General features: G+C 38.8%; 1 protein-coding gene and 1 pseudogene across 3 annotated transcripts; one reads left to right on the top strand and one right to left on the bottom strand.

Moving 5' to 3' along the window:
• Positions 1-66,113: 66,113 nt before the first annotated feature.
• ARMC4 (armadillo repeat containing 4) lies at positions 66,114-270,381 on the bottom strand. Of its 3 annotated transcripts, none has more exons than XM_010381410.2 (20): positions 270,297-270,381; positions 266,251-266,513; positions 258,779-258,936; positions 256,386-256,578; positions 255,559-255,665; positions 255,221-255,357; positions 252,852-252,968; positions 244,065-244,270; positions 241,816-241,911; positions 233,985-234,132; positions 211,616-211,762; positions 211,017-211,226; positions 206,394-206,636; positions 205,821-205,931; positions 202,664-202,818; positions 201,018-201,260; positions 172,367-172,481; positions 121,272-121,460; positions 119,465-119,686; positions 66,116-66,560 (listed from the first exon to the last, which is right to left on the bottom strand). In XM_010381410.2, exons 2-20 carry the CDS (start codon positions 266,472-266,474, stop codon positions 66,447-66,449), a joined length of 3,135 nt encoding a protein of 1,044 aa, XP_010379712.1. In that variant the 5' UTR covers positions 266,475-266,513; positions 270,297-270,381; the 3' UTR covers positions 66,116-66,446. The 3 variants fall into 3 exon arrangements, with proteins under 3 accessions (XP_030796707.1, XP_010379712.1, XP_010379711.1); XM_010381409.2 differs by lacking the exon at positions 270,297-270,381 and adding an exon at positions 270,108-270,203; XM_030940847.1 differs by lacking the exons at positions 255,221-255,357; positions 255,559-255,665; positions 256,386-256,578; ... (1 more) ...; positions 266,251-266,513; positions 270,297-270,381 and adding an exon at positions 254,300-254,473 and having other exon boundaries at positions 66,114-66,560.
• Positions 270,382-275,959: 5,578 nt separating this feature from the next.
• LOC115900341 lies at positions 275,960-276,230 on the top strand (annotated as a pseudogene).
• Positions 276,231-276,695: the final 465 nt, after the last annotated feature.

Raw genomic sequence — 276,695 nt, 5'->3', positions numbered from 1 at the left:
GCAGCGCTTGCATCTTGTCTTTGGCGCTGCCCTTGTGGTGTGAGTTCAGTACAGGCTTCTTCTGGTCTACAGACCTCGCTGTAGGAACTTAAAGACAGGGGTAAATCCTAAGGTTTCAGCCATCAATTTTCAGCGAACAAATTTCACCACAGAAGCAGATCTAATTGATTTCATAAGACGAAAGAGCCATCTTCTCTTTTATGGTCTCTATCAGGGGTGCTGTCACCAGGAATTGTAATGAAATCAGCTCTAACACACCCCTGAAACATTTTTTTGGTCAGCTGTCCCAGGTAAAGCAATAGGCATGATATAGTTACTTGCAGTTTCTCAGTATTCTACTAACTTTTTGAGCTATATGCTATAGTACATGTTAGTACAGGACAAATAAATTTTGTTGTTTTAGTACTTAACTATATTTACTCAATTTAAAAATGCATTTAGAGCGCTTTTATTTAAGATATTCTTACAGGTAATATTTGTTTTCTTAAATTCTGAAATGAAATATACAGCAAAAGTCTTAATGCAAAAATACTTTTCACTTGATATAGGAATAAAATACGTTTGAGTAAGCCTCAATTCACTAAAAAATTAACATATGGTAATTCCCTTAGACTATGATTTAATAATTAAATCCATTTAAAAATGAAAGAAGAGTGAAGGATCCATTCTAGAAGTGAAATGGTGTGAAATATCCCTCTGTAATATACAAATGAGCATTTATTTTATTTTTACAAGTTTTATCCTCTATGCAAAAGGGAAGTGTTGTCTTCATTTTAATCCACAGTTCAAATACATTCATAATTAAATTACACCTATTTCTAAAATAAATGTTACTCAGCTTCTTGTGCTATATTCAATGTCAGTATATGAAATGCTATATATAATCCTCAGAAGTAAAACCTCCAGTTTCAGAAAGTTTTAGAAGATTTAAGAAAGTATATGTAGTTTGTGGAAGATGGCCTTATGCAGGGGGGAAAAAATCCAAAACCCCTAAAAACTTAGACCAGAAATCAGAAGATTTGAGCCCTAATCTTAATTCTAGTTAATTTGATGTTGGTTTAGCCTGAATTTACTAAAGTATAAAATGACAATAATAAGTTTCCCACAAACTGCCTTACACTATTATGAAGTTTTGTTTTTTTTTTTTTGTTTGTTTGTTTTAATGTGAAAGTAAGATATTGCTTTGCTAAAGCTAGAAAGACGTTAAGTAAGAACATTTGGAAGAAATATTAATTCATTGTATTGGACTCTGCAGTTATAAATATATGTAATTATTACTTTCTGGTAAAGAAAAAAAATAAGTCTTCAGTTTTAGCATTTTGATATTTTACCAAGGTACCCTGACATTTCAGAACAAATATTGGTCAAAGTGTTTGAAAATAATGAGTGTTTTAAAACTCCTTTTTCCAGTTATTACTTATAAGCAATAAAGCAAACTACAAAGCCAGAGAATGACTACAACTTCCTGCTCAAATGGTATAAAATAGTAAGTTAATGAACAAACAGCAGGTTCAGCTCACATGTGGCCAGTTTGATGGCAGAGATACATACTGGAGTGTGTAAGGGGAACAACAGAACAAGTGGTGACAGATACGGCTGCAGAAACACTGTGAGCTAAGTAGTAGAATGGGTGGCCACGAAGTATCTCACAAGGTGTTTCTGCTTTGTTTATAAGTTAATTTTAGTTTCATAAATAATGCAGAATGAATAATGCCTTCTTACAGGGAGGGTCTTTTGCATAAATCACCCCCAAACGAAGAGGAATACAAGTGAAAATGCCTCTCAGCCACTTCCACCCAATCACATTCTGCAGAGGAATCACCCAAAGCTGGCAGTTGCAGGTTGGATATGCATCTGTTTAAGTTTTTTCTATGCACTTACATACATGAATAAAACAAATAAAGTATAGTTTTGCTAAATGAGACTGTATATAAGTGTACATATATACCGAGTATTAAACTAATTCTTGCTTTTTCATTCAGTGATGTCCTAAAGAACTTATGTATTAGTAGGCATACATGTAACTCCTTCTTTTAAACTGTTACATGAGACTCCACAATCTACTAAATGATTCTCCTATGAACATGTCTGTCTTTCCAATTTTCACTATTGTGAACATCAAACATCCTTGCGTATGATTTTTCCATATATGTATACGTGTTTCTCTAGGAAACAGTTACCCAGATATAGAATTTCTGGGTTGAAGGAAACATGGTTTTTAAATTTTGATAGATACTTGCAAATTTTTCTCCAACCTATACCACCCCTGACACATGCATGCTCCAATTTAGTCACATGCCACACAGCATTGCATATGTTCAATCTTCATGTTTGCCTAAATGATGAGTAAAATAATGCCACACTGTTTGAAAACCTATTCCTTTATAAGCCATTTGCATTTCTCAATTGAATTGCCTTTGCTTATATCCTTATGAGATGCCTTATTGATTTATAATGCTTATTTATAAATCATTTTTTCACGATATATATTTTTACATGTTGCAAAGATGTTACCTGGTCTGTGGCTTGCCTTTTACCTGTTTTGTCTTTGTCTTACAGAATGATTAAATGCAAATAGATCAGTATGTCAGTCTCCTTCTTTGAATTCTGGTTTTTGTGTCTTGCTTAAGAAGGTTTTTTTTTTTTCTTTTTGTATTTTCATCTAATACTTAAAAAAATTGTTTCCACTTGGCTTCTTAATAAGTTATGCTTCAGATTGAGATGGTCGATTCAATGGTGTTCTAGGATGAAGTCATTTATCAGCTTAGAAGCAGGAGAGCAGTTTCCAGCAGCTGTATTTTCCACAGCACAGTGTGACTGCGCATAGCTTTTCAAAAAAATCATGTAAAAAAGAAAGGATAACCTATCACAAGCAATATAAGGTTATTTGTAAAAGTAATGAAAAAGCATCCATTGTTTGAAAGTAAAATGTATTTCTCTCCTTGCTTAACTTTTCATGGAATGGGAATTAATTTTTTTTCTTCGCAAAGCAGCTAGTCAAGATAGGAACCTTTGATAATGATTATATATGAGTCAAATTCATTCTGGCCAGAAATGCAAGTACTGTATCACCATTATTTTAAAAACCATTAGCTATGTGTAAGTGCAGAAAATACACATAATAAGCAGTCAATAGAACTGAGATCCAAGTGGGTTAATGTCTTGGTCTACTCCAGGTCTTGCTTGAGACAGGACCTGATGTGACACTGACCTCTAGCAACCCATTTTTTTCTCTTGATACCAAAGTATCTTCAGTGACCTCAAATTAGAGTCCACTATATTATACACAAGAAAATATACTATACACTGGGGCCTTGACGGGAACTGGCAGAATATTTCATCCTGAAAATGTTCATTTACACTTAAATACTAGAATTACTTTCAGAAGACTCTTCTAGCTTGAGAATCAATTTGCCTTTATGTCAAAAAGTGTCCTTTCAAATAAAAATAGTGAAGACTTTTGTCCCTAGGCCAGTAGGGCTCTACATATGAAGCCTAATGGACTTCAGGAAATCAGTAGATTTTAAATATTTAATCACGATATGTGTTCCAAAATGTGTCATGCTTTTGGTTGACCCTCCCCAAATCCATCTTCTCTGTTTTCATTTTCAATCTACGTGTAGGATAACTGAATAAATTCACCAAAGGACTGAATGTGAGCAGGAGTGGTGCAACTTCTGCTCAACAAGCTTAGAAGGAAATTGCTGCCTTTCTCTCCCCTTTGACTTTTCCTGTGTCCAAGGGTTGGAGCATGGATGTGGCAGGGTATTAGTTCACTCCAGCTGCCATCACAGAATATCACAGACTGGGTGACTTAAACAACAGAAATGTATTTTCTCACAGTTTTGAAGACTCAAAGTCCAAAATCAAGGTGCTGGCAGGGTTGGTTTCTGGTGAGTTCTCTCCCCCTGGCTTGCAGACAGCATCTTCTTGCTGTGTCCTCACATGACCTTTTCTCTGTGCTCAGGCTGGGGTCAGAGAGAGGGGAGGAGAAAGAGAGAGAGAGAGAGAGGAAGAGAGAGAGAGAGGTCTGCTACCTCTCCCTCTTTTTAAAAAGGACACCAGTTGTATCAAAGTAGGATCCCACCACTGTAACTTCATTTAACTTTTTCTTTTTTTTTTTTTTCTGAGACAGAGTCTCATTCTGTCACCCAGGCTGGAGTGCAGTGGCGCCTTCTAGGCTTACTGCAACCTCTGCCTCCGAGGTTCAAGCGATTCTCCTGCCTCAGCCTCTTGAGCAGCTGGGATTACAGGTGCCTGCCACTTCGCCCGCCTACTTTTTGTATTTTTAGTGGAGATGGGGTTTTGCCATGTTGACCAGGCTGGTCTCGAACTCCTGACCTCAAGTGATCTACCCACTTCAGCCTCCCAAAGTGAGCTAACATGCCCGACTGACTTCCTTTAGCTTTAATCACCTCATTAAAGGCCTTGTCTCCAAGTTCAGTCCAAATGGGGGTTAGGGTGTCACATATGATTTTTGAGGGGACACAGATCAGTCCATAACAGGCAGTGACCCATGTCAGCTGAGCAGATAACAACCTAAGAAACAGCAGAGTCACAAGATAAAGGGAACCTGTGGCTTTGAATGGACCACTCCAGCGAGAGCTGTCAGGCTAACCTAATCTGGGTCCAGAAACCTTTTTCTGTAAAGGGCCCGATAGCAAAGCCTTTCTGGGCCCTGTGATCTCCCCCATGGTGACTGAACTCCATCATTGTAGTGCAGAAGCAACCGTAGACAAGACTTGACTATGAATGAGTTAAGGAATGAGGGTTGATGTTTTCCAATAAGACTTGATTGAATGGCACTGAAGATTGAATTTATGTCATTCTCATTCTTACTGATATGGTTTGGCTGTGTCCTCACCCAAATCTCATCTCGAATTGTAGCTCCCATAATTCCCATGTGTCATGGGAGGGAGCCAGTGGGAGGTAATTGAATCATGGGGGCAGGTCTTTCCCGTACTGTTCCTGTGATAGTGGTGATAGTGAGTAAGTCTCATGAGATCTGATGGTTTTATAAAGGGGAGCTGCCCTCCACAAGCTTTCTTGGCTGCCACCATGGAAGATGTTCTTTTGCTCCTCATTCTCCTTCTGCCACGATTGTGAGGCCTCCCCATCCATGTGGAACTGTGAGTCCATTAAACCTCTTTCCTTTACAAATTACCCAGTCTCAGACGTGTCTTTATTAGCAGCGCGAGAAGAGACATACACACACAATAGCATTGTTCCTTTTATTTTTTATTTCCAACCAGTTAAAGATGTAAAAGTGATTCTTACCTTAGAAGGTGGAACAGGCCATGAGCTGGATTTTGCCAGAGAGGGGGCTGTGTTTGCTGACCTATGACTTACACTACTCAGCTCTCATTGCAGAGGAGACAAATGCCCCTTATTTAAGTCACTGTATTCCTTCCTAAAGGAACTTAGTATTTACCCTAACTAATAGACAGTTGTAAAAACTGCAGAGGAGACAAGTGCCCCTTATTTAAGTCACTGTATTTGGGGGCTTCCTTGCTAAAGGAACTTAGTCTTTACCCTAAGTAATAGACACTTGTAAAAAAAAAAAAATGATCCCGGTGGCCACAGGTGGGCTTAAGAAAAGTGCTTTCTAGATGCCTAGAGGCTGCAACACCAGGGAGATCTGGAAAGGAGATGGGAAGAAAAAGTGCTTCCTCCCCTTGCCTCCTGAGACTGTGTTCCATGTGTTTAGAGAATCAGCCTAATTATTTTTACATTTATTTGGTGCTATGCTCATCTTAAAAATCTTAATTTTTCCTTTCTTTTCCCCTTTTCTTTCCTTTCCCCTTTTCTTTCCTCTTCCCTTTTCCTTTCCTTTCCTTTCTTTCCTTCCCTTTCTTTCCTTCCCTTTCCTTCCTTTCCTTTCCTTTCTTTCCTTTCCTTTTCATTTCATTTTTTCTTTCCTTTCCTGTCCTTTCTTTTCCTCCTTTTCTTTCCTCTCTCTCCCTTTCTCCTCCTCTCCCTCTTTTTCCTCCTTCCTTCCTGTTTCTCCTCCCTTCCTTCTTTCTTTCCTTTCTTTCTCCCTCTCTCTCTTCCCTCCCTTCCTTCCTTCCTTTCTTCCTCTCTGTCTCCCTTCTTTCCATCTTTTCTTCCTGTCTTCCTCCCTCCCTTCCTTCATTTCTTTCTCTCTCTTTTTCCCTCCCTTCTTCCTTACATTCTTCCCCTCACCCCCCCCTTCCTTCCTTCCCTTCTTCTCTTCCTTTCTTTCTTCTGCTTCTTAGTTATTGATATGATATGATATGCCTTAGTTATTGATATGATACGATATGCCTTAGTTATTGATATGATATGCCTTTAGGCGCAGTATTGGTACTTGGATTTTGATGTTTATGTTTTATGTAATCATGGAAAATGCTGATTAATTTTCAAGGCTTGTTGTTTTCTGACCGACACCCCACCACTACCACCCCAAAAAACTCACAAAATTTGAGCTATTTTTTATTGTTTTCTTTTTAATAATCAACAATAAATATTTATGGAGCACCTGCATGCAAAGTTCTGTGCCAAGAACTGCATCAAATCTGATTTAAAAGACACGATCCTTGCCTAGCTTACAAACCTGTTAAGAAAGCACCGGAAAATAAATATACCTCATCTAAAAAGCTTTAGGGTATCTGATATAAAGATTGCTTGAATCCAGTAAATCTATAAGTCATCTGTAGCAATGCATGAGGGAGCTTAAAGATGATAGAATGACCATTTTATGTGTCTGCTAAAAATTTTGTAACCATATTACCAACATCCTTCCCGAAAACACGCAAAAAGAGAGCATTATTTTAGAAATTTGAGCCTGATTGAAAAACAGTATTTTCACCTCTTACATCAGGCTGTTTTGAATGTTATGCCAAAAACTTCTGGGTTTCAAGAAAGATTTTTAGGACTTCCATTGAGAAAAAAAAATACAGTAATGGTAGACACACAGAGGTTAGCTTGTGACTTTTCTTCCTTATGCGTGCCTTTATCTAACCTACCTCACTGCACCCCACTTTTATAAAACCCCTGTTTTGGAAAAGTACTAAAGGGAGAGAGGTATTGGAACAGAGGTGTTCTGTGCATAAACTTGTTATGGGTGGCAGCGAAGTCATTCCTGGGGTTCCAGTCATTCTCTGCACAAGAAAGATTAATTCTTGCCCAAGTATCTGGGCCAGGGAACCTCAGGCCAGGCAGCAGGCACGAGCATCTTTTTGCTCTGCTTTTCACTGATCTTTGTTGAAAGTGCTTTAATGGAGTAGGCTACCATAAATCTTGCTGAGAAAGGAGTTTGGGCTAGTAGAAAGGGAAAAGGAAAAAGGCATTAGGCCAATTAATTGCATACTATTTATTTATTAATGTAAATTCTTCGAGATAGGATCTTGCTCTGTTGCCTAGGCTGTAGTACAGTGACATGATCATAATTCACTGTATCCTTGAACTCCTGAACTCAAGAGAACCTCTCATCTCAGCCTTCCGAGTAGCTGGGATTACAGACACATACCACCACACTCAGCTAATTTTTAATTTTTTTTTTTGTAGAGGTGGGATCTTGCTATGTTGTCCAGACTGGTCGCAAACTCCTGGCCTCAGCTTCCCAAGTTGCTGGGATTGCAAGTGTGAACCACCATGCCAGGCCTAATTGTATAATTTAAACCGCCTGAATTGTAGGATAGGGGAAGTCTTACAATATCCAAATGTCACAACTTTTTCTTAGACCTGCAGTAGCAGTCAGCTCAAGACATATGTCCTGATACTACTCTTCCAGACTCATAAATGGTGACATAGTAAAGTATATTTTAAAAATACATAATACATACAAAGCACTTCCTATGAATCCATGCACTATTCTAGGCAATTAACTCATGTAATTCTCACAGCCACCCTTTAGTCCCCGTTTTGTAGAAGAGGACATCTAGGCATAGGATTACCCTAAGTCACAAAGTTGGTGACTAGTGGAGCTGGGATTTGAACCATGTCAGGCAGACCCTAGAGCTCATGTGCTATATCACCTAACTCTGCCCCTTCTTTGAAGGTATATAGGAAGGGTAGACAGAAAGAACTCTAAACCCTTGTCTCCATAATTGCAGGCACAGCTAAACATGCAGCTACACACCTTCCGACTCCTCACTTCACAGGTAGAAACTCAATGCCAATATGTTCGCTTTTCATTCTATATATGACATTTTTTCTAGGTGGAGAGCAGTGGAGTGTCAGTGTCACCTGGAATAGGATGATTTTAACAGCTTCAGCATCATGGTAGAAAGGCTCCACTTCATGTTCATCTTCATGTGTGGGCTTACACCCAGAAGCCAATTGCTGCTGAATATTCTGAGGGTTCTCGAAATCTGGAGAACATCTTTTCCACCAGACAATGAAAAATAACATGCTTTGGAATAGCCTCAGTGACCCTGAAATGTTGTTTTCTTGTGGGAGTAGACACGATTATAAGTGGCTGATTCCAAGAGGGGTGAAAACCAGTAGCTTTGAGGAAGAAGGTGGCAGTGGTCCTACAACTTCATGACCCTCGTTGGTTATTTTGTCTCTGTTTTGTTTTGTTTTGTCTTGTTTTCATTTGTTACCGTCGTCAGGCTTACCCCTAACATTTGTGAAGCCTAAGGCAAGAGTACAAATGACGCCCACGTACCATATGTCTACATATTTAAACCCTATAAATCAAGCTAAAACACTTAAGTAACATATGCCCCATCCTTCTACCTTGACAAACATACCATCTCGCTGGAAAATCAAAAACTATATAGAAAGTTAGGACTTTAATTAGAAAAATGTTAAAGACAATCAGATTTAATTGTTATTGCACATGTCTGGATATCTTGCTGTTAAGCTTGCGGTGTTTAGAAGAGTAATAAAATATAAGAAATATAAAATATATTTATTATATTAAATTTAATTTTCTTGTCTTTATTTCAGCAAAAATCCTTGTGTTATTATAATCAATATTTTCTCATAATTTGTGTTCTGAAGGATTACAAGTAAATGCAATTATATTAAGTGTTTAAAATCTGAATATGTTTTTATAAAGAATATACATTAAAGTAAATATGGCAGGTTTGAAAATTAAAATCATTTTCATGTGTCATTTATGAAGTGCTATTTTTATTCTAAAATAATTATGTATAAAATTAAAGAGAAAAATAATGAATATAAAATTTCAAATAAATCTAATGTTTTATTTAATCTTTGGAAAATTAATTTAAAATATCTTTATACAAATGAAATTATTTGCATTGCTAGTGTTCAATACATGGCTGGTTTCAATGCAAAGTATTGATATCAGATTCTGACTGATTTGTCAAGATTTATACAATTACTGATTTAAGTGTGATGAATTATTTAATATTGCAAAACGTTCTTTTGCTACCGGTTGCAACTATTGCAAAGCTTTGCTAAATATTGAATACCTCCAGAACCAGGTGTTGGATGAGCAAGAAAAAACGATGCCAGGCACTACTGGGAAACAATATTGCATGAGGCAAAGATATATTGCATTCATCCTCTCTGAAAAGAAGGGTCTGTTGAGTTGACTAATTGGTCTTTTCTCCCAGCTGTCAGAAGCAGTGTTCACTGCAGTGTTCACCTCCAGTGTTCTCAGCAGTGCAACCCAAACCTTTACAACATTTGAATGTGATCACCTTTTACTTTGAGGACATAAAGCAAACAATGTGTAGAACAACTTCTGTGGGCCTGAATGATGCTGTCATAAGAGCAGACATTGAGGTTTAGATTGCACTATGTCCTGTTCAGCACGCAATCCCAAATGGTAGAGTGTGCATGCGTGTGTGTGTGTGTGTTGTAGACCTTTTAAAAGAAGGATTCAGGGCAGTAGCCTTTTGCCTGGGTTTAAGTGTGGCATGGTTATTTGAAGTGTTTATTTATCTACTTTAAAAAAAAAAAACTATTAAACTTGGCCCTCTGATTAATGAAAAAGAAATTGCAGTAACTGAAGCCTTTCCATGAGTTTATCCTCTGATGATCCCACAATGATTAACACATAATTCAGCCCCTGGAATTGCAATGGCAGGGCCACTGTCTTAGTTCTTTTGTGCTGTTATAACAAAATACCTGAGGCTGGATAATTTATAAAGAATAGAAATTTCTTTCTTACGGTTCCGGAGGCTTAAAAGTCCAAGATCAAGGTGCTAGCATCCGGTGTCTGGTGAGGGCCTTCTTGCTGCATCTCACATGGCAGAAGAATGGGAAGGGAATGAACCCACTCATTCAAGGCCTTAACTAGGGAATAATGTCCTAATTCCATCCATGAGAGCACCACCCTCATGACTTAATCACCTCCTAAGTGCTCCACTTATCTTAATGTTATCACACTGGCAATTAAGTTTCAATATATGAATTTCAGAGGACTCATTTAGCTTATCACATTGGAGAATAAGTTTCAATATAGGAATTTGAGAGGACACACTCAGCCTGCAGCAGTCCCTATAAAGCCCTATGTGGGTCACACACATTTTTTACAGTGCCAATTATTGCAGAATCATCCTTTAGGAAATAATTTCTTTGCTGAGGGTAAGAAGTTTATACACTTAAGGTTGGACTTGCAAATTCAGTAAGACTACTAAGGAGACTGCTGACTATGGACACTGTATATAGCCTATGGCTGCCAGTAGAATGCCTTATTCCTAGGCACTCGTGGTCTGCACAGAATGCTTTTTATTTCCTCAATGCTAGGCTTTTCAAGGTGTTGAACCACCTTAAGCAGGGGTTACTTGTTAGAAATGCAGATTCCACATCCCAACTATAGATGCTCAAAGTCAGGTTTTCTGGGCTTCAGGCTCTATAATGGTGCTGATACAGATATTTCTCAAACTGTACATTGAGGAAAATTGGTCTGGAGCTATGGCCCTCAAACTTCTTTTATTGTACACTCTTATTAGTAGAAAATATTTAGGGCAGCCTGCTCTAATACATATGTAGTCATTTACTGGTAATGGATGGTACAGATGTACAACTGGGCTAATATATTTTATAAATTGTAAAACATTCAAAAATGGAAAGGTTTTTAAAGAGGCAACAATGAGATAAACAATATTTTAAAACAAATTTTTCTATTAATGATACAAATATATTTTTGTTCCCACCAAAATATTATGTCAATAAATAATTATTAATATTATCAACAAGGCTACTTTTAGTGAAAGCAATGTAATTTGAATTGCTTCATGCTTAAAAAATAGTCACACTGTACCAATGTAATTTGAATTGCTTCATACTTAAAAAATAGTCACAGTGTTTTCCACAATGGTTGAACCAATTTACACTCCCACCAACAGTGTAGAAGTGCTCCTTTTTCTCCACGACCTCACAGGCATCTGTTATTTTTTGACTTTTTAGTAATAGCTATTCTGACTGGTGTGAGACGGTATCTCATCGTGGTTTTGATTTGCCTTTCTCTAGTGGTCAGTGATGTTGAGCTTTTTTCACATGCTTCTTGGCTGCATGTAAGTCTTCTTTTGAAAAGTGTTCATGCTTTTTGCCCACTTTTTAATAAGGTTATTTGGTTTTCTTCTTGTAAATTGGTTTAAGCTCCTTACAGATGCTGGATATTAGACCTTCATCAGATGCATAGTTTGCCAAACTTTTCTCCCATTCTGTAGGTCGTCTGTTTACTCTGTTGATGGTTTCTTTTGCTGCGCAGAAGCTCTTTAGTTTAATAAGATCCCATTTGTCAGTTTTTGGTTTTTAACAACTTAACTTTGATTTCATAAAAGCTCTATGCTTTTACTCCCATTTTACATTGATGAGGTCACGATTTACATATTTTGTGTTATGTATCCTTTCACAAATTGTTGTAGCTATTGTTAGTTTTAATAATTTTGTCTTTTAACCCGCATACTAAAGATATACGTAAATTACATACCACCATTACAATATTAGAGTATTCTGAATTTGACTATGTACTTACCTTTACCAGTAAGTTCATACTGCTGTTATCCCTAAAATCCCAGATATCTCAGGACAAGACATAGATTCATACAGAAGAGGTGGATTTCTGACTATATTTACTGCCCCATCCACAAATTATACAAAGGGGCTTGCTTGAGATTACGCTTTTAAGTCTTCCTTGATATCAATTAGTTCTTCTTATAAATTGGTCAGAAAGTGTGGCACTTTATTTTAAAAAAATGACTATCATATTCCCTGCAACTTTTAAAGAGATTTTAAAGTAGATTTGAAAATTCCTTTTCCAAGGTTTTAAGTAAAATCAGAGTTTTTCAATAGATAATACAAGTTATTTTCAGAAACAACATTATGGAATGACAGGTACATTTCTAAATCCTAAGTGTCTTTTGGAAGGCAGTTATTTTCTCAATTACTGTTAAATGTCATCTTTACCTGAAGGGGGCAGATGAAGAGTGTTTTATATGTGTTTTGCTTTTATATAACTATAAAGTAGATATCCTTGAGTATGATAGTCACATCCTCAAGAAGGTGAAAAAATTATTGTGGCTTAAGGCTGAAGCTTAGGATGCGTAACGGAAAGTGAAATGAGAAGACTGCCAATAAATGAGCAAATGCTAGATGATGGAAGGCCTGTATCTTACATCCATTGTTTTGGTTTTCTTCCTAAAAGAACAGAGCAGCCACAGATGCCACTGGGTTATAGTGGGAAGAGTGAGGGAGCCTCCAGGATGGCCTGCAGCCCTAAGTGACTCAGGGGACAATGGAATCCTTCACTGTGAGAGAGAACAATCACAGGAACAAGAGCTGATGTTTACGGAGCTCTTAGATGCTAGGCATTGTCCTAGGGCTCTCATGTGTATCTTTTCATGTAATGCAACACCCTAAGCACATGGTCTCATTATCAGTCCTTTCCAGATGAAAATCTGAGCTCGAGGTCATATAAAAGCCAAGAGTCCAGCAAATCTGGGCTATGCTGACAACTTCAGTTGTGGACATGTGGAGTTAAAGTGCTGACCTGGCTCTGGACCTGCTGATTATAACTCAACTCTGTTCTGCTAATCCAAATTCTCTATTTAAAGTCATCGAAAATGATTGCAGTGATCAGCGCTAGGTCTCAGAAAGGTCTAAAACCCTGATGTCATTGAACTGTGGCACTCCCACCCTCAGCACACAATTCTTTCAGTTTCTTAACCAATAAATAAATTTCATTGTTACAGAAGACATATATGTGCAATAAGAAAGCTAGAAAATAAGATAAGCAAAAATAAGAAAATAAAAGCACCATATTCCTACCACCCAGGAATTATTTCTGTTAATACTATTTCAATGATTCATTCAGATGATTTACATATGTTTGTATTTTAATATAAATGAGAAAATACTTTGCAACTTGTTTTGTAACCTGGTTTTCTACATTAGTGAGCTTTAACTTTAAAATTCGATAAATTTTTATGTCATAATCTATCCGTATTTGAAATCTTCATTGTCTTCAAGGTACCCTTCAGAACCAGTCTGTCCAAACTAGAGTCAAATCTAGGCCACATCTTGAATCTAGTTGTATTGTCTCCAAGTTTTTTTCTAATCAATCACCATCCCTAATGATTTTTCACTACACACTGACTTGTTGGATGGACTGGACCAATGACCCCACAGAATTCTCCACCTTCTTCATTTGTCTGCGTGCTTTCTGGTGCTGTTATTTGACTTTCCCTCATGCCATTGTCTTACTTTCCCTCATGCCCTCTGTTTTCCATAAACAGAAGTCAGATTTGAAAGTTTGCTGGATTCACACTGAGCATTTTCATAGAATATATGTCTCAGGTGGTGGTTTGCATTTTGTTGTGCGTCACAGCAGGAGACATGATATTTGATGGTTGCACCATAAATGAGGCTAAACTTGACCACTGGATTCCGGTGATGAAAACCTGGTCCTTCTATTGTACACTTACATTTCTCACCTGTGACTAGCAAGAAAGCTTTGGTATTACTTTGGTACTCTGTGAATGTCTGATTGTCCATTCATCCTTTTAAGATCAGCTGCTTCCAACACTAGTTGATAATTCTTGCCTGGGTCAATAATTTCATTAGGGATTGACAACGATTATCATAGTGTTCAGTTTTTTATCTCTCTTCATAGATGGTATTCTCTTATAAAACCCCACTAGATGAAGTGGGGGTTTTTTGGTTGGCCTGAAAAAGCAGGCTAAGTGTTAAAGTTTTCCCATTAGACATACATTTTTAGAATAAGGAGTTTAATTAATAACTGCCTCAAATGTGTATGTGGGGGGGCTTTCTCCTTTTTGAATATCAATATTCAATTATGAGTTTTCATTGTTTCCATCTAAGAAAATCACAGAGTTTATTGGCTTTGTAAAAACTGCCACTTCATCCTGACAATATTTTGGATCTAAGAAGTTATAAGTTGAACAACTCAGCATCAGTTGCTTTTACACTGAAGTGTTATTTAAAAGAAGCAGATACAGCCAACTTCACAATTTTATGAACGTTTTAAAAAAATGAATTGACAAGAAAGTGCGAATATCTTTTGTTACACACAATAAGCCACTCAGCCCAGAGAATGTCCTCTTCTAATGGCAGCATATAAGGCTCTGTCTATCAGCCTTGCATAATTAAAGATGAATTCACTCCAGAAATATGGGTTTATTAAGGCTGGAAAGGAAACACCATTTCAAAAACGGTTACCGATACCATCGTCAAGACAAGATGTCTCTATCTGGAGAATTTTTCTTTATATTTAAAATGCAAATACTGAATTTTAGGTTTTACATTTCTTAAAGATGAGTTGATAAATAGCTACTGGCTTACTTGCACACATAGCACATAGATTGGAAAAAGTATTATATTTGGTCGTTATCCTCTAAAAGGATTTTTTTTTTTTTTTTTTTTTTTTTTTTTTGAGACAGAGTCTCACTCTGTCGCCCAGGCTGGAGTGCAGTGGCGCGATCTCGGCTCACTGCAAGCTCCGCCTCCCGGGTTCACGCCGTTCTCCTGCCTCAGCCTCCCGAGTAGCTGGGACTACAGGCACCCGCCACCTCGCCCAGCTAGTTTTTCATATTTTTTAGTAGAGACGGGGTTTCACTGTGTTAGCTAGGATGGTTTCGATCTCCTGACCTCGTGATCCGCCCGACTCGGCCTCCCAAAGTGCTGGGATTACAGGCTTGAGCCACCGCGCCCGGCCCCAAAAGGATGTTAAACACATGGAAAAAAATAATAACAATAAATGTATCTGAACACACATTTATACACACATACACATCCACAGACATAAACCCACATACACACACACCGTGCACCTCCACACAGACACACACACACAGAAGCACACACACCCCATAACCACTCACTAACACACACGCAGATACACACACTCTCTGAAAAATATATTGCTAAACTGTAGCCTGACCAACTGTCTCGATGTTAGCACTGAAAATCATGTGTCCCAGTAAACCCTCCAGGGTTTGGCAACGTGGGGGGGATGGTCCCTACAATTGGTCCTTAAAATTGCCAGATAGGAAACCACACAGGATTCAACCAACAGGTCTCTAATGAATCTTCTGTTCTTGACCTAGACATTTAAACAGGTCTTTAATTCAGATATGAGCTGATATATCAAAATGGCAAGAAAATACGTTTTTAAATACATAGGATGTGAGTTCTAAGAGTTATCAGGAATGTACTAAAATTCTTTAAAACTCCCAGCACAAAAGGGCCCAAGAATCTCACTACCTAGTTTTTCTTCCAAAGAAGTAATATTGTTGCCAATATTTCTGAATATTTCAGCCAAAGTTTAGAAAATAAAATGGTATAAGGTACAATGTGCTTGGGTTGATTTTCACTATGCAATTTTATTTATAGCAAACACTATCTGTACAGCGACTAATCATTGAAAAGAGACCTTGAGAAGCCAATAGAATCTATCTTTCCACATTTAGTCAAGGCCATAATTAAGCCATCATGGAATTCTACCCAATATGTTTAAAAATATCCCCAAAAGGGGGGTATCATTCTTTGACAAAGGTTAAAAATTGTCTTTACTTTTCTTTTTCAGTATTTTAGTTCTAGAAGCTGTTAATTTTTCTTCAAAGTTTATATTTTAAACTTGTAGTTACATGTGAGGCTCTCCTCCAAATACCCGAAGCATAGATTTGGATGTATTAAGCAAGCAGGAATGCAAGCAGAGATTTTCTTTGGGGGGAAAAATACAATTTCTACTTTGTAATACAAGTTTTTATATTCTTGAAATGATATGAAACTGACATATATGTAGTGGAAATAGTATTAAATAATAACCTATTGTTGCAGACCTGTAACAAAATTGATGTCTCAATAAATAAAACTATTAGTTTTATTTATCAGAATTTAACAGACTCTGTAGGATCCCCAAGAGATTCTACAGGTATGGCATCTTATTGTTAGAATTTATCACTAGAATCTCTTCATTCTCAGCTGACGATCAGAGAGGAGCCTAATCCTAGATGCTTTCTAGGAAAAAGAAGTGCTTTGAAATGAAAACATACTCCCTTTTCCCCCAATGGGAATATAGGTGATGCTATGAGACATATGTTTTAATTTTAGTCCTTTTTTTTGTTTTGGTGCTTGGTGGGTAGTTTAGAAGTACAGAAACGTTTTATTTTTGAGATTGAAAGAGCTGAGAGAAGTTAAAGGGTATTTGTTACTTAATATCAGTACAGAAGAAATGAAAAGCAGTATTCTCAAATATTCGCAAACTTCAACTTGCGTGCAATTCACGTTGGGATCTTATTAAAACCAGATTCTGATACTGTGTGGTCAGAGATTCTGCATTCCTAACAAGCTCCTAGGTGGGGTGACGGCCCAAGGACCACACTTTGAATAGCAATGGTGTAGGGTGGTTTATATATAGAATGAAGTATTATTCAGCCCTAAAAAAGAACCAGATCTTGCCATTTGCCACAAAATGGATGGGCCTGGAGGATATTATGCTAAGTCAAATTCTCCAGGCACAGAAAGAAAAATATTGCATAATCTTACTTATATGTAGAATCTGAAAAAATTTCAAATATGCAGAGATGGAGCATATAGCAATGGTTAGCAGGGGTCGGGGATGGGGGAAAAAATGGGGACATGTGGGTCAGAGAATACAAAGTAGCAGACATGTAGGATAAACAAGTCTAGAGATCTAATGTACAAGATGAAGATTATAGGTAATACAATTGTACTGTATTTGAGATTCATGCTAAATGAGTAGATTTTAGCTGCTCCTGCCACAAAAACAAATAAAAAAGTGAATAATTATGTGAGTTGATAGACATGTTTGTTAATTTGTTTCACTATATTAACCTTTTTACTCTGTATATGTATCCCATAACATCATACTGTATAACTTAAATACACACAACAAAATTTGTTTCTTTGGAAAACTTTCAGCTATAGCTTAGTTTCGTCTTTCTCTTCGTAACTTAGAAAAACAAATAGAACCCAGTGAGATACACTCATTATAGAGAGGGGTAAGGGCATGGACAGGAATTAGAAAAACTACCTTCCATGGGATGATTTATTTGGTGTAGAGAAATATTTTTATGACTAGTTAGGAAGCTATTTCTGTAGCACAGTGACTAGAACATACATATAAATCTGAACACTGTGTTGGTAGTTTAGCGTACAATTGCTGAGTGTTTTAATTACAATTTTTTAATTGTTTATTTTTAGAGACGGTCTCACTCTCTCTCAGGCTGGAGTGCAGTGGTGCCACCATAGCTCACTGTAGCCTTGCACTCCTGGGCTCAAGGGATCCTCCTGCCTCAACCTTCTGCGTAACTAGGAGTACAGGTGCACCCACTATCCCCAGCAAATTTTGAATTTTTTCTCTGTAGAGACAGTGTCTCTCTGTGTTGCCCAGGCTGGCGTCAAAGTCCTGGCCTCAAGCAATCCTCGGGCGTTGGTGAGAATTACAGACATGAGACACTGTGCCAAGCCCCTAGTTACAAATTTTTAATCCACATTTTATAACTAGATTTAGACATTTTAATCCTCTTTAATAAAGTTTAGTTTTCTCTATTTTATGTCATGAAAATACCAAATAACTTTATACAAAGATACTTCATATACTGAAATTTGGTATTGCAAATATATAAACCAAATACCTTTTTGTATTTTGTACTTCAAGTTGACATTTAGATCTTTGAGACAAGACCCAATAGCCTTATTTCATGTGGTGCATACTTCAATTCACAGTCATTTATTAATCCAGCAAAAATGATGGACTGAGCAGTCCTCATTCACTTACTATGCTTTTTGAATTTTTGCCTGATCTGTTAAGATTGGCCATAACAGAAAAACTCCAAATCAAAATAGTTTAAACAAGAGGGTTGCTTACTTTCTTTTCATATTCAAGAAACCCACCTGACATTCCTATATGTCAAGGATCTAGTCGCTTTCTATTTTGTTGCTTCCCCAATGCAAGGCTTTCTGTCTTGAGATAATTATCTGGTCTAAAAAGGCTATGGGGGTTTCAGCCATTATGACCACATTCCAACCAGGAGAAAAGGAGAACGAATGGGAAATAGAAATGCATGCTTCCTCGTTCTCACACCTAGCTGCAAGAAAGGCTGGGAAATGCAGTCTTTATTCCAGGTGACCATGTTCCTATCTGCAAAATAAAAATAAAGGATACTATTACTATAGGAGAGGGATCAGCAAACTATGATCTGCAAGCCCAATCTGGCTCACTGCCTATTTTTGTAAATAAAGTTTTATTAGGAAGACATAGCCATACCCATGTATAGAATATCTATGGCTGCTGTCATACTATAATTGTAGAGCTAAGTAGTCCCTAAAGAGATCACACAGCCCATGAAGCCTAAAATATTTTCTGTATGGCCTTTTCACAGAAAGTGTTTGCGGATCTCTGCAATGGAAAAAAAAAGCAGGGAAAGCCTCTGTCATATTTCTTTTCTTTTCTTTTCTTTTTTTTTTTTTTTTGAGGCGGAGTTTTGCTTTTGTCACCCAGACTGGAGTACAATGGCACAATCTCAGCTCTCTGTAATCTCCGCCTCCTGGGTTTAAGTGATTCTCCTGCCTCAGCCTACAGAGTAGGGGGTACTACCAGCATGCACTACCACATCCCGTTACTTTTTGTATTTTTTGTAGAGACAGGGTTTCACCATGTTGGTCAGGCTGGTCTTGAACGCCTGATCTCAGGTGATCTACTCACCTCAGCCTCCCAAAGTGCTGGGATTACAGGTGAGAGCCACTATGCCTGGACACCTCCGTCACATTTTTGGGGCCATTTTCTTCTCATCTCTCATCTTTAGCCAAGTTCAGCTCATTTATGAAATCCACCAGCTTCTACAAAATGCTAGGAAGTAGGGCCCGCACAAGAGTGGCATTTAGCCTGGCACAGGATGAGGGAGATGATTTGAGCAAGTTACCAAGATGTTCGCACATATTACTATCATTTTCTTTTTCTTTTTTTCAAGGTGGGTCTTGTAGCAGTTAGGGCTTCATTGGTGCAAACGGAATCCACTCTAGCTAGTTCAATGAGGAAAAGACTGATTACAGGACATGAAATGACGTGGAAAACCATTAAGAACTTAAGAACAGGAAGAAGGGAAGTGCTTAATTAGTAAATTCTGGGTACACTTGGTATCACCCTGGTCCAGATCCCTTCTGCCCACACGCAATAAATCAATCACCGTGATACATGTTTTGCAAAAGAGAGTTTATTCACAAGGCAGCCAGATGAGGAGGTGGGAGAGCAGGTCTCAAATCCACCTCCTTGAAGATGAGGCTTATAGGGATATTTATGGGTTAGAGAAGCAGGGTGGTCTAAGGCGTGGGAAAAGGTGATTGGCAGTAGGGAAAAATGACATAATCAGTGATCTGCACAAACATAGTCAGGGTGCCTGGCATTTCACAGGACATATGTTCAGAAAATGGCATTGTGAGCATGATCTGTGGGTAAAGTTTTGGGTCCTCTCATGTCAAAAGGTCAGCTCTTGGACATTTGCACAGGCCCCGTCGAAGGGTGGCCTCAACCAGTTTGAACTGGATAGGAGCTGTCCCAAATTCCTGAAAAACAACTGACGTGACCATTACCGTGGTGACTTATAAGTGTTGTCAATAAGGTGGCCAGTGAAGGGACATTGCAGCATTCATCTCATGGCCTTCAGATTCATGGAAATAAAAATGACTAGGAGCAAGAAGGCGGCTACATCTGGCAGACCTGATCAGGTTAACCCCTCAGTTCCAGGTTTTTCAGAAATGGCTTCCTAAGTACACTGCAGAGCAGAAGTACTGAAAGAGCTTGTGCCTCCTCCCTGATCCTAGCTCCAGAGCACCACCCCACTGTGCCACAGTCAGAAAGTGCTATGATCAAGAAACCACCACTGCTGCTGGCGCCAGGACTGTGACTCCCATGAATAGCACCGATGGCCTGCACCTCACCTCTGACACCCATGGAACTTGTATGTGGACACCAGAAAGTCTGCCAATTCTGGAACAAAAACCTGAAATGTCTCCATGAGACTGACTGCTGAAAGAAACAGAAAACCACAGAGGTGAGGCCTCCACCATACTTCCAAATGCTGTATCACACATGGAATGCATTTGACTTATCACATCAGTCACATTCAGAATCCAATTTGCAAAGGAGTTTTGGAAACATAGACCTGAGTTTTCCAGCCTCTGTCAGATGAGAAAGCTAAAAAAGATTGGAATGGATGATGGACATTCTTATTTCACATAAATTCAACTTCTATATATGTTATGATGTCTTCTTTCTTTTTTAAGATTTATTTTATTTTCTTGTAGAGACAGGGTCTCACTTTGTTGTCCAGGCTGTGCCACAGTGGTACGATCATGGCTCACTGCGGCCCCAAACACCTGGACCCAAGCAGTTTTCTCCTCTCAGCCTCCTGAGTAGCTAGAACTACAGGCACACACCACCATGTCCAGCGAATTTCTTTCTTTTTTTTTTTTTTTTGGTGGAGATGGGGTCTCGCTATGTTGCCCAGGCTGGTCCTGAACTCCTGGGTTCAAGCAATCCTCCTGCCTCGGCCTCCCAAAGCACTATGACTACAGGCATGAATCACCATGTTCAAACTCTTTTTTCTTGATTCTGACAAGTTGGTACATCGCTCTATAATCATCAGTCTCCCTCAACTTGATCAAACCATGAAAGTACCAATTTTATATTCTCCGAAGTATACCTAAATTGTGCCATCTTAGATTTGAAATAGTCATTTTTCTTATTAGATCAGTGCCTTAACACATGTTTTTCTTTTGAGCCAGGAAACGCTTCAAATAAAATCTCCCTTGGAAATATTACATACAAGTAAAGAAATATACAAATCACTGCTCTTGTTGGAGTAGGGGTCAGGTCTTGTAGCAGAAATCATTTGTACTTGCTGTGGATCCTAGGTGCCTCCTGAGGTTTCCTGGGCTCCCTGGAAGTCAGACAGGGGCCATGTGATTTCATTCTGGCCAGTGGAGACTGCCACATCCAAGCTGGCCCTAAAATCCTCCATGGACCCTCCATTTCTCCTTTCCTATTGCAGCAACAGCAGTCTTTAATAGATAGTGGCATCACACAATGGTGGCAGGTGGGTTTACCAGATGAAAGAGAAGGCTTTTGGGTCTGTGCTGGTGTTTGTGGAGCAAGAAATAGCATTTGTGGTGTGAAGCCACTGAGATCGTATGTGATCTCCATGTAGCCTATCTCTCTTGCAAATATGAGCCTAGGGGGTCCTGCCCAGTCACCATCTCCCATATCACAAACTCCAGCCTCCCTTTGCTTTGATTTTTTTCCCCCTGCTTTCTACACACATTCTAAGGCAACTCCAGACAACTATTTCTAGGGAACAGTTTATAAACCATTGTGTTAGGCTTCTAAAATACCCTCTTTTCTGGTTTTGGAATGTAGAAGACTGTATAAAAAATGAATATTCCAGTTACACATAAATCCAGTGATATGGTTTGGCTCTGTGTTCCCACCCAAAGCTCATCTTGAATTGTAGCTCCCATAATTCCCACATGTTGTGGGAGGGAGCTGGTGGGAGATAACTGAATCATGGGGGTGGTTTCCCCCATACTGTTCTCATGGTAGTGAATAAATCTCTCATTCTCTCTCTTGCCTGCTGCCATGTAAGACATGCCTTTCACCTTCCACCACGATTGTGAGGTCTCCCCAGCCATGTGGAACTGTGAGTCAATTAAACCTCTTTTTCTTTATAAATTATCCAGTCTCAGGCATGTCTTTATTAGCAGTGTGAGAACAGACTAATACATCCAGGAAGGACAGAAATTAATTCTGTCATTGGGATGGTGAAGGAATGTGCTGATCGCCCACCACACTTCATGGAGAACACTACTGAATTTATGTTTCACAGGTAGAACCTCCACTGCTCAGAAATAGCATGAAAACCATTGTTTTCAGACTTTTAAATTATTATGTATAGAATCCAGTTTAATTTTCTGGAAAGAGCAATGTTTGCTAAAGTGATATAATTTGATAGAATTTGAATCTGATTTTTTCAAAGAAAAAATGTTAACCTAGGGACTAAGGGTGTTGACTAAAAGCCCAACTTCTGAAATAAAAATGACTATAGACATTATACTTAATCAGCTAGAAATAGAATATGTGATTAGCATATCAAAATAAAATACAATAAAATAAATAAAATAAAGTCACATTATTCAAATAAATAGGAAGATGTATTAACTAGTCACAGAACATTTTATTTTATAAAAAACGTGATCATCATACAGTATAATAAACCCATCAGCCCATGAAAGGCAATCTCAACAGAGGTCACGAAGTTCAGAAGGACTTCTTTGAGAAAAGGTTAACAGCACTTTTTGCGGGGAAATTTTGGCCACAGACTTTTGACACAGGTCCCCCAAGATTTGATGACATTTTTGGCTCATCCAACATAAACGCTGTAATAATTGTAGGTATCTGATATCAAGGGCTTGATCTTCCTGATACATTGAGCATTGGACAATGTTTCTGTCTGCTTCTCTGGGGTCTGTGCTTGTTCATGCATGCCTCAAGGATCAGGAGCAAAAAGATGACTGGACTGAATGTGTATTCTGTTTTTGCAAATTGAGCTTCTAATTCATTCAGGCCTCAGTGCAGAGGCTACCTTTTCAGGGAGATAGTTCCTAACCATCTTATCTAAAATAGCTGTGCCCTATTTCCCAATTGTTTGAAGGCAGAAGAGGAAAGGAAGGAAGGACAGGAAGGAAGGAATGGAGAAGGAAAGGGGAGCGGGAGAGAGAGGAAGCTTAAAGGAGGAAAGAAAAGGGGGAGGAAGAAAGAAGGAAGGAGAGGAAGGAGAGAAGGGAAGGAAAAAAGGGGAGAGGAAGGACGAAGGACAAGGAGGAAGGTAGGGAGGGAGAATAAAGCGGACAAGAAGGAGACGGAAATTCCCTCCTTTCTTCTGTCTTCTTTCTTTCTTTCTTTCTTTCTTTCTTTCTTTCTTTCCTTTCTTTCTTTCTTTCTTTCTTTCTTTCTTTCTTTCTCCCTTTCTTTCTCCTCTTTCTTTCTCTTTCTTTTTTTCTCTCTCCCTTTTCCTTCCTTCCTTCTTTCTTTCCCTCTTTCCTTCCTTCCTTCCTTCCTCCCTCCCTCCTTCCCTTCCCTTTTCTTTTCTTTCTTTCTTTCTCCCTTTCTTTCTCCCATTTCTCTTTCTTCTTTCTTTCTCTCTCTTTCTGTCTTTATTTTTCTCTCTGCCTTTCCTTCCTTCCTTCCTTCCTTCCTTCCTTCCTTCCTTCCTTCCTTCCTTCCTTCCTTCCTTCTTTCCTTCCTTACTTCCTCCTTCCTTCCTTCCTTCCTCCATCCCTCCCTCACTTCTCTTTTCTTTCTTTCTTTCTTTTTTCTTTCTTTCTCCCATTTTTTTCTTTCTCCCTTTCTTTCTCCTCTTTCTTTCTTTCACTTTCTTTCATACATCTCCCTTTACCTTCCTGCAGTCCAGTATCTCCTTCCTTAATAAAGCAAAGCCCTCCCTTCCCTCCCCCTTACACTCCATCCTTCCTTCCTTCCTCTCCTTCCTTCCTTCCTTCCTTCCTTCCTTCCTTCCTTCCTTCCTTCCCTCCTTCTTTCCATCCTTCTTTCCTTTTTCTCTCTTTCTACAGGACCTTGCTCTGTTGCCCAAGCTGGAATTCAGTGGTGTGATAATAGATCACTGCAGCTTCCAACACATGGGCTCAAGTGATCCTACCACCTCAGCCCCCTCAATAGCTGGGACTACAGACATGCACTACTGTGTCCAAAATTAAAAAATTTTTTTTATAGAAATAGAGTCTCTTTATGTTGCCCAGGCTGGTTTTGAACTCCAGGCCCAAGCAATCCTCCCACCTCAGCATCCCAAAGCACTGGGATTACAGGCACGAACGACTGCCTGGCCAGGCCTTTCCTTCTCTTAGTCTTTGCATACCACTTACCTCTAATTGAAATTTTGTTGTTTAAGGTCTTTTTTTCTCTCCTACCACATAAGCTTGATGAGAGGACAGCTTTTGTTTAACACCACTGTATCTTTGGCAGATAAGCTATTGGCTGGTATATAGTAGGCACTCAGTATTTTCTAGGTTTCCCTTAGAGAATTATACTTGAAATATCATCCAAGACTCACACTTCTTTCAGTTGTATTCCCCTGTGTGATACAGGAGCTCAACTGGTGTGGAGATAAGGAGCCAAGAGGGGAGGCTTCCTCTAGACCTGTGGGGAGGTCTCAGTCTTGAAATGAGCCTGTGCCCCTGGGCTGCGACCTTTCCAAGTGCTTCTCAGGTCCCCCACCACCTCCAAGCTGTGGTTAGACAGGAAGGTTAGATGGGGCTGGAATTGGAGATTTCCCTCCTCTACATCAGTTGGGGTCTAGTAAAATCTCAGTAGGTTAGGCTCTCACAAAGTAGTTTCTTTTTGGGGGTAGTCGTAAGGAGAAGAGAAAGCTCTGAATGTTATTTCACAACGGCTACTTTCCACACAGCCTGCTGGAAACAGGAGGGGATTTTTCTGAGATGTTAACTGTGAGAACCTTGAGTGCTCTTGGAGGTACAATTCCTGAAAGTGCTCCCCATTCCTTCTAAGACCAGGTCCCTGGGAGTTTTTAATTCTCAAACTTGTCCAGACTGAGCCTCCAGTGATTTGTCAGTTAAGCTTAGGCTTTCCCACCCTGGTTCTGGTGCCCACCGAGGTTTCTGCTTGAACTTCCTTCCTTGTGTGATGGAATTTTTGTATCCACCTGTCTATCCCTTCAATTCTGGGGGGAGTATTTTTGCCCTGTGATCTCAGTTCTCTGATGGATCTAAGAAGAGTTGCTGGTTTTCAGTGTGTGGAGCTGATTTTCCTGAGAGAGATGACATCCAAGCTCTGCATACGCTGGACTAGAAGTTGAAAATTTTTCAATGTGTTTTACAGGTAAGTGAATGACTGCTATAACATAGTGCCTCTACCAGCTTGTTTCTCTGGTTGCTCTAGGAACTCTTGTTTGCTCTAGTTTTGAACATCTGAACTTTAATCAAACATAACTGTACAGAAAGAGATTAATTTTCCTATCAGTGAATAGTAATTTCCAAACATGACCTCCAATGAATTCTTTTACTGTAACAGATTTTATTTTTGCACAATACAGAGAATAGTATATATGTTATATTGTCCATTAGTCAATAACTCCTTAAATTGAAAGCAATATTTTCTCTTTAAAAAAATTATTTTAGATTTGGGAGGTACACATGCAGGTTTGCTACCGTGTATATTGAGTAACGGTGAGGTTTGAGCCCAAATCTCACTATTACTAATGTCTATTGTTTCCATTTTTATGTCTACGTGTACACATTATTGAGCTCCCACTTATAAGTGAAAACATGCATTATTTGATTTTCTGTTTCTGAGTTATTTCATTTAGGATAATGACCTCCTGCTTCATCTATGTTGCAGCAAAAGACATGATTTTATTCTCTTTTTATGGCTGCATAGTATTCAATGGTGTATATATACATTTTCTTTATCCAGTAATCCACTGATGAACAGTTAGGTTGACTTCATGCCTTCGCTATTATAAATGGTGCTGTAATAAGCATACGGGTGCAGGTGTCTTTTTTATAGAATCATCTCTTTTCCTTTGGGTAGATATCCAGTAGTGGGATTGCAAGGTTGAGTGGTAGTTCTATTTTTAGTTCTTTGAGGAATCTCAATACCATTTTCCATAGAGGTTGTACTAGTTTACATTTCTCCCAATTGCAAATTGTGAATGCAATTTCTTTGCATCTACACCAACATCTGTTGTTTTTTGACTTTTTAGTAATAGCCATTGTGACTGGTATAAGATGGTATCTTGTGGTTTTAATTTGCATTTCTCTGATGATCAGTGATGTTGCTCAAGTTTTCAATTGTTTGTTGGCTGCTTATATATCTTCTTTTGAGAAATATCTGTTGATGGTTTTTTGCCCCCTTTTTAATGGGGTTATTTGTTGTTGGTGGTGAGTGGTTTGAGTTTCTTGTAGATTCTGGATATTAGTGGTTTTTGCAGAGGCATAATTTGCAAATATTGTCTCCCACGCTACAGGTTTTCTGTTTACTCTGTGGATTATTTCTTTGGCTTTGCAGAAGCTTTTTTAGTTTAGTTAAGTCCCACTTGAGCATTTTTGGTTTTGTCACATTGAAAGTGACATTTTCTAGGTGTATTGATTATGGTGTAGGCTAAACTGCAATAGCAGATACTTCCATACATCACTGGTTCAAACATAATAGAAGTGCACTTCTCTCTCATACAGTCTGGAGAGAAGTGGTTAACCAGCTTGGATGAGCAAAAGACTGAGTCAGGACCTAGGTTCCTTCTATGTTATTGCTCCTATGATATTGTTCTCATCCAGATGGTTGAAACTGGCTCAGGTTATTGTCCATAATTTAGCCTACCAGAAAGGAATAATAAATGAATCTAGAGAGCAAGCAATTTTCTCTTAAGCAACTGCTGCAGAACTTGCACAATCACTTCTGCTCACTTTCCACGGGCATAAACCTAGTCCAATGGTCAACTAGCTTCAAGGGAGGCTGATAATGCAGTCTGTAGCACATGGGCTAGAGGGAGGAGGAACTGAGGATCAATTAGCTGTCTCCCACACTATGTGACTCTGTGTGCGTGTATAAAGTAAACTTGCCTAAAAGTTTCGAAATGCATTTTGAAGTCTGACAAACAGTGAAACACAAATGATATAAATATTATTAACTTTCCATTCTTGGAAATAATGTTTATATGAAAATCTTAAACTGAGTACACAGAACACACTGCAGAAAAGAAGCTAGTAATTTTGTCAAACTTTATGTAGTAATAAATATGTAATCTTGGTGCTGTTTAGTTGGAAGGACTGTATATAATCCAAATACAAAGAGTTTTTGTGTGTGGAGTGACTGTGTGTGTGTGTGCGTGTATGTGTGTGTGTAGAGCAGTTGTTCATAGGAATAGGTCTTAGTATAGTGTCTCACCTGAGGAAATCTAGACTCCAGCAGCAAAAAGTAACTTAGTCAATTTTGTGCTGCTAAAATAGAACAGCAGAGACTGGGTAATTTATAGGGAACAGAAATTTATTGGTTCATGGTTTTAGAGGCTGGGAAGTCCAAGATGCAGTGGTATCTGGCAAGGGCTTTCTTGTTGTGTCATACCATGGCAGAAGGCATCACATGGGAGAGAGAGATATCCACAGAGAGAACTAAAGAACATTAGAACCAGAGGAAGCAAATTCATCCTTTTATAAAAGCCCACTTCTAGGAAAATGCCATTAATCCATCCATTCATGAGGGCAGAGCCCTCATGGCCTAATCACCTCATAAAGGTCTCAACTCTTAATACTGTTACAATGGGAATTAAATTTTGACATGAGTTTGGGAGGGGACAAACAGTCAAACCATAGCAGTAACTTAGAAGGAATTTTAATATTTTATGTGTATTTCTCAGTCTTAAAGGGAATCTATGTTATAACCCACAAAAATACTTTTGGAAATATCATCTCTCTTCCACACTTCTTTCAAGCTCCACATTTGTTGCAGACTCTCCCCAAACTTTCCAAATTCTCCCAAGATCAATCTAGCATGGCTTTTCTGTCTTCTTCCTCCTGCCTCCACCTCAAAATCTTTCTTATTTATATCAATTTGAAATGAGGCTTCTTTTTATAGTTTCATTTCTGCTTTGCTCATTACCTGGATTCTGCACAATAGAGAACCCAGGGCCGACCCAGAAAGCAAAAATCCTTTCCTTTTTCTTCAGGCATCTATGGCCCAGTTGCTCTCCCTGCCCCTTAATTTTGCATTACAAAAATACCAAGAACTAGAGTGGCAAAGAAAGAATTCCTAAGACTGTGGGGGAGGGGTAGAATCTGCACAGACAGGAATGAAGGAGGCTATGAATACTTACATATTAAAATGTCTTGTTTCCATCATACATATATCATTAAGAGCTCAAGTGAGGCTAATGTGGGCTGCTATAACTCCAAAACAGATGGAAAATCTCTCAGTTTAAAAATACTCACAAAGCTGGATTTATACAGATGTTCCACCTAAAGGCAGAGCTGGACAAATTAATGCTCACAGTGGACTACGAAACTCTAATCTATAAAGTGAAAAGGGAAGGGAAGGAAACTAAAAGTTATTGAGCACTTACTCAAGTATTGTGCTAAGCTCTTTAAACAATGTCATGTCATTTAAAACCCCCAATAACCTTACAGATCAATGTTCTCAGCTTAGGGATCTACAGACCATATTCTCAGTAGTACATGAGTGGTAAGATTGAAAAATGCTTGTGTTTCAGGTCAGAAATAATATGAACCTGGTTAACATGAGCATATTCTGAATCATCAGAAAGATTATAATCAACACTTACAATGAGAGTGTCACACAAAGTAGTCCATTGTGCTACTTCAACTGAAGTACACTAATGAGAAAGGCACAAAGGCAGACTTAATATGCAAATGACATGCATATATATTCATTTCATACAGTATGAGGTCTTTTGGTCAAGACAACCTCATTGTGTGTGAAATCAATGATGGCTTTGCAGAAGTTCAAATCCAGAATAGTGCTAAGATATTTTAGTTATCATCTGACAGACGGTAGTAAAGTCGTATCCTAAAGAACATATTCATATTTTGAGCTATGATTTAAGACAACAGTGTCACATTAAGTTAATACTGTTTCTTTGAGTTTCATTTTTTGCTTTGATTTATATCAGTGTGGTAAATTATTCTCCTCCTTTTTTTACTCCATCTCCATTATCGGATTCTACAACCAAGCCCTTTGTCTAGACTTTGCAATACCTCACCTTAGAGAAAGCAGAATGCTACAGGAGGCTGGAAAACAAGACAGCCTGTACCATCGTTAGCAGTGGTGTATCGGTGCGGATCCTCAGCAACCTCAATTCTTGCCTCCTCAAAAGAGAGAATGTGACTGAGAGGCATAAGGCAGAGGGAAAGACCACGGCAGGTTTTAGAGCAGGAGTGAAAGTTTATTAAAAAGCTTTAGAATAGGAACAAAAGGAAGTAAAGTATACTTGGAAGAGGGCCAAGCAGGTGACTTGAGAGTTCAAGAACATGGTTAGACCTTTGACTTGGGGTCTCATACACTGGCATACTTCTGGGCTCTTGCATCCTTTCTTTCCTGATTCTTCCCTTAGGGTGGGATGTCTGCATGCACAGTGGCCTACCAGCACTTGGGAGGTGAGCAAGCACAGTGTGTTTACTGGAGTTGTACACATGCTCACTTGAGGAGTTCTTCCCTTACCAGTCAAGGGTTCCTAGAAGAAGGTCATTTACCTGTTAAACTCTGCCATTTTGCCTCTTAGTGTGCAGGCTTGAGCCTGTTCACCCAGTTCCTGAGATCTTATCGGGAAGTTGCTGATCACCAGTTTCAGGTGTTTCTATCTGTTGGGAAACTGCCTTTTCTTGGCATTGTCTGCAACAAATCATTATTTTAGAGAGATGGTGAACAATGGCCTGACCATTACCTGATGGTCGCCTGACATTCCTGGTGCGGGGCCCTCTCCTGACCTACTTATGTCTGCCTGACTATCTGCTGTAACACCATGGGGCAGTGAAACATTTGGGCAAAACTATCGTTTTTGATGACTAGGAAGACAAAAGGTGTTATCTAACGAACTTGCACTGGGCAAGGAGATTCTGAATCCAAATGTTGATAACGTGAATAGGCTGCAATTCTCAGCATTTGAACAAGTACCACAAGAGATAAGCTCAGAAAAGAATTGGCCAGTTTTCAAGCAAAATTGATAGGGAATGTAGCAAGCCTAGAAATTCCAGAAGCTGTCGAGTTGATGAATAAAGCTGTTTCTCATTTTCAATCAGTAAAATATAAAATTGAAAAATAACTTGCATTTGAAAGACTCACGAAAATAGCCTCAGAAAAATGACACAATCCAGGCGCAAACTCATCACAACAAAACCAACGTAGGTACTTCTCCCTGGACGTAACAACTTTTAAGTGGCCCAGAAAGTGGGCTCACTGACGCCTGATGCACCCAAAGTACTTGCAATTAAGTTTAGAGAGAAAGAGATGTGCCTCACAAAGAATTACAAGTGTGGCTTTTGGTACATGGAAATGTCTGGAATCAACTGCATCAAAACCCAACAAGCTTTTGAGAGAGCTGTATTTGCAAAAGTGTTGCTAGATTAAGAGACTGACTTTGAGATGAAAAAAAAGAACTCTAGGCTCCTAACTTTCTCTAGGTAGGAAGTGGGTGAGAGAGCTGCTTTCCCATCCTCCAATACAGTTGGCCCTCTGTATCCATGGGTTCTGCATGGGTGGATTGAACCAACTATGGATCAAAATTATTTGAAAAAGAAAACATTAAAAATAATACAACAATAAAAAATACAAATAAAAAACCACCGTATTGTTTCCAGAGCATCTACTAGGTATTAGGTGTTATACAGAGTAACATCTATTACATAGCATTTACATTGTATTAAGCATTATAAGTAACCTAGAGATGATTTAAAGTATATAAGAGGATGTGTGCAAGTTATATACAAATCCTAGGGCATTTCTATCAGGGACTTGAGCATCCACCGATTTTGGCATCCAAAGAGAGGGTGTCCTGGAATCAATCCCCTATGGATACCGAGGAATGATTGTACTCTTTTCAGATGTGGCCAGGAAAAATAATGGAAAAGGAAGGCTGTGCCAGAGACAGAGCTGGGACATGGAGAACAGTGGACTGGGGCATTGCTCCAAAGAACAATCCCTGCCCCAGTAGGGAAACTGGTCAATACTTTCATAGCAGGATTTCAGAATTCCTATGGCCCAGTAATCACTATATATCTTCTCAGTCTTCTCCTTTTAAAAGAAGGGCATTTACTGCTATTCCTCAACCCTGTTTCACCATTGTATGTTGGGAACATAGGCTGACAGATGCCTTGTCTTTTTAGTTTATGAATATCTGAATCAAGAAGAGCCACATCTCAGTGAGGAGCACAAGATTCTGAACTTTGAACCCCATGCCATGATTGGTTAAGGCTTGTGGTGTGTCTTGAGGGGCGGGGGAGCACATCACATATGGGAGCAAAGTGAATAAGTATAATCTTTTTTTTTTTTTGCTGAGACAGAGTCTTGCTCTGTCACCCAGTCTGGAGTGCAGTGGCCCAGTCTTGGCTCACTGCAACCTCCGCTTCCCAGGTTCAAGCGATTCTCCTGCCTCAGCCTCTCGAGTAGCTGGGATTACAGGCATACACTACCATACCTGGCTAATTTTTTTATTTTTAGTAGAAAGGAGGTTTTGCCATGTTGGCCAGTCTGGTCTCGAACTCCTGACTTCGAGTGATTTACCCCACCTTAGCCTCCCAAAGTGCTGGGATTACAGGCATGAGCCACCATGCCCAGCCGTGAAAAATGATAATCTAAGAAAAATGTGGATTGAACCATTGCTGCCAGTCCTTCCCTTCCTCCTGTTATGGATTTATACCGCCATGATCTTTGCCATGCATCTTTGCAATACCTCTCCCAGAGTAAGCAGAGTATACTTCCCTGACCCATTAAGTCTGGACTTGGCTGGAATATCAGTTAATGTGACACAGGAAGAGACTCTAAATGTGTATTCATAATTTGACATGGCCTCTGCGGTCTTGTGATACATCATCCAAAACAAAACAAAACAGCCATGCCTCACGTAGCCTCTGATCCTGCGACAAAAACAGAGGAAGCAGAACTGAATCTACCTGCAACCTGGTGCTAATCCTCACCTGGCCCAGCTGAGATCAGCCAAACCCTACTGTGAATAGAAAACACAAATATTTGTATTTGTAATTTACCAAGATTTCTGGGGTTGTCAGTTATGCAGCATTATTTCCATAGTAGTCAACGAATATAATTGGTATAAGAAGTTAAAATAAGCATAAAGAACTTATACCTAGATTTATGTCTATGCATAGCTCAGCAACATTAAATCAGAAAACACTTTGAATCAACACTCTAGGCATCTTTTTTTCCTTAAAGTTTCCATATATGAATAAAGTTTTAGAAATTCTGCTTTAAGTAGTCCCAGTTAACCCCATTTTAGGGATGAGCAAACCGAGGCAATTCCAAGAGGTTGGTGGCTCCTTTAAGCCATAGGATCTGACTTGACATGCCGGACTTCAACATGAAGATTTTTCCACTATATGCCTGGCTGTCTTTGAAAATTAATTTTAAGTAGTTTCTCTTTTGTCTAGGTGATAATTAAATTAAAATTCTATATAAGCATACAGAGATCAAAAGATAGAGAAAAAAATTTTTTAATTAAAGAAAAAGAAAGGAAAGATAGAAAGAAGATAAACTGCCAAATTCCGATGATGAAACCTGACAGAATAACTATAAGCAAAACTGTGAGTGTCCAAATCCAGTCAGATATTTTCCCCATCAAAGGATTGACATGCAAAGCTCATGTGTCTGTGCTATTAACAGGAAACTGCTTTCAAAATACTTCAAAAACTTGTGACTGTCCACCAATAAGATTGATACTAACATCAAAGTATGCAGGACTTGAAGATCCAGCAGAATTAGACCTGGAATGAAAGGGCTTCTGGGAATAAAAGTGCAGATTACAAAACAAGTGGATTCTTTTAATGTTCAAGGGAGCTTTTTCTTGTTTAAGTTTTCCTCATTGGAGTATAATTTGAGTAGTTTCAGATGTTAATCACATCACGGAGAGGAGGGAAAAACCCTCCGGAGTATTATTTTTTCATGTGGCTCAGTGTTAACAGGCCCTTTAAACCTGGAAGAAACTCATAAGCTCCCTGGGATAGTTTTCACAAACGTCCATAAGGCCTGCCATTCAGAATCCCGTCATCCATCCGGGCAGGATGAAGGCTTTCCATTGCTTAAATCATTGCCTCTTTTTGGTGATCAGAGACCTTAAATGTTGCAGAGCCCTTGACCCTTTCCTGTCTGTCTAGGTGGATCTGTCATGACTACACCATTTGCTTTCACAGAGACCAGTAGGTAACCAGAATGTGCCTTTTATGAGCATGACTTCCTCGAGGAATGTTGTGGGAGAAGCATAGTGATAAAAATAAGAGAAGGAAAAACTAATAAGAAAAAGAAGTTAAATCTTCTCCCTTGGCCACCGATACGAAATTTCCTTGCTTTGGAAAACTCCCGCTTGATTTCTGAAATGTCTCAAAAGATGCCCACCTGTTAAATTGACTGACCCATTTTGTGGGTAAAGCACTCCCCTCTTTCGTAGGACACACTTAAACACATTGCTCTGGAAGAAGTTTTGAGTCAGAGAAGGACAGTTACCCCATGGATATGGGTCTCTTTGAAGAATAAAAGCAAGATGGTTCAGGCCACTGGGCTGGCCCTTGTAGACTCAGTCTCAGTCGCCTGGGAGGGTCACTGTAGTTTTGGAGGTTCTCTCAACAGAGACAGCCTGTGTCCAGGGTTCTCGGTCATTGATAGCCTTGGGTGGGGGGCCATGCAAAGAGAGCAGCTGTTTAGTAAGAGCATGTTTTGCTCTGGAACATTACGAGGAAAACAGCATTTAAAACAAATCAAATTAGCATCAATAAAAGTCACAGATTTTTCATCAAAATTGAGATGCATATAGATATTATTGTTATTGATTAACTGATTGGCTACTCTTTTTACAACCATAGGTGAGGCAAATTCATTTTTGTCTTTTCCTAGTTTTACATTCCTCCTACTCCTTTTCTGGGAGTACTAATCTGATCCGGCACATCATGGGATAGAGACAGAGAAAAGGGAAATAGCCACAATTTTTGGAAGGAGTTGGGGTATCAGTCTTGGTGAAGTTCTTGCAGTAGACTTTCTTTAAAAGCCATGTTTAAAACTACCATCAGAGTGAACAGGCAACCTACAGAATGGGAGAAAATTTTTGCAATCTACTCATCCGACAAAGGGCTAATATCCAGAATCTACAAAGAACTCAAACAAATATACAAGAAAAAAACAAACAACCCCATCAAAAAGTGGGCAAAGGATATGAACAGACGTTTCTCAAAAGAAGACATTCATACAGCCAACAGACACATGAGAAAATGCTCATCATCACTTGCCATCAGAGAAATGCAAATCAAAACCACAATGAGATACCATCTCACACCAGTTAGAATGGCAATCATTAAAAAGTCAGGAAACAACAGGTGTTGGAGAGGATGTGGAGAAATAGGAACACTTTTACACTGTTGGTGGGATTGTAAACTAGTTCAACCATTATGGAAAACAGTATGGCAATTCCTCAAGGATCTAGAACTAGATGTACCATATGACCCAGCCATCCCACTACTGGGTATATACCCAAAGGATTATAAATCATGCTGCTATAAAGACACATGCACACGTATGTTTATTGCGGCACTATTCACAATAGCAAAGACTTGGAATCAACCCAAATGTCCATCTGTGACAGACTGGATTAAGAAAATGTGGCACATATACACCATGGAATACTATGCAGCCATAAAAAAGGATGAGTTTGCGTCCTTTGTAGGGACATGGATGCAGCTGGAAACCATCATTCTTAGCAAACTATCACAAGAACAGAAAACCAAACACCGCATGTTCTCACTCATAGGTGGGAACTGAACAATGAGATCACTTGGACTCGGGAAGGGGAACATCACACACTGGGGCCTATCATGGGGAGGGGGGAGGGGGAAGGGATTGCATTGGGAGTTATACCTGATATAAATGATGAATTGATGGGTGCTGACGAGTTGATGGGTGCAGCGCACCAACATGGCACAAGTATACGTATGTAACAAACCTGCACGTTATGCACATGTACCCTAGAACTTAAAGTATAATAATAATAAAAAAAGCCATGTTTAGTGTCTAAGATGTCTGCAACAAACTGACATGAACAAAATGGATATAAACACTTATTTTTGCCAATGTTGTGAAATATCTGAGTTTATTAATTAAATGAAATGTCAAAATGCTCTCAAAAGCTTCAAAGCACATGTCTCACATCTTTTGCATTGAATTTGACATTTTGTTTTCTCTAAACTTAGATGTGAAGTGATTATAATAACTTATGTATATCCGACAAAATACAACCTATTACTGATACATCCATCTGAAATTAACGTGAAAATTAGATATAGGTATGTCTTATGTGGACCACTGCACATATCCTTATTGTTAGTCATTCATTTTGGGTGGCTATATTAGACCTTTGTATTTTAAAATCAGGAAAATTGTTCTTTATCCATCATTTTAAGAAATGTATTTTATTATAAAATAAAACTTTCTCACTGAGAGATTTCAAACTACACAGAGGTAAATACAAAACCACCCAGTGTATGGGATTTTTTTACGGCAGTATGAGGAGACAAATACAAGAGTTTTCTTTCTGAATCCTTGAGAATGCTCTCACCTGCAAGCTACAGAAAGCCCAATTAAAAGGAGCTTAAACATTAAAGGCATTTTAAAAAGTCTTTCTTGAGAATGTCAGAGTTTCAGGGAATTCCAGGGCGAGGTAATTCAGTGCCTCGCAGATTCATCAAGGGCTTAGGTTCTTCATCTTTTCCCTCTCCAGTTCCATTTAGATATTTCTGCCATTTGTCATGATTTTGAAGTTGCTGTCACAGTTGCCGGTGTCTCATTCAGACAACAGCTTTTGGAGGCAGAAATGAGAATATTCGTGACTTTTTCAAAGTGAGGAAATCTTTCCAACCCTCAGAAGCATATTTACACTAATGTTTTGCCGTCCAAAAGTGTCTTAAGCAATGAGATTGCCATAATTAACATGCTTCAGTGAGGATTTTCCCTTGGGTAGATAGGAAGAGTAAATTCAAGAGATCTGTTATACAACATTACACTCTGATTTCCAGACTGGAGTGCGGATGTGCAATCTTGGCTCACTGCAACCTCTGCCTTCCGGGTTCAAGCCATTCTTGTGCCTTAGCCTCCCGAGTAGCTGGGAATACAGCTGGATGACACCACACTTGGCTAATTGTTTTATTATTAGTAGAGATGGGATTTCGCTATGTTGGCCAGACAGGTCTTGAACTGCTGCTTCAAGTGATCCACCCAGCTTGGCCTCCCAAAGTGCTGGGACCAAAGTGCTGGTGACTATAGTTAATGACAATGTATTGTATTCTGGAAAATTGCTAAGAGAGTAGATTTTAAGTGCTCTCACCACAAAAAAGATAAGTATATGAGGTAACACATAGGCTAATCAGCTCAATTTAACTGTTCCATAATGAATACATATTTTAAAACAACACATTGGTTGGGTGCAGTGGCTCACACCTGTAATCCCAGCACTTTGGGAGGCCGAGCTGGGTGGATCACTTGAGGCAGCAGTTCAAGACCAGTCTGGCCAACATGGCGAAACCCCATCTCTACTAATAATTAAAAAATTAGCCAAGTGTGGTGTCATGTGCCTGTATTCCCAGCTACTCTGGAGGCTGAGGCACAAGAATGGCTTGAACCTGGAAGGCAGAGGTTGCAGGGAGCCAAGATTGCACCACTGCACTTCAGTCTGGAAAACAGAGTGTAACTGTGTCCCCCAAAAATGAAATGAAATGAAATACATGCTGTACCCAATACATTTGTACAATTTTTACTTGTCAACTTAAATAAATAAGTAATAGATTTATCCTCAGGGCTGAGAAGTCTAGCCTTTCCCAGAAGACTGTTTTAGTTATCTATTGTGACACAACAAATTACTCATATATCTCCAAATTTAGCAGCTTAGAACAACAAACTTTTATTACTTCACTCAGTTTGTGACAGTTGGAATCCAGGAATTGATTATTTGCATAGTTGTTGCTCTAGATCTTTGATGAGGTTGCAGTAAAGGTGTCAGATGGGGTGGCTGTCATCTGAAGGCTTGACTGGGGCTGGAGGATCTGCTTCCGAAATGGTTCACCAACATGGCTGTTGGCCAGGGACCTCAATTCCTTGCTGGCTGTTGGCTGACGGGCTCAGTTCTTTGCTGCCTGTTGGTTGAGGGCCACAGTTCTTTGCTGTCTATTGGCTGGGGGCCACGGTTCTTTGCTGCCTATTGGTTGGATGTCTTAGTTCTTTGCTGCCTACTGGTCAGGGAACCACAGTTCCTTGCTACTTATTGGCTGGGAGATTCAGCTCTTTGCTGACCATTGACTGGGGTCTTCAGTTCTTTGCTGTTGGTTGGGGTCTTCAATTCTTTGCTGGTTATTGGCTGGGGGCCTCAGTTCCTTGCTGTCTATTGGCTGGGGGCCTCAGTTGTTTGCTGCCTATTGGTTGTGTGCCTAAGTTCCTTGATAACTGTTGGCCGCAGGTCTTCAGTTCTTTCCTGACTATTTGTTGAAGGCCTCAGTTCCTTGCTGCCTATTGGCTTGGTGCCTCAGTTCTTTGTTGGCTGTTGACTGGGAGCCTCAGTTCCTTGCTGCCTATTGACTGGGGCCTCAGTTCTTTACTGCCTATTGGTTGAGTGCCTCAGTTCTTTGCTGACTGTTGGCTGGGGTCTTCAGTTCTTTGCTGACAATTGGCTGTGGGCCTCTGTTCTTTGCTGCCTATTGGTTGGGGGGCCTCAGTTCTTTGCTGGCTTTTGGCTGGGGGCCACAATTCCTTGATGACTATTGGCTGGAGTCTTCAGTTCCTTGCCATGTGAGCATCTCCATAGGGCTGCTCATAACATAGCAACTAACTTCCCCTAAGGAAAGCACTACAAAAGAGATCCAGGAGGGGGCTGCACTGTCACTTCCACTTGATTCATCAGAATTGAGTCACTAGTTAGGCTCTGCTTCTTGAGAGCTTGTCTGGAGATTCTAGCAGGGGAGTGCAGCTACTCATACACCCCTGACCAAAGAAGGGACCTCTTCTATCAGGGAAGGTCGTCCTCTTTGATCAAGCATGCAATCCACCTCTTGAACAGAGATGTGGTAAACAATTTGTGGACATGTTTCAGAACCACCACAATTGCCATCAGAGGAGAGTGAATAAAGGTGGGGTTCTTTTAGGAAGAAGTGAAGTTGACTGATGAGGAGACACTCATTGTTTTTTCTCTCTTCCATTCCTAATTTTCTAGGTTTATTTATTTTTAATTATGCACATTTGAATTTTCCCAAAAATTTTCTCAATGATAGAAGTGTTTTTCTACTTTAATATTTTAAGGTGTTTGATCACATAATTAGGTTTTTTTTTCTAACATTGAAACACCTTATTATTAATGGGACATACTCTTTAATGTCATTCCGTATGAGTATTTCATACATTGCTGATTTGATTTTGCAACTATGTTCCAGGGTGGTACTAGTTTCTTCTTTACTCTTCTGTCGTACTTGTCCAGTTTTGGCTTCAAGGCTATATGAGCCTTGCGAGATATTTTGGGTAGTTTTTCCTCTTTTTCAGGCTATGCCTAACTGTCTCTCTTGTTCTATGTTTTTGTTATTTTTGCTCAGCTTTTTTTGGCTAGTGGGTATCTTTTTATCTGAAAAATTTGTCTTTCTTAAGTATGGAATTTTCTTCCACTACTTTTTTCCCCGAATAACCATTTTTAGCCTTTGGCTCCACAAGGAACTCACAGTTTTCGTCCCTCTGCTTTATTTAGAGAACTGTTTTTTAGGCTTCATTCTGGTGAAAAATGCCACCATTTCTGTATGATACTAGCCTAGTACTTCTGCAACATTTTAATCAGGTATCCATTCAATAGTGTGTGGCTTATGTTGGATCCATGGCCCTGCTGACTGTAGCCTACAGTTCTTGATGGGAAGATGGCAACTTGGTTTTCTGGTGGTCCTCTGCTGTATGTGATTGGAGTTAGGAAGGCTGGGCTCTGGTTTTCCCGTAAATCCAATCGTGTTTGCTTTGTGTCCTACAGAAATTGTTCGCAGTATTTGGTTTCTTGATGCTATTCTTTGTTGGTTTGTAGCACTGTTATGGATTCATTCCTTCTACTGTTTATCTGTTTTGGAATTTCAATGAGATTTTGGGAGAAAGGGTAATAAATCCACACGTAGTTTTATTCAGTCTGCCATTTAGACTGAAAATCGCTTGCTGCTGCACACTGACCACATAGAACTTTACCTGTGCACAAGCATGTCCCACAACAGTAGCACTTAGAAACCATTATTTTTAAAAATATATGTTTTATCATGGTTTTCATTACAAAAGTAATACATGCATTTTATAGAAAACTTGTAAAATGTACAAACCTAAAAAGAAGGAAAAAAAGATGCATTGGCCAATCACCTCAATACAATTTGATTTATTTTACTTTATTTTAATTTAATTTAATTTAATTTAATTTTATAGATGAGGTCTTGTTATGTCACCCAGGCTGATCCCAAACTCCTGGGCTCAAGGAATGCCCCAACCTCAGCTTCCTGAGTAGCCGGGATTACAGGTGAACTCCACTACACATGGCTAAAACAATTAGTTTTATCAGGCTCAGGAATTTCCTTATAATTCTATTAAATATATATCTGTAATCCTATAGTATATATGTTTGCATATCTTTCCACTTAGCACTAAACTAGAAGCCTCTTTTAGTGTTGTTGCATATTTATAATGTACTGTCATTTTTGGAATCGTAATTTCCATGGTTCTAAAATATTGGTATTTTTCCTGATCATGTCCTTTGCATGTTCTTCATAGCACATAGTCTTATTTTATACAGTTTTCTTCTGTATTGGTATTGTGTATTTTATAACCAAGGATGGCTCACATGTTATCTTTATATAATCCTTTCTATTACTTTCTTTGCTGGAGGGCATTTCTATGGTTGTGATGTTATTCCTTTACCACAGGCAGCTCTAATAAGGCTTTCCCTTTCATCTCAATGTTGGTGTGCCATCTTGGGTCCCTTCTTACTTATCTGAGACCTCAGAATGTGGAGGGCTGGGCCTGCCGTTCTGGCTCTATTTGGAAGCCCGAGGCTCTGGATGGCAAGCGAGTGCTCAGGACGTACCAGGTTAGTCGGATTTGGTGAATGAGTTCTGACCTTTCTTCTATAATTTAATGTAAAGGCCCTGTGATGGGGTTACTTACGTCTAAGCAGTGGCCTTTCTTATTCCCTTAGGTAGTTTCCTCAAGCTTCAAATTCTTTCCTCAATTCAGGATGTAGCACTTCAACTAAGAGTCACTCCCATCACTCGTGCCAGCAATCCCAGCAATCCTTCAGACGCTTCTCCCTCTTCTTCTTTTCAAATAACAGTTTTATTGTGATATAATTTACATATGACCTAGGTCATCTTTTTAAAGTGTATAATTCAGAGGGTTTTTTCCCCTATATTCACAATATTGTGCAAGCATTACCACTAATTATTATTATTATTATTTAAGATGGAGTCTCACTCTGTCTCCCAGGCTGGAGTACAGTGGTGTGATCTTGGCTCACTGCAACCTCCACCTCCCGAGTTCAGGTGATTCTTGTGCCCCAGCCTAGGGGCTGGGATTACAGGTACCTGCCACCACACCCAGATAATTTTTGTATTTTTAATAGAAATGGGGTTTCACCATGTTGGCCAGGCTGGTCTCAAACTCCTGACCTCAATCAAGTGATCACATGCCTCGGCCTCCCAAAGTGCTGGGGTTACCAGCGTAAGCCACTGGGCCTGGCCACCACTACCTAATTTTAGAACATTTTCATCACCCCCAAAGCAACTCTACCCGTTAGCAGTTCCTCCTATTGTCTTCTCTCCTCCAGGTCCCAAGAATCTCTAATCTACTTTCTCTCTATGGATTTGCCTATTTAGGATATTTCATATAAACGGAATCATACAGGATGTGACCTTTTGTGATGGGCTTTTTTTTTTTTTTTCACTTAGCATGATGTTTTCAAGTTTCACCCACGTGTAGCATGTATCAGCATTTCACCTCTTTATTTCAAATAATATTCCATTGTGTGATTATACCACATTTTGCTTATTCACCCACCAGTTAATGGGCATTTGAGTTGTTCATACACATCTTGGCTATTATGAATAATACTGTAATATCTCAGGGTTTATTTATTTATTTTTTAGAGATAAGTTCTCACTCTGTTGTCCAGGTTGGAGTGCAGTGGCATGGTCATAGCTTAATGCAGCCTCCAACTCCTAGGATTAAGCAATCTTCCTGCCTCAGCCTCCTGAGTAGCTGGGACTACAGGAATATGCCATCATGCCAAGCTCAATTTTAAAAAAATTTTGTGTGGAGCGGTCTCAAATTATTGACCTCGAGCCATCCTCCCACCTCCACCTCCTGCCTGTTGGGATTACAGGCATGAGCCACCTCACCCAGCCTCAGGGGTTTAAAAGGGAAAAATTCCACGGTTTTGCTCCAGGTGGTCTTTTACGGGAATGGAGTGGGGCAGGAGGGCAGGAAGTGGCAGAGATTTCCCTTGGCCCCACCGCTCTATCCTTCTACTCCTGCAAACGGTCTTGCCTTCTTTTTCTCTCTTCTTTGCTTTCTGTCCTGGCAAAGTGTTGTTTATGGCTGAGCTAGTTTTCTGTGCCTCACTATTGACTGCTTACAGTCCCCTCCATGTCTTCTCCTAGTCCAGAGCGGCAAGCCATGTCAATCAATGCTCTCTCTTCACTAGTGAGCACCAACCTGAGTGCAAGAGACTTTCTTTTTGCAGGAGTTTGCTGCTTTTCTTTCTCCATCCTCTCCTTTTCTATCCCTATTTGCCTCTCCCCAAGCTGAGTAGGATTATCGAAGCTGCTTAGGAGCTTGGGCAACATAGTGAGATTCTGTCTCTACAAAAAAAAAAAAAAGTAAATTAGCTCGGTGCAGTAGACTGAATTGTAGTCCCAGCTAGTCCTGCAGAGGCTGAAGCAGGAGAATGGTTTGAGCCTGGGAGATCAAGGCTGCAGTGAACTATGATCACTCCATTGCACTCCAGCCTGGGCGACAGAGTGAGACCATCTCAAAACAACAAAAAACTCCTTAGGATTTCATCTGCTCACCTTTCTCCGTCTCATCTTCACTGCTTGGGGATGACGAGTTAGGAGCTAATCCAAACGACTTTTTGATTTTTCTCTCACCCTGATGCTTCTTTTCAAATACTATTATAAGAAGTTGGTCTTCTTTCTGGGTACTGGGGTTTTGTTCCTTCTGTTTTTACCTATTTTTGCTCATTTCTTTAGTGTTAAGGGGAGGGATATTTTACAATTTGGTTTCACTCTTTCTGGGAGCGTCTTCAGTGATTTTCTAGAACCTATTACAAATTATTTATTTAATTGCTATAAATGGTCCATTAAGCGAAGGTAACATGATTTATTTAAGAACTCTTCCCTATTTTTAGACATTAAATTTATTTCCATTTTTGGCTATTATAAATAATGCTGGGAGGAACAATTTTCACAAAAGGCTTTTTTTTTTTTTTTTTTTTTTTTTTTTTTTTTTGCTTTGAGATCATTTTCTTAGGTTAAACTGCCAGATGTGTAATTACCCGACTGAAGAACAGGAATGAAGAAAAGGATGATTTTAAAGTCCTTGAAACAGCTATGCCAAATTGTGTCCCCAAAAGATTCATTTGCATACCCAACAGCATGGGGTAAATGTCCCTTGCTGATCCAAACTTTCTTTTATTAAATAAATTAACCAAGCATAGGATCATTAATAACTTCTTATTGTTAGAATTAATAGCACTGTGGGTTAGAAAGAGCATAAAATCTTTGCAATTGCCTTAAAAGGCACAGAAGTGTCACAATGCTATTCGCATTTTTAAGAGACTTTATGTAAATTTTGATTGCTAGGGTTTATTTCAATCAAAAAAGTGGAAAGACACTTGTATTCGTGTGATCTTAGCAAGTTTGCATATAATTAAGCAGCTTTTTTCAGAATCTTGACTTTAGCTGGGCCACTTTTTATTTTCAACCGTTTTATCAAGGTACATGAACATATTGAAATATATAATATGCTGGATGATTTAAAGTGTACCCTTTGATAAATTTTGACATGTATATACATATGTGTGATGTGAAAACATGACTACAATCAAAATAATGAACATTTTCATCAGTCCCAAGTTTCCTGTTGGTCCTTTGTAATCCTTGGAGACCCTTGCTGCCTTCCCACAACTCCATCTGCTATTTATCACTAAAGATTAGTTTTCATTTTCTAGAATTTTAAATAAATGAAATCACAAAATATGTACTCTTCTTTATCTGGATCCTTTCAATCAGTGTAACCGTATTGAGAGTCATCTAAATTGTTGCATTTCCAGGTTAGGGCCATTGCAAAAATGTCGCTAGGAACATTTGTGTACAAGTCTTTGTATGAATATAAACTTTCTGTTCTCTTTGGTAAATCCCTAGGAGTGACATGACTGGGTCAAATGGTGGGTGTATGCTTGATATTTAAAGAAACTGCCAAACTTTTCTAAAGTGGCTATGCCATGCCCCACCCTACCAGCAGGGTACAAGAGCTCCATCTCCTCCACATTCTCGCCAACACTTGGTAGGGTCAGTCTTTTTGAGTTCAGATATTCTGATTCTGATGGGTGCATAGTGGCATCTCATTGTAGTTTTAATGTCAATTTCCAGCTGGGATACTTTGCCATTATAGAGGTAGAATAAGACACTGTTATGTGTCTTACAGCTTAGTGCCTGTGGATACGTTACTTAATATCTGTGTACCTTGGTTTACTCATCTAAAAAATAAAGGTAATGAAGACTGTACTACATAATTGAACATAGTTGTTAAAACGAATAGACATTATGAATATAAAAATGCTTTGTAAACTATGTAAGTACTAGATATTATCATGATGGTGGTTGAATTGCTGCATGATTTTGGGAAAATCATTTCAACTTTTTTGAGGATTCTTTTTCAGTTCTATAAATTGAGAGCTAAATAAGGTAACCTCTAAGTTTCCTTGAAGCACAAAATGTTCTTGTTTAAAAAATATACTGATGTTCCAATATCACATATATATACACACATATATATGTGCACATACATATACACATATATATGTGCACATACATATACACATATATGTATATGTGTGTATATAACCAGCTCTTGATCTGAGTAACAAGATGTAGTTTTTTAACTTTGCAAAAATACTTTGAACTGGCTGCAGGATATTTAGTGAAATGATTGCCTTATTTTGAGGTTTGGGAATACAGAAGATGGGTTTCTGTGTAAATATTAAAATTATTTTTTCTTTGGATCAGACTACTTACAGAAACAAAAGATTTATTACTAACCACTTCCACATATAAGACACAGAAAATAGAAATCTGTAGTAGAAGTCTAAAATTTGGAGTAGCTGAGATAATAAGAACTTACAAGGTATTTTTTTTTAATGTTTAGCTCTCATTTTTTTCCACATTAAAGAGTACTTTTCCATAAATGTGTTTATATATATGTGTGTGTATATATATGTATATATGTGCACATATGTACATATATATATATAAACACATTTATGGAAAATATACTCACATGTATTTACTCCCGTTTCCTTGAATAGCTTATAATTTGTCCACACTCCATAGGCTTTAACAGTTACCTTTTAGGTAGAAGAGCAATAGTAAAAAGTAGGAGGCCAATTCCTCCCCTCATATTCTCTGGCATCTAGCCAATTAAAAGTTGACAATGCCACACCATTGGTCTCCTATTTCTGTTTAAAAATTTTATCTTTCCAGCTATTTATTTCACCATATTATCCTCTTTCTTTAGTCCCTCTACTCTGTTTCAGGGTTTGATGTTATAGTGTTTTCCCAACAGTTCTTGAATTTAAATGATGGCTCCAGTTCTTTCCCCCTCCCCATGTTCACACCTTTTGCCCTCCCACTGCAAGTGGGTGGAGTGACTGCCATCCATTAACACTGGGGTCAGCCAGGTGATTTGCTTTGGCTAATGGGATTCTAACTGACCTGTCATAGGCAAAGTCTTGAAAAGGGTTTTCATATGTGTCTTGCTCTCTGGCACCTCTGCCATCACATGAGAACATCTTTGGGCTTGCCTGCTGGAGGATGTGAGAAACGCAGGCAGAGTCAAGTCACCCCAGTCATGCCTAGTCCTGCCAGTCATTACCTGGATCAGAAAATGGTTAGCTGACTCCCACTTGAGCAAACTAGTCCAGCCAAGATTAGCAGAGCCACCAAGATTAGCAGAGCCACCAAGATTAGCAGAGCCACCAAGCCAATCCTCAACATACTTCAGACACATGAGCAATAAACACTGCCTGTTAGGGTTTGTGGTTTGTTACACAGCGTTATTATGGCAATAGATAAGGATACATTAACTAAATTCCCACTTCTAGGCAACTTCCCGTCATGTACATCATTTTTTTAATTAAACAGAATATGAACATATAGTATCTAGAACAAAAAGGCATAGCCATCATTTCACCAAGCTTTGCAACGATACCAGGAATCTGCTGCTCCATTGATAGTGAATGGGAAAAAGTTTCACGCCCATGTTGTTTGACAAGGTGGACTTATTGATACTATCAGACCTGGAAGGATAAAAACCAGAGGCAGAGTTTGATGCTTTTCTGGCTGAAAAACAAATCAGGTAGGTTTCTTATAGAAAAATGGAGTTTCATTATTAGTTTGAAGTGCAGTTTGATTGTATAGTTCTTAAGCAGTGCTTCTCAACCCTAGTTGCATATTAGAAGCACTGGGGATTGTTCTAAAAATATTCATGCCTACGCCCCATCGCAGACCAACTGAATTACCACCTCTGGGAATGAGGCCGAGACTTATATATTGTTTAACAGCTTTCCCAGGTGTTCTAATGCACAGCCTGGGCTGGCAGATGCTATTATAAGACGAACGATTCCATTATATAGGAGATAGTTCTAAATATTTCAATCTGACCTCAAAAAGCAGGCTTGTTATCAAAAAAATAGCACTGAGTCACTTCTATGGTACAAGGCCTTTTCTTCCAACATGGGTAGAAATATATTCAAGCTAAATATCTTGTGACCATTCTCAGCATTATCTTATACAAACAGTGCAGCACATAGTTTGACAATCTCTTCACCTTCCAAAGCTTCTCATTGACCACTGCTCTTTAGAAATCCCAGCCTCTGCTTCCCCTAAGAATCTACTAACCAGGACTGAAACAAAGAAGAGTACAATACCTCTAGAATTCAACAGTTGAAACCAAGACTGCTACTAGGATAAGAATTCTAGCTCCAAATTCAAATAGTCCTGGGTTCAAAATCTGGCTTTTGTGATAGGTTGGTGCAAAAGTAACTGCGGCTTTTGCCATTACTTTTACTGTTTACTAATTTTACTTTCATTATTTTCAAATGAGGATAATAATGCTCACTTATTCATGAGGCCATTGGCATATTAAATAACATAATGCAGAAAAGTGCCCTATACAGTTCTTGGCACATAGTTGCATTCAGTAAATGCTAGCTATAATAAGGATAGTAGTTGCTTTAAGACAATTATAAGGTAATTCATTCCATTATAGTTATGGGGCAGCTTTTTATTCTTTTTAGACCATTATGTATTTTCTCAGAACTTCCAATGTCACTAATTTCTTTTTTTGGAGTAATATGGAATAAACTTAATTGCTCTTCTAAATGCACAAGCTTCAACTATTCTGAGAGATGTATCATGTTTTCTATTTTAGACACATTTTCTCCTTCTTTCTGCTTTCTTTTAGTAGATTACCTCTGCTTTATTGCATGTGGTCTTAAGTAAAAAGATAAGCCAAGCTTATTTGTTTGTTAGGGTAGCAAAGTACCACAGACAGGGTGGTTTAAACAATCGGAATCTGTCTTCTCACAGTTCTGGAGTCTGGAAGTCTGAGATCAAGGTGTCAGCAAGGTTGGTTTCTTGTGTGGCCTCTCTCCCTGGCTTGCAGATGGCCATTTGGATTCACATTCACCTGGCCTTCTCCTGCTGTGTGTCTCTGTGTCCAAATTTTCTCTTCTCATAAGAATACCGGTAGGATTAGGGACCACCTGAATGACCTCATTTTAACTTAATTACTCCTTTAAAGACCCGATCTCCACATATAGTCACATTCTGAGGTTCTGGGTGTTAGGACATTAATGTAGAAATTGGGGAGGACACAGTTTAGCCCATAACATCAACTTTCAGAGTCTCCTCCTAGGAGGCTGAAGATCTTAGAGCACAGTGATGAGGACAGAATTGTCAAGGGCGGATTCACAATGGCAGGGCTGTTCTAAGGGTCTTTTCCCAGGGCTACCTTGCCATGACTTCTGTCCTTCCTGACACCTGGTCCTTTTGCTTACTTTTCTTTTTCTATGAGCAACCCGCATATCATTGTGATAAATTCCCTTCTTTTTCCCTTTGAGCTAGCCAGAGTCCATTTCTGTTGTTTGCAATAAACAAAAACTCTGATGTGTAGCCTTAATCATGTTCCCCAAATGTGGGCTCTTAGGCAACTGGTGCTGGAAGCCAGCAGCCCCCCTTGGATGTCCTTGGTATAAGAACTGCCAAGTTCCCATTTGGTTAGACCTAAAAAAACTCTAATTGTATATGCATGCATGCTAGCAGATATTCTGCTTTATAATTGCATTAAATTATTTATGTGTTTACTATTAATCTGTTCAAGGAATATGTGCTGTGAAAGTATTAGGAGAAAGTATTCCATTATTTTGATTTTTTCCTTGTTCTGTTTGTTATTGAAAACCTTTTGATACCGTTTGGCTGTGTCCCCACCTAAATCTCATCTTGAATTGTAGCTCCCATAATCCCCATGTGTTGTGGGAGAGATTTGGTGGGAGGTAATTAAATCATGGGAGTAGGTTTTTCCTGTGCTGTTCTAGTGATAGTGAATATATCTCACGAGATTTGATGGTTTTATAAAGGGCAGTTCCCTACACTTCTCCATGCTGCTGCCATGTGAAGAAGGACGTATTTGCTTCCCCTTCCGCCATGATTGTAAGTTTCCTGAGGCCTCCCCAGCCCCTGGAACTGTGAGTCAATTAAACTTCTTTCCTTTATAAATTACTCAGTCTTGACTATGTCTTTATAAGCAGTGTGAGAATGGACTAATTTGCCCTTATTAGAGACAAAGTATTTATTGTTAACTATCGTGATCTATGATAAAGATCAGAAAAAAAGTTGAATTGGAAACTGTTCTGATGGAACACAAGCACTATATATAAGACAGGTGCTGCTTGGGAATAAAAGGTGACAACTGAAAGTCAAACCCATTATACTTAATTCACAGGAAACTGTTGCTGGCTCTGGCAGAGACTGCTGATTGCACTCAAGAGCCATTCTTCCTTTCTTTTATGGTATTAGACTATTTTAGCTGGGTGCATGGCCACTCAGAATAAAGGCAACATTTCCCAGCATCTCTTGTAGGTAAAGTGTGGCCTATGAATGTGCCCTAATGGGTAGGAGATATGTAAAAGTGAGATGTGCAACTTCTAAGGTTTGCACCCTCCCTTTCCGTTTTCTTCCTTGCCACATAACTACGGGTCTTGTGAGCTGTTGTGGAACGTTGCAGACATACAACATGCTAGAATGGCACTAGACCAAAAGAGAAGGAACATGGGCACCTGATAATTTAATGGAACAGCTTGCAAGTTTATGCAATAGAGAGAAATAAACTTCTCTCTTGTTCCAGGCTCTGTATTCTGGTTTGACCTGCAGCAGTACTTATGGCTTAATTGATATAGTCACCATTAACATGCTTCCTGCTCTTGATTAAACTTGTGATCATGCTGGAAATGGGAATATAATCAGGTAATACCCAGTGGTCCTAAGCTGTATTCTGTGTGCTTAGTGAACAAATGAACAACATGTATAATAATCAGCTCTATCACATGTTAAAAGTGAGAGAAAAGGCCTCAATTTAATGAGAAATGTTGTATCATATATTTCAGTTTCACTAAAAAAGTGCCAGCAAAGAACATCTCCAAGATTCCAAGTGACTTGCTGAAGTAGCATGTATTGGAAGTATATTTGGTTTTGTTACTTGCTTGATTCTAACACATTAGAGCTAAAAAAAAAAAGAAAAAAAGAAAAAAAAAGAAAAAAGAAAGAAAGAAAGAAAAAAAGGAAAAGAAAGAAAAAAAGGAAAAAAAAACCCTTGATTTTAACATTGGAGAGGACTTTAAGACAATCAAACTGTGTGGAAACAGCTCTATCACTGTGTGTATGACTCCCTTTAACACCAAATCTCAAATTTCTTCCTTCTTTAGAGAAAAAATAATAATAACATCATATTGAGTATATTATAAAACCACATGCATATGCTGTTAACAGAAATTATAGAACACTCTCTGGAGTCAAATGCAACCAAAAAACGGAAAACATTTACCCCACCTTCCAACTCAAAGCATACAAGAGTCCAGCTTTAGAGTGTATAGTAGTCTTCAATTGGAAATTTCTTCCTAGCTTCAATCCAAATACCCAGAACCATTTGTCAGAGCCATAAAACATTTTCTTCCAGTTCTGATGATTTATAATGTGAGTTAGAATTTTCTTATCTAGTAGAATAAAGAAGAAAAAATAAAAGCATTTGGATATGGAAACTGATCTAATGCTTTAGCTATCCATTTTTGAGATGCATGTAGATTTTTGGTAAAAAGACTGCAAAGGTCAAAATTCCTCTAAAAATTATGTGTTTTTTTCTTTAAAAATCTTCCTAGATCCTTTTTTATTCTCTTCCTCTTTCTTCCTTTGCTTTCTTTTTTTCTTTTCTTTTTTTTTTTCTAAACTACAGAGATGGAGTCTCACCATGTTGCCCAGGCTGATCTTGAACTCCTGGCCTCAAGTGATGCTCCCACCTTGGCCTCCCAAAGTGCTGGGATTATAGGCACAAGCCACTGCAGCTGGCCTAATTCTTATAAATCCTTTTTCAAAAAAAAATGTACTTACAATGGATGGTCCCTGTGTACAATGAAGTTTCAATAAAAGGATTTTACATTCCAAACTTTGAAGAAAAAATACTCTTTCAGTTACCTTTTCTCCAGGGTTTGCATTCTCAGATTCCTTAGGGTAAGGGTTCTCAACTGGGGTCCATGAGTGAATTTATGGGTCCATGAGTCAACTGAAATTATAGTCAAAATTTTGAGGGTTATATGCTTTGTTTTGTATTTTTGTATATAGATCCATACTTTTCATCAAATGCACATAAGGATCTATAACCCCAAAATAGGTTAAGCATCTATAAGGTACTGAATAATAGGTACTAAATAAGAGTATCTATTATTGGAAGTTAATATAGCATTGGAAGATTAAAGCAGCTTACTCCAATTGGAAAGACAAAAGGAGAACATCTGTTGTAACAGTCCACAGTTTTCAAAACCTTGTTACTTTTTTCCTCAATTCTACAGTCTTGCCTGTCCTCTGTGATTGTGGAGCCAGAGTCTTACAAAGGCCGCCTAATGGAGAGTATAATTCAAGACTACAGTAAGAGTTTGATGTTTACTGCATCAGTTTCCAAGTCCAGCTGTAAATATACTATAGTTGAGAGATGGAGCACTATAATCTGTTTGAGCTTGAAAAGACAGTGATGCATAGCCAAATACTTTGAACTGTTTGCTTGTTTAAGGAGAAATCTATTTCAAGATTTGATTACCACGAAGTCAGACAACTTTTTCATCACTAAGTCCTTTCAATTCCATATCATGTGTTTCAAATTTTGTCTGCATAACTTATTTTTGTTCTACTTTTCTGTCAAAAACAATGTGGAAATCCCAGGTTATATAATTGAGGTCTTGGAGAGGCAATATACATCTAGCCAACCAAAATAAAATGAAAGCTATTATCATGAAACATGCTTAAGGAAGTCTATCCTTTATTCGGTTAAGAATGCCAGCATTTGTGATCTTAGGATGAATTTGAAAGGAAATAAAATGGGTTTTCCTTAATGCAACCATGTGCAAAATCATTCTTTACCATAACAGATGATCTGTACAAGTATTCATGCATTTTAACTACTCATGACAAGAAATCAACTTTAAATAAAATAATAATGTATTATTTGTATAATAAACCTGGAAGCAGAAATCTTTCTATTCATCTTTCTTATTTGGGTTTACTATCATCCCTATGAGACAAATCAAATGAAAGCTCTCTACAAACTCTCTGTACACAGGGCAGGTGGTGAAATGTTCATTTCTTCCTCCCTCTGAATCAAGTTGAGCATGCAATTCATTAGAGTAAATGGTAAAAGAGAAATTTTGCATAGCTTTGGATTTTGAAATTCACAGAAGCAGATGTTCTATCAATAAGAGGTTACTAATGTGCAGAGTTGTGAAGCTAGTGACAGAGTCCACAAGGAGATGGCCAGGTTAGCAATACTTGGAGCAATTTAGATTTCTTTGTGGAGTGGCCAGAGAGGGCAATAAGAAACTCCTCTGATAGCCACCTCACTAGCGTAAGGAAAATGTTCCCCTGTGGAGTGGGAGTGTAGAAAGGCTGACCGTTACTGGTCTGGCTATTTGAATAAAATTGCCACAAAAATGCTTAATAAAGAGAAAATAAATGGCATGTGGACTCTAACTGAGACTTCATGAAAACACTCAAGGAAAGAAAGAACAGAGGGCAGTCTTTCCAAAATACATGGAAGAAGTATAATGTTTTCCTAAATTTTCTGTCAGTGTCAACGTTTTGGATGGAAATATGTTATTAGAAAAAAGACTAGCCTCAGTTGTCTCAGAAAGAATTTTCCCTGCAAATAATCCTGCATTTGTTTTTAATACGTAGGGTTTCTATTGCCAGTCAGTTCTGTTTTACAATTTTCAATATGGTTTCTTTTTTGACCCATGAATTATTTAGAAGTGGGTTTTTAAATTTCTAAATGTATTCGTTTCATGACTGTCTTTATCTATTGATTTCATTTGTAATTTTACTGCTTTGATTTTTTACTGAGTTGCGCTTTGTGGTCAAGTATGTGATCAACTTTTATAGATATTCAATATGTGCTTGAAAATATGTATTTAATTTTTTTTGCTTGTAGCACTGTATACATACACAGTATATATATACACACACACACATATATCAATTACATCAAGCTTAGTAATTCTGCAGTTCATAATTTCTCAGTTCTTACTAAGTTTTGTTCTGCTCAATGTCCTTGGAAAAAGTATGTTAAAAATCTTCCACTATGACCTAAAATTATATAAAATTATTTATATTGCCAGCTGGGTGTGGTGGCTCACGCCTGTAATCCCACCACTTTGGGAAGTTGAGGCAGGCGGATCACCTGAGGTCAGGAGTTTGAGAGCAGCCTGGCTAATATGGTGAAACCGCATCTCTACTAAAAATACAAAAATTAGCTAGGTGTGGTGGTGCACTACTTGGGAGGCTGAGGCATGAGAATTGCTTGAACCTGGGACACAGAAGTTGCAGTGAGCCAAGATCGTACCACTGCACTCCAGTCTGGGCAACAGAGAAAGACTCCATCTCAAAAAAAAAAAAAAAAAAGTTTATATTACCTTATATTTCTGCTTGCTTTTTGCTTCATGTATTTTGAAGCTATGTTTTTAGGTGAATACAGCATCAGAATAATTTGTCTTCCTGGTGAATCTATCATTAAGTAAAGCAGCCCTTGATCCTTAATAATGCTTTTATGTCCTTAAGTCAGTTTAGTATACATCAACTTTCTTTTTGTCAACACTGATCTGGTGTTGTGATCATCACCGCTTGCCTGGCTAGAATCCATTTATTCCCCTTCCTTCCTAAACCTCATATTTGTTTCGGTAGTCACTTCTTTCCCAAATAGCTAAGTGTCTCAGGCAAAGATTTGATTGGTCAAATGGTGAGTCCATTATGCTTTCCACTTGAGTGTTTATTGGGCATGAGGTCCAGTCCTGGCCAAAAGGAAGTGTGCTGGTAGCTAGGTAGCCTCTGGGAAAGTTTCCTTTTTCTGAGCAAGAGCCAGGGTCTCTTATCTCCACCTGAATATTGCTATTTCTGCTATGACACTCGAAATTGCTGCAGCTGTCTTGCTACAAGCCAAAAAAATGAAATCAACATAGAGGAGAAGGAAAGAGCTCAAGTCTTTCATGCAACCATTACCTAATTTATTTTTGCATAGCCTTTTATTTTTACATGTAGCTTTTCTTTTAGTGCCTTGCTTAAACTGAATAAAATTGAGTTGCTTTGGACCTAAATACAGAGGGTTGTTTTTTTGACCTCTTAAGAGGTGCATTCGTTCATTTGCATTCATTTGCTCTTCCATTCTCGTATTTTGCTATTTTCAACTTCCTTGCAGTTTCTTTTCCTTTCAACCTTTTGTTATACAGATTTGGTTTTATTTGCTTTTTTCCTTGTAATTTTTGAAAACTATAATTTTCATTCTGCAACAGTTGCCTTTGAAAATAAGATTTTTGATGTTCAATGACATTTTTGTAAAAATGAAAACGGATGCAATCTAAATATTGGCAAGAATTAAATTATTATGCATACAAATAATGAAATATTTATAAGCAATTGAAGTGGTAATATTGATATTCACCTGAAAAAACTTTCAAGTCATGCTGCTAGATGATAAAAGCAGTTTGTAAAACTGAATTTACAGTTGACCCTTCATGACTTCTTAGTCTGTTTCCATTCCCATTATATTTAGCAGAAATTCTGTTACGTTTCTGATATGTAAATGCCACCTTTTACTATTTTCCACAGCTAGTTCAGGCTTTCTCTAATTTTTATATTCCTTTTGTCATATCATTGGCCTGAGTGGTGGCGTGAGAATTAGAGTTTCTATCTTTCCTGTAAGCCTTTGTTTTTCTTTATAAATCAATGTTGTGCTTCATTCCTTCCTTCCTTCAATAAATGTTAATGACTACCTACTACGTGCCAGATATTTAAATCTAACTGTAAGGACAGATGTTTAAGCCTACAGATTATGTAATCTGTAAACTAAACATAACAAAAGGAAGAGACTGGAAGACAGAAGTATCTGGAAAATAAACACCCAGTAGAGTAGTGTTGACCATGAATGAATAGCAGAGATAGTGTCTCATGTATGCATTTGCTGAGTTTCAACTGAATCGGTTCAGTAACCAGAAGAAAGTTCAAGGAAAGTATAAAAGAGATTAGCAAGTCTGAAGTTATTTTTAATGTGAATCTTAGTAACTTATGATGAAAAAGTTACACCATTTCAATACCTTGGAAACCCAATGCCTTATTTATCTCTTTGTGTCTCCTCTGTAAAATGTGGTAATAAACACTAACCTCCTAGGTCTAGCCTGAACATTAAGTGAAAACTAGTAAAATGAGGTAATAATGATGTTGTTATATAATAATCTTGCATATTACATATATAATAATGATATATTAGATGTGTCAGACACTGTGGTACTTACTTTTTATATGTTAAGTTCTTTTATCCTCATGACGTCCTATGAAGTAGGTGTAATTATTCTTATTTTGCAGATGAGGTTTTGAGGTTCACTCTAGACATTTCTTCTAAGAGATAAAAATGTTTTTCTAGAAATTTCAAAGACATCAATGGTAGTAATTATAGAGAAAAAAGGGCAATTATCCTTTATAGAGCAAAAATCACTTTTGTTCATTTAAGAGCATAAAAATGTGCCTGGACATTTATTCTGACCAATTAAGTTTCATTGAAATTAAAATTAAATTTATGCAGATGATAATTACACATGGAAGAACTTAATTTACCTTGAAATATTTTCAGCTTTATCACAAAGTGGGGTGTAAGCACGAGAATGTTTGACTTTTCAAAGATCCAATGTGAGAGAAGGGTATTCACGTTTCTACAAATGCAGTGATTACAATAAATTAAAGATGGCTGCAGAGCAGCTATTCATGCTTTTAATACACAGAGCTGGTGCTTTTCTTTCAGGCAGATGTGGGATACAACCGGGCTGACATTCACCCCTGAGAATGTTGTCTAACCTGCCATGGTTTGCTACATGTTAACCTTGTTCTGGTTACGTGCCTATTAAGTCACCCAAACCAGAAGAGAATGTAACAGAGTCCTTTTCTGCTCAGACTACCTGAGGCAGGCATTTTACTGGCTTCCTGCACACTTACCCCATTGAGTATCAGCCCTGTGGGTTGGATGAGATGGAGTCCGCCATGTTCCAGCCTACACATGACCCAAGGAAGTCAGCATAAATCCATCTCCTTACCAGTGCCTGGTTCTTCAGGGATGAACACATCTAGGATCAGCCAATCCACATGGTAATGACCTGAGTCAGTTCAATCAGCATGAAGCCCAGACAGTTTGCTTTGTGGTTGGAGGAAGAGAAACTCCTCTGAACAGTGCAATGTGAGGATATGAGATTTGGAGTTGCTACAGCCATTTTGCAACCATGAGGGAAACCAGCTGAGAATGAAGCCAATGTACAGAGGAGGGCATGGCCAAGATAATTTCAGACAAATAGAATTCAAAACTCGATCAAACTTTACCTAAAGATCGCTGTATCTTTAGACTTTTTGTTTACATGAACCAACAAATTCCCATTATTTAAAAAGCCATTTTGGCTGGGCATGGTGGCTCACGCCTATAATTCCAGCACTTTGGGAGGCCAAGGCCAGTGGATCACCTGAGGTCAGGAGTTCTAGACCAGCCTGGCCAATATGGTAAAACCCTGTCTCTACTAAAAATACCAAAATTAGCCAGGTATGGTGGCACATGCCTGTAATCCCAGCTACTCGGGAGGCTGTGGCAGGAGAATCGCTTGAAACTTGGGAGGCAGAGGTTGCAGAGAGCCGAGATGGTGCCACTGCACTCCAGCCTAGGTGACAGAGGAAGACTCTGTCTCAAAAAAAAAAAAAAAAAAAAAAAAAAAAAAAAAAAAAAAAAAAAAAAGTAGCCATTTGAGCTAAGGTTTTGCTATTTGCAATCAAAAACATTTTAGTCAATGCTGATTATGGAGCCAGGCAACAGGCCAGCAGAGAAATACTGTATGTGAAATCCAGGGCTGGTTGTTTAGCCAAATGGTAACATGGTCAGGAATAACTTGGATTTTATTAATGCAGTTGATTAACAGCTTCCTGATGTCTTTTATGTCTACCCACACTGCAGTGTCTTTCTCACTTTTGATGTGGTCCCTGCACCTCCCAGTCCCTTCTTTTTGTTCTTCTTTGGTGATCTGGCTGGATATCATTTCACGGTTCTCTATTCGCCTTTCAGAACTTTGCACAGTTCTGCCTTGCCAGTTTGGCACCCCGTTCCCTGTCCTGCACTTCCCATACAGTTTGTTCACCTGTCAACATTGTTTGTTTAAAGAGTATCCATCTCTTTTGGATGGCTTTCTTCCCATTAGGTTTCCAAAATATGTATCTATTTATTTATTTATTTCGCCAGTGCCCTAAAGTTACTGAAATTTGCTTTCCTGGAACAAATTATTTTTTCCTCATCAGTTTCTTTCCTTTTCCTTAGGAAAAGAATGCTGTGCCTTTTTTCCCCCTTAACATATTACTTTCACAGAAGGTTCAATCCTCTTTTAGTTCTCTGTTAATTCTGCCGTTATTGAAAATGGAGTTAGAAAGGATCTTTGTCTTATGATGTATTTTGTAAAAAGTAATTATCTCCAGTGTACTTAAAAATCAATTTCACAGTTGGTGGCTGACCCATTTTCTTCAGCAAATTTCAAGGTAGCTAGAAACTGTCTGAACATACCATACTGGGGTGTTAGGACACTTGTCCTCGTGTAATTTTGGGTGGGATGTATTACAATAAAGCAGGAGTAAATATACATTTGTATTGTTTGCTTATCTTAAAGTCCCCATAATAAAAGTTTTGAAGATAAAAAATTAAATTATTACCCAGGAGCAAAAACAATTACTTTCGTTTCTTACAACTCTCCCTGTTCCCAAAACACACTCACATACTGATGTTATTTTCTTGTGATCTTGGGAAGAAAAATCACAGAAGTTTAAGAGGTGGCTGCAAAGTTCTTCCAAGAGGAAAGAAATGTATTTTAAGTAAAAACAACTTAAGGACTATTTTGATTGTGGAAACACAAGCCCTTGGATTTGTCCTATATATATGTGTCCCCCACCCAACCCCTCCCCATATACACATCTCTTTACAAGATGACTTTGTAGCCCCCTATCAAGGGGAGACCTTGTGACTTGCTTTGACCGGTGGAATGCAGCAGAAGAAATGATGCACCAATTGTCCCTAGGCTTCAATGATCCTTACATGCTTTTGGGTGTTCTCTTGAAACTGACTGCAACCTCCATAAGCCCGGGCTTGCCTCCTAGAATGTGAGTGGAGCACATTCAGGTCAGCCCAGCTGTCCCAGCTGAGGCCCCAGACAAGTGAAAGCCCGGCCAAAACAGCAAAGTCAACCTACAGGTGACAGCAGATGCATGCAGGCGCCCACCTGAGCCCAGTCCAAATTGCTGACCAGTGGAATCACGAGCTCAACACATGGCTGTTGGCAATGGTTTGTTAAGCAGCAAAAGCGAATAGATACAGAAGTATTTAAATTTCTGAGGATAGCACCTGGGGGTGGGGTGGGGTGGCGGTTCTGGAAATGGGGGGAAGTCATGGGAGAGGAAAATAGATGGTGAGAAAGAAGGAGCCCAAGGCCAGTGATGCCAGTCAGAGGTTCTCGGTTGTGAGAACAGCTGGGAGACAGAACCTAGGTGTGGGTTGACAGAGTAAAGCTTTCTTCAGTCCTGTCCTCATTCATGGATCATCACTCCACATCTCCCACTTCTATTCGCCTGAGGCCAGTGGTATTTTTCAGAAATCAAAGAAAAAGGGTTGCGTTACATGTCTGAGATTACAAGGGCATGAAAGAAGAAGGAAACGGGAACAACTGCAAGAGGTGAGACTAGAGAGACCTGAACATGTAGATGTGTAGATGGTCAGCCAATCATCAGGATCATGAGGTAACGTGGAATAACAGGTCCCACTCGAGAATTCCTGGAAATACTGGAAGAATGTTGAGCTTTCCCCTCTCTGTGTGTTCAGCTGATTTTATCGAAATCTTAGTGGATAAGATCACCCCCACCACACAGAGAATGCTCATTGACAAGGAGCTGACATCAGGTTATCCAGAACTTCTAACCTTCATATATAATGTTTTGTCTTTTCGTCTCTTTCTCAGTGGTTGCCAGAGAAAATGTGCGGCCCACTGGTTTGGCTCTGACATCAGTAACAAGCCATTTTCACTGCTAATTTTCCTTTTAATAAATCAGCAATGAAAGGAGAAATCATTCACAACAACTAAGGCGAAAAGCCACGCAACAGACAAGCAAGTGTGACGTGAAAACTAAGCCCCAGGCCTTATTCGAAGTGACGGGATCAACACAGACAAGATGTGGAACCAGGACAGTCCAGCATATTCACGGAACAGAGGCCGTTTAGTTTGGCTGATTGAAATAGGCAATATTTTGAAATACCATATGATGTATTTTTTTTCTCTTTAGTATTTCCAGGGTCGGGTTTGTTTGTTAGTTTGGTTAGTTGGTTGTTTTTAAAGCTTTGCAGCCTCCCCTCTATTTAAGCCAAGATGCTCACAGAAGATAATTTTCTGCAGGGAAAGGGAGACAAAATGCCACCCAGAACAAAAAAGTCCTTGCTCAGCTTTGAGTTTCCAACTAGATTTTCAAAATAAAGTCTGCAAATAAATAATAATCTCCAAAATTAGGATTTCAAGCAGGAGTCGGTGGTTTTCTCAGAACTCTAAGAGCAGGTTTTATATAAAGAAAGGAGGATTGGAGGATTGAGATCAGAAAAAAATGGAGAATTTGATTCCGAAAAAGCTCCTGCTACACAGAGGAGAGTAAAACTCCCCTGTGTTGGGAGGACAGCTTGGAAGTGCAAGAAGAGAAGGGAAGGAGGTTGCTTGGAGAGCTTGGCTTACTTTGAAGGAAATAAAAACTGGTAAAGTCAGCCTGGAGGGGTTTATGCCCCTCAGTGAGGGTCCATTTTCTGCAAGGCACCATGTCTGGCCCGGCTAAGGGAGATTTCTAAGCCGGTGAGCTTAGGGCAGCCTTGAAAGAGCCCATGCATGATTTTGTGGTGCAGGGAAAGTAGCCAGCAGCTCCCAGCCTCCTGGGAGAGCCCAGCAGAGCTGAGACGACCCAGACACCAGACAGGGCCAGGGGTTCTAAGGAGAGGTGCCAGAGGTGGAGGCTTCTTGACTAGGATCCACGAGAGACTCCGTGCATCATCAGCACAGGTGCTGGCCTGTCCTGTGACCAGGACACTCAAAGCTACCTGCAGCAAGACAAAGAGGAGGCAGGCTGGGGATAAAGGAACAAAAAGGGGTGTGTAACTTTCCTGGAGATTCTTACATGTCTTCCCAGAACTCAGCTCACAGGCACCCAGGAGGGCAGAAGGGAAGGAAGGGGAGAACACTTGAGAAGGGGGAACAACTTTGAGAGATGTCGCAGTGAACCAAGAGGAGCTATTTTTAATCAAAAGAGGCTAGACAATTCTAATTGGCAAAGTCAAGCTTTTCACCCATCAGTGGAAAGACATGTAAAAATTAAAGGAAGTTACGTAAATTTTTTCACATCTGAGTCAACATATGTGATTTTTTTTTTTCTGGACCAGACTACATGTAGAATATATTTGAAGGAGAATAGTGGGAGGTAAGAACGGGGAGGTAGATTGAAATTAGAATGAATTGAATTGAGGAAAGGGAAATCGAAGACATTCATATCAATTTCCTTTGATTGCCTTTGAATAGATTGGCCAGGACTACATCTGAAGAACTAAGAATAAATTGAAGGTTTTCTAGTGCTTATAAGGCATTCCTCATTCCTTCTCTGAAGCCTCAGTTCTCTGATGAAAGGGTATAAATAAAAACAATCTCCTTTCCGAGGAAATTATTAACAATATTATCCAAAAAAATGGAAAACTGAGAGGCCAAGGAGGGAGGATTTCTTGAGCCCAGGAGTTCGAGACCAGCCTGGGCAACATAGAGAGACCTCATCTCTACTAAAAATAAACAAATTTACCTGGGTGTGATGGTGCACGCCTGTGATCCCAGCTACTCAAGAAGCTGAGGTGGAAGGATTGCTTGAGTCTGGGAGGTCTGGGTTGCAGTGAGCCATGATCACACCACTGCACTTCAGCCTGGGTGGGAAAAAAAAAAAAAAAAAAAAGAAAGAAAGAAAAGAAAAGAAAGGGAAACCTCATATAGGCACAGTGCAAGAAAAGTTGGGCTTCTATAGGCCCATGAGCAGATTCTACATTAGAACTCTGAGCAGACCAGCCACACATCTTGGTTAAAGCACATCTGTCTCCAACATCTGTCTTGCACATTCATGACACTCATAGGCAGAAAAGCAAAGACCCTCCTTTCCTTTACACCTTCAAGTTTGTTGTTTTAGCTCATAATTAGTTCCGTTTAAGAGAATAATCTAAATAAATTGACCTCACAGATTAAAATGCATTCGCTGGTCTTCTGTTTTAAATCAGCATCAGCAGCTGTTTATTGTTTCAAACAGGACAAAATAATCAAGATGATCCCTTAATGTTTTACACCTTGCAGTTGAAGATTAGGAATGATCATCGAAGCTTGAAAAAGCAACACATCTCCTTCAAAGCAAAACCTGGTGCTAACCGTGAGATTCTCCCCATGTGTGCACAACATTTAAAGCAAGATGAGGTTCGGCTGGAGCTACAGTTGCTCTGCAAATGAAGGGAGGGGTTATAGAGAGAGAGGGGAAGACTATGCAGAAGCAGACATTTGCAAGCCGTCAAAGAACCAGTCTCGCCATCTTCACGGGCCTGTTTGTGAGTATGAATTACATCCACAATGCAAATTGAGCAGATTCTCATGGCAGCATCCCACCCAAGAAATCTTTCTCACAGCTCAAGCACAACCTTTTCAGAGGACTTCTGCCTCTTTTTCTCTCTAAAAGGGCTTAATTGCACACAGGAGTTGCAGAAAACTGACATTTGCCTTTTAGCACAATCTAAACATCACACAATAGAACTTAAGAGAGTTAGTGTCATTTTTTTAGGTCATCTTGGCACTCATAAGTGGCACAGTTACAACACCTTACTGGCGTTTCAAATGCATGACTATACCTCCTCAAATGCCTAACTTGCCAAGTTCTTACACAGTGAAGAGATGACTGTCTGCAAGCCAGGAAAAGAGGCCTCCCCAGAAACCAACCTACTGGCCCCATGATCTTGGACTTCCAGCCTCCAGAACTGTGAGAAAATACATTTCTGTGGTTTAAGCCACCCAGTCTGTGGTTGACTTTTACGACAGCTCTAGCAGACAAATACAGCTGCCATATTTAAAATGTGGGAGATTGGCTATGAAAAAATATGTATTTCTACTGAATAACTGCAAGATCTGGCAATGGTTGTCCAGCAGTGAGTAGTAATTGTCTGTATTCTCCAGTTCTCCACGGTCTCCACCCATCCCTTTTGTCTCCCAGATATGAAGGCTAAAAGTCAATTGGCAATTTTATCAGTATTATTATTATTTTTTAATCTAGCTATTTTCTCTCATTTAGATTACTTGCCTGGTGCTTACGGACATTTAGGTTTGAAATTGCTCATGTAACTAATCTAATTGCAAACAACAGCTTTTTTTTTTTCTTCCCAATAGTGAGAAAGGAGTTGCATTGAACTATTCATACTCCTTTGTCTGAACTTCCTTTTCGATACATATATAGTCTTCCTCAGTGGAAAAGCCAACCAGCTATAGAATCTTCAAGTCTATAAGAACCACACTGATATGCACGAATGTATCTTTCAATCATGAAAATAAATTAGGATATAACTCTAAATTGTAACTACAAATCTTAACTCTGAACATCATGGGGCAATTATATAATTTATAAAAGATGTCTTTTATCAACTAATAAATCAGAGTGGCATGAATTGGCAAAAGAAAAGCTTCCTTTTGTCTTGACAGATGCAAATAAAGAATAAGTCACTTTTACTTGAAAATTGGAAAATAATGGGTTGAGAGTATAAGGATTCCATCTGTTACACGATTTCAAGTCAGCCATGACAATTATACATCAGAAACATATTGAAATATCAGCTTTACATCTTGCATTTATAGAAATTGAAGCATAAAATATTTTAAGAGCCAGAAAATGTAATAACCATTTGTCAGAGAAAATGGAAGTAGAAGCTGGAAACATGGAGATTAGAGTGGAGGGAAAAAAAGAAGGGAAACAAATGTTGGAACGAGGGGAAATTAATGTAACAATCAGAGCATAAAGGAATAGCACAAAGGAGAAAAACATAATGCTTTAAGAGAGAACAGAAGTCTAGAAAACTGTCCTATATTTACTTATTGCTTGGCACAGTTTGGTTGAGAGTATACTTCTGTTAGATTTATTCAGGCAAAATATATCAAGAGACTTAGTAAATCACAATATTGTTCATCTTAGGCATCTACAATGGAGTAAACAAATAAACGGGCCCAAATCATTCTTTTCTTCTCAAAACTACATTGTATGAAGCCATCTATTAATGATCTTCGGAATTGTTACATCACTTGTGTGTTTTCTATACTCCTGAGGTAGAATTCAGCTGCTTGTAATGGACAAAAACCAAATAAGGAAACAGTGAGAATTTACACATGGGCCACTTCAGCATGTTTCAGTTTGGCTGCAGCATTATTATTTGTGGGTTAAGGCTATTGCAAATACATATTTTGTAGATTAAGAATATTTTTATGGTGTTTCAGAGGTTGGAGCTACTTTGCTTATATTTCCAAAAAGTGTTTTGTGTATTCCATTTGTAAACTGAGAACTTCTCTTTTAAAATTAGTGCTAGAAAGTAGCAACAATGTCTGGTTTAGAAGTTTCCAAATGATAAAAAGGTAAAATTAATTGATAATGGTTTCCCTTAAAAAAGCAGAAATTCATGTTCACTGTGAAATAGATCAGAAAACACACAGATGAGCAAAAGAGGAAACAAAAATCAACCTTATTTCAGTATTCAGGAATACGTGTGGATAACTCAGCTCTTTCTTTCATTGTAACTATTTAGCTATGTGTATGTAATTTTTTAAATGTGCTCATACTGTACATACTATGTCAGAACCTGATTTTCAATTTAACAATATATTCTGAAACGCGTTTTATGTCATTAGCTATTTTATGATCCTATAATGTTTTCATTGCGTGATTGAACCATAACTGAAATAAAGCAATGGTGTATTGAGCATCATTGTAGATAAATCCTTGAACATAGCACAAAGGTATACAAAATTGTAGCACTTTGGGTATGCATTGCCAAATTCACCTTGCAAAATGATTCTGCCCATTTAAGTAGGCCCTAGTCAGATATGAGAGTGTCTGTTTTATCAGTTCTCCTGTATTTTAAATGATATAATGAGTACAAAATACCTAATACAATGCTTGCATAGAGTAGTGTCTTATAAAAGTTGGTTTCCTTTCGACTCCATTCTCACTTAGAGAGAGAGTTCCACTGTTTACGCTTAAGTTCATGGGGACCATTGGTTTTGGGGGTCATTTAATGAATGTGAAGCAGTGAGGCTCTTAAATAAGTGGGTGTCCTTATTGTTTTCACTGAGTTACAGGAATGAACATAGACTATTCCATTCCCAAATCTTCATGGAATGAGATTAAATGCTTTAAATTATCTGGACTGGAGAAGTTTCTTTATTTTTGCTAACCCAATCCCACTAGGTAAAAGAAGAAGGATGGATTTACTTACAGCTCTGGTCATCATCTGTTTATCAACAACTGAGATACTTACTCTCCTGAGTAGCAATAAATTTTCTAAATATTTTTAATTATAGTCTCTCAGTTCCATGCGAATGCCTTAGGGATGTATAATGGTAACATCAAACTCTATCAAAAATAACAGAATTTTCAATGCCAGGCCCTACGAAAACTATCCTCGCATTCACTTTCAGAAGCTGGAAAAGTTTTTGTAAGAAACGAGTCATTTTCAGTACAAGTCATCTTGATATTAGCAAAAGAACATTGACTGCAAAAAGCAGAAGGATCAAAGCAAGGATTTCTAGGAGGAACCCTTGCAAACTACAGAGACTAGAACATCAAAGAATATCTGCTTAAAATTCTTTCCACCTTAAACCCCTCTCAAACTGTAGCAGCCATCAGTTACTAAGAGAGCATACTGTATTCCCTCAATGTCCTGGGGGAGAATAAAGTCTAAAAAAGAACCTTGTCCCCCAAAACTTACAAAGAATTAAGACTGTCAGCCATAAATAGTGCAAAATAAATATAACACAAAATTCCCTCATACAAAAATGAATGAAAAGGAAAAAGAGTACTCACATAGTATGGGGTAGCAAAACGATGGTGCGATCATCCGTACCTGTGTTCCCTGAAAGCTGGGGGTGTTTCCACTGGTTTTGACATTTTTCTAGCAGTACTAGAGTTTTCTGTGATGCCATTTCACAACAATAAGCCAAAAATGGACCTTTAATTTCAACTTCTCATTTGTTTACTCTGAAATTACTACATTTCTGGTGTTTAAGAATTAAAAAAAAAAAAAATCCTACTTAGAAATATACTAGACAATCTTCATGTTAATTTTCTCTGTTTCCAAGTGCTTAGTCTTTTTCAAAACGGCACTGTTATCTTTCTTTTTATGCATTTATTAACCATAAAAACAGAAGCCCTAAGTTTTCCTCCAAGCAAGCACATGGTAAAGAAACGACCCTTCCTTTCCAACATTCATATGGTTCTTTTTGTTGTTTTACCTGTTGTTTTTTTCACTCCCAGGACCACTACTGATTCAAGAACATTTTAAAATCTGAGAACAATGGTAGAAATTTCCTCTAATAATATTACAACAGCAATGTGTTTATTCTTTTCCTGTCGCTGTCATAATCCATGGCTTCTAGAAGTATTTTTAATGCCTAATGAAACAAAACTAAACAGTGACTTTAACATTAGAAATCTCTGCTGTTGAAAGTTAGGGGATTTCCTCTATTATTTACATTTCAATTTTTAGTTTGCATTAATACCATGTTCTTGTTCTTCGCATTATCCTTTTTTAGAACCTCCTTTGAAAAGTCATGACGATGAACTGGTGTTTTATGAAACCTTAACATTCTCAGAAGGGCTTTATCTTTTTTATCACAGTATCTATCCCTTGTATGATTTTCATCCTGTACAGGCTTTTCATTTCATACAAATAATTTACATTTAATTCAATTAAGTTTATGATCTTGAAATGATGACACACATATCCAGTACCTAATATTTTTCAATAAAACCTCCTTGACTGCTTTTTTAAAGCATTAACTGAGATTGTCAGTTTATGGTGCTGATGAATACAAAGCAATTTTTCTGGCGAGTGTTACAATACTAGGGACAGTGAGTTCCCAAACATTTCAGCACACCGAGCTTACATATGTGATTCTTCTAAGTGGGTTCTAATGTTTCTATAACCTGATAAAATGCTATTATTTTTTTGTAGCCACTTTTTAAAAAGTACTTCGTGTGCTGAAAACAAGTTCAGAAATTCAAAGCAATTTTATGTGAAGTCGTATTATCCTTACATCAGTATCAATTAATTTCTTTCAAGAAAATGTTGGTAAATCTCTGTGAGAAATAAAACATATAATTGTTTATGCTCTGTAAGTCCAAGTGTAAAGCAACAAAACTCATTGCTTATGTTCTTGTGATTTGCATGATCTGGTACAGTGACAGTTATACGTTGTCCTTTCAGATGTTTGCTAGTATTTAGGAGAAATTTGGGATGACCTTGGGATGATCTTTCTAAGTCCAGCTGCTTGACGCTAAATTCTATTTAATAACAGTTTGTGAAATCAGGACATCTCCTCGGAACTCTCCCGTGGGTTGCAAGTGATCAAACAGACAAAGCCGTAATGACAGGACAATTAGATTGGTTTAGCAGAAAGGGAACTGTAGAGGCGTTCATGAACAACTATGAAACTGCACATTGGGAGGGTCATATCCTTTATTACAATCACCACAAATACAAAAGCATCACTGAACTCTCTCTATATATAGAGTGTATACATATATTCTCAAATTCTTAGAAACTTATCAGAGGTTTATTGGCTTTCCATCTTACTACATGCCATATCTCTAAAACATTAAATGGAAACAAAAGTCTCTATGCAATTTTCAGATGAAAAACATTCTGTGCATTTTCAATTTATGTGTTTTCATTTAGGGTTTGCTAATAAATGTTTCCCAATTTAGGCTTTCTGGCCATGGGAGTGACATGTCCTGTGTCATGTAGAATTTGATAGCTTGTAATGTCCATTTCAAGTGTATCTGGCCTTCTCTGTAGCAAGAGCCAGCCTGCGGATATTGGATATACAACCAGCTGCAGCTTCCTGGAGATCCTGGTCAGGGGACCCAACCATATCCAGTAGAAGCTGTCACACATAAGGAGGAGGAAAAGAGACACAAGAATAAAAACATTAATCTAAAGACATAAAGTTAGGCTATGAAAATAATTTTCAGTAGTAAATATTTTTTAAAGCCACCAAAAAAGCATAAGAAATTCCATTTAAGCAAATGCGAATATAAACGGTGCTTAATCAGATGCAGGAATTCCTCATGCACTTCTTACCTTTCTGGAGCTGAATTAGACTCCTTCATCCCCACTTTCTCTGGGTATCTAACTGCTATTTTGGGGTTCTGCTTCTGAAATTTTTCTTGCATCCTTTCTGGCTTTTCCATCTCTCAGAACAAGCCAACAGCACACCATGCTTAGAGTAGCAGGGCATCCGATAAGATTCATCTCTCTGAGTCCCAATCTACCTGATCATGTCACAACCTCATTATATCAGTCACTTAGTAGGGATTTTCAGTGACTTCCAGTGCCAACTAACTAGAGCGGATCTATTAACTGCTCCTTGAAGGGTTTGTGCACTCTGGCCTCAATGCATTTCCAGCTACTCATCTTTCTCCTCCAAGATCACACTCTCCCACTTCTCTTGACTTTATTGATGCCCTCCCCCATCTAAAATGCCTTCCCATCCCCTTCTCTGGCTTGGTAAGTTTTATCCATCTTTCAAAACAGACCTAGCCAACTTTTCCATGAAGCCTCCAAGATTTCCATCAAACTAAATGCCATTTATTCCTCATCAGGCTCTCAGTAGCAGTTTACTCAAATGTCTGTCGCTACATGTATTTTTTCCTTTTCATAAGATAATTGGCTTAATGCTTTCCGTCCTTCTTTAGATTCTAAGTGCTTAAAAAATGTACGGTATCTAATGCATAGAAGACAAATAAATGAATTAGAACATTTAAAATCTAGCAATTATGATTCTAATTAATAGTCTTGGTAAAATATTTTTTAAAAGTAAATTTGAATCACATATTTTTCTACCCCATAGCATTTGAGTGAAAATGTAGATAATGCCAAAATATGAGGATGATTTGATAAGCAAAGAAATATTATAAAGAAAAATACTGTGAGATGTTTTACGTATACCAGGCTTAGGGTGTGGCTTTTACTCTATAGGTAACAAAAAGAAGTTATTTAAGCACTTTAATCAGGGGAGTGACAAGGTCATATTTGTATTTTAGAAAGGTAACTTTTACAGCAAATTATAGAATATAGACTGTAGGGAAAAGAGGTGGAAGGGCACTGTATTACTTCATGTAGAGGTGACAGGATGGAATAAAAGGTAAGGATAGTGAGGAAGGAACATATTCAAGGGATATTTGGGATAAAATAACTATTCGATAAATGGCCCCAGAACAACTGCTTATCCAAATAGAAGAAAATTAAAATGGTAATCTGACACCACACATAAATATCAATTCCAGATGGATTAATGATGTTGTAGGACTCTCTTCTTAGTTCAGCTAAAGACAGGGTCCTTTTTACAAGGCCATGAAAAATTAGGCTCACAGACAATTTGAAGGGGGAGAAAAATGGAATTTATTGGGCAAAATGGGGGAAAAAGGGAAACAGGGACTCTCCACAAAACCAGAGTCTCTGTGGGTGTGCTTCCTGCCTCGCAGATGGAATCCCAGGTATCACCTGGGAAGAGGAGGGGCCAGGCTCCTGCCTGCTGCAAACATCACGAACTTCTGTGGCTCCACCCCAGTGCACATTCCTCCACCCCAGTGCACATTCCTCCACCCCAGCGTACATTCCTCCACCCTAGCGTGCATTCCTCCCAGTGCACATTCCTCCCAGTGCACACTCCTCCACCCCAGTGCACATTCCTCCCAATGCACATTCCTCCCAGTGCGCATTCCTCCCAGTGCACATTCCTCCCAGTGTGCATTCCTCCACCCTGGTGCACATTCCTCCCAGTGCGCATTCCTCTCAGTGCACATTCCTCCCAGTGCACATTCCTCCACCCCAGTGCACATTCCTCCCAGTGCACATTCCTCCCAGTGCGCATTCCTCCACCCCAGTGCACATTCCTCCCAGTGCACATTCCTCCCACCCCAGTGCACATTCCTCCCAGTGCACATTCCTCCCAGTGCGCAGGCTGTTTGAAGTTTCTCTGGGGACCCCTTTCCACCTGGCTGTCTCAGTGAGATTCAATAAGAAAGGGACAATGCAAAACATTTAGAAGGTTGTATATGAGAATATCTTGTTCAAATTGGGGCACCGAAGAATGTCTGTCCTCTCAGTTCCTTGACCTCCCATTGTCACTGATCTTCACACTTCAACCTTCTACCTTCAGGATCTCACCTGGGCCCTGATTTTTCATCACTGTCAACAGTCTGACCTCCAAACTCTCTGACCACAATGTCTCCTCCCACAATTTGGCTATGCAACCATCTTACTTGTTTGTTTTCATCATGATCTCTTGTCCATGGGCTCACATACTTTTTCTTTAACCATCTTCTGTCTTTGCTTCCTTCATAACCAGCTTAGATTGCATAGTCCATCTTTTGGATCATTCTCTTATCAGTTTCTTAAACCTCCTTACAACATCCCTCCAGGAAAACCATAACTGTCCATAAATCCAACTCTGTTCTTCCCTGTGCCTTCACCAATAACCGAGTCCTGTGGGAGACCATATGTCAACAAGGCAAATCAATCCACTATCAGTTCAACCTCAACTGGATTCTCATTCACTGCCCAGCAATTGAAATTTGTGTCCCTCTCATTAGGTTACTTTCCCTTTTCAATGCCTATTTTAAATCTTCCTTCTTCTTCAATCTCCAGTTCTTTCTTTTAGCCACCATTTCCAGAAGATGACCAATAAGGTCTCCTTCATAAACTTGATAGAAGCCTTTAGATAGAAACTACTCTACCTAAAACGGCAACCATGCCAGCGTCTTAGCGGATCTTTTTATCCTACCTTCCAGTTATAATGGCTCTCTCCTATCACAGGCCCACCATCCACTTGTATTCTTCATTCATTCTTCTTCTTCTTAGGACATTTTACTACCAAATATTCCCTGTCTCTCTTCTACTTTAGCTTTCACCTCTTCCTTTCTAATGATTCCATTATCATTTAAACACACGTCTTACACATTAAAAACAAAACAAAACAAAAAGACACCACTTTGACCCCATTTTCTTCCCTTCATAGCCAAATTTCTTTAAAGAGTTGCTGTCTGGAATTCCTATCTCCAGTCTTAGATTCCTCCCACTCACTCCAGGCTGCTGTCTGCCTTCAGCTCTCCTCTGAAATGACCCTCTCAGAGGATGTCGGTAACTTCCTTCCATGTGGCTAAGAGTAGTGGACACTTAGGAGTTCTCATCTTATTTGACCCCTTAACAGCATTTGATATGACTGGCAACTTCCTCCTTCACTGCCACTGGCTTCTTCTACCCCTACTCCCCGACTTTTCCTCGTATCCATTCATTCTCATCTTCTCAATCTTCATCCATGGCTCTTTCTGTTTCTCCCAAACAAAAATTGTTGGAGTTCATCAGAACAAATTCCTCTTCTGTTTTCATTCTGTTCTCCCTCCGTAGATGACATCTTTCACTACCTGAATTCAAATGGCATTCATATGGAACCATCTTCTAAATTTCTGTCTCCACCCCAGAACCTTCTTTGGATTGGAACACTTCATATCCAACACTTCTTAGCCATCTCCACTTGGAAGTCTCACAGCCACCTCAAGCTTAATAGATTCCAAATGAAATTTTTTACTTTTTCTATATAAACATGAATCTCTTTCCAAGAATTTTCCTGTATCCATAATAGATGTTATCACTTAGTTGTTCAAGACGGAAATCTGCGTGCCTCACACTCACTCCCACCCTCATCTCCCCTATGCTGCATCCAACCTATTATCATATTTTTGTGATTCAGCTGCCTACACATCTTTCAAAGTCATTCACTTCTCTTTATTGCTGTTGTCATTCACCCCAGTAAAGCCCACAACACCTTCCCACTGTCCCTGCACCCTGTCTTGTCCCCTGATTAACTATTCATACTGTATCTAGAGTAATTGCCTAAATTGCAAAATTCACTAATAAGATACAATGTTTTTGACAAACAGGAAGGAACAAGACAGGATCAATCTTCTGAGATTCAAGAGAAAGGAAGATTCTGTTCTGCATGAGGGAAACAGGGAAGTTTGGAGGGGCTCATGCCTTGGGAGTTTTGTATTATTCTTTTTCTCCAGCATTGTTCAATATCCTAGGCATAAGACAGAGGAAATAGATTATAGGAGTGTGATTCATTTGAACAGCCATATGGTCCATGCTGGGCCGGAAGGGAAGTGAAAACGAGGCTACTGATCACTGGGAGAATTAGGAACTGAGGCCTCAACAATGCAGGAAAACAGTTTTGGTGGGACCAAAGCATGGGAAAAGGGTGAAAATAAGACATTCTCATCTGAGAATGAGAAATTTGGAGTTTAAGATTTTACAGATGAAGTTGCTTTGAGTATTGACAAGATCCAGGGTATGGCCATGGGAATGTAGGTTAGTATAAGATTGTTAAGCATTTTTTGTTTGTTTGTTTGTTTAGACAAGTCTCACTCTTTTGCCCAGGCTGGAGTGAAGTGGCATGATCTTGGCTCACTGCAACCTCCATCCCCCAGGGTTCAAGCGATTCTCCTGCCTCAGTCTCCCAAGTAGCTGGGATTACAGGCGTGTGCCACCACGCCCAGCTAATTTTTGCATTTTTAGTAGAGACGGGGTTTTGCCATGTTGGCCAGGCTGATCTCTAATTCCTGACCTCAGGTGATTCACCTGTCTCAGCCTCCAAAAGTGCTTGGATTATAGGCATGAGCCACCGTGCCCGGTCTGTTATGCAGTTTTATACATACACACAGATGTATGCATGCATGCATACACACTTATATATTCTCATTCTCCCTTTCTCACTGTAGGAAAAGGAAATAACGGGAAAATAATGAGCAGGAAGAACAAAGTAGCCACTCTCTTTGGTTATCCTAACACATGACTTAGATGTCTTTGTATAGCTATCCACACTTAAATCCCTTTCCTAGCTTGCAACTTTTAACGCATGATCTACGGTTCAGAGTTTTTATTAATCTCTTCGTTCATACCTCACTTTACTATACAGATAGTTATAATTCTTTTCAAAAATTTTGGATGTATTTCAAGGGTACAAGTGCAAATTTCTTACATGCATATATTGCACAGTGGTGAAGTCTGGGCTTTTAACGGACCCATCATACAAAGAGTGAATATTGCACCCAATAGGTAATTTTTTAACCTTCACTCCCCCTCCCCATTTCCCATCTTTTGGAGTCTCCAATGTCTGTTATTCCATGTGTACTCATTGTTTAGCTCCCGCTAATAAGTGAGAACATGCAGTTTTGACTTTCTGTTCCTGAGTGATTTCACTTAGGATAATGGCCTCCAGTTCCATTTATGTTGCTGCAAAACATATGATTCATTCTCTTTTATGACTGAGTAGGCATTCCATGGCATATATATACCATATTTTAAAAATCCAGTCCTCTATGGATGGCCACTTAGGTTGATTCCATATCTTTGCTATTGTGAATAGTGCCACAATACACACACAAATGCAGGTATCTTTTTGACACAGTGATTTCTTTCCCTTTAGGTATATATCCAGTAATGGGACTGCTGAATCGGATGGCCGTTTACACACAGTTTTTAAAGCAGATACAACTTTATGAAATTTAGACAATTTCTTCTAGATACATACTTCACACCATTCACCACTTTCATACTCACATGGCTTTCACTGATCTCTTTGTAGCCCACGTCCACCATGGTAACCTTTGTTATCCTGGAGTATGGAGTGCCAACTGTAAGCCTGGAGATTTTACTCCTCCACACCACTACTACATCACTGAATGTGAGCACTGCCAGCCTGGATGCCAACGGATCCTGATATTAATATGTCTCTATGCCCAATGGGCCTGCTTTTTCCTTACTTCTGCTTTCTGATCTTTAAATTATTTCTTATATCAAAACAAAACATTCCAACTAATTTCTTGGTAAATTATATAATCAAGGGATTGACTCAATCCCTTGATTACATAATTGTATAACCCCTTGATTATAGGATTTTAAAGTTATTAATTTCCCTTTACCTGAGTTATTTTCTCACTCCTTCTCCCAAGTAGCTGATTCATAAGGGTTCATAAGTCCCTGTGTTGACTCCATTGTTGTACAAAATATAGCAGAAAAACTCTCCCAACAATCACTTTAATAGACAACAATTATTACTTTACAAATTTTGTTATTACAGCCAGGTCATCACAACGAATAATGCCAGTTACCTGTAGGTGTTTCTGGGCCCTGGATTAGAGGACCTAATGCTACACTAAAAGCTTGATTTCCACAAGCAAATGAGATTTAGAAAAAATTCTAGTCTCCAATTGCCCTATATTTGTCATTTAGGTAATAGGAGGAGAATAGATTGCTAGCTACAGCAATTCCACCTAACATCTACCTCCCACAGCCACCCACCTTGCTTCCGCTCCAGTCCTTGGTCTCTCCACTCATAGTTCTGGTCATTGTTGCTTTTTAAATCTGGAAAGAAGTGAAGTAAAGTCCTAGTCCATAGCTCAACTACCTGAGAAGGAATCTAGATGCCTTATACTGTTCACTCCTTCCCAGAAAAATCACTATCAAACCATAGTCAAGGGTATGGGTTTTGAGGTCACAGCATCTTGGATCTGTACTCTGACTCTCCCAGTTACAGGGCACATCACTGAACCTCTTAACCCAACCTTCTCATATGTGTAAAGGGATCACGTACCTCTGGGGGTCACTGCAAAGATGAATTAAACATACATCTTTAATAGATGTTTGAACACCTGTATTCACAGCCTCTTCCTTTCTTTATGTCCTTTGATATTTCCCCTTCCTATTTCATCTGGTGATTCCCCCACCTTCTGCAAACCCAAGTCTGCAGTGTGTGAGAGGAAACAGTGGAGGAGCACAGGTTGGGGGAACTTACACTGGCAAGGGCAGAGGACTCCTTATGGGACAGAAAAGAGCAGCAGAAGGAGAAGGAATGAAAAAGGGGGAAGGAGAACTTTCATCCTGTTTTGAAGAGTTTGAGAGGTTTGGAGTAGAAAGGTTGTTTAAAAGCAACTCTGAGATGAGAGAATATACTGAGAAAGATTAAGAACTTAAAGCTTAATAGTGCATGATTGTACTCTCTATCTTCAAGAGAGTAAAACTAGGATTGAAATTACTTTCAGGCCGGGTGCATGCCTGTAATCCCAGTGCACTGGGAGGCCAAGGCAGGAGGACGGCTTGAAGCCAGAAGTTCAAGACCATCTTGGGCAACATAGTGAGACCCCGTCTCTAAAGAAAAAAAAAAAAAAATTAACCAGACATAGGTGTGTTCGTGTGCACCTGTAGTCTGGGTAGCTGGGTGGGTCTGAGAGGCTGAGGCAGGAGGACTGCTTGAGCCCAGTTCTTCAAGACTGCAGTGAGCTATGATTGCACCGTTGCTGTGACCTCAAAACTCATACCCTTGGCTATGGTTTGATAGTGATTTTTCTAGGAAGGAGTGAACAGCATACTGTGTCTAGATTTAAGAGACCTCATCTCTTAACAAAAAAAAAAAAAAAAGAGAGAGAAAGAAAGAAAAAAAAAAGTACTTTCAAGTGCTATTGGGTTGCTAGGCTTCTGTTTCTCTGACTGCATTTTCAGGTCAGGACTGGACCATGAGGCAGCCTGGTTTCATATGGGTTACACATTTGAATCACATAGTCCAGTGTCCAATACAAAGCAAGTGCTCCATGAATGCTATTCATGCTCATGGTGATTATTTTGCCAGTTCAGAAGTCTGGTTCTGGCATTATTTCCTGGAGGCCTGGCCTGGTTAGTTTGGAAGGAAGGAGGAATTTTGGCCCAGAGGTCAGTCTAGTTTCTGTCAGCACCTGCTCCAGGCCCTGCCTTGATGCTGGTTGACCTCCATGGACACCGATGGCCCAGGCTCCACAAGGCACTGGGTGCTGCTACCCAGTACAGCTGCCTTGGAAAGGAAACCCTTGACCTGATGCCTGTCAAAATCTAGCCTGTGTTTCGCCCATCCTCCCTCAGACCTGGTCATTGTTCTGTGGTCTCTGCTTGGGCTTTCTAAGAGTCGGTTGTATTTATTCCCAAACTCTTGATTCACTTACATAATTTCCCATTGCATAAACCAATGGACTGTGAGTGTCAAGCATATGAGTCATAATGTTTGGCACACAGAAAGCTGCTGTGTGTTGGCTATTCCCGGAGTCAACCAGATAAGGGTTGCTGGAGGCAGCATCTCCTGTGTGTTCACAAGACTTATGTTAGAAGAAAACTTGTAATCTAAGCAGGTACCCTTTTTATGACTCTACTCTATAAATTAAATTTTTCTTTACCTGAGTAACTTCTAGTCCTGAATGTACCAAGAGGACTGCTCTTTGTTGAGGGAATTTATTTTCCCTTAAGTTTCTTACATTAACCACAAGGCTTCATTCTATATCCCATATGCTGGTTGGTTAAATTTTAGCTTAACAATTAAACCAATGAAGCCCAGCAACATCCCCCCCCTTTTTTTTTTCTTTTTGACAGAGTTTTGTTCTTGTTGGCCAGGCTAGAGTGTAATGGTGTGATCTCGGCTCACTACAACCTCAGACTCCTGGATTCAAGCCATTCTCCTGCCTCAGCCTCCGAGTAGGTACGATTACAGGCATGTGTCACCGTACCCGGCTAATTTGGTATTTTTAGTAGAGACAGGGTTTTACCATGCTAGTCAGGCTGGTTTCAAACTCCTGACCTTAAGTGATCCGCCCACCTTGGCCTCCCGAAGTGCTGGGATTATAGGCATGAGCCACCGGGCCCGGCCAGCATCCCACTATTTTAAAGAACTTTACTGCTGAATTTAGCCTGCTCTGTCCATTTTACTTAGCTAAGTACAGTCTCAATCAAGGGTATAGAATTGGAAGTCTAGAATTTTCTGTGTGCTCAGGGTCTGAATAGCTTATTATTTGAGACGTACCCCCAGAACCCTCTTTGAGTTTTGCTGCTAGCTAACTGTATTGTTTTCCCGAGTTTAACTTTATTGTCAATAAATGTTACTCATTGCTTTGTTATACACCCAGAGGCTACGCATCTAATGCTGTTTTACAAACTGAATAAGGTTATGCTACTGTCCCAAACCACCATCTGAAAAATACGTAGCATATATGTGTCTTGGTTTTGAATTGGGTTCAGGAATATGTTTTTATTTTCCTATGACCCTCACAAGCAAACTAAGGCGCTAATTTCTTTAAACTAAGGCATTAGTTTTGTTAAAACTAACAAATACTCACACAACAGAAAGTTGGTGCAAAATCCTGAATTTGATGTGCACTAACAGAAATGAAAGGCAGTGCATGTTTTCAAATCACTAACACACAGAGCAAGGTGAGGGCGGTTTCTAATCTTTTTGTCACAATTACATAAAAGGAATAGTTTTCTTAGGAAAGAGAAATACAAATTTGGTACAAGTAAGTATGAAATTGGTATACACTTTTTCAGTGTCTATTTTTTGATCTATAGACTTTCTTTCCAACAATAAAGACATTTTTTAATATTCTAAGGGGATTACCTTTTTGAAGTCCTTGTTTCTTTCCAACTTTTCTCCTTTTAATCCTCTGCCTCCCCCAAAACACACCTAAGGACTTTAAATTTATTGGGAGTTTCATATATACACTGAAGGAAAACTAGCCCCCACGCTTTTGAAAACTTAACTGCACAGAGCACTTTAAAACAGCATTCAAACAAATAACTTTTTACAACGTTGGAGTGAACAAGAACGTGGGGAAAGGCACAAGGAGTGGTTTGTAGATTGGGTTAACACCAATGCTTCCTCCGGTGTAAAAGGCTTTGATCTTAAGGTTCATGCCCTCGGCATGCAGCTGTGACCCACAGTTCACATCTCCTGGAAGGTGTGACAAAAGTAGCATGGGAATTGGGTCTGAATTAAATTTTTACATTTCCATTTAACAGTTTATGATTTTATATAATATTTCAGTTGTATGAAAAATATGTACCAATTTGAGTGATAACAGATTTTCTTGTGGTTTGACTTGACATTGTTTGGATGAACACAGCCTGGAATTATGAGTTTTAATTAGAGCCGGATGAGCTCTGGAATGCATACCAGGCTTAGGGGTTTTCCCGAAAGATCTTAAGTGCCCAGAGCTGATTTGAACTGGGAACCCTTCTGACATTCTCCTGTTTACAAGGCATTGCAGTGACGTTGTAGCACTCATGCACAACCCAGTAACAAGAAATGCCTTTGGACTGTGTCTGCCTATGGAATGGTTTCCCAACTATTTGGGTTGGCTGGGGTTCTGCAGCTCTTCCAACAGAGAATCCACCGCAGTGTCTTGCACATCCAGACTCTGAGCCTCAGCAATTCATTTCATATGACAGCTCACCAGAGCTAGGGGCCTCAAAACATATTTAACATTTGCTGGTTGGAGCAAAACCTTTGGTTCTGTTTGGTCAGTGAAGGGAGTCAAGGGGCTTGCCTTTATTGGTATCTGTCCTCCTCAAGGTGATAGGTGTGTGTGTGATCTGAGGTCCATGTCTGCAAAACTTGGATCTGCTTATTGGATCCAGTACTCTTTCTGTGTGGACATTCATAAGTTTATCTTCCGGGTTTTCTTCCATGTTTCTTCACGAACCTTCTAGTAGAGAGCTTTTGTGCCCAAACAGACAGACAGGAGATTCGCATATTGGGTTAATAGTATTGGGAGTAGCAATGGGATATATAATAGAGAGAGCCCTATTGACTTTCTTCTAAAAATGCTAGAAATGAAGAATGACTTGATGACTGGTTGGTCAGGGGATTGTGGAACATTGCTCAGCACCCTATATCAGAGGAAAAGGAAGTGATAAGTTTCTGTCTGCCCAGGGCAGAAGCTCATGGTATCATTTGGAATGACCTCAAGTTGCTCTTAGATTTTTACTCCTATTAAATATAAAGAATATTGGCACACATAGGAGCTTCCTACATAAGAATGCTAAAGAAATAATAGGATAAGGATGGATTTAAAAGATCTATGTGGACAAGATTGTTCAGAATTGCATTTTGCTATTGGTTAGATCAAAGTGTAGATGGCAATTCTCTGGGAAAAAAAAAAATTCCCATAGATTATGCAGCAAAGTAGCTATGAGTTTATGCTTTGAGCTCAGACAGTCTGAATTTGAATCCTGACTTTATGTCCTCCTAACTGTATGTGACCTGAGGTAACTCTCTCTAAACCTTAGTTTTCTTATCAGGAAAGTTAGGATTTTTAATAGTACTTTCCTAATAAGATAGATGTGGGATTAAATGGGAAACTTAATGTAAAGTCCTCATGCCATGTGCCCCTAAATTATAGTTGTTATTATTATTACTCTTATTATCTTGACTTAGAGATTGTTGTTGACCAGAAGCAATAATATTTACTGTTAGCTCATTTTCTCTGCTACAGTTCCTGTTGGATTGATCCAAATAAGCAATTTTAATCTAGTTACATTGAAAATTAATACATTAACAGGAGGTTCATGGTTTCCCATTAGATGGTCAAAAACAAAAGTCAAGGCATTAGAACTAACACATCTCTATGTTCATAAAAATAGATTAATAAGTTCTTATTCAAATTACTGTTTTCTCCTGTATCAGTCTCTAGTCTAGGAGAACATCAAATCCTGCTGTGGATTGAATGTTTGTCCCCTTCTAAACTCATGCTGAAACTTAATTGGCATTGTAACAGTATTAAGAAGTAGGGCCTTTAAGAAGTGAATAAGACCTGAGGGCTCTGCCCTTATGAATGGATTAATGCTGTTACAGGGTGGTTGGGCTCCTAATAAATGAGTAAGTTTGGCCCCCATCTGCTCTCTGTCTCATGTACTTGCTTCTACCTCCTGCCCTTCTGCCATGGGATGAAACTTGACAGATTCTGGTGCCATGCTCTTGAACTTCCCAGCCTCTAGAACTGTGAGAAATAATTTTTTCCCTCATAAATTACCCAGTCTATATACTTTTATAGCAGCAGAAAGTGGACTAAAGCCCCACAGGCAAACAAAGACATGAATTAAATTATCTGGAACAATCCATAGATCTCTTTATTAGAAACAATCCACAGGTTTCCTCCAGACTCTAAGAAAATTGCCCTCTTGATATAAACTCTGAACATAGTGCCTGCATTTAACTTGGGTTCTCTCCCATTGGTGTGAGATTGAAAGTCTGTTGGCTGTCTGTATTCTGTTGTTAGATCCATTTTTTGAGAGACTATTTGGAAATACATTTCTTGGGGAAAGGTTGTATATATAAAACGGTCAAACAGTGAAACAAGCTGGGTTTCACTGACTTCTCTGGAATTTTAAGTCTCCAACCCTGACCTGAACTCTACACCATTCAGCTTCCTACTTGACATCTCCACTTGGATATAAAAATGGCACCTCAAAAGGGACAGAGTTGAACTCCTGATCTTCCCATTTCAAACCTTATTTCCCACAGCCTCCCCTACTCAGCTAATGCCAACTCATCTCTCTAGTTGCTGGGGCTGAAAATCTTGGCGTATCCTTGACTCCTCTCTTTCTCTCATAGCCCTTATCCAAGCCATGAACAAAAATTTATTGGCTCTACCTTCAAAATAAACCCAGAATCTGTCCTGATATCTTCTCATTACCTTCACTGGTCTGAGCCACTACCATCTCTTGAACTGAATTTAATGATTAGGCCAAGTTTTCAATATGCAAAAAGCTCTGAAGCAGACTTTAAAGGTTCAGCCTAGTGAAAGCAAAAATGCTCAGATTCAGAACGTATTAAAACCTTTCTTTCTTTTCAAGGGGAGACAGCAGAGAAGAGAAAAGACAACTTGGCGATCTGGGAGAATGGTAGCCTCATTTAGAAATGGCCAAGAGTCTTTTTAAGAACTGACATGCCTAATACTCAACTCGGAAGTTGCTGGAATTGCTGCAATGCATATGTCCTTCCATCACTCCAAAACATTGACTATTTTTGCTTTGTACATAACGACATTACAGAAATGTTTTGGTTTGGTTGTTGTCTTCATGACTAAGCTGCTAATGAGGAGGACAGGTAAAAAGGGTTGAGTTCCAAATCTAGGTCAGCTCCACATAGGATAGGGACAACATGTGTACAGGAGTGAGACAATCCATAGCCTGGATCAGATTATCAGAAGCTGCAGATGTCTGTGGCAATATTTGGAATCCTTTACAAATCAGACTTTGCCGAGGGTATGGAAAGCAGAAGGAGACTTGAGCCAATGTTTCCTACACAATAAGTGGAATAGCAGTTTTCCTACATTGTGGAATTCCTTATTGTGGAATAGCAGCCCTTGTTAACACCTGAGCTACTGAATCCATGTTTTTCTAATATATGAATAAAATCATGACTGAAAACGATACCTCATCCTCACAGTAAACAAACAAGACAAAAACATTTTCCTCCAAGCACCTCACCTCTAACATCAGACCCTGACCTCCTCAACTCCATTGATCTTCACTTCAATTCCACATTAATTAATCAACCATTCTTATGGTCATACCTGGACCTTAGTAATACCAGTGACTACTTCATCTCTGCCTCTCATTGCTGTCTATCAGAAATTCTAAGTTCTGGAGAAGGCAGAATGGGATCAAGAATATCAAAAGGCACTGATCTACCAGCGCAGTCTCCCTGCTCTGGTCCACCATGTCACCTGCTTTACTGTCACCAGGTTTGACTCTCTGTTCTCTATCATTCTTCTCCCATAGTGATATTACAAATTGAAATTCTGGCTCTCAACCAGGCTTCCAGATCATGCACATCCATTGCAGCAATGGCACACATATTACGATCCCTAATTTCCATCAGCTCTCCATGTTGCCCGGTCATCCACCCAGGTGTCTCTCTCATCAACTTTCTCCACAGCAGCTATTTAAAACCATCTCCACTCTCCTCAGATTACCTAACCCACCACTTCAGTTCCCTCACTCTCAAGCATATGTCTTTGCCTCCCACTTGGTGGGGAAAATAGAAATCACGAAAAGGGAAGTGGCCCAACTCACTGCCACCACACGCACAGATTCCCGCTGCAAGTGCACGCGTCCTTTCCTCCTCCCATCTGTCATGTGGAAGAGGTGTCTCCTCTTGCCCAAGCTCATCTCCTTGCCCTCATGCTCCGCATCCTCCTGCCTCCCTCTCCACCTCCTCTGGAAGCTGACTGTGCCATTAGCCCCCCTTTTTCCGGTATCTTCACTACCTCTTTCACCCTTCTTCCTGCTCTTGCCAATTAACATTTAAACATATCTGCTATCTCAGAACAGAAACATAACAAACAATGGAAAACCACCAAGACCTCCTTTACCTCCCCTTCCAGCTAGCATCCTCACTCTCCAGCTAGCACTTTCCAGCTAGCATCCTCACTGTCCTTCTCAGTCAAACTTTTCCAAGGGTGACCTCCACTTGCTGCCCCCATTTCCTCACTTCTTATTCAAGGTATTTGTAATCTCTTTGCTATGCATCCAGGGGACACTTTTGGTTCTTGTCTTACATTACTTTTCAATAACACTTGTCCCATCAGTCATGCTATTGTGCTTAAAATATTCTCTTCTCTTGACTTTGTGAAAATAACACTTTCCTGATTGTTTGTTTGTATTTTCACCTCTTTAATATTTAATTGCTTCTTTCCAGGAATCCTCTTTCTTAACCTATTATGATATGACTCAGGACATCATGGTATGTCCTTCAACCTCATTTTTCGTCTATACACCCTCCAAAGGAAATGTCATTCACTCTCATTATTTCATGAACAACTGCTCTCAAATCTATGTCTTTAAGGACATATATACATAGCAAACACACACACACACTACATATATGTGTGTGTGTGTGTGTATATATATATATATTTTCTCCATGTCTCTGCTTTATGTTTTCCAAGATGTTCAAAGCCATTGTGTCCCAAATGAGCTCTCACTTCCCCCCACAAGCAGATTTCTTCTCTCCTCCTTAAATCTTGTTGGCCCAGCCAGACATTTAGACATCATCACTCTGCCCTCTTTCCCAGGCATCACATCCAAAAAGTCAAGTTGTTTTTACTTGTCAATTATCTCTTGAATCCACTCATTTCTCTTCATCTCCAGGGATATCATTTTAATTGCAATCACCATTCTCTCTCCCTGAACTACTACCTAACTCATCTTCCAGCCCTGTTCCCATCCATTCTCAAACCAGAGTAACTTCTGAAGGGCCAGTGGGACCCACTGATTCTCCAACTCAAAATATTTTAATGGCTCCCCAAAGCCAAATTTCATTCCCCAAAAAGGTTCACAGGGGTCTTCAGCAGGCTGCAGTTGACATTGTCCCCTTCTGTTCATCTTTAGCTTCTGTTCTTTTTTCTGTGACTATATATTACTTGTGCTATTTTAAAAGTTCTAGTAAGTGGATTGGCCAGAAGGAGATGCAGAGGAGATAAGGAGTCATCAGAGAGGAAGGGGAGGACCAGGAGGCCAAGAAATCATAGAAACCAGTGAAGGGTGACACTTTAAGGAAAAGGGGATGTCAGTATTGTACTATGCCTCAGGGAGGTTAAATTCCTTGAAAGATGAAAAGAATCCCTTGAATTCAGACATTTGAAAATCCTCGAGTCATTAATAGGGAAGTCTCTGAAGTTTCTAAGGCAAAAGTCAGAAGACAGTGAGCTGAAGAGCTAGAGCAGCTGGGGAAAGGAGGCTCTTCAGAGAATGCTACTTCTCTGATATGATGATTTCTGCAGTGGGCGTGATCAACTGATAGGGAGTTAGGAAGGAAGATTAAGACTGACTACGCAGAAGTGAGAGGGAATTGCCAATGTCAGAACTTACAGCTTCTGGAGAAGTCAAAATGAGATCACCATTACAGAGGATGGGAAAGGCCAGAAGAAGGAATCCTCAAAGACCAGAAGGAAGATGTTTAGACTGAAGGTAACTACGGGTAAGTTTGTAGGTGTGCGACAGGAAGTTGAGGTTTTTTCTGGCTTTAGCTTCATTTTTTTAAATATCAAAGACAAGTTCATGTGAGTAATATCCCTACTTAATGCAGACATAGGGTTACTGTTCATAATTTAACATGGAAATATTTTTAAAGCAATAAAAGATATGCACCATCTATTAGAAAACAATTACCTTAATTATATAAATAAGCTTTCCATGAAATAATTTTGTTTTGGTTGATAATTTTACTTTGGGAATGCTAAGAATTTGTGTAATCTGATGCAAAGCTGTTAAATCTTAGCAAGTAAGAAAAATTCAAAATTGCTGAATATAAGAAAAAACTCGAACAGAGAATTATCTAAATTATACCCATATTAAAAATGAATACTTAGTTCCACGGTATTCCTTAACTTTAGAAAAAGTATAATTTCTTAATGTTATGTTTGCCTTTATATTTATCTGTCTTCCAAAATGGGCATATTATTAGAAGAAATTTGAAACCAAAGACAAGCCAATATTTAACATACATTTTTGGATATAGAATTCATCCCTCATGTGGATAAAATTAGAATAGATATTATCCAGAAGAGATGAAGCCAAAGAATTAAAAAGGAAAAAAAAAAAAAGAAACAAAATCCTTTTGTTAAGCCATTTTCCCAATTTTATTTTGATTTTGGTTCGGCTTTCAAAAGCAGATTAATATAGAAAAAATAAAGTACAAGGCTGGAAAGAAGAGCACAATTTTTCTTCTTCGATGTCAAATAAATAGCTTTCCCTGCTCCTACTAAATTGGAACTAAGCTCATAAGGATGAAAATAAATGACTAATTTCTTGGGAAATAACCTTAAGTGAAAGATTCTTTTGGTCCAATAATTGCTTTTTTCAAACTCCCGTTGACTTAACCTCATTCTCAAGGCCTCCTCGGCCTTTCCTTCCATTCACCCTGTTGATATCAAGTGTATTTTAAGAGTCTGTCTTGTCATTTGCTACCAATTTGAGGAATGTTTTCCTTGTCTCATATAATTTTTTGGAAGGCATATGTCAAATGTGGTTGTTATTTCTTTTTTATAACTTATTTCTAACAGAACTTGTCCAAGACCTTTAAAAATGGAGCCTAAAAAATATTACAGTAAAATTTCACAGAGCAATGTTTCTACCCACTCTGAAAAAGTCCCGATAATCCCCTAACATTTTAATAAGCAACTAGATATTAATTTTAGTCTTTTTGCAAAAATGATATAAAACGATGCTTTTCAATTTCATCTGTATAAGAACTTCACATTTCAGTGAAAGAAACGGAATGAGTTTTAGAACAGAACGATCCTTCTTCCTCTCTGGCAAAGACTGTTCATTTCAGAGCCCATCTTACATGATTTTTGCCAATTTAGGTTTTCAGAGCTTCAAGACTGGCCCTAAGCAAGGTATTCAGACAGCGATTAAAAAAATATATATATATAAGCAGTGGAACCTGTTTCTTTTTTCCCCAGACAAAACTTAATTCTTCTATGAAATCCACATATATGTGAACATACATATGTAAGATAAAATGGAACATCTGAACAGTAAGTGGGGCATAGGGTCGTGGAACTTTGCTGTTCCTTCTTGTTCCCCATAGAGATCCTCGAAGTACCTTCTCCAACTCCACGATACTCTAAAAACTGTTCATCTTCATAATAGGAGCGGGGCCTAATCCTTGGTCTCCTCACCTCCTGGTTTCCTGGAATGTCTTTCTCACCACATAACACCTCCCCTTGCTGCTCACTCCTACCTGGTGATGGTAGCCTACTCATGTTCCATTCATTCCACACAGATCTGCGGAATCTGCACTTACTCTTCTAACAATTGCCCCAAACCACTGCACCATAGTCCCTGAAGCTCCCATTCTCTCATTGAGAGTCTCAAGTCGATGTTTAGAAGAACACAGTTTAAACACGTTCCTACCAAGTTTTAAGTGGCTGATAGATAGCCTTGCTTAATCTTCCCAGATTTAAAATGAATGTTTACAAATTTTAGAGAAGATAGTTTCAACCAAATCTTTAGTTTATGAAGTTTCAAATTATGTGGCATTATCACATGTGCATTTCAGGCAGCCTAGTGAAATGGTTCCATTCAGGAAGGTCTTTTGGGGCCCTCTAAAATGATACATGAAGAGGAGCATCGTTTTTATGTTATACTGACTCGTCTGAATATTCTTCCTGGAACATTGGAGTGGATTGCATATCTAAGCCTTTTTCAGGACCAACCCAGAGTTCCTGTTGGAGATTTAATAAAGTCATTCCGTCAATACTGATCTTACTTTAATATCAATTTGGATCTGGGGCACTGAAATGGCTTATTCATGCCAATACTTATTTAGTGTTAATATAGCTGTCTTCAGTGCACATCTTATATCTCTGGCAAGATTCTTTAAATAATTTTTTTTTCTCTAGTACATCTTTTGGATAAGTTGGGCAGGTGGACAGGTCCTTTTTCCTTTGTTCTATCAGGTAAAGATGTTGCTGATCAGCTGTGATGTGATGTTAAAGGCACCATGAGGAAAACACAGTCTAGCCCTGAAGGAGTGGATGGGGGAGGGAAGAGGCATGAGGAGGGATGTGGAGGCCAGTGGCCCAGGGGACAGTGCTCCCAGAAGTCCATCTGCCTTGTGCTTGGATGCATCTTTACATCTGCACATAATGCTACCTCTGCCTGCAACACTGATGGACTCTGGTCTATCAGAACAATTCCTTGTTCTTTTTTGATACTAATTCAAATGTTCTAGGAATTGGAGGTAACATTTACAAAATATTAAACCTGTACATTTTTTCATCATCACCGAAAATGACATTCCCCTGCCCAAATTCATCATTACAGACCCAGGAAAGGCAGAGGGGTTACAGAACCTTCAAGAAGGAAGAGGATAATAGGAAAAATAGCTAACACTTCCACAGCGAGTGCTTATCATATATCAGGCACTACTTGAAGTGTCTTATAGGATACTGATTCATTTGAAGTTCTGAACAAACCTAGCTAAATTTTATTATTAACATTCCAATGTGTAGATAAGGAAACCGCAGCATAGAAAGATTAAGCAACTTGCCCAAAGTTGCAGAGCTTGGCAAAGTCAGGATTTGAACTCAAGCCCTAGATTCCATGTGCTTAACTGCCATGCAGATGGCCTCCCTTGGTGTAGGTGTCCACACAGAAGAAGCTGGACTGGCCTGGTTCCTGGATGCCTGGTATTGGCATATTCTGAGGCATAGCTGGTCCTCTCTGGCACTTTGGCCATCATGCTCATACTCTGCAGTCCCAGCTGTGTGCCTTCATGTGTGCAACTGTTCCACTCAACGGAGCCTGTTTGTTTCTGCAAACCCTCCCTGTGGGTCCATGGGTATATGTGGCTCCCGTATCCCCTGCATGCCACATGCAGTCTGTGAGGGCATCAGGACCTACCTAAGGCTCACCCTTCTAGGTGCCTGCCTTGACCCACAGTGCATCATTGTTCCTGCACCATATTGGACTCACAGTCAAGCACATCTGGGGCTTCCCCTGAAGGCTGGACCACATACTTTCATCTTTGCATCTTCAGGGGCTAACACAGAGATAACTCAATAAACAGTATTTTGAAATTCAGATGCTTGGTGTATTTCAGCTGCAGCAACAAATGAGGCTGAGAAGATTTAAAAACCACTCCTCAGAACCTTTCACTGATTTCAACTCAGAATCCTTAAAAAATATCCTTGAATAATTCTCTGGTACCCAGTGAAACTTACTAGTCACTCTTTTGCCTGGACACAATGTCTCTGGGTGTCTCTGGTTTGATTTTTCTCACACCTTTACTTGTACACTGACTTGATCTTATCACACATGCCCTCTTTCAAGTATCTTTAACTTCTTCAATAAGATTATTCCTAGTGCCGACCCTAGAAGCATACTGCCAAAGAATATGTCATGTGCTGACTACTTTCTCTCGTCCCTTGTATCGCAGCCAGGTTCTCTAATTATCCACAAGATCAACTTTCCGCCCCCTCCTCATGTTGTTCACACACACACAGACACACACACATGCACACAAACACACACACACACACACACTTCTTTTCAATTGCTTTGGTATAGAACTTTGTCAAAAACATCCTGGAAATCTACATAATGATCTGGCAGGCTCCTTTTGGTGTTACCAGTTAGCACATTTCATGAATTACCAGAGCACACATGACCAGGAATGCTATTTTTCTTCTTAAATGTTATTGCTCAACACATATGGCAAAAGGACTTAATGTTGCATTTCAGCAGGATACACTCACAACGGGCATCCTATTTATCATGGTCCCATGGTACACTAAAGCTCTCATGGGTTAGAACTAAACATCTCTTTTTCAGCATATCATTTTACTGTGACATAAGCAGCTACTGAGAAAATTATCCTACTTATCATGAAAGGAATAAGTAATAGGAATAATTTTTTCAAATTATTTCAGTAAAGTCGAAGGGTATAAGAGGAAAGTATCAGTGCAGTACGGCTTTTCCAACTTGGCAGGGGCAGGTGGAATCTGTGATGAAATTGTTACCTTAACAGATTGGCTTTCTCCCTTGCCTGGCCATGCTTTTTGAAGTTTTTCATATACCACAAAGTACATAATAAAGGGTAGTTCAATTTACTCTGAACCCCAGCTACATGGCCATGACATATTTAGAGGTGACTCTGGAGTGCATTCTCAAATACGGTGCATGTTTTCTAAATTTACAGTCTGATTTATTGCTGCCAGTTTTGACTGCCAAAGGCTTCTGACAGTGTGGCCAGTTTGTGGTGTCCCTAAAAATCATCAGCAATTTGAAAACATTAGCACCCAGCAATAGTCATACTTTGCAATGATTGCCTGTATTTATCACCTTAATTTTCCAGGGTACAAACTGAAAAAAATTCAAGGAGGGAAATTAAACTTCTCTAGCAGCAGGGAAAATACAGCATTGGAAATAAAATGCATTGTAGGAACTCAGCCCCTCCCTGTATTCTTCAAAATTAAAATAAAGAATTTAAACTCTGTGGCTTATGTGGCTACACAGAAGAAAAATATTGTAAGTATGTATCTCTCCTCAAATGCTTTTTATTTTGTCTTCACATTTGAAGAGTATTTTGATATTAGGATATTATGGTTATGTGTGGGACAAAAAAATGGGGAGAATAGTTCATTGCTTCATTCAACAAATATCTGCTATGTTCTGCTCCATGGCAGGCACTGAACTAGTTCCTGGAAATGCAGGAGTAGACAAGAAAGGCTTGACCTCCACAGGGGTCTTGCAGTTTACTGAGATGCACAATTATGTTGTTACAATGGGGAAGAAGAGACGTGCAAGTCCTGGGCAACTACAACAGCAAGGTAAAGGCAGGCCTCCCTGAAGAGCAAGCGTGAATCTGAAACCTGAAAGATGGTTATGAACAAAGCACTGTGTAACATGGGGATTTGGAGAATATTCCAAGCCGAGAAAGGACAGTGGTGAAGGTTCCACATGGCGCCACCTTACAGGGATTTGCAGTGTGTGCAGCACCAAGGTGCTGACCAGAAGGTGAGTGACATCCAGGCCCTGCTCTGCTTTCCAGCTTGGACATCCCGGAGCGTCACTGACAACTCACAAAAGGACACAAAAGTAGCAGATGATTGCCAAGACAAGTCCTGTGAATGCATTGATTTGAGTCCAGGATAAACTGTTTTAACCTAAAAACTCTAAAATGTAGTGATTGAAATAATCTAGAAGGTTGTTTTCCCTGGTGTAACATTATACGTGCATGTGGTCTAGGGCTGCTAGCATCGCTCTGCCACCTTCATTGTGCTGACCAATCTCAATGAGTCCAAAGCTGCTCCAAAGGCGCTATCCCTCGGCCCTCTGGGATAGAGATGGAACCCGTGAAGCCACAGACATCCCTTACATAGGGCAAGAAACACAAATAGCATGCATCACTTCTTCTCACTTCCCATTAGTGAGAAGCTAATCACACGGCCACACCAAGACTCAAGGGAAGCTGAGAAGCATCTTCTCTGGCTGGCTGCTATGTGCTATCATCAAAGACGGGAGGATGAAGGTTTGTGGACATCCAGGAGACTGTGCTACGAGGAAGGATGAGGGGCAAGGAGTGAGATAATGATGGAGAGGCAGGCAGGGGGCAGATCATGAAAGGGCTTGTTTAAAGCGACGGGAAACCATGCCAGTGTTTTCAAAAGAGCAGTGCCAGATTTGTGGGTATATGCTTACAGAAAAGACTATTACAGATAAGGCTTGATTAGGGTAGATACAAGCTGAGGTTTCTTAGTGATTCTCTCATTTAATTCTCAGATGTCCTTGTTTACTAACAGCCCAAATTCTGCACGCAGAAGACACCTATCTAAGTCATAGGGTCTCCAAAGAAATTGCCTGAAAGCTCTGATTTTAATGGAAAGTTTTTCTGTAGTTGTGGATGGAAACCTGAGCTATCCTATATCGTGCAGCTTTCCACTGTCAGCGACTTTGTGACATGGCTCTGAGTTTTCACAAGGTCACCCAGGCCCGACAGAACACACGACCTAAGGTGCAGGGGTTGCTGCACCAGCACATCCGTACTTGTAGACATCGCGTGGCCCTGCATCCTGGCCGAGCCACAGAGAACAAAACCACTCTCAAGGCTGGCACAGTCCCACCAGCAGGCCCTTGGAGGACTGTCACATCTCGCCATGGACACAGGACCCATCTACATGGCTTCTTGGCCCTAAGGAGATGGGCTGCTGGGAAGCCAGCACCTCCAATTCTGTCTACAGTGGAAAACAGAGAGGCGGAGAGCTGAATACCTGCTCTCTGAGTTGGTTCAATGTACAGGAATGGGACTTTAATCCAGGGAGGTCAGATGTGAGAAGGAGCAACTTAGAACGTCACCCATCTCACACCTGTAGCCTGAACTTGACGATTCTACTCCTATAATAACAACAACAGCTGCAGCAACATTCAGATGCACCCCCTGTGAGGGGGTGTGTTCTCTCTCTCTGAACAATGTGATGGTTAGGGCACCACGCCCTCATACAGTCAAAAACCCACATATCACTTTTGACTGCCCCACACCTAATGACTAATAGCCTACTGTTGCTCAGAAGCCTTAACAATAACATAACCAGTCAATTAACACCTAGTTTGTATATCATGTGTATTATATATTGGCTTCTTAAAATAAGAGAGGTTTAACAGAGGATAACATGTTATTAAGAAAGTCATAAGAAACAGCCTGTCCAACATGGCAAAACCCTGTCTCTACTAAAAATACAAAAATTAGCCAGGCATGGTGGCAGGCACTAGTAATCCCAGCTACTTGGGAGGCTGAGGCAGGAGAATCACTTGAACCTAGGAGGCAGGGGTGGCAGTGAGCCGAAATTGCACCACTGCACTCCAGCCTGGGTGACAAGAGTGAAACTCCCATCAAAAAAAAGAAAAAGGAAAGAAAAGAAAATCTTAAAGAGGAAAATATACATTTACTATACATTAAGTGGAAGTGGATCATCATAAAGGTCTTCATCCTTGTCATCTTCCCGTTGAGTAGCCTGAAGAGGAGGAGGAGGAAGAGGGGTTGGTCTTGCTGTCTCAGGGGTGGCAGAGGCAGAAGGAAATCTGCATAAAATTGGATCCATGCAGTTCAAATTCATGTTGTTCAAGGATCAATTGTATATATATTCAGTACATATACACAGTTGAATACATATGAGTGTGTATGTGTGTGTGTATACAGAAAGGTATTTCATCTTTCCTGTAACTCTTTGAGGAAAATATTATCATCCTTATAGAACTGATAAGGACACAGAGCCCAGGGTTGCTGGGTGACCTGGCAGCAGAACTCAGGGCCAGAATCCAAACCCAGATCTGCTAACACCAAACACACATTCATTTCTCTGAATCCTGTCTTTTTTACTTCATTAAATAAAAAAGATTTATCCGTTTTCTAAACTTGATCAGTGAGAGAATTTGGGGACATCTTCCTGAATTAGACTAATATGTAAACATATTTCTATTCCATCTAAAATGATATTTTGCAAAACCCACCTAAATTTGCAAACAAGTCACTGCTATATCCTATAAAAAAGTACATTAGAAACCTCTAATGTTTTTATTCTTGAAAAACGGCCTGTGGCAGCTTTAGTGCCTGTGAGCTGCAGAGTTCTTACCTTTATGGTTCACTCTCAAATCGTTAGTTTTATGGCAAGACATAATTTCTTTAGGATTTCAAGGAATACAAAAAATATAGTTAAGCCATATTAGTGGTTTTGACTTAATTATAATAATTACTATCAATTGATTAATAGTGTTGGTTAATAATCAATTGTTAATTTAATTGAACAATTATCAGAGCAGAAACTTGAAATGGTGTTGAAACACAGAGGACGGATTTCATAAGCATCAAACCTAAAGAGTATAGCTCAGTGGTTCACGACTAAGCCTCAAAGATATAAATCAAGATTTGCCCTGGCTTTGCAGGGAATGTCGCTTAAGTCAGGCTCTCAAGTTGCCTTTCCAGATCCTCAACTGCTCACTGTGAGGATTTCTGGGACTCGTAGGAGTGTAACTGAAAACAAATTTTGATGCAAGAAAGGTCATATTCATCCTGAGGGATAACTTGTTGTCCACACAATTCCACTGTAAAAGACACCAGCATCTCTGCTGCCTCTCTGGGTCACAGCGAGGATGCTCCCATCCTCATCTCTGCTCCCCTGTGACCACACAGTCCCATGCTGCTGTCACTCAGAGTGAGACCTATCGTGGCGGCCATCTTGGCCACACATCTTAGATGAGCGTTTCTTCACTTCTTTGATAAAGACAGTTCATTCCCAAGGAGGTTTTTGTTTTTACTTCTCTGCATGCAAAATGGCATGAATGAAAATATCAAGTTGACACTCTGGCAAGTCATTTCCTAGGCAAGTGATCATCTAAGAAAAAATACCATAGAAATTTATTTTCACAGAAATTTGATCAGATTTCCACAATCAGAAAATCATGGGTCTAGAGAAAATATCAGCATTTTCAGTCACTAGTGTGTATATTTTATGTTCTTATGATAAGCAGAGGTATAAATACAGACTATAAATACAGACTAAGGCATCAAACCGAACGATGGTTTTCATTGCTGTAAATGGAACATTAGGGTGCTTTTCTAATTCCTTCTCTCTGCCAGGATTCAAAATTTAAACGTGGGTCATAAAGAATGATAAAATAAACTTTACAGATATTTCTATTACTTTTGCTCCTGGGTGAACAAAGATGTAGAGAATCAAGTGCTTTTATCCACAAGCATATTATAAACGAACACAGCATCCGCAAGCCCTGACTTGTTAACCTTATAAGGATGAGCCATTGTGCTCCATCACTCCGGAGCACACAGAGTTGTTCTGATCAAAATCTGCATAAGCTGTAATTAATTTGATTTTTAATGTAACTTTTTTTTAGCTCCTGTATTTTTATTTCTGAAGACATTTCAAAGAGGGACATCTTACTCCATGGCGATGGGTTGGGAAACGCAAAAAACAAAGCTCCTAAGAATCTAAGATTTTTGTATTTTTTTAAATAACAAAACTGGATTAATCCTGAAGAAATTGAAAAAAAGGAGTCTTAGAAGGGAATATTAATGCATGCATATTTTTGGTACGTTAAAAACTCCAACGTACTAATTCAAGCACTGCTTACTTTTTGTATATAACAGGATTGCTATTTTCAAGGGAAAAACAGAAGATATTTTCTGAGTGCCAAGAACTACTAACTCATGAAGTCTGAAATACCATTATTATTAGTAGTAATTCTTACATTCAGCATTTGTGAATAACTTCTTATACGAGAACACTATTTTGGGTCAGCTGAAGGCTAAAAATAATGAGTTGGCTTTCTGCCTTTGTGTACTGAGTCAAATAGCTGCCAATTAATATAATGGATTTTTTTTGTTCCTGTGATAAATTTCAGAAAATGGGAACAAATAGTTGTTGATGTTTCATAATTTCCAATGGAAAGAATACATTTCTCACAAGTTTAAAGACTGACTGCACTCTAAGTAACCAAACAACTACAAGAAGCTGCCGGTGTATTTCTGTGGTTTAGCAAAAGGGCCAAGTCGGAAGGAAAAGACATTCCCAGCATTTTCTAAAGCTAGATAAATACAGAAACGAAATATAGATGAAAGATGGAACTGCTCTCTGTAGCATCTGCCAGATTCCTCGACTTTTTGGCACGCTGATTGAATTTGGCAAAGGTACCCAGCAGCAATCTTTTCCATTAAAAGGAGCAGCATATACTTTATTTTACCATACTGTTTGTGTATTTTTGACCCTCCCAAACTCTCTTTTTTAGAAGGCAATTATTTCTACAGAGTTGGCTGCAATTACATTTATTTGAAACGGATCATTTATCAACAAAAAATGCTGCGGGGCACAGCTGCTGTTGAACAGATCCAGCGGACCTACAGCTCGGCAGGAAAGCGTCTTTCTTTGAAACCAAGAGATGCTTTAACATGTGCCCGCATCATCTTATGCCAATCTGACACTTTTGATATCCAAACCTATTTAAATGTGGAGGAATCCTGGACTGTTCAATTTAGGCAAGATAAGCTACCCAGCTCTGTCGTTTTTTCTATTTGTGATCAGAAAAACTGTAACGGAGTCCAACATTCCTAATTTTGGTAACATGATGATGTTAAGAAAAGGAATAACTCTCCCGTCCAAAATCAAATTTTTGTGGAATCCAGTACTTCTTAACCATGAATTTTTTTCTGAGCTGGCAGTGATTCTATAGTAAACTTCTGAGGATAGATAAGTAACAATCTCTAAAAATATGACACGTGGCAGCAAGTATGAAGGCAATGGTTTCTGGCTTCACTCAACTCAGGAAAGAGAGGCTCACACCTGATAAGCTTTTTATGTAACTCAGAGGAAATGACTTTTTGTTTTCAGATTTCATTGGTTTCTTCTAAACCAAATAAAAGCAAAAGATGAGGGGTGTTCACCTGTTGCTATGAAGTTTTTGACTGCAACATTATGGTCAGGTATTTGGTTTTCAAACAGCCCCAAATTGAGGCAGATTGTATAGTTGACAGTGACTTGGATATATTATTGTTACTAATGTTATTTGCCATCTAGTGCACTCTTTCTTAATCACTAAGTAGCAGCTAATTTAAAGCAGGGAAAAAGTATTAGCTTCACATGAGTGCCAGAAAAACGCTGTGGTTTCAATATAAAGTTGGGAGCCAACAGCAACAGATATAAAATATCAAGATGTATAATTTGACAAGTTTAAAATCCCCAAACCAACATGGGAATGCTTCACAGGTTTACATGTGCATAAAGTGAAGACTGTTTTGCACAGATTTAAAATGGTGAAGGAGTGTATCTTTTCTTAAACTTAGGTTGACAGTGTAATAGTTCACCTCATATAATCACAAAGTATTTGACAAAAAAGAGCCAACTGTTATTCTGTTTAAATTTCAGGATGCTGAATCCATACCAGCAGCTGGCAGTAGCTGAGTCTGGAATATTTTCAAAAAATATATAAATGATTACCTTTCACATGTATAATTTACATCGATTTAACTCACAAAGCTTGCCTTATGGAAGAGTTCTTTAATAAAAATAAAACAATAATAATAAATAAAACTAGCCAAAGCTGTCAGAAAGAATTTGTCATTTTCACAAATGAGGTAGAATATTCTACAAGTTAAATATTGGGTAAAATGTCCTCTGTACCTTTTTTTTGGTATCTTTATTGACCTATTTGTACATATTTATGTACATCTTTAAAACAAGTGCAATAACAACCTCATAATAAAAGCATATATTTGACTCTAAAACAGCCTAGATAACAGTATGACAAAAGATAATGAATATCAACTGACCTAAGAATTTCTCACGTCAGTTGGTTCAGAAATTTAAATTCTGATTTGTCATATTTGTGCACATCTTTTGGAATGCCTTTCCAGCATGTCATGAAGGCCTTTGACTGCCCTTGTGTTTCACCTCCAGTGGCAAGTCTTGGAAGCCATCTTGTAAAATATCACGTTTCCTTGTCCACCACTGATTGGACAAGGGGCGGGTACTTTTCCTAAACTGGGCCAATCAGCTTCCCTTGTCTGAGATTTTTGAACTGAAACTGGGGGTGGGGAAAATATGTGGCCTCTTTGGGGTGGCTGGATGTGTAAATCCAGGAGAAGCAGTAAAGAAAACAGTGGCAAAAGAGAGGAAGTCAACTTGCAGAGAAAGAATAAAAGGAAACAATTAAGAAAAGAGGAGAGATTACAGATGGAAAAAAGATGCTAAAGGCTTTGGAGCTCAGCGCCTTCTTAGGACTCTGCTGCTTTCTTGCCCATGGGAATCTCTTTGGTGCGTAAGTTTATTTGAGTTATGTTGCTCAAACATGAGTTATGAAGTAATTTACTGATTTATAGCGGATCATGCATTGTATCTGTAGGACTTTGGATGCATCACTTAGACTATCGAGCTAAAGCTTCCCAATCTTTAAAATGGGAGAGTAATGCCTGCACCAGGGTGTTACAGTGAAGATTAAATGAAATAAGGAATAAAGCACATAGGCCACGGGTGAAGGCTTAGTAATTGATTGTTATTCTTTTTAAAATAGATCAATCTGAAATACACATTTTGTAACATATATATGAGCTATTTATATTGGCTATTTGCTAGTGTAATTATTAAGCCTAATATTCTAATATTGGATAATTATTCACTTAATGGGTGACTCCAAGTTATCTAATCAAATTTAAAATAAAAATAGGCTTGCTAGCAACTGTTATTACTATGATTATTTCCCTCCTTGTGGTAGAAAAAAGGTTTGTGAATGGATTCTTAATTCTTCCTGTTCCCTTACTCTCTCATCCAATCTGTAACCAAGCCTCGTCTAGGCCACTATGTCTCACGCGCTTACAGCTCACCAGCCTCATAGACAGATCAGCTTCCAGTTTTTCTTTTCTTTCCTTTCTTCCCCACCCCCCACCCCCTCCCACCCCACCCCCGCCCCCGGAGTCTTGCTCTGTCACCCAGGCTGGAGTGCAGTGACGATCTCATCTCACAGTAACCTCCGTCTCCCAAGTTCAAGCAATTCTCCTGCTTTGGCCTCCTGAGTAGCTGGGATTACAGGTGCCTGCCACCATGCCTGGCTACTTTTTGTATTTTTAGTAAAGACGGGTTTCACCATGTTGGCCAGGCTGGTTGAAATCCTGACCTCAGGTGATCTGCCTGCCTCAGCCTCCCAAACTGCTGGGATTACAGGCATGAGCCACCACCCCTGGCGGATCTGCTTCCAGTCTTTCTGATATTGTCCATACACACCTCCAAGAGTGATCTTCTTTTTTTGTTTGTTTTTTGTTTAGAGAAAGGATCTTGCTCTGTCACTCAGGCTGGACTATGGTGGTGCATTCACAGCTCACTGCAGCCTCGACCTCCCAGGCTAAAGTGATCCTCCAACCTGAGCCTCCTGAGTAGCTGGGACTACAGGTAGGCACCACCATGTCCAGCTTATTTATTTTTATTTTTTGTGGAGATAGGGTCTCCGTATGTTGCCCAGGCTAGTCCTCAGAAATTCTAGGCGCATTCCTACCCTATGGCTGCTGAACACTTTCCCTCTGGCTGCAAATTCTTCTCATTTCATCCTCCTTAGCTAAGATGCATCTCTTCAAAGATGCCTTCTCTGACTTCCCTGTATAAAATGGGTTTTCCCTTCATTAGTCTTCATTTGACCCCTTTGTTTCCTTTACAGCATTCAGTACACTTGGTAATTATTTTGTCCATTTACATGTTTTTGACCAGTCTCATCTTAAATGGTTGAGAGGATTATGAGACCCTTGGGCTTGCTCTTTCCTCCTGAATTCTGGGGATGGTGAATGGAAGGACAGGTCCTGCCCATGTGGAGAATCTCTACACTGTATCTTTATTTCATTCCTTTGAAAAAAGGGTGCAGTTGTGAAGAATGTCATTTTCTGGATAAACACTAAGCATACATGATCATTCTTGATCACACTTTTCAAGAGATTGTGCCTCCAGTTAGCAATACATATTTTCCTCTGATTACAATAAATTAACAGCCAATATATGGGAATAGATTGGATAACTATTTTTCACAAATAGTTATCAATCTTCTACCATTTGAAAGATTAATTTGTTAAACAGAAAATTCAAAAACATATCAAATTGTCTTTAAGAAGATTCTATAAAGCCATGGGCCATGTCCAGATCAACTAAAAGTAGAAGCCAAAATAATTCCCTACAGTAAAATCTTTGAATTCAAATAAACTGAAAGAAAAAGTCAAGTCAGTTGATTGATTAAAATTCTGAACAGATAAAATATTTATCCAGGTTTTATATCTGAACCCTCATCTGGCATGAAATCAATGGAGCAAAAATAATAATTTAATAATAATTACTAAAGCTAATTGTACATATACCCTTTGATCCAGCAATTCTGCTCCTGGGCATATACTCAACATCAGTTGGTGCTTATATGCACCAAAATACATGTCCAGAAGCTCATAGCAGCACTATTTTTAATAGACCCTTTTAATATGTAGAGGATCCTAAAACAAAAGATTCATGTTCAAATTATCCTTCATAAATTTCTCAAGATGTTGGATAAGTGCTGTATGATTTGTAAACAATATCTGTGATTACATTTAAGGCAACATGTTATATATTCCCTAGAATAAACTAGAAACTTGTATCTAAAATAAATTAGAAAACCATATCTGGAAAAAATTAGAAACTGGTGTCACAGTTTGTTTTTTTTTAAAAATAAGCTGAAGCTATTTACTGTGGAGTGCAAAGTCTAAAATAAAAACAGCCTATCTGCAACAAATCTGGGCATGAAAATCCTGAAGGTTTAGAAAAGATCGAGCTGAATCAATAGTAATGTACAAACCATTCCAGTGATCTATAAAAATATACAAAGCTTGAATACAATTGTAGCGGATGCTGTAGTGTGCCACCCAGCATAACTGGGTAGAAAGCAATGGGCTGATGCAGAGTGGCTCTACATATTCCTGATTAACTGAAAGGTAACTGTAAAACTTAGCATTGAGGGCCGGGCATGGTGGCTCATGCCTGTAATCCCAGCACTTTGAGAAGCCAAGGCAAGTGGATCACTTGAGGTCAGGAGTTTGAGACCAGCCTGACCAACATGATGAAACACTGCCTACACTAAAAATACAGAAAAGTTAGCTGGATATGGTGGCATGTGCCTGTAATCCCAGCCACTCAGGAGGCTGAGGCAGAGGAATCGCTTGAACTTGGGAGGCAGAGATGCAGTGAGCCAAGATCATGCCACTGCACTCCTACCTAGGTGACAGAGCAATACTCTGTCTCAAAACAAAACAAAACAAAACAAAACAAAAAACTTAGCATTGAAAATTAAGAATATCAATAGCCTGAAGATGCAATAGACATAAATATAAAGATTTGCTTTTTTAAAAAATCATAAAGAATCTGGTTTAAACTTCATATACTATAACTACTACTAACAACGTTTAATTCTGCCCATCATGGTCACACCTGTAATCCCAGCACTTTGGGAAGCTGAGATGGGAGGATCGCTTGAGGCTGAGTTCAAGACTGACCTGGGCAACACAACAAGACCCCATCTCTACAAACAATAAAAACATTAGCCAGGTATGCTGACATGCACCTGCAGTCCCAGCTACTGGGGAGGCCAAGGCAGATAGACCACTTGACAGGAGTTAGAGGCTTCAGTGAACTATGATCATGCCACTGTACTCCAACCTGGACAACAGCGCAAGACCCTGTCTCAAACCAAAAAAGTTTAATTGGCATAAATTAAGAATATACACCAGCTGCAAGAGCAGCAAGGGGGTTGGAAAATTGCTAAAACTGAAAAGAGAAATGGAGCCCTTGGGGTGGATTTTCAAAAGAGGATGTGGGAATTCTAACAGGAAGGGCAGACATCATTCCAACATGAAGCAAGCAAACTCTCTGCCAAGTCCCCCTCCTTTTTGTGCTCTCTCCTATAAAGCAGAGTTTCTCAACCAGGCTCAGTCCTTCAGAAACAACCACAAGCCTAGGAGTCCACACACGTGTGCATTGGGCACTTGAGCTTTACCTTCCAATGGTGGTTCAGAGAACAGCCTCTAAACCCACGTTTCTTGAGTCCTTTCCTTATGACCTGAGTGATTTGGGGAAAGTTATTTAATCTTTATGAAACTCAGTTTCTTTATCTGTAAAACTGAGATAATAACAATTTCCAACTCAATAGGTTATGGAGAAGATTGAATAAAAGACTCTGTGTATGACAAGGGTTCCAAGATGGCTGAATAGGAACAGCTCCAGTCTACAGCTCCCAGCGTGAGCAACACAGAAGACGGGTGATTTCTGCATTTCCAACTGAGGTACTGGGTTCATCTCACTGGGGCGTGTTGGACAGTGGGTGCAGGACAGTGGGTGCAGCCCACTGAGCGAGAGCCAAAGCAGGGCGAGGCATCCCCTCACCCGGGAAGTACGAGGGATAAGGGAATTCCCTTTCCTAGTCAAGAGAAACTGTGACACACAGCACCTGGAAAATTGGGTCACTCCCACCCTAATACTGTGCTTTTCCAAGGGTCTTAGCTAATGGCTCACCAGGAGATTATATCCCGTGCCTGGCTAGGAAGGTCCCCTGGCTAGGGGCTCCCTCATTGCTAGCACAGCAGTCTGAGATCTAACAGCAAGGTGGCAGTGAGGTTGGGGGAGGGGTGCGTGCCATTGCTGAGGCTTGAGTAGGTAAACAAAGCGGCCAGGAAGCTCGAACTGGGTGGAGCCCACCAGAGCTTAAGGAGGCCTGCCTGCCTCTGTAGACTCCACCTCTGGGGACAGGGCATAGCCAAACAAAAGGCAGCATAAACCTCTGCAGATTTAAATGTACCTGTCTGACAGCTTTGAAGAGAGTAGTGGTTCTCGCCAGCAATGAAACAAAGCTGGATGGAGAATGACTTTGACAAGTTGAGAGAAGAAGGCTCGAGAAACTCAAACATCTGGGAGCTGAAGGAAGAAGTTCGAACCCATCGCAAAGAAGCTAAAAACCTTGAAAAAAGATTAGACGAATGGCTAACTAGAATAACCAATGTAGAGAAGTCCTTAAATGACCTGATAGAGCTGAAAACCATGGCATGAGAACTATATGACAAATGCACAAGCTTCAGTAACTGATTCGATCAACTGGAAGAAAGGGTATCAATGACTAAAGATCAAATGAATGAAATGAAGTGAGAAGAGAAGTTTAGAGAAAAAAGAGTAAAAAGAAATGAACAAAGCCTCCAGGAAATATGGGACTATGTGAAAAGACCAAATCTACGTCTGATTAGTGTACCTGAAAGTGATGCGGAGAATGGAACCAAGTTGGAAAGCTCTCTGCAGGATATTATCCAGGAGAACTTCCCCAATCTAGCAAGGCAGGCCAACATTCAAATTCAGGAAATACAGAGAACGCCACAAAGATACTCCTCGAGAAGAGCAACTCCAAGACACATAATTGTCAGATTCACCAAAGTTGAAATGAAGGAAAAAATGTTAAGGACAGCCAGAGAGAAAGATCGGGTTACCCACAAAGGGAAGCCCATCAGACTAAGAGCGGATCTCTCAGCAGAAACTCTACAAGCCAGAAGAGAGTGGGGGCCAATATTCAACATTCCAAAAGAAAAGAATTTTCAACCCAGAATTTCATATCCAGCCAAACTAAGTTTCATAAGTGAAGGAGAAATAAAATCCTTTACAGACAAGCAAATGCTGAGAGATTTTGTCACCACCAGGCCTGCCCTACAAGAGCTCCTGAAGGAAGCGCTAAACATGGAAAGGAACAACCGGTTCCAGTCACTGCAAAAACATGATAAAATGTAAAGACCAGCAGTGCTAGGAAGAAACTGCATCAACTAACGAGCAAAACAGCCAGCTAACATCATACTGACAGGATCAAATTCACACATAATAATTAACCTTATTAACAATATTAACCTTAAATGTAAATGGATTAAATGCTCCAATTAAAAGACACAGATTGGCAAATTGGATAAAGAGTCAAGACCCATCAATGTGCTGTATTCAGGAGACCCATCTCACGTGCAGATACACACATAGGCTTAAAATGGATGGAGGAAGATCTACCAAGCAAATGGAAAACAAAAAAAGGCAGGGGTTACAATCCTAGTCTCTGATAAAACAGATTTTAAACCAACAAAGATCAAAAGAGACAAAGAAGGCCATTACATAATGGTAAAGGGATCAATTCAACAAGAAGAGCCTAAATATATATATTTTTATATATATCCTAAATATATATGCACCCAATACAGGAGCACCCAGATTCATAAAGCAAGTCCTTAGAGACTTACAAAGAGAATTAGACTCCGACACAATAATAATGGGAGACTTTAACACCCCACTGTCAACATTAGACAGATCAGTGAGACAGAAAGTTAACAAGGATATCCAGGAATTGAACTCAGCTCTTCACCAAGCAGACCTAATAGACATCAACAGAACTCTCCACCCCAAATCAACAGAATATACATTCTTCTCAGCACCACATCACACTTATTCCAAAATTGACCACATAGTTGAAAGTAAAGCACTCCTCAGCAAATGTAAAAGAACAGAAATTATAACAAACTGTCTCTCAGACCATGATGGAATCAAAGTAGAACTCAAGATTAAGAAACTCACTCAAAACTGCACAACTACATGGAAACTGAACAACCCGCTCCTGAATGACTACTGGGTACATAACAAAATGAAGGCAGAAGTAAAGATGTTCTTTGAAACCAATGAGAACAAAATACAACATACCGGAATCTCTGGGACACATTTAAAGCAGTGTGTAGGGGAAATTTATAGCACTAAATGCCCACAAGAGAAAGCAGGAAAGATCTAAAATTGACACCCTAACATCACAATTAAAAGAACCAGTGAAGCAAGAGCAAACACATTCAAAAGCTAGCAGAAGGCAAGAAATAACTAAGATCAGAGCAGAACTGAAGGAGATAGAGACACAAAAAACCCTCCAAAAAATCAATGAATCCAGGAGCTGGTTTTTTGAAAAGATCAACAAAATTGATAGACTGCTGGCAAGACTAATAAAAAAGAAAAGAGAGAAGAATCAAATAGATGCAACAAAATATGATAAAGGGGGTATCACCACTGACCCCACAGAAATACAAACTACCATCAGAGAATACTATAAACACCTCTATGCAAATAAACTAGAAAACCTAGAAGAAATGGATAAATTCCTGGACACATACAACTCTCCCAAGACTAAACCAGGAAGAAGTTGAATCCCTGAATAGACCAATAATAGGCTCTGAAATTGAGGCAATAATTATAGCCTACCAACCAAAAAAAGTCCAGGACCAGACGGATTCACAGCCAAATTCTACCAGAGGTACAAGGAGGAGCTGGTACCATTCCTTCTGAAACTATTCCAATCAAAAGAAAAAGAGGGAATCCTCCCTAACTCATTTTATGAGGCCAACATCATCCTGATACCAAAGTCTGGCAGAGACACAACAAAAAAAGAGAATTTTAGACCAATATCCCTGATGAACATCGATGCAAAAATCCTCAATAAAATACTGGCAAACCGAATCCAACAGCACATCAAAAAGCTTATCCACCATGATCAAGTGGGCTTCATCCCTGGGATGCAAGACTGGTTCAACATATGCAAATCAATAAACATGATCCAGCATATAAACAGAACCAAAGACAAAAATCACATGATTAAGAACATTCCATGCTCATGGATAGGAAACATCAATATTGTGAAAATGGCCATACTGCCCAAAGTAATTTATAGATTCAATGCCATCCCCATTAAGCTACCAATGACTTTCTTCTTCACAGAATTGGAAAAAACTACTTTAAAGTTCACATGGAACCAAAAAAGAGCCCACAGTGCCAAGACAAGCCTAAGTCAAAAGAACAAAACTGGAGGTATCACGCTACCTGACTTCAAACTATACTACAAGGCTACAGTAACCATAACAGCATGGTACTGGTACCAAAACAGAGATATAGACCAATGGAACAGAACAGAGTCCTCAGAAATAATACCAGACATCTACAACCATCTGATCTTTGACAAACCTGACCAAAACAAGAAATGGGGAAATGATTCCCTATTTAATAAATGGTGCTGGGAAAACTGGCTAGTCATATGTAGAAAGCTGAAACTGGATCCCTTCCTTACACCTTATACAGAAATTAATTCAAGATGGATTAGAGACTTAAATGTTAGACCTAAAACCATAAAAACCCTAGAAGAAAACCTAGGTAACACCATTCAGGACATAGGCCTAGGCAAGGACTTCCTGTCTAAAACACCAAAAGCAATGGCAACAAAAGCCAAAACTGACAAATGGGATCTAATTAAACTAAAGAGCTTCTGCACAGCAAAAGAAACTACCATCAGAGTGAACAGGGAACCTACAGAATGGGAGAAAATTTTTGCAATCTACTCATCTGACAAAGGGCTAATATCTAGAACCTATAAAGAACTCAATCAAATTTACAAGAAAAAAAAACCCCATCAAAAAGTGGGCAAAGGATATGAACAGACACTTATCAAAAGAAGACATTTATGTAGCCAACAGACACATGAAAAAATGCTCATCATCACTCGCCATCAGATAAATGCAAATCAAAACCACAATGAGATACCATCTCACACCAGTTAGAATGGCGATCATTAAAAAGTCAGGAAACAACAGGTGCTGGAGAGGATGTGGAGAAATAGAAACAATTTTACACTGTTGGTGGGACTGTAAACTAGTTCAACCATTGTGGAAGACAGTGTGGCAATTCCTCAAGGATCTAGAACTAGAAATACCATTTGACCCAGCGATCCCATTACTAGGTATATACCCAAAGGATTATAAATCATGCTGCCACAAAGACACATGCACATGTATGTTTATTGCAGCACTATTCACAATAGGAAAGACTCGGAACCAAGCCAAATGTACATCAATGATAGACTGGATTAAGAAAATATGGCACATAAATACCATGGAATACTATGCAGCCATAAAAAAGGATGAGTTCATGTCTTTTGTAGGGACATGGATGCAGCTGGAAACCATCATTCTCAGCAAACTATTGCAAGAATGAAAAAACCAAACACCGCATGTTCTCACTCACAGGTGGGAACTGAACAATAAGAACACTTGGACATAGGAAGGGGAACATCACACACCAGGGCCTGTCGTGGGGTGGGGGTAGAGGGGAGGGATAGCATCAGGAGATATACCTAATGTAAATGACAAGTTAATGGGTGCAGCACACCAACATGGCACATGTATACATATGTAACAAACCTACATGTTGTGCACATGTATCCTGTGAACTTAAAGTATAATAAAAAAATTAAAAAAAATACTCTGTGTAAATATGCTTTTACAATAAATGTCTGGCACCCAGGAAGCTGAAAAAGCAAAAATGATATGACTTTCATTATTATCTTGCTCTTTTGCTACACTTAGGCTTTTCTTTTTCATTTCTTCTCACTTGTAGCTCTAAGAATGGGAGGAAGATTTATTTGGCTAGCGATGGGGTGGTGGCGAAGGAGTTGGATTGGACTTAGCAGAAGCAAGGTGGATCCATTATAGTGAAGCAGAGCTTGCTTGGATGAAGAAGACAAGTATTCTATTAGCTCAGCCCCTCCTAGGCACATTCAATTTTCCCAAGTGCTCCTGGATATTTTAGAAGTCAGCTGAATCATCTCAGAGGTAAAAGCATTGCCTAGCGCTCCCCAGGGAAAAATGAAAAAAAGAGGGGAAAAAGTGGCTTTAAAGAATCATCCTCTGGTATAAAAATCAAGATGAGAATTCTTAATTCCTACTGAAGAGAATCTGATTTTGCAAACTTCTCTATCATAGAGGAGCAAAGTGCTAAATAAATGTAAAAAAAAGCTCCTAATGGGTTTCATAAACAGAACCATTAAAGGGCAGCATGGCCAAGTGCAGTAATTTTCAATTCTTTTTAAAGTCGCAAAAACTACTCTAAAATAGGATCTTGTGCACGATTCTAATGTGTAAAATAGAAAAAGTAGCTGCTCTAATTGCAGTGGGTGAACCACCGAGCAACAGCTCTGAGTACCAGCCCCTGATCTCTGTCAGGGGAACCCAGAGCTCCTTGAGTCATGGTTCAAAATCTACTAATCAAATGGACACAGCACTAAAGTGAACATTACAATAATGTATGATGTTACATCATATATTGATTGTGTAGGTTTAGATACTTCATTAATTTGGGACTTAGTTTCCTCATCTGCAAACTGTGTGTTTAAAATGAAAACATTTGCTGGGCGCAGTGGCTCACACCTGTAATTCCAATACTTTGGGAGGCCAAGGCGGGTGAATCACTTGGAGTCAGGAGTTTGAGACCAGCCTGGCCAACATGGTGAAACCCCATCTCTATTAAAAACACAAAAATTAGACAGCCGTGGTGGCAGGCGCCTATAATCCCAGCTACTCAGGAGGCTGAGGCATAAGAATCGCTTGAATCTGGGAGGTGGAGGTTGCAGTGAGCTGATATCGTGCCACTACACTCCAGCCTGGGTGACAGAGCAAGACTCCGTCTCAATAAATAAACAAACACCTACATAAATAAATAAATAAATAAATAAATAAATAAATAAATAAAATGGAAACCTTGGCTTTGCCAGCCCTAACTTTCTATGGATTTATTCTCTAAGAGAAAATATCAAAAGAAAAGACTGCTTCATGTTAAGATGGAGTAACAGGGACTGGATTTACCTTCCTGTCTAAAATAATTTAAAAATGGAAAAAAATCTGTGAAACAACAACTTTTAAAATATTGGAAATCAGACAACCAAAGATAGTGATTCTTGAGAGAAGGAAAACAAAAAAAGTAAGCCCTAAGATTGACCCAGACTAACTCCAGGGAGAATGTTTATAGGCTACAGCACAGGGAAGGAGAGCCCAGACAAAGCTTGACAGTCTCTTCAAGTTGAGGAGACAGAGCTGGAAGTCTGGGAGAACCACAACCACTAGAGTCTTCAGGGCAGATAATGGAGATTGGGGAGCCAAACAGAGAACCCCGGGGTCTGCAGAAGGTGCCTCTTGAATATTTGGCTCAGTAGTGATTAGCACCTGTATGAGGAGAAACTGTTTGAGGGCAGGAAAAGAATAATCTTCTAAACTTCTACAAGGGGAGGGACAGTGTCCACCCACCACTCAGAGTGGAAGACTTCATAATGCACAGGTAGAGTAGCCAGAGGTCTCACCTCAGTAGTGGGAAAAAAATTATCCCTACCCTAGTCTTGCTAACAAAGCATAAAAGTAAGAACTGAAAGGATCAAATTGTTTCAAAATAGCAATCTGCGTCTTAGAACAAAGCTCGGGAATATTTATAGATATCCTGTTCCCCCAAAAAACAAAAACCGAGCACTCAACATGCTAACATTCAAGGAACTGAAAGCAACCCAGAAATGATAAATGATATTAGAATTGGATTACGTATGAAATTAGAAAAAGACTCAACATGTCAAGTAGAGACACGAAAAATGTGAAAGGAGATCCAAATCAAATGTTGATAGTATTGCAGATGTAAAACACACTAGATAGTAAAAAAGGCAAATTAAACATTGCAGGAAAAAAAAAATAGTGAGCTTGAACACAAATAAAAAATTCCTAATTTAAAATGTAGAAAAAATGTAACAAAATAAACGAAGTCTCAGGGAGCTGTGGGAAAACTTTCAGCGACTAAGAGAGCTGTGGGAAAACATTTACCTATATTTTCACCAAATATAGGTGATAGTGGAGTTTGCAAGGACAGTAAAAAGGGAAGAGGATGGAAACGTATTTGAAGAAATAATGGCTGAAAATTTTCTAAATGTGATGAAAACCATAAGCCCACACATCTCAGAAGCTTAGCAAACTCCAAGCACAAGAAACATGAAGGAACCTACACAAGGCCCATCATAATCAAATTTCTCAACCAGCGAAAATGATGAAATCTTAAAAACAGCCAATGCGAAAAGATGCGTGACATACAGAGGAACAAACACAAGGATGATAACAGATTTCCTCTCTTAAACAATGCAAGTGAGAATAAAATGGAGCACCATGTTTAAAGTTAGGAAAGAAAAAATTTCAGCATAAAATTCTATACCTAGCAAAAATATTTTTCCAAAACAAAGACAAAATAAAAAGTCTTTTTTAGATATATAAGACCTGAACGAATTCATCATAAACAAGATTGCACTACCAGGAATGTTAAAAGTCTTTTAGGCAGAAGGAAAATGATACCAGAAGAAAATCTGCATTTACAGAAAGGAATAAATAGCACTGGAAAAAACAACTATGAAGGTAAGTAGAAAAGATATTTTCCTGTCTATTTAAATCTCTGGGAAAGACAATTTTTTACAGTCAAAAACAAGAACAATACAGTTGAGCTTATAATGCTTGTAGGAATCAAATGTACGATAAAAGTAGCATAAAAGCAAGGAGGGCAAAAATGGAAGCATATGGTTGTACAATTCTTAAATTATTAAACATTACTAGAAGTTACATTATACTGAATTAAATACATATGCTATGAACTCTAAAGCAATCACTAAATAACACGGAATAATAACTAATAAGCCAAACAAGAGATAAAATGAAATGATAAAATCTTCAAATAATCCAAGAGGAGATAGAAAAAGAGGAGTAAAGAGAAAGAGCAGACGGGAAAAATAGAAAACAAATAACAAAATGGTACATTTAAAGCTAACCATGGCTGGGCACAGTGGCTCACGCCTGTAATCCCAGCACTTTCAGAGGCAGAGGTGGGTGGATCACCTGAGGTCAGGAGTTTGAGACCAGCCTGACCAACATGGCGAAATCCCGTCTCTACTAAAAATACAAAAAGTAGCCAGGCGTGGTGGCACCAGCCTGTAATCCCAGCTACTCAAGAGGCTGAGGCAGGAGAATTGCTTGAACCCAGGAGGTGGAAGTTGCAGTGAGCTGAGATTGCACCACTGTACTCCAGCCTGGGTGACAGAGTAAGACTCAGTCTCAGGAAAAAAAAAAAAAAAAAGCTAACCGTGTCAATATCACATTAAATGTAAATAGTGTAACCACTTCCCCTCCCAATAAAGGCAGAGGTTGTATAAAAGGTTGAATAAAAAAGTAAGCCCTGGCCAGGTGTGGTGGCTCACACCTGTAATCCCAGCACTTTGGGAGGCCAAGGCCAGCAGATCATGAGGTCAGCAGATTGAGAACATCCTGGCTAACATGGTGAAACCCCTTCTCTACCAAAAATACAAAAATTAGCTGGGCATGGTGGTGCGTGCCTGTAATCCCAGCTACTCAGGAGGCTGAGGCGGGAGAATCGCTTGAATCCGGGAGGTGGAGGTTGCAGTAAGCTGAGATCGCGTCACTGCACTCCAGCCTGGTGACATGACGAGACGCTGTCTCTAAATAAATAAACAAATAAATAAATAGTAAGCCCTAACTATATGCTGCCTACAATTATCCACTTTAAGTAAAAAGATACAAATATGATTAAAGGATAGAAAAAGGTATAAAACTTTAGTATGCTAAATAATATTAGTACCCTCTCAAAAAAAAAAGGGTGTCTATATTAGTATCGAAAATGATTTCAAAACAAAGAATATGACCAAGAATAAAGATGACCATTTTATAACAATAAAGAGGGATTTGAAAGAACATAATATTTCTAAATATATATGCACCTAATAAAAGAGCTTCAAAATATATAAAGAAAAAACTGATATAACTTCAGAGAGAAATGGACAAATCCACAATAATTGATAGAACAAGTAGGAAATCAATAAAGATGTAGAATGATTGAATAATATTGACCAACTCAATCTTAGTAAACTTCACAGAACACTATACTCAACCATATTAGAATACTCAACCATATCAGAATACTCATTCTTTTTCAAGTACATGTTGAACAATAACAAGATAAATAATGTTCCAGGTCATTTCAAAAAATTTTTAAATATTCAAGTAATACAATGCATGTTTTCCAACTATAATGTAATTATGTAAATCAATAACAGAAAGGTCACTGGAAAATCCCCAAATGGTTGGAAACTAAATGACACAGTTCTGAAAACACACTTCTGAATAATTCATAGGTCAAAGAAGAAATCAAACAGGAAATTGTATAAAGTGTTTTTACTGATTGAAAATGAAACACAACATATAAAAATTTCTGGGATGCAACTAGAGCAGCATTAGAGATAAAGTGCTAGCACTAAGTGCCTCTGTTAGAAAAGAATACGTTTCTGATAATTATCTTAGTTTTCACCTTAAGAAACCAGACGAAGGATAGCAAATAAAACCCTACATTGGCCGGGTGCGGTGGCTTACATCTGTAATCCCAGAATTTTGGGAGGCCGAGGCAGGTGGATCATCTAGGTCAGGATTCGAGATCAGTCTGACCAACATGATGAAAACCCGACTCTACTAAAAATACAAAAGTTAGCCAGGCATGGTGGCACATGCCTGTAATCCCAGCTACTTGGGAGGCTTAGGCAGGAGAATTCCTTGAACCCGGAGGCGGAGGTTGCAGTGAGCCAAAATCACGCCACTGTACTCCAGCCTGGGCAACAAAGAGTGAAACTCCACCTCAAAAACAAAACAAAACAACAACACAACAAAAACAACAACAACAAAAAACCCTACATTAAGCAGAAGAAAGGAAGAAAGAATGATCATGTTGGAAATCAGTGAAATAGAAAACAGAAAAATAGAGAAAATCAATAAAACCAAAAGTGATTATTTCAAAAGATCAATACAATTGATAGAGTTCTAGCTAGAATTTTTGTCTTCTCTTTGATCCTAAGCAAAGAAAGACAAGTTTACCAATATCAGAAATAAAAAAGGTTCCATAGCTATAGATTCTACATACAATAAAAGAATAAAGGATTATTATGAACAGTGTTATGCCAATACGTTTGACAACTTAGGTAAAATAAACTAAATTCTTGAAAGACATAAGCTACCAAATCTCATTTAAAAAGAAATAACCTCAATAGCCCTACATTGCTTAAAGAAATTAGATTTGTAATTTAAAACATTCCACAAACAAAAACGTTATGTTCAGATGGCTTTACTTGTGAATTGTACCAAATATCTACAATATTTAAGGAGAAAAAAATAGCAGTACTATAAATCTTTTCCAGAAAATTGCAGAGGAAGGGACGCTTCCTGACTCATTCATTGAAGCCAGCATGACCTGATACAAAACAAAGACACTGCAAGGAAAGAACACCACACATCAATATCTCTCATGAGCATAGATTCAAAATTCTGAACAACATTTTTGCAAATTGAGTTCAATCATGTATAAAAAGAGTAACATATCATGGTCAAGTAGGTTTTTCCCAACAATAGTGAGTTGGTTTAACATTCGGGCACCAATCAATATGCTCATGATAATAACAAACCAAAAAAGAAAAAATAATAAGATAATCTCAATAGATACAGAAAAAGCATTTGAGAAAATCTAGTATATATATTCTTGATTTCTAGAATTCTCATCAAAGTAGTAATAGAAGGGAACTTTCCAACATGATAGAGGTCACCTAAAAAAACTGAAAGCTAACATAAACCTTAATGGTGAAAGACTGAATGCACTCCCCCAAGATAAGGAATAAGATGAGGGTATTTGTTCTTATCACTTCTTCTCAATATTGTGTAGGTCAGCTATCACTACGCAAAATGCTTGGGACTAAAAGTGTTTCAAATTTTCAGATTTCAGCATATTTGCATATACAGAATATCTTGGGTGTGGGACATGAGTCTAAACACAAAATTCATTTATGTTTTGTATGTACCTTATATACACATAGCCTGAAGGTAACTTGATATAATATTTTATTTTATTTTATTTTATTTTATTTTATTTTATTTTATTTTGAGATGGAGTCTCACTCTGTTGCCCAGGCTGGAGTACAGTGGCCGGATCTCAGCTCACTGCAAGCTCCGCCTCCCGGGTTTACACCATTCTCCTGCCTCAGCCTCCCGAGCAGCTGGGACTACAGGCACCCGCCACCTCGCCCGGCTAGTTTTTTTGTATTTTTTAGTAGAGACGGGGTTTCACCGTGTTAGCCAGGATGGTCTCGATCTCCTGACCTCGTGATCCGCCCGTCTCGGCCTCCCAAAGTGCTGGGATTACAGGTTTGAGCCACCGCGCCCGGCCGATATAATATTTTAAATAATACTGTATGTGAAACAAAGTTTCACTGTGTTTTGACTGCAGTTAGTCATGTGACATCAAGTGTGGAATCTTCCCCTTGTGGCATCATACTGGCACTCAAAGAAATTCAGATTTTGGAGAATTTTGGATGTCAGATTTTAGATTAGGGATGTTCAACCTGCGTAGAAGTTTCCAGCCAGTGCAATCTGGCAAGAAAAATAATTAAAAGGCAGTCAGGTTTAAAAGGAAAAAGAAAAACTGTTTATTCACAGATGACATGATTGTTTATGTGACATGCTGAGAAACTACAATGTGTTTTTGTATAGCTCAAAATCACAAAATGAAACGTGATTTTTACATTTTTGTATTGTTGTAAATAATAAAAATAATAGCAACAGTAACAGTAAAACAAAGAAGATTCTGCAACAGGGACTCTATTGACCCATAAAACCTAAAATATTTATTACATTGCCTTTTAGAGAAAAGGTTTGTTGATTTCTGGTCTATGTAGAAAGTTTGATGGAATCTAAAAACCTACTAGAATAAGTGAGTTCAGCAAGATTGGAAGATACGAGATTAACATACATACTCTATTTCTACATCATACCAATAAACAATCAGAAATTGACATTTTAATAATACCATTTACAGTAACATCAAAATGTTAAACATATATGGATAAATCTGACAAAGATTTGAATAACCTGTACACTCTAAACTATAAAATGTTACTGAAAGGTAAGACTTGAATTAACAAGAGTATCCCTTGTTCGTGATTGGGGAAAGTTAATATTGTTAAGACATTGATATTCCCCCCAAAATACATAAATTCAACAGCATTCCAATCAAAATCCCAGAAAGCATTTCCTGTATAACTTGGCAAACTGATTTTAAAATTCCTGTGGAAATGTAAAGGCACTAGAGTAACCCAAACAACTTTGAATAAAGAATTAGGTAGGAAGACTTATCCTACCTAATTTTACTTTTGTAAAGCCACAGTAATTAAAACTGTGTGGTACTGGCATAAATATAGACAAATATAACAATGGAACAAAACGTATATCGAATTGATTTTTATTTTTGTTAATTAATTAATTTATTTAATTTTTTTTGAGACAGGACCTGACTCTGTTGCCCAGGCTGGAATGCAGTGGTGTGATCATAGCTTACCACAGCCTCAACTTCCCAGGCTCAAGTGATCCCCCACTTCAGCCTTCCTGGTAGCTTGGACTACTGGTGCACAACACCATGCGTGGCTAATATTTTGTGTGTGGAGGTCAGGGGGATGGGGTCTTACTATGTTGCCCAGGCTGGTCTCAAACTCCTAAGGCTAATCAATCCTCCTGCCTTGGCTTCCCAAAGTACTGGGATTACAGGCATCAGCCACTGTGTCTGGCTCAGTTGTTTTTGTTAATTGCAAAAGAAATTCAGTGAGAAAAGGGCAAACAGTTTTTTCAATAAATGCTGCTAATACGCCCTCCAAATGAACTTTGATTCATAATTAGCATCACAAGAAAGTTTACTTAAATGGGTCATAGACTAAAAGTGAAAAACCAAAAATTATAAAATTTCAGAAGAAAGCATGAAATCCTTGTGACCATGTGTTAGGCAAATATTTCTTGGATATGCAACCAAAAACACAATTCATTAAAAAAAAAAATGGACTTCATCAACCTTAAAAACTTCTGCTCTTCAAAAGACACAGTTAAGAGAATGAAAGACTAGCTACTGACTGGGAGAAAATATTTGCAAATTACACATCTGGTAAGCAACCGGAATGCATACAGAACTCTCAAAACTCAATAATAAGAAAACAAACAACCCAATCAAAAAGTGGTCAAAAAATGTGAACACTTTGCCCAAGGAGTTATACAGCTGATATACAAGCACGTAAGAAGATGTCCACATCATTAATTATTAGGAAAATTGAAATTGAAATCATAAGATACCATGATATACCTATTAGAACATCTAAAATCAAAAAGACTGGCCATACCAAGTGTTGGCAGGGATGCTTTCCTATACAGCTGGTGGGAATGCAAAAATGGCACGCTTTGGAAAACGGTCTGGCAATTCTTTAAAAAGTTAAAGGTACACATACTGTATGATCCAGCCATTCACTCCTGGGTATTTACCTAAGAGAAGAGGAAGCAAATGTCCACCCAATGACTTGTACATGAATGTTTGTAGCAGCTTTATTTGTAACAACCCAAATTGGAAATAAATATTCATTAACAAATGAAAGGCGATTGGGCACAGTGGCTTACTCCTGTAATCCCAGCATTTTGGGAGGACGAGGCGGGCAGATCGCTTGAGGTCAAAAGTTCGAGACCAGTCTGGCCAACATGGCAAAACCCAGTCTCTACCAAAAATATAAAAATTAGCCCGGTGTGGTGGTGCACGCCTGAAACCCCAGCTACTCGGGAGGCTGAGGCACGAGAATTGCTTGAGCCAAGAAGGTAGAGGTTGCAGTGAGTCCAGATCGCGCCACTGCACTCCAGCCTGGGCCACAGAGAGAGATTCTGTCACAAAACAAAACTAAACAAAACAAAAAAGAAAGGATAACCAAATTATGATAATTTCATACAACGGACTACCACTCAGCGATAAAAGAGTTGATTGATCCACGTAAGAACGTGAATGAATGTGAAAATAAGTAAGCTGAGTGAAGGAAACCAAACAAAAAACCAAGTACTTACAGTAGGAACCCATTTTTCTTAAGTTCTAGAAAATGAAAACTTATCTATATTGACAGAAAGCAGACCAGTGATTGGCCCAGGCAGAGTGGAGCAGGAGACAGGGATTATGAAAGGGTACTGGGAAATTTTGGGTGATCATCATTTTGGTTTGGTAATAGTTTCATGTGTATGTGTGGGTATATGCACATATATGTCAAAATCCATCAAACTGTACACCTTAAATATGTGCATGTGTATGTCAATTATTCCTTAAAGCTGTCAAGATTTCTTAAAATTAAAAAAAAAATGAAATAAGAAAAACATTTGATGTACGTATGATATTAAAGTTAAACATGATGAACTAAACTCTAACTTACTGGACCCCTTCAGTAATCATGAACTTCTTTCTCACTTTACAGGAGAAATGCAAATAAAAAGAAAAAAGCCAATCAGAAACAAGTCTGTTTATTACTCTGTATGTAGTATATATTCATCGATACCAATTGATTAGGATCAGTAAAAGATTTCATCTAGTTATTAAGTTATTTAATAGCACATCACCTAGTAAACTCTTCTCGGCACTCCAAGGAAAGTCTGGAATGGGAGAAAAGCACTCAAAACTACAGCGACATTAAGAGTTTTAATTAACAGAAAATATATTTAGATAAAAAATTAAGTATACGGGCACTTGATGAGTGTTTCTAGGTGATCTTAGTATCTAAAATCCGTTTACTTGACTCGCAAACATTAGCGGTATTTTTTTTTTTTTTCCTGTGCTAGGCTTCAAAAATGATGGGTGTGTTTGCATCTGGGATCATCTTTCTGGCCCTCTGGAACGCCAGTACATGTACTGAGCCTAGGAGGCAGCGAGCCTGTTGGCTGTACCAATTCAGCAGTTCCAGTTGAACTGCTCTCCACTCACTCTGCCAATGCTGGACATACTTCTGATTGTATTTGTCTGCAATCTCTTCAATTTCCTGTCTTTCAGAAAGTTATAAGCCATGATGTAGTTTTCACTTGCCTGGTATAGACATTTGCAAAAACAAATCCAATGTCACCATGGGGAAAGAAGCTTGACGCCTTTAATAGGTGCTCATCAGTTTTCTACTTGATCACTTTTTCTGTCCTAGGAAAGGGCTTGCCTTGATGAATTTTTTCCTGCAATTTATTCTTCCCCATTACTTTCCTATGCTACAGTTTTGTTATAATTAGCAAATAACTCGGGTACCTCTTAGACTTCTCATATTTTCCACATAGTTTCCAACAAATTTGCATCCATATTCACAAGGTTTTGTAATGGTACAAATCCCTGGGCTGATACATTTGAAAAGGAGGTCTGTGCAAAATCATAAAGAGAATAGGATTGAATACTCCTATCATACTGTATTAGAGGGAATTGATTAACACATTTAGAAGAGATTTTTACCTCTTCTAAAACACAAGCTGATTTTTCAACATAATTGGATCAGAAAATCCTTGTTGACCTCTTAGCAGTATTTAAATACAAACTCTTCTGAAACTTGCTCTTCCTTTGGCTTCTAGAACTCCTGGTTAACCTCCTAACTTCTCCAGTCTAGTCTGACAGCACTTCTTCCTAGTTTATATGCCCCGAAAGTGAAAATGTAGATATTTCCCAGGCTTCTCTAAACTCTCTGCCAAAAACATCTCCTCCACTCTCATTAATGGTTTAATAACCCCTGTTGATAATTTCCAAATCTCTCCACTCTCCCCTCTGGAATTGCACGGTCCGGCAAGGAAACCACTAGCCACTGGTGTGCTCTTAAAAAGTGGCTAGTGCGGCCGGGCGCGGTGGCTCACGCCTATAATCCCAGCACTTTAGGAAGCCGAGGCGGGCGGATTACGAGGTCAGGAGACCGAGACCATCCTGGCTAACACAGTGAAACCCCGTCTCTACTAAAGAATACAAAAAATTAGTCAGGCGTAGTGGCGAGCGCCTATAGTCCCAGCTACTCGGGAGGCTGAGACAGGAGAATGGGGTGAACCCAGGAGGCGGAGGTTGCGGTGAGCCGAGATTGCGCCACTGCACTCCAGCCTGGGGCAGAGCAAGACTCCGTCTCAAAAAAAAAAAAAAAAAAAAAAAAATGTGGCTAGTGCAAGCTGAGATATACTGGAAAACACACAAGACATTTTGAAGACTTGGGTACAAAGGCCGAGGTGGGTGGATCACCTGAGGTCAGGAGTTCGAGACCGGCCTGGCCAACATGGTGAAACCCTGTTTCTACTAAAAATACAAAAATTAGTCGGGCATCGTGGCGGGTGCCTGTAATCCCAGCTACTCAGGAGGCTGAGGCAGGAGAATCGCTCAAACCCAGGAGGCGGGGGTTGCAGTGAGCCGAAATTGAGCCATTGCACTCCAGCCTAGGCGACAAGACTGAAACTCCATCTCAAAAATAAATAAATAATAATAATATAAAATATCTTAAGTAATTTTTATATTGATTATATGTTGAAATAACAATATTTTGGATATACACAGTTTATCCTTGAACAACAAAAGTTTAAACTGCACGAGTCCACTTATATGTGGATTTTCTTCAGCCTCTGCCACTCCTGAGACAGTGAGACCAACCCCTCTTCTTCCTCCTCCTCTTCAGCCTACTCTACGTGAAGATGACAAGGATGAAGACCTTTATGATGATCTAATTCCACTTAATAAACAGTAAATAGATTTTCTCTTCCTTATGATTCCCTTAACACTTTTCTTCCTCTAGCTAATTTTATTGTACTAATACATAATACATATAATATACGAAATACGTATTAATCATCTGTTGATGTTTTTGATCAACAGTAGGCTATTAGCAGTTAAGTTCTGGGACAGTCAAAAGTTATATGTGGATTTTGACAGTGTAGTGGGTCATCACCCCTAACTCCTGCATTGTTCAAGGGTCAAGTGTATTGGGTTAAATATATTACTAAAATTAATTTCACCTTTTCCTTTTATCTTTTCTTAAAGTGTGACTGCTAGAAAATTTAATATTACATACGTGGCACATGTGACATTTCTGCCAGGCAGCGCTGCTCTGCACCTAAAATTCAAACTGACGATTCAAACTGAACACATTAGAAACTGACTCATCATATTCCAGACCCTGCTCCGTCACAGTCAGGGCAGAATAAGCCTCAGCCTTCAGGAGACAGACACACCGCATTACATCGGCCACTGCTGTTGAGGAAATTGTCTAACAAAGCAGCTAATCCTAGGATCAATTACTTATGAATAGGTGACAGGGTGACTCTGGTCATTGTCAAAGAGCCTGTCAACATTCAGTCGTTGGCAGCTGCAGCAGGAATGTTTGTACAACTGGAAAATAACACGACAAGCATTTGACAAGAAGCGGGCAGCAGGAGTTAGGAACAAAGACAGCCAGGGTTTTGCCAAAATACTGGATAAAATTTACCTGCATTCAAAGTCAGAAATGTTAGCAGTCACACATGTAATTGTGACACATTCTTTGCAGGTAATTGAACCACCCGATGTGCCAAAATATTTTGCTCATGAACTCTTCCTCTTCCTCTTCGTCTAGACTGAAATCTGGAATCATTTTTTTACTAGGCTTTCCTTTATTCCCATATCCAAGCAACTATCAAATTATGATTCTACCAACACCCAGTATGCCACACCTACATTTTTTCCTCCTTAAAGAAAACCAGAGAAAGGAAACACAGGTTGTTATGCTTCCCCCATGACCCCACAAGTTCTGGGGCTCAGAACAGAGTAGGAAAAAGAGGTTGAGAGAGACAATCTCCAGGTTGCATATTTTTGCTGGTAACACAGCATGGAAAAGGCCTGCCTCTATGTTATTGCAGAGTAATTTACAAAAATAGTACCCCATTCTTTACAGTTTTCCTCCAGTAGAAACAACAGGTTGTTGGAAATGCAAACAGACTAAAGAGAAAGGCCCCCAAGAAACCCAAGGATAATCTGGGAAAGGCTCTAGAACACAACAGACACCATTTTCCTTATTTGCTTTTTTCTTTTCTGTCCTTCACTTTAAATCTTTCTTATTGCCTTACTTTTCTAATTCTACAGTTTCTCTTTACAGAAACTTTCCTAACTGTGTGGGTGGGCAAACACAGTTTGATCACTTTACAAGGTAGGATAATATTCATAAATGATTTTGGATTATCTATTGGCTTGCATCTGAAGAAATCATTGTGAGTTGCATATACACCAGGCATTTACGTCAACTGAACCATTACATGTACACCTCAATACTTTTTTTTTTTTTTTTTTTTTTTTGAGACAGAGTCTCGCTCTATCACCCAGGCTGGAATACAGTGGCAGTGGTGCACTCAGCTTACTGCAATCTCCACCTCCCAGGTTCAAGCAATTCTCCTGCCTCAGTCTCCCGAGTAGCTGGGACTACAGGTGTGTGTCAATACATTTTAAAACTTTTTGAGCTTAAACTAACTGGCAGTTGTCTAAGCATATGCTATATGTCAGACATTTCTACCTGGCTACTTAAATAGTTTTCTTTTTTTTTTTTTTTTAAGACTGCATACTTAGGTTGTGCAAGTCCCTGTTCAATAAAAGTATGTATACTTTTAAATTAGAAATATCTTCCTTTTTGAAATGAGAACACAGTCATATTGAGACAATGGCCTTTTTAGCATTCTTGAACAACTCGAAGTTAATGTTCCAATATGGTTTTTATAATCTACTTTTAAAAATTGTTACTTAGTTTAAAAGATGGGGTTTTTTTTTTTTTTGCCAGATTTTTGCTTGAAGAAACTAATCTGGCCTAATTTACATGCCGTAAAAACAGATTTATAATGGAAAGGTTGACACATTCAAACATAAATTGAGTTGAATTTCAGAAAAATTAACATCATATTCTCCCACTGGAATAGATTTCAAGAATTAATTAAAATAATTGCCTCAAAAATTACCAATTGGTATGTTAAGAGTACGATTCCTCCTAAGATGTTTCATATCTGGCATATCTAGATTTGACTAGATATGACTAACTGGAGTTTTTAACTCTTAGCTAAAACAACAAGTCCACTTTGGGCATCTATTTTAAGATGTAAATGCATCTGGTTGTCATAGGCTCCAAATGAAGGTAATAAACAGTAAAATGATATTGTACAAGGAAACAGGCTATAGAAAAGAACTAATATTTTAAATCAAATTTTCCTAATACATGTAAGCTGTTCATGTACTCTAAATATTTTTATATTTATTGCCAGCATAATATTCTAGGTAGTTTGCAATGTGTAGATAAGTTAGAGTCTCTTTACAGAAACTTTCCTAATTGTCTACTGATGCACAGATTTAAACAAACGAACATGTCTTTGAATCTATCCATTGTCGTTATGGTTTAGACTGACAAGCTCCACCTATTTATTGTTTCAGCCAGTTCCTTTGGTGTTTAGTTGGTGCCTATGGTTGTCTCTATCCTTTATTATTTATGTGTTAAGTAAACACTATAGCCAATAGAATTGTGAATACTACTGTTTGTTCATATGCTGTACATTTTCTTTCATCAATATCAAATTACGGAATGATTATTTTACTAAGGACATTTCTATGCTTTAATTTAGAAAAATTCTATCTCCATACAACTTTTCTGCAGCATAAATCATCATAACACACTGGCTGGGCATTGTGGCTCACTCCTGTAATACCAGCACTTTGGGAGGCCAAAGCGGGAGGATCACTTGAGGCCAGCAGTTCAAGATCAGCCAGGGCTGTATGGCAAGACCCTGTCTGTATACAAAATTAAAAGAATTAGCCAGGTATGGTGGCATGCACCTGTAGTCCTTGCTACTTGGGAGGGTGAGGCAGGAGGATCACTTGAGCCCAGGAGTTCAAGGCTGCAGTGAACTATGATTGCACCACTATACTCCAGCCTGGGCAACCCAGTGAGACCTTGTTTAAAAAGGAAAAAAAAAAAAATCTTGGTAACACATGGCTTAAGTGCAGCCATGATGCAGCAGGCAGGCACTTTTGTGTCCCTGAATACCTCCTTTAGAGAAATCTTAATGATGCCTAAGTTTCTTTCCAGCCTACATTTACCACCAAACTTGGACTAAACCACAAAGTCATTCAACTGTACCTTTACTGCACCATTCTCATGCATGGTGATGCAGTTATCAGCATCTTCGGAGAGTTGGTACAAGGCCTGAGCGGTCGCCCGATGCACGTTGGTGTCATTCGATTTCAAGTAACGCACTAGTGGAGCCACTGCTTTGTGCTCACCGAAGGCCACTCTATTCCTGCCCCACATACAGCAACGTGAAATAGCTTCTGCTAGATGATGTCTCAATTTATTGTTATTCTGTGCAAAGGAAAATGAATTGGGATCTGTGCATTGTAATGACCCTGCAAGATCATGTCAATAAGCACTTTATGTTTATTAACCATTAAGACACCAATGAGTGTAGAGAGAAGGGCCAGCTGGCTGACTACCTAGGTGATGTCTTGAAGGAACTAGTCTTTTTTAGATGGAGTCTCACTCTGTTGCCCAGGCTGAAGTGCTGTGGTGCAATCACAGCTCACTGCAACCCGCCTCCTGGGTTCAAGCGATTCTCATGCCTCAGCCTCCCAAGTAGCTGGGATTACAAGTGTCCACCACCACGTCCAGCTAATTTTTGTATTTTTAGTAGAGAAGGGGTTTCACCATGTTGGCCAGGCTGGTCTTGAACACCTGGCCTCAAGTGATCTGCTCGCCTTGGCCTCCAAAACTGCTGAGATTACAGGCGTGAGCCACTGCACCCAGCTGAAGGAACTAGACTTTTGGTAGGGTCACCCATGGACCAACGTTCAATCTTGAGTTGTCTTCTTATGAACTGAATGTAGTCAGTGCACTCAAAGGTGACCAAGCATCTGACATCAGTCATTAGCTCAAGGCTAGATTTTCTTTAGAGTAAGTCTACTACACAACACAAAATTACAGATTAGCAAGTTGTTTTGTAATCCAAATATTTAAAGAATATTGGATATTCTTAAAGGGATTCTGCACTTAACTGGGATAAGTGGACTGACTCGATTTCTCCACCCTAGGAATACATCAGTATCAGTAATACACCTTGGTTCCCTTGGCTCCTAAGAGGGAGAAGAGAGCGCAGCAAATCTGAAGACACATTTTGGGTCTTCCATTTTTCTTTCTGTATTTTTTGATGCAGCCTATATCCTTCTTTGTATATGCAATTGCCTTGTATGGGCATACTATAACTGAATCGGATGGTTTTGTGGTTATTAAGAGTACTGTTCTCTTGATTCAGGCAACAACTTGGTGTCCTTAACTGAATCTGACAGATACTCTTAGGAACTCGAAGTCTTCTAGACCAACCATCCTTCCAGGGTTTGAATGTCTGCTCTATGACTTTTCTGCCAAGTATAGTGCAAGCTATGCTCAAATACCTCTGGTCATGGTGAAGTCATTGTCTCTCAAGGCCGCTTATTCTGTCTGGCCCAGCTCTGGATAAACAATGCAATCATTGCCAAAGTCTTCCAGCTCAAGAATGCCATCGACTGAAGCTTGTTAAGCTGGGGGAGGCACATTTGACTTCTAACGTTGGCATGAACAACCACCAAGAATCATAACCATGATGGTGGTGGTGAAGATGATAGTTAACACTTACATAGTAGCGCTTGTATTTGCCACTTTACTTGCCAGTGGCAAATAAAAAACAGCTTCTATTTTACAAGGATCTTGCAATATTAACATTTTATAGTTTAAAATACACTTTCACATATGTTAGTCTCAGAGAAACTAAATGAGTTGACCAAATCTCATACCTCATTAGCAATGGGTATTAAACTTGAATCCAGGTTTCTGGACTGAAAACTCATTGTTTTCATCACTACACCATGATATCTCAGGACAATATGCATGTAAAACAAAAAGATACGTTACTTACTGTATTTGCCAGCTTGGACAACAAAGGAACAACTCCATGATCTGTAATAACAGCTAAATTTTCTTGATCTTTTGCTATGTTGGTAATGGCAGCACATACACTTGCCAAAACTTCTTTGTTATCTGATTTCAGTAAATTGACAATAAGTTCCAAACCACCAACAAAGGAACGAACCATTTCCCCAGCATCCTAGACAAAAATAAAAATAAAGGTAGTATCAAAACTAAGCCTACATTTAAGCATTTTTTAAGGGGCAAAAAGTAACAATACAGCTGTGAGGCACATCTTTGGCATGAAAGACTACTTCAGCTTAATTTATTTCTATATTACATATTATTTCTACATGTATATGTATAAAGTATGTGTGTGTACATATGTATAAGTCTATATACATATACAGTACATACAAAAATTCAGTTTCAACAAATATTTATTGAATAACTATTACATGAGAGTCACTGTGTTAGCTACTGAGGATATCAAAGTTATTAAAGTACAGTTGATTCTTACTATTTGCAGTAGCTTTGTTCTGTAAAGTAACTGCAAACACTGGATTAGCCAATACTAAACTGTTTCTCTTCGGAGAAATATAGGATTAGGTTCCTGCAAGCCTCTGGCTACAACATTTTCATCAGTTGATGGATGCATAACCTTGTTTTATGTGTATTTCTGTTTGAAGACACCTGATTTCATATATATTGTTCATTCATTCACATTGAACTCATGGCCAAGAGCATTACAGTTCATGCAGTGGAGCTTATTTAACACAGGTATTTTCTCTTTCAGGCACACCACAGCCTTCTTGCGCTTACAAAGCATAGGCAGCACCTCAGCACCACATCTGGGGGCCATTGCGAACAGTGAAATAACCAACAAAAACAAAAATCCAAAAATTATGGCACTACATGGACTGCAAAATGGACACTTGCTTACAGTATGAGAACTGAAACAAGAAGGCAGAGAATCGCCTTCTTCAACCTCAGCTGAGAACGCGTGCGTTAGACAACTCACATATTTCACTTCTCTGCGCACGTCCAAGAATGACCGTATTGATTAGGGGGTTACAAGTAAATTTGAGCAAGTAGGCAAATTCCCAAGGAGAATCTGAATAATGTGGATCGACTCTATATATTCTTTTGCCACCATGTTGCTTACAACTGGTGGAGAGGACGGGCATTAAGAAATTACAAGAATAACAAATAGCACTGGAGGGAGGAGGAGATGAAGAGACGACACATCCATACAATGACGGAACCTCAACTAATATAAAGGTTCAAGGGCTGACTCCCCAAGGCCTAAGGGACAAAGAGTTATCCAGCATGAAAGGGATTCTGATTGGACAAATCATCATGTTGCATAGATCTGAGAGTGAGAGAGAAGGTGATTTTTTTTTTCTAGTTCAGAATGACTGGAGTAAAAAATAGGAAAGGTAGCATGGGAGAAAGTGAGACTTAAGAGGTGAGATCTTGAAGGGTGTCACCTTTAAGATCCTTCGGGAGGCATCTTGGTAAAGAGTTTGGAGTTCCTTTTTAAGGGCATTAGAAGGCCCCTGAAGAGGCTGAAGTGTAGGGGGAGGATTTTTATAAATTTTGTATCTTAGAAGATTTCTCAGAATTACAGGGTGCAGGGTTGGGTGGACTCAAAAAATGGTATAGGGAACATGGGGCTATTTCACTAGTCCATATGGGAAGTGGTGACGGTTTGGGTAGAGGGTGGTGGTCTCTGCCTGGAGAGAAGAGTGTGGATTTGGGAAGCTTGCTTGGAGAAGATAGAAATGAGTGATTTGAGATGATTCCCACGTCTCTGGCTCAACTTAGTAGGGCTAATGTTGGAAAAGTTGGTTTGGTTTTGCTTGGTTTGGTTTTCTTGGGGTGGCATATGGTATTAGAAGACCTAATTTGAATGAAGTACCCATAGACGTTTAAGTGGAACTATCTAGGATGCAGATGAATGTATGGGTTTCTGGAGCTTAGGAAAAACAAACAAACAAACAAAAAAAAAGCAAAAAAAACAGGCTGGAAGTGGAGATTTGGAATTCATCAGAGTAAAGACTGTAACTAAAGCCATGCAAATTAGAGAGTGGGGAGTGAGGTGAGAGTGGGGAGTGAGGTGAGTGGGGAGTGAGGTGTGAGTGGGGAGTGAAGTGAGTGGGGAGTGATGTGTGAGTGGGGAGTGAGGTGGGAGTGGGGAGTGAGGTGAGAGTGGGGAGTGAAGTGAGAGGGGAGTGAGGTGAGAGTGAGGAGTGAGGTGTGAGTGGGGAGTGAGGTGAGAGTGAGGAGTGAGGTGAGAGGGGAGTGAGGTGTGAGTGGGGTGGGGAGTGTGTGAGTGGGGCGTGTGGTGGCGTGTGGGTTGGTGGGGAGTGTGGGCGTGGGTGCGGGATGGGTGAGCGGGGTGCGGTGTGAGTGGGGCGTGAGGTGTGAGTGGGAGTGAGGTGTGCGTGGGGTGCGGTGTGTGGGGTGCGGTGTTCGTGGGGCGTGAAGTGTGGGGACTGCGGTGCTCGTGAGTGTGCGTGGGGTGGGTGGGTGGGGTCGGTGAGTGGGGTGAGGTGAGTGGGTGAGGTGCGTGGGGCGGGTGTTAGTGGGGAGTGAGGTGTGATTGGGCGTGCGGTGAGCGTGGGGCGTGCGGTGTGCGATGGGGGTCGTGTGGTGGGGAGTGCGGTGCGTGTGGGTGAGGTGAGTGCATAGTGAGGTGTGAGTGGGGAGTGAGGCGAGTGGGGAGTGAGGTGAGAGTGGGCTCTTTGTGGTGTCCCAGGTGTGGGCCAAGGAAAAGGATGTGTCAGAAGATCCTGGAGTCAGGTCTCCTCCTTCCCTGAGGTCATATGGGGGTGAGTGTAACGTCCACCAAGCATTTGGCTCTATCACTTTCTCAAATAATAATAATTCACATCTTTTGCCTCCCAGCGGTGTATCAGGCATGGTACTAAGCACTTCACATAAGTTATTTCAGTTAAACCTCACAGGAATCATGCAAAGTGAGTATTATTTCCATTTTAGATTTTTTAAAGTGAGGCTCAAAGAGATTGAACCTTATAAACTAGATTATATCCCTCATGAAGGTAGGCACCATGTCTAAACTGAGTGATCACTAGAAACTGTAAATCTGATCATCTCATCTCCATGCTCACCAAATTCTTCCACAGCTCCCCCCTGCCCTTAGGATAAAATTCAAACTCCACAACGTTGTTTGCAAACCCTTCAAGGTGCACTCCTGGTTTATCTCTCCAGCCTCAACTTCCCTGCCTTGACACCTCTTCTCCAACCTCCCCTACACACACCCTGAGCCAGTGGCTCCCTATATGAGCTAATAATAACAACCCTGGCACTCATTCCCTGAGAATGTGATTCATTAAGTCTGGGTGGGGTCCATTAAAATATTTGTATTTTAAAAAGCTCTCCAGCCAGTATTGGGAATACTACTTTATGAATTAGTCCTTCAGGTTTCATGTCCTCAAATGTGCATGTCTCCACAAGTCTGCACAAACCTTTTCTGTCTATCTTTCTCTTAGCTTGGGAATTCCTACACATCTTCAGCTGCCAGCTAAGGTATGCTTTTCTTCAAGAAACCTTTCCTGAACCCGAAGTCTGGGTTAAGCGGCATCTTCCATCATACCTGGTTCTTATGTATTACAGCATCTATTCATTCCTCATAGTTGTGGTTTCTTTGTTTGCCTTTGACCCTGAACTGTAAGTTCCAGGAGGGCGAGGACTCTTTCTGTCTCGTTCATTGTTGCATGCCTGGTACCTATGCCAGTTTCTAGCAGTTAGTAGATACTCAATTAACATTCATTCAATTTTATTGTTTGCAAACTCATAGCCTTAAAAGAAGCTTTCACTGTGGGTACAACAAACCAAACTAAACGCCTCCTAAATGGTGAAGGCAGGACACGACTCAGGTTCCACCCAAATGGGAGGGCAAAGCCACCTTCTCTCTGTAACATGTTGCCTTACCTGATTGCTGAGAGAAGTGACAGCAGCAATATTGGTGGCCCGGTTCTCAATACTAAATCTAAATACAATTTCTGATAGTTAGGACATACTTCTAAATTCTGTTGTATTCTTAAGCTTATTTGGAAAATAGTTAATTGCTGTTCTTTGTAAAATTCTACAATAAGGATTTTTATGTAGTACTAAAGAAATTATTATATTTTCAATTGTCTTCTATACTGTTACTTTATTACAATTCTATGCATTAGGATGCTCTCAAATCAAAATGCTATAAACATGAATGTATTAACCTTGAAATATCCAACGCTACTTAATCCTGATTACCCTTTGAGGCAGTTAGTGGTGGTAGTTGGAGCAGTAGTATTTGCATGTCACAGATGAAGAAAACTCAGAGGAATTAATATGTAAAGGGTAAAATGACAGAGTGGCAGAAGCAGGATTTGATTCCAGATCTGTCTGAACCCAGAGCCCCTTCACAATATTGAGATTTGTAAATCCTAACCACATACTTGGCTCAAATGAGGCCATGCACATGTAAATTCAAAAGCAGAAACAGCAGCTCTTGGAATTTCAGGGGACTTCAAAAGCATAGCCCCAAAGCTCAACTCTTCCAAGGATCATCTTGGTCCAACTGTGTTGCTATAAAGGAATACTTCATAAATTACTGGGTAATTTATAAAGATGATAAGTTTATTTGGCTTATGGTTCTGCAGGCTTTACAAGAAACATGGTATTAGCACCTGCTTCTGGTGAGGGCCTCAGGAAGCTTCCATTCATGGTAGAAGGTGAAAGGGAGCAGGCATCACATGGTAAAAGGAAGGAGGCAAGAGATGGGAGGGAGGTGCCAGACTTTTAAAAAGACTTTTAACAATCAGTTCTGGTGGAAACTAATAGAACAAGAACTCACTCATTAGGAAGCTGGCACCAAGGCATTCATAAGGGATCACCCCCCATGACCAAAACTCCTCCCATTAGGCTCCACTCCAACAATGGGGATCAAATTTCAACATGAGATTTGGAGGGGAAATTATCCCAACTATCTCAGTGATGTTGTATGCGTCAATAGTCTCATACATTTGTCAATAACAAAATCACAGAACTTCTTTTTTTTCTCAAGAAAAATGGGACGAATTCTGAACAGATGATAGTGGCAAAGTGTTTGAATCTTACTCTCCCTATGAAAACAGTGCAGATAGTAGAGCAAAACAAAAAACACAATGGACAATATACACTATAGTAGGTGAACGAGGTATCCCCACTGACCCCAAAGCACAAGCAGACTTGGCGGGACAAACTAGCAACCACAGTGGGAAGGCAGAGGCATTTGTGAAGGTCTTGAGAGCCAAGAAACCCCAAAGGGCCATGAAATTCTCACTGGAAAGTTCCAGAACAGCAGCAGAAGCAGCTGGGAATGGACTTTTCAGGCTGTGATGAACGGATAAAACTACACCACCATAAAGTCTGATGGTGCTGGGGCATTCTGTTAGGCCTGAGTTCCATGAATTCGTAAAACTACAAACTGAAGCCTTTTCTGGGACAAAGCCCTGCACGGAAGAGAAACTACAGGGCATTGCATCATCCAAATTGAGCAAGGCAGGGACACTGGGATGAAGGACTAAGAAAGTTCAGATAAAAAGAGACGGAGGAAGCAGAGGGGCCAGAATGCACCCTGCATCACTGTGAAGATGACAATAGAATCCTGGGAATCAAGAAAGTAGCAGTGCCATCCTGGTCCACATCTCCCTTCTAAAAGACCAGGGAAACGCATTTCACTTACAAATGAGCAAGGGCCAGGTGCGGCGGCTCACGCCTGTAATCTCAGCACTTTGGGAGGCTGAGGCAAGCAGATCACTTGAGGTCAGGAGGTTGAGACCAGCCTGGCCAACACAGTGAAATTCTGTCTCTACTATAATAAAAAAATTAGCTGGGCATGGTGGCGTGCACCTGTAATCCCCACTATGGAGTCTGAAGCATGAGAATCGCTTGAACTCGGGAGGCGGAGGTTGCAGTGAGCTGAGATTATGCCACTGCACTCCAGCTTGGACGACTGAGCAAGACTCTGCCTCAAAAAAAAAAAAAAAAAAAAAAAGGAACATAAAAAAGACTCCAATTTCCATATAGAGTTATTATAAGAAATAAAAAACATGAACAGACACTTATCAAAAGAAGACATGTATGCAGCCAACAAACATGAAAAAATGCTCAGCATCACTGATTGTTAGAGAAATGCAAATCAAAATCAATGAGGTACCAGTCAGAATGATGATCATTAAAAAGTCAAGAAACAACATATTCTTGAGTCTGTGGAGAAATAAGAACGCTTGTACACTGTTGGTGGGAGTGTAAATTAGTTCAACCATTGTGGAAGACAGTGTGGTGGTTTCTCAAGGATCTAGAACCAGAAATACCGTTTGACCTAGAGATCCCATTACTGAGTATATACCCAAAGTAATATAAATCATTCTATTATAAAGATACATGCACACATATGTTTATCGCAGCACTATTCACAAGAGCAAAGACATGGAATCAACACAAATGCCCATCAGTGATACACTGGATAAAGAAAATATGGTACATATATATACCATGGAATATTATGCAGCCATAAAAAGGAATGAGGTCATGTCCTTTGCAGGGACATGGATGAAGCTGGAAGCCATCATCCTCAGCAAACTAACACAGGAATAGAAAACCAAACACCACATGTTCTCACTCATAAGTGGGAGCTGAACAATGAGAACACATGGACACAGGGAGGGGAACAACATACACTGGGGCCTGTTGGAGCATGGAGGGCGGGAGAGCATCAGGATAAATAACTAAGGCATGCAGGGCTTACTACCTAGGTGATGGGTTAATAGGTGCAGCAAACCACCATGGCACTCATTTACCTATGTAACAAACCTGCACATTCTGCACATGTATATTGGAACTTAGAATAAAAGAAAAGAAAAATAAATAATAAAATAAAATTTCCCTGTAAACATAAAAAAAGAGAATAAGGAGCAAAATCATGCTCTTATGTAATGAAAGCACATTAGAAAGACATGCCTACAAAACAGATGAAAACTGTAAGATAAAATTTCAATAGGAGCTAAAGGAAAATAATAAAAGCAATGAGGGAAAAACCTAAATTAGAATTGCTGAAGTTGTAATTAGGTGATTAATTTGAAAAGCAACTTTTTAAAAGACAGATGAAAGACATCCACAAAGAATTAAATATAAAATAAAAATGTATTTTTGAAATGAAGAGTGAACTAGAAGGAGCACAAGAACAAATAAATATAATGGATAATCTTTTTCAACAGAAGATGTGAAAACTGAAAGATAATGTAAAAATAGTTAACAAAAAATTCAAGGCAACAAATAGGCAGAGAAGATCTAACACATGTATGTAAGAGTCCCCAAGAAAGAAGACAAACCTCTACAATAGGGCATATTTTAAAATCTAGAATAAAAAAATCTTTCTCCTGAAATAAATAAAACCTGAAAGTATATTGAAAAAGTTATATATTTGGAAAAATTGGCCCAGAATGGGGTAATATAAAGATATATTCTGGTATAACTTCTGGACTTTAAAAAAAAAAATTCTATAATCAGTCAAGCAAAAAGACCAAGTCACTTTTTTTTTTTTTTTTTTTTTTTTTTGAGATGGGGTTTTGCTCTTTTGCCCAGGCCAGAGTGAACTGGCATGATCTCAGCTCACTGCAACCTCCGCCCCCCAGGTTCAAGTGATTCTCCTGCCTCAGCCTCCCGAGTAGCTGGGATTACAGGCGCATGACACCACGCCCAGCTAATTTTTGTATTTTTAGTAGAGATGGGGTTTCACCATATTGGCCAGGCTGGTCCCGAACTCTTGACCTCAGGTGATCCACCCACCTCGGCCTCCCAAAGTGCTAGGATTACAGGCATGAGCCACCATGCCTGGCCAACCAAGTCACTTCTAAGGGAAAGAATAAGACATTATCATTAGACTTTCCAATAGTAATGTTTGATGATGAGGGGAAGGGAGTGACACCTCTAAGCTACTCCAGGAGAGAAAATGCAAATCGATGTTCTCATATTGAGTCAAAATGACCTTCAAAGTAAAAAAAAATATATATATATATATATAGTTGAAAATATAAAACTTTTATAAACATGGAAGGTTTCCAGGAATGATGTTAACACAGGCCCTTGACTTGAGAATGAATATCAGATCTCCAAAAAGTCTAGAAGGCCATTAACAAAAGGGCTGTCAATGTCTTAAAATCCTCTATTGGCTTCATTTTTCTTCAGAATAATCATTAGCATGACATTCAGGCATTTTCCTGATTTGACCCAATCTCACTCTCTTCTCTCCCAGTCTTCTCTTTGGCATAATCTACACTCCAGCCTTCTGGGATACTGTCTCCTAAAGTCGCCGGTTCCTGTACATCTTTGAATCTCTTATTTTCTTTACTGGGATTCCCTTTCAAACTCCCACAAACTCCTACTTAGACCTGCAAACTCTAACTCAACTTCTAATAGCAGCCAATTATTTGCTCAGGGCCCAGTTACAGGCAATGAGGTCTGAGATGATGTCTCCGAAGAATCCTCTGGGAGTTCTCCTACTTATAGGCAGGAATCATCACGGGTCACAGCAAGAACGGCAAAATCAAAAGGAAAATAGCCGGGGTCTGCTACACTTCGGTTTGTCCAAGCGCACTTTCCAGTATGCTTACCGTGTTACAACTCATCTCCTCTATACGCATGTTCCCTGGTGACCTTTTTGAGCTGCAGAATTGACTAATCCTAAAATCTGATGTGGTCATTCACAGCTAAGGGCATCTGTAGTCTTTTGTTCTTCATATTGTAATAATTTTCTTACAGATACTCCCCCCGTTTATTATTGGGATCTTCTAGGACAGAGACCCAGTCTTCTTGATCTTTGATTCTCCCTTGGGATATAGACTTATGTCTATCACTCAGTGAACATTCAATAAATATTTGTTGAATGGTGAAAAATAAAAAAGGGGATTTTAACTTTAAAATACTTAGCCATAGTTACAAACACTTAAAAGGAACAGAGTATTAGCTATGTCTGATGGAATATAAATTGATGAAATCAGTTCAACAAGCCAAATTCCAAATCAGTTTTGCTCCTCTGGAGTTGACCTCACAGCGTCTAATGACTTCCGATTCTCCGGTTGCTTCATCAGTAGGGACAATCAACCATAGCACTGGGGCCGTACTGGGAAAAATGACAAAAGTGATCACATATGCCTCCGATCCAAGAACTTCCTAAGGTACATGGTATGAGATACCAGGAGCCAAAGTCCCAGTGAGATCATGGGCACAGCTCAACAGGGTCCCATAAGGTTCCTAATGGTTCCTAATCTGTGGGACAGGGAAACATTAGGCTCAAAACCCTGCAGGTCCCTCCAAAGTGTATTTGTTTTGAAGGTGAGATTTCTTTCTTTCCTTTTCTTTTTTCCTTTTTAGATTTAAAGATTTTAAACATATGACGTCTTCCCTCACATAGTTTCTATGGAAAGGGAGGCAGTATATCGAGGATGGAAAAAGTAATTATTCTGCCAAAACTGTCTTTCACTAATGCTGAACAACTGGGCAAATTCACCACATTTTCCACCTTCTCACATGTCTTAAAAACCTAGTCTTTGCCAGTTTCACCACTGGTACAATGTTGGTTATGCACAATTCAAATGTTCATCTGTAATGGCAAAATCCTTAATAGTAACAATGATAGTAAAAATAACAAAAGGTTAAAATTTGCAATTTATAAAGGACTTCCACATGTATTATCTCATGATCTTCACAACGTTGTCTTAAGGAGGCATGAAATTTTTGTTCTATAGACACAAAGACTTGAGGTTCATGAATAGTTAGTGACAAAACAAAAAGCTGACCTTAGATTTTCTGAAATCTTGTTTAACATTTTTTCACTATACACTGTGCACTTAAGACTTGGAAGCACCCACAATTATTTATTAGATTAAATCTAGTTCACAGAGATTCAAAAGAACCTTCACTACTTATGAGATTAATAATTTTAAAAAAGGTGAAGTTATTTTTACCAAGATCATTCCCTAAGACAAACAAAAACAGTCATTGAGAAACAGAATATGAAATGCCTTCATAATGGTACTAAAGTAAAGGTTGGATGGTTAAATAAGTAGGAAAAGGTGTCAAGTTCAAAGTAAACAAAATCAAATAGAATACACAAATACGATGAAAAATATAAAACAGCAAATACATTTGGTTAAAATTCAACTAATGGGAAAAATATTGAGACATTATTTACAGATTAATGAATAAAACAGAAAACTGGGTGTTTTGGCATAGAGCAATTAAATTAATGGGTATGAAATTCCTTCTCTTGCCTCCAGCGAAAAGCACTGGCAGTTTTCTGATGAGGTGAGATATACATAATGCAACTTTAAAGCACCTACAAGGCAAGCGTAACATGACTCAAGACAAAAATTTTTAACCAGAAGAGCTATAAAAACACCGCTCTGGGCCATATAGAGACCACAGGATGCATAATATAGTATTTGAAAAAGAGTTTAAAATAGCACATCACATACAAAAAATTTTTAAATCCTACACTTACATTAGAATAGCATGTCAGAGAAGTGAAAACTGAACAGGCAAATCTTGCCCTCAAAAGTATATTTAATAAATTAAATCCTTTAAAAATTCTCAATACAGCCTATATATCCTCAAGCACAGAGAGTTTGTTTGTGTTCCTCTATCACAATAAGATCCTTGTTCTGTTCCCAGTAAACAAGTTCTACAACTTAAAAAAAAAAATTATTGCTGATTTAGACTTACCTTAACCTACCAAATGTAGTACTTCAAAAATCAAAATTAGAATATCAATTATTACCCTTGTCCTTGTGAACCGAAGGAAAGGAAAATTAGCTTGGGAAAAAGAAATGATGCCGTCATTATAGTCTAGATTTCCATAGCAAAAAACGCATTACCTGTTGATGGTAGCTTTATCCAATTGAACCACAAGAAAAGCAAAAAATAAATGGAATGGTTCTGATTTGTTTCTGCTTCCCTAGCCTAATTTGAGATAACTTTCTTAAATATCACAGATAAGTGTGATTTTTCCATTTTACCATGCCCTGTGTTGATTCTGCTTTAGATGTAATATTCCATTAATGAGGAGGTCTAAATTGTGAGGTACCATTGTGTAACCAGAGTTAATTACATGACATTCTTAACCAATGATGTATTTGGAAGAACTTTATAACAAGTATAAGGTGCTAAACAAATGTAAGTCATATACTATCATAAAATAGCTATTATTTATAAATCTATGTGTGTATATCTATGCGTATGTCTTTTATATAGGAATATATGTATATATTAAAGAATTTAAAATGTATATATATTTAAATGTCTTTCCTGCTTATATTCAGTAACGCACAGATTAAGAAGAGTAAAGTAATTTCCTGTTCAGATTCAGACAGATGCTTCTAAACAATGAGTTGTACGGATTAGGCAAAGAACAACACTTGAAACCATAATTACAAGAAAAAAATCCAACCATATGACATATTATACTCCAAAAACAAAGAGTCTTCAATTTACGAAGAGATTGTTTTCCAAAAGTTTACTTGTTGGATCTGTTACATAACATTTTTCTGTAGATATGTGGTTAGCTTCCCAACTTGGTAGATAAGAGTCTACTAACTCATAATGAATGTAAACTATAACATTATATTAACTGTAACTAATCTTCATCTTTACGAATGCTCTCCTAATATTCCAAGACAGCTCTCTGGTCTCCCTCATCCTTTCTGCTGTGTACCTTTAGCCAATTTTCACATTAAATAGTTTGCATAGGCCTACTCTCTCATTTATCAAAGTTCCTCTGAAAATAAATGCAGAGTTTAATGCAGAATTCCAGATGTCCAACTAGAGCAGAGTGTAGTGGAATTCTTATCTTCTGTGATCAAGACATGGTACTTCTGCTGGTGTGGCAAACTCCATAAGCTATTTCAGCCTCATGTTACTCTCTTTGTTCACATTAAGCTTCAAATTCAGCTGAAATCCCTGTATCTTTAACAAGTGAATTACTATACAGCCAGGACTCCCCTGTCCTGCCCCTATGGGATTTCTAGCTACTCTTTATTGCATTAATTAAGTTGAACAATTTTCATATAAAAGAGAATCTTTTAGATGTAAATTTCACCTTGTGAAACTTTTCTAAATCTATGTAATACTTAGAGAAATCAGTTGAGCTATCTGGATGTCTTGAAGTAAATAATTTATCTGAGCATTCTTATGTCTAAAACAATTCCTTTGGGAGGCAGAAAATATAGTTTTCAAGACAGTGGTTCTCAAATTTTACTCTATATTGGAATTACCTGGAGAGTTTTAAAACTTCCTAAGTTCAAATGCTATGGTTAGAATATTTATGTCTACTCCAAAATTAATGTGTTGAAACTTAATTGCCAATGTAACAATATTAAGAGGCGAGACCTTTAGGAGATGATTAAGTCATGAGGATGGAGCTGTAGTGAGTGGAATTAATGTCTTTATAAAAGAGGCTACACATAGCAAGAGGCCCTATTGCTCTTCCCACTTCTGCCACGTGAGGACACAGCAACCAATCTTGGAAGCAGAGAGCAGCCCTCACCAGACATCAATGCCAGTGCCTTGATCTTGGACTTCTCAGCCTCCAGAATTGTAAGATATAAATTTCTGTTCTTTGTAAATTATCCAGTCTGTGGTATTTTGTTATAGGAGCACAAATGGATCAAGTCACCCAAGTTGCACCAATCCCAATTTATTCAGAATGTATCCATTGGTGGGTGGGGATGGGAGCCAGCATCATGAAGATTTCTACGTGAACCCAGTGCTTGGAAACTACTGGCTTAAGAGTAAGTCCCATAGTGAAAAAATTTGGGAGCACATTCCAGCATCATCACTATTAGCAATGTGGCTTTCAGCAAACAATTTCTCTAAGCTTCAATTTCCTCATCTGTAAAATGGAGCTAATACACTTTTATTCTTCAGGATTGTTAAAAAGATACATGTTAAACATATAGCAAGATGCCTGGCATATGATAATAGTATTTATTATTATTATTTTTAGAAAGTATTTGTTACCAATAGTTTACATAACTAAAAAAATCAATTTAATGAATAGCCACTTGAAATGTATTTCATTCCACATGTCATTAACCCTTATGAATGTGTTCAAAATATATAGCTTGGATAACACCAAACATTATACTGTATATTAAATGCCACTTTAAAACCCAAAGAAGGGCCAGGAGTGGTGGCTTATACCTATAATCCCAATACATTGGGAGGCCAAGGCGGGAGAACTGAGACCAGCCTGGGCAACATAACAAGACTTCTGCTTTTACAAAAAAAATTAAAAATTAACTGGACATAGTGGCATGCACCTGTAGTCCCATTTACTTGGGAGGCTGAGGTGGGAGGATCACTTGAGCCCAGAAGTTTGAGACTACAGTGAGCTATAATCACATCATTGCACTCCAGCCTGGGCAACAGAGCAAAATCCTGTATCAAAAAAACACTGAAAAGAATGAGTTGGCAAAAATACACCCTTGACTATTATTAGATAATAAGTTTATGTTTATATACCTAAAACCACTTTTATTCATTAATTCATTTATTCATTCAGTAAATTAGGAGTCTCAGAAATACAAGGTACTATATGTTGTATATTGTGAGATTCAAAAATAAATAAAACCTAGATCAGTGATTCTCAGCACTGCTTTCACATTATAATCACTTGGGGTGATTTCTTAGAAATATGAATGCTCAAACTGGGCATGGTGGCTCACACCTGTAATCCCAGCATTTTGGGAGGTTGAAGCGGGCAGATTGCTTGAGCCCAGAAGTTCGAGACAAGACTGGGCAACATGGTGAAATCCTTCTCTCCTGAAAGTACAAAAAAAATTGACTGGGCATTGTGGCATGTGCCTACAGTCCCAGCTACTCAGGAGGCTGAGGTGGGAGGATCATTTGAGCCCAGGAGACAGAGGTTGTATTGAGCCACAATTGCCCCATAGCACTCCAGCCTAGGTGACAGAGTCAGACCTTGTCTCAGAAAAAATAAAAAGGTTAAAAAAAGAAAGAAAGAAAGAAAGAAATAAGAAGAGAAAGAAAGAAAGAAAGAAGTAAAGAAAAAAGAAAAGAAAAGAAAAGAAAAGAAAAGAAAAGAAAAGAAAAGAAAAGAAAAGAAAAGAAAAGAAAAGGAAGGAAGGAAGGAAGGAAGGAAGGAAGGAAGGAAGGAACATATTTCATTCTCAATGATACAGATTTACTGAACAGGGAGAAGACTCTGGAATAAGAATTTCTTTTAAGCTCTGAAGTTTATTTTAATGTGTAGGCAGGGCAGAGGATTACCTATCTGGATAATTTCCAAAATGTGGTGCTGTTACCTCCAAAATTATAGCATAGTGTCAACAACTGCATATATTTAGTTTAAGAATAAACAGAGAGGAAGCATGTCTGAAATGGTGGAATAATGACTTCCAAAAATCTTATCCTCCATAACAAAAAGAACACTGGCAAAAAGTGGTAAAAATCAACATTTTCCAGAACTCTCAAATTTAATAAAAGGTTTGCAACAAACAGCATCTATTCAAGAAAAATGCCTGAATCTCAGTTAGAAAAGTGAGCTTTGTAGTATTTTAACTTTCTCTATTCCAATCTCCCTCTCTCCAGCTCTATAGTAGCCTTGAAGATCAGCAACCTTGCAACCATGGAATCTGGGGAAATCTGCAGCCTAGAAACCACAGGAGGGACCGAATGGGTTTGGAGCCCCCCAAAAGCTCCATTCTAAAAACTGCCTGTATGGCAATTCCTAGGAAAAGCACCATTCACAAGCCTTGTCTTTACTTGACCTAAGACTTCACACACTGAGTAAAGTCTTATCCCTAGAGTGTTTGTTATACAAAATCAGTGGCAATTATTTAACAAACAAAAAGTTGCTGAGATGAGCATACCAGTTGTGGTAAATAAGACGCTGGTCAAAAAAATTAAAAGAAAAATCTTAGAAGTGCGAACTCTGTACAGAGCTTTGAAAAACAACATATTCCTGGGAATCTAAAATGCTACAGACATGTGTCGGGTTGTGTGCATGCTCAGAAAAGATCTCAGAAGGCCTCAGTTTCTCGCCTCTGGCTGACCTTGTGGTTCTATACAAGCAGAAGTGAAGTCTGAGAGTTGTAAACTGTAGTAATATTAAATGTATGCCACAACATGCACACAGAACCCGCATCACAGGGTAGGAGACTTAATGGTGCAAGGCATTTAAGGAAATATCTGTCAACTCATTTGTTGACTAATAAGCTGAGTAGAAACCTCTGGAGTCATGCATGACAAAAAACGCATACTTTACAGAATTAGCCTAAGGTAGTTAATAACAAAATAAACAATAGCAAAAGCAACAAGAAAGAGCAACACATACAGACCACGGGAAGGGGAGAGACTGACTTCTAGGATTTTCATACTTAATTATTTAAAATATTGTTTTTAACGAAAATATGATACATACAACAAAGGAGAAAAGTATGCCTCAAAGTATGCACCAGGGGAAAAAGTATTCAAGAGATTCTGACCCTAAGGAAGCCTGTATAATGTTGGCCTCATTAGAAAAACTTGAAAATCAGTTATTATAAATATATTTGCAAAACTATGCCCCAAAAAACTTTGAGAACAACTTTTCAGGAAGTAGTGTGCATCAATAAAGAGAATTAAATTGTATTAAAAATTAAATAGAAATTCTGGAGCTGAATTTCTTCAGTTTAGTTGAAAGCACAATAACTGAAATGAAAAATTCATTAGATGGGCGCAACAGCAGATTTCAGCAAGCAGAAGAGACACTCAGTGAGCATGATAGATGGGTCAATTCAGATTATCCAATGTGAAGAGGCAGAAGAAATGAATGAAGAAACATGAGCATAGATTCAGAGACCTGGGGGATATCAGCAAGTATGACAACATACACATATGAGCATTCTAGAAAAAAGGAGAAAGAGAAAGAGGCAGAAAGGATATTTGACAAAATAATGGCCAAAAATTCTTCAAATCTGATGAGAAACTTTAACTACATAATCAAGTATCTTAATGAATTTTATGTAGAATATACTTAAAGAGATCCCCAGTTAGGCATATCACAGTCAAACTATTGAAAGACAAAGAATCTTGAAAGTTGCAAGAGAAAATGACTCAAACAAGGGAACCTCATTAAGATTGACAGCTGACTTCTCATCAGAAAGTGTGGAGATGTTACCAAGATGGTGAACTTGGAAGCTCCAGACCCTTGTTCTCCTATGAAAACATTAAATAAACAACTATAGACAGACTCAACTTTATAAAGGCTTTGAAAATCAGCTCAGATATCTAAAGAAAATGCCAAACCACAAAAAATCCACATTTGACCTATAAAATTTCCTGGCACTTTTATTTGCACTTTCTCCACCCCTTCTCTGGCACAGCATGGGGCAGTCAGGAGGCATTACTTTAAGTCTTATTTCCTTCCTTCAGCCAGAAGGACCAAAGTGGAAATTGTTTGCCATGTTTTGGCCTATCTGTGGGCTACTTGAGGGACTGGCTTCTGTTTTATCTGACTCAGAACTCAGACAGAACACCATGGCAGAGTCTAGATTTCAGCTAGCAGAAGCTGTGAAAGGCAAAGGCAGACACTGAGGCCTATGAAAACTTCAGGGAGACTGCAGACTCACAGACACCTGGGAGCAAGAGATTACAGGCACAGAAGTACAATAGAATGCCTAAGATCCCAAGAAGAAGCTGGGGTGAGCCTCTTTGGAAAATTAAGGCATTTAAGAACAGCCATGTATATGGGGAAAAAATTAAAAGCATACATACCGGCTCAGATAGGATGAATGTTCATAAAAGACCCAAGAAAGACCTTCTGCTTTTACTCTGGGATGATCCCAGGCTTAGGAACTTGTTAATTAGTGAAGGTCTTCTGAGCTGGTCTGCAAAAACTGGGAGAAGTGGCTGTTTCTTTAAATGCCCAGTTTTCAACAAAAGATCTGAAGACATATGAAGAAACAGGAAAGCATGGCTTATGTAAAGGAACAAGTCTCCCAAAACTGAAAAAAGAAAATACATCGTAATAGACAAAGACATTAAAACAACTGTCTTAAGTATATTGAAGGAGCTAAAGGAAAACACAAAGAATTAAAGTAAATAAGGAAAACTATCTATAAACAAAATGAGAATATAAACAAGGAGACAGAAAAAATAGGCTTGGCATGGTGGCTCACGCCTGTAATTCCAGCATTTTGGGAGGCTGAGGTGGGCGGATCATGAGGTCAAAAGATAGAAGCCATCCTGGCCAACATGCTGAAACCCTATCTCTACTAAAAATACAAAAGTTAGCCAAGCATGGCAGCATGTGCCTGTAATCCCAGCTATGTGGGAGGCTGAGGCAGGAGAATGGCTTGATCCTGGGAAGTACAGATTGCAGTGAGCCAAGATCTCACCACTGCACTTCAGGCTGGGAGACAGAGTGAGACTCCATCTCAAAAAAACAAAAACAAATAAACAAAAAATATATATATATATATATATATTTATATATATATATTTATATATATTTTATATATATATTTATATATATTTATATATATTTATATATATATTTATATATATATATTATATATATATCCAAACAAATTCTGGAACTGAAAAATACAATAACTGAATTGAAAAATTCACTATAGGATATAGCAGCAGCAGAAGAAATCAGTGAACACGAACATAGGTCATTTGAAATTATCAAGTCTGAAAAGCAAAAACCAAAATAACAAACAAAAAGAATGTGAGAAATGGACAGGAAAATTATTTAAAGTAATAATGACCAAAAATGTCCCAAATTTAAGGAAAGAGATAGATATACAAATCCAATAATTCAAACAATTCCTAGTAGGACAAACAAAAAGATAATCACACCAAGACAGCACGTCTGCAAGTTGTTGAAAGACAAAGAGGTTCTTGAAAGTGGCAAAAGAAAAGCAACATGTCATGTACAAGGGAGCTCAACAATATAAATATCAGTAGATTTCTCCAGAGAAGCTTTGCAGGCCAAAAGACAGTGAAATTATATATTTAAAGTGATAATAAAACTATAAACTGAACATTTGATATTGATTGAAACTGTCTTTCAAGAATGAAGAAAAAAACTAGACTAACCTAGAAAAACAGACATTGAGAGATTTATTACTAGACTTGTCATACAAGAGATGCAAAAGAGAGTCCTACAAGTTGAAATAAAAGGATTGTACACAGTAACTTGAAGCCATACAAAAATACAAAGTTCTTTAGTAAAAATAAATAGATGAACAAATATAAATAACAGTATTACAGTAATTTTGTAACTCCATTTTTTATTTTCTACAGGATTTAAAAAATAAATGCATAAAAATTATGCAAGTCAATGAGTATGCAATATATAAAGATGTTATTTGTGGCATCCATAATGTAGTGTGTGGGTGGAGGGGAAAGTGGAGTTGTATACAATTGAAATGAAGTTACTGTCCATTTAAGTGGGATTGTTGTAACTTTAGAATGGTATATGTAATCTCCATGGTAGTAACCACAAAGAAAATAACCATAAAATATACACAAAAGGAAATGAGAAGGAAATCAAAATGTGCCACTATAAAAAAATCAACTAAGCACAAAGAAAAGCAGTAATGAAGAAAATGAGGAATAAAAGGCTATAAAACATACAGAGAACAAAGCACAAAATAGTAAAAATAAGTGCTTTCCTATACTTTAAATGTAAATAGAATAAAGTCCCTAATCAAAATAGATTGGCAAAATGGATTTTAAAAAAACAATTCTACAATATATTGTTTACAAGAGAATCATTTGAGATTTAAGGATACACATAGGTTGAAAGTGAAATGTTGAAATACGATATTCCAAGCAAATAGTAATCAAAAGAGAGCAAGATTGTCCATACCAATAACAGACAATATAGCCTTAAATCAAAAACTGTTGCAAGACACAAAGAAGGATATTATATAAAGGTTAATTCAAGAAGATGTAATAATTACAAACATATATGCACCAAACATCAAAGTTCTGAAATAAATGAAGCAAACATTGACAGAGTTGAAGGGAAAAATAGGCAACTTCAATATCCCATTTCCCATCATGCATAGAACAACTAGAGAGGGTGGTGGGGGGGCACCCAAGATGGCAGAATGCAAACAGCTCCAGCCTCCAGCTCCCATCATGAATGACACAGAAGACGGGTGATTTCTGCATTTTCAACTGAGGTGCAGACCGACACCTCACACCTCACACGGCTGGGTATACCTGAGACGAAGCTTCCAGAGCAAGAATCAGACAGCAACACTCGCTGTTCAGCAATATTCTATCTTCTGCAGCCTCTGCTGCTGATACCCAGGCAAACAGGGTCTGGAGTGGACCTCAAGCAAACTTCAACAGACCTGCAACTGAGGGTCCTGACTGTTAGAAGGAAAACTAACAAACAGAAAGGACACCCACATCAAAACCCCATCAGTACGTCACCATTATCAAAGACCAAAGGCAGATAAAACCACAAAGATGGGAGAAAAGCAGTGCAGAAAAGCTGGAAATTCAAAAAATCAGAGTGCATCTCCCCCTTCGAAGGAACGCAGCTCATCACCAGCAATGGAACAAAGTTGGACAGAGAATGACTTTGACAAGTTGAGAGAAGAAGGCTTCAGTCAATCAAACTTCTCAGAGCTAAAGGAGGAACTCTGTACCCAGCACAAAGAAACTAAAAACCTTGAAAAAAGAATGGATGAATGGATAACTAGAATAATCAATGCAGAGAAGACCTTAAAAGAACTGATAGAGATGAAAACCATGACACAAGAACTACATGACAAATGCACAAGCTTCAGTAACTGACTCGATCAACTGGAAGAAAGAGTATCAGTGATTGAAGATCAAATGAATGAAATGAAGCAAGAAGAGAAGTGTAGAGAAAAAAGAGTAAAAAGAAATGAACAAAGCCTCCAAGAAATATGGGATTATGTGAAAAGACCAAATCTACATCTCATTGGTGTGCCTGAAAGTGATGGGGAAAATGGGACCAAGTTGGAAAACACTCTGCAGGATATCATCCAGGAGAACTTTCCCAACCTAGTAAGGCAGGCCAACATTCAAATTCAGGAAATACAGAGAATGCCACAAAGATATTCCTCAAGAAGAGCAACTCCAAGACACATAATTGCCAGATTCACCAAAGTTGAAATGAAGGAAAAAATGTTATGGGCAGCCAGAGAGAAAGGTCGGGTTACCCACAAAGGGAAGCCCATCAGACTAACAGCAGATCTCTCGGCAGAAACTCTATAAGCCAGAAGAGAGTGGGGGCCAATATTCAACATTCTTAAAGAAAAGAATTTTCAACCCAGAATTTCATATCCAGCCAAACTAAGTTTCATAAGCGAAGGAGAAATGAAATCCTTTACAGATAAGCATATGCCCAGTACCAACCATTGCAAAAACATGCCAAAATGTAAAGACCATCGATGCTAGGAAGAAACTGCATCAACTAATGAGCAAAATAACCAGTTAATATCATAATGACAGGATCAAGTTCACACATAACAATATTAACCTTAAAAGTAAATGGACTAAATGGTCCAATTAAAGACATAGACTGGGAAATTGGATAAAGAGTCAAGACGCATCAGTTTGCTGTATTCAGGAGACCCATCTCACATACAGAGACACATATAGGCTCAAAATAAAGGGATGGAGGAAGATCTACCAAGCAAATGGAAAACAAAACAAAAAAAAAAAAAGCAGGGGTTGCAATCCTAGTCTCTGATAAAAGAGACTTTAAATCATCAAAGACCAAAAGAGACAAAGAGGGCATTACATAACAGTAAAGGGATCAATTCATCAGGAAGAGCTAACTATCCTAAATATATATGCTCCTAATATAGGAGCAAGTAGATTCATAAACCAAGTCCTTAGAGACTTACAAAGAGAATTAGACTCCCATACAATAATAATGGGAGACTTTAACATCCCACTGTCAGCATTAGACAGATCAATGAGACAGAAAGTTAACAAGGATATCTAGGAATTGAACTAAACTCTGCACCATGTGAAGCTAATAGACATCTACAGAAACTCTCCAACCCAAATCAACAGAATATACATTCTTCTCAGCACCACATCACACTTATTCCAAAACTGACCACACAGTTGGAAGTAAAGCACTCCTCAGCAAACATAAAAGAACAGAAATTAAAACAAACTGTCTCTCAGACCACAATGCAATCAAACTAGAACTAAGGACTAAGAAACTCACTCAAAACCACTCAACTACATGGAAACTGAACAACCTGCTCCTGAATGACTACTGGGTACATAACAAAATGAAGGCAGAAATAAAGATGTTCTTTGAAACCAATGAGAACAAAGATACAACATACCAGAATCTCTGGGACACACTTAAAGCAGTGGGTAGAGGGAAACTTATAGCACTAAATGCCCACAAGAGAAAGCAGGAAAGATCTAAAATTGACACTCTAACATCACAATTAAAAGAAACTAGAGAAGCAAGAGCAAACACATTCAAAAGTTAGCAGAAGGCAAGAAATAACTAAGATCAGAGCCGAACTGAAGGAGATAGAGACACAAAAAACCCTCCAAAAAATCAATGAATCCAGGAGTTGGTTCTTTGAAAAGATCAACAAAATTGATAGACTGCTAGCAAGACTATTAAAAAAGAAGAGACAGAAGAATCAAATAGATGCAATAAAAAATGATAAAGGGGATATCACCACCGACCTCACAGAAATACAAACTACCATCAGAGAATACTATAAACACCTCTACGCAAATCAACTAGAAAATCTAGAAGAAATGGATAATTTCCTGGACACTTACACTCTCCCAAGACTAAACCAGGAAGAAGTTGAATCCCTCAATAGACCAATAGCAGGCTCTGAAATGGAGGCAATAATTAATAGTCTACCAACCAGAAAAAGTCCAGGACCAGATGGATTCACAGCCAAATTCTACCAGATGTACAAGGAGGAGCTGGTACCATTCCTTCTGAAACTATTCCAATCAAAAGAAAAAGAGGGATCCTCCCTAACTCATTTTATGAGGCCAACATCATCCTGATACCAAAGCCTGGCAGAGACACAACAAAAAAAGAGAATTTTAGACCAATATCCCTGATGAACATCGATGCAAAAATCCTCAATAAAATACTGGCAAATCGAATCCAGCAGCACATCAAAAAGCTTATCCACCATGATCAAGTGGGCTTCATCCCTGGGATGCAGGGCTGGTTCAACATACACAAATCGATAAATGTAATCCAGCATATAAACAGAACCAAAGACAAAAACCACATGATTATCTCAATAGATGCAGAAAAGGCCTTTGACAAAATTCAACAGCCCTTCATGCTAAAAACGCTCAATAAATTCGGTATGGATGGAACGTATCTCAAAATAATAAGAGCTATTTATGACAAACCCACAGCCAATATCATCCTGAATGGGCAAAAACTGGAAAAATTCCCTTTAAAAACTGGCACAAGACAGGGGTGCCTTCTCTCACCACTCCTATTCAACATAGTGTTGGAAGTTCTGACCAGAGCAATCAGGCAAAAGAAAGAAATAAAGAGTATTCAGTTAAGAAAAGAAGAAGTCAAATTGTCCCTGTTTGCAGATGACATGATTGTATATTTAGAAAACCCCATTGTCTCAGCCCAGCATCTCCTTAAGCTGATCAGCAACTTCAGCAAAGTCTCAGGATACAAAATCAATGTGAAAAAATCACAAGCATTCTTATACACCAATAACAGACAAATAGAGAGCCAAATCAGGAATGAACTTCCATTCACAATTGCTTCAAAGAGAATCAAATACCTAGGAATCCAACTTACAAGGGATGTCAAGGACCTCTTCAAGGAGAACTACAAACCACTGCTCAGTGAAATAAAAGAGGACACAAACGAATAGAAGAACATACCATGCTCATGGATAGGAAGAATCAATATCGTGAAAATGGCCATACTGCCCAAGGTTATTTATAGATTCAATACCATCCCCATCAAGCTACCAATGAGTTTCTTCACAGAATTGGAAAAAACTGCTTTAAAGTTCATATGGAACCAAAAGAGACCCCACATTGCCAAGACAATCCTAAGCCAAAGGAACAAAGCTGGAGGCATCACACTACCTGACTTCAAACTATACTATAAGGCTATAGTAACCAAAACAGCACAGTACTGGTACCAAAACTGAGACATAGAACAATGGAACAGAACAGAGCCCTCAGAAATAATACCACACATCTACAGCCATCTGATCTTTGACAAACCTGACCAAAACAAGAAATGGGGAAATGATTCCCTATTTAATAAAGGGTGCTGGGAAAATTGGCTAGCCATAAATAGAAAGCTGAAACTGGATGCTGTCCTTACTCCTTATATGAAAATTAATTCAAGGTGGATTAGAGACTTAAATGTTAGACCTAAAACCATAAAAACCCTAGAAGAAAACCTAGGTAATACCATTCAGGACCTAGGCATGGGCAAGGACTTCATGTCTAAAACACTAAAAGCAACGACAACAAAAGCCAAAATTGACAAATGGGATCTAATTAAACTAAAGAGCTTCTGCACAGCAAAAGAAACTACCATCAGAGTGAACAGGCAACCTACAGAATGGGAGAACATTTTTGCAATCTACTCATCTGACAAAGGGCTCATATCCAGAACCTACAAAGAACTCAAACAAATATACAAGAAAAAACAAACAACCCCATCAAAAAGTGGGCAAAGAATATGAACAGACACTTCTCAAAAGAAGACAGTCATACAGCCAACAGACACATGAAAAAATGCTCATCATCACTGGCCATCAGAGAAATGCAAATCAAAACCACAATGAGATACCATCTCACACCAGTTAGAATAGCAATCATTAAAAAATCAGGAAACAACAGGTGCTGGGGAGAATGTGGAGAAATAGGAACACTTTTACACTGTTGGTGGGACTGTAAACTAGTTCAACCATTGTGGAAAACAGTGTGGCGATTCCTCAAGGATCTAGAACTAGAAATACCATTTGACCCAGTCATCCCATTACTGAGTATACACCCAAAGGATTATAAATCATGCTGCTATAAAGACACATGCACATGCATGTTTATTGGAGCACTATTCACAATAGCAAAGACTTGGAATCAACCCAAATGTCCATCAATGATAGACTGGATTAAGAAAATGTGGCACATAAACCCCATGGAATACTATGCAGTCATAAAAAAGATGAGTTCATGTCCTTTGTAGGGACACGGATGCAGCTGGAAACCATCATTCTCAGCAAACTATCACAAGAACAGAAAACCAAACACTGCATGTTCTCACTCATAGGTGGGAGTTGAACAATGAGATCAATTGGACACAGGAAGGGGAATAGTACACACTGGGGCCTATTGTGGGGAGGGGGGAGGGGGGAGGGATAGCATTAGGAGATATACCTAATGTAAATGACGAGTTAATGGGTGCAGCACACCAATATGGCACATGTATACATATGTAACACACCTGCACGTTGTGCACATGTACCCTAGAACTTAAAGTATAATAATAATAATAATAAAAGAATAAAGGAACAACTAGAGAGAACATAAATAAGGAAATAGAAGACTTCAACAACACTACAGACCAACTGTACCTAATGGACACATACAAAACACTCCATCCAACAACAGCAGAATACTCATTTTTCTGAAGTGCACAATAAGCATTCTCCAGGATAGACCATGTATGAGGCCACAAAACAAGCCTTTAAAAATAAAAAAGATTGAAGTCATACAAAGTATCTCTTCTGAACACAATGGAATGAAACTAGAAATTTGCAGCAGAAGGAAAAGTGGAAAATTCACAAATATGTGGAAATTAAACAACATACTTGTAAGCAATCAATGTGTCAAAGAAGAAATCATACAAAAATAGAAAAACAACATATAAAATCAATGAAAGCAAGAGTTGGTTACTCAAAAAGATAAAAAAAATTCATAGACTTTAGATTAGAAAAAAGTGAGAAGACCCAAATAACTAAAATTAGAAATAGAAAAAGATTGTAAGAGAATAATATGAACAGTTGTACACCAACAAGTTGGACAACCCAGATGAAATAGACAAATTTCTAGAAACAAACAACCTACCAAGACTGAATCATGAAGAAACAGAAAATCTGAACAGATCAGTAAGGAGTAAGGAGATTTAAACAATAATAAAAAGGCTCCCAACAAAGAAAAGGACACTTCAGGTGATTCCATATCTTTGCTATTGTGAAATAGTGCTGTGATAAACACAAGAAGTACATGTATCTTTTTGATTTGACAAATTCTTTGCTTTAGGTAGATACCCAGTAGTGGTATTGCTGGATCAAATGGTAGTTCTATTTTTAGTTCTTTGCGAAATCTCCATACTGTTTTCTATAGAAGTTGCACTAATTTACATTCCCCACCAACAGTGTGTAAGTGTTCCCTTTTCTCCCCACCCTTGCCAACATACATTGTTTTTGTTTGTTTGTTTTACTTTTTAATAGTAGCCATCCTGAATGGGGTAAGATGATATCTCACTGTGGTTTTAATTTGCATTTCTCTGAAGATTGGTGATATTGAGCAGTTTTTCATATTCCTGTTGGCTATTTGTATGTCTTCTTTTGAAAAATGTCTATTCATGTTCTTTGCCCTCTTTTTAATGGGATTATTTTGCTGTTGAGTTGTTTGAGTTCCTTGTAGATTCTGGATATTAGTCCCTTGTCGGATATGCACTTGGCAAATATTTTCTCTTATTCTGTAGGTTGTCTATTCACTCTGTTAATTATTACTTTGGCTGTGTAAAAGCTTTTTAATTTAATTAAGTCCCATTTGTCTATTACTGAGTTTGTGCCCACAATATATCCACATAACAAAACTGTACAGTACCCCTTAAGTTTATACAAATAAAAAATTTTTAAAAAGATTTTCAACAAGGGTGTCAAAACTATTCAATGAGGGAAGTCTTTTCAACAAATATTGTTGGGAAAATAAATGGTGTTGGATGTTCAGATGCAAAAGAGTAAATTTGAACTCCTACCTTATACCATATGCAAAAATGTAACTCAAAATGGATTAAAGACCTAAACATAAGACATGAAACTATAAAACTTTTAGAAGAAAACATCCAAAACACAATGTATCTGAAGTTCTAAGCATGTTGAGTTTAGGTCCAGAAACAGACAAAGCCTCATTTAGTTTAGATTTTACAGGACAATAAAACAAAAGTGTTTCAGGCAGGGGAGCCAAATCTAGTTCACTTCTTGAAAACAGGTATACAAAGGGGCTTTCACATTCATGAAAGGAGACAGAAAAACATTATTACTAAAGGTTGCCTGTGGCTGCTTCTTGTATCAAGCTGTGTGCCTAGAGAGATCAAGTTGGACCCAACCTTCCGACCAGAAACTGAGCAAGGGATAAGGACAATTTCACACTTGGGGCAGTTGCTAAAGCAGGGGCTTCTTGGGTAGAGAAGCAGGCATGCCGGAGAAGGACAGTCTGCCTGACAGAAGAGAAAACAGCCATACTTTGATGGACACAGCATATCAAATTCGAATCAGAATAATTCCCAAGCACAGAGATAATCATCATAAGTGATTCTCTCACACAGGAATTTTGCACAGTAAGAAAGCTGGGGGGCCAGGCTGGAAAATGGAGAGGGATTTCCCAATCCCACTATCTCTTAGTCTTATGATCTCATGGGTCTCTACTGGTGGTGTTGAAGCTCTACAACCTCAAAGTCTCTGCAGTCCCACATTTTGGTGTGCTGTCCCTCAGTCCCACTGTCCCACATTCTGATCTCACAGTCTCACACACAGACACTCCCATGGACTTCAAGTCTCCCAGCCCTGTATACTCAATGATGACTGCAGCTTTGCAGTTATGCATTCTCACAGTCTAACTAGTCTCATGGTTAAGTAGCTGGTGACCTCAGTTATGTCGGCCAGTTTGAGATTGGTGATCACATGTTGATAATAATGGTAACTGGCCCAGTTACATGATTTTCTCCTTCAACATTCACCAGCCAGACTACAGTTATGGACAAGAAGGATAAATGCTCTTTCCAGGGTTGAGACTTCATTAGGCAGGTACCATGGAAAGAAAGAGAGTATATGGACTTGAGGGTATTTGAAATGCAGTGAGTGCTATGCAATATATCCATGGAACAAAACTGCACTTGTACCCCATTTATACAAATAAAAAATGCATAGCCAAAAAAATAGAGTAAGTATAATGATAGATCATGGAACTAATGTGTGCAGTGAGGGAACTGAAGATAACAAAAGGCTGGTGGATAGAAAAGACAGTGAGGTCAATGGGCAGGGGGCCTGATGGGGTCATAGTGCAATAGGAGTGCTTAAGCAATTGAAATGGAAGAAGAGGCCATCTGGGGTCCCAGTCAGGTGTCTGAATCAATGAATTTTGACATGGCACAGTTTCTGATCTGATCACGACAAGTGCATTGTTTGACGCTGGGCACTCTTGGCTGAGGTGAATATAATGACATGATTAATTTAATAGATGAAGTTATTAATTTAATAAGTAACTGAAAACTGATAAACAACTGTGCTTTCAAAATTAAGTGGTTAAGTGGTTTCATGAATAGTTAGTGGCTGGTACATAATTCTGTATATTCCTGTTTAGAATAGGCAATGCTTTTCATTGTAAGTTACCATTTTGTACACTGTTACTCTTCTGTCAATTTCATCCCCTTGTAGACTAGCAGCCTCTATTGCAGTCCTCTGTGGAGTAGGGAATGGGAAGGGAGTAGTGGGGAGATGGGGAGGAGAAAGGAAAGTGATAGATTTGAGCTATGGCCAGTGATTCTTCCAGCTGTGCTCTGAAGACAGGCTTTTTAAGGCCCTCCTTTTGTTTGGACCTCTCATGTCCCCGCTTGAAAATATGGTATATACATTTAAAAAACCCAAAAACTTGTATTATAGTTTGTTACTCTAATCTTTTAGGATTTTAGAATCTAGGGGCCAGATGGGTACATACTTAGAACTATTTGGTGACTGAAAATGACAGCTGACCCCAAACAGGGAGGCAGAACCCAAATGCGGATTACATTTTAAAGATGTTTTGGATTTAGAAAAAAAAGTTGATTATTTGGCACCATGTTGGACAGCGATATATTCGACAGCCCAAACATGGCTAAATCGGAGCTTGTGTTTATAGCAGTATTCCTAGTATGAAACTAAACCCCTCCACATGCCTTCTTCTCAAAGTTCTCATTGGCTTCCTGATTGGGCATGGCCCACTGGGCAGCTGAAGTTAAACAGAGGGTGATGTCAAATTCCTGTCCTGTTTGATCAGCTGTGTTCTGTCACACCTGTGGTCAGGAAGTTGGCCTCATCCATTCTCAGTCCTCAACATTCCTGGCTAAATTGCCCAAGCATGTATTATAACCTCACAGAAATTAACTTCTCTTCCTTTTGGGGAATCATTCTCAAATTCCTGATTGGCTTCTTAGTTTGGAGGAGAGCTTTAGGTCATTGGTTTTCAAATTACTAGAGTTTTTTTTTTTCTTTCAATATCAAAACCAGACATTGTCTAAACAAGTAGCAAAATTAAATGATCTCATGGATATATATTACTGATTTGGAAGACATATTGAGTTTTCTTCCTAACCCAACGACTGACTTATTATACATTCAGAGTATTTACTCTAAAATAAGAATACTTGTTTTCTGTCTAATGCATAAGGAAATGGTGATCACACATTAATATGAACTATACTAATTGCTTCTTACGAAAATGCAAATATAGTTGAACATCTATTTTTTCTTAATAAAAACTTTTAAAAACTCATTAATGAAAGGAAACAGAATTAAGGAAATTAAGCACTATCTTGTGATATTCACAAAACAAATAATATTAAAAACACAATGATATTTAAGAAAAAAATGTTTCTTACAAATGTTGACAAAAGGCATGAAAATAATTGTGTGATATGGCACAATTACATTTTTATATAAACTTTTATATTTTTCAGTATCAATGTTCATGGAGTACAAATTTGAGTAGACTTTCTTCAGCAGAGAGGTTTGCTTCTTAAGAACAAAGAATTTAATATATGGATTTTTGCCAGATTCGGTTGCATTCTTCACATCACAACTTCATAATACTGAACACCTGTTCAACCACCCTTTTTCTCCAAAAATGTGTTTGATCGTTCAGCTTGAAAGAAACAGTTTTTCACTTCCATTTACAAATCTCACATTTTTCACAAAGCAGTTATTAGTCTGCAACCAGACTTACAGCTCTTGAAATTTACACATAACATCACTACAGAGATTGAATCTTAGGATCTCTGTCCTTTTTAGCAATCTTAATAGGAAAAAAGAACTTTTCTTAGACCTAACACAGAAAATATCTTAAATGGTAAATGTTCAAAGAAAATTTGTTTAAAAATATGCAGACTGAGCAGCGGAGCAAGATGGCCAAATAGGAACAGCTCCAGTCTCCAACTCCCAGCGCGAGCGACACAGAAGACCGGTGATTTCTGCATTTTCAACTGAGGTACTGGGGTCATCTCACTAGGGAGTGCCGGACAATCGGTGCTGGTCAGCTGCTGCAGCCTGACCAGCGAGAGCTGAAGCAGGGCGAGGCATCGCCTCACCTGGGAAGCGCAAGGGGGAAGGGAATCCCTTTTCCTAGCCAGGGGAACTGAGACACACAACACCTGGAAAATCGGGTAACTCCCACCCCAATACTGCGCTTTAAGCAAACTGGCACACAAGGAGAATATATCCCACATCTGGCCGGGAGGGTCCCACGCCCACGGAGCCTCCCTCATTGCTAACACAGCAGTCTGCGATCTAACCGCAAGGCAGCAGCGAGGCTGGGGGAGGGGCGCCTGCCATTGCTGAGGCTTAAGTAGGTAAATAAAGCCACTGGGAAGCTCGAACTGGGTGGAGCTCACAGCAGCTCAAGGAAACCTGCCTGTCTCTGTAGACTCCACCTCTGGGGACAGGGCACAGATAAATAACAACAACAAAAAAGCAGCAGAACCTCTGCAGATGCAAACGACTCTGTCTGACAGCTTTGCAGAGAGCAGTGGACCTCCCAACACGGAGGTTGAGATCTGAGAAGGGACAGACTGCCTGCTCAAGTGGGTCCCTGACCCCTGAGTAGCCTAACTGGGAGACATCCCCCACTAGGGGCAGTCTGACACCCCACACCTCACAGGGTGGAGTACACCCCTGAGAGGAAGCTTCCAAAGTAAGAATCAGACAGGTACACTCGCTGTTCAGCAATATTCTATCTTCGGCAACCTCTGCTGCTGATACCCAGGCAAACAGGGTCTGGAGTGGACCTCAAGCAATCTCCAACAGACCTACAGCTGAGGATCCTGACTGTCAGAAGGAAAACTATCAAACAGGAAGGACACCTATAACAAAACCCCATCAGTACGTCACCATCATCAAAGACCAGAGACAGATAAAACCACAAAGATGGGGAAAAAGCAGGGCAGAAAAGCTGGAAATTCAAAAAATAAGAGCACATCTCCCCCTGCAAAGGAGCGCAGCCCATCGCCAGCAACGGATCAAAGCTGGTCAGAGAATGACTTTGACGAGATGAGAGAAGAAGGCTTCAGTCCATCAAACTTCTCAGAGCTAAAGGAGGAATTACGTACCCAGCACAAAGAAACTCAAAATCTTGAAAAAAGAGTGGAAGAACTGACAGCTAGCCTAATTAATGCAGAGAAGGTCATAAACGAAATGACAGAGATGAAAACCATGACATGAGAAATACGGGACAAATGCACAAGCTTCAGTAACCGACTCAATCAACTGGAAGAAAGAGTATCAGCGATTGAGGATCAAATGAATGAAATGAAGCAAGAAGAGAAACCAAAAGAAAAAAGAAGAAAAAGAAATGAACAAAGCCTACAAGAAGTATGGGATTATGTAAAAGACCAAATCTACGTCTGATTGGGGATCCTGAAAGTGAGGGGGAAAATGGAACCAAGTTGGAAAACACTCTTCAGGATATCATCCAGGAGAACTTCCCCAACCTAGTAGGGCAGGCCAACATTCAAATTCAGGAAATACAGAGAACGCCACAAAGATACTCCTCCAGAAGAGCAACTCCAAGACACATAATTGCCAGATTCACCAAAGTTGAAATGAAGGAAAAAATCTTAAGGGCAGCCAGAGAGAAAGGTCGGGTTACCCACAAAGGGAAGCCCATCAGACTAACAGCAGATCTCTCGGCAGAAACTCTACAAGCCAGAAGAGAGTGGGGGCCAATATTCAACGTTCTTAAAGAAAAGAATTTTCAACCCAGAATTTCATATCCAGCTAAACTAAGTTTCATAAGTGAAGGAGAAATAAAATCCTTTACATAGAAGCAAATGCTTAGAGATTTTGTCACCACCAGGCCTGCTTTACAAGAGACCCTGAAAGAAGCCCTAAACATGGAAAGGAACAACCGGTACCAGCCATTGCAAAAACATGCCAAAATGTAAAGACCATCGAGGCTAGGAAGAAACTGCATTAACTAACGAGCAAAATAACCAGTTAATATCATAATGGCAGGATTAAGTTCACACATAACAATAGTAACCTTAAATGTAAATGGACTAAATGCTCCATTTAAAAGACACAGACTGGCAAACTGAATAAAGAGTAAAGACCCATCAGTCTGCTGTATTCAGGAGACCCATCTCACATGCAGAGACATACATAGGCTCAAAATAAAGGGATGGAAGAAGATCTACCAAGCAAATGGAGAACAAAAAAAAAGCAGGGGTTGCAATCCTAGTCTCTGATAAAACAGACTTTAAACCATCAAAGATCAAAAGAGACAAAGAAGGCCATTACATAATGGTAAAGGGATCAATTCAACAGGAAGAGCTAACTATCCTAAATATATATGCACCCAATACAGGAGCACCCAGATTCATAAAGCAAGTCCTTAGAGACTTACAAAGAGACTTAGACTCCCATACAATAATAATGGGAGACTTCAAAACTCCACTGTCAACATTAGACAGATCAACGAGACAGAAAGTTAACAAGGATATCCAGGAATTGAATTCATCTCTGCACCAAGCAGACCTAATAGACATCTATAGAACTCTCCACCCCAAATCAACAGAATATACATTCTTCTCAGCACCACATCGCACTTATTCCAAAATTGACCACATAATTGGAAGTAAAGCACTCCTCAGCAAATGTACAAGAACAGAAATTATAACAAACTGTCTCTCAGACCACAGTGCAATCAAACTAGAACTCAGGACTAAGAAACTCAATCAAAACCGCTCAACTACATGGAAACTGAACAACCTGCTCCTGAATGACTACTGGGTACATAACAAAATGAAGGCAGAAATAAAGATGTTCTTTGAAACCAATGAGAACAAAGATACAACATACCAGAATTTCTGGGACACATTTAAAGCAGTGTGTAGAGGGAAATTTATAGCACTAAATGCCCACAAGAGAAAGCAGGAAAGATCTAAAATTGACACTCTAACATCACAATTAAAAGAACTAGAGAGGCAAGAGCAAACACATTCAAAAGCTAGCAGAAGGCAAGAAATAACTAAGATCAGAGCAGAACTGAAGGAGATAGAGACACAAAAAACCCTCCAAAAAATTAATGAATCCAGGAGCTGGTTCTTTGAAAAGATCAACAAAATTGACAGACCACTAGCAAGACTAATAAAGAAGAAAAGAGAGAGGAATCAGATAGACGCAATAAAAAATGATAAAGGGGATATCACCACCGACCTCACAGAAATACAAACTACCATCAGAGAATACTATAAACACCTCTACGCAAATCAACTAGAAAATCTAGAAGAAATGGATAATTTCCTGGACACTTACACTCTCCCAAGACTAAACCAGGAAGAAGTTGAATCCCTGAATAGACCAATAGCAGGCTCTGAAATTGAGGCAACAATTAATAGCCTACCCACCAAAAAAAGTCCAGGACCAGATGGATTCACAGCTGAATTCTACCAGAGGTACAAGGAGGAGCTGGTACCATTCCTTCTGAAACTATTCCAATCAATAGAAAAAGAGGGAATCCTCCCTAACTCATTTTATGAGGCCAACATCATCCTGATACCAAAGCCTGGCAGAGACACAACAAAAAAAGAGAATTTTAGACCAATATCCCTGATGAACATCGATGTAAAAATCCTCAATAAAATACTGGCAAACCGGATTCAGCAGCACATCAAAAAGCTTATCCACCATGATCAAGTGGGCTTCATCCCTGGGATGCAAGGCTGGTTCAACATTCGCAAATCAATCAACGTAATCCAGCATATAAACAGAACCAAAGACAAGAACCACATGATTATCTCAATAGATACAGAAAAGGCTTTTGACAAAATTCAACAGCCCTTCATGCTAAAAACGCTCAATAAATTCAGTATGGATGGAACATACCTCAAAATAATAAGAGCTATTTATGACAAACCCACAGCCAATATCATCCTGAATGGGCAAAAACTGGAAAAATTCCCTTTAAAAACTGGCACAAGACAGGGATGCCCTCTCTCACCACTCCTATTCAACATAGTGTTGGAAGTTCTGACTAGGGCAATCAGGCAAGAGAAAGAAATCAAGGGTATTCAGTTAGGAAAAGAAGAAGTCAAATTGTCCCTGTTTGCAGATGACATGATTGTATATTTAGAAAACCCCATTGTCTCAGCCCAGCATCTCCTTAAGCTGATCAGCAACTTCAGCAAAGTCTCAGGATACAAAATTAATGTGCAAAAATCACAAGCATTCTTATACACCAGTAACAGACAAACAGAGAGCCAAATCAGGAATGAACTTCCATTCACAATTGCTTCAAAGAGAGTCAAATACCTAGGAATCCAACTTACAAGGGATGTAAAGGACCTCTTCAGGGAGAACTACAAACCACTGCTCAGTGAAATAAAAAGAGGACCCAAACAAATGGAAGAACATACCATGCTCATGGATAGGAAGAATCAATATCGTGAAAATGGCCATACTGCCCAAGGTTATTTATAGATTCAATGCCATCCCCATCAAGCTACCAATGAGTTTCTTCACAGAATTGGAAAAAACTGCTTTAAAGTTCATATGGAACCAAAAAAGAGCCCGCATTGCCAAGACAATCCTAAGTCAAAAGGACAAAGCTGGAGGCGTCACGCTACCTGACTTCAAACTATACTACAAGGCTACAGTAACCAAAACAGCATGGTACTGGTACCAAAACAGAGATATAGACCAATGGAACAGAACAGAGTCCTCAGAAATAATACCACACATCTACAGCCATCTGATCTTTGACAAACCTGAGAGAAACAAGAAATAGGGAAAGGATTCCCTATTTAATAAATGGTGCTGGGAAAATTGGCTAGCCATAAGTAGAAAGCTGAAACTGGATCCTTTCCTTACCCCTTATACGAAGATTAATTCAAGATGGATTAGAGACTTAAGTGTTAAACCTAATACCATAAAAACCCTAGAAGAAAATCTAGGTAGTACCATTCAGGACATAGGCATGGGCAAGGACTTCATGTCTAAAACACCAAAAGCAATGGCAGCAAAAGCCAAAATTGACAAATGGGATCTAATTAAACTAAAGAGCTTCTGCACAGCAAAAGAAACTACCATCAGAGTGAACAGGCAACCTACAGAATGGGAGAACATTTTTGCAATCTACTCATCTGACAAAGGGCTAATATCCAGAATCTACAAAGAACTCAAACAAATATACAAGAAAAAAACAAACAACCCCATCAAAAAGTGGGCAAAGGATATGAACAGACATTTCTCAAAAGAAGACATTCATACAGCCAACAGACACATGAAAAAATGCTCATCATCACTGGCCATCAGAGAAATGCAAATCAAAACCACAATGAGATACCATCTCACACCAGTTAGAATGGCAATCATTAAAAAGTCAGCAAACAACAGGTGTTGGAGAGGATGTGGAGAAATAGGAACACTTTTACACTGTTGGTGGGATTGTAAACTAGTTCAACCATTATGGAAAACAGTATGGCAATTCCTCAAGGATCTAGAACTAGATGTACCATATGACCCAGCCATCCCACTACTGGGTATATACCCAAAGGATTATAAATTATTCTACTACAAAGACACATGCACACGTATGTTTATTGTGGCACTATTCACAATAGCAAAGACTTGGAATCAACCCAAATGTCCATCTGTGACAGACTGAATTAAGAAAATGTGGCACATATACACCATGGAATACTATGCAGCCATAAAAAAGGATGAGTTTGCGTCCTTTGTAGGGACATGGATGCAGCTGGAAACCATCGTTCTTAGCAAACTATCACAGGAACAGAAAACCAAACACCGCATGTTCTCACTCATAGGTGGGAACTGAACAATGAGATCACTTGGACTCGGGAAGGGGAACATCACACATCGGGGCCTATCATGGGGAGGGGGAAGGGAGGAGGGATTGCATTGGGGAGTTATACATGATATAAATGATGAATTGATGGGTGCTGACGAGTTGATGGGTGCAGCACACCAACATGGCACAAGTATACATATGTAACAAACCTGCACGTTATGCACATGTACCCTAGAACTTAAAGTATAATAAAAAAATAAAAAATAAACAAAAAAGAAAAGTGAAAAAAAAATATGCAGATTATTTTTTATGACTAGTTCACTTTAGTTTGACCTTCTTTTCTTGGGTTCTAGATAGACTAAAAACGACCGTGTGGCTTTCTAAGTGAAGCTGCTTATTTCCTGTCTTAACTTATTTCGAGTTTTACAAAGATCATAAAACAGACTCTCATTTCACACTGCGATTTTCCCATCAGATAACGAATGCACAGATAATTTTTAAGCTGGAAAAACATATCTGTTTCACCTAGTACATTTTATTTATCACCAATAAGCTATCAATAACTATTACATACATACTTTCTCCAAAATGAAGTAAAGTTTTAAACTTAACTGAAACGCCAGTCTACTACCAAAAAGGTCAATATTTCTTATTACAAAAGTCCCACATTCCATTTGTTTTATGCATTTAATAACAAAATGATTATAACGCAAAGGCAACGTCAACTTACACTGTGAATCTTTATTTCTCTCAATTATCCTGTAATTCATTACTGAAGTCTTCGATTCTGCTACTTGGTTGCCTGGCTCTGTCACTGATAGGCAGCTTTAAATGTTTCCCAACAAGAAAAGATGTACTATGGCCAGGCGTGGTAACTCATGCCTGTAATCGCAGCACTTTGGGAGGCCAAGGCGAGCAGATCACTTGTGGTCAGGAGTTTGAGACTAGCCTGACCAACATGGCAAAACCCCGTCTCTACTAAAAGTACAAAAATCAGCCAGGCATGGGAGCGAATGCCTGTCCATTCCTATAATCCCAGCTACTTGGGAGGCTGAGGGAGGAGAATCACTTGAACTCGGGAGGCAGAGGTTGCAGTGAGCCAAGATCGTACTACTGCCCTCCAACCTGGGCGACAGAGCCAAACTCCGTCACAAAAAAGAAAAAAGAAAGAAAAGAAAAAGAAAAGAGAGAAAAGATGTACTACATTCACTAGAAACAATATTCACATCTTATTTTCTTAACAGATACATCTGAAAATGTGTTCTAATGTGTATGATAACAATATAAAAAAATGGATAACATCTGGTTTGAACAGTTGACATTTCACCATGTCCACACCACATGGACACACATATACATGGTGAACTTAGGTTTCATGATGCCTGGCAGACGTGGCAGGGGCCCTGAAGTAGCAACAGTTTGTCTAAAGGCATAACTGGTACTTTCTTTCCTTTCATGTGGCTCTCAGCTATAATTAAAATAGCTGGTTTCTGCAGCATTACTGTCAGTGCCATTAATCCAAACAAAGACATTATTTATTTCAAAATGATGCCAAATCCTATGACTCATAAGTTAGTATGTCTAAAGTTACTTGCAAAAGCATTGTATGTGAAAACAATGTAGAAATGCTTCCGTACACAATAAAAGGCAATTCTTTCCTAGAAAGCTGAGCCATTAACTTACCGAAATAGGAAAGGGGCAGTGAGGGGGAGAAAGAAAGGGCTATACTATTTGGTAGGATCTCTTCTTCTAGTTCCACTGTTTTATTGCAAGCTGGATGTCCCAGCATATTCAAAAAACATTTCCCATCCCTACTCTCCCTCAGAATTTACAACCTTATTAGAAGGCCGAGTGTGGTGGCTCAGGCCTGTAATCCCAGGGCTTTGGGAAGCCGAGGTGGGAGGATCACCTGGAGCCAGCAGTTTGAGACGATCTTGGGCAACAGAGCAAGACCCTATCTTGATCTGAAAAAGTTAGCCAGGCATGGTGGCTCAGGCCTGGAGTCCTAATTACTCTGGAGGCTGAGGCAGTAGGATTGCTTGAGCCCAGGAGATTGACACTGTAGTGAGCAAATGTGCCACTGTGCTCCAGCCTGGGCCAAGAGTGAGACCCTGATTCTAAAAAATACATGTATAAATAAATAAATAAATAAATAAATAAATAAATAAATAAATAATCTTATTAGAAAACAAGTTTAATTCTTCTAATATAGAACGTACAAAATATTCATTGAAAATGCTAAATTTAATATAACCAAGTGGGGAAAGTTTTGTATAGTGATATAAACACAACACAAGACCTTAAAAAAATTCCAAGTACACATAACCTCCACGGATATACATTTACATGTATCTTTGGCCATATTATTTTCCACTAATCCAAAAGGCAGTTGATTGTAAAATAAACTATTATTTTATGTACCACCAAGAAAATCATCACTGGTTAACCTATGATATAATGTTACTGGTAAAACAAATATCAATAAAACAATATTTTTTGGTAAAAACAAAAATTTTTACCAAAGGGTCAGCGGTAACTATTTTCTTTCCCTATGTGAAAGAACATTTTAGAAAGGTTTAAAATAAATTTTTTTTTTGAGACAGGGTCTTGCTTGTCCAGGCTTGAGTGCAGTGGCGCAATCACGGCTCACTGAAGCCTCAACCTCCCAGGCTCAAGCAATCCTCCCACCTCAGTCTCCAGAGTAGCTGGGACCACAGGCATGTGCATTTAAAAAAAAAAAAAAAAATTGTTGTAGAGAAGGAGTCACCCTATGCTCCCCTAGCTGACCTCAAAATCCTGAGCTGAAGCAATGCTCCCCACTTGGCCTCTCAAGTTCCGGGGTCACAGGTGTGAGCCACTTGCCCGCCTTCAAATGAAGTTTTTGTTTCACTCAGCCTCACTGTTCCTTAACCTGGAAACTTAATTACAAAAATGAATTATGATATATCCACACAATATAATACTATATAGCCAAAGAAAATTAGACAGGGATATGGAAAGACATACAGAGAGAATTAGAGAGAGACGCATTAGTCATCGGTTAAAAAAAAAAAAAAAAAAGTTGGCTCTTAATATCAGTTATCCCAAAGCGCTAAAATTACAGGTGATTTTTTTTATTTGCTTTTCTTTAGTTTCTAAAACTTACATAATGAACATGTAAGCACACAAACTCATTTAATTCTTGAGATTTACAATTTTTCATAGCAGATGGCTTACAGAAACAACTCTCTCTTACTTGCATATCTCAGACCTGGGCACCAAAACAATAGCCACTAACTACATGTAACTATTTATACTTTTTTATTTTTATTTCTTATTCGAGATGGAATCTAGCTCTGTCACCCAGTGCACTGGAGCAATCTCGGCTCACTACAACTGCAGCCTCCCGGGTTCAAATGATTTTTGTGCCTCCCGAGTACCTGGGATTACAGGCATGCACCACCACGCCTGGCTAATTTTTGTATTTTTAGTAGAGGTGGGGTTTTGCCATGTTGGCCGGACTGGGTCTTGAACTCCTGGCTCCAAGCTATTTAACTGCCTCGGCCTCCCAAAGTGCTGGGATTATAGATGTGAGCCACCACGCCTGGCCTAAACTTTAATTAAAACTGAATATAACTAAAAATTCAGTTCTTTGGCCCTACTAGTCACATTTCAAGCACTGAGTAGCCACATGTGGCTAGTAATTGCCATATCTGAACAATACCTTTTCATCATCACACAAAGTGCTATTAATAGAGTTGCCCCAACCATGGTTTGTTTGGGATCAATAATGTGTAAATAATGAGATGCTATTCTTAAATATTATAAATGTGCTTTCTTTCCTTTTGCCTTTCCAAGCACATGACCTCCGTCATATTCTACTCCTGAAGTACCCTTCTGCCTTGGAAGAATGAGATTTGTTGTAGAAGGATGCAAGGTGGGAGATGAATATAATATTCAGCTTCTGACCCTGAAAAACAGGACCTTTTAAGAAGAAAGAGCCTTGCAAGTCAGGTCACTTTCTTAAGGAAAGATGCTTTAAATTTCCCTCTCTCTCATTTCAAGCGTTTACTAGACAAGTGTCTTCAACATTTTGCTCACATATCTCCTTGCACTTTTGAAAAGCTGTGCATCATCTTCATCTGTTTTGAATTGACATCTAAAAATGTTCATCATGAATTTAGCCACAAAGAGTTACTTTCTGATATTATACATGTCAATGAAATTTTGTCCCTGCATATTTAGTTAATTCAATATATGGAAATACCTTCCTTATTACCTAATCATAAAAGCCAGTGCTCACTGTTGAAATAATCAGCCAAATTAGCAATCTGCTAGGAAAAGTCTGACTTTGATTTTTTAAATTCATATTAAGGTATTAATTAGGATCCCTTTGATAACTTTCTCACTTCTGGATTCAAATTCAAAGATATTGATGGGTAGGTAATATTTAAATTCAAAGACATAGATTGATAGGTAATAGATGGATGACTGACTGAAAAATAGACAGACAAATAAGTAGGCCATGCGCTTGTTGTCTGGATGAAATAAGGAGGTGCCTCTTTCAGTATTCCTTTCTATTCTTGCTCTTCTGGTTTTGTTCTTCCTGGACTCTCCCTCAGGAATTAGGCATTCTAGAACCATCCTTTTGCTTGGTGCTCTAGAAATCGTTTACAGTACTCAGAGCAATGTGCTTATAGGTTTAAGGAACAGTGAGAGCCATGCCTGTCCTTTTTTCTCCATCTGTGCTTGTGTGTGTGCACTCTCTCTACATAAATATAGGTATACAGATATAGATATATAGATACACGCACACAATCACACACACATGCCTCTTCCATATTTTTCATTTCTTAAACCTGAGCTATCTTCTGGGTTTCATAATAGCCTCCTTCTCTTAATAGCTGAGCCTCTAGAAAAAGCTATGAATCCTCTTTTCCTCTATTTCCTCCCCTCAAATCATTTTTTCCCTCCAGTGCCATCCAGCTTAAGCTCTCACCTCTCAGTGGAAATGGCTATGACCACGACCACCTAATTCCTGTATTTAATGTACTCTTTTCACATTTCAAGGGAAATTGTCCTCTTAGGGGTAAATAATACTGTTGAACATTCTCCCTCCCTCTTGATTTCTCTCCTTTCTTGGCTCTTTGGTAATCAAGTTCTACTGGTTTTCCCATCCCCTCCCCACCCACCTGCCTTCCTTCTTTACTTCACTCTGTCATTGGTGGTCTCCTCTCACTCCACTCCCTCTCCCTTCCATCTACTCTCAGACCTCCACTACCTCCTAAACACTGATGACCCTACACATATATCTCCATCCAGAATTCTCTCCTGACATCCAGATTCATGTATTCAAATGACTGGACATATCTACCTGGAGGAAGGCAACTCCATCACCTTTTCTTCAGACCACGTTATTCCCATGTTTGATAAAAATTCTATCATGTTCCTAGATGTCAACGTTAAAGAAAAAAAAATTCAAACATCCAATCACCAATTCCTGATCCTACTTTTCAATTCTTTCTTATATTGTCTCTTCTCTTCATCCACACTGCCATGGTGTTAGGTCAAATTTTAATCATTTTCATCTGAACTACCGTAATAGCCTAATTTGTCACCCACTCTTACATGGCTAATTTTCTAATTAGCCATGTGGCTTACATCACTTCCTTGTTGATGATTCTTCAAATGTTTGTGTTGCCTCAATGATAAATGCATACAAGAGAGGGCAGTTCTTGGTGAGAGATGTGATCAAGCAGAGATCTTTTTCAGGAGCCTGTCTTTCCCTCGAGATAAGTAAGAAGGCGGCTGGAGGCAAGGAGTATTCAGAGGGTAGGTGAAGTTCAATAGAAATGGAACAGGAAGTAGCTCTTTTGGGAGCCTTGGATCTGGTTTAGACCTTGGGGACAAGAGCAAAGAGAGAGGTGGGCTGAGTCATGTTTTAGGCTGCTTGCATAGGAGACCAGCCAGATATTCAAGAAAGAAAGCCTATGTGAGAATAATGAATATGAAAATGCTGAAAAATCTTTTAAGCCCAATAATAGATAATTAGATTTAGAGTTGAAATTTATAAGAAGACAGAACACACTTTACATATAACAACAGCACTAAGCAGAAATAATATCTATCAAAATGGCAACTCACCAATGATAACATTAAATTTGACATTTAAATATAGATTTTCAATGACCATTGAGAGTTAATCAGTATCTATAACATCCTTTTCTAGGAAAGGGAAAGGACTTTAGTTATTATTATATTAGTTATAATTATTTAGCCTTATTCATCTTAGTATTCATCCTTTCTACTAAATTTGTGGTTTTGCCAAATATATTTTCAGTTTCCAAAAAAATCAGTTTTAAGCCTACGAATTTTTAATAACGGTGTTTAGTAATAACCCTTAGGTGTTTCTGAAAATAATAGTTTTTAAATTATTTCATTCCTTACATTATCTCTGTTTCTTCTGAAGTCAGTTCTGCTAGTTCATGTGGGTGTGTGTCTTTAACATGGTTAGTATTCCTTAAATATATAGTGATCTTTGATTGTTTAAATTTATGAATGAAGGGCTGGGCTGATTAGTGAAAGTGACTAATGAAGACTATCCTTCAAGGATTTGTATCAGTCTTTCCCCAGTTGGCTTCTTTCTTTCTCTGTAAACAATATTATTTAAATTTGGCACTTTAAAAAATATATTTGAACTTTGACAGGAATTATATATCTATTTCTGCAAGTTTTTATTTTGTTCAATATATTTGTGATATATATTGATATTAATGAATACATTGCCAAAATACATTGATTTTTCGCTGCTGCAATGTATAACGTAGTGTGATTCCTGTAAAGATTTGAGATCTTTTTAATTTTTTGGCTGTGATAACAAATGATTTTATTAATGGGTTTATAATAGGTCTCCTCTATTCCAAACACACATTACGATTCACTTTTTTAAAAAATTATATTTAGGATGGTATTTAGAGTCAAGTTAAATTTATTGTAGAACTATCCCTTCTATAAAAATATTCAACAAGACCTGGGCAAGATGGCCAAATAGGAACAGCTCTGGTCTGCAGCTCCCAGTGAGATTGACGCAGAAAGCAGGTGATTTCTGCATTTCCAACTGAGGTACCCAGCTCATCTCATTGGGACTGGTTAGACAGTGGGTATAGGCCACGGAGGGTGAGCAGAAGCAGGTTGGGGCGTCACCTCACCTGGGAAGCGCAAGGGGTCAGGGAAATCCCTCCCCTAGCCAAGGGAAGCGATGAGGGACTGTGCCATGAGGAACAGTACACTCTGGCCCAGATACTACACTTTTCCCACAGTCTTTGCAACCCACAGACCAGGAGATTCCCTCAGGTGCCCACACTACCAGGACCATGGGTTTCAAGCACAAAACTGGGCAGCCATTTGGGCAGACACTCAACTAGCTACAGGAGGGTTTTTTTTTTTTCATATCCCAGTGGCACCTGGAATGCCAGGAAGACAGAACTGTTCATTCTCCTGGAAAGGAGGCTGAAGCCAGGGAGCCAAGTGGTCTAGCTCAGCAGATCCCACTCCCACAGAGCCCAGCAAGCTAAGATCCACTGGCTTGAAATTCTCGCTGCGAGCATAGCAATGTGAAGTCATCCTGGCATGCTCAAGCTTGGTGCGGGAAGGGTGTCTGCCATTACTGAGGCTTGAGTAGGCGGTTTTCCCCTCACAGTGTAAACAAAGCCTTCAGGAAGTTCGAACTGAGCGGAGCCCAACGCAGCTCAGCAAAGCCACTGTAGCCAGACTGCCTTTCTAGATTCCTCCTCTCTGGGCAGGGCATCTCTGAAAGAAAGGCAGCAGCTCCAGTCAGGAGCTTATACATAAAACCCCTCATCTCCCTGAGAGAGAACACCTGGGGGAAGAGGTGACTGTGGGCACAGCTTCATCAGACTTACACATTCCTGTCTGCTGGCTCTGAAGAGAGCAGTGGATCTCTCAGCACAGCGCTCAAGCTCTGCTAAGGAACAGACTGTCTCCTCAAGTGGGTCCCTGACCCCAGTGCCTCCTGAGTGGGAGACACCTTCCAGCAGGGGTCGACAGAAACCTCATATAGGAGAGCTCTGGCTGGCATATGGCAGCTGCCCCTCTGGGACAAAGCCTCCAGAGGAAGGGACAGGCAGCAATCTTTGCTGTTGTGCAGCCTCTGCTCATGATACCCAGGCAAACAGGGTCTGCAGTGGGCCTCCAGCAACCTCGAGCAGACCTACAGCAGAGGGGCCTGACTGTTAGAAGGAAAACTAACAAACAGAAAGGAATAGCATCAACATCAACAAAAAGGACATCCACTCAAAATCCACATCCAAAGGTCACCAACATCAAAGACCAAAGGTAGATAAATCCACAAAGATGGGGAAAAACCAGCACAAAAAGGCTGAAAATTCCAAAAACCAGAATGTCTCTTCTCCTCCAAAGGATCACAACTCCTCGCCAGCAAGGGAACAAAACTGGAAGGAGAATGAGTTTGATGAATTGACAGAAGTAGGCTTCAGAAGGTGGGTAATAAACTCCTCTGAGCTAAAGGAGCATGTTCTAACCCAATGCAAGGAAGCTAAGAACCTTTAAAAACAGGTTAGAGAAATTGCTAACTAGAATAACCAGTTTAGAGAAGAACAGAAATGACCTGATGGAGCTGAAAAACACAGCACAAGAACTTCAAGAAGCATACACAAGTATCAACAGCCAAATCAATCAGGCGGAAGAAAGGTTATCAGATATTGAAGATCATCTTAGTGAAATAAACCATGAAGACAAGATTAGAGAAAAAAGAATGAAAAGCAACAAACAAAGCCTCCAAGAAATACGGGACTATGTGAAAAGACCAAACCTACTTTTGATTGGTGTACCTGAAAGTGATGCAGAGAATGGAACCAAGTTGGAAAACACTCTTCAGGATATTATCCAGGAGAACTTCCCCAACCTAGCAAGACAGGCCAACATTCAAATTCAGTAAATACAGAGAACACCACAAAGATACTCCTTGAGAAGAGCAACCCCAAGACACCTAATCATCAGATTCATCAAGGTTGAAATGAAGGAAAAAATGTTAAGGGCAGACAGACAGAAAGGTTGGGTTACCCACAAAGGGAAGTGCATCAGACTAACAGTGGATCTCTTTGCAGAAACCCTATAAGCCAAAAGAGAGTGGAGGCCAATATTCAACATTCTTAAAGAAAAGAATTTTCAACCCAGAGTTTCATATCCAGCCAAACTAAGCTTCACAAGTGAAGGAGAAATAAAATCCTTTACAGACAAGCAAATGCTGAGAGATTTTGTCACCACTAGGCCTGCCTTATGAGAGCTCCTGAAGGAAGCACTAAATATAGAAAGGAAAAACCAGTACCAGCCACTGCAAAAACATATCAAATTGTAAAGACTATCAACACTATGAAGAAACTACATCAACTAATGGGCAAAATAACCAGCTAGCATCAAAATGACAGGATCAAATTCACACATAACAACATTAACCTTTATTAAATGTAAATGAGCTAAATGCCCCAATTAAAAGACACAGATTGGCAAATTGGATAAAGATCAAGACCCATCGGTGTACTGTATTCAGAAGACCCATCTTGCGTGCACAGACAGACATAGGCTCAAAATAAAGGAATAGAGGAATGTTTACCAAGCAAATGGAAAGTAAAAAAAAAAGCAGGGGTTGCAATCCTAGTCTAATAAAACAGACTTTAAACCAACAAAGATCAAAAAAGACAAAAAAGGGCACTACATAATGGTAAAGGGATCAATGCAACAAGAAGAGTTAACTACCCTAAATATATATGCATCCAGTACAGGAGCACTCAGATTCATAAAGCAAGTTCTTGGAGACCTACAAAGAGACTTATACTCCAACACAATAATACTGGGAGACTTTAACACCCATTGTCAGTATTAGCCAGATCAACGAGACAGAAAATTAACAAGGATATTCAGGACTTGAACTCAGTTCTGGAACAAGCGAACCTAATAGACATCTACATAACTCTCCACCCCAAATCAACAGAATATACATTCTTCTCAGCATGGCATCACACTTATGCTAAAATTGACCACAAAATTGAAAGTAAAACACTCCCTAGCAAATGCAAAAGAACGGAAATTATAACAAACAGTCTCTCAGACCACAGTGCCATCAAATTAGAACTCAGGATTAAGAAACTTACTCAAAACCACACAACTAAATGGAAACTGAACATCCTGCTCCTGAATGATACTGTGTAAATAACAAAATTAAGGCAGAAATAAATAAGTTCTTTGAAACCAATGAGACCATGACACAACATACCAGAATCTATGGGAAACAGCTAAAGTAGTGTTTAGAGGGAAATTTATAGCACTAAATGCCCACAGGGGAAAGCAGAAAAGATCTAAAATTGACACCCTAGCATCACAGTAAGAACTAGATAAGCAAGAGCAAACAAATTCAAAAGTTAGCAGAAGACAAGAAATAACTAAGATCAGAGGAGAACTAAAGTGATACATGAAAAACCCTTCAAAGAATCAATGAATCCAGCAGCTGATGTTTTGAGAAGATTAACAAAATAAATAGACCACTAGCCAGACTAATAAAAAAGAAAAGAGAGAAGAATCAAATAGACACAATAAAAAATGATAAAGGGGAGATCACCACTGATTCCACAGAAATACAAACTACCATAAGAGAATACTATGAAAACCTCTATGCAAATAAACTAGAAAATCCAGAAGAAATGGATAAATTCCTGGACACATACACCCTCCCAAGTCTAAACCAGGAAGAAATCAAATCACAGAATAGACCAATAACAAATTCTGAAATTGAGGCAGTAATTAATAACCCATTAACCAAAAAAAGCCCAGGATCAGATGGATTCACAGCGGAATTCTACCAGAGGTACAAAGAGGAGCTGGTACCTGGTTTCCTTCCGAAACCATTCCAAACCACAGAAAAACAGGGACTCCTCCCTGACTCATTTTTTGAGACCAGTATCATCCTCATACCAAAACCTGACAGAGACACAACAAAAAAAGAAAATTTCAGACCAGTATCCCTGAAGAACATCGATGCGAAAATCCTCAATAAAATACTGGCAAACCAAATCCAGCAGCACATCAAAAAGCTTATCCAACATCATCAAATCAGCTTCATCCCTGGGATGCAAGGCTGGTTCAACATATGCAAACCAATAAACGTAATCCACCACATAAACAGAACCAAGAAGAAAAACCACATGATTATCTCAATAGATGCAGAAAAGGCCTTCGATAAAATTCAACATTCCTTCATGCTAAAAACTCTAAATAAACTAAGTATATATGGAATGCATCTCAAAATAGTAAGAGCTATTTGTGACAAACCCACAGCCAATATCATACTCAATGGGCAAAAGCTGGAAGCATTCCCTTTGAAAACCAGCACAAGACAAGGATGCCCTCTCTCACCACTGCTATTCAATATAGTATTGGAAGTTCTGGCCAGGGCAATCAGGCAAGAGAAAGCAATAAAGGTATTCAAATAGGAAGAGAGGAAGTCAAATGGTCTCTGTCTGCAGATGACATGATTGTATATTTAGAAAACCACATTGTCTCAGCCTAAAATCTCCTTAAGCTGATAAGCAACTTCAGCAAAGTCTCAGGATACAAAATCAATGTGCAAAAATCATAAGCATTCCTATAGACCAATAATAGACAAAGAGAGAGCCAAATCATGAGTGAACTCCCATTCACAATTGCTACAAAGAGAATAAAATACCTAGGAATAGGACCATCTGAGGCCTCCAGTGCAGTACCTCCTATTAGATACAGCTGAGGCCCCACCAATACGTGCAAGAAACCCTTATCCTCTGAAAAGCTGGTGTCCCAGGCCGTCTGTCATTTCCATGAGTTCTATGACCACACCAAGACAAGGGTGTCCACCCCACCAGGGAGACCACTGCCCCAACCAGAAAGACTTCCTGTGTCTCCTCTTCCTCCCCTCTGTGGTTCCCTTTAGAACTTCTCAAGATAATACAATCTATGTTTTCTCCAAATAAGAACTACCTTTTGCCCAAAATGGTATATGCAGACAACAATCAGAGGTTTGGAGTTTTAAAAAACTCTTTTGACCACTATGTTAACTATTCCCCAAACTGTTTCCTACTACAGAATGACCCACACCTCAGTTTAGCTCCTATCAGCTCTGTAAGCATAAATGACTTGGAAATTAACAATAGCTTTCCAAGCAGTGGGGTTCCTGCAATGTGGTACACGTTCCTAAAGCCTTCCAGACTTTCTGTAAGAAGTGTGGCAAGCACCAACCCCACAAAGTGGCACAGGACAAGAAGGGCAAGGATGCTGTGTATGCATGGGGAACATGGCATCATGGCAGGAAGCAGAGTGGCAATCTTGGGCTGAGCACTCAGGAGGCTGAGGCATCAGAATTGCTTAAGCCCAGCAGGTAGAGGTTGCAGTGAGCCGAGATCATGCCACTGCACTCCAGCCTGGGTGACAGAGTGAGACTCCATCTCAATAAATAAAAAATATAAATAAAGAAATATAAAAAAATCCATCACTGCCTCTGAGATTTGATATGCCACCTTTATCATATACTAAATTCCCATTTGTACTTAGGTCTATTCTGTACTTTCTATCCTATTCCATTGGTCTGTCTGCCTGTTAACATGGTCATTGCCACACTGTTCTAAATACAGGGGCTTTATAGTTTGTTTTAATAGCCCATAGGGCTAGCCCCCCATTTTGTGTCACTATTTCAGCATGTTTATTTTCCATAGAAACTTTAGTATCAACTTACCAACTCCATGAAACAAAGCTTGTTGGTATTTTTATAGGAATGGCATTCAATTTATTAATCAGCTTGGAGGGAATGGGCATCTTGATGATGAGTCGTGATAGCCAAAAACAAGGGATGTCTTCCCACTCTACGTGCTTTTGTGTTTTCCAGAAGTATTTCCCCTTTGTAGATTTTGCACATTTCTTAATAAGTTTGTCTCTAAATATTTAATCTTCTTTGTTGCTATTATACATGGGGTTTTCTGAAGACTCCTCACCTAAGTATTGTTTGCGTATATCAAGGCCACTGATTTCTGTAAGTAAGCTGATTTTCCAGAAAAAGGCTAAAACTACAAAGGAGATGGTGCCAAGGCTTGAGCACTGAGCCCAGCCGCAGATCTAAGACGATGCTGGCTATGAAGACATGCAAGCATTTTGAACTGGGAGGAGATATGAAGAGAAAGGGCCAAGTGATTCAGTTCTAAATTTCATCTTTTGTTTTATTATGAAGACAATAAAATCTTGAGGTTATGTTCAGTTCAAAAAAAGAAATGTATGATAAATTTTACACTGTAAATAAATTCTTTTTTGTGGGTGAAAAAAATATCTAGGAATACAACTTACAAGGGATGTGAAGGACCTCTTCAAGGAGAACTGCAAACCACTGCTCAAGGAAATAAGAGAGGACACAAACAAATGGAAAAACGTTCCATGCTCATGGATAGGAAGAAACAATATTGTGAAAATGGCCATACTGCCTAAAGTAACTTATAGATTAAATGCTATCCCCATCAAGCTACCATTGGAGTTCTTCACAGAATTACAAAAGCTACTTCAAATTTCATATGTAACCAAAAAAGAGCCTATATATCCAAGACAATATTAAGCAAAAAGAACAAGGCTGGAGGCATCACACTTCCCGGCTTCAAACTATATTACAAGGCTACAGTTACTAAAACAGCATGGTACTGGTACCAAAACAGAGATACAGACCAATGGAACAGAGGTCTCAGAAATAATGCCACACAACAATCTAATCTTTGATAAACCTGAAAAAAACAAGAAATGGGGAAAGGATTCCCTATTTAATAAAAGGTGTTGGGAAAACTTGCTAGCCATATGCAGAAAACTGAAACTGGACCTCTTCCTTACACCTTATACAAAAATTAACTCAAGATGGATTAAAGACTTACATGTAAGACCTAAAACCATAAAAACTCTAGAAGAAAACCTAGGCAATACCATTCAGGACATAGGCATGGGCAAAGCTTTCATGACTAAAACACCAAAAGCAATGGCAACAAAAGCCAAAATTGACAAATGGGATAGAATTAAACTAAAAAGTTCTGCACAGCAAAAGAAACTGCCATCAGAGTGAGCAGGCAACCTACAAAATGGGAAAAAAGTTTTGCAATCCATCTGACAAAGGGCTAATATTCAGAATCTACAAGGGACTTAAACATTTACAAGAGAAAACAAACAACTCCATCAAAAAGTGAGGAAAAGATATGAAAAGACACTTCTTAAAAAAAGACATTTATGTGACCAACAAACATATGAAAAAAAGTTCATCATCACTGGTCATTAGAGAAATGCAAATCAAAACCACAATGAGATACCATCTCACACCAGTTAGAATGGCGATCACTAAAAAGTCAGGAAACAACAGATGCTGGAGAGGATGTGAAGAAATAGAAATGCTTTTACACTGTTGGTGGGAGTGTAAATTAGTTCAACCATTGTGGAAGACAGTGTGGCAATTCCTCGAGGATCTAGAACCATGAATACCATTTTACCCAGCAATCCCATTACTGGGTATATACCTAAAGGATTATAAATCAGTCTACTATAAAGACACATGCACATTTATATGTTTATTGCAGCACTACTTGCAAGAGCAAAGACTTGGAACCAACCCAAATGCCCATCAATGATAGACTGGATAAAGAAAAGGTGGCATATATATACCATGTAATACTGTGCAGCCATAAAAAAGGATGAGTCCATGTCCTTTGCAGGGACATGAATGAAGCTGGAAACCATCATTCTCAGCAAACTAACACAGGAACAGAAAACCAAACGCTGTATGTTCTCACTCATAAGTGGGAGCTGAACAATGAGAATGCAATGGACACAGGGAAAGAAACATCACACACTGGGGCCTGTCAGATGGTGGGGGACTAGGGGAGGAATAGCATTAGGAGAAATACCTAATGTAGATGACGGGTTGATGGGTGGAGCAAACCACCATGGCATGTGTATAGCTATGTAACAAACCTGCACATTCTACACATGTATCCCAGAACTTAAAGTATAATTTAAAAAAATATTCAACAGGCAGAAATAACTTCAGCAACAAGGATCTTAAAGGTCAATCTCTAAACCTATAGAAAAAATGTTAAGAGAAATAAGCTGAAAAGTGGTCTTCAAAGAAAATAATAAAATTTACAAATCAAGGGCTAAAATTGATTTCAGAAACTTCTGGTCTCCTCTTTTTAGTGACAGATAAGAAAAGTAAGTCATTGAAATCATGTGACCTTTTCAAAGCAACACAGAACATAGTGCTCTCTCACTGCAGGCTGTAACAAGAGAAGCAGTCGTGTCTCCCCAGAGGCTGCACTCTCTCTACATAGCAGGTAAATGCAGACAATTTCCTTATCCCTCAAGAGACAAGAACAGTCAACTTGTCCTCACTCTGATTTACCTGAGATGCTTGCTTCCATTGCACCAATCAGCTAGAACTTGGCAAGCACTGCCATCTTTGGCTAGTTTTGCTTTGCATTTTAAAACTGACCAGAAAAAAAGGCAATGCTCCAAAATTATTTTGGCATAAACATTCTGCAACACTCTCTCCCACCAGATAAATCTGACTTATAATAAGTAAAAAGCAATTAGTAACCTGTGGTGGCATTTTTCAGTATAGTATTAAGAGATTCTAGAAGAGACTGACTTGCAGTCCGTTCTTACCTTTGCATTTTCGATGCATGGACAGAGTGCCCACGCTGCGCTGGCCTTCACGTCTGGGTGAGGATTTTTCAGCAGGGACCACAACAAACGAACTCCATCTAAGCGATCAATGATGCTATCATGGAACCCAAAATCATGATATAAACTGTCATTAATATGTGAAGACAAACATTTTAATGACCCACTTATTTACACAATTTTAATTATTTTTTTCAACTTTTGATATTTTGCTTAGTTTTTTTTTTTGTTTGTTTTTTTGTTTTTTTTTTTTTTTTTTTTTTTTGCAAAACTTCATCAACAGTAGAGAGGTAACATGCTGAATTGTGAGCCCTCTGATTTCAGTTTTAAATCCATGACACAGAAAACAAGCTGCAGGATGATTCACATCAACTGAAAATCAAGCCATGTAATTTTTTAATTAGCTGTACACAGACTGTTACCTAAATGTAAAAATACTAGTTTCTTTCATATAATAACATCTAAATACTTTCCAAAACAAATATTTATGCCTCAAAACTGTGCCGTTACCTTTTTTATTTGGTCCATGTTTAATTGACTTACCTTACTGTATGACATATTTTAAACGCTTTCAGTCCTAATCTAGCATTAGGAATTAAAATCATTACACCACAGTGCATCCTTTGTTGGGCATGAATAACACGTAACTTGTTTTCCATGTGCACCCTTCCCAGCAAGACTAACATTGCAGACTGTGTTATAATTACTTAAACACACTGTAATCAAAATAGCTTCATGACTAGCTGAAAAATGAATTATCATCAGAGCTATCTCTACACCATCTGTCTTCTGTTTATATATCAATCAGTCCAGGAGCATAACCTCGCAGTAAGGTCCACTGGGTACTCACAGCGGAGAAGAAGGCCAAACAAAACTTAATAACCTTTACAAACATGGCTTTCTTCAGAAAGGTATATTAAACTCAAAGCAGATGAAAAAAGATAAAGGACATCGAAATTCCTTTGATTTTTAATCTCAAGTTGAATTAAACACATGTAGTATTGAGCCACAGATAGAATAAATACTAGCTTAAAATGCCATTCAAATTCTTCCTTGAAAATTGACATAAAAACATCTAGATGTCTTGATTATCTTAGATGAGTTTACCAGGGGGGAAAAAACGTATTATTCCAAAGTTTTCAAGTAGGAGATCAGTTTTGCATAACCTTATAAAATTGGTGATGCTGACAAAGAGCATTGAAAAACCCTGGTGATGCAAATAGCCTATATCAGGATAAAAACAGTCTTAAAAAAGGACTTCTAATAAGAAAAAATACACTGAAAAATTATTTTAAAGTAAAGCTTAAGTAAATAGATTTTCAAATCTGAAACTTTCATACCATGCTGAGAGAAAACAAAGTTTTATTTCTCAATTAATGGAAACTCTAAAGAAACATACTGGCACTTCACAATGAAGAATTTGCTTTTCAAATTTAAACTGAAAAGTCATATTGCCTTCCATATGCTACTTAAAATATAACTAATGCTGATCTCTGAGCCTCTATTTTTTTCATATAAAATGTCATAATGAACAACAGTGAATAATGGTCTCCCCTATCTTCTTGTAAATTTCACAGCAAACTTGGCATTAGTGATATGTAACTGTATACTGCTGGCCAGAAATAACTTGTCATTACAGTGGAAGTAATTTGGATGGCACAAATTTGCAATTTAAAAAAAAAGGATCGTTCAATACTGGACATAATTTCACAATTAACTTTAAACAAATTATAGACAAAATTTCACAACTACAAAAATTCACTATAATTGTAAAATTAGATCTATAATTTACCATTTTCAACCCAAACCCTACTTAGTTCATCAGCTACTTAGTTATAACGAGTGAGGATTTTGGTCCCATTACTGGTATCTTAAAAGAAGACTCAGGGGCGGGGCCCAGTGACTCACACCTGTAATCCCAACAGTTTGGGAGGTGAGGGCAGACAGATCACTTGAGATCAGGAGTTCAAGACCAACCTGGCCAAAGTGGCTAAATCCTGTCTCTACTAAAAATACAAAAATAAATCAGGCATGGTGGCACGCACCTGTAGTCTCAGCTACTCAGGAGGCTGAGGCAGGACAATCGCTTGAACCCGGGAGGCGGAGGTTGCAGTGAGCCGAGATTGCACCACTGCACTCCAGCCTGGGTGACAGAGTGAGTCTTCATTTGAGAAAAAAAAAAAAAAAAGACTCAGAACAGTACAGAATGATAACTTCCTATGACAAGAACCTGATTGAAAAACATTTGCCACCACAGGAACTAACAAAGTCAGGAGTAGTAAACTTCAGAGTTTAACTTTATCCCTTCCATCTCCCTCATCCTCTGCATGAACTCATTTATTGCTAAATTTTACTTCATAATAACTTAAGTATCTGCCCATTTCCCTGTTTTGTATTTGAGCACCCAAATCCCAGTCTTTACCATTTCATCTCAGGATCATTGTGTGAGAGAATAACTTGGTTTTGTGTCTTCAGTTTTTCTCAATTTCAATCCATCTTACAAATCCCTGCAAATTAATCTTCCTAAAGACACTTTTAGGGTTTCTGCAATAGCTCCTTGAGAGCAGGGTGCCAGGGATATTCATTCTGTTCATGACACTAGCTAGCACATTTAATCAGCGCTTGTTAAACAATTCACAACCCAAAGATCACTCCTGGGGAAAAAAGTCTCCAATGGCCTCCCATTGCCTTCATGGTATTAAGCTGCAATTCCAAAGTTCGGTATTTAAATTTTTTAGGGAGCTGGAATTTCTCATAAGACTCCTTGACTATCTACTAAACACTAAGTACTAGGCATACAGAAATAATCAATACACTTGGGTCAGAAACGGTGACTCACGCCTGTAATCCTAACACTTTGGGAGGCCAAGGTGGGTGGATCGCATGAGCTCAGGAGTTCAAGACTAGCCCAGGCAACAAAGGACCCTGTCTCTACAAAAAATACAAAAAATACAAAAAAAAAAAAAAAAAAATTAGCCAGGCATGGTGGCGCATGACTCTAATCTCAGCTACTTGGAAGGCTGAGGTAGGAGGATGACTTGAGCCCAGGAAGCGGAGGTTGCAGTGTACCCAGATTGCACCACTGCACTCTAACCTGGGTGACAGAGCCAGACCCTGTCTCAAAAACAAACAAACAAACAAAATGGATACAGTCAATTCTCATCAGGGGAAGTTATGTTCTATCAAGTCACTGCAAACCTTAGATGAACAAATACTGAACTACTGCTCCTAGGGTATATATAAAGTGGGTTCCCATGAGCCACTGGTCAGAACATTTTCATCAACCAATCAATGTATAACGTTGTTTCACGTGTATTTCTCTTTAAAGACACCTTATTTGGTACAGATTGTTGAATCAGGAATATTGGACTTATGGCCAACAGCTCTATAACTTGTGCCTGAACGGCATTTAGGGAATACACAGATTTTTTCCAAAAGGAACATCGCAACCTTTCTGCACTTAGGGACACTGGGCAGCACTTCAGCACTATGCTTAGGGACCATATTAAAACAGCAAAATCACCATCTGAGAGCACAGACTGTGAAAAACGTGGCACTAAACAGACTGCCAAATGGACGAGCTATTCACAGTGTGAGAGCTGGAACGAAAAGTCAAAATGTTACCTTTCTGGACCTCAGCAGAGAACATGTGCACCAGGTGACTCAAAATGTGTCCCTGAATTTTGTCAAAAGCCTTTTCTGCATCTATTGAGATAATCATGTGGTTCTTATCTTTGGTTCTGTTTATATGCTGGATTACGTTTATTGATTTGCAAATGTTGAATCAGCCTTGCATCCCAGGGATGAAGCCCACTTGATCATGGTGGATAAGCTTTTTGATGTGCTGCTGAATCCGGTTTGCCAGTATTTTATTGAGGATTTTTGCATCGATGTTCATCAGGGATATTGGTCTAAAATTTTCTTTTTTTGTTGTGTCTCTGCCAGGCTTTGGTATCAGGATGATGTTGGCCTCAAAGGATTATAAATCATGCTGCTATAAAGACACATGCACACGTATGTTTATTGCGGCACTATTCACAATAGCAAAGACTTGGAATCAACCCAAATGTCCATCTGTGACAGACTGGATTAAGGAAATGTGGCACATATACACCATGGAATATTATGCAGCCATAAAAAAGGATGAGTTTGCGTCCTTTGTAGGGACATGGATGCAGCTGGAAACCATCATTCTTAGCAAACTATCACAAGAACAGAAAACCAAACACCGCATGTTCTCACTCATAGGTGGGAACTGAACAATGACATCACTTGGACTTGGGAAGGGGAACATCACACATCGGGGCCTATCATGGGGAGGGGGGAGGGGGGAGGGATTGCATTGGGAGTTATACCTGATATAAATGACGATTTGATGGGTGCTGATGAGTTGATGGGTGCAGCACACCAACATGGCACAAGTATACATATGTAACAAACCTGCACGTTATGCACATGTACCCTAGAACTTAAAGTATAATTAAAAAAAAAAAAAGTGTCCCTGCTTTGCACGTGTCCAGGAATGACAGCGCAAGTGATGTGACTACTGATTTAGGGGTTATAAATAAAGTTTAGAGAGTATATGAATTCGTCAACTCAGAATCTGCAAATAATGTGGACTGACTGTGTTTTAATTGACCATTGGGAAACTACAGTCTCGTTAGGGTGATAAACAGACCATTATAATCTCTAATAAATGCTGCAATAAATGGAGCACGGAGTTTCACCTGACCACAGACAGAAGACACCAGTTTACTCACAGACCACAGAGATTCTCCCCCTGTTATACTTTTCAACTATAGTTGTTTCCCAGTCATCTCCATATTTTACTTAATAATCCATCGCTTAAGGTCTACAACAAAACCTCTTTCACAAATCCTTTGGCATCTTCCTCCTTTAAGTTTCTTTTTAATTTTGCTCTCCCTTTACCTGCACCTCATACCACATTACTTTGCCTTGTAGTCATGTGTTGTGTGCTTCTTATCTCCCAAATTACCATGTAATCTCCATGATAGCAGGAATTCTGTGTTTCCCACCACACTCCCAGCAGGCTACCACACCAGCGAATATTGGTGAAATGGATCTGAAATTTGCTTACTCTTCTTCAATGAATCAAAAATCTCTCCCAACACAAGTACATTCCTCCTTAAACCTCATACTTGCAAAATACATCTTCAAATTCTAAATGTAAGCAGTAAAGTTTTCATTTGAAGTTGTCTCTAAGTGGAAAGTGTATTTTCTCAGAATTTCTTGACAACTTCATTGCTTTCCGCATATACAGTGATGGGCTTATAGGTGGTGTTAATTTATACCACTATCCATTTTCAACAGGTCTACCCCTTACATAGTTCTCTTACTTGATTAGCATCTTGCTCTGAATTCATTTCCAGCAGTATGGTAGCTCTTCTCATTTTGTATAGCAATAGAATCCTACATTAATTTCTTGACATTATAAAAACAAAACTGAATTACATGCTTTCAAGATCTTCAGCTATATCCCAGAAATCAAACTGCCTGGCTGGCAAAATAACAGCTCTAGAAAGATGAATCCATGTACGTATTTTTGGTTATTTAAAAAAAAATAAACAAACCAAAAAGATGTAGCTGCTTGCTCTGTTTCTCAGGCTCTTGTTATATTAACATTTTCCAGGACTGCTATGAAGTTTGGCTGGCTCGCCTGCCCATTGAGGCCACATATATGAACAAATGTGAACAGTTTGTGCCCATACTGTGGGCACAGGCAAGATTGCAGGGTTTCTTTCTGGCAATATCAACATATCTATTTTGAAACCATAATTTTTCATGTTTTCTAAAAACTTCACAGTATTTGCTGAAAATTACACTGATAAATATTATTGAATGACAGTGGCTCAAACTAAGTGTGGTTTGCTTAAAAGAACATGACGTTCTTAAACCACAACATTAAAAGATGCGACTGTCATCTACAAGTTTTGAAACCAAGTTGGCAATTCAATAAAATGGGAAACATAAATGTATGTCAGAATTAAAATGATCATCCCTGGGAAAAACAGATTAGAAGAGAATTTTACCTTTAAAAAAATCCTTAAGGTTTTTTACATTTCTACCTCTATGTGTTATTCCAAAGAGGCTATGGGATAACAAATTTGGAGAAAAGATGTGAATGTGGCAGTCTTGGGAAAAGTATGTCAGAAATTCTTTGGCCTTTGGAAAGCAGGAAGATAGTCTATGCTTTTATACTTGGTATAAGCAATATGATTAGAAAGACTCTAGAAACCTTTCTTGTCAGAAAAATTATTCATCATATAGTAAATATGTTTTTCCTTCTTTTTCTAAACTTTTATTTTAGTTTCGGGGCTACATGTGCAGGTTTGTTACACAGGTAAATTCCATGTCACGGGGTTTGGTGTACAGATTATTTTGTTACCCAGATAATAAGCATGTACCTGATAGGTAGTTTTTCGATCCTCACCCTCCACCCACCCTCCACCTTCAAGTAGGCCCTGGAGTGTGTTGTTTCCTTCTTTGTGTCCATGTGTACTCAGTGTTTGCTTCCCACTGACAAGTGAGAACATGCGGTATTTGGTTTTCTATCCCTCCATTAATTTGCTTACGATAATGGTCTCCAGCTGTATGCATGTTGTTGCAAAAACAATTACAACAAAATAAAAATGAACTAATGAAACCTAATTAAACTAAAGACAGCTTCTGCACAGCAAAAGAAGCTATCCACAGAGTAAACAGATAAACCCACAGAATGGGAGAAAATATATGCAAACTATGCATCTGACAAAAATCTAATATCCACAATCTATAAGGAACTTAAATTAACAAGCAAAAACTGAATTACCCCATTGAAAAGTGGTCAAAGCACATGAACAGATCCGTCTCAAAAGAAGACATACACGCGGCCAGCAAGCACATTGAAAAATGTTCAACATCACTGATCATTAGAGAACTGCAAATGAAAACCACAAGGAGATACCATCTCACATCAGTCAGAATGGCTATCATGACAAAGTCGAAAAATAACAGATGCTGTACAAGGTTGTGGAGAAAAGGGAAAATAATTCAAAACCTGAATTATTTTTCCTATAATTTGCATTGTAGGAATGCAAATTAGTTCAGGCACTGTGGAAAGCAGTTCGGAGATTTCTCAAAGAACTTAAAACAATGAACATTCAACCCAGCAATCCCATTATTAGGTATAAACCCAAAGGAATATAAATCACTCTACCATAAAGATACATGCATGTCTTTGTTTACTGCAGCAAAATTCACAGTAGCAAAGACATAGAATCAATCTAAATGCCCATCAATGGTAGACTGGATAAAGAAAATGTATATATACACCATGGAGTACTATGCAGCCATATAAAAGAATGAGATCAAACAATAAATACTAAGTGAGAGCCAATTATATCCCATGCATTGCAACACATCAAGAGGCACAAAACATCTAGTTGTCCAACTTTTAAGCAGTGCTAAAAGTTGTCCAACTTTTAGCAATGCTGAGTTAGCAATGCTGAATTTAATTATGCTGGTGACCACCAGATCTTTCCATTGTAAAGATGCCATTTTTTCTTTTCATTGTATAACAATCTGTGGGGTCATATTGTATCACCCTGAGAAAGTCCTATTCCAACAATCATTCCCTATTTTAAGTTTTAGCATCCATTCATTATCCTTGCCTAAAATAATTATTTTATTGGGAGTTGTAAAATAGTGATTTTTCTAATTCTGTTCATTTTCTCAATTTGTTACTTGGCATTATTCTATGAAAAAGAGCTTTTCTTCCATTAACTACAGCTCAGTTACAGTTCCTCCATACAGGCAGAATAAATGTTTAATCTGTTCCCTTTAATGACCAATTTGTGGTTATCTCCTCTGTAGGCAAAGGAGAAATATAGCATTTCCATTATTTATAAACATGGATGTATGTGTGTGTATATATATATGTGTGTATAAATATGCATGTATACACATACTTTATATATGTATACAAAATAGAAATGCTATATTTGAAAACTACAGTATTAGAAATGAAGAATTCATTAGATGGGCTTAACAGTAAACTAGACACAGAAGAGAAAGGGATCTGTGAATTCAAGGCAATAAAATATATCCAAACAGAAAAACAGAGAAAAGCCTGACCTTTCCTCCTTTGAAAAAGAAGTAACAGAGTTCAATCTCTGTGAAATATTATTAAATGAAACAACATATGTGTGATTGGAATACCAAGAAGAGGACAGAGAGATAAAAGGACCCAAGAATATCTGTGAAGGCAATAATCGCAATCTTCTCCAAAATTGATGGCAGACATTAATCCATAGGTCCAAGAAGCTCAGTAAACCCTAAATGAAAGTAAAAACCACAATATAAATGAAAGTAAAACCACACCTACACACATCATAATCAAATGGCTGAAACCCAAAGGTAAAAAGCCAATCTTAAAAGCAACCAAAAAAAAAAAAAAAATACATGTGGCTTAGTCCCTTCAGGCTACAATAACAGAATGCCATAGGCTGGGTGGCTTGTAAACAATACACATTTATTTCTCACAGTTCTGGAGGCTGGGAGGTCAACGATAAAGGCAGGCAGATTCAGTGTCTAGTGAGGGCCTGTTTACTGGTTCATAGACAACCATATTTTCACCTTAACTTCACATGGTAGAAGGGGCAAAGGAGCTCTCTGGGGACTCTTTTAAAGGGCATTAATTACATTCATGAGGCCTCTACCCTCATGTCCTAATCACTTCCCAAAAGTCTCAGCTCTAAATTTTCTCACAATGGGAATTAAGTTTCAACATGTAAATATGAGGGAACAGTACACATAGCACAGTAGTTATAGGGAATTATGATATGATTGAATTCAGACTTCTCGTAAGAAACAGTGAGGGCAAGAAGACAATAGAATGGCATTTATAAAATGCTAGAAGAAAAAGAACTGTCAACCTAGACTTCTGTGTCCAGTGAAAACATCCTTCAAAAGGGATAGTAAATCCCCTTGCCTTAGCCCTAAAGTCAGTAAGTAGAGCACAGCAAAGCCATTGTGTGGGGCAGAACAAAGTAGTCATCCATGATATTGCCAGAAAGAAACTCTATGACCTTAACCATGCCTACAATACGGCACAAACTGCTCACGTTTGTTCATATATATGGACTCAATCGGCAGGTGAGCCAACAAGGTTGCTTTAAGGGTCCAGCATGGAGTGTTAGAGCACAAGAAGGATGAGGAGAGAATCTTTCTAAGTGTAGGGGGAAATAGTCACAAGATATTAGAACCTAAATAGAGTGACTGAAGCAATCTTTAGTGGTGCAACCCAATGCGGGAAGCAGAACCCTGGCAGAATAAGGTGAATATCCTCATTGAGAATCAGCCGGTATGTGGGGACAGAGATTGAAAAGTGTGAAAGAAAGTGCCAATATAGTGGAGCAGCGTGGCACAAGAGGTCAAAAGCTGAGCAGGGTGAGGAGGGCAGACATACTAGGGCAAGGTGGCCTAACATGGTGAACTAGAGCCTGAATGGGGTGAAGAGAACATTTTGGTAGCTGGGTAATCCAGTATGGTAAATCAGAACCAGCACAGGGTGAGGAGAGCATCTGCAAAGGGGAGAAGGTGGGGATGCTTGGTGAATGAAAGCTTGGTTACATACAGGGAAATTGATCAAATAAGTAAGGACAGTAAGAACAGAAGTCAGTTTCTCACTGTCAATGAAGAGAATTATAAATACAGTTGACCCTTGAATAACATGGATTTGAGCTCTGTGGGACCACTTACATGTGAATTTCCTTCACCTCTGCCACCCCTGAGACAGCAAGGCCAACACCTCTTCTTCCTCCTCCTCCTCAGCCTGATCAACATGAAGACAACCAAGATGAAGACCTTTATGATGATTCACTTCCACTTAATGAATAGTAATTATATTTTCTCTTCCTTAGAATTTTCTTTATAATATTTTCTTTTCTCTAGCTTACATTATTGTAAGAAATCAGTATATAACATACAAAATACATGCTAATTGTTTATGTTATTGGTAAGGCTTCTGGTCAACAGTAGGCTATTAGTAGCTAAGTTTTGGGGAAGCCAAAATTATACACAGATTTTTGACTGCATGGAGGGTTAGTGTCTCTAACCCCTGTGTTGTTCAAAGGACAACTCTAGGGAGAGAAAACTAGAAATAAACAAATCTATAGTCATGACTGAAAATTTTCACACCCCTTTCTGAGGAATTGATAAAATAAAATTTAAAAAATGGTAAAGATAGAAAAGACTGAAAAACACACTTAACCAATTTAACTTAATCAACATTTAAAAACATTGCAGACAACTACTGCAGAATACACAGCTTTCTCTCAGTGCAAACGGAATATTGACAAATACAGACCAGATGGCTGAGTCGTAAAGCCAAATATGAAAGAACTGAAATCACATATAATATCATCCCTGACCTTGTGGTTTTAAACTAGAAATCAATAACAACATGGGATCTGTAAAATAACCAGTTTTAGAAATTAAGCAGCACTTGCAAATAATCCCTGGGTCCAAGGTAAATCACACAAAAAATAGAAACTATTTTGAATTAAATAAAAATGAAATCACAACTTACGTTTGTGGGATTGAGGCTAACACTGTGCTTAAAGAAAAATATTACATATTTTTATTATGTACGAAATACATACGAAACATGTATGGACGAAAGAGTGAAACTCTGCCTCAAAAAAAAAAAAAAGTAAAGTAAACAACAACAAATAAAATAACTTTATATCTAGCATATATATATATAATATATATGAAAAGAAAACAACAATAAAATAACTTTATATCTAAAATAAATAAAATAAAATGAGCGTATTTCTTGAGAAACACAAATTACCAAAACTGACCCAAGAAGGAATTGAAAACCACATAGTGCCATATCTTTAAGTAAATTGAATTTGTAATTTCAAAAACTAATTAAAAAGGAATGTTTTTCACAAAGAAAACTCCAACTTAGATAATTTTGCTAAGTGAATTATGTCAATATTCAAGAAAAAATAATCCTACACAAAATCTATCAGAAAATAAAGAGAAAAAATAATTTCTCAACTTGCCCTATAAGGCCTACATAACCCTGATTCTAACACTGATAAAGATATTGCAAGGAAAGAAAACTATACACCGACATATCTCATGAACATAAACACAAAATATAAAATATCAGCAACTTGAACACAAGAATGCATGAAAAAGGTAACGCAACATGATCAGAGTGATTTTATCCAAGGAATGGAAGGTTGGCTCATCCTTCCAAAACAAATCAAGGTAAGTCACTTTATTAATACAACAAAAGAAAAATCATCCGATCATCTCAATAGATATAGAAGAGCATCGTATAAAATTCAAAAATCCATTTTTATTAAAATGTAAGTCTCACAGCAAACTAGGAATAGAAAGAAACTTTTGCAATCTGATAAAACATCTACAAAAACCTACCGCTAACATCACACTTAAAAATGGAATGCTTTCTCCCAGATTAGGTACAGAACATATATGTTTGCACTCACTTGATTGTAACAAAGGTCTTGGCCTGCTTAATAAAGCACACACAAAAAAGAAATAACAGGCATAAGGATTGTGGGGGGAAGTGAACTGTCATTATTTGCAGATTATGGATTTCTACATGTAGAAAACCCTATGGTATCTACAAAAAAAATTAGAAAAAATAAAGTTAGCAAGTTTGTCTGCATACATAAAGGTATATTTGAATATACAAAGGTATATTCAAAATTTAATTACATACCCATTACTTGTAACAAACAAGTGGCAAAATATTAAAAATGATTATCAGTCACAAAACCACAAGTAAGTAGATAACTAGAAAAAGTATAAAGCAAAATGTGCAATACTCTACATTGCAACTACAAGGTATTGCTGACAGAAATGGAAGACCCAAATAAATGGCAATATATACCTTATTAATGGATTGACATTCTCAATATCATTAAGATTTCCATTTTCCTTAAATTAGTTCAGAAATAGACCCATTCATTTACAGTCAATTGAATTTCAACTGAGATACCAAGATAATCAAATGAAAAATTGTGTTTTCAATAAACGGTACTGGGACAAATGGATACTGTATGAAACAATTAATTTTGACTCCCTTTCAAGCCATACTTAAAAACTAGTTTGATCACAGACAGGACAGAATCCCACGAACCTTAAAGGACAATTGAAAACCATATTAAAGGTTTCTGCTCAAAAGGAAATCTTAATGCTTATTGGGGAAAAATTACTCCACAGTACATATATCTAATAATGCAAACGTATTCAGAATATGTAATGGACTACAACAAAAGAGAAGCAATCCAATTAAAAATGGGCAAAAGACTTTAACAGGCCACAAAACAATATATACAAGTTGGTAATAAAGATATGGAAAGTTACTCAATATCATTAGTTATCAGAAAAATGAAAATGAAATCTACAATGACATACCATTTCATCCTATTGGAATGACTAAATTTTTTTTAAAAAGACTGACAGCACTAAGTATTGGCACTGGTAGGAGTGTAAAATCGTATAATCACTTTTGTGTACTATTTGGAAGTTGTTAGTAAAGTGAAACACGTACTCCGTGATGACTCAGAAGTTCCAATGCAAGAATATGCAATTCTAACCTATAGTGATGGAAATAAAAAAGTGGTTGCTTAGAGTGGGCATGAAAATTGATTGAAACATAACATGAGAAAACTTTCCTGGATGAAGGACATGTTTTATAATTACTTTTGCCTGCTGGTTATACGGCTGTATACAATTATGAAAACTCACTAAACTAAACAATTAAGTGTAAAAATAACCCGTAATTTAGAACAAAATGTCAGACAAAACACTTTATGCTTTCATTCAAATACACTCCAAATAGAAACAAAACTAAGCTGCAGTTTATAGAGATGCATTCTCAAGTATAAAATTATGAAAAAGAAGCAAGACCCTAATTACAATAAAGGCAAAAAGGGAGCCATCCCCAGAGTAAAGAGAAGTGGCATTGGGTGGGCTGTGAGGACAGGCAGTCAGGGGGTTTATAATAATGACAATATTCTATTTCTTGACTTGGATGGCAGTTACATAAGTGTTTCCCTTCCAATAATTTACTAATGTTTTAATTTTCATTATGCACTTTCCTTTATGTATATTTTACAAATTAAAAAAATTTTAAAGGCTTTTTATTTTATTGTGAACACACAGATACATATATGTGCTCCCTCAGTAAATAGTACTTAGAAGAAGCCCATTCTTTCAGCTATTAATATGAGTGCATATCATAACTGGCTGGATGAGATACAGAATGTGGGAAAATAAAACCCACATAATCCTCAAATTTAAAAATCCCTAGAGCCTGTTTTAAAATGAGAAAACCAAGATTTGGAAGATTAAATGATTCAGGTAATTACTCTCCATTTGACACTTTTGTATCTCAGTGAAATCTACATGCTTTTAAAAGTATGCAGATGAAAAACAAAAATGAAAATGTGAAAGAAAAATGTTCTTGTTGATACAAACATGTAAAACATATATTCTATTTTATGTTTTGCATAAACCCTGAAAGGTCACAAAGACTGGTTCTGTGGCAAAAGAAATATCTGAGCAGCCACAAAGAGATTAAATCTCTTCTGTATACAAACAAGCATATCTTTACTTTTTTCCCCTTTTTACAAAGAACAAATAAACCCAATGTAAAAACTGAAAAAAAAAAAAAAAAAACTATGTAAATGCAACATAATTATGTTTCAACCACAGAAGAGAGGAAATTTAGAGTTACAGATTCCATGGTAAGTTTTAATTCTATCCTTGTGTATATGAAAGAGTCTTTCATTACACGATCACATAACACTGGGCCATGTAACAATCAGTCCAACAAATGTTTACTTTACAACGTGTGGAAGGAAAATATTTTGTAACAGAAATTGTAGGAAATTAGTATATTATTTATGTAAATTGTTAGGTAACCTTTCTTAGAGTCCTGGGCACTTACAAAATATTAATAGAAATACCTGTTCCTTAATTTCCTTGATCTGAAAAACATGAAATTTGAAGGATTGCTTGAGCCCCAGGAGTTTAAGGCTGCAGTGACCCCTCATCGTGCCACTGCACTTTAGGCTGGGTGACAGAGTAAGACCCCATCTCCAATGAAGAAAAGAAAAAAACATGAAATTTAACTCTTTTATAGGCAGGCACTTACTTATGTTGAAAGCTAACCTTTAAATTTTAAGGATATTTTGAAGTAATGGAAAATTTATAGCATTAGACTTTTAGTATGTTTTGAATCATGTATGCCAGGTAGTTTGTACTAAAGAACAGTAGAGACTAAGTAACTCATGAAGATGCATGAATTCAAATGATTTTTAAAAAGGGGCCGGGTGCAATGACTCACGCCTGTAATCCCAGCACTTTGGGAGGTCAAGGCGGGTGGATCACGAGATCAGGAGATCGAGACCATCCTGGCTAACATGGTGAAACCCCATCTCTACTAAAAATACAAAAAATTAGCCAGGCGTGGTGGCAGGCGCCTGTAGTCCCAGCTATTCAGGAGTCTGAGGCAGGAGAATGGTGTGAACCCAGGAGGCGGGGCTTGCAGTGAGCCGAGATTGCACCACTGCACTACAGCCTGGGCGACATAGCGGGACTCCATCTCAAAAGAAAAAAAAAAAAGGAAAAACAGTCCTTATCAGTCGGAGTTTGCTGGGATTCCTGACATCTCACATATCTATATGTACATATAAATGGATTTTTTTTTTTTTAAAAAAAGGAGGAATAAATTATTTATCCTTCCTTATTTGTATGCGTTATATTTCAGGTTAACAAACAGCAATCAATTCTGAGACAAACCTAGCAAAATTTTTAGATTACAAAGATAAAAATCCCCAGTCCCCCTCCCAAAAAAATCAGGTGATTTACAAAGGCAAAATAATTAGACTAGCATCAGACTTTTCGAAAAAACGTTATGAAGCAAGGCAATGGAGCAGTTTTGTTGTTGTTGTTGTTTTGGTTTTTTGTTGTTGCTGTTGTTGTTTTGTAATTTAATGAAAGAACTTGGGAATCAAGAACTTTAGGCCGGGCACCTTGGCCCATGCCTGTAATCCCAGTATTTTGGGAGGCCAAGGAGGATGGATCGCTTGAGCTCAGGAGTTCAAGACACGTGTGGGCAACATGGTAAAACCCTGTCTCTACAAAAACTACAAAAATGAGCCAGGCATGGTTGCAGGGGCCTGTAGTCCCAACTACTTGGTAGGCTGAGCGGGGAGGATCGCTTGAGTCCAGAAGGTCAAGGCTGTAGTGCCACTGCCTTCCAGCCTGGATGAAAGAGTGAAACTCTGCCTCAAAAGAAAAGAAAAGAAAAGAAAACAACAATAAAAGAACTTTATATCTAGCCAGGCTGTCCATGAGTATTTTTAGAAAGTTTCAACATGTAAGAATTTAGGGAATTCTACACCCATGAGCCCTTTTTGAAGATTCTCCTAGAGGATGAGCTCCAAACTAAGACTACAGAACTGAAGCTAATTGAATCTCATATGCATAGATTATATAAGCAAATATATACGTAACTGTTGATCTGAGTTTAAAACAAAGGCAGGGTCAATGGTGAAATAATAATGTTTGAATGTCATATATAACAAAACAGAAATAATGCACTTTAAAAATGGGAGGAAAAGGAAGGGAGAAAAAGAAAAATAGAACGATCCCATTGATCACCATACAGGCAACAGGTGAGAATTAAAAGAAACCAATAAAAACTGAAAAACTAAATACTGAATGGGCCGGGCACGGTGGCTCACGCCTGTAGTCCCAGCAATTTGGAAGGCTGAGGAGGGTGGGTCATTTGAGGTCAGGAATTCAAGACTAGCCTGGTCAACATGGTGAAACCCTGTCTCTACTAAAAACACAAAAATTAGCTGGGCTTAGTGGTGCGCGCCTATAATCCCAGCTACTATGGTGGCTGAGGCAGGAGAATCATTTGAACCCAGGAGGCAGAGGTTGCAGTGAGCCAAGATCGTACCACTGCACTTCAGCCTGGGCAACAAAGTGAGACTCTGTCTCAAAAAACAGAAACAAACAACCAAAAAAATAATAATAAAACTAAATAGTGAATGTTTAAATAAGGAGGAGGATTAGGGCACTGGAAAAATTTATAGGCACAAAGATAACCACTAAAACAAAAATGCAAACCTTTCTAAAGAACACAAATTAAAGAGCAAGCAACAAAAAATTAAAGAACAAAGGCTGCAAATCTTATAAGCAAAATATAATTTAAAAAATTGACATTGTTGAAGCTAAACATTATTCATATCAATGAATGTTAATACATTTAACTCATTAAAACAAAGACTTTTTAACTGACTCACAAAACAAGACCCAATTTATATACTGCATGCAAGGGCACATCTAAAACAATGTGATTCAGAAAGAGTAAGAGGGGTAGATCAAGATATACAAGCAAATGGAAACAACAAGAAAGCAGGGATAAATATTCTGTTATCAGACAAAGTAGAAATCAAGCCAAAACACTTTGAACCTGACAAAGAACAGCACTTGAAATATCAAAAGTCGTAATTCATAACCATTAGAAACATTTATTCACAAAATAATACAGCACCTACTATAGAAGATGTAAGAAGATTCAGATAAAAGTGCACTAATGGTAAAAGAATTTTATATAGCAGTTATAGCATAAGATAGATCAAATTCACACAAAATAATAAGATAGAAAACATAAGTAACATAAAGTAGATCTAGAGAATACACATCAAACTCTACACTCTGTTGATAAAGAATCCCAAGCACTGGCAGGGTACGGTGACTCACACCTGTAATCTCAGTGCTTGGAGAAGCCAAGGTGTAAGAATCACTTGAGAACAGGAGCTCAAGACCAGTCTGGACAACAGAGCAAGACCACATCTCTACAAAAAATTTTTGAAATTAACTGGATGTGGTGACACATACCTGTAGTCCTAGCTACCTGGGAGGCTGAGTTGGTAGGATAGATTGAGTCCAGTTCAAGGCTGCAGTAAGCTATGATTGCACCACTGCATTCCAGGTGATAGAAAGAGACCCTGTCTCATAAAAAGAAAGAAAGAAAGGAAGAAAGAAGGAAAGGAAGGAAAGAAGGAAGGAAAGAAGGAAGGAAGGAAGGAAGGAAGGAAGGAAGGAAGGAAGGAAGGAAGGAAGGAAGGAAAAAAAGAAAGAAAAATAATCCCAGTACCCATAAAACACAAAAATTCATCAAGAAAGCATCAATAAGCTTCATTAACAGTTGAAATCAAAAAGTCAGTACACTCTAATCAAAATGTAGTGTGAGAAATATCTCACAAAAGCAAAAAGTAAAATTCTTTGTGTAGTTTAAAAAATTTTTAAACAAAAATTTCTCATTAATTCTATTAAGCAAATGGGCTAACAGGGAAATACAAAGTGAAATTAAGATACTTCTAAAAATGATGATAATGAAAGTACTACACATCAAAATTACAGGATACATTTAAAGCGATGTCAAAGGAAAATTTATAACATAAGCAACTTTTATTATTTTAAAAAAGAATGAAAATAATTATAAAAATAGCTACAATATAAAGCAATAGAGACCAAAATGAATAAAGATAAAAGCAGAAATGTATGTGGTGGAAAATAAAAGCACAGTACATCCAGTCAATAAAATAAAAACTTTTACAGGAAAAAGAAAATCAAAATAGAGAAACCATACTAGCTAAATTGATTGGGAGGAAAAAAAACAACAGAATAAAGCTCACATACACAAAAATTTAAAATGACAAGGAAAAAAAAACCATTGAACCAGGCAAACTTTAAACATCATTAAGAGATTAGTTTGCAGGCCACTATTCAAATAAATTTGAAAGTTTAAAGGAAATTGAACATTTCCTAAAAAAATGCAGATTTCTAAAACTGAGCTCAGTAGAATAAAAAGCATAAATAGACCAGTTTCCATAGAAGAACTAGAGAAAGCTATTAAATAATTTTTTAAAACACAGTAGGTCCATATAATTGCATAGGAGACTTCTAACAAATCTTCAAAGCCCAGGTAGTCCCATTGCTCAATAAAATATTTCAGAGTATTGAAAATGAAAAAAAAAAATTCCCGATTCCTTTTGTGAAGTAAGTATAACATTGATAACTAGATTTGATAAAGAGCCAGAAAACGGAAACAGAAAAAAGAAAAACTACAGACCAATATCACTCATGAATACTATTATAAAAATGCTAAATCTTAGCTGACAGAGTCCTACATCACATTAAGAAAAACAGTACACTATGACTAAGTGAGACTTATTCCAGGAATGCAAGGTTAGTTCAAAGTTTGAAAATGCATTAATAATTCCCTATATTAATAAGAATAAGAAAAAAATCATAATGAAACATATAGAGCACAATCGCCACAAATGCTCAGAAAGCCTTTGACAAAATTCAATATCCAATCCTAATAAAGACACTTTCTTTAAAAAAAATTATTTTTGAGTCAGGGTCTCACTCTGTCACCCAGGCTGGAGTACAATGATGCAACCATGGCTTACTACAGCCTCAAACTCCTGGTCTCAAACAATCCTCCCACCTCAACCTCCTGAGAGGCTGGAATTACAGGTGCACACTACCATGCTCAGCTAATTTTTAAAGTTTTTATAGAAACAGGACCTCATTATGTTTTCCAGGCAGGTCTCAAACTCCTTGCCTCAAGTGATTCTCCCGCCCTGGCCTTCCAAAGTGCTGGGATTACAGGTATGAGCCATCACACAAAAAACACTTTAAACCTAGAAATTGAGAGATAATTTTAATATGATAAAATATATACACTTTAAACCTAAGGTTATTCTTTTACTTCATAGAGAGAGACTAGAGGCATACGCACTAATATTAGGAACAAGACAAAGAGGATCCCTGTCTCCACTGTAGCAGGACAAGTCGCAGACAAAACCCCTCAGACACTGAGTTAAAGAAGGAAGGGCTTTATTTGGCCGGCAGCTTCGGCAAGACTCATGTCTCCAACAACCGAGCTTCTGGAGTCAGCAATTCCTGTCCCTTTTCAGGGCTCACAACTCTAAGGGGGTCCGTGTGAGAGGATCGTGATCGATTGAGCAAGCAGTGGGTACGTGACTGGGGGCTGCATACACTGGTAATTAGAAAGGAACCGAACAGGACAGGGATCTTCACAGTGCCTGTTTTAAGCAAATAACTGATTAGGTCAGGGATCCATCTTTAACTACCACTCCCAGGGTGTGGCACCGGGCTGTCTGCTTGTGGATTTCATTTCTGCCTTTTAGTTTTTACTTCTTCTTTCTTTGGAGGCAGAAATTGGGCATAAGACAATCTGAGAGGTGGTCTCCTCCCTTACCACTACTATTCAAGAAGGTACTAGGGAATTAGCTAATGAAATTAGAGGAGATAATTCAATTTAAAGAATAAGAATTTTAAAGGTGTAACATTTGGGAGGCTGAGACAGGAGAATTGCTTGAGCCCGGGAAGCAAGGGTTGCAGTGAGCCGAGATGGTGCTACTGCACTCCAACCTGGGTGACAGAGTAAGACTCCAAATTTAAAAAAAAAAAAAAAAAAAGTAACACTTTCTCTAACCCTAGAGCAGAGGCGAACAAATTTTTCTGTAAGGAGCTAGATATTATTTTAGTCTTTGCAGGCCATCCAATCTCTGCCACAGCTACCCAACTCTGCAATTGTAGCACAAATGCAGCCAAAAGCAATATATAAATTAATGATGGTAACTACGTTCTAATAAAACTTTATTTATAAGAGTAAGATTTAGCCCATAAGCCATAGTTTATCAAACACTGGCCTGGAGACTTAACAATAAAAGGAACTCAACCAATAAGAGAATTCTGTAAGGTGGCAGGATATAGAATTATCATACAGAATTCAGTGGAGCTCATTAAAAACAACCAATCAGTCTGAGGACATGATGGCAGGTGGAAAAAAAAAACATTTCCACAATCCACAAAGAGGACAAAATACTTAGGAATTAACTGGACAAAAAAAACCAAAATTCATGTGAAGAAACCTTTAAAGCGTTCTTCAAAGTCAAAAATCTGGACTTGAAAAATGGAAGGTTTCTGAAAGGTACTATGACTATGTAAGATGTTAAGGTTAAGGGAAGTTGAGTAAAGGGCATGGGAATTCTGTGTTCTGTGTTGTCTCTCTGCTTTTTCAGCTTTTCCATAAGTCCAATGCTATTTCAAAGTAAAATTTAGCAGAAAAATTTTTTACAAAGAAAGTAAAGATCCAGAGGTGTGGAAAAATAAATCATAGATATTTCTGAAGTTTTGACTTTAATTTTTTTAGTTGTTTGACATTTTATAATATTTTATCAGAAAATCTGTTCCCCAAAACACAAATGTTAATGGTTTTTTGCAATGTTGGTGTGATTTTATATACTTGAAGGCCAAATTACCTCCAGATGAATTTTATAAGTATCAAATAGACATTACTTGATACTTACAAAACAAGAAAGGAAAATTCAGCACACATAAATCTACTTTTTCATAAACTTAATGTGTCAGGATACCTATTGTCCCATTTTAGATCTGGTGGTGGGGCATAGGGTATAATTAGTATGAAATAATTTATATTGAGTTTTTAAAAGAAGTAGTCTGGAGTACTGAAAAGTCAATAGAGTTTTACAAAATCATTGGTTTCATAAAAATCACTTTTACTTCAGTAGCCACACTATTAATATTAAGATGATATTTCTTATTCTTACTGAGAAATATGTGAAGGAAGAGAGTTGCTATGAATTCTACTTCACAAAGTTAATAAAACTGTGCTAAGGGTTTATATGTTTATTCTGATATGCAACCCAAGTTTTTGCCACAGCCACAGTCAAGTTACTAAAACATAAAGCTGCTAGTCATTAAAACAAGTTCCTAACCCATGAATTATAGAAGATTTACATAGGAGAGAGGGATTTATCATTTCCTTACCGTGTAAGACTTAAAGCTCAGAGATGTAGTAAGTCCTATAAATCTAGCAATAATAGCCATGCCTGAAACATAATGCAAAGAGTAATGCTGTTTTATTTCTTATCAAAGTTAAAATACTGTTTTCTGAAACTTAGTGTGTTTATAAAAACACATGTGGGACGTCTATGTTCACAGGTACAAAAGGATTCACTAACCTCCTTGTTGCACAAAAAAGGGCAGTTTAGTCCTTATCTTACCAGGCCTTGCTATAGAATTTAACATGTTTGACCTCTTCGTCTCCTTTAAACACTCTCTTGCCTGTTTTTTCTATAACCCACTCTTCTAGTTCCCCTCACAACTCTCTGGCTGATGCCTCTCAGTTTCTTTACCGAGACTTTTTCTTGTGTCCATTCATTCTCCTTAAATGATTGAGTTCAATAAGCTTCTGTTTTTGTCTTTCTCTTTTCGCTGTTTCTCTTCCTCACAACCTCTTACATATATCCATGACATCAGTTACCAAATATTAATAATATTATACACCCAACCCACCCCTCTAATTTAACTAAGCTTTAGACATGAATACCCAATTGACGAGTTGCCATCACCACTTGGATGTCCCATAGGAAACTCAGAGTCTCTAAACAACCACAACTGAACTCACCATTCATTCGTTATACAATAAGCGTTTGTCAGGTGCCTACCCTGATCATTGTCCTGGGTTAGGCAATGGAGGTATAATAAAGAATATATTGACTTTGTCTCTCCTCTCACAAAGTTCAGTCTTTCTTCAACCATCTTCTACCAGTAAGTGGTACCAATATCCATATGGTTACCCAAGCCAGCAAACCAAACATCATCTACGACTCCTCCCTATTCTTTGTAACTCATGTTCAATCATTCACTTGTTCCCATCCATTCTCTTCCATCATAGGTCTTTATTTAACCTGTCAATTTCTCTATTTTTATTACATTGTATTTTACAGCGTTAGTTTAAGCCACCTTCACCTCTCACCTATGATGATCCCCTAACAAGGTTTCCTGCCAGTATTAATGCTAAAACCCTTCAATGATCCTCAGCTGACCTCAAAACAAAATCCAAATTAGTATGACACACAAAGGCCTGAATTATCCATTGCCTATTCACATGTCTATGACATGCCTTCAAAGCTCCTTTACTGCAGGTGAGAGTTTAATGGAAATTATTTACCATTTAGGGCCCCTTGTTTCAATTTATGGCAAATTAAATAACATATCTTGATATAAGAGAAACACAATCAAAAGACAAAGTCATCTTATACAGATGAATATAAATACTAAGCAATCTGACTTTCATTTTCTAGTTATGTATTATCTTTTAAAATTTCTATTCATTGAAGCTACTGCTACCTCAACAATACTAGTATATATTTACACATAGCACTTATTATGTGTCAGTCACTTTACATATATAAATTTGCTTAATCATCTCAACAACCCAATGACATAGGTACCATACTATCCCCATTTTATGTATATGGTGACCAAGACACTGAGTCATTTACAACTTGCCAAAGGAAAAATAGTTGGTGAATGATGAGACTGGTTTTGCAGGCAATGGTTCCAGAATCCATATGTTTAGCTATTATACACTACACGTATGAGCAAAATGGGATTGTACAAGTTGTTAAATAAGAAATTTGATTTTGTAAAGATGACATATATTTATCATGTAGACTGTACAGAAAAATACAAAGCATTAACAAATAATCCCAAAATCCTACCATACTGAAATAACAATCACTAGCTGCTAATGTAAATTATTCTGGATATCCCTTTATGTCTTTAGGTAGATAGAAGGATTGATGGATAGATAAGACAGATAGATAAAACAGAGGAATATATGAGAGATGATTGATTGATAAAATAATGTTTTGTACCATGTCTATTGACTTTTTATATGAAAGATGATAAAATTTGCATACTTACACATCTGCCCTGAAATGACTTTGATTTTTGTCAGTTGTATTATTAAATTATAATTATCCATTTCTATAAAATATAGATGACTCTCCCTAATGATGATTCGTTCATTGTTTTATCTTAGCTTAATATTTAAATGAATTCAAAGGTTTCCACTGGTATCTTTTAGCCACAGTTTTACTATTTTAAAATACTTTGAGTAATTTCTTGGTTGACTGGGATTTTGTCATCAAGTAGTCTTTGCAGGGAGAGCTAGAGAATACTACATTCACTAATCCTGTATGCTTAAGAATATGTTATTGCCTTCACATTTGAAGGATAACTTGGCTAATATGAAATTCTCGGACAATATTTTTTCTCTCTCAGGATGTTTTAATCAATGGTTTGTGACATTAAAAGAAGATACAGAGTTTAAAGCCAATGGTTTGCTTCTTTTGCCTGGATGTACTTATTTTTTCCCTTCTGAAATGCAAGTAATTTTATCAGGATATGTGTTGCTGTTGGTCATTTTGTGTCAATATTACTAAGATCTCTTGGGGTCTTTTTGACATAAAGATTCACAGCAAAGTTTTCTTCTGTTATATCCATACTTAAGGTCATATTCCATTGGTTCCAACCTCTTCTTGAGGAATACCAATTACATTTATGTTGTATCTCCCTGGGTTTCATATTTATCCATTTTTTCTATTAACTTTTTATATATTTTTATTTTTTATTTCCTATACATCACATTCCTGACTGTGTTTTTAGTTGTGTTTATTATATTTCTTTTACTCCTATCCAGGCTTTTTGTTCAATAATTTTCCTATTTCTTTTCTCAGCTCCGACTACTTGCTTTTAAAACTACTTAGGTTGCCTTATAAAATCTTTTGCAAAACTATCTATGATTTTGACCAGGCCTGGTGGCCCACACCTGTAATCCTAAGCACTTTGGAAGTCTGAGGTGGGAGGACTGCTTGAGGACAGGAGCTTAAGAGCCTGTCTTTACAAAAAAATTTTTTGAAAAAACTTAGCACACCTGTAGTCCTAGCTACTTGGGAGACTGAGGGAGGAGGATTGCTTGAGCCCAAGGGTTCGAGGCTGCAGTGAACAACGATGGCACCACTGCACTCCAGCCTGGGTGATAGAGTGAGACCTTGTCTCTGAAAAACAAGAAACAGGCCGGGCGCAGTGGCTCATGCCCCTAATCTCAGCATTTTGGGAGGTCGAGGCCAGCGGATCACGAGGTCAAGAGATGGAGACCATCCTGGCTAACATGGTGAAACCCCGTCTCTACTAAAAATACAAAAAGTTAGCAGGGCGTGGTGGTGGGTGCCTGTGGTCCTAGCTACTCGGGAGGCTGAGGCAGGAGAATGGCGTGAACCTGGGAGGTGGAGCTTGCAGTGAGCCAAGATCGTGCCACTGCACTCCAGCCTAGGCGACAGAGTGAGACTCCGTCGCAAGCAAATCTTTATATAATTTTTGGACTCTCTTATTAAGAAACAATATACTGTTTTAACAGCCGTGCGACTGTAAGGAAGTTATTTGAATTTATCTGTTTGCTTTTGTGATGGGATCACCTCAAATACAATCACACAACAACCTGCAATCCCTTTCACCCTGAGAACACATTGTCATTCAGTTTTGAGCATTTAAACAGTCAATCTGGTTTACTCCAAATCTCTAAAAGTTTACAGCTTCTTTTTGTGTTATAATCTGGCAATCATTGTCTCTAATACCCTTTTCACTCTGAAATGTCTCCAGTAATCCCCCTGGGCTGGAAGGCTGTTGTAGACAAAACAAAATGACATGTCCATATGACTTTTCCCAGGGCTCCACTTCTGATGCCTCATAATGCAAAACTGGGTCTCTGATGGCAAAGTCTTCACCTCTTCCAAGACACATTCAATTCCCCTAATCCCTGCTCTCTTAAAAAAGAAAAAAGAAAAAAAAAAGGTCGACTATGCTTCGAATGACCATGACGCTTATTTGGGAGGAAATCTTGACATCTGAAGAGGCATGTGTTAAAAGTCAGCATATTACAGATGAGTCAATAATTCATAGCATTTTGCAGATGTGTTTTACATTTGAAAATTTGGAGTTGCGGCCATTCCCCTGTTTGTGTGAATATAATTTTTTCTCTACTTTTGCTCTCTTTTTGTAGGTTTCATGCCGTTAACTAGAAGTCAAGCCGCTCATAAAACTCCACAAACTAGTTTTGTGCATTACTGATAAGTGTTTACTGCCTTATCATCATCTAATTACTATTTTTAAATTATCACCTCACTTGTCTGTCTCCCCAGCTCAGTCAAGCCCTTCAGGCTTGCTGCTTATCAATGGCTTTTTTTTTCATTTCCATTTTATTGTTTCAAAACTTGATAGGTTCTTTAAGAGTCAGAACATGAAAAGAAGATAGCTGTTTTCTCTGGCATTCAATGGATACAACTGAAAAGTCAATAAATCTAATACTTGCTTAAAGTAGTTACATTAATGAGAATTTAAAGACCCATTTTGAAAAGTAATGCAATGATAACATTTAGAAGGAATTTCAAGGTGGCAACTAGATAACCTGGTAATGACTTACACAGAAATCATGAAAGCCGAGATACAGAATAGAAGTAGAGGCTTTGCAAGAGTAAGTTCTAATCTATAATAAATACAATTCAATGCAGACACTCCTCACCTCACAATGGGGTTATGTCCCAATAAACCCATTATAAGTTGAAAATACATAAATCAAAAGTGCATTTAATATACCTAACCTACTGCACATCAGAGCTTAGACTAGCCCACCTTAGATATGCTCAGAACATCACTGCAGCCTCAAACTCACGGGCTCAAGCAATCCTCCACCCTCACACCCTCTAATTCTTTACATTTTTTATAGAGACAGGGGTCTTGCTATGTTGCTTAGGCTAGTTTTGAACTCCTGGCCTCAAGCAATTCTTCTGCCTCTGCCTCCCAAAGTACTGGGATTACAGATGCAAGCCACCATGTCATTAGCTTATAGTGGGGCAAAATCATCTAACATAAAGCCTATCTTATAATAAAGTATTGAAATCTCATGTAAGTTATTGAATACTGTACTGAAATTGAAAAAAAGAATGGCTGTAGAGGTACTTGAAGTATAGTTTCTACTGACTGCGTATCATTTTGGCACCATCATAAATTAAAAATTTCTAAGTTGAACCATCATAAGTTGGGACCATCTGTATATTTATTAAGAATTAATAGTCACTAAAAGATTAAAAGATGATTTGTGACACAGACTATCAAGTCATACAAAAATATTATTACTAACAAGGGAGGCAATGATAAATTCTATATGAAAAATATTTGAAAATTTTAAGGCAGTTTCTCAAGTGAAGCCCAATTCCATCTCAGGTCCTCCATGTTGGCTACTGCTGTCTGAGATGTTCATGCAAGCTGCCTTCTCAGTTTTTAGGTCTTGGTTTAAATATTATCCTCCCTGATTCTACATTCCTGACTGCTTGAACTAAGGTAGCAAACTCCCACCCAGTCACTCTCTTTCAATCACACTGTTTTCTTATCTTCACAGCTTTTAACACAATGGAAGTCATTTTATTTGCTTATTGATTGAATGTATAGTCAATGTTCCACACATATAATAGAATGTAAGCCCCATGACAGCAGGAACTTTGTTTGGTTACCATTATAAATCCAGTGGCTAGCACAAAAGATGCTCAATAAATATGTGTTTAATGTAAAGGAATAAATAAGGAGCTGGGTGTGGTGGCTCACACCTGTAATCTCAGTACTTGGGAGGCTGAGGCAGAAGGATTGCTTGAGACCAGGGGTTCAAGACTAACTTGGGCAACATAGCAAGATACCCATCTCCACAAAAAAATTCAAAGAATTAGAGGGCATGGTGATGTAGTCCCAGCTACTAAGGAAGCTGAGATGGGAGGATTGCTTGAGCCCATGAGTTTGGAGTTGCTGCAAGCTATGATCGCATCACCGCATTTCAGCCTGGGTGAACGCCTGAGACCTGTCTCTAAAAAAAAACTAAACAAAACAAACAAAAATGTAACTCCAGACAACTGATATTTGCAAATAAAAGATGAAAAGCAGAGAAGTTAAATGGGGCCACAAGACAAAATGCTTTGAATAGCAAGTTAAGTACCTTAGCATTAAAATGGTTTTCAGCATTGAAGTCACTCAAGGTTTTGTGGGCCAAGAAAACAACATTATCAGATATGCAGTTTAGAAAAGTAAAAGTCAATGTTGTTCAGGAACAAACTGAAAAGGGTGGGGGAGGCTAGAGGTGATGCCAGATAGAAGCAATTTCAGTAGTTCAGGTGAAAGATGATGGAGCCCAACTGAGAGCAGAGAGGAGGAAATGTGTTTAAAGAACGTCAGAGGTAGCTGGTGACAAGTAGATTTGGGTAGACAAAAAATAAAGAGGAACCAAAGATCAAAAGAAATACACGCAGCCATTTCTGGCAAGTGTTTATAAGATTCTAATGAATAGCAAAGCATGTTTCAAAAACATAAATACATTAGAAAATGGTTTTATAAGTCCAGCCAGTATTCTTCCCTTAAAGTAATCACATATGCAACTTGCATTCCTTAGTGTCCGAAACACTGGAGACTAAGGTTCCAATAACCAAATTCAAAAGGAGTTATGAGGTGTTAGGATTTGTGTATAAGAGATGTGGTTAGATGAAGCCCCCTCATATGGTTTGGCTGTGTCCTCACCCAAATCTCATCCTGAATCCCCACGTGTTGTGGGAGGGACCCAGTGGGAGTTAATTGAATCATGGGGGCAGGTCTTTCCCATGCTGTTCTCATGATAGTGAGTAAGTCTCATGAGATCCAACCATTTTAAAAAGCAGAGTTTCCCTGCACAAGCTCTCTTCTCTCTTCCCTGCCACCATGTAAGATGTGACTTGCTCCTCCTTGCCTTCTGCCATGATTATGAGGCCTCCCAGCCATGTGGAACTGTGAGTGAATTAAACCTCTTTCCTTTATAATTACCCAGTTTCGGGTATGTCTTTATCAGCAGCATGAAAATGGACTAACATCCTTACCTCCCCACACTTCCTGTTGGTTCTGTTTCTCTGGAGAGCCCTAATAAAACAGCTTTAAGTCAACTGGGTTCCTCCTTTTTTGGAGTAAAGATATATATCTTTATATAATATAAAGATATAAGTCTTTATACATATATGAATATATACATATCTTTTAATATACGAATATATATCTTTATATATGGATCTATCTCTCTATATATGATATATTTTTGTTCTGTTGTTCTTAAATTGTCTTTTCTTCCTAATTAGACAATAAGGAGCAACACCATCACTTAAAATCCTTGTCTCTTCCCCTCATCAGTTCACAGTTCCTGCTAGGTGCTCAAAATACATTTGCTGAGTAGGTGAGAAACAAGAAAGCTACTATGAGAATGTACCTGCAACTCTCTAAGAGCCTAGTTAGACAGATGTATCATACTTCCCTAGGAGACAGAGAAAAGTTTTGTTGATTGAATAAAGGTTTCCACATGGGAAATTGATTACCATGTATTGTAAATCCTCCCAATATGCCCAACTCAGCCCTCCATCTCATATAAGGTAATATTTTGGCTCTGTAACTCATGATTTGGTAAACTTGTGATTATTTACATGATACACTGTATTTTTCATCATTTATGCACATCAATTCTAAGTGATGACACTATTCTGTGACCTCCCAAGTGTTTTCCCTAACACTTTTATAAAATCTTTCCACCTCCAGGGCCACTTACATCATACTTTCAGGTTCTACTGCACAAGCACCAACTGCTTTTGTAACATTCACAAGAAGAGCTTGGTTGATTCCAACAAGGAGGTTCACAAGTGGTTGAATGCCACCACATTTCCGGACAATGACGCGGTTTTCATGTTCTTGGCAGCATTCTCCCAAGGCCCCAACCACATTCACAAGTACTTCTTCAGGCTGATCTGTTGAAAGTCCCACCAAGGTTTCAATGACTTTGTATTCCCGAAACCTAAGTTCATCATAAGAAAGAGAGAGAGAGAATTGTTTTTTGTATAAGGTTAGCTAAAAATTACTAAATGTTCATTTAATCCTTACAACAACTCAATTATGCAAATATTATTTAATCCCCATTACTGGATGGTTAATCTGAAGCTTGGTAAATAGTAGAGCTGACATCTACACCCAGCCATCTGCTCCAGACCTGTGCCCTTAATCACCATGCAGTACAGCCTCTAAGAAAACCACAGCTTCTTCTAAACCTGAGGGTCTAAGATTCCACTCTACTAGTGTTTTTTTTCCCCCTATCTTCCAGAGACTACTTTACCTGAATGAAGTCTTTTAAATGTTTTATAAAAATAAATTATATGTTATATATTTTTTGTTTTCAAATGCATCAAACATGGCTCTATTGTACCTATTTGGATTTAATAGGTCTCTTGAAATGAGTAGTAGCTTGTGCTACTCGGATAAAAAAAAAAGTCACTCTCAAGTATCTTCCATATTAACCACTAATACATTTTAGTCATAAAATTTCACTCTGATATATATGTATATGTGTATGTGTGCATATATATACAAATACACACACACACATCAAAAGTAAGCATGCTACATAAAGGCAAATATTTGAAAATTACTAGTTTCTATACAGAACATTTTCCCTTTCTAATAAATTTCAGCAGTATTTAAGTACCATGATGCAGTTTTTAATTAAGATAAAAGTTCCATTAGCCAAGGTTACTTTTAATCTAGCCATGTCTTCACTATGCCTTATTTATTAAGTCAACTTATTTTGTGTTAAATGGTCGGGATGTGAATTTCTTGTTAAAGGAAATAATCAGATGGAGTCAAGGAGAAGCTGCCTCAGTTTTGTAAACTGTCAAAAATAGGAAGAGATAGATTAGAAAATTAAAATAAATCAAATGGTCATAAAGTTTATACTTTAAAATCAAATCCGATGAAATCATGTTTGAAAATGACCACTCTTTAAAGAGTAACTGGTTAGTTGACATTTGGCTGATTCCTCTTGTTTATCTTTAGAAAAGGAAAAAGAATAAAATCACTTCCATCTCTAAAGATTCCATGGGAAATCCACCCATCCTCCTTGATAGATTCCCACAGAAAATATCAAAGATATTTCTAATTCAAATGGCTGCCCATATGCAAAATAGAGAGATCATGTCAGCAAGCCTCTTAGTGCCACTGAGGCAAAGAAAAAGTCATTGCCAGGTGGTGGGCAATTTCTATTCTTTTCTTTTCTATTCCAAAAATCCCTTCATTCAGCTAACTTCATCCAGAATATACATCTACGACTAACATTAGAATCAATTCCTTACTAGAATGGCATTAAATGACAAGAAGGTGTTTCAGAAGCCATATCTTCATTTCAGAATATTAAGCGCCTTCTCTTACTTGGTCACATTCTCTTTGCTGATGGAACATTTCCATATTGCCCCCGTGACAGCAGCTAACCTCTCTTTATTGTCAGTGTTATTGAGTAGACTGGCCAAGGGCTTAAGTCCTCCGTGCAGCCTAACGAGGTCTCGGGTTTCCTTATCTTCAGCACACTGCACAAAAAGTCAAATCAGAGGCTGTCAGTGATCAAGGAATATCAAGCTTTCGATGACTGCTAAAAAGGCTGACATTCTAGTAGGTATGAAACTTCTTTCTAGAGAGATCATTTTCTAAAGATGCCTCCAAGTAAAACATAAAATATAATTCGTCTTTCTACTGGTAACTTTCTGACAGTATGTCTCTCCCTTTATGTGGCTTTGGGAATGGACAGCAGTTTCTATGTACTTGGCAATTCTCCCAAGCCAGTTTTGAGATGGCCTGAGCATCTCTTGAGGCGAAGGTCAGTGAAAAACCTACAACTCCACTGGCAAGGAATGGGGGATTTCTGCAGTGATGCAACTCAGAGTCTTGGGAAAATGTAGTAGAGAAAACAGATGAGTGAAAGGGATTTGGTCAGCTCTTCAATGGCCCCTGAAATCTAGAGACAAATATATTTTCTTTTTTTTGAGACAGAGTCTCACTCTGTCACCTAAGCTGGAGTACAGTGGCATGATCTCAACACATTGCAACCTCCACCTCCTGGGTTCAGGTGATTAGAGACAAATAATTTCTCCAAGCAAGTTTCTATGCCCAGAGCAGTGGGTGATATCAATACTACCTGACATTTTATTCAAATATGCTTATCCATGTTTGTCATCCTTTGAAATAAATATTTCCCACACAGATGGTCTCAACTGATCATTCTTCCCGGGCTCTAAAGCCAACAGATGATACAATTAGCAGAGACTTGGCTATTACTCCAAGTGCACAGTTGTTTTTTGATGCCATGAGATGCAGATGTGTCATGTGTCACCCATGGAGGCCACTAGAAGAAATCCTCATCACAATGCACCATACAGGCACCTGCCATGTTTATCCTCTACATGTGATTTTCTATTCTGGATTAGAGGCACCTCCTAAAAATTAATCCCTATTTCTAATCAACTCAGTGGTTACTCCGATGAGGCATATATACAAATATGTACAAGTCAGGGCCATATATGATTGTTATGGGCCAAATTGTGTCCCCTCAAAAGTCACATATAGAGGTTTTTTGTTTTTTGTTTTTCAGATCAAGGTGCTCTCTGTTGCCCAGGCTGGAGTACAGTGGCACAATCTCAGCTAACTGCAACCTCTACCTCCTGGGTTCAAGTGATTCTCGTGCCTCCGCCTCCAGAGTAGCTGGGATGACACCACCATAACTGGCCAATTGTTTTTGTATTTTTAGTAGAGATGGGGTTTCGCCATGTTGGCCAGGCTGGTCTCGAACTCCTGACCTCAGGTAATCCGCACACCTCGGCCTCTCAAAATGCTGGGACTACAGGCTTGAGCCACCATGCCTGGCCCATATATTGAAGTCTTAATTCCCAATACCTCAGAATGTGACTGTATTTGGAGACAGAGTTTTTAAAGAGGTTATTAAGGCTAAAGGACCTCTTCAAAATTACTTGGGTAGTCCCTGCTCCAATAGGACTGCTGTCCGAGGGGAGACGATGACACTGGCATATACTAAGGAAAGACAGTAGGAGGACACAGGGAAAAGGCAGCCATCTACAAGCTGAGGAGAGAGGCCTCAGAAGAAACTAACTTTGGTCTGAGACTTCTAGCCTCCAGGGCTGCGAGGAAATAAATTTCGGCTGTTCAAGCCACCCAGTCTGTGGTATTTTGTTATGGCAGCCCTCCCTCACAACCTAATACAATTCTCTACTGAAATGAATCCCTGTATCTTTTTTTTTTTTTTTTTTTTTTTTTTTTTTGAGACAGAGTCTCATCTCAGGCTAGAGTCCAGTGGCGTGATCTCGGCTCACTGCAACCTCCATCTCCCGGGTTCAAGTGATTCTCCTGCCTCAGCTTCCTGAGTAACTGGGATTATAGGCACACACAACCACACCCAGCTAATTTTTGTATTTTTAGTGGAGACAGGGTTTCACCATGTTGGCCAGGCAGGTCTTGAACCCCTGACCTCAAGTGATCCGCCCATCTCAGCCCCCAAAGTGCTGGGAATAGAGGGATTACAGGGATTACAGGGCCGCGTCCAGCTCCTTGTATCTTTTTGGTATACTCTCTGATTATGCACATCTTAATTGCATTCCTCTAGCAAATCCACTGTGATTAGGTAGAAGCAGACGTGCACAGGAACCAGCCATCCACAACTTTGTCAAGGCCATGTTTCTCCCTTTACCATTCTAATCTGTTTTCTGGTATACTATGAAGTGTACCATACACAAAAAGTTAGTGTAGATTACAATAAGTAAACCAGTAAAAAGACAAAACAGGAACACACACACACACATACCCATTCCTCTGGCTAGTCTTGGTAGGAGATAAATGCCACAAGATTATTTAAACAAGACATATTAAAAGCAATATAGAAGCACCATGTACTTATTTATGTATTTTCCACTAAGTACATTATTTTAGGAGACAAAGACGCATATGTGTCTTCTAGAAACAAATTGTCACAGATGTCAAAGCAGGTTTCTCTGACTTATACAAGTTGTCTGTCATTACCACAGGACAATGGTTCTTAGACCTAACTGTGTATGAAAATCCAATGGGGTACTTGTTAAAAATGCAGACTGGGCACGGTGGCTCATGCCTGTAATCCCAGCACTTTGGGAGGCTGAGGAGGGAGAATCACTTGAAGCCAGGGGTTTGAGAGCAGCCTGGGCAACATAGAGAGATCACTGTCTCAGAAAAAATAAAAATAAAGAACATTAGCGAGACATGGTGGTAAATGCTCTAGTGTGCGCTACTTGGGAGGCAGAGATGGGAGGATCACTTCAGCCAGGAGATTGAAGTGACAGTGAGCTATAATTGTGCCATTACCCTCCAGCCTGGGCAACAGAGCAAGACCCTATCTCTAAAAAAAAAAAATTAAAACTTAAAGAAAAAATAACTAAATAAAGTGCAGATTCCCGAGTCCCATTCTCACAGAAGGAAACCACATGGTTAGAAAACTACCTTAAACTATGTGAGAAAGAATGCCAACAACCGCTGGAAGAGTTCATCGCACCTGGTAAATGGCCATGGCGCAGTGCTCCTGCAGCTCCTCGTTCTCACTACTTAGGTTCTTGACAAGGTTTTCAATGATCCTTTCTGCTTTGATTGCAGCCCGGTAGTTTTCCTAGGAATAAAAACCTACGTATTTATGTGTCTAAGGCATGAATATAAGTATCTGTTTACATTTAGTAATAAACATGCTGAACAAACTTTCTTAGGAAATAATCACCAAAGAAAATACATATATCTTATTGATATCCCTACATCAATAAGAGAATTAACTGAATTAATATATGTGTGTGTGTATATATATATAGTGTGTAGATATATATGTCAGCATATATATGTGTGATATATATATGTCAGTATATGTGAGATATATAAATACATACGTATGTGTGTGTATATATATATATCACAGATATTGATTTAATTAATGTCCTATCAGTTGGATCTTCTCTTTCTCACAGAATGCTGACTTCCTAAAAAAAAAATGTCCTTGAGCCATCAAGATAACCTTAAAAACAACTTTTGGACTAAAGAAAGTCAAGTTGAGAAGGCAAGGGAGCAGAACTGGCATGAGTACCTCTGATGCACACTCTTGCAATGTCCCCACCACCGGAATTAGCATGTTTTCATGAGAAGTCTTCAGCAGCCGAGCCAACAGAGGAATGCCCCCAGCTTTGCGGATGGCTTCTTTATTCGTATGACTCTTACTGCAGCTCCACAGGGCCAGTGCCCCGCAGCGAGCCACTTCCACATCTCTGGCCTCATACAGACTCGATTGGGCAGGTTTTGTGGAATCATGTGCACAGTCCAGTAGAGCAACCTACAATAATAGATAAATCCAATGTTCATGGAAATCTTAAAAAGAACATTTAAGTCATTCTTCAATAGCTACAGGGTTGCTTACCAAGCTCACCTCCATCAAAAACAAGAATGCTTTAAAAAATCAATTTTCATACTCCATAGCAGCCAGGGAAAGCAAACAAACAAAACCCTACAAAAAAACTTTCCTCCAGATTTGGGAGCTTATACATTTCCTTCCCACAAGAAATGTAAGCCCACCAAGATAGTATTTTCTTAACATGGCTCTAATATTTACATTAATCATATTTGTAAACCACATCCTCAGCCCAAACATCTCAGAAAACCAGCTTCCCTAAAACCATCAGCACTTTCTAAGGAGAAATGAATGGACTATACACTCTTAAAGCCACAAGACCTGACCAGGAACAGTGGTTGATGCCTGTAATCCCAACACTTTAGGAGGCCGAGGTGGGAGGATCATTTGAGGCCAGGAATTAGAGACCAGCCTGAACAACATAGCAAGATCCTGTTTCTACCAAAAAAAAAAAAAAAAAAAAAAAAAAAAAAAAAAAAAAAAAACGCTGGATGCATGCCTGTAGTCCCAGCTACTCAGAAGGCTGAGGTGGGAGGACTGTTTGGGCCCAGGAGTTCAAGTCTGCAGTGAGTTATGATATCAACACTGCACTCCAGCCTGGGCAACAAAGCAAGATCCTACCTCCAAAAACAAACAAACAAACAAACAACAACAACAACAACAAAAACATGAGATCTCTTTGGAGGACACAGCCTACCTCATATGCTACCGAAACCAACCAAACCAAACAGCACAACTGCTAGCATCCAGTTTTTTTCTTTACAATAACTAAAGTCACTGAAGAGCTTAAGGGAAAGGCAATTTACTACAAGAATTAAGCAGTATGTCAGGTTGCCCCACGGAAGAGGGAAGCCAGACCTCCCTAGAGCTGTGATTGGCTGTCAGCCATCCTTGCAGGCTCACTGTCTCTATCTGGGGCTTGGGAGCAATCATCTATGCATGTCTACTCCATTATTCTCTCCCTGAAGGTCAAATTCCACAGATACTGCCCATAACCATCAATCTCAAATTTATAAGGGAATAATAGCCCAGGCTAGGTAGAGTCTCTCAATTCCAATTCCAAGTTCCTGGGAGAGAGATCCAGTGGGACTGGCTTGAGTCAGGTGGAAACTCCTGGTCTAATTAGTTATGGCCCCAGGAAAGACGGGGATGGTGGTACGGAGGCTTCCAGGTACTGACTGCAGATGGAATAGCAACGTGGGAAAAACTCTAAGACCGTGGGATTGAACACAGATGCACAACAATAAATGATGCAGTATGGAAATGCTCAGAAAGCCCGTACCATTTGTGACTGTTTTGGAACTGCGTGGTGGTTAGGAGGTGCTCCTCACAATCTTTGCCTTCCAAAAAGTTATTCCTTGATTTAACCCACTGCCACTATGACCAGCACGACTGGCTGATTCACCAAAAAGTGGTTAAATAATTGTCTTACTTGTTTTGATGAATCTTTCTTAAATGTATGTATAGATCATAGTCATTTCAATGAATTTTTTTTTTTTTTTTGGAGATGGAGTCTTGCTTTGTCACCCAGGCTGGAGTGCAGTGGCATGATCTCAGCTCACTGCAAGCTCCACCTCCTGGGTTCACACCATCCTCCTGCCTCAGCCTCCCGAGTAGCTGGGACTACAGGCGCCCGCCACAATGCCCAGCTAATTTTTTGTATTTTTAGTAGAGACGGGGTTTCACTGTGTTAGCCAGGATGGTCTCGATCTCCTGACCTCGTGATCCACCTGCCTCAGCCTCCCAAAATGCTGGGATTACAGGCGTGAGCCACCGTGCTCGGCCTTCAATTTTTAATGTTGGATGTGTTGGGGTCTTCATTTAGAAGTCTGGTGATACTTTTGTGACCAGAAAAATGCCATAGGAACTTAATTCTTGTTTATATCAGTTAGTCTATTAGGAAAACTGGTTTTGTTACATCTTGTTTTGCTTAAAGTCACAATTTTTAAGAACCTGTTGATATTGCATGAAGACTTACTGTACTAGGTTCTTGAATGTGACGCATAAAACATATTTTATATTACATTATCCATTCTTATAATGTAATGGGAGTAGTGTCAGTAGACAGTCACATCAACCTGCCAAATTGTTTCATTATTTAAGCAGAATAATGATAATCATAGCAATAATTACATTTTCTGTACCATTTTAATGAAAATTTTCAAACAGAAAAGCTTAAAGAACTATACAATGATTGCACACAAACCTCCCTACATCCACCACCTGGAGTCTCTAATTAACATTCTGCCACATTCGTTTTATTACATATTTCACCATCTATTCATCCATCTACCCAACCGTAAGTCTATCTTATTTTTGAAACAAATACATGTATAGTGCTTTATAGATGGCAAGTGAAAACACAGAATGTCTTTTGGAAAGTTTCTGAACACATTTTTCAGCGTACCTATTTACATTAAAATTCATATTTACCCAACGGGTATTTATTAACCCTTTATATGGGTAAGGTACTGGGCTAAGTGCTGTGAAAGACACTAGGATGAATAAGGCCTGTCACTTAAAGTGCAGAAGTGGAAACAATACAGTAAGGTAACAGCTCTGGGTGAGACACAAGATCTATTGATCCTTACTAAGAAGGTGAAAACATGTTGACTTTTTAAAGATCTTTCCTAATGATGGCAAAGGTGGTAAGCAGGGTTCTCGTATTTTTCTTTTGATGCCAGCTATTGAGAAAATCATTTTTTCTGATTATAAAAGCAAGACTTAGACCAAGAAGACAAATTGGCAAATGTAGAAAAGCAGGCAGAAAAATCAGTCATTGATTCAGAGAAAACTCCGAAGAGCAATTTGTGTGCTTATTTCCAGTGGGTTTTTTTTTCTGCACTGGTGGGTACATCTTTAAAAATTGGGATCATAGATAACAACAGTTTTTAATCCTGTCATAATTTTATACAATATTAAATATTATACATTTTATTCCTTGCTATTAAATATACTTTCAGGCTGGGTGCAATGGCTCACGCCTGTAATCCCAGCACTTTGGGAGGCCAAGGCAGGCAGATTGCCTGAGCTCAGGAGTTCAAGACCAGCCTGACCAATATAGTGAAACCCCATCTCTACTAAAAATAAAAAAATTGGCCGGGCTTGGTGGCATGCACCTATAGTCTCAGCTACTCAGGGGCTGAGAGAGGAAAATTGCTTGAACCCCAGAGGCGGAGGATGCAGTGAGCCAAGATCGTGCCACTGCACGCCAGCCTGGGCAATAGAGTGAGACTCCATCCATCTCAAAATAATAATAAATAAATAAACTTTCAACACACAATAATGATAGCTATCTCTACAGACGTTTCTCATGGACACACTGCAGACTATTTTACGGAGCACATACTGCTAAACACCCAGGTTGTTTTCAGTTCTCAGTCTTCTAACAATGAGATGAACAAGAGCCTGCAGCTCTGACTGTCTCCTTGGAAGACAGTTCTCCCAGTAAGGTCATATCAGAGGCCATGGGCCACCAGTAAGACTTACACATACAAGGCAAATTGGCAAATGCAGAAAAATAGGAAGAAAAATCAGATATGTCTTCTCCTGAGAGCAATTTTGTGTGTTTATTTCTAGTGGATTTACTTTTTATAGTGGTGGGTAGATCTTTAAAAAGTGGCATCGTAGGCCAGGCATGGTGGCTCATGCCTGTAATCCCAGCACTTTGAGAAGCCAAGGCAGGTGGATCACTTGAGGTGATCTATCTCTACTAAAAATACAAAAATTAGCCAGGCATGGTGGCAGGTGGCTATAATCCCAGCTGCTTGGGAGGCTGAGGCAAGAGAATTGCTTGAACTTGGGAGGCTGAGGTTGCAGTGAGCCAAGATGGCACCACTGCCCTCCAGCCTGAGCCACAGAAGTGAGACTGTCAAGAAAAAAAAAAAAAAAAAAAAAAAATTGCATCATAGTTGTCAACAACTTTTAAGTTGTAAAGTTCTTGACGTTTTAAAGTTTTCAGCTTTCCACCGAGCAGCAGGTCTCACTATCTCTTAGCTCCCCTGCATCTACACATGAATGCATTCCTACCAATGTACCATAGGTGGTGACATGTTCCAAAGAGTTACATCTGCTTTAAAACTTTCCTATTTATTTGAAAAATGAGTTTGAAGATGTTTTTGTTTTGGACACTCACTAATATAAAATATGCAAAAATAATTCTTAAGGACAAGTGATACAGACAGAAGGCTCCCAGAACACACTCTCGTGGCTATGGAAAGTTCAGTGTGGCCAGAAGGGACAGCAAGGAGCTGTGTGCGGTGGCGGCTGGCACTCAATGACGATGATGATGTCAGGGCTACTCACCAGTTTGGTGATACCCCCGTGCTGCCTCACCACCCGCCGTGCTCTTTTAAACTTGGCGACATTCGCAATAGTCTCGGCTGCCAAACATTTCAGACTCTTGTGTGGAGAATCAAGTATATTCACCATAATTGGTAAGCCCCCAAGGTCAACAATATTACGTCTGATTTGAGGATTATCACTGATTTCCTTCAGTATTTTTAATGAACCAATCTGCATGAGAAAAAAAAAAAAAGATGAGTGGTGAATATGTAACCCGTGCTATGTTTTTAAAAATTCCGAGTCTACCTAAAATCTTTCCCCAGTTAAGCTTTTTAAGAAATAGTTTCCATTCCCAGAGGTTACACACATCCAGCATATTATCTTTCATTTAAGTAAACAATCCTCATTCAGGAAGCATGAGAGGGGAATGGAGAAGAGCAAAAGAAAGAAGAAAAGCAGAGAAAAGAGAAAGTGCGTGAATAGAATTAGCAGGTCATCAGCAATAACAGCAGATAAAGACAAGAACCAGGCAGCGAGGAATGGCAGAAACCTAGAGCTAAGAAGAGAGCTGCAGGAAGGTGGGAACAAGACTCCACATCCAAGGTGACAGAGCCACTCACCTTACATTTGACTTCATCGGTTTCAAGCAAATTTATCAGCACTTCCAGGCCTCCAACGTCTCTGATGGCCAACTGGCAGGTTTCTTGAGCTAAGTTGAAATCCCTCATTGAACACAACGCAATCACTGTAGCTGTCTGATTTCCTCCCTATAAAGATACAATGCCAGAGAAAGGTTAAGTAACACCACGTTCCCATAGAAATGCACTAAGTAGTTATGAATCCATGAACTAGAAAACGTGTCTCTGAGTGGGCTAGAATTTGTTAAATGAATTGGGTGGAGCTGAAGCTTGGAAAAGCTGTACAGAGCATCATAAAACATTGTTCCAAGAGTCAACATTTAAAAACGGGCTGTCTCCTTTAAACAGCTGTAACATCAGGCAGTATCACCTATTAAAGAGAGTCATGGGGCCAGTCTTGACTCTTATCAGCTGGTTGATAAGAGTTCTGGCATCAGCACTGAAGTAGCTCATCACACACAAAAGCCAAGAAGGCTGTTCATTTTTGTAAAAGGTCCTGGTAATAGACAAGCCTTTGATCCCTGCTTCAAACATAGTACCAATGTTTTAAGGGAAGACACTTTAAATTATGTTTATTTGCACTTAGTAAGCATTATATTTCCACTATCTACTTGTATATATATAATTAGGTATACAAATAGATCATATATATAATAGATAAGGTAAACATAATCTATTTTGTAAATTTATTCATTATCTACTACCCATTATCTATTGTATAATTTTAAAATACATTTTTAAATATACAAAATATTGTACATTATGTTTATACAGAAATTTAAAAATTTAAATATATTACACATAATATATAAATATAAAAAATATAAACATAAAAATGTATATTTCTATATATAAATAGATAATACATAATAGGCTTAGAACAGATCATGGAAGTTACATGCCAGCTGTCAAACTCCCTCCTCCATAGTACAAGCTTGTGCATGTGCAAATCTTCTTGTGAATTCAACATAAAAGGTTAATTTTTAATTTTTTAAAATTTATATATAATAGTTGTACATATTTTGGGGGTACATGTGATATTCTGATGCATGTATAAATTGTGTAGTGATCAAATCAGGATAATTGAGATATTTATCACCTTAAACACCTATCTTTTTTTTATGATGGCAACTTTACAATTTCTCTCTTCTAGCTGTTTTGAAATACATAATAAGTTATTCTTAACTATAATTTCTTTACTGTACTATAATAGGGAACTTGAACTTAGTTATACTATCTCACTGTACTTTGTACCTCTTAGCCAATTTATCTTCATCTCTTCATACCATGTCTTATACATAATAGGGTTAGCACAGAAAATGGAAATTACATACAAGCTTCTCTCCTTCATATCACACTTGTACATATATGCACACCTTCTTGTGAATTCAACACAAGACTTTTAAAATAAGAAACCGAAATGGGATTATTAGAGGATCCCAAGTGAAGACAGAAAGATTTAGATGTCAGTCTTTCTTCTTACTCCTTTTAAGAAAATTTCTTCTTGCCTCTAGAAATGTCCTCAACAACTGTCCCATGAAGATGTCACTGACAATTTCCATTCCCCACATGAATGCTCCCAATGGATGCACCAGGCTGTCCTGTACATTCACGATTAAGTTCAGAATGACAAGAGCCTTAATTTTACTATTTACACGTAAATAAGTCATGTTCTTACAGCTCTTAGTGTCTTTTCTGCTTCCCATCAAGGAGAAAAGTTACCGTCACCAATACCACCAATTTTCATACAGTTGGTTTTAAAATAATGAAATTTTAAAATCCTCTCTTTATAACTGTCAGGTTCATAAACTCCCATGTTTGGGTGCACGTGGCTCCCATAAGCCAATACTTCAATTTCCTCTTTTAAAAAACAAAAAGCAGATATTTTATAAGCCATAAAGAAGAAGCTAGTCTGAGTGTGGAGGCATGCACCTGTAATCTCAGCTACTCAGAAGGCTGTGGTAGAGGGATCGCTTGAGCCTGGGAGTTGGAGGCTGCAGTGATCTATGATCACACCACCACACTTGAGCCTGGGCAACAGAGTGAGACTCTGTCTCTAAAAATAAATTTTTAAAAATAATGATAATAAAGGAGAATCTACATGCTAACCATAATTAATTAAAGGAAATTAAATCAGCACAAAAAGACAGAAAAAAGAAAATAAGAAAAACAATTCATTTGAATAAAGCTCTTTTTTTTTTCCTTTCTGAATTTAAATGGTTAAAAGGAGCCAGAAACCTACCCAGGAGTGTCTGAAGGAGCAGAGCAGGGTTCCTATATTAAGGGTTTGGAAATCCAAACCAAGTACTTCAGCAAGAGAGAGTCTTTAAGCAGAGGCTTCAGACTTAAGCATGACTAGAAAGTGCAAGAAGACATGGAACAGTGTGTCATGCCTTGGTTAAGCCAAGAACCTCCTCCTGCCCCAGGTCCACTCGGTGAAGAAGACTGTCCCATCCTGACACTCTTAATTGCACGTGCTGAGGACTTGCTTGACTGCTATTCTTGCATTACAATGTTTTCTTTGGTAGCAATTTTCGGGCTTATACACTCAGCATAATCTTTGTTTCCTATTTCAAGTTGTCTTAATTTTTCTCTTCTAGACAATTTCCCCATCTTTTGAGCTTTGTTTCATTACTTTTACTATAATCAATGACATAAATTCTTAAAGGCCATTTAATTGCAGCAGATGTCCCAAAGGTAAGAGTTTATAGCTTTCTGAATTATCTCCAGGCTAATTTGGAATGCAAAAGACTGACAATTTACAGTTATCATCAAGAAGTTAGACCCTTATAGAAAAAAAATTCTGTAAATCATCAGCTTTTTTTCTGAAAATCTGGAAACATATTCATAGGCTTGAGGGATTTTTTTAGAACAGTTTTATATTAGGGAAAGTTAGTTTTTCCACATTTCAGGATTTAGTTCTACTCTTGTCACTGACCACACTCCCAAAAGGATTATAAATCTTTCAGAATGAATACCAGAGGACAGGAGCCAAAATATTCAACATACAGAGCCACAAATGTTAGCCAATTGCTATTCTTTAAATACCAGCTATGTCAAAGGATTTTTGAATGTTTGTTCCACTTTGTTCGGATGCCATAAATATCGAACTGAGAAGAAACCATGCAAATACACTCCTTTTTCAATTAAATCTCCCCTGAGAACATAATTATTTACCAATACTTATTTTCACATTTTATCATGCATTTGCATTTCTGAGGTTTTAAGAGCTGGAGAAAATACAGTAAAATATGATTTTACTAGCTTCTGAAGGGCTTCGAAAAATGCTTCCAATAAGTGTTTCCACTTCTTAACTTAATGCAATTCTTTTGCTAGTTGTCTCCCTGCCCCGTTGCTTTTCAAACATCTCCAGGCTCTGTCGGCCTTTGGATTTTTTTTTTTTTTTTTTTTTTTTTGCAATTGACATTCCTTCCGATGACCAGGAGGCATTTGTTCATTGTTACCATTAGGTTTTAAACGTGCAGAGATTGAGTAAAAGTCGCTGTCTTTCCCTTTTCTTAAAATTTCTTTTTGAAAGACAAGACGAATTAAAGATAATTTCCTCAACTATGATTTTGCTTTATTACTTCAAATAAAATAATTGAAATAAGCAAGTATTACCCCGTTTGGTATACAGAGCAATGCCCCTCCCTTACCGTTGATAAGGAAGAAATAAACATTTGCTGAGTTGAAATGAGCAATGTATTTAAGAGTAAAACAGGAAGTGAGCTGCCTCAAATCACTTTTGTGTTATTTTATTCAACAAATGCACTGCATGCTTCCTATTTGCCATGCTGGATGGTCGGCACTGGAGACACGGCAGTTTACAAAAACAGACACTGCACTTGCCTTCGTGAAGCTTATAATGTAGTGGAGGAGAAAGTTTTTTAACTTTTTTAAGCTCACCCAAATAAACAGAAACTATAAATCTGAGAACTGCTACATGGGACAGGGGCATGGAGCTGTGGACGCACATCACAGGGAACTTTGACCTAACTTGGAGCATCATCCACCAGGAAAGAACATCCGAGCTGAGATCTGGACAGAAAATAGGTGATTTCCCAGGCAGAGAAGGAGGGGATGCGATGAAATGTCCACCAGTCAGAGCAGACAGTATATGCAAAAACCCGGGGGAGTAGAGCATGGCATGTTTAGTACCTAAAGAAGGCCAGAGCCCAGGGTGGGAGCGTGGTGCAAGATGAGCTGAAAACCAGCTGGGCTACTGAGCCCAGAGTCTGGGCTGAGAATTTTCATCTTTATTTCAAGATTGGCCAATGTAATTTACCATGATGCCATTTATAAAAGATCACTCTGGCTGCAGAAGCCGTTGGTTGGAGGGGGCAAGCATGGATGGATGCAGTCAGGTTACTTCAGTGATCCAGAGAATAGAAGATGACTTGGAGTAGGAGGGGAGGGTGACTCATCCCGAATCATAAAGAAACTTTTGAAAGGTTTTTATCAACTTGGTTCAGGAAAGGACGCTATAAGTGTAGATGAAACTCCAACTCTGTTGGGCAACAAGCTTGCAGGGTCATCATTGGAAGTTATTATCAGAGTCCCACATGACCACAGTGAGACAGGAAAGCAGGCAGAGAATGATCAGGATCAGAGAGGCCTCTTCTTCTATCCCTACCCCACACGGCTTCTCCATCTGCAATCAAGAAGCAGCCGGTGAGACTTGGAGAGGCGGCACAATTATCACATGGCCATGCAGCTGGCTTTGAACATTCTCAGCATTTTTTCCTTCAAACATGCCACTCAGAGCAAGAAAAACGAACCCCTGACAGTAACTGCTCATTAACGATCACAGAGGACCTGGTGCCCAGCATGAAGGTTGGCTTAGAGATACTCTTCTCCCGGGATCAGACACGGTACAAGGTGGGTGCTCACAGTGAGTAGTGGTAGACAACCATGTGAGTCAAAGCAGAAAAATACACTGCTTTTCTTCTGTTTATTTGCAAGTCTATTTTATACTGATGACTTAGCACTCAAAAACCTAAGACTCAACAGAACCCCGAGAAGAGAAAATATTGTTTCCAGAAGAAAAATATACAAATATCCTTAAATAAATTAGACTCAGGTTGTTGTATTACAAGCTGCTAAGAATGTTTTATCAGGAATGGGTAAGGAACAATGCAAGGAGGTTACATACATTCTTTTAATTGTATTTATTTATTTATTTTCAAACAGAGTCTTCTCTGTCATGCAGGTTGGAGTGCAATGGTGTGATCTTGGCTCACTGCAACCTCCATCTCCCAGGTTCAGGAGATCCTCCTGCCTTAGCCTCCCAAGTAGCTAGTACTACAGGCATGCACCACCATGCCTGACACATATGCATTCTTTTTAATTTGCTATGGAACATTTACAGGAATTGACAGTTATTGGAATGCTGTAGTAGTCATTGCAATGCAGAAAAATTTATAGCAAATATAATTATCTTACCAAAAAGATTCAGAAGAATGAGCTGAATAATTATGATAATTAATAAAAATAGTTCAATAAAGTGACTGGATACAAGAGCAGCACTTTAAAGTGGTATTTATACACTAACAATAACAAATCAAAATGTTTAACTTGAAAAAAGTTCCCATGTTGAGATTAGCAAAATAATAATAAAAATATCTATGACTAAATCTCACAGGAAATGTTTTAGATACACATGAAAAAAAGCTATTAAGTATTACTTAATTATGTAAAAGATTAAATGGATGAATGGTCATACCACGTGCCTAAACAGGATAATTCAACATTATTTAAATTGCAGTTAATCCAAAAATAATTTATAAATTCATGTAAACCAACCAAAATGCCCACAGAATTCTGAGGTTTTGTTAACGTGATTTTCAACTCATTCTAAGATGATCTAGAATGAAAAATCCAAAAAAAAATAAGTTTTAAAAATGTTAAGGTACCTATCTGGTCTACCAAATATCAAAATACACCAAAGCTATAGTAATTAAAACAGCATGTAACCAGCATGGGAACATCCAAATAAGTCAACGCAGAGAAAGATCCAGAAACAAACTCTCACGTGTGAGACTGCAGAATTTGATGAAGGTGGTATCCCAGATTATTGGAGGGAAGAGCAGATAGGCCAATAATCTGCACTGATACAGCTGACTGTCCCTCTAGAGAAAAAGAAGTGAAGTTAGATGCTTACCTTCTATTATACATAAAGTGAATTCCAGGATTAATAATTTGAACTTTAAAAAAAGCTATAAAACTAACAGAGGGAACTAGAAAGTATTTTTGTCCTCTTGGAATGGATTCAGAAAAAACCTTCCTAGTTCCTAAGAAACAAAACCTATAAGCCATGAAGAAATAGAAGACACTTATTAACGTACAAAAGAGTAGACAAAAAGACATCCAGCTGGGCACAGTGGCTCACATCTGTAATCCCAGCACTTTGGGAGGCCAAGGCAGGTGGATCATCTGAGGTGAAGAGTTTGAGACCAGCCTGACCAATATGGTGAAACCTCATCTCTACTAAAAATACAAAAATTAGCCAGGTGTAGTGGCATGCTCCTGTAGTCCCAGCTACTTGGGAGGCTGAGACAGGAGAATTGCTTGAACTGGGGAGGCAGAGGTTGCAGTGAGCCAAGATCGTGCCACTGCACTCCAGCCTGAGCAACACAGTGAGACTCCATCTCAAAAAAGTAAATAAATAAAAAATTAAAAAAGACATCTGACACACTAAGAAAAAATAAATATCTGCAATTAGTATAACAGCCAAACGATTAATTTGCATCATCAAGAATTAAAAAGACAAACAACCACAAAGAAAAATAGGCAAAGGACATAATACAATGGCTATTTGACATATAAAAAAATTGTTAACCTCACTAGTAACTAGAAATATGAAAATTCGGGGGCGGAGCAAGATGGCCAAATAGGAAGAGCTCCAGTCTCCAACTCCCAGCGCGAGCGACACAGAAGACCGGTGATTTCTGCAACTTCAACTGAGGTACTGGGGTCATCTCACTAGGGAGTGCCGGACAATCGGTGCTGGTCAGCTGCTGCAGCCTGACCAGCGAGAGCTGAAGCAGGGCGAGGCATCGCCTCACTGGGAAGCGCAAGGGGGAAGGGAATCCCTTTTCCTAGCCAGGGGAACTGAGACACACAACACCTGGAAAATCCGGTAACTCCCACCCCAATACCGCGCTCTAAGCAAACCGGCACACCAGAAGAATATATCCCTCACCTGGCCGGGAGGGTCCCACGCCCACGGAGCCTCCCTCATTGTTAACACAGCAGTCTGCAGCGATCTAACCGCGAGGCAGCAGCGAGGCTGGGGGAGGGGCGCCCCCCATTGCTGAGGCTTAAGTAGGTAAACAAAGCCACTGGGAAGCTCCAACTGGGTGGAGCTCACAGCAGCTCAAGGAAACCTGCCTGTCTCTATAGACACCACCTCTGGGGGCAGAGCTCAGCTAAAAAAACAACAGGGGAAGCAACAGAGGCCTGAGCAGACGCGAAGGACTCTGACAGCTTTGAAGAGAGCAGTGGATCTCCCAACACGGAGGTTGAGATCTGAGAAAAGACAGACTGCCTGCTCAAGTGGGTCACTGACCCCTGAGTAGCCTCACTGGGAGACATCCCCCACTAGGGGCAGTCTGACACCCCACACCTCACAGGGTGGAGTACACCCCTGAGAGGAAGCTTCCAAAGTAAGAATCAGACAGGTACACTCGCTGTTCAGCAATATTCTATCTTCTGCAACCTCTGCTGCTGATACCCAGGCAAACAGGGTCTGGAGTGGACCTCAAGCAATCTCCAACAGACCTATAGCTGAGGGTCCTGACTGTCAGAAGGAAAACTATCAAACAGGAAGGACACCTATACCAAAACCCCATCAGTACATCACCATCATCAAAGACCAGAGACAGATAAAACCACAAAGATGGGGAAAAAGCAGGGCAGAAAAGCTGGAAATTCAAAAAATAAGAGCGCATCTCCCCCTGCAAAGGAGCGCAGCCCATCGCCAGCAACGGATCAAAGCTGGTCAGAGAATGACTTTGACGAGATGAGAGAAGAAGGCTTCAGTCCATCAAACTTCTCAGAGCTAAAGGAGGAATTACGTAACCAGCACAAAGAAACTCAAAATCTTGAAAAAAGAGTGGAAGAATTGACAGCTAGCCTAATTAATGCAGAGAAGGTCATAAACGAAATGACAGAGATGAAAACCATGACACGAGAAATACATGACAAATGCACAAGCTTCAGTAACCGACTAGATCAACTGGAAGAAAGAGTATCAGCGATTGAGGATCAAATGAATGAAATGAAGCGAGAAGAGAAACCAAAAGAAAAAAGAAGAAAAAGAAATGAACAAAGCCTACAAGAAGTATGGGATTATGTAAAAAGACCAAATCTACGTCTGATTGGGGATCCTGAAAGTGAGGGGGAAAATGGAACCAAGTTGGAAAACACTCTTCAGGATCTCATCCAGGAGAACTTCCCCAACCTAGTAGGGCAGGCCAACATTCAAATTCAGGAAATACAGAGAACGCCACAAAGATACTCCTCCAGAAGAGCAACTCCAAGACACATAATTGCCAGATTCACCAAAGTTGAAATGAAGGAAAAAATCTTAAGGGCAGCCAGAGAGAAAGGTCAGGTTACCCACAAAGGGAAGCCCATCAGACTAACAGCAGATCTCTCGGCAGAAACTCTACAAGCCAGAAGAGAGTGGGGGCCAATATTCAACGTTCTTAAAGAAAAGAATTTTCAACCCAGAATTTCATATCCAACCAAACTAAGTTTCATAAGTGAAGGAGAAATAAAATCCTTTACAGATAAGCAAATGCTTAGAGATTTTGTCACCACCAGGCTTGCCTTACAAGAGACCCTGAAGGAAGCCCTAAACATGGAAAGGAACAACCGGTACCAGCCATTGCAAAAACATGCCAAAATGTAAAGACCATCGAGGCTATGAAGAAACTGCATCAACTAACGAGCAAAATAACCAGTTATTATCATAATGGCAGGATCAAGTTTACACATAACAATATTAACCTTAAATGTAAATGGACTAAATGCTCCAATTAAAAGACACAGACTGGCAAACTGGATAAAGAGTCAAGACCCATCAATCTGCTGTATTCAGGAGACCCATCTCACATGCAGAGACATACATAGGCTCAAAATAAAGGGATGGAGAAAGATCTACCAAGCAAATGGAGAACAAAAAAAAGCAGGGGTTGCAATCCTAGTCTCTGATAAAACAGACTTTAAACCATCAAAGATCAAAAGAGACAAAGAAGGCCATTACATAATGGTAAAGGGATCCATCCAACAGGAAGAGCTAACTATCCTAAATATATATGCACCCAATACAGGAGCACCCAGATTCATAAAGCAAGTCCTTAGAGACTTACAAAGAGACTTAGACTCCCATACAATAATAATGGGAGACTTCAACACTCCACTGTCAACATTAGACAGTTCAACGAGACAGAAAGTTAACAAGGATATCCAGGAATTGAACTCATCTCTGCACCAAGCGGACCTAATAGACATCTATAGAACTCTCCACCCCAAATCAACAGAATATACATTCTTCTCAGCACCACATCGCACTTATTCCAAAATTGACCACATAATTGGAAGTAAAGCACTCCTCAGCAAATGTAAAAGAACAGAAATTATAACAAACTGTCTCTCAGACCACAGTGCAATCAAACTAGAACTCAGGACTAAGAAACTCAATCAAAACCGCTCAACTACATGGAAACTGAACAACCTGCTCCTGAATGACTACTGGGTACATAAAAAAATGAAGGCAGAAATAAAGATGTTCTTTGAAACCAATGAGAACAAAGATACAACATACCAGAATCTCTGGGACACATTTAAAGCAGTGTGTAGAGGGAAATTTATAGCGCTAAATGCCCACAAGAGAAAGCAGGAAAGATCTAAAATTGACACTCTAACATCACAATTAAAAGAACTAGAGAGGCAAGAGCAAACACATTCAAAAGCTAGCAGAAGGCAAGAAATAACTAAGATCAGAGCAGAACTGAAGGAGATGGAGACACAAAAAACCCTCCAAAAAATCAATGAATCCAGGAGTTGGTTTTTTGATAAGATCAACAAAATTGATCGACCGCTAGCAAGACTAATAAAGAACAAAAGAGAGAGGAATCAAATAGATGCAATAAAAAATGATAAAGGGGATATCACCAACGACCCCACAGAAATACAAACTACCATCAGAGAATACTATAAACACCTCTACGCAAATCAACTAGAAAATCTAGAAGAAATGGATAATTTCCTGGACACTTACACTCTCCCAAGACTAAACCAGGAAGAAGTTGAATCCCTGAATAGACCAATAGCAGGCTCTGAAATTGAGGCAACAATTAATAGCCTACCCACCAAAAAAAGTACAGGACCAGATGGATTCACAGCTGAATTCTACCAGAGGTACAAGGAGGAGCTGGTACCATTCCTTCTGAAACTATTCCAATCAATAGAAAAAGAGGGAATCCTCCCTAACTCATTTTATGAGGCCAACATCATCCTGATACCAAAGCCTGGCAGAGACACAACAAAAAAAGAGAATTTTAGACCAATATCCCTGATGAACATCGATGCAAAAATCCTCAATAAAATACTGGCAAACCGGATTCAGCAGCACATCAAAAAGCTTATCCACCATGATCAAGTGGGCTTCATCCCTGGGATGCAAGGCTGGTTCAACATTCACAAATCAATAAACATAATCCAGCATATAAACAGAACCAAAGTCAAGAACCACATGATTATCTCAATAGATGCAGAAAAGGCTTTTGACAAAATTCAACAGCCCTTCATGCTAAAAACGCTCAATAAATTCGGTATTGATGGAACGAACCTCAAAATAATAAGAGCTATTTATGACAAACCCACAGCTAATATCATACTGAATGGGCAAAAACTGGAAAAATTCCCTTTGAAAACTGGCACAAGACAGGGGTGCCTTCTCTCACCACTCCTATTCAACATAGTGTTGGAAGTTCTGGCTAGGGCAATCAGGTAAGAGAAAGAAATCAAGGGTATTCAGTTAGGAAAAGAAGAAGTCAAATTGTCCCTGTTTGCAGATGACATGATTGTATATTTAGAAAACCCCATCGTCTCAGCCCAGAATCTTCTTAAGCTGATAAGCAACTTCAGCAAAGTCTCAGGATACAAAATTAATGTGCAAAAATCACAAGCATTCTTATACACCAGTAACAGACGAGCAGAGAGCAAGTCAGGAATGAACTTCCATTCACAATTGCTTCAAAGAGAATAAAATACCTAGGAATCCAACTTACAAGGGATGTAAAGGACCTCTTCAAGGAGAACTACAAACCACTGCTCAGTGAAATCAAAGAGGACACAAACAAATGGAAGAACATACCATGCTCATGGATAGGAAGAATCAATATCGTGAAAATGGCCATACTGCCCAAGGTTATTTATGGATTCAATGCCATCCCCATCAAGCTACCAATGACTTTCTTCACAGAATTGGAAACAACTACTTTAAAGTTCATATGGAACCAAAAAAGAGCCTGCATTGCCAAGACAATCCTAAGTCAAAAGGACAAAGCTGGAGGCGTCACGCTACCTGACTTCAAACTATACTACAAGGCTACAGTAACCAAAACAGCATGGTACTGGTACCAAAACAGAGATATAGACCAATGGAACAGAACAGAGTCCTCAGAAATAATACCACACATCTACAGCCATCTGATCTTTGACAAACCTGAGAGAAACAAGAAATGGGGAAAGGAGTCCCTATTTAATAAATGGTGCTGGGAAAATTGGCTAGCCATAAGTAGAAAGCTGAAACTGGATCCTTTCCTTACTCCTTATACGAAGATTAATTCAAGATGGATTAGAGACTTAAATGTTAGACCTAATATCATAAAAACCCTAGAAGAAAATCTAGGTAGTACCATTCAGGACATAGGCATGGGCAAGGACTTCATGTCTAAAACACCAAAAGCAATGGCAGCAAAAGCCAAAATTGACAAATGGGATCTAATTAAACTAAAGAGCTTCTGCACAGCAAAAGAAACTACCATCAGAGTGAACAGGCAACCTACAGAATGGGAGAACATTTTTGCAATCTACTCATCTGACAAAGGGCCAATATCCAGAATCTACAAAGAACTCAAACAAATATACAAGAAAAAAACAAACTACCCCATCAAAAAGTGGGGAAAGGATACGAACAGACATTTCTCAAAAGAAGACATTCAGACAGCCAACAGACACATGAAAAAATGCTCATCATCACTTGCCATCAGAGAAATGCAAATCAAAACCACAATGAGATACCATCTCACACCAGCTAGAATGGCAATCATTAAAAAATCAGGAAACAACAGTTGTTGGAGAGGATGTGGAGAAATAGGAACACTTTTACACTGTTGGTGGGATTGTAAACTAGTTCAACCATTATGGAAAACAGTATGGCAATTCCTCAAGGATCTAGAACTAGATGTACCATATGACCCAACCATCCCACTACTGGGTATATACCCAAAGGATTATAAATTATTCTACTACAAAGACACATGCACACGTATGTTTATTGCAGCACTATTCACAATAGCAAAGACTTGGAATCAACCCAAATGTCCATCTGTGACAGACTGGATTAAGAAAATGTGGCACATATACACCATGGAATACTATGCAGCCATAAAAAAGGATGAGTTTGCGTCCTTTGTAGGGACATGGATGCAGCTGGAAACCATCATTCTTAGCAAACTATCACAAGAACAGAAAACCAAACACCGCATGTTCTCACTCATAGGTGGGAACTGAACAATGAGATCACTTGGACTCGGGAAGGGGAACATCACACACCGGGGCCTATCATGGGGAGGGGGGAGGGGGGAGGGATTGCATTGGGGAGTTAAGCATGATATAAATGATGAATTGATGGGTGCTGACAAGTTGATGGGTGCAGCACACCAACATCGCACAAATATACATATGTAACAAACCTGCACGTTATGCACATGTACCCTAGAACTTAAAGTATAATAAAAAATAAAAATTAAAAAAAAAAAAGAAATATGAAAATTCAAACAAGGTACATTTTGCCCCATGAGAATTGTCCAAAATAAAAAATAACAAAAAGACTACACATCGATGAGAATTTACAACAATGGATTCCAATCCTGTATTAACAACTTTTTTTTATTTTTTTTTTCTTTTTTTTTTTTTTTACTTTAAGTTCCAGGATACATGTACAGAACGTGCAGGTTTGTTACATAGGTAAACGTGTGCCATGTGGTTTGCTGCACCTATCAACCCATCACCTAGATTTTCAGCCCCGCATGCATTAGTTGTTTGTCCTAATGTTCCCCCATCCCCTTGGCCACCTCCCCTGACAGGCCCCGGTGTTTGTTGTTCCCCTCCCTGCGTCCATGTGTTCTCATTGTAGATGAACAGTTTCATTACTATGGGGAGATTTAAAAGTCTATCAATGCCTAGACTCCACCCTGAACCAATTCAATCAAATCTTCCAAAAATGGTACCTGGGCATCAGGGTCTTTTGTTTATTTGCTCCTTCATTTAACAGCCCTGGCTAATATCGCTCTGAGGTTGAAGGTCCAAGGTTGAAAACTATTGGTATGTTACTGGTAGAGTGTAAATTGATAGTTGCTTTCTGTAAGGAACTATGAAACTTTTTTTTACATAAACTAAGTTTGTTTTGTTTATTACTCTTCATTATTTCTCTTTAAATTGAAAATTTTTTAATGGAAGTCATCTCAAATTGTAGTGTGCACATATTATTTCTCTCTTTGTTTTAAACAGCTTTATTGATATGTAATTGATATAAAAATCTGCACATCTTTAATGTATACAATTTGATGAGTTTAGATATATGCATATACATCCAACACCTGTGAAATCATTACTACAGTGAAAGTAATAAATGTATCCATCAGCTGAAAACATGTCCTTTGTCTCTGCCTTTCTTGTGTTAAGAACACTTCATATAAGATTTACTTCTTAAATGTTTTAAGTGCACAATATATACTGTTAACTATAGGTACTATGTTGTACAGCAGATATCTAGAACTTATTCATCTTTCATAAATGAAATTTTATACCCAGTGAACAATTACATGAAACTGCCTTAGCTATCACAGTTCATTCCAATCAAAAATCTTATAACTATCTTGGCATGTACATAGAACTCCCTATTAGTGCTATCAAAAATGTAAATGTGCATTCTCTTTGACCCAAGGAATTCCATTTCAAAGAATCCATCCTATGGAAATAATGTATATATCCAAAGAATATGTAAAAATATTAGCTGCAGTATTGTTTGTAGTAACAAAAACTGATTTGAGTGACAACTTAAATGTTATCAATAAGGCAATTGTTCAATAACTTAATGATATATACCTTTAATGAAATACTATGTAGTAATTAAAAGGAATGAGGCAGATATAAAAGATCACCAAGACAGAATATTAAATACAAAAAGCAAAATGTAGAATAAGAAATAGTAGGATTTCATTCATGTATATAAATATGTATATAAACAGAGAAACATCTAGAAGGGAGCTTTCACTTTGCATGGTTTGAAGTTTCACATTAAGCATATATGAGTGTGTTATCTGTATAATATTTAAAGATTTTAAACACAGAAGGGAGTAAGGGAAACAGGGAAAGAATACCACGTTCTTCTGCTATGCCCTGTGTCACAGAAACATCAGCAGCCACACCAGACAGCCACACCCACCCAGGGAGCAAGAGCTGGGAAAAACCACAGCCCTCCAACAGAAATCTCAAAGGCCAATGGACCAAAAAGGGACATGGAATTCAGTAATTTTCCTGCTACTATGCAATTTTAAATAATGATGACAATAGATCCATATAAAGATGTAAAATGAAAAATCATTTATACCAAATCTTATGCCTCTTATTCACTCCTTAACTCATATATTTAGAAATTCTTCAGCATGCAGACGCTGTGACAGGCCATGAGTGTGTGTTTTTGAAGCAGAAAGCAAAGCAGCCTAGCACATTATAGAAACTGGGAACTAGCCAGTACTACTACTCTTCTCCAATCCACTTAGCTTTCTCAAATGCATTTTAGGGGAAAAGCGTATTTTAAGGAACAAAAGTAAGTGTTGCTGCAAATACACGGGGCAAGAAATTCCCTGAAAAGTTCTACTACATAAAACTGCCTTAGATATCACAGTTCATTCCAATCAAAAATCTTATAAATAACTAGATGGGTATGTGTATCATATCATTATGCTCTAGCTGTGCTGGCTCTTTGCAAACGTTCAGGAATAAACACATTAGTGAATGAATGAATGAATGAATGAGTTAAAGCTTAAGGGAACTCCCCTAAGATTTTTAATATTGTCATTTTTCAGTCGGTAAGTTGATGTGGTAGCATAGAGCTAGCTAGTGGTCATATAAACTGTTAGGAGTCAGTAGCATTGTATTATCATACTGATCTAATTGTCTTTACTCTGCTTTTTCTCCACACGTATTTATTTGTGACTGCCAAGAGACAAGGAAAGTTTAAAGCTCAAAAATGTAAATACAGATTTCCCTTTAGGGAAGACGGAGAGGAGTCTCCATTTCTTCCACAATCTCCTTCATAACAAAAATAAAAGATGACAAATTCTTTTGTGAGCAATATAAGCACACAAGTAATACACATTACCAGTAATCCAAATACTTTAAATGGATTCACTTCTTATACTACAATATTTATGAAAGAATAAATGCAGATTCTGAGTAGACTTTTTTTAGCTGACGGAATTTAAATATGTTATGATTTCAAACAGGCAATTTAAAAAAAATAGTCACAAAAGTTGTCCTATTCATTCGTCACTGACTTTTTTAAGAAAGTCAACCCACATCAATGTAGCAACACATGTACTAACTTAAAGAATGTTCCTCAGGAACATGGTACTCATTTGCCTTTCTAACTACTGGAGTTGATTTGAGTGGATGAACAGTGACCATTGTTTTCCATTTTCGAAATACTCTTTTTAACAAGAATAGCTCTGCATCATCACATTCTTTTCCATTTTTTTTAAGTAAAAACTTAGCAAAAGAGCACAGTCTAATATGGCCTTCCAAACGTGAATACTGAGTTCCTTTATGGGAAGGGCTCCCTGTTGACTCTTACTCGAATGAAGAAATCCAAACAAGAGAAAAGACAGGAAGGTACAACAGCAAGTTCTGCAGGCCTCCTGGGTCCTGAATTTCTTGACAGTGGAACAGAACAACCAGGCAATGGGCAATAAAGATAGAAGCCTGGACTCCGTCCCAGCCTGCAGCTGCCTTCTGTGTGGCCTGGAGCAAAGAATTTCTCAGCTTTTCCACCAATGAAACAAGGATCAAACTACCTGCCACTCCATACCCAAAACTCAAGTAATGGGAAAGGAATTTAATTAACTGTAATTGATTGCAAAGCACATCAAATTCCTACAACAAAAACTCATACAACTTCCAATTACCACTCCAAAGAATCTTTAACCAATTAAAGTGTGTGTGTGTGTGTGTGTGTTTAATCAGTTTATGTAAGATCATTAAGGAACTGAGCCTCACAAATGCAGTCTTTAACAAAGGTTTTCAAGTCTGAGAAATGTCCTTGCCAAGAATCCACCTCCAGAGAAGAAACCCAAAACCTGCCAGGGAGAGAGCTCTGGGGTGTCCCTTCTGAAGCTGGCAGCCCAGTGGCATTTCTGATGTGAATGTCTTTGAAATGTCACTCTGGAATACAGTATTGACCGCTGCTAAACTGGGATCCACCAGGCCTCTTCACTTTTCATGGCCTGAAAATTCTCAATTTGTGGTTTCAGAGCAGAAGCATGGCAAGCAATCTGGCTCATGTGAAAGGTGAAATCAATGCCAGTGTTTGATGAATTTGATGATATAGAACGAACAAATTAGGTTACCCCTCACCAATCCGCTGTGGGTCAGGGGAGAGGATGAATGTGTGGTAATGCCCATCCTTTCTACCAATGTAACCCCATTGTCACTGTCTTCTCGTCCCTTCCCATCAGATTCACTTGGCATATCACCTGCTGCTGGATTCATCTTTCCAAATCAATGCTTTCATCATCCTTTTGCCCACTCTCCCACCTGGACTCTAATCAAAATCCCAGGTGCAGAAGCTGGCTTCCCACAGGGAGGAGGTACACATGGAGAAATGGCCCTGGGAATGAGCCCTAGAGGCATCCATCATTGCAGCAAGTACTCAGGAATAAGACCGGCTGAATGAAGCACTTCAAAGTATGGGCAGATATCCAACTCTGCTTGCCAATATAACCCTTGGTGAACCTAGAGCTGGTGCCTGGATAATATGGGCATCTTACCCTCTAGTGACAGCTCTAGGAAATATCTTCAAGGGAAAGAAAGCATAGTTCTAGGCCCAGCCTCTGATATGCCTCTAAACTACCAAAAGCTGACTAACCAACCACGTTCTCAGCATTATTCTAGTCTTCTCAATGTTTTCTTGGATTTACTGATCCTATAGTGTTAAATACCACACCCACGCCACCTTTAATCCACATTGAAATGGATTTCAACATGTTTTTGACCTTGGGTCCAGAAATTCTTTTTCATTATAACATGTATAAAATGCAAATCTACTTATAATTATGACCTTTCAATATTTTACCCCACTCTACTGAAGAATACCCATTTGCATGAATTTATAACATATAGTACTTGTAACTAATATTAATTTCCACATTTCCAAACAAAGAAAATATCCCACATCCCGTCTCCTATTTCACAAAGGGGCTCTCCACATACCTTATTTTGAAATGAGCACGATTTCACTGAAGTTTTAGAGAGACTCATAGATTTAGTATGGAGCACAGAGACATTAACAAACCATCTCCTTTAATCGCTCGAGTTGATCAAAATCAAGACATTTTCCTTGCGAGATTTTAAAACAATTTTGGCCAGGGAAGAAAATAATATCCATATAAAGTCAGCAAATACAGCAATCAACTAGTATGTCTACAAGAAAGACGGCAGTAACAGGAAGAGACAGGGATGCAAGAAAAGTGGGAAAGAAGTCAGCAGCAGAAGGCAGGACAGGCTCAGAGGCAGAAAGAACTGCTTTCAGGGGGCTGAGAGTGAAAACAGCAAAGCCCTGCCACTAAGGAACCTCGTCCTCTCCCCTTCGCACCATCAGGGCAGAGGTGGGGAGGTGAGTTTGTGCCCATTAGCAAGATGCCGTGCAAGATACAGCAATAAATTTGATGTGGTCTCTCTACTCAAGAAGTAGGTATTAAGGCAGACAACCTGAACCATTAGGATAGCAGAAGACAGAACATAAGTGCTTATCAGTAAGGTAGCTGAAAAGGGGGTTCATTGCTTCCTTTAGAATTAGGGTACAGCATCATCAGCTACGGGGGAGAAAAGCTGGAAGGTTGGTGAGTAAAAATATGATACATTCATTAATTTACAAATTAAATTGTGTTCAAAAATTCCAGATGAAAAGAATATATACATATATAAAACTTGCAGGTTGAAATTAACAAATGTCAAACCAAATAATGAAATACAAACTCTATTTATGTGCCAAGATATGAGCTCATAGCTCTGGACGAAGAATAAGCTATAGTTCATTGACCTCTTTGGGTATTAATGAGCTCATTAAATCTTTTTTTTTTTCCAACAATCACAGACATTACTCTACTTGGAAAATGGTAAACAGAAACTCAGGTCAACATGAACATTTCTCTGCTAGCTTAAATCTACATTTAAGCCATAATTTCATAAATTAAAATGTCAGGTGTATTTATTTTGAGATTACCTAGAGATATTCAATTTTGCATTTCATAGACTTTTAATATCGTTTTGTGTCTCCATATAAAATATTTATCTGTGTCAAAAACCTTGAAATCATTTATAGATATGCTTTTCCTTTTATTGGCTATGTGAAGAATATTTACCTGTGGGAACTATAAGAATTCCAGGCAATTTACTGTCTGGCCAAGAATATCACATTTGCACATGATTTATTGATGAATAACTTGTGCAAATTTAAGTAGCACTTCATCAATAAATGTTTTATAGTGCATCTCTTTTTGGCCTAATGCTACATGGACTTATCCTAAATAGTTGAAAAACTCAAGACAGTTATCCAGTAATTAGGCTATTATGAGAAACTCTCTTTGCCATGTTCACTGGGAGGATATTATTGAGGCTGTTCACTCTCTCACTCCGTGCCTGCCCCATTAAATCCTAAGGGAGAAAATTCTTTCTGCTCTTAGCACCAGGATCAGTTATACTCATTGGCAACTGGTTTGTTTTTATTTTAAGATGCTGAGAGACTTTCCCTCCCTGTACTAACTCACTCTATTTCCCTCCTTTTATTGGTTGCTAGAGAACTGAAAGTTGAAGGCCACCTGCACAAGTCAGTTAAGCCTCCATGCCACACATTTTCTACAGTAATAATAAGCAATAGAAATGATTATCATTGCCAACAATTACTAAGTACTTTGTGCTAAGCACTTTACATGTGTTATATTTCATTTAACATTCTTAGTAATCCTAATATAAGATAACTTTTATTTTTCCATCTTCACCAATGAGGAAACTGAAGCTTAGAGGGGTTAGTCAACTCACCCAAGGCCACTGAGTAAGCGGCAGAATTTAAACTCAACTGGTCTTTCCAATGTCAAAGATCATGCTTCTAATTACTCTGGTATTCTGCTTCCTGATCCATCTTTTGTTTCTGCCATTTTGACTCTTGTTTCCTTTTGCTAATGAAATAAAGATAATGGACCAGGACTCTTGGGAAAAACTCAAGACTCTCTTAATTCATCTTCTGAAACGCTATGTCTTGGATGGGCGTAGAGGCTCATGCCTGTAATCCCAGCACTTTGGGAGGCCAAGGCGGGAAGATTGCTTGAGGCCAGGAGTTCAAGAGCAGCCTGGGAAAAAGAAAATGAAAGAGGAGAGGAGAGGGGAAGGGAGGGGAGGGGAGGGGAGGGGAAGACAGGGGAGGGGAGAGGAAGACAGGGAAAGGGAGGAGGGGAGGAAGAAGGAAAGGAAAGGGAAAGGGAAAGGGAAGGAAGGGAAGGGAAGGGAAGGGAAGGGAAGGGAAGGGAAGGGAAGGGAAGGGAAGGGAAAAGTCAGGAAGTCTAAGCCCCAATGGCCCTGTCTAGAGCTGCCCACCACAGAGAGAGTTGTGTTGGCAAAGTTCTCCACTGCCAGTTCTTTTTTTTCCCCCTAGATGACATGCTTTTTGAGAGTCTAGGTGAGGCACTCACAGGAGGCCCTGCGGTTCAGTAAAGATGCAGAGGCACTGTTGCAAGCGTGTCCTAAATGTCCCAAAGCTGGACATGGTTGCCATGCGTGCCAGGCTGGACCGCTGTATTGAACTATGTGGTTTGTGCACAAATACTCCTGCCAAAGGGGAGTGCAGGAGCATGTGGCCTGAATCTAGCTTGTGCTCCATGCTGGTGTTTCCAAATTCCCGACAGGTTAATCTTCAAGATTCAGGAATATGCAATCAAAATTCCTAGAAATTTTCATGAGTTCCCAAAATTATATTATTCTGTATTTTTCCTAACATTTCATTACATATCTTTCAATAATAATGAATGCCTATAATAATACTGAATCATTTCTATCATAATAAACATTGAATCATTTTTTGTGGTAGAGTTATGCTAAAAGTTTCAGAGGTTTTCTGTAAAAAAAACATGTAATAAATGCATGATTTATTATTATGAGCCATAATATATGACATAATTATATACTGCAACATGTAAAAACAATGTGCACCTGATATAGAAATTTCATAATACAAAACACTAAATGAGGGAAATATTAACCCAAAATAAATGCCAATAAAAAACATTTTAAAAATTGACAGATGCCATAAAAATACTTACTATTTATAAAGTATCATGCTTAAAATGAAATTTTTAAACTCACAAAATATTAACTGTTCTGTCCAATAGTCTAGAGGTTTGTTTCATGACAATTAGTCCAGACTAAAAAAAATAATTTTCATTTTGCATTGATGTTGGTCAAATCATTAGGAGCCTGCCAAAAGGATCTCCAAGTTGAGCATTAGGGCTTGTTTCGTATAAGGTCATGTCCTTTTTGAAATATGAAAATATTATTTATTTATTTATTTATTTATTTATTTATTTGAGATGGAGTTTTACTCTTATTGCCCAGGCTGGAGTACAATGGCATGAACTCGGCTCACTGCAACCTGCCTCCTGGGTTCAAGCGATTCTCCTGCCTTAGCATCCCCAGTAGCTGGGATTACAGGTGTGCGCCATCACATCCGGCTAATTTTTTTTGTATTTTTAGTCAAGACAGGGTTTCACCATGTTGGCCAGGCTGGTCTCGAACTCCTGACCTCAGATGATCCACTCTCCTCGGCCTCCCAAGCTGGGATTACAGGTGTGAGCCACTGCACCCGGCCAAAATATTATTTATTTTTAATTGACAAAAAATAATTGTATATTTTTGTGGGGTACAATGTGATGTTTTGATAAATGTTTATATTGTGCAATGATTAAATCAAGCAAAGCCATTGGCAAATGCCCTTGGTTGATTTGACCAAAGACATGGAAAAGCAGAAAGAAAACATGAGTTGAGTCAAATGCTTTTTCACAAATACTTCTGGATGTCGGCTTTACACAAGGCCTAGATATCATCAATACTTTGCTATCTGACGTCAGAAATGAATATTAATCTGGGTTTTGGTGAGCCATTCCCCTTGCCCTCCTGCAAATTCAAATACTTAAATATATGATGTGGGCCAATTATTACGTAAAATGTTCTCATAAATGCTATCTGACTTGAGAGAAATGAAAATGGACCAATCCACACTATAAGCACCCACAATGTCTCAGAAACCATGCTATGTTTCAAGTGTGTTTTACTAAACACTTTATAATAGTCCTGTAGTACAGGTATATTAATTTTATTTCATGGGTTGAGAAAATTAGGACTCAAAACTGTAACGTTTCAACAGCTACGTTGCTAGTAAGTGAAACAGCCTGGAGTTTAACCAAAGTTCAGCTTTAAAAATCCATGTTATTTCTTCCACACCATACTACAAATCATCAAATGGCAGCAAGTCACAGTGTCAGTTGTTTACCATGCCCACTCCCCAGCCAGGAGAGAGGTTTGGTACCAAGTAGCCTGGTTGCTCCATGAGGATGAATCTTGCATCCTCAGGGTAATAAGACCTTGCCCTGCACACCCTTAGATAAAACAACAGGAATGCTTACTACTCTTATTTGAAAGAAACTTAAAGTAAACTTGGAAGCAGCATATACATCTTTGGGAAAGTATTTTAAATGAACGTTGCAAACATACTACCATAGACTTTTCTTACCTTTAAATATTTCACCAGCTTCTGAATTTGCCAATATTCTGATGGCAAATCTGCACTTGCTTCCTGACGATGGTCAGGTGGCTCTTCATCTTCCTCACTTTCTGAGGAGCTATCACTAATAATTTCCTCTATCTTTTCAGCACTCTTTCTAAGAACAATAACAACATACATACACATGTAAGCTACAGTGTGGAGATGGTTATAATCACATTTAGGCAACATGGGCACAAGCAATGGATCAGATACCAACACCTTCTGAGTTCTAGTAAATCTCTATTTTATTTTTTATTTTTATTTTTATTTTTTTTTTGAGACGGAGTCTCGCTCTGTCGCCCGGGCTGGAGTGCAGTGGCTGGATCTCAGCTCACTGCAAGCTCCGCCTCCCAGGTTTACGCCATGCCATTCTCCTGCCACAGCCTCCCAAGTAGCTGGTTCTACAGGCGCCCGCCACCTCGCCCGGCTAGTTTTTTGTATTTTTTAGTAGAGACGGGGTTTCACCGTGTTAGCCAGGATGGTCTCGATCTCCTGACCTCGTGATCCACCCGTCTCGGCCTCCCAAAGTGCTGGGATACCAGGCTTGAGCCACCGCGCCCGGCCGTAAATCTCTATTAAGATCTACATGAGGCCAGGTTCAGTGGCTCATGCCTATAATCCCAGTGCTTTGGGAGGCTGAGGTGGGAGGATTACTTGAGGCCAAGAGTTCAACACCAGCCTGGACAACATAGCAAGGCTCTGTCTCTACCAAAAAAAAAACAAAAAATCTTAATTAGCCAGACATGGTGGTGCGTGCCTGTAATCCCAGCTACTCAGGAGGCTTGACGCTGGAGGATCACTTGAGCCCAGGAGTTTCAGCTGCAGTAAACCATTATTACATTATCACACCACTGCACTCCAGCCTGGGAGACAGAGTGAGACCTTGTCTCAAAAAAAATAAAAATAAAAATAAAAATAAGAAGGAACTGCGGGCGATGAATAAACCTGTCTCTATTCCAGGTGCAATTGCTCTGGGTACAATAATCATAATAAAGAAAATAGTGAGAAATAAACAAGGGTATTCAGTGAATGTCCTAAGGCTGTGCTTTTCAATAAGACTGCCACTCATTGCATATGGTCATCTATATTTACAGATATTTGAACTGATTTATTTAACTAAAATTAAAGAAAATTAAAAATCCAGTTCTCCAGTCACACTAGCTACATTTCAAATGCTCAATGGCCCACATGCCTTGTGGTGACCACACCGGACAGCCCAGATATTGACTATTTCTATTATTCCAGTAAGTTCAACTGGGCAGTGCCGCAAGGCCCTAAAGTGAAAGAGTCTCTGTTACCCAGGAGAGTCAGTATTCAGCACAGCCCCCTGTAATGTCTACACTGAAGTACTTGCAATGGCAGAAGGTGGCAAAGAACAGCAATGACATGAACATAATTAGGTTCAGGACCAAAGAGTCAACCACCAACTCTGAGAGGCATCACCATGCAAAGTGTTGAGTTCCACAGAAGTACACCACATTCTGTGGTTGGATGCACGGACAACAGTATTACAAGAGCCTTCTGGAATCCAATATAGACCCCATGTCCCTGCAGAGGTCCCTCGTGCACATGCACACTCATCACACCAGCTTGTCTCCACCTCCACCGCCGGATGACAGGTTACTGCCATTGGGTCACCAAACCCACAATGATTTCTCAGGAACTGCTCATCCATCACTCACACGTGGAGAGGTGGTGATCCCAGGATATTTATCCTGATATTGTTTCCCACACATTCCTCATCTCACAGGACAGAAGCAAACCTTTAAATCTTCTAGCTAATTTTAATATTAAATAATATCAACAGCAGCTACCAGTTTTGTCTATTTTGTCCTAGGTACTTCTATTTTTTTGAAATGGGATCTCACTCTGTTACCCAGGCTGGAGTGCAGTGGTGCGATCTTGGCTCACTGCAACCTCTGCCTCCCAGGTTCAAGTCATTCTCCTGCCTCAGCCTCCTGAGTAGCTGGGCTTACAGGCACGTGCCACCACATCTGGCTAATTTTTGTATTTTTAGTAGTGACAGGGTTTTCACCATGTTGGCCAGGCTGGTCTCGAACTCTTGACCTCGTGATCCTCCCATCTCAGCCTCCCAAAGTGCTAGGATTATAGGCGTGAGCCACTGCACCCGGCCTGTCCCAGGCACTTTATATTCATTGTTTCTAAACTTCACAACCCCCTTGCTAAGTGGGCTCTATTCTTCCCATTCTACAAGCAAGGAAACATCAGAGAAATTAAAAGGAGAAAAAAAATCATTCACTTTGAAGGATCCAGAATTACTTAAAATATGACTCTTGCCAATCACATATTAAGGTGTCCTTAAATATCAAAGTCACAAAGTGAATGACCATTATAGATCACACAAGTCCACAATACTTTTCCTCTAACTCTGAAATCCAAAAAGCTGTGCAAACTATTTTCCCCCCACTGGACTTAACTTGTTGCTAAGGCCTTAGATGAACTGATACTAGACTATTTATGGTCTTTATTCATCTCATCAGTGTGAATATTCATGTTTCACTACAGAAATACTCATGTTTTTGATTATAGGGTATTGGCTCACACTCCAATAGAGGTTATCATAATATACGTTACATAAATTTCATCACCCTTTTTTAAAGTGAGTTTTTCAGAACCCCATGCATTTGGCCACGAGAATTCAGGACAACAGACCATGGGTTAAATGTCTCATTTGAATTCTCTCAACAATCTATGAGGTTGTCATTACTCTCATTATAGAGATAACAAGTTAAAAATAATTTGGGCCGGGCGTGGTGGCTCACGCCTGTAATCCCAGGACTTTGGGAGGCCGAGGTGAGTGGATTGCTTGAGGTCGGGAGTTTGAGACCAGCCTAGCCAACACGGTGAAACCCTGTCTCTACTAAAAATACAAAAATTAGCTGGGTGTGGTGGCGTGCGCCTCTTGTCCAGTTACTCGGGAGGCTGAGGTAGGAGAATCACTTGAACCTGGAAGGCGGAGGTTGCAGTGAGGCAAGATCATGCTACTGCACTCCAGCCTGGATGACAGAGCAAGACTCTGTAATAATAATAATAATAATAATAATAATAATAATAATAATAATGATAATAATTTGAACAAAACTCCATGGTTAGTGAAGTGGCTGTGCTAAAACAAATAGTTGTAATGGGAGCTGTTCATCTTGGTTCCTAGAGGAGTTGGGGTAGTCATTTAACTTACTTGTGCCTCGGTTTCCTCACCTGCAAATTGGGGATGATAATAGCAATTAGTATGTAAAAAGCTTATAACAATGCCTGGCACAGAGAGAGTGTGAAATACATGTTAGATAGTTCTGTATTATCATGCATATTCATTCAACAAACATGCATGGAGGGCCTGTTGGCTGCCAGGTATCGAGGGCATGCTATTGAAGAACGCGGTCTTTCAGTATCTTTCTTAAACTCCAAGGAAAAGCTGTGGTTTTGTTTTTGAAAATCTGATCTGTTTTCATCTTAGGGCCCACATAAATTAAGTAACTGGTTAGGTTTTTGTCTTTACCTCGATCTTCAGCAAGAACAGAATCAAATCTGTGGTCTATGAGTAATTATGTACGTTCCCATTATTTTGTAGCTCAGTACCTCGTCCACTTTGGTCACCATCAGAAAATTTTTATTTCTGTGTTTTCTTGTATTGTCTTAGTAAGTTCCATGAAGGCAAGGACCATTTCTGTCTTTCATACTGTCTCCCCTAGCACGAGGAAGGCAGTCAATAAATATTTGCTAGAAGAATTAATAAATTAAAGCAGGTATGAATAAGTGAATGAACAAATGAATTTATTCTAGGTTAAGATTTTGGAAGAAGGGTATTTCTGGTGATAATTCCAGAAAGTGGCAGTAGCAGCAGCTTGATGGAGAGGAGGCAACAGTCAGTGAGACTGAAACCACGGAGTGTGTAGGCCAAGATTTGGTACTGGTCTTCCTCTTGGGGTTTCAGGTTTTTCAAATGATGATTGGACGTAGGATGAAAGTGATAGTAAGTCAATGTCAAAATTGTCAGTAAACATGGATCCATAGAAAACAGCAACCAGGAAAGACAGAGGGTTACATCAGCCTCATAGGAAAGGAGGTCTAATCTGAAGAGTAAGGTAGTTTGAAGCAATAAAAAGGAGATTTCTGCTTATGGTCCCCATGCCCTGTATTTTTACACAAGCCCTGTACAGTTACACAGGGCCTGGGAAAAGAAGATCTGAAGGAGAATCGCTGCTGTCATGGAAAAGTTTCAATAAATGCAAGAAGGAGACAGTGGAGGCTTTGGTGCATAGGGTGAGGATATAAGGAACTTCATTTCCTTATAGTATGAGGGGGTCAAGGAAAAAATTTAGAAGAAAGAGCAAAGTGGAAGAACGATTCATTTGGGATACTGCAGAGCAAGACAGGGACGAGAGTCCAGGAGGAGACAGGACTCATTAGGGTTTGCATTTAGAGTGGTGTCCATGGGTAAGAGAAACGCAAGAATCCTGCCAGCCACCCCCTGGAGTAGTGTATTCATTCTGGGTTCCCATTAATCTTTAGAAAATGTATCTGGGTCCCCAGTAATCCATAAAAGGGTTATTGACACCCTACACAGCGCAAACCTGGAGTGAAATCAACCAGGGCTGAAAACGGGCCATCTGCAGATGTTTAACTTGGATTTACAAAAATAGAATTAGTGGAATCACGATCATTGTGCTCTAATTATAAAAAGACTTATGAGAAAGTATACTTTATTCCTCATCGCTCTAGAAGTTTCTAACTCAACATTAAGCTCATGGGCAAGGACTAGTCCATTTAAGCCTTCATGCTCATGTCTAATTCATTCTCATTTTCTTTGTTTCTCTCCCTTCTCTGCTGTCTCCAACTCCCAGTGGGTTCTCGTGCATAAAAGTCTTTTCTAGTCTATTCCATTTTGGAGCATAGAAAGAGGATGGACAATTTTTAAATTTTATTAATTTGTAAGATTCCATGATTCTCTTAATTTCTTACAGGTTTTTTGGCACAGAAAACCAATTTTTGCACTTCCAAAAGCCAATTTGTGTGTAAAACACTATGATTATGCTCTCTGGACCATGGAACAGGGAAAGCCTGAATTGAAGCATCTGTTCCCATTTAATGAGACACCAGAGTGAAGTTTCTAATAGATCAGGTCTATTCAAGAAGTGACTAAAACTTAACTCAAAGATTCCAGATTGAAGCATATAGTAGAATATGCCTAAATTTTTTGGGAAAAGCCTAAATTTACCTTCCCTTAGCCTAACAAGCTCCTGGAGTTGAGGGCAGAGTGAATTAGGTCTACCCAGTCACTCCACAATCCCATTTTACAAAGCAGCACCCCAAAGAAAAGCTGTCTCTTTTTTTTTTTCCCAATTGATGAATCCTTTGATAGCTAACTTTAAAGTATTTTTCCTATTTGATATGATTTCTTCCAATCCTGTCCCATGGCAACTGTATAGTCAGGAGGTAAAAAGAAGCAAACATCAATGTTGAATTGATCTACAAACTGCACCTTAAGAAATACTTCTCTACCACAGAATTCTATCCACTTAGGCAAGATTAGACACAAGGAAATTTCATTTTTATCATTGAGTAATAGCTGTTGCTTGGATACATTACAACTTTACCTTATCTATTACCCTGAGCTCTCTAGCTCACTAAAAATTGAAATACTTTTGGTCCAGTATCTATTTCAGGAAAGATGAAGTAGATATACTTTTACCTATTTCCCCCACCAAGTACAACTAAAAATCTGGATGGTGTAAATAAAACAAACATAAAGTGACTCTGAAAGGTAGAGAAAAAGAAGAGGACTACCTAGGGATCTGAAGATCTGTGGATCAACACAGTGGTGCATTCCCTGGGTTTTCTTTTTCTCATTCATCCTAGACTGGGTACTAGAAAAGGCAGCAAAGCAGAAACTCCAGGAGGTGCAGGCAAATAAAGGACCTAAGAAAGTCCTGCTCTGTCTAATTCAAAGGGTCAGAAAAGGAAAGCCTAATAAGACAGAAAATGTTTAGACAGCAAATGATCTATGTCAGTCAAGACCACAGATAACAGCATGGCCCAAATCTACCTCTTACAGCAAAGGCCAAGTGAAGAGCCTAGGGTTCCACCTTTATCAGACTGTAAGAAAGCACTGCAACCCACCTGCTGGGGTGGCCTCAGAAAAGGCCTGACAGAGAGTCAGATGCTCACTACCTCATGGTAAAAATGAAGTCACTCCCCAAACTGTGATGTCAGTAGAGCCCACAGACAAACCAAGGACTCCCCCATCACACTGTTCAGCTGGTATCAGCAGAGGCATAGGTGGAGCATGAACTCCCACTACCCTCCAGAAATAATGAGGACTCCTTTGCCTGACCCTCCAGGCATCAATGAAGGCCTACGGGAAAACCTGCTATTTCAATTCCTCACCAGCCTAGGGAAGCAACACATACCTCATCCTGCCAATATGGTGGCAGAGAAGGCCTTCTAAAATATAAGATTTAGGCCAGTGCAGTGGCTCACATCTGTAATCCCAGCACTTTGGGAGGCCGAGGCAGGCAGATCACTTGAGGTCAGGAGTTCAAGATCAGCCTGGCCAACAAGGCAAAACCCCGTATCTACTAAAAACAAAAAAATTAGCTGGATGTGGTAGTGCACTCCTGTAATCACAAATACTCAGGAGGCTGAGGCAGAAGAACTGCTTGAACTCAGGAGGTGGAGGTTGCAGTGAACCGAGATTGCACTACTGCACTCCAGCCTGGGTGACAGACAAGACTCTGTCTCAAATAAATAAATCAATAATTTAAATAAGATCCAGAGTCTCATAATAACCAAAATGTCTACACTTCAACTGAAAATTATTTGTCATACCAAGAATGGAGAAGATCTCATCTTAAATGAGAAAAGACAATTTTAAAATGCCAATATCAAGGTGATGGAGATGTATGAATTAACTGACAAAGATATGAAAGCCTCACCATCATAACAATATTTCAACAAGCAATATGAACATGTTTGAAACAAATGAAAAAAATAGAAAGTCTCAGCAAAGAAACAGAAGATAGAAAAGAAAAACCAAACGGAAATTTTGGAACTAAAAATCGTAAGTGAAATTAAAAACTCACTGAATGAAATTAGCAGAAGAATAGGAGGGAAGAAAAAATAAATGAACATGAAGATGGAACAACAGAATTGGCTCAATCTGAACAACCTAGAGAAAAAAGTAACTGAAAAAAACAATGAACACAGCCTCAAGGACCTATGAGATTGTAACAAAAGTGCTAATATCCACCACTCTGAAGCGAATAGAAGTGGCTGACCCTTATTTTCCAGACATGTCACCTTTTTTGTCAAACTGAAAATGAAATAAGAAGTTTACTAGTTGGCCTCATATTTAATTTTTAATTGTTTTCATTAACAATAACTTACACCACTTCAAAATCGGCAGTCATTTGTGATCAGCAAAGGGAGGCTCAGACAGATGACATAACTTTGCCAGGACATGATTGTTCAGAGGCAAGACATCAGTTAGGAGCCCAGTGTTCCTAAACTTAGTTCACTGCTCTTTGCATTAAACACATTTCTTTTCCCACAGTCAACTAATACTAGTAAATCACTGTATTTCGGGTAACTCTGCATTAGAAGAACATCTTGAAAAAGTATTTAAAGAAATCCGGTGTGACCACTTTTACTAACATTTCTAGTAACTGTCAGTGTAAACATCTTGGGACCCTAACAGTAAGAACGGCATTAATTTGCATGCTCAGTAGCCCACTGTGTGAAGGTGGCTTTAGGGAACTTGTCATGCTGACCAGAACCATACCGAAGTAATTGTGCTCTTCCGTGTGAAACAGATGGTCTTGATTTTTCAGGTCTTCCTGTGCGTTTGTCCTCTTGGATTTCTTTTGCTGAGCCTTTGCTTCTAAAAAATATGTACAAATATATTAGCTTTATCACTTTTTGCTAAGTAATGAAAAATAAAAGATGGCAATGTAGATATATACTCCATTATTTCCATGTGCTCAAAATGATGTGTGTTCCTGACAGATGTGTGATTCTGACACTTGGAGTTGTCTCACTCTTTCAGCACAGCCCTATGTTTTACATATCGAAGAAACTTTCTGTCCAGCACCTAGGAACAGGTCTTCACAGATTGCCACTGTTGGTGTGAATCCTGCACCCAATGCCGTCCACTCTAGGTACGTATCACCCCCAATTATAGTTGTCTATTTTCTTATCTTCCCTACTCAACATTGCAACAGGGCTTGCGCCTGGTTTTCTAGGTATTCGCAGGCTTTGCATAGTCCTTGACATTCTATGTCCTCCCTTGAATACCTGCTAAGGAATCTCATGCTTGAAAGAGTAAGCATATGGAAAAAGCAGTATTTTAAAACTCACTTGCCAGTTAACAGAGTTGCCCACGCATTTTTCATTTTCACATTGACTCTTTCAAACAGAGGCACAAAAGTCAAACACCCCCAAATTGATGAGAATCAATCAGAGGAGCTAGTGTCTCCCCTCTCCATAGGACTCCGTTCTTCAAACAGCTCTGTGGGTTTGCTTCCAAAACACAATCACCCTGTGGTTCTCAGAATCCCTGCAGGAGAAGGTGCCCATGTGATCATCCAGGAGCCAGTTCTTAACCCAAAACTGGGACAACATAGAATATCACTTACAGGCCACGACTTGTAAACTATTTGTTAAATTTTAAAAAGTGGGCAGGGTGCAGTGGCTCACACCTGTAATCCCAGCACTTTGGGAGGCCAAAGTGGGTGGATTACTTGAGCTCAGGAGTTCGAGACTAGCCTGGCCAACATGGCAAAACCCCATCTCTACTAAAAATATAAAAATTAACCAGGCATGGTGTCACACATCTGTAATCCCAGCTACTCGGGAGGCTGAGGCAAGGGAATCACTTGAACCCAAGAGTCGGAGGTTGCAGTGAGTCAAGTTCGTGCCACTGCAGCCTGGGTGACAGCAAGACTCTGCCTCAAGGAAGGAAGGAAGGAAGGAAGGAAGGAAGGAAGGAAGGAAGGAAGGAAGGCAGGCAGGCAGGCAGGCAGGCAGGAAGGAAGGAAGGAAGGAAGGAAGGAAGGAAGGAAGGAAGGAAGGAAGGAAGGAAGGAACGAAGCTAGTTCTAGGTGTTTCAGACTGCCCCAGCATTTAAGTAGCATTGGCCCTCGATTTTTGCTTTGATGCCTGTCTATAGAGGGTCCTAAACGGCACTGTTTTGTGTATTTCGTACATTCATCAAGCCGGTGTCCACTTTGTATAGGCCCATTCATATTTTTGAGACTCTAGCCTTTTCATAGTATTAAAGTTCTGTTAAAAGAGAAGACATGATCTCTATGACAGTTTCCCTGATTAACTGCATACAATTTTCACCATTCCACATTCTCCTAGTGTTTACTTAACCAGGTCTCTACCATGATTTTTACATTTCCCCTATGACTTTTGCAAGTGTTTTATCATCTTATCTGCATATTATTTGTCCTGACTCACCAACTATATGAAAGTGAATTGTTCTTCTCTTCCCTTCATGGTGCTACACACACAAACTCTATTAAATCTTTCCTCTTGGAATACAAAGAGGAGCAGAAAGGAATCAACCTGCGCCTTGGAGGGACATGTAAATATCTACTCAGTATTTTTCCATTATAAAATAAAGTTCTGGCCGGACGCAGTGACTCATGCCTGTAATCCCAGCATTTTGGGAGGCTGAGGTGGGCAGATCACTTGAGGTCAGGAGTTTGAGACCAGTCTGGCCAACATGGTGTAACCCTGTCTCTGCTAAAATTACAAAAAAAGAAAAAAAAATTAGCCAGGTGTGGTGGCACATGCCTGTAATCCCAGTTACTCAGGAGGCTGAGGCAGGAGAATCACCTGAACTCGGGAGGTTGAGGTTGCAGTGAGCCGAGATTGCACCACTGCACTCCTGTCTGGGCAACAGAGCAAGACTCCATCTCAAAAAAAAATTAATTAATTTAATTAAATTAAATAAAGTTCTGTGAAAAATTAGGTGAATATGGTTACTAAAGATGCATCTGAAAACAAATGTAATTGTCTACATACTCTTTGTAATTAACAGTGGTCTTCCAGTTTAAGCTTGGTTCCCATCTCTTGGTCGTTTGATTCCTCCCGAAATTAATTTGGTTCTTCTCCAGTGACCTCTTGTCTGAACCAGAAATGTCTTTGCGGAAGGCAGCTGCTTCTTCCTTCTTGGGGGCTTTGCCCAGCTGATCATTTTCCTTTTGCTGGTCTTCATTGATGCTAATCCCCTTTATTGAAAAAATGAGAATAATTTTTAATGATATCTGAATTATCTAGTGTTCTCTGAAACATTATGCCAGTGGTAAATTCAGGAAAGGAAGTCTCAGGTGCATCTAACTTGTGGTCCTTAGTAACAGCTAAATAAGGGCAGTGTCAAGACTAAGGCTTCTGTTGGAGTTAGGTGGACAGTAGCGCAATGTTTTTAAAATCACTCCTCTGTTGCAGCACACACAGGTACAACACCAGGGCTGGACCTGTTCATTCCTCACCACTACCAAAAAATTCAACTAAAACCCTCTATTGACTAAAACACATCATATTTAAATTGCTTGAACCAAAGATAAAGGGAACATCTTGAAGGTAGACAGGTATGACATATTAAACACAGAGGAATGAACATAAGAATTTTAAGAGGCCTCTCATCAGAAACACTGCAAACCAGAGAAAAAGAGAGTAATCTATTTAAAGCACTAAAAAGGAAAAAACAAAAAACCATGTCAACCCAAAATTCTGTACTAAGAATAAAACAAAAATCTTTCAAAAATGAAAGCAAAATAAAAACCTTCACAGATGAACAAAAACAGAGAATTAACCAGAAGACCTGTGCTAGAAATGTTAAATAAAATTATTCAGTCAGGAATAAAATCATGCCAGACAGAAACATGAATCTATGCAAAAAATTTGAAAGCTGCAGAAATGGTAAAAATAAATATGCAAGACTTGGTGTATTATTTTTAATCATTCTCACATATAATTGACTATCTAAAGCAAAAATAGTAACAATGTTTTGAGGGGTTTATGACATGTAGAAATAAAATGTGCAAGGACAATAACAAAGTACATGGAGGGTATTCAAGATATATTGCTGTAAGTTTCTTAAACTATTTGTGAATTTCAGAACCTCACTTAAAGGAGACATGACAAATTCGAGATATATATTATAAGCCAGAGGGCAGCTAAGAAACTTTTAATAAGAAATATACCTAGTAAAGCAATAGCACAAATAAAATGGAATCATTTTGAAAGGCTCAATTCAAAAGGGGTGGAGAAAGGAAAAAAATCACAAAGAACTGATGAAACAAATAGAAAACAAGTAGCAAGACAGTAAATTTAGATTTAATTATATTAGTAGTTACATCAAATGAAAGGGTTTACACACATCAATTGAATGAGGAATCATCAAATTGGATGAAAAAGGAGACTTAACTATTTGTGGCCTAAAGAAACTATTTTATATGTAAAGTTACAAATACATCAGAAGTAAAAGGCTGGAGAAGAACAGTTTATGCAAACAATAGTCAAAAGAAAGCAGGAATGGCCATATTAAAAACAGACAATATCGACTCCAAAGCAATAAATAAAATCTAAATAAATATTATTATTTACTGGGACAAAGAGGAGCACACATACTAATAAAGAATCAATTAGCACACAGTCGTAATTGTGTATTCACCAAGCAACAGAACTTCATTATATATGAAGGCAACACAGAGCTAAAAGGAAACATAGATAAATCCATAATTGGTGGACTTCAAAACTCTCTCAGTAATCAATAAAATGAGCAGAAAAAACATCAGTAATGATATAGAAGACCTGAGCAACACAATCAGACAAGTTGGCTTCATGGACATTTAAAAGACACACCTCTCAATAACACCAGAATATAGTCTCCTCAAATGTACAAGGAAAAAAAATCACCAAAATAGATCATATTCTGGGCCATAAAATGAACATTAAAAAGTTTAAAGTAACTAAAATATAAAATACCTTAAAACATTGGAATTTAACTAGAAATTGGTAAAAGATCTACAGAAACTCCTCATATATATTGAATAAAAACATCACGTATCAAAATCTGTGGAACATAGTCTACACAATGCTCATAAAGAAATTTGCAGCATGAATTCTCATGGTCAAAAATGATAAATAAATAAATAGGTTAGACAGGCAGATCACTTGAAGCCAGGAGTTCAAGACCAGCCTGGCCAACATGGCAAAACCCCATCTGTGCCAAAAATAAAATAATTTATTTTGGGTTCAGGGGTACAGGTGCAGGTTTGTTATATAGATAAACTCATGTCACAGGGGTTTGCTGTACAGATGATTTAATCATTCAGGTACTAAGCCTAGTATCCAATAGTTATTTTTTCTGATCTTATACACTGATACATTGATTTTGTATCCTGAAACATTACTGAAGTTGTTTATCAGCTAAAGCAGGTTTTGGGCTGAGGATCCCTTGTTTAATATGCTCCAAGTAAAACATTATTCACAACTGAATTCATCAAAATTTCTTCAAATGCAAATATGACTAGATTAAATTAAATGTATCATGACATTTTTTAGAAACTGGAGAAATAAGAGTAAATAAACCCAAAAATAAAACCACATAAACATCAAAGTAAAGTAGAAAAGATAAAAATTAAACCTAAAGTTAGCTCCTTGAGAAAATTTAGTAAATCTATAGTCCTATCGTTATAGGTGGATCAAAATTTACAAACCACAAATGACCAATATTAGGAATGAGAGAGGTAACAATGACTACAAATTCTACAGATATTAAAAAGTCAGTAAGAGAATACGATGAAAAAAGTTTATGCCAATAAATCTGGCAACTTACACCAAATGAAAAAATTTCCTTAAGGACAATCTAATCTACCAAAGCTCCCTCAGGAAGAAATAGACAACAGGTATAGTGTCATAACTATCAAATAAATTGAATTTGTAGTTAAAATATTTCCCATAAAGAATATTCCAGGCCCAGATGGCTTTCACCAAACATTTCTACCAAACATTTAATAAACCTACCAAACATTTAATAAACAAACAATATTAATTCTATACAAACTCTTCCAAAAAATTGAAGAGAAGATAAAACTTTCCACATCATTCTATAATGTCAATATTACTTCAATACCAAAACCAGACAAAGATACTAAAGAAAACAAAGCTACACACTAATAACTTTATGAATATAGGTGCAAAACTTAACAAAATCTTGGCAGATTAAATCTGATAATGTATATAAAAGATTCAAGTGGGGTTTGTCTCAGAAGTGTAAGGTTGGTTTGTCACTTGAAAAATTAATCAATGTAATTAATCACATTAACAAACTAAAAGATGAAAAAAACACGATTCTCTCCACAGTACACAAAGAAACATTTAATAAAATCCAGCATTCATTCCTAATAAAAGTTCTCAATGATTCAGAATAGAAGCCTTAACCTTGTAAATGGTTAGCATCAAACTTAACTGAAAGATTTCCCTGCAATATCAGGAAGAAGAGACCATTTCTATTCAATGTTTTACTGGTGATTCCAGCTAGTGCATTAAGGAAATAAAAATAAATAAAAAACTGTTGAGATTGGGAAGGAAGAGTTGAGATTAGGAAGGAAGAAGTAAGAAAATTATCTTTATTCACTGACAATATCTACATAGAAAACCCTCTGGAATGTACAAACAAGATACTAGAACTAATAAGGGAGTTTAGCAAAATTTCAGGATATAAAATCAGTATACAAAAATCAAGTACATATTTATACAATAGCAACAAATGACTAGAAATAGAAAAGCTAAAACTCATTAACAATAGACCCAAAATATGAAACACAGATAAGTTTCAAAAGAGATGTATAAGACCTGTATATTGAAAGCTATAAAGCACTGGTGAGAGAAATTAAGACCTAAATAAATGAAGAGATATACTATGTTCATGGATTAGAAAACTCAATATTGTTAAGATGCCCATTTTTCCTAAATTCATCTATAAATTCAAGGCAAAAATTCCGTTAGACCTTTTTTAAGAAATTGACATGCTGGCTCCAATATTCTTATGGACATGCGAAAGACCTATAATTGCCAAAAAACTTTTTTAAAGAACACTATTAGAGGATTTAAACTAAACAACTTCAAGACTTATCATAAAGCTACAGTAATCAAGACAGTGTGGTATTGGTGTAAAGATACAGAAATCAAAGTTACAATATGAAGTGTTCAGAAATACAGTCACAGACAAATGTACTACTAATTTTTGACAAAGTTATAAAGGTAATTCAGTGGCAAAACAATAGGTTTATTTTTGACAAATGATGCTGGAACAACTAGATAAGCAAAAAAAAAAAAGAACTTTGATCCATACCTCATACACACAAACCAAATTAAAGTGGATCATAGACATGGATTGGAATGGTAAAATTGAAAAATCTCTAGAAGAAAACATTGGAGAAATTCTTCATTATATTGGGTTTGGAAAAGCATTATAAGATAAAACACTGTAAGGAAAAAATGAGTTGGACTTTATCAAAATTGAAGACACTTGCTCTTTGAAAGACACTGTTTGGAGAATAAAAATACAAGACCCGGCAGGGCGCACTGGCTCACGCCTGTAATCCCAGCACTTTGGGAGGCCAAGTTGGGCGGATCATGAGGTAAGGTGATCAAGACCAACCTGGCTAACACGGTGAAATCCCGTCTCTACTAAAAATACAAAAAAAAAAAAAAAAAAAAATTAGCCGGGTGCAGTGGTGGACGCCTGTAGTCCCAGCTACTCAGAAGGCTGAGGCAGGAGAATGGTGTAAACCCGGGAGGCGGAGCTTGCAACAAACCAAGATCGTGCCACTGCACTCCAGCCTGGGCGACAGAGCGAGACTCCGTCTCAAAAATAAATAAATAAATAAAAAATATAAGACCCAGATTGGGAGGAAATATTTATATTTCATATATCTAACAGAATATATAAGCCAAGAACATAATAAAGATCTGTTGCAACTCAATAAAAAACTGAATATCCCAATGAAAAAATGCACAGAGTCTGAATAGACACTTTACCACATAAGATAATGTGAATGGTCAATATGCACATGAAAAGATGCATTCAAGAAATGCAAATTAAAACCAAAGGAGATACCAGTACACACCTATTAGAATGCCTGTAGTTAAGGGACTGACCATAATGGTTAGTGATGAGTATGTGGAAGAACTGGGACTCTCATACATTGCCTACACCAATGTAAAATATTACAACCACTATGGAGAGCAGTTTACCAGTTGCTTAAAAAGTTAAACATACAACTACCATATGACCTTACCATTTCATTCTTAGGTTTTTAACCTAGGCACAATGAGACTATATGATCATACAAATCTTTGTATTGTACAAAAATGTTCTTAGTAGTCTTATTTGTAATAGCCCAAAACCTGAAATAACCACACATCCATTAACAGGTAAGTGGATAAACAAATAGTGGCATATCCATACAATGGAATAATACACATCCATAAAAGCAATAAATTAATGATAGATGCAAAAACATAGATGAATCTCAAAAAGAAACAAAAATCTGCACAAACCATACCACAAAAATTACAGAACACCAAGGAAGATCCTAAAGGTCTCCGAAGAGGGGAAAAAGCCAAAACAAACAGTTTGCATGGAAATATAAGCCTTTGAAATGCTAACTAAAAATTAATTTCAAATCATTACTCTACAAACAACTGAGAGAAAATAATAAAGGTATTCTCTAACACCCAAACCCTCAATTTTTCCCTCCAATGTGCATCTTTTACTCAGGAGGGTCTACCAAATGATGGGTGCACCAAGAAAAGGAAAACTGGAGCCGGGATGGTGGCTCACACCTGTAATCCCAGCACTTTGGGAGGCTGAGACAGGTGGAACACCTGAGGTTAGGAGTTTGAGACCAGCTTGGCCAACATGCAAAACCCCATCTCTACCAAAAATACAAAAATTAGCCAGCTGTGGCGGTATGTACCTGGAATCCCAGCTACTAGGGAGGTTGAGGCAGAAGAATCGCATGAACTCGGGAGGTGGAGGTTGCAGTGAGCCAAGATCACACCACTGCACTCCAGCCTGGGTGACAGAGCAAGACTCCATCTCAAAAAAAGAAAAGAAAAGGAAAACTGAATAGAAGGCAACTTCCTCAACATGCTAAAGGCCATATAGGAAAATCCCATAGCTAACATCAGGCTCAATAGTGAAAGCCTAAAAGTTTTTTAATTAAGATCAGGAGTCAGGCTAGGCATGGTGGCTCACAGCTGTAATCCCAGCATTTTGGGAGGCCGAGGCAGGCAGATTACTTAAGGCCAAGAGTTCGAGACCAGCCTGGCCAACATGGTGAAAACCCATCTCTACTAAAAAATCTAAAAATTCACAGAGCATGGTTGCAGGTGCCTGTGAACCCAGCTACTCAAGAGCCTAAGGCGCAAGAATCACCTGAACCCAGGAGGGGAGGTGAAGGTTGCAGTGCGCCAAAATCACACCACTGCACTCCAGCCTGGGTGACAGAGTGAAACTCCATCTCAAAAAAAAAAAAAATCAGGAATCAGACAAGGATGCCTGCTGTTACCACTCTTATTCAACATAGTCCAGGAAGTCCTAGCCACAGCAATAAGTAAAGAAAAAGAAATTGTAAAAGCGTCTAAATCGGAAAGGAAGAAGTAAAACTATCTGTACGCAGATGGCATGATCTTATATGCAGAAAAACCTAAGAATACACACACACAAACACACACATAGAGTTAAATGAATTCAGTGAAGTTGTGAAATTCAATCTTGACTTTAACACTCAAAAATTAGATCTGATTTGATCACTCAAAAGTTGCATTGCTACACACTAGCAGTGAATAATCGAAAATAAAATTTAGAAAACAATTTCATTTACAGTAGCATCAAAAATAAAATGTTAATGAGTAAATATAATAAAGGAGAAAAACTTGTACACTGAAAACTTCTAAACATTGCTGAAAGCCATTAAATATACAACTAAATGGAAAGATATCTCCTGTTCATAAACTGGAGGACTTAATATGGTTAAGATGGCAATACTATTTAAAGCAATTCATAAATTCAATGAAATCTCTATCAAAATCCCAATGGCACTTTTTGCAGAAATGTAAAACCAAGCCTAAAATTCATATAGAGTGTCAAGGAAAACCAAATAGCCAAAACAGTATTAAAAAACAGGAACAAAGTTTGAGGACTCACACTTCCTGATGTCAAAACTACTATAACTATAGTAATCAAAACAGTGTGATACTGACATAAAGAAAGACATACAGACCAATGGAATAGAATTAAAAGTCCCCAAGTAAACTCTTCCATCTATGATCAATTGATTTTCAACAAGAATGCTAAGACCACCCAAAGGAGAAAGAACAATCTCTTCAACGAATGGTGTTGGGAAAACTGAATATCCATATGCAAAAGAATGAAATTGGACCCTAAATTTCATTAGTCTCCAAATGGACACAAATCAACTCGAAAGAGATCAAGGGCCTAAATTTAAGAGCTAAAACTATACAATCCTTAGAGGAAAAACAGGGGCAAATTTTTCATGACCTTGGATTTGGCAATGATTTCTTAAATATGACTTCAAAAGCACAGGCAACATAAGAAAAAATAGGTAAATTAGGCTTCATCAAAAGTAAAAATGTTTCTGCATCAAAGGACACTATCAAGAAAGTTAAAAGGCAACCTGCATAACAAGAGAAAAATTTGCAAACCTTGTATCTGATAAGGGGTTAATATTGGGTATATACAAAAACTACAACAACAAAAAGATTCAACTTAAAATATAAGCTAAGGACTCAAGCAGACATTTCTTCAAAGAAAATATACAAATAACCAACAAATACATGAAAATATGTTTGACGTCACTAATCGTTATGGAAATGCAAATCAAATTCCTAATGACACTGACTGTTTGTAAATATATTTGTAAATTATATTTGTAATTATATTTGTAAATATATGATGTTTGTAATTAAAAAACAACCTAGAAAATAAGAAGTGTTAACAAGGATGTGAAGAAAGTGGAATCTTTGGATAATGCTGGTGAGAATGAAATCGGTGTGGCCCCGTGGAAAACACGTTGGCAGTTCCTCCAAAAGTTAAATATAGAATTGCCATATGACCCAGAAATTCCACTTTTAGGAAAAGATCCAAAAGAATTGAAAATAGGAACTCAACAGATACCCGTACACCAATATTCATAGCAGCATTATTCACCATACCTGAAAGGTGGAAACAACCCAAATGTCCATCAATGATGAATGCATAAACCAAATATGGTCTATACATAAACAAAATATTATTCTACCATGAAAGAATGAAATTATCATACATGCTATAGCATGGATGAGCCTTGAAAACACTGTGCTAAGTGAAAGAAGCCAGACACAAAAGGACAAATATTATATCATTCCAGTGACAATAAATATCTAAAATAAGCAAACTGATAGAAATAGCAGATCAGAGTTAACCAGGAAGTCAGGAAAGAAGGAATGGGGAATTACTACTTAATGGGTGTAGAGTTTAAGTTGGAGAGATGAAAAAGACTTGGAAATTGACAATAGTGATATTTGTACAACATTGTGAATGTAATTAATGGCACTGAACCCTGAACAATGATACTACATTTACAATATTTTTATGTTATGTTATATTGTAAAAAAAAAACACTAATAACAAAAAGTGTCCAAAAATAGGCAAAGTTACTATTTTCCTTGTACCATAGAAAGTTGTAGTTTAGTAACATAATGCTATGAAAGCTCAAAAGAAACCATAAAACTTACCTGTTTAGACATATTTTCTGAAAATTTTGGTGATTTTTCTCTTAAAAATGTGACAAGGTCTTTATAAATTGAACTTTTTCTCTCATAATTAACGTCCCCTTCATCATCTGTTTTGCCCTTTGGGGAAAAACAAGTTTCGTTCTACGTTTAACATAAGAACAATTATAAGATCCTGATCAATACATCACAAGCTAAGCACACGTATTGTTTTCATCTCCGAAGGATCTATATGGTAGCCTTTATACATGAAATGTATAGGCAAAATCCTTCCCCCTTAATTTAATGTTATCTACTTTTCCATTCATTCACTCATTCCTTCCTTCATTCAATTGTTCATTCAGCAAGGCTTTACTGAGTACCTCCTATATGCATGTAAGGCACTCTGCTATTGAGCAGAGAAGTGAGAGCTTCCTTCTCTCCGCTCTCCTCTGCTCTGAAAATGCATTATGACCTCACGAGCCTTAGCTGACGATGTCATAAAAGTCTTCAAGGTTAGAATTTAACTATGGAAAAGCCTATGTTTCTGCTTGTCACACTCTGTTCTTCTGTGGCATGGCTGCTATAGGCTTATTTTCTAGATCTCTATGTAACAATCTGTCCACACACCCATGTGTCTCTTTCTCTTCTTGTCTCTTTCCTTTCCATATTTTCCTTTTCTTCCCTACCTCTATTGTTCTTCCATAACAGAATATATATATGTACACACACATCACATAACTGTATATATATAAATACATATAACTGCAGTGTGTTATATATAACTGTACACAAAAGCATTTCTATACATATGACTAGTGTGTTTTAAATCTTGTTGTAATTATTGAGTAGCTTTATCGTCCTCATCTTCCACTTTTTTAAAACTTAAAGGGTACTTAGATATCTCCACGCCAAATAAGTTATATGTATGTAGATCAATAACAATCTCTGATAGAAATAAAGACTCCCTGCCCCCCTCCAGACGGTCAAAGAAAATCATTCCTTCTTTTGTCCCTTTATTCCTAATTAGAGATTTTGTTTTTCTAAAATATCATGACAAATCAAAGCAAAATCTTATTTGTCTACTTCCTCTTTGTAGAAATGAGCTCAGTGTCATGCTAACAAGAAAAGCACCAAAAGGCATGTCAGAAAGATGATTACAGGTAATCAGAAAGGAGGCTCCAGCATTTTGGTACCAACCCAAGCCAACATGTAACAACCCTCCAGGCAGTCCCCTGTGATGGCTGGGTCCCCATTAAGGACTTGGGTCCTCATTATAGAATTTTGTTTCTAAGTTCCAAATTTATGTTGAAGATACTGAGGGCAGGATGTTGCAGAGGTGAAAGCTAAGCTCCTTCCAGGTGGTTCTGTGAATAGGGATGAGACTAAAAGTGTTTTAATCCAGAACACTGTGTGCTGTTTATCACTCAGCTCAAAGCCCAGTCACCCAGCCTCTACTTTGTGCTACTCACGCGGGAGTCTGCAATGTCGTATTTCTCCTTTGCCAGGCTAGGTTAGGCTCCGTCATTAGAATCAGCTAAAGGAAGACTGAAAGGCTGGGAAAGGGAGGAGGGACCTGCTGCTTCCTGCTGGCCCACTGGCCCTGTTAGAGTCACCCCAGCAACGGCCCTTCCTTACACGCAGTGGCAGTTGCTTCCAGTAGCAACAGTTGGTTCCAGTTTCCAGGTTTGTTTATTTTTCACAGTCCCAGAAACAGGCTCACCACACCCCCTGGGAAATATCACTATCAGCCATCCAGTGCTCCACTTTCACAGGTCCGGGTCCCAGCTCTGCCAGCTCTACAAGGATCCTCTTCCCGAGGTACAAGCATTAACTGGGCAGTGCCCACTCTCCAGAGATCTGCAGCCCTGCCTCATGGAGATGGTCTGAACTCTGTGGGGACCAGCACAGCCTGGAAGTGGACCCTCCCCAGAGGTCTGGGTCCCAGCTTCATGGGGCACTGTCTCCAACCTTCTACGTTTAGATAAGCCCCTCTCTTTCCCTCTGTCCCTAAGAGTAATGCACAACTCTTAGGATGCAAGCTGCAGTTAGGACATCTGTATTATCTCAGTGTTCCTTTTTTGACCTTTCTATCCTTTGGTTGCTGTGTAACAAATCAGTGAAGCGATTATGTTAAAGACATTTATAAAGTGGAATGGGTCACTTTGAAGCCCATTTCTTATCAGATTGGCTTAATGACCTGCAGTGGAGAATAAGAGAGCTTATTCTGAAGCTACTTTGAATTTGCCCAGCAAGCATATATCAAAGGAATCTGCTTCTGTCCTACAGAACGGTAATTCATTCTCTGTGGTCATTGGGACACACCCTTGAGACATCTACAGCTACCAGCCAAAGTCCACTGGTTTTAGTTATGTTTTTAAAAATGTACTTACACCATTTAAAAATACTCCGCCTGCACTGCAAGTAATGCACAGAGTCTCACCATCGTGAGGTTTCACCAGCACATAACAAATTTCCCCGTGAGTTTGTCTCCACGGTGGGGCTCGACATCCATTTGAAAATTCATAATCTGAAATCAATCATCAAGCAATTAACAGTTCTTTAACCTAGAGTTTGGTAAAAAGTGTGGGCTTCCACAAAATAAATATTGTGGAAATTTTAAGCTTTCCCCTTCTTAAACCTTCTCTTGTATTGTAGACATTGAAAGCATTTTGCAAACGTAATTATGAAAACATAAATAACATAAAATGAGCCTCAGAAAACATCAAACCTGAGGTATATTCAATAGATTCCAAGACTGTTTGGTCTCCTTTTCCTGAGAAACGTTTGAGCAGTTCTATATCCTTCTTCACCGCCACGGGACTTAAACTTATTTCTCTGAAATAAATGTTTAAAATGTCAGCTTAAATACTTTAAACAGAATCTAGGAAACACATGAACACATTTCATTGTATCAGGAGAAATATCTTTTTTGTAATTAAAATTGCAGTTAATTTTAGCCATGCCATAATTTTATAACAGCACTGTCAACACATCAAGTAATCAGTGATTCATGTTTAATGCAACATTAAATATACTCCATTAAATATTCACTTTATTTCATGCTGATAATATTCTAATACTAAAAATATTAGAAAATGAACATGCTTTGGACTATACAAACTCTACATGATATCTGCATTATAATTTAATAATTTGTGCAATAGTCTTGAGAGCCTTTGAAAATAACAAGGCCACCTAATGTCTTCAGAATTTCATGAAACCTCACCAGAATGTTTTAGCAATGTTACCTGCAATTTTTAATTTTTAGAACTGGAATAAATGAATCCCAAGAAAATTGTTTGTTCCAATAAAATGTAAAGTTAAATCCATAGCAATAACTTCCATGCTTTATTTTTTGTGTCTTTTTTTTCTAAAACTCTGAAAGCAACTTTGTAACTAATTTTTAAAGCTTCCTTTTTAATTTTTAATTTTAATATTTTATTATTTATTTATGTATCTATTTTGAGAGACAGTCTTGCTCTGTCACCCAGGCTGGAGTTCAGTGGCACAATCTTTGCTCAATACAATAGAGGTTCCTTTTTGAAAAACACTCACAAGGAAATATGTTTTAGAGAATGATTGAGGAGGTGCAGATCCAATTGCTTAAGCAGCATAGCAATCTTCATCTTAATTTCACTTTCAGGATCATCATCTCTGGTAATTTTACCAAGACTATTTAATGCAATTGAGTCTCCTTTCATTGTATTATAATCGGAGCCCAGGATTTTTACTATGGGGTCTCTGTTAGCTGCCAAAAAAAAAAAAAAAAAGGAAGACAAATAAAAATTATCCTCTTGTCTTCTAGCACAAGAAACATTAAGACTAATAAATCCTTCAAAATCCATTCAAATGTGTTTCTTTCATTAAGCTTTTTCTAATCGACCCAATTAGAATTCATCTCTACGTCTGAGATTCCATTGCTTTTAGGAACTTTATTCTATTTCATGAGATGCTCTAGTTTCTATTGTAATATCATCTATATATCTCCCTAATAGCACAAAGACCAAGACAGTCATTCTTTCTTTCTTTTTTAATTGGCTGTGGGGCTTTGTTCAGAATGCACATTCAATTAATATATTCAGAATTTATTTGAAGATAGAGAAATAGTGATCTCCTTAAAAGAATCATCACTAGAACTATACGGGCATGTGTGCATGTGTGTGTGTAGCAGGGCTGGGTATTTATAAAGGCTTTCTTTCCAAAATAGCATGCTTTCCTAAGGCTACAGACCCCCTAGCACTCTTTTGCACCTATTCAAACTGCTTAATATTTGCAATGTCATGTGATCTTACAGCTGCAAAACACATCTAGCCATATATATATATATATATATATATATATATATGTATAATGCAATTATATATATATTAAAATTATAGTGAAAAACAAATACCAATTCATGATCAAGGCTGATAAAGATGTGAAAATTGAACCTAGAGATGCTAAAAACAGAATTTGGTTAATGTTAAAAACTAATATGGTTGAAAATGAAGGAGAAAGGGGAAAACCCTTGTTTAGAATGGAGAAATTTGAGAAAATGAAAGTATATATGCATTGAGATGAGAGTGGAGAGGAAGGCCTGTAAGACTAATTCAGAAAGCTTAACTTAAATGAAATGAAGAAAAGTACAGTGAAGGCATTAACCTTCCAATGTGGTCATGGGATATTCCACAGACTTAGGGCTGAGAAAAGGACTTCACTGGGGGAGAAGAGCAACAAAAAGGAGACCAAGGAATCAATCATTTATTGAGCATCTCAACTTAACAACCTTATGACTGTCATCACACAGAGATTTACAAAAAGACAGAGCAGGTGGATTCTGAGGAATGGCATAAACCTGACTACCAAATTGCCATGTACTACGCAACTTGGACGTGAAACTAAGGGTTATACCAAAATTCTTGCAGAAATGGCAAAAAGCAGCAAAGGATAAGTATTTAGTTAATGGATAAGTATTTAGCTATATAGAAATCTATGTATTATGTCTACCAATTAAGTAGAATTGAATGAACAATCCTTCATCTATTAACTACCTTCTTGAATTCAGCTTTACTCTTCAAGACATGATACCCTCACCTAATAAGGAGTAATAGTCAAGGCATAAAAAGAGGTTGCTCTCCTGAGGTTGGCATCTTTAAAATAAAATTAAAAAAAGACCCTCTTCCCATCTCACACAGAAATGGGCAGAATTCAAATACCTTGTGCCAGAAACCCATTGGTCACAGAATTCCAATAAAGCAAAACACATACATTGTCACCTATGATTAGATATTTCTACTCATAAGAAACATTTACAACACAATTATAGCAGGCAACCACATTCATTTTTTGCATGTTAGATGATTAGATGATAGTGCAAACATCACATATCTTTAAGAAGAAGAAGAATATTTGTCACAGATTTGAATGACTGTAACTATTCACAGAAGGCTGTGAAGCCCACAGCAGAATATGGCTGAGAAAAGTGGAAAGGGAGATTATTAAAGGCTGTCTCTGCTAAAGAAAGAGCCTACGTTCATTTGAAAGGAAATAGATTGTAATCATTCAATCTATTCCTTGGCAGTAGGCTGAGAGAGAGTGGATTCAGAGGCCGGCCCTTGTCATCTGTCTTCTCTCCTGACGCTGACCTAACAGGCTACAGCCCCCTGTGCTTTCCAGAAGCTGAGAAGGTTCTCTTTCAAACCACATGCTAAAATCAGAAACCTAGAAATTTACCAGTGGTAAGGTAACAGGCCTTTCATTTTAAAGCTGAAATTTGATAGGAGCATAATATTGTAGCCAAGGAAAATTAATAACATTTTCATGAAGTTGTACATTTGACTTTTTACCTTGTAGATTGTAGAAATTTTTTCAAGAGACTCTAACAAATGATCCTCCCACCCTTTCCCCACTTCCCCAGCAAGATTATTTCTAAAAGTTCAAATCACAGACTGGAGCATTAAGATCACCTTCAACACATGCTTGGGCTTCCTTCAACTTCGCAGTTTTGGCAATAAGTAACAAGCGTGACAGCTGCCCAAAGCTCCTAATTTTAATTTGTGGTACAGAGAGAAATAGCAAAGGCTGTCCATTTTTATCAACTTCTTCTGATTTGACTGTTGTTTCACTAAAAATAAAAATAAAAAAAATGGAAAGCTTCATGCTACCTGGAGGCCAGCAGAAGTTAAATTTAAGACATGTAGACAGATTATTCCTATATCTCATTATAAAATACAGAAAATATAAATACATCTGGTTAGTAGCTCATCTATTTTCCCACTGTCTTCCACTTAAATCCTCAAACTTACCAGCAACCCTAGTGACCAATAGGATATAAGCAAGGAATATTTTTTTTTTTTTAGCAATTTCTTGAATTCACAATTGGACTCAAAAGTCACAGTTTTTGTTTTCTAAAACGTGTTGATTTCTGGCATCTTTTTAAAAATCATTGGTTCTACAAAACCATTCATGCTTTGGAGATTTCTAATGTTATTTTATTTATAAAATTTTTACACCACAGTAACTAGTGGTTAGAAGTTTTCTTGGCTACACTGTGTTTATGAATAAAAAAGCTATGAAAAAAAAAAAAAGCAAATTCAAGGCAAACTGGATCCTCTCTGTGAATTCCTTTCCCACTCTAAACTCCTTTATTTGGTTTGCCTTGGGATAACAGGCAGTTTTTCTCAACGGACTCTTTCCGATCAAAAGTTACTGAGTCTCCTAGCTTTGTGTTTCTATCCATTTTAATGATTTTTTTTCAGATTGGCATTTAAAAAAATATTAAGATGTTTTCAAGGAAGTGATTTCTATAGATTTCTACCACTTACAACATTAACTAAACTGTCTAGGTTTTGTACTACAGGAGGCTATCTCTGATGAAACTCCTGACACCTTAACACCTGATCTAGCCTTTTTTTTTTTTTTTTTTTGAAACAGGGTATCACTCTATCACCCAGGTTGGAGTGCAGTGGCATGATCTCTGGTCACTGCAACATCTGCCTCCTGAGCTCAAGCAATCCTCCCACCTTAGCCTCCAAGTAGCTGGAACTAGAGGTGTGCACCACTATGCCTCGCTAATTTTTGTATTTTTAGTAGACACAGGGTTACACCATGTTGACCAGGCTAGTCTTGAATTCCTGAGCTTAAGGGATCCACACACCTCAGCCTCCCAGAGTACTGGGATTACAGGCGTGAGCCACCACACCTGGTCTAATCTAATATATTTTGAATTGCAATGTAGATACATAGAGGATAGGAACTAAGGGAGACAGAATAATGTTCATATCCGAATCTCCAAAACCTACGAACATGTCACCTTACATGGCAAAAGGGACTTTGCATAGAAATTAAGTCAAGGATCCTGAGATGGGGAGACTATTCTGGGTATCTGGAGGGAGCCAAACATAATCACCAGGGTTCTTATAAGAGGAAGACAGGAGGGACAGAGGCAGTGACACGGATATGCTGATGGAAGCAGTGGTCAGAGTGATGTGGGGCCTTGAGCCAAGGAGCCATGAGCCAAGGAGCCATGAGCTATGAGTCATGAGCCAAGGAACATAGGGGCCTCTAGAAGTTGGAAAAGCAAAGAATAAATTCTCCTTAAGCCTCCAGAAGGAATGCAACCCTGCCGATACCTTGATTTTAGCCCTGCAGATTCATTTTAGACTTCTGACCTCTAGAACTATCAGAAAATACATTTGTGTGTGTTAAGCCATTAGATTTGTGGCAATGTGTTACAGCAGCAAAAGAGGGCTCACAGAAGGACTTGATGAGTCTGATTCTGCTGGGTGCAGATAGGGACTGCCCCTATCTCCAGCACTTCATATAGGAACTGCACATAGAAGACATTTGGTAAACATCTGTGGAACAAATGAATGAATAAAATATTTCTAGACTTGGCAATGACATGCATTGTTGACAAAATGTATATTTTCTCTAAAATTAAGCTTCTGGAATAATGTCCTTAGGACTGAAGAGATTTCTTAAAGGCCTGTTACCTAAAAGTTACTCACATCAAGGGCTGGCCACCTACACTAAGTGGATGGTGAGAGGGCTAAGTAATAGGCTGACCGAATGCCAAATATACCAAGCTACTTAACTAGAGAGACTGAAACTTCTGGTGAGAAAGCAAAGGGTACGGGTGACATTTTTCATTGCTCCTACCAGTTGAAGCCTGTAACTTAACAGAGAAGTAAGAAATAAAATGCCAGCTACATTAACCAGGCATGGTGGCATGTGCTTGTGGTCCCAGCTACTTGGGAGGCTAAGGTGGGAGGATCACTTGAGCCTGGGAGGTGGAGGTTGCAGTGAGCCAACATCACACCACTGTACTCCAACCTGAGTGAGAGAGTGAGACTCCATCTCAAAAAATAAAATAAAAATAGATTTAAAAAATAAAAAACACCAGCTATCGACAAGATTTTGAAGAGGAAATTTCAGTTTTTAGGCTCACAGTTTCTAACACCTGAAGAATGAGCTCTTGGAAAGAAAAATGCTGCACCCACCTTGTGAACGTCAGGAAGAATGAGCTATCAAAACCTCCAGTGACCTGATGGAGACACTTTTAAACCAGAGCCATGGAAGGGTGCTAAAAATTCTGTTTATACTCTACAGCAAGAAAACAGAAAAATGTCTTTTTTCTTTAATCCCCAGTATCGAGTTTAGTGTCCCTTTTTTTTAAGAGACAAGATCTTGCTCTGTCACCCAGGCTGGAGTGCAGTGGCACAGTCATAGCTCCCTGCAGCCTCAAACTCCTGGGCTCAAGGGATCCTTCTCCCTCAGCCTCCCAAGTTGATAGGACTACAGCCGCACACCACCACACCTGGCTGTTTATTTATTTATTGGTCTGTTTATTATTTTTTAGAGACAGGGTCTTGCTATGTTGCCTAGGCTAGCCTTGGACTCCTGCATTCAACTCATCCTTCCATCGCCACCTCCCAAAGTGCTGGGATTACTGGCGTGGGCCACAACACCTGGCCTCATTTAGTGTCTTATTACTTAATAAATGTATGTCTAAATAGTAATATAGAAAATAAGGCTATAGCTAAGAAACTAGCAGTTCTCAGAGACAAAAAATAAAGAGCTCAGTAACAAAACTTATGGCCACTGACCCTACTACTGTGACTTAGAAATTTTACCAAAATGCAATAATTACTGTCTCATAAAACAATATTATTTTATAAGTTGAGTGTAACCTTAGAGATCATGTAAATTCAGCCTTTCATGACATTGATCATAAAGCTAAGGTCCAGAAAGGTATGAATTGTGTGTGAATTGTGCATTCTTGATGCGGGGAAGAGAGCTATTGCTCAGGCGATCTGACTTCCTGTCCCAACTCCTACCAGAACATATTTTTATCTCAATGCATATATATCACTGAGATGCAGTGGAGTGAGATTTAAAACTAAAATATGACAATATTATAGCACATTTGATTCAAAATCATACTGTAGTTCTACCAGAGAAGGAAAAAAAATCACGTCACAACATTTTCACTACGTGATTCTAAGCACTTATCCAATTTATAAATTTCCCAAGCTACATTCAAATGAATCAAAGTGCCTCAGTTCTACGCACCACAGATGGTACTGCCATTGAGTGGCGTCATTTGTTCTTCGTTTACAGCATATTTAGGCTTCATTCTGAGGTGTTTTAGGAAGATTATTAATTTCATCCGGTCTGACAAGAACAAAAGCAATTGCAAATGATAATACAAAGAGACCTACAATTTCCATGAAATGAAAGTAGAGCTATTTGATCCCCAGCCCTCACCCCAAGAGGGAACATGGAGAGATGATGACAAATGTTATAACAGGGTGAAAACACTGGAATGATTCTAAGGAAAAGACAATCATGTAACATGAACAGGGCTATGCCCATCTATTCAATCAATAACAATCTGCACAAAAGGACAGAAGGTGGTTGATAAAACGTAAAACCTTTCCAGTGTGTGACTGAAATATCAGTTTCAGTATCAGATGCTCATTAGCCTAATCAGAAAAATGATGATCAAACTTTGATTGACTGTTGCCCACAGTGCATTTGGAATGTGCAACATCAAATGAGAACTAAGGCCACAAATATAAATACATTCCCATCAATGTCTGCAGAGACTAACAAAAAAGGGGCAATTTATCTACTTTGGCAGAATTCCAGTGTAGATAAAACTTAACTTGTTTTGGAACAGGAGGCCTGAGAGGTCTACCCACAAGGAGAGGCATCCACCTTTACTTTAAAAGATCCAAGGACATTCCTATTTGGTAGAAACACATCTGGAGACTCCAAGCTCAAATCCTTCAGGATAATCTTGGTCTTACACATGGATGCCCAGACCTGAGTCCTGTCTGGAAGGAAAGTAGCTTCCCCACTTTCAATAAATGTATAAGTAGTGTACGAACAGCAGAGAAGTCAAAAGAGTGTGCTTGGTCCAAAGGGCAATGAATGAGATCATGGGGACTGTTTTGATAATAAATTCTTTGGGCAATTGAGAATATTTCTGGTTGACATCACTTGTTGTCGTAGCAAACACCGAGTGGCTACAGGTTACTGAACTTTCTTTGGTTTGGGGAGTAGACCAAGGGGTATAGTCAAGATCTGCATGTTAAAGCATCTGGTATTGTCCATTATGACCAAAATCTCAGCTGTACCCTTTGCCGTCTTCAAGGTGATCTTGGTTTTCATCAGAGCCAGGCAAGCACAGTTTCCTTCAGATACAACGGCAATACCTCTCTCTACCCTTCCAACATCAAAGATATCATCAATAACGGTCAGACACAAAAAGAACGGACTGAGAAATTAGCCCAAGGAAAAGTTGCACAGTAAACGTGACAGAAGTATAAAAATCAAGGGGTAATTGTTTCAAAATGTAAAAATGTCCTTCTCAGGAGGGAACACTGTGCATAAAGACTGTAGGCAGAGCTGGGCACAGCGGCTCAGGTCTGAAATGCCAGCAATTCAGGGGGGCAAGGTAGAAGGATCTCTTGAGGCCAACAGTACAAGACGGGTCAGAGCAACATGGTGAGATCCTGTCTCTACAAAAAATTAGAAAAATTGACCAGGCATAGTAGTATGTGCCTATAGTCCTAGCTACTCGAGGGGCTGAGGTGGGAGGATCGATTGAGCCCAGGAGTTTGAGCTGCAGTGAGCTATGATCACACCACTGCAGTCCAGCCTGGGCAACAGAGCCAGACCCTGTCTTAAATAAATACAAACATAATTGTGTGCTGAGATATAAGAATGGAAACAAAGCAAAAAGAATCTAGACAAGAATAGAGGGGAAATAGTGATAGATTTGAGTGGTGTGTGTCACAGCCAACCTAACCAGGGGTCAGATTGTGGTCATGTTTGTGCTTGGAGCACAAAATTTGTACAGAGGCAAAGCAGTTACAATCATGATATTCTTTTCTGTCATCTGCTTTAAATACATTTTTATTAAAAAAAAATTAATTTTTTTTTTAGATGGAGTTTCTCTCTGTCGCCCAGGTTGGAGTTCTGTGGCACAATCTGGGCTCACTGCAATCTCCACCTCCCAGATTCAAGCAATTCTCCTGCCTCAGCCTCCCTAGTAGCTGGGATTATAGGAACAGGCCACCACGCCCAGCTAGTTTTTGTCTTTTCAGTAGAGACGGGATTTCACCATGTTGGCTAGTCTGGTCTTGAACTCCTGATCTCTGGTGATCGGCCCACCTCGGCCTCTCAAAGTGTTGGGATTACAGGTGTGAGCCATGTGATCAGCCAAGTAGTTAATATGTTTTAAATTTGTTTTACATAGAAGACCATATTTCAAAGGTTAGGAAAAAAGCTGAACAATACAGAAATAACAAGCACTTCTGCAGAAAGTTACCACTGGCACAGTTAGAAATAAAATGCACCATTAAAAAAAAAATAAGATTTTAGGCTGGGCTTGGTGGTTCACACCTGTAATCCTAACCCTTTGGGAGGCTGAGGCAGGAGGGTTGCCTGAGCTCAGGAGTTCAAGACCAGCCTGGGCAACACAGTGAAACCCCATCTCTACTAAAATACAAAAAATTAACCAGGCGTGGTGGCGGGCGCCTATATTCCCAGCTACTTAGGAGGCTGAGGCAGGAGAACCACTTGAATCTGAGAGGCAGAAGTTGCAGTGAGCCGACACTGCACCACTGCACTCCAGCTTGGGCGAAAGAGCGAGACTCCATCTCCAGAAAAAATAAATAAATAAATATGACTTCAAACAACTCAGAGAGAAGGCCGACCAATAGAAGAATTAAAGAGCTCTTGAAATGCAGTTTAAGAATGGTTTTGCTGCAGTTCTAAAAATGAAATTCTGAATTTATTCTCACAAATAATCCCAAAGGGAGAAAAGGGAAAAGGCATCTAGAGGAAGCTTTGGCTTCCTACGGAACTGTTTTTAATACGCGGACTTTAAAAGTTCATATCCAAACCAAAGAAGAACAAGGCGGTAGAAAATAGAATGCCTAAAGTGCAAAACAAACTGCGACTGGCAAAAATACATGTGTGTGTGTGTGTGTGTGTGTGTGTGTGTGTGTTAGCTTGCTTATTGTATAATTATGCTTAATGAAATAATACATTCTTATATAATTATATTTAATTTGTTCACATAATTTATGCATTTTTTTGTGTGTGTATGTATTTTTTAGCCATGTTTGAATGAGATAGAGTGAGAGTTCACTGTTTGAGACAGAAGTAAATTTTTTTTCATCTCAGATTTGAAAGGCTCTCATCTGAGGACAACAGTAATTCTTAAGAATTCTCTCCCTTATATTGAGCAAAATCAAAATTCATTATTCATCACCCCTCCCCGCCGCCTCCTGCTTCTATCCCAGGAACTGATCAATTTAAATACCAGAAGAGATATCATCTACATCAGAGGCCACAAAACCAACGGCTCCTGGCATCTGGCAGGTAATACAGAAGTACCCTACACATTTATAGAAATAAAATTCAGAAGAATATGGATGACCTAGGGTGGTGGCTCATGCCTGTAATCCTAGCATTTTAGAAGGCTGACACAGGAGAATCACTTGAGGCCAGAAATTTGAGACCACCCTGGGCAACATAGCGAGACCCTATCTCCTATATATATATATATATATATACACACACATACACACACACACACATATGGGTGGAAAGGCCAGGCATAAAGCAGCAATAAATGTTGGCAGTGTAGTGACTTGGATAATGGATACCTTGTCCAAAGAAATTTACCCACGAAAATTAAAATTGTGTTTAATTTAAAAACTTAACTTTAAAACTTAGAAAGATAATGTTTTGGCCAAGCTGAATATCCTGACTTCACCTGTGTATCTCTGGTTCACAATCCCTGGTTTAGAGGGTTTGTGAGGTTCAGAGAGGTTAGGTGACTTACCCCCATACCTAGAACCAATTGATAAAAATATGTACAAAGAAGATATCAAATCCTAGAAGCAAGTAACTGGCTTACCTGACAACATAACCTGATTCAAATGCTGAGGGTTCCAAACCTGTGTTCCACTCAAGTGGTTCCACAAAAACAAATTTTGCCTCTTGAGGATGTTTATAGATAAAACTCTCCACAAACATAATAATTTCTTTCAATATCGTTTCATTTAGAGGGGTGATTTCGAGGGTTCTAGTTCCATGCCCAGCAGCAGTCCACTGCGCCGATTTTGTCAGAGCCACACCCATGGGATCCGCCAGTGCTCAGACCTGAGCTTAGCACATGCACTACATCAGAGTAGAAAGAGAAAGAGACAATAGCATCCACCTTTTCCTTGGAACATTTTTCATTCTCAAGACTTTAAACTAGTACTCCCCACCCCACATTCTGCTTATTAATCTTCAAAGACTGATTTTTTAAAATTATCTAATTGCTCTTCAGTTCAATGAAGTAGCAAACCAGCACTAGGTAAAATTGACTAGTATTTAAGAAATTTCCAGTATTTGCCCTGAAATTAATAACTTCTTTCTAATTTCCCTGGGGCCTAAGAGAGAGGATTCAAACAGATAGGCATAAAACCCAAACAGAAAACTCCAAGAGTGGAAAACAAAGAAGTGGAAGAGGTTAGTATTAAGGGCTTTTGTTCACAGCTCTGTTGGGAGCCAGCAGTTTCAGGGACAAACGCTCCTGTGAGCCAGGACACACACTGTTTAGAATTATACTGTTAAACTGAATACTGTTACCCTGACTTTCTTATAGTGATAATATCTACATCATCACAATGATGACTGAAGAACATGATTCTGATAGCTCCGGGTTCCCCAAGTGCCTTCTGAGTTAAAGAAATAGAATAAGAACAGTATTGTGAAATATAATTTTTTTCTTAAAATTGATATAGGATACATTGATCCTATTACCAGAATATCTGGACAATCCAAATACTATTTTCCCTGCCTGTATATCCTGCCCATAATGACATTTTACTGTAATTCACAACCTTCTTAAGAGTTAATGTGAGAGATGTAGGAATAAGTGAAAGTCTTTCAGACTTTTTATCTGAATTAGTTATCGGAAGAGTCTAGCAGTAAAATTCAAAACAAATTCAAGTGAGACAAATTTCACACTGGCTAAATAGAAATTTGTCTGTAAAAGAAGATCTTTTAAAAAGTAACAATATCTGTAACATTAAATAAAAGCCAAGTGAGAAAGCAAGTTCTGACTTTGTAATGAACACTGAAGGCTTTTTTGGCAGATAATCTATACTCGTCTCTTTTCTCATTTGTAATAACACTTACTGATAAAATCTTTCTTCCAGAATATTAGAAGAATGGTTATACAGTTAAACATAGAAAAAATTAGCTTTTTTCTCCCATCATTATTACAAAGGCTTAAAGTGCAAAGATTGGACTTGAAGATTTTACTTTCTGTACTGTATTAAATCTTAGAACTATCTATTAAATTCAATCACAGAAGATCATTGGATCACAACAGGACAGTACTTCCTGCTGATAAAGAGTATAGAAATATTATAGAGATGTGTAGTTATCAACATGATAGGAAAGGGGGCGTTATCGGCCTTTAGTGTTGAGGACGGACAATGTAAAATATCCTTCTGTGCAAGACAGTACCTCAAAAGGAAGAATTCTGCTGTAACCTCCAGGCATCTGGTAAGTGAAAAACTTCAGCTAAGCACTACCTGAGCCTAGAATTTTTCTGCACTTCGCAAAAATTGTGGAGTATTTTGTCACAGTTTTAATACACCCTGAATTTTCCAGAATTGTAGCTATCATAAATGAAAGGAAGGTTGTACATATTTTGTTTTACATGGAATTTTACCAAGAGCTCAGCATTTTGGAAAATGACACCATTGATGGCAATGTTATTTGAGAAATTTAAGTTGCATGGCGTGTCTGTATCAGTCTGCATTTGGGGCTGCTGTGTTCAGTCATTCTGTGTAAGGCTGGACATCTGACTACTTCCTTATATATTCTAGTGTAGTGGTACTTGAGTGTTTACATGCCGGTATTTTCTTACAATTATTTTCTTTCATTTTATAGTTAGCATGCTACCAATATTTAAAACTACATTCAATATGTAAGATTATAATCTACGATCTTGATTTCAGGATAGCAAAGCAGCATTACAACGTATTTGTTTTAAAACCCAAGTACTGGATCAGATAGGGTTGAGAACAACTGATCCAGACATATATACCAAAGTGTTCATGAAATAAAGCATAGAAGTTAGTGCACGAATTTGTTCTGGGCGTTTGTTTTAGTATTCCAGCATTTTGTTTCAATTGCTAGCTGATGAGAAATGCTTTAGATTTAAACACATAAATATGCTCTGATGTGTATGTGTGAGACTCTTGAGTTTCCCATTGTTGCATAAAATAAGTGCAAATCAGTGTAAAATAGTGTGAAATAAATGCAAATAGCTTTATCTTACACAGAAAGGCTTAGGTGAACAGTTCTGTCTTTAATCTCAAGCATAACATTTGTTTTGATAATCTTAAAAAGATTGCTTCTTGCACATTTTTAAAGAAAAAATGTGAAATTAAACAGATTATGTAACGCTATGGTAGTCAACATACCATATAGTAACTTCTTGAAGGACCCTTAGCACAGAATTAATAAATGCAAAATCATTATTTTCGTCAAGATAAATTTTGACAGAAATGGAACATTTGAATCTATTCAAATCGTATTTCCAAGTCTAGTGAACCGTAGCAGTACACAAGTTTTATTCAAGAAGGTTGGTCAGCTTAAGAAAACCTCAGGGTGGCCTATGACAATCCAGAAGGCAAGTTCAATGTTATTAGAAAATAAATAAATAAATGGTGTTCAAAAATGGTCAGTATAACTCAAAACTGAGATTTTAAAATCAAGACCAGTTGCTCCCCAGTTTCTACCCATTGCGAAGCTCTTTTGGCTTAAGAACCATAGTTAAAATGAATCCATGTAAATACACAGCACATACCTTTGAAGTAAAGAAAGTAAGCTTAAAGATTAAAAGGAAAAAAGTTTTGATTACGTGTTTACATAAACTGGGATGTTTACATAAACTGGGAATCTCTTTATCCAATGGATACCATAGATTGTTTTTCTTTCTAAGGGTCAATTTCAAGCTTCCAGCATCATTAGTGAAATGAAACCCATTCGGGAATCACGTCATTAAGACTTAAACAGAAGCACAACCGAATTCTTTAGGGGGCTATGGAAAGGCAGCCATCAGCTCTGAGATCTGTGAATGTGGTTGGTAACATCCACCGGTAGTCCGCGCACACACGGCTTTCCGAGAATGCAGAAGCTATTCAGTAAGACCTGCAGAAAATCGAACTTTCAGAACTGGCATGAACAGGGCCCTAAGTAAAACTAAAGCTAAGCCTAGTGTGGGATGACGGCCCCCAGTAGACTCTTTATAAGAAGTGGGCGTTAGAGCTGGGACCCTAAGTTTCCAGGGATGGATTCACTAAGGGGACGAGGAGGGAAGGGACGACGAAGACCATGGTGGGAGCGGGAGGCCGAGCCGCAAGGCCGGAGGAGAAAGACGGGATGGGGGAAGGAGAGGCAGGGAAGCGGCGGGAGAAGTGGAGAGCGGATCCGGGAGGTGAAGGGGCCGGGGTAGTGCAGAGCGGGGCGCGAGGACGGAGGAGCAGACGGTCCTCAACCTAGGGCGGAGGCAGGGTCTCGCGGGGAGGAAGGTGCGAGATGGGCCTGGGAGAGAGAAAGAAAGGGGGCGGGTCTTGGTCCCCAGGAGGGAAAAGGGAGCAGGCGAGAGCAGCAGCGGCTGGGCCAGAGAGCTGCCTCGGTTTCCCGATCCATGCGGCCTGCTGCAGAGCCCCCGCGGGGGTGGGCGTGGAGACCCCCAGCCGCACTCACCTGCAGCGCCCTGCCCCGCCGCAGTCGGCGCCCGCCTGTTGCTAGGACGCGGGTCAACACTGCGCGCCCGGGCGCAGCGCACTGCTGCGCCCTTGTCGGAGGCCTCCAGGGCCGGTGCCCTCCCCCGGGCGCCGCCGCCGCCTTCCGCTCCCAATCTCACCCGGCCGCAGTCGCAGCCCAGTCCGTCACCCAGTCCCGGGACTTCCGCGCATCCAAGGTTCCCTCGGACCCGCTGCACCGAATACCCCCGCCAGAGATACTCTGCGCCCGCGCTAGGTTCTCCCCCCCACCCCGCCCCGGCCACCTGCTGCTTTCCGCTCGGCGCCCCCCGCCCCCGGGAAACACTTTTGTTCAACTCTGCATCTCCCTTTCTCAAACACTTTTATGCAACTCCCGGTATGCATCCCAACTCACTCCACGCAGTGGGAAAGGTTGACTTTGACGGAGGTCGTGAGCAGTTGCGGGGTCGGGGGCAAGTTAGCAGAAACTTAAAATGAAGCAGAAAGGAAACAGAAAATAATTCCCTAGAAACCCCTTTTTACATTTGTCCACAGGCTTCCAGACAAGTGCATTGTATGTACCTGAAATCTTCACTGAGTACCCTCAAGTAGCATAGGGCCTCTCGTAGGATATTTGAGGCTTACATGTTTCTCTCCAGAAAACGAATATGTTAGAATACTCTGATACTCACCGGGAAAGCAGAAAGCGCTCTTCAATAGGGCAGATGATCGGAGTGAAAGGAAAACATGTCCTCTATCTCTTTCTTTAAATGGCTTTTACCTTTATACGTTTTGAACCCACCTCTAGACACCCTACCAGCAACAGTCCCAACTGGAACACCAGTGAGGGATAAGGGAGTAGGACTATTGGCGGGCGGTGGGGGAGGGGGGTGAGGAGAAGAATGCACTATCTTGGGGTGGGGGGACACGGTGTTTAGGGACCAGTGTCGGAGCGTTTAGGATGATGGGGTGTTTCGGAATTAAAACTGGATTATTTTCCGGATGCCAAAGAGGCAAATGTGGAATGATGTTAGGATATCACCTGTCATAATATTATACGGATCCAGCTCAAAGCAGAACCTTTCTGCAAACATGTAGGGATATGAGGTATAGATATTTGTCCTTTGTTTTGGGTTTTTTGGAGGGTGGGGGACGGAGTCTGGCTCTGTCACCCAGGCTGAAGGGCAGTGGCACGATCTCTGCTCACCACAACCTCTGCCTCCAGAGTTCAAGAGATCCTCCCCCCTCAGCTTCCTGAGTAGCTGGGATTACAAGAATGCGCCGCCACGCCCGGCTAATTTTTGTACTTTTAGTAGAGACGAAGTTTCACCATGTTGGCCAGGTGGGTCTGGAACTCCTGACCTCAAGTGATCCACCCATCTCGGCCTCCCAAAGTGCTAGAATTACAGGCGTGAGCCACCGTGCCCAGCCTGTTTTGGGTTCTTTTCTTTCTTTTTTAAAGTGCAAAAGTTGTTAGGAATGGAGTAGTTTCGCCTAAAGGAGCTGCTACCCGCAGAGAAGATTAGACTTGCAACCAGTGAGAAAGGGGCTTATGCTAATAGGTGTATAGAGAAGCCCTTTTAAAAATGGGTGGATTACAGTCTGAGACAACATCACACCTGTGACAGTAATGCAGGTCACAACCTGGTGAGGAGCAGCGAGCATCTTTCAGAAGGATCCTGGAGTAGTCCCAGTCCCGGAAGCAGGGAAGCTTCTGTGGGTACTTTAGTTCCTCTGCACATTTTAATAAGCTATATGACATGAGGGAGCATTACTGGGTCCAATGTGGATGCCAGCCAGAGATATTCCAAGTTCAGGACATTTCACCTTGGTTTGCAAAGCTGGAAAGAGCCAGAACCCACCAAGATCTGAGCAACTATATCTTCGTTTGCCAAATTCACGCTAAGTGTCAAAATCTAACATTGCTTAATCTGATGCCAAAATGTGAATTTATTTTACCTGAGACTTTCCAAGCAAAAATAACTTAATAATATTTAAATTTGAAGGAGTCCCAGTCGCCTCTTTCCAATTTTTCCTTGCCGTGATTAAACACTACCTGAGCCAAGTCACTTCCTGAAGGATTTATCATGACTTGTCTTTTTTTTTTTTTTTTTTAAGACAAGGTCACACTCTGTCACCCAGGCTGGAGTGCAGTGACATAATCATAATCATAGCTCACTGCAGCCTCTAAATCCTGGGCTCAAGTGATCCTTCAGCCATGGCCTCCAAAAGCACTGGGATTATAGCCATGAGCCATTATACCTGGAGATAACTTGTCTTTGTCTTGTTGCCCATCTGCTACCCCTACAAGGTAAGCTTTATGAAAATAGGGAGCTTTTCTGCCTCCTTCAGGTCTGTACTCCTAAGATCTAGAAGGATGACTGACACGTAGAAGGAGCTAAATTCATGAATCGCGTAGTCAAAGATTCCTTGCTTCCTGACACTCTTCACCAAGCCCCAGAAAGGCAAGGCCTGCATTTTCTTAGGGTTGATAGAACCAGCCTGAGGATTCTAAGTAGGCATGATCTTGGAAAGAGCCTTCATCACTGAGAGCACACCCAAGGTTTGCTGTACCAGAGGCCTTTACCAGCCCTGCCTATGGCTAGAGCACAAGCACATGGTGCAGCGCTGTCCGCTGAAACTTTAGAGAAAATCTGCCACGGGCTCCTGGCAAAGACTTGATAGTTTTTGGTCCACCTCTGCAGCACTACGTCATCCTCAGCAGGGGTTCCCCACCCCCGCACCACACCTTCTGTCAGATCAGCAGTGGCATTAGGTTCTTATAGAAGTATGAACCCTATTGTGAACTGTGCATGCGAAGGATCTAGGTTACAAGCTCCTAATGGGAATCTGATTCCTGATCTGTCCCTGTCACTCATTACCCCCAGATGGGACTATCTAGTTGCAGGAAAACCAGCTCAGGGCTCCCACTGATTCTACATTATGGTGAGTTGTATAACTATTTCATTATATATTACAATGTAATAATAGTAGAAGTAAAGTGCACAAGAAATGTAATGAGCTTAAATCATGCTGAAACCATCCCCTGCCCCGCACCCTATCCATGGAAAAATTGTCAGCCATGAAACCGGTCCCTGGGGTCTGCTGATCTACAGGGATTCTTATGAAACCATCCACCCTGGCTTGGGCAAATCTGTTCCTCTCATGTATCAGAGAGTTCAGACACAGATTGCACACATTAGTTTGCTAGGGCTTTTGTAACAAAGTATCGCAGACTGGGTGGCTTAAATATCAGAAATGTCTTATCTCACAGTGCTGGAGGCTAGAAGTCCAAGATCAAGGTGGTGGCAGGATTGATCCCTTCTGAGAGCTATGGGGAATGGATCTATTCTAGGCTCTTCTCCTCAGCTTGTAGATGGCTGTTTTCACATTCATATGATGTTATCCCTGTGTGCTTGTCTCTGTACGCAAATTTCTGCATTTGAGGCAGGACCCAGGCTGGAGTGCAATAGCGCAATCACGGCTCACTGTAGCCTCGACCTCCCAGACTCAAGTGATCCCCTGCCTCATCCTCCCAAGTAGTTGAGACTGCAGGCATGCACCACCATACTCAGCTAAGTTTTATGGGGTGTTTTTTTTTTGTTTGTTTTTTTGTTTTTTTGTTTTTTTTTTTTTTGGTAGAGATGGGGTCTTGTCATCTTCCCCAGGCTGGTCGTGAACTCCTGGGTTCAAGTGATCTGCCTGCCTCAGCCTCCCAGAGTGCTGGGATTATAGGTGTGAGACACTCCTCCTGGCTTATTTCCTCCTTTTTTTATGAACACCAGTCACATTGGATCAGGAATCACCCTCATAAACTCATTTTAACTTGATTACTTCTATAAAAATCCTATGTTCAGTACGGTTGCACTCTGAGGTACTGGAGGTTAGGACTTCAGCATACGATTTTAGGGGGAAACAAAGTCACACATAGCATTCTGTAAAGATGTGATCAGCAGGCTTCCAGGGCCCATTCATCCATTCATTAGAGTGAAGCCAACTAAGAATTTATAGGCCATAACCAGGGAGAAAGTAAGAGGCAAGGTTGGTTTAAGCATCCAGTACCTCAATCAGTAAAGGACCAAGACAGATGAAATAAACCTCCTGAGGTTTGCAGGGAATTACAGTCATTTATATTGTGTCATAATGGGGGTAAGTCTCATTATAGGACAGAATTCCCTCTCTGTGGAATTTTTCCAGTTTTTCAATAGAAATTCCAATAAGAGAAAATTGCATGAAGTCTTACGAAGTCCTAAAGACCAAATTCACCAGATTCTACCTTCTCTCGTAGATAAAGACAAAATGTCAAAGAAGTGCAGCCTCAGCTGCCTCCCTGGGCCCTCTGATATTTCTCAGTGATGCATTGTGGACCAAGGCCCACGGCCTGGAAATCAAATGGCTCCTTCTTCTCAGATTCTAATCTCCTAGACATTCATTTACTCAATAAATGTTTTTTGGATGCCAATTTGTGCCAGGCACTCCACTGGCAGAACTCGATTATCCAGTTCAAGTCCTGGCCAAAAAAGGAGCCTACTAAACTCAACTCAGAATTCCTGGACTAGAAGGAGAGCCACTGACATGAAGCACAGTAGCAAAGGAGAGAAAGGAGAAGAGACTGAATCAGTGGGAAGGATTGCATGAGGTGGAGACTTTAAGCCATGATAATGATTGAAATATTCTTCCAAGAACAAATGAAAGTTACTGGAAGATTTTTAGCAGGGAGTGACATGCTCTGATTTCTGTTGTTAAAAAGCTGTTGTGGTTACATGGTGGAAGTAAGATAGAGAAATGCATGAGTAGAAAGAAAGAGACTATTAATAAGACACCTGGACTCAGGTTCCCCTGAGAAATAGACTCTGAGATAGAGAAGGGCGTGTGAGAAATGTATTGAGATGTGCCCTCAGGAGAGTGAAGGCAAGAAGATTAGACCAAGAGAGAAGCTGAACTGCCGTGCAGTCACAACCATTCCATGGAGAACCCTGAAGCTGGGACGGCCCAATAGTTTTCCCATATTGAGGCAAAGGGGCTGGACCTTTAGATCTTCTCATCAACTGATCATTATCAGCCAGTCCCTGGGTGCAGGCTGTCCCCAGGACGAGGGCATAACCTTACTCTTTCAGTTGAGGGCTATCAGCTGCCCATACTCCCCAGTAGCTGAGGGCAGGAGTGCTTCAGTCTTGGAGAGGTGGGAAGGGGTCAGATATCTGGACAGTCCACAGCATCCCCTACTGTCACCCCTTGCACAGCTGAGATCACTAGCATCATGCAGTACAGCTCTGAGAGCAGTATCTGGGAGCAACTCTTCCGGGATCCTGGTGGTCAGCTTTCCCTGGGGAAACTTACAAGTGAAAGATGAGACAAAATTGCAAGCCCTGGCTCTGCAGTTGGTCTCCATGCCAAAACGTATCCATTTCTGCCCTCCTCTTCTGCCCATTCCAGATTCCCGGCATGTTTCACTAGCACTTTTGCTAATCTAGATGGTTTCCTTGGTGGGGGTGATCCTGACCCTCACTACTGAGTTTCTGGTATCATGACCTTCTCAAGTGGTGACTACTCTATGCCTTTACCATCAAAACTGGGCAAAGACATCCTTACCCCACTTTGCAACAGCTACCTCCCTCTTCCTGATGATCTAGGTCAGTTTCTCCTATAGGGATCATGACTCCTTTACTTGCCTCTTTGTCTCACGTAAAGAGTCCAAAGTTACAACATAGCCACCATAACTTAAAGTTTTATGTCTCTTGGTGGAACATTCTCCTCTCCGAGCCAGGACCTCTAAATGTGCAGAATAGGCATCAGGTTCACCGGATACTGGGTGCATGAGGCCCTGCAGAGTGGAGACTTAAATCCAAGGTCATGACAAAACATCTGAAGTTCATTGCCGGGACTGTGATTGTACAGGAAGGACCGTGGAAGGTACAAGACCCTCAATGGAATCCTCACCGTAGATGGACTCATTGAGGACATTAAGCATCGGGGATACCATCAGGGGTACTATGAGAAGCCATGCCGCCGTTGACAGCAGGAAAGCCGTGAAACCTGCCGGCAGTCCTATAGCACTGAAATGACTTGCAAGATCAAATTCCTGATGCAAAAGAATTGGACAGACCTGTGGCAGGACTGCTAAGGCCTTTGGACAGGACGCCCATTATGAAAACCCTTGTCCAGTTTATGTCTCCACCACCTGCTTTCTTTCTACAACTCTATTTTCTAGTACCTTTCTCTACAATAAATGCAATCACATAGATGCAAGAAGGCCTGCACATAGAGAACTATCCCATTAGCCAGCAGTGCGCCCTCTCTTTTACTAAGTGAAAGATGAAACTGAGTCCGAAACGCAATGGTGTCTGCCAGGGACTGGAAGAGGGGATAGTGGGGAGTTATTGTTTAGTAAGTACAGAGTTTCAGTTTGGGAAGATGAAAAAGTTCTGGAAATGGATGGTGGTGATGGTTGCGCAAAAATGTGAATGTACTTAATCCCACTGAACTGTAGACTTGAATGGTTAAGATGGTAAATTTTACATTTTTACTACAACAAAAATTTTTTATGTCTAAAGAAAATAGAAATGTGCAGAGCCCAGATCTGTGGTGA

The sequence above is a fragment of the Rhinopithecus roxellana genome, chromosome 11, assembly GCF_007565055.1.
Source record: "Rhinopithecus roxellana isolate Shanxi Qingling chromosome 11, ASM756505v1, whole genome shotgun sequence".
NCBI classification, from domain to species: Eukaryota; Metazoa; Chordata; class Mammalia; order Primates; family Cercopithecidae; genus Rhinopithecus; species Rhinopithecus roxellana.
Note: the sequence above shows the minus strand (reverse complement) of the source record. Positions and strands in the feature narration are given on the sequence as shown.

What these genes read in the sequence shown, in the direction of transcription:
- ARMC4 (XM_010381410.2), bottom strand. Translation starts at nt 266,474, where the DNA reads ATGGGTGTGGCTCTGACAAAATCGGCGCAGTGGACTGCTGCTGGGCAT. An exon ending in GCGGAGTATTTTTAAATGGT is followed by an intron (nt 252,969 to 255,220) that starts GTAAGTACATTT and finishes TTTTCCCCAAAG; the next exon opens with GGCAAAACAGATGATGAAGG. An exon ending in GTAGAACCTGAAAGTATGAT is followed by an intron (nt 172,482 to 201,017) that starts GTAAGTGGCCCT and finishes GTTCCATGATAG; the next exon opens with CATCATTGATCGCTTAGATG.